This window comes from Rhopalosiphum padi, chromosome 1 (genome assembly GCF_020882245.1).
Source record: "Rhopalosiphum padi isolate XX-2018 chromosome 1, ASM2088224v1, whole genome shotgun sequence".
Lineage (NCBI taxonomy): Eukaryota > Metazoa > Arthropoda > Insecta > Hemiptera > Aphididae > Rhopalosiphum > Rhopalosiphum padi.
Window position 1 is genome coordinate 21401145 of NC_083597.1, and position 288358 is coordinate 21689502.

Below are 288358 nucleotides of genomic sequence, written 5' to 3' on the forward strand. Positions count from 1 at the left end.
ATAGATATTATTTTTTAATTCATTTTGCTGGAAAATCCTAACATATAAATAATTTTATCTTTATTTTTAACTTGTTTTTAGTGGCGTATATTAGGTCAGTGCTGCCACAAAGGTCCCGCCAATAGGTATGTCTAAGTTGGACAGATACAGAACCTTTATTATTACATTTAAAAAACACTGAACATTTTTTATTTTAATTGAATTATATTGAATCAGAAATAATTTTATTTAAAATACGAAAAAAATTCATAGTATCACTATTTAATAATTGAATGTTTAAAAGTCTGTGTTTAAGGGGGCATATCTCCTATAGGCCCTAGGGTAACCAAGTTCCATGCTATATCACTGCCTGTGTAGATCGGAGTACAAAAACGTAGGTACCTATTTGATTGGTATGTACCATGTACCTATAATTTGTTGAATAAACCAGATTTCAATCATCACAATGCTCAATGTTTACAAATTGATTTGATTGGAACCTGAGTCATAAGTGGTTTAAATATACATTTTTATACTTGGCTATGAGCCTTCTATGTATAAATATTCCAGGGCCCCTGGCAATTGCCGAATATCCGAGTGGGCTAGATCGATGTTGGCTCAAAGTAATTTATTCTAGATATTATATATTCTCGAACATCAAAGCCGGGTGATAACGGCATTGTCGTTGTATTTCATTTTGATTTAGATCGTGAATCTGCGATGGGCATTTAAATATCAGTCTGTTAGTGTTTGTGATTTGTTTTATTACTCTAAGGATTAAACCATATTCTATTATAATATTATGTCGCTGTGGCGCTGTTTTGCGGGGCCTGTACAAATCGTCATATAGCTCACAAGATGTCAGTATAAATAAACATGTAGACGGTCACTGACCACTGTACCTAGCAAGAGTGGCTTCAGAGGAGGCCCAAAAAGCCGCATTCCCTCTCCCCAGGCTCGTATTTCTAAAAAATTGTATATTGTTAAAAAAAAAAATTATAAACAAAAAAACATATTATATTATCATACACACGTACAAATATGTAGATAGAGGCACGACGGTATGTATCTGTGTTATCTATATTATGTATATATTATGAAGAACCTATACATAAACTTTAATAATAAGTTAACATAAAATATCCTATGATATTATTTTATTATTTTTAAAAGATTAATTGCGTAGCACATATTTGTATATGGTTTATTAGTTTACAGAAATACCAAGAATAATACGAAAAATTTAAACTAAGACTCCCCAACAGTCTCTGGATCCGCCCCTATACCGTACAGTAGGTAGGTACTACTCTACCAAAATTATTCACGTTCATAATTTGTTTTTATAAACCATTACGCGATAAGGAAAGGCACCATTTGGCTTTATTCCTAGTTCGGAAATCAAATTTTCATTTATTTCAAGGAACTTTGAATAATATCACTAATATCATTTTTCTCTAAAAAAATTATGACGAATTAATTTAACTGCCTATCGTTCAACATCGTGTGATCAAGAATTTAATATCGAAATTGAATGATTTAATTACCATAAGTCTAGAACCTCGACATTTATAGAAAGCCGTGTAATAAAATATTAATTAGTCATTTGGTATCTATTGTAAATTTTAACAATTACAAATTATCATTATACTACGAAAATTATAATCACTGCAGAGTAAACAATATTCTATAGTCTATAGACTAAAAATACCTATTTATAACTTTATAAGCATTAAGTAGTGTTTTGTCTAATACAAATTCAATAGTTTTGCACACTATAAAATATACTATATTTTGTTCTTTAAATTTATGTACATGCGATCTCGTTTAGTAAAAAAATAGTAGTTAATTTAATTTTAATAATAACTCGATAATTAATAAGTATTAATAGTTAAATATTTAAATAATACAATTTGTAAAATTACATTGAACAAAGTAAAAATTTTTTTAAAATAATGTTAAAATGTGTATTGTTTTGCGTAGGTTTATGTAAATAGTGCAAGTAGATAAACCTATTGATTGTTTCAAAACTTATTTATTCACTACAGTTATATTTCAAATTATATTTAATTCAATGCCTTGTTTCCAGAAAAAAACCGTTCATTTACGTATAGGTATTATTTAATACTTACCCAATTTTTCTTGGAACAAAATGCATTGTTGAAACAATATTTTTTATATTATTTCACTGCGATCAAACATTTACACCACAATTTAAAAATACATTTAATAAATGAAAAAAAATTTAAGTGTTACAAAATGTATATCTACGGATCTAATTAAATATTAAATGATTGTAGGTACAGAGATCACCCTCTGTGAAATAAATGTATGAGTTATAAACGCCGTGCGCGAGACACAGATAGTATACCATTTGTGGTATCTCTGCCTAAAATTCTCTCTCGGGCAACACTGCAATGCTTGTTGAGCATTCCAGTAATCATAACATTTTACTATGTTTATCTTAGTCCGTGATAACAATATTCATTAAATATTCTGTATTATCACTAATTCACTATTACCAATAGGTATATTTTACATATAATTTTATAATATATTTTATTTATTTTATTATATTCTGTGATTCGTACTACATAATAGATTGAATATATACCAAATGACGATGATAAGAAAAAAAAATCATACGAACGACGAGAACTGAGACGATGCAAGATAAATACTCGAAGACTCACAGCTCCGTTCTTGTTATGTGTTAGTTTAATGTTGTTGTTAATTTAACTAAATTAATTAGATAAATTCGCCATATTATATGTGTATGAACGAACCGTCGTGACAGCTAGTCATCCTAACGAAATGGATTTCGAAAGAGAGTTTTTGAAGACCTATAACATTTTGAAATGGGACGAGTTTACGTGAGTATACCCCGGTGTATTGTTTTATGCGAACAAAACAAGTCATCGCGTGTCCAAGTTAATCCTTTTGTTTTGTTTAGTGTGCTGAATAACGACCGTATATCGATCAACGAGAAAATTGCCAACAAAGTGGTCACCAAACACGAATTGCTGTTGCAGTTTAAAGCAGAGTTGAGTTTGCTTAATAATTGTAAACACAAAATCGAAGTAATTTTTTATTTTTACAAGCATAAAAATGTTTAAAATACAGTGTACGATGTTAACATTTTAATTTTTTTTCCATAGGAGTTGGATTTAGACCTTGTCGACACTGGTGTATTAATCCTCTTAAGCAAGCGCGTTATTGATTTGTTTGATCATATGCATGTATTGTTTACAATCGATGAGAAGCTGTTATCTTGTTATATCGACTTTTGTCAAGAGAATGTAGGTGAAAATATCAATTATTTTTAATTTTTCTTATCATTTTTAAAGTTATTTTATTAATGTTCTTGTGTGTTCATACAATTGGTATATTAAACTCTAACATCTATTCTGTTAGGTATAGTCAATTTTAGTTAAGATATTTTGTTATTTATTTATAAATAATTGTAAAAAGAAATAATAATCATTGTGTTAAATTAGTTATAATAATATAAATAGGTTTAATTTACGTTTAATACTATACATTTATATTGTTAACTTGGGTGATAATTTGAGTAAAATGCTATTATGCTTATTGTTATTTAATTACTATACTGATTAAATATTAATAATAAAATACTCTAAAAATTGAAAAGTGATTTAAGTTTACTAACGTATGATACTTATCACTAGGGTCCGGGTTTATATTCTGTTAAAACGTTTGAAATATGATGTTTATATGCAGCTAAAATTGACGAAATATTCCCAAAAATATTCTAAATATTCTCAAAATATTCTGAAAAATATTGATAATACTAACTAATAAGTAAAAAAAAAAAATTGCAATATGATTATGAATTTATAATTTATCATTATTTATATAATTATATCTTATGTTACATTATTGTCTTATATATGCTGAATATCCTTTAATATAATCCAATATTACGGAAATATGCTAAAATATTCTATGATATGTATCATATACTAAAATATTCTGAAATGTTATCTGAAGTCAAAATATGCATTAATATGCAAAAAAAACTTTTTTTTGACAGATTCTACAGGTTATGAAATGCAAACATTTCTTACTCCCATCAAACAGCATACGCTTGTTAAAAATATGTTTTTGCATACAAATCCGGACTCTACTTATCACCATGTTTAACAATACAGTAAAACTAATTGAATTATTCTGTATTATTATTATTTGAAGCTATTTTAAGTAACTAATTTAAATATTAAAAACTGCTTTAATATTAATTAATATCACAATGTTAGTTAATTATTATAGAAAGTCTTTTAAGTATTTTAATTTTTGTTTATTATAATTGTTATGCTATTTCACATAGATAAAATACCAATTATTTTAGTCTTGATAAATTTTAAACACATTAATTAATATCCTGAATATTGAATTATTATAGTATTTATAAAAGATTGTGTTTTTAAATTTTATTTAAATATTGCTAAAATATTATTAATAATAATAATAATAAAAAAAAAAGAATCCATTATTAATGTAACATTGAATAAGTTTTACAGTGTTTTTATTATTGAATAAGACTTGTATTATAATATTACTAATACCTTATAACTTATGTGTTTTATTTTATTTTTTAGGTAGAGTTCATACACGTAGATCAGCTAGATATTTTGTTAGATGCTGTTTTATGTACTGAAAATAATAAAAAAATTTGGATACAATTATTAAAGCTTCATTTGGAATTAAATAATTTTGATAAGCTGATGAATGTTTTCCAAGAAGGTGTTCGTTCATTAAAAAAAAATTCACTACCTTTATGGAAGATAATGATAAGATATATGCGAAAAAAGCGACCTGATGTGGTAAGATACATTTATAATATAATATAAATTATAACTTAGAATATTTATTCCTCTGATATTTAATTATTTGATAATTTATTATTTTTTAAATGATGTGTACTGACTGTTAATATTTTTATAGCTTCAAACATTACTTGAAGAAGGCTCAAATATATCCTATGAAGATATTTCTTTGGAAATCAGACCTAAATATTTAAAATGGTGTATAGAGTTTAAGGACATAGATGCTACTCGTAATCTATTCAATGAACTAAAAGAGTTAAAGCCACCATGTTGTAAATTGTATTTAGTAATGATATCTATTGAATCGGAGATATTAGATTTTGAATTAAGTACTGTAAGAAAATTGTATGATGAAGCTTGCATTTTATTTGGCAGAGATAACATTGGTAAGAAGTGTTCAATACATTTTTAGATTAAAATTCATCAGATACTTTCAGGTTTCTTAAAATAAAAATAATAATAACGTACAAAAATTATAATTAATCTAATCAAAAACCACCATTCATAATTTAGGTTAGAATGCGACCTTAAAAAATCTTCTAAATGTATGTAAATATGCTCAAAAATATCAGTTACACTTAAAAAAGTCAAATATACTTGGGCTTAAAATTGTATTATACATTATTCATTCAATATATTCTATACATTTTTAATAGGTTATTAATAGAAACTACATGTACCATGTGTGTGCATTTATATGAATTGTGGTTGGTCACCAACAATAATACCTATAGGTTTTTTCCTATAGGCATAATATGTTTATAAAAGTATGTATGTCAGGCTTGTGCACCTTTAAGCAATGACTATAGGTAATAAATTTAATATGATAAAATTCATTTAAAGTTAAAAATGGAAAACTACAAAATAAAATATAATATAGCTAGTTTTATTCCATACATAACGGATTTATAATTTGGTATGCAATATACACAACTTAAATAAAAAAAATATGCAAAAGTCATAAATATTCTAACTTATACGTTAAGTCATAACTAATATTTCTCCATGTTTCAAATCATACACTCCATACTGATGACCACAATCCAATAGTCATTGAAATAGGTAAACTATACTTTTTCCAATTCAGTAGCTATCTTTAAAATCATAGCAACCCTCATGTTCAAAATCTACTAATAATTGTTATCCCCTAAATTCTTCTAAATCTATTATATTATGGCAATGGCTTTATTCTTTAATTAATTAAATACATATAACTTAATTAATCTTATACCAAACTATGGTTTTTCCTCAATGCTAAAAATCCTTGTTATTATAATATTAATTTTCCTTATGCGTATTGATTAATATACTACTTATATTATATAAATTGTATAATTTTATCAATAAAACAAAAAAACATGAAGTTAATATACATTGTAATGTTATATTTTTAGGAGTGTGGCTTGATTATATTCGTTTTGAACTGACTGAGGGCTCCTTAAAATTAAATGACAGTATTTATTCTAAAGGATTATGGAAACTGGAACCAAATTTAAGGAATGCTTACATGGATGAATATAATAATATTAAAAATGAATTTATGTTAGTATTATATATGATTTATACTATTTTACAACTATGGAATTTTAATTACTTAATTTTTTATTTTAGGAAACAATTAGGTAGTGAAATTATAGTCATTGATGATGATTGAAGTATGTATATATATATATATTATATAAACATAAAAATGGCGAATTTATTTAGAGATCTCCTTGTTTAATTGATACTGTAAGTGGGTCACTTAATAATATTAATATGTTTGTATAGAGTTATGTTTTGTCGGATCATATAAAGCAAGCAGTGTAATATAGTGAAACTTCTGTTAATGGTTTACTTCTAGACCTCTAAATAAAGTAACAACTGTAAAGTTGCAATTTTTTCTGGTTTTTTTAGTGATCATAGTACAGAAGTCTTACTGTAGTGTTTGGATGTCACAGTCAATGACAAAATTGTAAATTTATTTGTAGAAAGTTAATGGTATTTGATTTTTATTTATATGTATAATTTAACAATTGTAACTTATTTAAACACTATATCTATGAACATTTAATTTAATTTTTTTTTCATTGTCTTAATTGTAAGTGAATTATATAATACCTATTAAAGTTAATGATGTGATTTTAATGAACCGTAATGTTTTTTTTCTATTCATAATAATCAGTGTCTACATAACCCTCGGCAGTAGTATCTGCGTCCAGATTATATTCATTATCCTTTTTTATGAATATCTCTGAACAGGCATAACAGACGCCAACATCTTTCCAACACTGTTCGCAATGTATGTAAACACATCCAACTGTGTTGCAACCATACTGTTTGCCGGCATTTGTTTCTGGTTCGCCACAAATCAGACATTTTCTCCGGCCACATGCAAACCACACCAGCCAGCCAAACAGTGCCGGAAACTTAAGTCTCAACATCAGAAAAATATCAAGATCTTCTGAAGACAAAGCAATGGAAAAAATATAACGTGCAACGTCATGTCCATATCTGCTATGAATACGACACAATTCAATGGTTATGTTTGGTTCTCGACCCTTTCCTTTCCACTACCCCTAAGCAAGTTCACGGGAATCATCGAAAATATTCATATGATTCGGTTAAATCTTATAATGCTCTGGAAACTGTTTATTCTTTATGCATTGCCCCTGAAGTCCGTTGAATTGTGCCTGCAGAGTATGTATATAATATGTCGTCTGGTCGGCACAGTTTTTTTTACTCTAAACTCACCGATAATTTGTTTTCGCGTGCCAATTTTGCCACCTTTTGCTTCATGTACCTGAAGAACGCCGTTCGCTTTCTTAATGTTTCGTTGTACAGGTATAGCACTCTGCGCTTTTCTCTCTTCCGGAAAAATACCGCGCAGATCAATCTTTTTAGCCGGCTCGAGTACCCAGCGAATACGGTCATGACAAACACCAGCATTAAAGTGCCGTATATTTTGTGCAGGTAATATGCATCCAATTTGTGTGGATTCGGGAGACACACTGTATATATAAATAACTAGTAAGTAGACGTAAATAATTTCACTTCACGATATTTTAATGGTGATGAGTACTATAAATTATAATATATATTATGTTGATGACAAGAAGGGACGCCGAAACGATTTTTGACTATATGGACAAACCTATAATTATCATTATTTCTAGCCTCCTAGGGTTATATTCTTGGAGAGGACGGTCAAATCAATTATAATTTACATTTATGTTCTAAAAAACAATGTAAAAAATTAATATTAAAATTTACTGTAAAACTAAATAGATAAAAAAAATATATATTTGCAAATATTGTTTCTCTCGGTGACGAAGTACAACACTATAATATGTAAATACATGTATATCTATAGACTACGGTATTAATACCTAAATATATGGGTTTTATGGGCACACAACTAAAAATAAATTCGAAGATATTATTGAAAATTATATAATATTCGTTGCCTTTTTTCACGTGTTTATTCAGACCTTTGAATAAGGTTTATACTTTTTTACCGTGGGATCCGGCCCTAATAATGCAATTGTTGTAGGTGCAATCATTCCTATACTACCTTCGTTGTTTCGGCTTTCCTGATTAATCTTGAGTAGTATAAACGTTCAGGATTAAAATATTTTTTTCGATGTGGTTTATAAACACACCATGTTTGCTGTGCTGTAAAGAATTCTAATAATATAATCTATAGCTTATTATTAGTGATGGGTCGAACTGTTCGAATCTCGAACCGAACCGAACCCTTGATGTTCGGTTCGATTCGAAATTCGAACTCGGCACGAAAACAATTCGAACCGAACTATCAAACATCTTTTACTGTTCGAAAATCGAACTTGAAAATATTTGTCGAACCTGACTTACTGACCACGATAGTTCAGAGACCAAATATTTTTACAATTCTTCAACATTTATTTAAAAAAAATAAAAATTGATAATCATTTTTTTAGAAATAATTAGACTATTGGCGATAGAAAGTTATAAACTGTAACAGGCACCTTATGTATCATTTATAATAATAATGATAAAAAATATTGAGTTCGAGTTCGAGTTCGACTTAAAATGATTCTAGGTTCGTTTCGGTTCGGTTCGGTAGAAAATATGAAGGTTCGGTTCGGTTCGAGTTCGAAAAAATTATTTAAAATTCGGTTCAAGTTCGGTTCGATTTAAAAAATCAGAGTTCGACCCATCACTACTTATTATCTATTTAAACAAAACGCTTATAAATAAGTTGTGTGTTATGAATTGCCTATTTAAAGCGCCGCGTCTCAATCATATTTTTATTATTAATTCGTATTATTTTTTTAACGAGTAATGTGAAAAAATATACTTGATTTCGCATCATTTATAACATACATTTTTTAATTTAGTTGTTTAATCGTGGTGATAACTATTATAATATAATATTATTATGTATGTAAGAACTAGGTATATTCTATTATAAAAAGTAGTTACTCTTATTAAAAATCATGTTGGTACTACGGTAGGTACAGGGAGTCAAGGAACATGAGGTTTCGTATTCTCATTATGTATTATATATTATGACACTACTATACGGTCTATACGTCAATATCAATAATGCTTTCATCAACTATTCTCAAATATTTAAAGACGACGACGCGCGATGTCTGCCCGTAACTCTATTCACGATAGAAAGTACTATTGGCGGTCGACTTGTGCGCAGGTGCTTGGCTTCACTACACGGTTTGCGGATAAATGATTAACTTTGTGGGTTTGACGAATGGGTGTTGCGTGACAATCTCCCGACGAAAACTGGTCACCACCGAGGTTCCTTCTTAATATGAATCGAGTATTATTGGTTCTAATAAGGTCCTAAACTGCGACGGAGTCTCGGCGGTCGTTATCTACAGCGCAATCGTAACAAATAATGTAATAAACTGCGCATTTCGACGGATATGCAATTCAATAAGTACTATAAATTATAATAACACACAGGTAATTTGTTTATTATGGTATATTACATACGTAATATGCGTTGTAATAAATAGGTATAACATGCATGCGTCGGCCACCTTAACGACCGCATATACTTCAAATTACGCAGTATTATATTAAAGCCTTATACTTCAGCAATAAAAATATAATACATACCCACACACGACGTATACCTAATATATCTCTACTGAGACATAAAACTAATAACGTGCTTAATATTTGTCAAAAGATGATGTCTTATAATTAATCCGATTTCTTTACACGACGCGCTATATAGTAGGTAGGTGCTATTGCTATAGGTACCGCGGGTCTGTCTCCACAAAATGCGAGATACTATAACTCCGTATTATGAATAACGACGATCATTAAAAGTTAACAATGATGACGAATAAAATTGGACACTAATTTATAGCTACTAAAACTGAAATCTGTAGATATAGACCACGCTATAATCATGCTTATTTGTTTTTACCGTCTATACGTGTAGTAATTATTATAATCTCTCGGTATTATTTTATCCATCTTACTCGGCTATTTATCGGCAATCAACCCGTGGTGTGCGATAACTACTGGTATACTTATATTTAAATAGTTATTTATTAATAGATTATTATGCCATCTATATTTAAATTTTAAGATAGATATCTAAATCTAACTGTACATATATATATATATATGTATGACCCACAAATATAAACATAATAATTAGATAATATTATTATACTCTGGGTAAATCATTAAAGCGTAATAAAATTAATAACGTGTTGCATTAGCTGAGAAACAATTAATAACTAATATTATAAATGTGTAATTATAATAATTAATAATAACTAATAAGTAATAAACTAATAACAAATAAACGGTTAATTACATTATTGTTATTGTTTTTTTATACCTATTGCTTCTATTACATGATTATAAATCATTAATTGTTTAATTATGAAATAATAGCCTTACCTATGTATTTTTCTTTAATTAATATAAATACGTTTTGATTGAATAATAATTATTCTAGTCACTTTAAGTAGCAATCGGAAATATCGTAATCGTTGTATTCTATATTCGTATTTTATACTAAAATTTAAAATTTACAAAATGTAAGTTGTAATAGTTTGGAAATGTATTCAGAATATTTTTTTGTCATCAGCAAAACGAAGGATTTGACAAGAATAAATAACAGAATAAATATTGTTTAATAAAGGTGTGGAATAGTAGTGGGGGAGATGTGACTACCCTTGGGAGTACAACACATTGTACTATAAAGTGACAAACTAGATTTGGCTACTCAAAAAGGATTGTAAAAGGATAGAATTGGTTCACCATCATCCATAGTTGCTTAGGTAACTTAAAACATATCACCAAGAGCCGCAATTGACCGTATCAAAAGTCTCTGGAAATTAAGTTTAGACAATATCGACTTACAACATGGATTTAAAAGCTTCATACACAAAAGCAATAATTTTAAGAAAAAAACCACACTAGTCCCAGTAACATATATATATATATAGCATGGGAAAAACTCATGCTGGTTGACTGAATTGATAGTACAGTATATGATCAATTTGGTCGATACTTAAAATACATTTACTTTACTTAAATACACAATTGATTCAAATTTAAGCTTTTCCGTAAAATATAAACTTGGTATCGGACGGTAGTTTGTGACATCACATGAAGTATTTGATACAGGAGATGATTATAACTACCTTCCAAGCAGGGGGCAACACTTTCTTGGAGATATTTATTAAAAAATTAAAAAATAGATTAGCTGAGGAATAAAAACATATAGGGCTATATTATATGAGATTCTATCTAGCCTGAACTATTAATGTTTGCTAATGATTCTAAGACTGCTAATACTAAGCAGTTAAATTAATGAAATACTAATAAAATATTAGATGGTGAATAAATAAGAATTGTTAATTTATGAGTATATTTAATTGAAATCAAAAAATGTTTATTCCTTTTTTTATATATATATACTGAGGAAAAACTTGATATGGTTTACCTGCATTTATATTATATTCAGATGATTACTGTAAACCTGCTTAGACTTTATTTTACATTGAGCACGTATAGACGTGACAATTTGTAATACTAGTTGAGATTAGGGTTTTGTACAGTTTGTGATTTGTGATGCACCTTTCTTCTTAATTAAAAAAAATGTTTAGTTTTTTAAATACTCACAAAGTCACAACAGAAAAATCTGTTTAAATAAGTACGCAATGGCACATGATAATGAATCACTCTTAAGTGCAGATTTTTTAAGTAATTTGGCCGCTTGATCGGTGGACATGAACCTCAAAATTGTTCACCAGTTTATAAGACTTAAAATTTCTATAGATGAATCAAAGTTTGTTCTACTGAAGTCTTGATATTAATATTTTGAAATTTTGAATAGATTGAAGAAAAAGTAGACGAATAAGGACATGAAATTGAGAGTGTCAGTTGGTACAAGAGTATTAAAAAATAAATCTACAATAATGCGATTTATTATAAAAAAATAACTAAATGGACAAAAAACAATTCATATTAGAGACGATATTTTTTTGATCGAAGTGGATAAAAAGAATAAAAGTCATCTAATGACCCACATTGATGGTGATGTGTCCATTATACTTAAGACCAGATTTATTATTAATTTCAAACTATGTTTGACAAATTAAAGTCACTTCTGAGTGCAGATCACTATATAATAATAATTGAAGTTGTAAGTTTACTCGCAAATACGTTCAATGGAATCAGCATGACACTAGCAAAGTCGCAACACACAGCATTGAAGTTGTATTTAATCCACTAAATCTTAACACGCTTTAAATAAATAAAAAAGTAAATCGCATTGAACTATATCTGCTCAACATGTTTTTTTTAAATATTGTATGAATTTGACATTTGTCGATAACACCAAACAGATAAAATATCGATATCATAACATGATAATATCAAAAATAAATTAAAAAGAGAATGCCACTTGAACTGCTTAAATGTTATTTAAAACAAATATAAATTCTGTCCACGTTCACTACGTGTTTGATATAAGTGAGTGACGTTCACGTGTCATTCGCAAAATATGAACACGATGAAGGTTTTTTGTTCACGAATGCATTATTCTCAAACATTGTGTGCAATTACAACAGTAGCTAGTTGGTAAGCACTTTTTGCTCTGAACTTATGGTTTATGACAGCGACAATAATATTTTACCCAACCCATGTAATCTGTAGAGTGTAGGGACGTAGGGTATTATAGTATTTTACTAACTTTCGTTGCTAAGGTTGACGGTGATGTTTTTCCTGAAATTGAACCTGTCCACGACGGACCTTAGCAAATTAGCGATCATTCCGGTGCCCTTGACCTTGATGTACAGGTTGTGGTGGCCGGTCTGGAAGTAATCGATTTTGGCGTGTCTCTTGATTACGTCCAGCGCCTCGTAAAACACGATGTCCAATAAAACCAATGACGAGGCAGCGATAATTTCAAACACCAATTTCACCAATGATTTGAACTGCAAAATAGTAATACGCGGATTACACAGTATTATAATATTAATAAATTATAGTAGCTGGTATTCAATATCTACAAGCAGAGCTAGTCTCGGATGAATACAAATTCATCGAGTTCACTAAGGTTGATCGTAATTATGCCGCTTTCAATCATTAAAAATAGTGGACAAACATGCAATATTGCTATACAGTATTAGCCGTATTGGGTATCGAGTGTACTACGATGGATAGTCAACTTTGTTAAATACGTCATTGAAATGGATAAGTTAAAATTGAATTGAATGATAAATCAATGCATATAAAAAAATGATATTGTGTGGACACACTGTCAGTCAACATTATTCCTAAGTGTATATTAGTAGTGTTTATAAGCATATTTTATGATTTATATTTATTTTATATTACTATTATGATAATTTATTTTATTATTAGTAATGTGGTAAGTTGAATTATTTTTTTCCGAAGACATTTTTTATAAATTATTACTATAATATTCAATTATTGTATTTGTATAAATTAATTTCAGTAGGTATATCACTTACCCTTTTTGAGCCAATACTGACTAACTGTCAAACGGTGTGTAGAAGTTCGTGGTAAAAGTTAAAAATAACTTAAAATTAATGAAAATATTTTGAAAATGTCATTGTGTAATGTGTATACTTACTGTATAAGTATATAAAATGTAATAATGTACGTTAAAGTTTCAAGTCCCAACGAACAATAGTTTTTAATTAAGAGAAAGTAACTATAATCATTATTCTTTATTTAAATATCTAATTCAATCAACATTTTAAAATTGGCGCATATACGAAATACGAAGTATATTTTTAAGATTTTTGGGTTTCAATAGTTACTCCTTGCAAGAAATCTTGTATTAAATTACAAACCTTAGCAATAAAAATTGAACATTTTATATAATTTTTACTTTTGTGGGATCTTGTATTCAATTTTCAAGAACTTTGATCGATTCTAAACATTTGTGACATTTTATAAAAATTAAAAAAATAAAAATATTTGAACATTTAAATTGCTTATGAACAGATTACAACAAGTTTTAATTGTTTTAAATTGTTTTGTATAAAAAAAAAAAATAATAATTTAAGTAACATTGAAATGTTTCAATTTTTTTTCCAAAATTTTTTCTATTTTTAGTACATTTTTAGTTAAAAAAAAAAAAAATTAAAAATCGTTGATTTACGACTGAATTTTTAATTTATTCAAAATTTAAACTTCAGACGCTCGTTAAAATTATTTTTGGAATTACGCTTAACATAGGCTTAAAGTTATTATAAGAAAAACTTATTTAGAATACTTAATTAATTTTTTATAATTTAGGTATGAAAATTATAATTTTTATGAATTTTATATTACAGAAAAATTTGCAAATAATGATTTTGACAAAATGTCTAGAAATGTGATAACACTTATAAAAAATATTGTAAGTGTATTATATTTTCAGTTCCAATTGTTATGTGGAAAATTTGTTTTAAATATATAATAAATTAATACCTAAATAATTTTTAAGGTTTTTAACCAAAAACAAAAATAGTATCAAACGTAATCAAAAAAATAGTTGAAAAATTAAATTAACCTATAAATAGCATAAAAAGAGCCAATATATTTTGAACAGTAATAATTTATTAAAAGAAAAATCATATAAAACAAATCATTTTAGTAATATGCATTGTTCATAAAATAAATGAATATATTCTCTGTATTTCGTTTACCAATGTTGTCCAATCGAGATTTTCACCAATATTATTTTTTACTGATACAATAGCAGCGATGAAGAGCGATGTTTTTATAGTCTTTACCAATGTATATCGTAGATCGTTTAATTTTTTTGAGAGGTTACAAACAACATATTATAAGATTAAAAGATCAATTAATGTTATAATTATGCTAAAACCTATTATAGAATAACAATACAACTAGTTTATTTTTTTGGGTTACTATAATAGTTGATTGCTGTATCAAAAAGATTGAAAAACACTTGTCTCTTTAAAAGGCTTTCAGTGGAAATTGTATTTATGTTTGAATGATTTTATTTTATTAAAATACAACTAATAAACTAATACAACTAATACAACTCGTGGGTGCACGCGTGCAAGTATTTTAAAGTATTATCTGCTATTTATTATATAACCTAGTTTAAATAACATTATACATCTAATAATTTACATTATTACATTATCTAATAATCTCACATTTAATATTCATCGAAATGTACACAATTCTCATAAATTTATAATCATTATAATAATATATTTATAAATATAAGTGAAATTTGGAAGTTAACTAGGACATTATAATTAATATTAGGATACACAAGTTGATTCACAGTTGTTTTACATCAAAATGTATTTAATTTAAAAATAACTAGGTCATAACTCATATAACCTTGTTTGTACAATTGTTATCAGTTTTAATTATGGCTTATGGCTGTAACTATTAAAATATTATATTATATACATTTTTTATTTGACTAAATTATTATTTTTATAGTATGGCCCCTCTTCTTGGATACACCAAATAAATATTAATAATAATTTATTGATAAGTTCGTGAGGGGATAATAATATCTATAAATTATTATTACCATTATTATTTGCATAGAAATATGATTAATAAAATAATATCTTTGATTATAAGTTAACTGAATTTCATAGTAGAAGATTGGCTTAATTTTAGTTTTAAATAGAAGTGGGCAAAGGTTTTAATCGGCCCAATTATGTAATAAAAAAAAACTATAGCTTTCAAGCACACTTCTACTTACATTTTTATTAAATTACTACTGCCATCTTATATATTTTAAAAATTAGATATTTTTTTCTTAAATATTTACATTAAAACAATTTTTATTAATTAACAGATAATTTTCAAATATAAAGAAATAGATTTTTTTTTTTAAATTATTGTAAGTACGTACAAATTGAAAAAAGTATAACGTTTCGGATTATATTACGTTTTATATAACAATAAAAAATGTTTTGTTATTAATGTTTTGCTTGCGAATTCGTTTGATAAATCTATGCTTTTGTCAACATACAACAGATAAATAATGGTGTAGGTAATAGTCTCGAGCGAGGTTTAATATATTTAAGTCTTATATAACCTGCGAGAAGTATCTGTTTTATTTTATGAGAACTTTCAAGTTATAATAATTTTTGAATGTATAATGTACAATAATACAATTTAATGACGAAATTCACCAAAATTAATGATTAGTTATTGAATATATTTCCAATTCCTATACATGAAACTGTATTATAAACAATATTTAAATGTATATACATTTAAAAAAAGGTCAATTATTTCTTAGTTAGGTACTATTAAAATTGAATTCAGTAGTTGTAGGTATAGGGGCAAAAATTGTTATACAGTAATATAAATTACAATAGGTATGCTTTACAATTATTATATCTTATATTTTTTAACAAAACTAATCAAATTATTTTGAGATAACGGGAAAGATATTCACGACACCGGTGTAGCTATATTGCCTGTCCTGGACGCCATGCTATCGTTATTCAGTATTCACGTATAATTATTGAAATTTATTACCCAATAATCTCGCGTCGGAATAATATTGTACTTATGGTTTACAAGATAATCCGGTATCCTGTTATCCTAAACTGTTTTCTAAATCAGCGATCGTCTACCACGATTACCATCAAACTGAATTCAGACAAACTACACACATATTATAAGTACTATAATTTATAACTTATATATGCACATATTAGTGTTATCTTTATTATAATAAATTGTATTACTTTTGTATGGGTGCATTGGGTTTACGGAATGCATGTTAAATACGTATAATTTGATAGAATTTTTTGCCATCGTTTTATCGTTGGTTTGTTTTCCTAAGCACATCCGACATTTTTTTTTTTTTCATATTGTCTCTCACTTTTTTGAGTCTGACAAGATGTGCCACAGGAATTCATATGTTATTGTACGCCTGACAAAAAGTTTGGAAAATATTTCAAGATGAAAAATAATTTTGTTTTTATATAATTCATTGTTATTTCACCTTGTGCGGTGGACGCGTACGCGCATATAATTAAATAATACTGACATCATATCATATAAATAGCAGAATGGAACGAAAACGCGTCAGATTTCTATGCAAAAGCTTAGGTAGGCACACATAAATTATTCTCAGCTTAGGTTCATATTAACGTCGTACGGATGTCATTACTCATTACGTTTCGGGTTTTGTTAATTAAACTGGATTGGGTTTGGTACGATGTCACAATAATAACATCATACTCGCGCGTTAGCAAGGGCGTTTATATTATCCATCAAACAAACCCCATCAGAATGGTATATAACACACGATTATAGTATTACATAAACGAAGACTCGCTGTGATATGTTTGGGGATAGGACTAAAGACTAATCCACGGTGAACGAAACACCGCGGTACAACGTCAAACCGCGTGTTGTTACGATGTCACCTACGAACATTGGACTTAAGCGGCGGTGGATGGTTTGGTCTTAGGTTGTTTCAATGCTATTAGATTTTTTTTTTCTAAATAATTAATACAAAATTAAGTTTTTAGTTATGCAATGATAAGTCTTGGAAAGGAGAAAATATTGTTTTAAATCAGTTTTGATTTGATGATGGATATACTATCCAGTAACGTCATATGAAAAAAGGAAAGTAAAAATGATTGCGATTTGTGCTACGAGCAAATATATTTTTGCATTCGTGTATCGTCGATAAACTTGTACTATAAAATAATATGTTACGATGATGTGTTGATTTTTGATTTAATATCTTGTTATTACAATTGCTTAACAGATACCATGAATAAGTGCAGATAGATGTATAAAAATAGTTAAAATACATTTTGCAGTGAAATTTCCAAAGTAATAATGTTTCTATCACTTCGTTTTAGGTTTTTAAATAAGAGTTTAGCACACATTATATCCTCGTTATGTTCATCCGGTAGTATTCAGTACATGTTATGATTGCCGATGTTAAGATATTTATTTACATTTATTTTTTTGTCCATAATAGGGTTATAGGTCGAATCCAAATTTATTAATTTTAATTTCAATACAAGTATTTATAGTTTAAAACAAAAAATTAGGAATACATTTAATTAGAGCTTTATTCATATGAATATTTTAATACTATAGTTGAATAAGTAAATAATTTCTCTACAGTTCTATTCAAAGTAAAAATAAAATAAAAGTATGAAAAAATATCTAAATATGAGTATTTATTATAGATTCATATTAGACAATATTAAAAATATGTACCAAAATATTAAAGTTATTAGATTATTTTTAAATCGTACATGGAATTATAGTTTATTAAATCGTATTAAAATACGTTTAGAAACTAGACATTTAGCACGCTCTCAAAATGTACTTTTCTGACTTGTATTTTTATGTTTGAACTATTAATTTAATAATTATTTTTTCATATAAATATTTTCTTTTAAACTAAAGTACATTATATAAGCATAGTATTTACCTTACTAATGTTTATTGTTTTATAGTAAAAAAAAAGTGAATAAATAATCACATTTTATCAGATTATAATAGACATAAACAAAATATTATTGACATCATTGTTTTTGTAAAATTCATTAAAAAACAGCTTATGCAATTTATAAGCATTTAAATCAGTAAATATGAAAATGTGAAAAAATTATTATTTATATTATTTTATTGCGTAGGTATTTTACAGTTAACTCTGGGTCTTTCGTATATTTTTGTATCCAATTATTTGATATCGCGATTTGGACTTGAAAGGAGAAGTATAATAATAAAAGCCGATGAAGCCATTCGTTGTTTTATCGCTGTATTATTTTTTATAATATTATAAAAATAATCACGATAACAAAATGACAAAAGATTAACGAAAAGGAAAATAAAACGTAATAAAATATTAGACTCGTGGCTACGACGAAAACGACAAGAGATTGTATTATGCTAATCAATTTGTTTATGATCCATAGTGAACGGTATATTTTGATGGACAATACGTTTTAATTTGTACGAAATGCATAGGCGTGTCCAGACCTTTGACGTAGAGGGTGCAACCTGGTCGTACTAGGGAGCTAAGGGGCTTTTGCTCCCCTTTTGAACAATTCTTAATTCATGGTGCCACCTGAAATCGCATGGAGTGCAGGTGCATACCCTGCAACCAGTGCTACCCCCGTGGACACACCTATGACAAAACGTATAGCTATAATAAACAGATTCGGCTGCGCGTCGTACGAGCTACGCCACGTAGGTATGTGGTGAAAATATATATAGATCGGTCGGTCGTCGCTTTACAAACACTGCGGCTATACAGCTTTGTTTATGGGATGGCGCGATACCGGAAGTGGAATGTATAATACCCACCAGGTGATCACACTCGCGGTCGACTAGCTTGTAGCTCCTCAAGTCGACCGTTTTGCTCTTTTCGATCTTCTTGAGCGGCAGCAACGTGTGCTTGCCGGTCTTTTTCCGCCGGGCGTCGATCTTCCGGTAATATCTGGTCACGTACGCGTTGTCGTGTTCGATGTCCGTCAGGTATTTGTGCATGTAACTCTGACTGCTGCGGACAATAATACGGCGACGAATATACAATATTATAATCGCAAACGGTCACAACGGAGAAATAGACGCACTCACTCCAAGAGTATTTTGAGGAACGAAAAAGCCAGAAGACGTCGCACGCACACGAACACGAACTCGGCCGTCCGCCTTTTCTCCCGGAAATCCATCATCATGTCGCGGGTCATGTCGTAAGCGTCGCGATATTGATCCGGCTGTGTATCATAATACACGACATAAGGACACGGGCAAAAACACGAGGCCGGGTGAGCTAATCTCTGCGCGTACATATTATCAAATCGCTCGTCCCGCGGACGTTAAGCCCATCATCGCATTTATCATCGCGCGTAATACGATAACAATATTATCATCAAATTAGAAACCGCGCGGCACGTGCAGCGACACACGCGTTTGCCTATGTTATATTTGAATAACGATAATAATATTTGGGCCGTTAATCACGGGTATGACATGACGACCTTAAGATGTCAAACGGTTTTCCGAACGGTGACGTGTGCGTGGGATTCGCGTGGTTAAACCGCGATCGCGAAACGATAATATTTAGTGCGAAAATAATATCATCACTGCGGTAGCCGTACCCCCACCACCCCTAAACGGCCCAAACCCCTGAGTCAGTCGACGTGTTCGCCGGGGACGAAGCGCGTAAATCTATGCGGGCTAATTGCCGGCTCACACGTTGTGTTTATTACACACACACACACGTTGATTATACGTATATTATGATTATAATACCCACAGGTATACGTCATCGCGCGTAAATATGTTTTTAGTGGTGTTAAGGTTTTCGTCTGCGAAGGCACACGCGCGGTTCGCGCATAACGCATAACGCAATCGCTAATTGCAACGGTAGCCGCAGTGAACTTAACCCGCGGGTACATCCTCAAATGTAAATCGCAGTCGTTACGAGTTTATCAGCGAATTGTGCGCCGCCGCCCGCGAAGATAAGCGACCGGAAAACCACGATGACCTCCGACCGCCGATTGCGATATTCGAAAGCAAAAGCAACTGTATATAGCTCGTCTAACCTACAATAGAATTCGCTTTCGCGTTGTTCGGGAAAATTAACGTAACGTAAAATTATAAAAACGAAAAAAGCCAGGCGCAGCGACGTATGTATATTTTATTATCATCGTATAATTTATCTCTTTGAGTAACAATTTTTTTTGCCGAACGCTTTTCAAGCGTATAGAAGTCAAATCAATGAGATGTATTATACGAAATAGATTTTAGTAATATTATAATATACAACAAGCACACGGCAGGAATCATTTACCGACGAATAGATGAAATATTATAATAATAATAATAATAATAATAATAATAATAATAATAATAATATTCGAATGTACGAGTGTTTGGCAATATTAATACGTGTTGTAAAAATTATAAATTCGCAGAGGTCTGATAATTTTTAGCTTTTATATTTTATCTGCTTTGATAACAGTTGCAGGTTTTTATTTATTGAGAGTGTTATTTATTTTTTATTTGATATTTGGTGATCATAGAAATTAAAACAAGATAATATAATGTATATTATTATTGTGGCACGTTTTTTATAATAATTATTTATGCGTTTCAACGAATAAAATATCCTAACACAAAAATACCAGTGATACAAAATAGTTTCCACGACGAAAAAAAATGGGTTTTTAATCGCCCGATGATTTTGACGTTTAGACGCCCAAAAAAACATCAGCTGTCCTTAATTTCATTAAAATTATTGTAATCTCGTAGCGGACGTCTCAACCGCAACGATTCCACCGGTTACAATCGAAATCGGAGATGTAAATTATGAAGTGACAGAAACGGTTTTCTTTTGGGTTATCGGCGTGGTCGAAATTTCCAGAATAAGAGCGGATAGACATTTTGAATAAATAATCACGTTTTTCGGAATTCGAAGAAATAAAAGTCTCCGTTCGCTTTGCACACGCCATTCATTATTTATAATATACAGTTACATACAGTATTATACTATGCGCGTCGCTATATTATGTATGCCTTACGTACATTGCAGTCAATTCGTCTGGCGAATTACGAACGAGTCAAATGTTTTTTTCCGTCATTATGTGCTGCGGCTACACCATACGAGTCAGTGTCTCCGACTGTCTTTCCCAACTCGTTCGATAAATCGCGCACCCACATCGAACCTAAGAAGCGTTGTTATTTAATCGGATTTGGTGTCCCTATATTCACGTGCAGTATACCCATATACATGTTATAATATATTGAAAGTATACATTGCGCACATCTCTGTGTATCTATTATATCGACATATATTATCTACGCTATTTGTGGTTAAAAAGTTTTGTGTATTTGTATTTCTTGTCGATCCCATTTTTGGAGTGCCTGGCTGCGATACGAACACGGAGCTTACGTTGAATTACATACATATGCGCGTGTATGCGTATACTGCGTATAATAATATAATAATATGTAGTTGTATACCGAGTGATACATTCAACGTAAGTCGCACTTTTTATTTCAAAAAATATTTGAATACTATATTATATTATTTATTAATTAGAAGTACAGTAGAATTGTATATATGAAATTAAAAATAAATGCTTGTTGTATTTCAAAAGAGTAAAACTTAAAATAAAAACATAAAAAATATAATTTTTTCTAAACGTATTACTTTATAACGAGTTAAGATTATGCAAAATAAATATTTTTAATAATATTTTCTGATATTATGAGAATTTTACATTAAACGGATCATTTTGTATAACCAAGCGCACAAAACGAGCAACTTATTGTTCGGACGGCTTAGAATAATCTATTATTTATTATTGTTCCCAACGGACGGCGGCTGTTTGTTTGGGTGAATGTAATCATTATTATTTTTTAAATTTTATCTGAAAACTTGTTGAGTGTGCGTAAATGAAGTAAGCCAAGAAATTCTGAACAAGAACGCTTTGCAATGCTTGGTACTCAACAAATGCTTAGACTTGAACATTTTTTAATTCTCAGTCATATTGAGATAAAACGTATACATTTTTTCTATTTATTGTGCGTGTGACTTATTTGGCTTGGTTTTTTGTAGCAAGTTGGCATACTTATTTTTGACCCAAATTGCTTTGAGAAACAGGAAATTATACAAAATTATATACATGCAATGTCAATAGAGCGGTACAAGTGACCCTCGTCGAAATTCCGCCCAGATAGTACGTAAAGCGTGTACGAATCTGATTAAATGGTCTTTTGCGAGATTGGATTTCACAAATGTGTAAAAGCCTCCCCACTTCCCTCTATTCATGTACGTATTTATAAAATTTAATTTAGCCATATCTTAATTTGAATATTAATAAATAACTATTATACTCTGTTTAAAAAATGAACAATATATAATAGCTATTTGTAGTGGCTGATGTAGTGTACTAGAAGCGTATATTAACGAGATCATCAGAAAGTGATTAAAAATTAAATTTGTTTAAATCTACGAAGAACTATAATACGTCTCAACGCGCTTCATCTTGATGATGACGTCGCGCATATAATAACAGGTGAGCCGCGGAAATCGCCTGTGCTATATTATATAGAATTATGGTCTAACCGAATGCGCGAACATTACCATTATTTTCACTTTGTTCAATTTGTAATTGACTTTTACGTGCAGGAATTCTCGTTTTAATTCGTCCTTGGACTTTGTCAGGTATACGTATCCTTTACCGAAACCGGAATTTACTGATTTTCCGGAATTGCACACGTCTCCACCGCCAAACACTGCATCACGATAGCACATTAATATGGTGTGGCGTATGATCGCGAGGGTCATACATTCGGGGGGTTGTTCGAATGTATATTGTATAATCCTCACCCCCCTAAATTTTCAACTTTAAGATATGTTAATATTTTCACTTTTAAGTATTTTGGTTATAATAGGTCAATTCATTTTAATATTAAAAGTAATAGATTAGAAATGTATTATTATTCTGTATAAAAAATATGCTATATTAGTAACTGTTAGTATAACAAAAACATCATAAATGAGTAAAATATCATCTTAACACATTTTTAATATAATTAAAATTGTAATACTATATATGATAGGTACTAGCATATTATACTATCTGACACTTTGTTGTGTAATAGATACTTTTAACAATTATTATTAAAATAATGAAGTAAGTGCATACCTAATTATTAAAAAAAATAAAACAACAATATTTTAATACTACTCAAATATTCTAACCAGGTACTAAATAAGTAGGTATTTATTACATTTATTCATGACTACATAAAAAATGTTTATTAATATACTTTGTTGGGTTTTAGGTATGAAGTATAAACTATAAACCATAGTTTATACTTGTAGCTGGAGACAAAATAAAAACAAAGTAATTATTGAGTATTTGACCTACTACTCTCTTTAACCACTTTCTGGATAGTAACCCATAATAACGTCATTATTATAGTAGGGATTTATCAATTTCGCCGAAACATTCTGGTTTTGAAAAAAGGTATAAAATATCGAATCTACCATAGTTATTGATCCCACCGGTTACTGTTCATATATTATCATCAATTTTATTCCACCGAGTCTTAAATTTATATAATCCAGCCATATATTATTATAAACTGCAGTAATATTTACTGAATTGTTTATTACAATAATTAGTTTATAAAACGAGTCATAATAGTAATGTATTGTCGTATTGATGTATAATATTATGTATTAATTTATGTTAATACGGTAATAATATAATATATATTTAATTTATAAAACTTATATCATGATTTATTTATATGATATAGGTACCTACACTGTATAACAAATTTAGAATATAATAATTAGACTAATTTATTAATTTAATTAAAAAATAAATAAATACTGATTTTCGGGATGTTGTTAGGTCAATACGTTATGAAAAGTCTCAAATTTAAATGTTTGTGCAATATAAGTATATATAATACACCTACATAAGGGAGCACCGAAAATTCAGATGTACTATACGAGTATAGTTATAAAGCTCTTGTAATATATATTCAGTATATTCAGCCCATTGCTATAAACGATACAATGACAGATGTGACGTAATTATTATGAGGTATCTATGACTCAATTTTGTGTTTTTTTTTTTAAACGCAATAACTGATAAGGATAAAAAAAAGGACGAAGTTTATCCAAAGTTTTACTCACATGGTGCAAGATTGCAGACAAAAGTGACTTGCATGGGCCAGCACAGGGCCCAGTTCACGGACCAGTGTACGGAGTTCCTGCAATTGTCGTAACTGTTCTGAAACGCTGCCTTGCACTTCTCGTCCGCCCGATCGATGATGCCTGCAAACAATATTAAAAAATAATAAACAATAAGTAGTTAATATTCACCAACCCTTTGCACACAAACATCGTTAATGACCACTCAACTCGCACTTTTCTGAAGAAAAAACGAATCCAATCAATAAACGAAATTTATATAAAAGTATTAGATGCAATAAAAATCGAATTACAGCCGTACAGATGTTTCCTAGTCACCTGCAGTGACCAGGTCGATACATCAATGAAGAAAAAATAATCTATCGCCACCGAGGAAAAATTCATAAAACAACTTAATTGCCGCACGTCACGCCAACGAAAAATGTATACTTACACGGTTTGTTCCCGTGAAAACATTTTAACGATACGCGTGTGTTTAATTTTCAAAACTTTTTAACTTCAAAAGATTACGAATGTATTAAAAGCTATCAACGAGTGACTACCACCAGCTAGACTTTTAATGCTATCCGCTCGGGCACGCCGTCGTGGATATAAATCGATCTGTGCATTTAAAAGTTTGCTTTTTCTTTCCTACGCTTTTCGACAACTATACTCGAAATTGGTCTTCGGTGGATAGATCGTATATTTTTCTAAAATATATTAAATAAATGATTTCTGTTTGTTTTTTTACACACTCGTATATTCTGATATTGTATATTATGTCCGTTTCGTTTCTAAGAAAATTTAATTTAAAGTAATGTTTCAAACTTTAAAATTCGAATACTTTACTCGTGCTGTTATGTTATAGGACACGACAATTTTTTTTATCGACTCGGCGCAATGGTTTATTTATTGTTTATTGTTTTCAGTTTAACGTCTTAAGACTCGTACTATTGTTACTTTTTTATATCGCTACTTTTAAACTGCTGTTTGGACGACAATTTATTATATAGTTTGCAATCCTCATTTTATATCGAATAAAAAAGTAATCAAAGTACAATTATTACATTTAGATCTCGAATTTTCATTCCTCGGCTATTACGTATAAATTATAATATTATAATATTGAACCTGTTTTCGTTTAACACACTCTGTGAAATAAACAAGGAAATTCGTGCGTTCCACGAGTCAAGTATAATCGTCATAATATAAACGCAGGACTCATCTGTATAATATGTTAACTAACCTTTGCACTTTCTGTGTAATTTATTTCTGTACTTTATTTCCACTTCGCTCGGCTCCGGTATTTTGTACATATTTTTGGTATGCTCGGACGATTTTGCATTGTATATTTTTGATGGTCTCTAAAACAACAATGTAACAATGAACTGCCACCAAGCTTAAGTCATACGCAATGTTACATTTAATTAAGTTTCGTTTGAAAACAATTAGATCGCAACGTAATCTGTTTGTATCAATTTAGCAAATGCGCATGTTCAGGAGTATATACTATACAGACTATAGGATCGGGGGCGAAGCTACTATTAGAAGAGTAAATAAATATAGAACGTGTACAATATGTAAAATATTATGAATGTTATTATTTTTTAATTTTTTAATTGAAGACAAACAAAAAATGTATAGTATAATAATAATGTGTGGGATATACCCGCGAAACTAAAAGAAAACAATAGGTAATAATAAAATAATATTTTACATTCAACTTGATTTATTACCACACATCAGTGTGGGTCGTGACGTTTTCAGTTTGACCACTAAACAACAAGGTAGCCACTAAGCAGAGGTGTGAATCGAAAAGAGAACGAATCGAAATGTAAGTTATTTAAAAATATCTTAATTCCAAAAAAAAAGTTGAGAGTATTGACTAGTGGGCTGCATGATAATAATTGTATGTACAGTGTACACAAGAAGTAGCAGGGTTTAAGCAATTTAATCAGAATGAAGGCATGATATTATTTCTTACGTACATTTTTTCAACGTGTATTTTTATCTTGTTAGTTTTAAATATTAAACGATAAAATATTAAAAAAAAAATTAAATTAAAACATAATGATCTAGGTCTAAAGTTGCTTCTCTGCAATGAGATAGGGCCCCAATCCAAATTGTTTAGATTTAGATCCTTTATTGATAATTTGACTGTATACAATCTGATAATTTGAACTTAGAATCAGTTTTAAACTTAAATAAAAAAATTTTGGATTCAAGTAGAAAAGCTTCATGTTCTAGACAAAAAATATCCAAGTACTATCTATAATAATAATAGTAGTATGTTTACTATACGTAATATTTAAATGGATAAATTAATGTTTTTATAAAAGAAAAATAAATTATTATATGTATACCTAGTTTTATTTATTAGCAAAATAATAGTATAAGGTGTTTAAAAATTGATGTATATAATGAAATTAAAAAAAAAATGATATGGAGATGTCTGTTTTTCGCTTTTCCTGAAAAATTCAAATATGGCCTTTGCTTTTCAGGTTCAGAATACCTACAGATATAATAATAATATTATGTTAACAGTATACGTTAAATGTGGAATGTTGACGTGAGATCAGTGACAAAATGTTGACGGTGTTTGTGTCAGTTAGATTTTGAGTAATGGAATTTCGTTTTAAAGTATTAATAATACGCCGTAATGTTTTTATATAATCAAATAAAATACGCCAACGCGATACAATAAATATTTTTAATTTTAATTTTTAATAGTGTAGAAAAACGTGAGGATTTTTGTTTAAAATTCGTAACCCGTCGTAAATAAAATATTTAATTAAAAATAAAAAGTACCTCTACACGTCATTGTCGCGAGTTTGCATGCACATACGATATTTTGAAATTGTATTCACAAACAAAATGTGAGCATGATGTGTAGACCTGGATAACTCGTTCAAGTTATATATAAATAACTTTATTATATTTGCGTGTGTATATATACAATATATTCGTTATACATATTATATAATCGTTAATCAATAAATTATTCTGATACCAAATCTCACTTTTTGATTTAAAATGATAAAATCTGTTATAATACTGGGACGTTGAAATTAAAAACACAACAGCTGCTCAATTTCGCAGCTGAAATTTGTGAACGGTTCAAATGAGATTTTCATTTATGTTCGCCGTACACGATACACATAGAGGCAAAATACAATATTATATTGTATAACACTTGATTATTTTTATTTTTTTAAATGTTTTTCGTGTCAATGCGTAAGATATCTTTTAAAAACCGGACGTTACAACTTACAAATAAAATACGTGTTTAAATCAACTCGAAATTATATCATAATAAACGATATTATTTTATATTTTGTAACTAACCATTTGCAGATCGTCTAAGTAGTCGTTTCTCTCGTGTAGTACGATACTGTCGCTGTCTGATTCGAATTCCTGTCGAATTGGATCGATCACGTCGTTGATGGAATTTATGGTTTCTTTTATCTCGTTTGTTTCAGCCTTAAATTATTAACAAACATGATGACATATTGACATTAATTCACAACCATATTATAATCTTATTACAACATAGACGTGGTATAAGCGTAAAATATTTTGAGACGATGATTAAAAATAACAGTTTTGAGTTATGACGTTTATTTTTAACTGATCCAAACGACGATGATTAGTATTTTTGGTAACTTTGGTATGTAGGTAAATAATGTAATAAAAATCAATAGGCGGTAGATGTATAAAATATTTTTTATGAATTTTAATTATCGTAAAAAGTACTCTAATATGTTATAGAATTTCAATTTTAGGTTTATTTTTATCTTATTTTAATTATTATACAGCATTGTTGCATTGATCAAAAATAATAAATGACATATTATTATGTTAAAATATTTAATTTTACAAATAATTAACATTGTACAGTGGATAGTACCTTTATTACACTATATCCCAGAATGATGTTACAGTAAAATTTAATATTTATTTATTTGAAGACAATCTATATGGCATTTTTCACTCATATTTTAAGAAAATAAAACGTATTGTGTACGTATAATATGTATAATCTGAATAAATCTATGTGATACGTATGAACGTATATTAATTAATTATTATATCTATTACGTATATAGAAATATAAGAGGAGTTAAGTAATATTTATTCGGATCTAATTTAAACAAATGAAAATGGCTAAGCATTTTAATATAAAACAGTCTCACAAGTAAATAAAATATGTTGCGTAAATGGCTAGCGAATTTTTATTTCAAATTATGCTTCATCGCACATGTGTTATTTGTATAAGTGTGGAACTATCAAGATACAATTAATATACTTTTACTTTTATTTGACAATATTAATTCAGTCATACAGTTGAATTAAATTCAAAATTTTAATTTTATTTGTACAAGAAAATGTAAACACAATTTAAATAAATTGTTGCAGTACCGAGTAGAGTAATAACTGACATGAAAATTGCGATAGAATACGTCGGATGCTGGTTTTCCCGATCACGTATTTCGTTTTATTTTAACGTTATCTTAGATATTAAATCAAAGTTTCTTTAAGTAAATTATAATAATTGTTTTAATTCGGTACAAAATGCGTATAAAAGTCTTTATATAGAATATATTATACGAGTTTTAATGAACTGTACATTTACAATAATACAGTTTTCATATCATAAACAATGTAGTACAATAGTATGTGATGTCATACAAACCACAGTGGTATTATTATAATCAATGATATAACGTAAAATATAAGTAATGGATTTGGGATTAATAATTTTAATGAATTCAAAAAAATAAAAATAAAAATCTATACTGGAAGACTCATACTATTAGGTATACAACTATTTTTTTTTTGCTTGGTTATATTCCTATCTATTTTTTAAAGTGGACATTTTTACCAACAACGCTCTACAACTTACAAGAATATATATAAAGTATATTTTAACATTTTATTGGTATCTTTCCCAAAGATTAAAGTAATGAGAGTACTGATCTCATAAACAACTGCGCAGCCCTAGCTTATTGTTATTATTGATAATTTTGGTAACAGATTTAATGTTTAAATCTATTATCTAAAGTATAACATTTAAAACAATATTTAGATTTGTATGGGCTATTTTATATGTTGATAGATCATATAATCGCTGGTTCGAGTAATTCAACTAAAAATATATCCAATGATAACAAATCCTATTATTTTGAATAGTAGGGTATTGTAATGAAATATCGCTGAAAACTGTGTATTAATATATTAGTATATTTTAAGTTTATTTTTTCATCCAAACATACTACTGATGTAAAACCGTCTAAAGTCGACAAAATAAACAACAGCACCAAAAAACAGAGAAAAAAGTACGCGTTTACACATCGCAAATCAAAGAAGCGGATTGTTTAATTAACTGACAGTAACAGAAAGCTGTTTTTGTGATTTAGAAGATTTTTTTTATGCGTAAGGACGCAAGGATAACGTTTCGTTTATATTATTCTCCGATTTTGGACTTTCAAAATGTGTATTGTCTCTGTGTACACGATTTTTATCCAATGGCTGCCATCTTTGTTGACAAACAGTGAAAATAATAATATTATGTCATATACGATATTATACCTACGTCTCGTGCACACATTTCATGCCGGAGATTAGAAACGACCCGAGGCTTTGTATTTTTGCAAAATTTTTGAGACGCGTTTGTCGCGAACGCTTCCTCCGAATATTATAACGTATAATATCAAACGGAATAATAATGTATTGTGTAGTACAGCGGTAATCGTATACCAAAGGGATAAAAACCCATTATTCACTAAAGAAATGCATCCGGGCTGAGAGCCAACCCGGAATATTTTACGTCCGCTGTACTTGGATGTACTTTTTGTTGTATTTTTTTTTTGTATTTTATTAAGTTCTCGGAGAAACTGGGATATTGGAATCACAGTCGTAAACATAAACGCGAATCGTATAGCACGGGAATTTATGTAGGATTGTATTGCTACTGTGTCTATGAAGTTTTCACTTATATTATTATTATGTTGTTATAATAGTATATCCAATAGACATAAACTTGTAGGTTACAGCTTTTTCAAAATTAAACATACAAAAAACTATTAGATTGTAAGTTATTTTTCGTGAAATTATGCGTGCGCTGCGTAAAGAAATTTATATTTAAGTTCTAAGATTCTATAATTTTACAATAATACAATATGTATGTATAATTTACATGTCATTAAAGAGATTTAAGTACTTTTGAGAAAAAAAAACATTAACCAAAAGTAAACAATATTTATGTCGAGATATTTAATTGCATAGTCATTTTGACAAATAAACAACCATCAAAGAAAATCGTTTTAATAAGAATACAATGTAGGTATTCTAAATAAGTACAGTAATATATTACGAAATTATAAAAGTGGTTATTGATTAATTAGATAGTATTATAATAATCTTATTCAAAATAAACGATAATTTCATATTGTATGTAATAGAAACATAAATAATATTTTTCATTGATTTTAGAGGTGAGATTAATGATTTGATTCTGAAAATTGATTATTTTATTGTAAATAGAGCAATTTTTATCATTATTTTTACGTTCGCAAAAGTACGGACAGTATTAACCGTACGTGAGATAATAATATTATCTATTATATTCTATCGATAACATTTCGACTTTGTCGAGTGATTTACGAGTAGCTAGTTGTATGTACATTTAAGTTGTACGTTTATGAGTATATAGTGTTTAGAGAAAAACTGATTTAATACTGATAACTAAGAGGTATTAAATTAACAAAAAATAATCGAATTGCTATACATAAACTCGCACAGAGGTTTTACAAAAAAAATATAACATGGCCTGGACAGAAGATCAATCAAAGTCTTGCACACATGAGACAGCCAATGACGGTACACATGATTCGAATTTTACACTTTGAACGAGCAGGTGGATTAAATTATTTTCTGTGAGTTCAGTTTGGTCGATTCAATAAGTGAATTATATAAGTTGTGTTGTACATTCCCTGAAGAATTCTAGCCATTACGGTAATGATTAACGTATGTTTTTCTACAGTATGCGAATAATATTCCGGTATAAACTACCTAGCATAATATCGCTTGCACTGAGAAAATTTTAAATAATATATTTACTGAAAAATGGTTATTAATTTATTAAAGAGCTTTCACCCATAAGCCTCGACTCAACTGAAGTTGAAAATCAAATTTGATTTCATTAATTGACCCCTTTTGGCATTTCTCAACAAGTATGAAAATATCAACATTTAGACGTATTGATTTCATTATAATATGTTAAACAGCTTATTATGCGAAATTATTATTTTTGTTATGAAAAAATTGTTATTTATTTTATTTTTATCACATAATATTCCCTATTATAAATTGTTTTATAATATTTATGGAAAAGATATCTATGTTGTTTATATAATATTATTATAGTTGTTTATATTTTTAAACTCAATGATACAACAATCCATGGAATTGTGTCATTCAGACTTTTGTTCCGGAACCGGGAGGATCTGGTTGTTGTTGTTGTTTACCTACTTACATCGATTATAAGGTATCGTGTGTGTACAATTCGATCAAAAAACTCGACATAATATTACAATTATACGTTTAAACGTAATTTGGGTAAACCGTGTCTGTATATTAATATAAATTATATAATTAATTTTTATAATGAATACTTTATTAAAATATATAACGATTTTTTATACCTTCAAATTAAATAGTGCTTCCTGAAACGGTTTGAACATGAGTTCATATCGGGTCTTGGTCAAATTATACACCAGTGCACTGGAACAGGTGAACACTCTAATCACTTCGGATCCGTTTCTCATTATGTTGTTTAAAGGGCCGGCCATAACGTACGCAAACACCATGGTCACTAATACGCGTTGGCCGGACTTATCACAGAACGTCGGCATCGCTAAAAGCCCCAAACACCGGACCTGTGCAACGGGTTAATATATTTATAATTATTTAATATGGTTTTAGCAGCCGTCCGCGTAGCATCGCATTTTTTTTATTATTTACGTTTGATTCAACGTTATTTATTTTTGAGATAAAATTATATCTAAAACACTAAACATAATGCTTTCAATGAATTTTTTTATAATTATTTATAGAAACCAACAGGTGGTAAACAACAGTTGCTGTTATTTTTTTCACACTGTTAGTTTTTTGAATAGCGACATATAATTAATGTGAAAGCTGTGAATGAATATTTACTTTGTCGTGAAAAAATAAATTGAGACTAAAAATGTTCATAAATATATCTGCAGTTATTGAAAGTGATCACTGATCAGCTATTCTCTAAACCCAAAATAAGCCCCACATCTACAATTTGTGTGTAATTAATAATTCTTGAAATCAAAGACTTAATTGGTACAATAAATTTAGATAATTTCACTTCTAAAATTTTAAATTTATCGCGAAATAATAAATGCAAAATGCTAATATGTTAAAAATGATTAAATATGTACTTCGATAACATAAAAATACAATTATGAAAAATGTCGAACTTAAAAGTATTGCTAGGTCAAAAACTTAAAAATGAGAATAACTTAAGACTTATAACTTAACATAGTATCTAACCACTAGATTACCTAGAGAAAAACTCGATATTTAAGAAATCACTGTAGTTAGTGTAATAGGTATTGACTATAAAACAATATTGCTTTAGTCTTTATGTGTAAGAAAAATAGATCAGTACTCTTTCCTACGTTAATAAACTCATGTATAAGTATGTATCCTAAATTTAATATTATTAATTCAAATTTTTAAATTATTTTATTATTATGCGATTTCAGATATGTTAGTATTTTTAAGCATACATTCGTAAGTTCTGCCAAAATTTATGTCATGACTAATACTTGATTAAATCTGGATTTGGATTGTTATTTTTCAGTTTTTGACCGTTCTCAAATATTGTACAGGAACTTATACACGACTTTTAAGAATTTGTGAAAACACATTTAAAATGTCTTAGTCATTCCTCTTTTAATTACTCTTAAAAATGAAATTTGTTGCATTTCATACTCTTCCGATTGTATAGGTACTGGAACAAATAATCACTTTATACGCAGAATTATGATGTAGGTATATTTCTATAGGAAATGAAAATAAAAATAAAAATATATCATGGATTGTAATTTGAAAGTGAACACACCCTTGTATCTTATAAATCATAATAATTACACAATTGGTAGTATTTTACGTTTTTTTACTAATTAATTTTTTTTTAAACAGAAAAAAAATATTTTAAATAAAAATAAATGTTACGAATTTTAATGAAAAAATATGTACACATAACTATGCAAATAACTATGAATTTGAAGTACTATATTAAATACATTATATTTAAGATTATATTGCGCACTAAAATTATAATATTTAATATTGATATATGATAGTTTACATTCGACAGGAGCTTAAGGACTATTTTATTTGGATTTTTGTTACAAGTGGATCGTCTTCTTATGATAGTTATTACGTGGTCGTTATTGAGTATACGTTGATTATTAAAATTCATGACAAAATGTCGTTATGTTTGCATAGAAAAATAAATTGTGTTTTTCAACAATGTTTATATTTTGATTTGATATAGCATGTATTTTTTGAATATCTTTACCTACTTGTAAGGCAAAATTCATTTTGGATTATTTATTTATACGACACGCGTCACATTATTAAATAAATATGTAAACTATTGATCAGTAGAATGCAATATTTCAACTACAACTTTATATTATGTAGGTTGTAGGTACAAGTAAACTAAGTTAGAATATACTGAAACCCGTATATCTATTGAATAAAAGAAAGACATTGAGGAGACATTGGGTGTCACCCACCTGGAACGTTATAAGACTAAAATATTATATTATATATTCTTGTGGTCCGATTTAATCAAAGTCACAAATTTTTACACTTCAAATGGAAAATTCATGGTGTTAAAATAATATGCTTTTTATAGTTTCCCCGGTTACGGATCTACTGTAAACAACTTTTGAAAACCGATAATCCGTTAATAGTTTGATACCTACTATAATACTCGTATACTTTGTCAACATGCAGAAATCACAATACCTATTACATTATAATATAGACACAAATCTATCTAAATCTGAATAAAATTATATTTTTAGTATATTTAATCACGAAGATCTAGACTACCTACAACTCATACACAGTTAAATTTAGGCAGTTTATTTAAAACTAAATATTCTTGAATATAAATACAATATGATTTTTTTTTACGTGAGATCACTACTACTCTTTTTTATATAAATTTTGTATTTTTAAAAAAAAATTTCGAAATATGTTGATACAACTTTTTTACCACTATACTCTTCTATTTTTTTATCAAGTACTCAATTCATTTGATGTTTAGCATCATATTATTATATAGTGAATATTATTATACCCAATATTAAACTAATAGGTCGATATTTATAAGTATTTAAAAAAGTAGACGAGATTAGTAGTTTATTAACATTTCAACTTTACTTATATACTCATCATTTATCTTTAAATTGTTATTTACTTATAGCTTATAAGTAATTAAATATAAGTTAAATATTTCATATTAACATTAATATTTCGATTTAAAATATGGAATTAAATATACGATAGTACATTATATTTTATGTATACATACATGATACATATATATATATATATATAATTATAGCTTGTTAATTTGCTGTATCTACGAAAACATAATAATATTACTATGATGACTTTTACACATACAATAAAATGTATTCAAATGCTATTCAAATTATATTACCTAAGTACTGACCATTCAATAAGCGTTATTTTAGTATAATAGCATCGTCAAATTTTTATAATAATAATATTATAGTTGATAAATTGTTCATAACTCAAGAAAGTTAAGTTTTTAATAATGAAAACATGTGTAATATTTTTGTAACTTTTAAGTAATGCACTTGCGATACTATCAATACAATATAAAAGGTATAGGGTAACTTCACCAGTGAATGAACACCTTGTACAATTATTTGTTATAACTAAGTGCACATAGTGATTTAATATAAACCGATAATTAAAATATATAAATAAATATTTAAAGATGGCACCACTGTGCGACCAACTTTGGCTATAAACTTTAGGAATTAATGATATTATTTTTTTTCCCTCCAATTTTTATCACTTTCACATATCAACGTTTCTTATAAGGATTATCGGAACTTGTTATTAATTAAACCAAATTATTTACGTTTAATTGTATACTAAAGGTAAGAAATAGTATACCATTTTGTAGTATTGTATCCGTATAGTTTGAATTATTATTATTAATTTTATTATATCGAGAGTACAGTTATTATAAATATTAATTTATTAAATGTTTAAGTCCATGCGTTGTCTGCAAATGACCGATTACTAACTATTATCTAAATTTGAAGTATATCGATTTACCTGTTGTGAAATTGCATGGCCGATGCTCAAAAATAGACCAATAATGATGCCCATTAGATGAGTGGTTTGTTCGGTAAATTCTAAATCGACAATAACAAAATGGTAGAGAACTGAAAAATATAATAGAAGGACTCGTTCAACGGGTATATAAAAAATAAATTTCACTTACTCAGGCTCAGGAAAAATCCGTAGAAGAAACCCAGAATCAACTTAGACTTTCTGAACTTTTTACTGCGGCGGTCAGCTGTTTAGAAAATAACACCACATTCAATGCTTATTTATTAATAATAATAATAATTAAACCTAAAAGTAATAATTATTATAAATTATAATAATACATCGTCAAAAGAGTTAAAAAATTAAATCGTGTTTCGTAATACTGTGGATATTACACTGATTATAAGAGCATATTGAACAGTGATCATTGGACGGTTTTATGAGAATAATTTTAAATGAAAAATATTACATTTTTGTTATAAAATTTTAGTATGTGAACTTTGTTGGGATTTAATATTATCAGATTATATCTTGAAAATAGCTTTTGTCTTTCATTATTCATAATCAAGTATTGTCTTTGAAAATAGAAAGAAAGATTGGGAGTTTGGGACTTAAGATTTCCCAAAAAATATAATCGAAACATATAATTGAATTTTGACAAAGTTTACGTCCATATATATAACATAAAATATATTAGGTATATTGGTATATATTATATATATTGTAAACTATTTAATGAATTTCTTTAAGATGAAGATTCCAAAAAAGTTTTACAGGAAACTGAGAATTTTTTTTATTCAACTAATTCTTTATTTCATTCATAGTAAATACGCGGCGGGAGTTTCTAATATTCACAGTATTTCTGTGAATAGGCAAAGGAAACTATATGAACTATAATAATATACGATTTAATAAAAACAATTTTGTTTTTCGTCTTTTTAAGCAACATCATTCATACAGATATTCGACGTACTAGATTCTAGAACTCGTCGTGTTTATAAAAGAAAATTGAAAAATTTGTAACCACGGTGGCATAGAGAGAATTTGTGAGAAATGCATATTTAATATTATTATGTGGAAACAAATATATCTCATTACTTATGTATAATATCCCTACTTTTCTCATATTTTGCATTCTTAGAGTATGGTCGTACGAACACTACAATATATAAATAATCTTAGTCACACAGTATTTGAACAACAATTATTTGTATACGAAACATGTTTTATGGGTTCATTCTATCGTTTACTACGCAATCGAAAATTTGACATATTCTTTTTCAATAAACTGAATAAATATAGGTACCTATTACCTACACTGTTGTGACGTTAACTGATATTATTATTATTATTATTTTATTTTTGACAGGAGGCGGGGTATTAGAATTTCCACGTATCGTGCGTTCATAATTTATGACGTAGTTATATAGGCTTAAAATTACAATGCGCATACAATTTGCGCGAATAATAATTTGTATTCCACGTTCTCAATAGTAAAACAATGTATCTGTCTATTCACGTAAGTCATGAACCTAAATATCAGAGGACTATTCATTGCTTGTTATAGAATGGATATTTGGTTGGTAAAACGTTAGGGATGAAAGTATTCTACAATTTTTTAGGCGTAAACAAATCGTAAGAATCTCGAGCTCTCGCAAATATTAATGAATAGCTGTGTAATGTATATTATAATGTAATATCGTTATGTCATTATTTCACTACAATAAAATATAATATGATATGTAATTATTACATGTATGTTTAGATCTAGTATATACCTTTACCAAAATTATCAGTGTTGTAAATTAGAGGAATTAAAAGGAGTAGTCTTTTCCTGGGACTATAATTATGTTTGGATGCTCGTTTGGGCGAATTAAGAATATACTTTAGAGCGTGTAATAAAAACATTTGGGTGTTAAACGATAAAAATTTGAAAATACATAACGTTATGAGAAAAATAAAAATAATGCATTAACTAAGAAAAATACTTAATGAAGAAAAATGAGCATGTATGAAAATTTTGAAAAATTATTAAATTTAATTACATGTATTGAATTCTATAAAAAATTGAACAACATTTTGCGGCTAAAAAAATAAATAAAAAATATCAACTATTTTCTCAATTTTTATGTATAATTAATAATACCACTATACTAATAAAAGTGCAAACACATTTTTGGAATACTATTAATATTTTTCCACTCATGCTTTGGAGGGTGGTGTGGGTTACAGAAGATACATATTTTTTTTACAACTATTGATTAAATATACTAGAAATTAATTTTAAATTTTAAAAACATGTCATCGACAAATTATGTATTTTGTAAGGCGATACGCTATTATTAACGAATTATTATCGTCAGCTGGACATTTGTAGAATGGTTCGTCAAATATTATAAACAAATAAAAAAAACAATTTATTTTTATAATAATGAATAAGGATATAACATTATACTATAAGTTGAAACTATTTTTATGTGCCATAAAGCTCTCAATATACATAGATACAGGTTCATGTAAGAGAAACGTCTACTAACAGTTTTGGTTCGACTTTTAAATTGATACCACACAACCACTGCATTTTCACCTATATTTTGTCAACAGGAAACGCGAGGAAAACACTGACGCGTAACAATTATATTACTAATTATTATACGTCTTGCGTTCTCCATACATTATACTGTAGACAAACCGCAAAAAAAACACGTCTCTTATTCGGCCGAGCGTCAATCGTCTTCGTCAGTCGCGCATTATTGTTGACACTAATACACTATATGTACGTATATTTTATATTATCATATATGTAGTGTAGTGCGTTATGTATTCGGAGTGATGGAGTGAGAAGGTGTGCGTGTTGAGTATTCACGTGTGTGTGTGTGTGTGTGTGTGTGTGTATACGTGTGCGACGGAGAGAGAAACATATTGTTGTAATTGCATTTACAGCAAGACGCAAGTAATTTAAAATGGTTGCCTTAAGAATGCACGACGCGCGCCATCAGTTGAAATTAATATTTATAATAACATTATTAAAATATAATACGTGTATGTGGTTTGAAAAACTTCGTCGTACATCACATCCGTCGGAACAAAAACAGCAGCAACTACGGCGATTGTACACAAAAGGAAATTACAATAATATATTATGTGATTACTATTATTATTCGAACCGCGGGCCGCGAATACGCGTCATATCGGTCGGCACTATTTTCTTCTCTTAATCCTCTGGTTCGTCGAATATCATTAAAATACATTATAATACATTCATAGATCGGCAATTACCGCTGTGGTTACCTATTATACGTTTGTGACGTATATAAACCGAATCTCGAGTACACGCCATATCGTCACATTATGTGTTCACAGATGCGGTTCCTCTACACGGGTAAAAGGGCGCACGTCATACCGTAGTCAAGTAATAAGTAATATTGCGTTGTTAATACTTTTGTGATATTTGGCCGTCAATCAAAATTCGCGTCGTCCGAAATCGTTTTCTGTCATTGACATGACGTAGTCGGACGCACATTGTGGGGGAGCAGACGTCACTGAAATGTGGCGCGAAGAATTATTACGTTACGATAAATCGCCATCGTGAATCGGAGGTGTATACCTAATAACACTATTACGGACAGTAATGATAATATCATTACTAACAGTTTAATCACGCAACAAAGGAATAAACATAACATAACTTTGGATACAGTGGGATACGGAAATATTGAAGGGAATGCCAAGAAGCCAAAATAGCATTAGAACTAACCGATTATACATCACTCGTTCCGATTAAAGCTTATATGAACATAAACAATTCTAGACATCAAAATAAATCGAAACTTAGGGAAATCAAAAGTACAATACACGATTATGAAAGAGGAAGATCCACCTGGGTTTATGCGAAACCAGCGGAATAACCCTAATGGTGGAACACACCTAACGATGACACGATGTAACAAGTAAAAAAAAAACAGTCTGATGTATACGACCCAACGTCTTAGATGTAGTGATAGGACCCAAGCCTGAAAACAACATAAGCTGATTATTATTCTTAAGAAGAACCAAACTATATACTACATTTACTGTAATTCGAAAAGAAGAAAAAAACTAGTTTGAGTAAAAACACTGTACACGGCTGTACGGCTCACGCGATAACATAAAATACATAACCTACGTATCCGAAGTTTATTTTAGACGAATAAAAAAATGAAATAAAAAAAAAACGGCGAATGACGAACTCGCGGTGGATACGTAATATACTAAACGACAGTGGAATTAGTCACGCCGAGTATTATACACTTTAACCACTTAGGTATATCCATAGGCGTGTCCAGATCTTTGACGCAGAGTGTGCAACCTGGTGCGTACCCATGGGGCTAAGAGGCTTTAGCCCCCTTTTTTGAACAATTTTTCTTAATTCATGGTGTCACCTGGAATTGCAGGGGGCGCAGGTGCATACTCTGCACCCCCCGTGGACACGCCTACGGGTATATCATTAATTGCGGGTAGGTCGGTGTGATCCAATGACGGGCACATCATAATAATATACTTCAATGTTATCTTCGTATAGTATTACCCTGATATGGCCAACTGCTTATGTGTAAACACCGAATAAACGGTATATAGGCAGGCACGTCATATTATTATTCGCGTCCGTGCGAATTTGGGAAGTTGGTAGTACGTCGTATACGACATATCGCCTTATCATAATATTATGCAGGCGCGTGTGCATCGTTGCAGGACTACTTACCCAGTAAATCTTTGAGAAACTCGCGGAAAAATCCACCGGACATCCGTCGTCTGGCGGCGAGTTTTTTGTACTTCATGTTGGCGTTTCCTCCGACTTGGGGCGGTGTAGACCCGTATGGAAAGGAGCAGCGGTACTCGCGATGTGACAATATTACAGGTAAGTGTCTCTTGTTCCCGCGCACTACATCACAATAAAATATTGCCGCGTTATACGGCACGTTACGCTATTGCACATTTTGGGTCGGATGTGTCGTTGAAACGAAAAAAAATAGCGACCGGACGTGTCGTGGCAACCGATGCGCCGATTGCATTTATTTATTAATAAAATATATAAAAAATATTACCTGTACAATATTGCGCGCGTACAATATTATAATATATTATCATACACAAACTGTTGAGCCATTATCATTACAATAATTTATCGTCCGACACCGCGGTGGCGGTGTGGTTCGACAATTCGCCGCGCGCCGCACTGGCAGCACTGCCGCCGCCGCCCGGCGTAATGAAGACCCATAAGCACGTCGTTCCCACAGCAACCGTCGGCAGAACGCTACTTAAAGTTCAGCTCTCCGGTGCGTGGTGTCCGCCGAGACCGTACCCAACTGCTGTGCCGTGCCAACACGTTTTTCTAAGTTCACGTTCGAGACACGGCGGCCGTTACTACAGCAGGTAACTGATAATGCTTTCCAATATTGTATATTTTATTATTATACGTTTCGTTTGAATCGCAGAATAACGTTATATTATGGCGTTTATCATTAATCTCGCGCCATTATTGAGTGTGATATTTTTCAATCGCTTTCGTCCGATTTTTATCACCGTAGGGCTCTGCTTTTACCACGTCTGCCTATAGCGGCAATAACTATAACCCATCAGTTACCGTAAAATCATAATAATTTGTGCGTACAACACTAGACCTGAACTATATAATTATATAGTTTGATCGTTTTCCGAGCACGTATGGTAGTAAAAATAAAAATAAAAAAATTCACGAAACAATATTTTATTGTATATATATATATATACTTACGTCATAAAACCATGATAAATAACCCCCTCCAACCGTTCGTCACGCAGTTGATTTTGCGTCGGGGGACCTTTGAGTAACACAGTTAACGTGTTTCGACTGTGGTATTACATAATAAATTGTGTCATCGAAACGTTACTGAAGCTCGAGAAGAATATTGTGTACGTGTTTTTCGGCTTGTGTGCATAATAATCATGTATAGGTAAAATATATAGTCTGTCTCGTATAATTTATTCGGCCGAGAAGAACACTATCGTTATTTTTTTTTTATCCGACCAATTGTACTATGTAATGTAATGTTTATTTGGAGTTTGAACGATAAAACCACGAATATATTATTATGTATGTGTTGTAGTAGGAATATTGCCGGAATTCGTTTGCCATTCATTTTTCACGATAATTTTTCAGCAGAGGTATTTATAATGTTAATTTACAAACAAACGTTTCAGAATGACTGAACCACGTTTAAGGGACGGCTAGCATAGTTTTTCTAGGTCGGATTTTCCACACTATTATTTCAATTATCGTGGACTGTAGATGAAACATAATTTGAATTATTTTTTCTTGCAAAACTATTTTATTTATTAGTACTATTGTAAATGTCAAAGATATCTATGAATTATTCAAAAATTAATTTTGTTCACGTTACCAAATACAATTCACAATTTATTATCTACAGAAAACAACTATGTCATTATTATTTTTACTATTGCTAAAATTTATGATGTTGTTAAGTTATTTGAAAAAAAGATATTTTTGTTTTCAAATATTAAACTTTAATTATATTATAAAGTTAAGGTATAATTATATTATGCTATCATAATAAATTTATCAAAAATATAAATTAAATTTTTTTAAACATAATTGTATAATGTTTGGAGAAACAAAAACTCGTTGGAACGATTAAATTGTTTTTCAAATATTATGTATTTATCGTTTATTGGACTTTGGTTCAATTCAAAGAGTAACACGCGGATAATCATAATATAAAAATAATAACATATGGAATTGAATAAATATTTATAATTTTATTTTCCTGACGTTTGATATTTTTACGACACTATGTAAATTATGTACACATCTGGAAAGCCTAAACTCAATGCATTTAATCAACTTCTGGATATTTAATAAAAATAACAAAATTCCAGCTCTTTATTTCAAATTGTAACTTATATAACAAATTTCAATTAATATGATCATATAATTAATTATACCGATCTACTACACAATTATAAAAATATTATACTATATACATGACGTATATTATACTGATTTTATAAAAACGATTAAAAACTGTAAGCATTATAGGTATAATTTAGGTGTAATTTATATCTGTTTATAAAAATTAATTGATAGGCAATATTAATTTTTCATCAGTAGCTGATGTTATATGTTTGCTCTATAAAACATCATCAGATATTTCTTCCCCAAACAGTTTTATACGTTGTAGATATATTTTTGAACTAGATCAAAAATGTTGAATTTTGGCCACTTAATGTTGAATATTATAATATGTATAAATTCATGTTGAAATTTAAATTATTTGGACTACGATCAAGACTCGAAGCCATTTATTTATTTGGTTTAAACTAACACTCAATTGACTTGGTTATAGGTAACATGAGCATTGTATATTATATATTGTATCATATAAAAAAACTCATAATACACCAACCTAAGCTTTCAATACCTAAAATATTAAAATATCGTTAATTTGGGGTTATTTTTATCATTCCTAATATTTATTAGTATATTATTTAAAAATATAAAATAGTATAAATAATATTTATATATTAAGATAATGTATTAATTTACGTTTAATTATTGATTTTACTTGATGAAAAATGTTGTATTTATAAATAATAGAATTTAAATGTATAAAATAGTGTGTATCAATACAACATTTATACAAATATATTTTAAATCAAAAGTTGATAAAAAATTATAGAATGAATAATCTCCTTAAATTATAGGTTTTACAACAACTTAAAATATAACTTTAAAAAATAAATTTAAAAATAAATTAAATTATTTATCGACATAAAATATTCAATTTTTATCATTTTCATCTCAATTATTTTCAAGTAGTAGAATTTAAATGTTCATTGACAAGTGTATTCAAGTTAAGTTTTGAACTATAACTATCTTACTTTTTAGAAATATTCAATTAAATAATTAATTTTATATGTTATATTAACATATAGGTTAATTATAAAATATATAATATAATAATATGTTAACAACTACAACAGTGATAATTTGAGCTACGATATGTGATATAACAATAGGTAGGTAGCCCAATAATGAAAACATTTTTATTCACCGTTTTTGTTTTAATATTTGTTAAATATTATAAATAATAAGTAAAGAAATATTTTATTACCTTATTATAATAATAATTGACACAGATTTATAACATTTAAAATACACATAAATGCGAATTAGTATCATTTATGTGATTTTAGTGTTCTGTAGAATCATAAATGTATACCTACCTTACTTGGTTCAAGTTTTCATATTTCTTACGTAAGACATAATACGATATATTATATTTTGTAAAGTAGATACTCATGAATTAAACTTATACAAATAATTTCGAGAAAAGTTGTTAGAAAAATAAAATCGTGAATTTGGGTGTTGAGTGGTTTTGTTGTGATTATAATATAAAGTGTTATAAAGTGTATCACCATTGAGTACTTATGTATACAATTTATATTATTTAATAGTATTTATTGTGTGCTATCCATCGGTTAAATGTAAATTAATTTGAAATATTGTTTATCGTTATTGTTTAAACAAATTTAAGGAATGATGTACACTTTTGAAATTGAGTAACTTTTGTAACAGTACGATAATTACTGCTTAAAAACGAAAATCGTTTTTTGCCGTTGAATATCGATGTGAAGCTGTTTCTGTTGTTTTGACGGATTGTTTGAATTGTTTTTTAAAGGGTCTGACTAAAAAATACACAAGACATACATACAGATATTATTGTCTGCAACTGATTCGGATACTATTGGATTTACGATATGGATATATTATAAGTTATAACTATTTGTTTACCTCCTGACGACGTACTCGTCTGAGAAATATTGGTGAAAAGGGTTTGTTTTTTCTTTACTCGTGGACGTCATTAGAAACGTACCAGTGTGTCTAATGTCAACATTTATCACCAAATAGACTCTCCAATATTACAGTGTGAACGAAACTGCACGTTTGCAATATATATAACGCATTTGCCGTGGTAATAGGAATAAAAGTGTCTGTGAAATAAAAAAAAAACATCATCGCGTAAAATATGGCCACTCGTTTGAATGAAAAATAACTTTTGGATAATGGGATTTTTGTCAGGGTCTTGAAGGTTTGTATCATTTTTTTTTTATATATATAATATATATATTATTGCGACGCAAAGCGTTCTTCAATTAGGAAAATAGTTTTTTTTCTTTTTTTTAAGTACTATAGTCATTTCCAGTAAGGAATAAATTAGGCTTAATTTTTAATGCCCATAAAACTTGCTTTTGTTTTTTTCACAAATTTAAACAAATTTCTCGGGATGTTAAATAAATCAAATGAAAAGTAGTAAATTAAGGAAGAATTGGGTATAGGAAAAAATACCTAAAAGATCAATTCATATTCCTAACGTATTATGTTTTTATTTAAGCTGACACACTTATTTTATTATTTTTCCAATAATATTATACATAATATTAGATTTGCGGAAAAAAGTAAAGTTTTAATACCGACACAAATAGTAAAAACAATTATTTAATACATTATAAATTGGCCAGTATATTTTATTCTAGACCGATTTTCATAATTAAATTTTTTTATGACGTTAAAATTAATCTTTATACAAAACTGAAATTACGTTTTCACTAATTAGAATTTAACCTTTAAAATATGTTCTATCTACATATTTTAGATATTTAATTCAAGTCATAAAATATACGCAATTTACTCATTCATAATATATAGTACCTATGTACATTTGCAGTAGGTACTATCTTTGCATTCACCGAGCGTAAATATGTGACTATTCGAAATACTATGAAACTATGCTTATTTCATTTTATCAAATGTGAATATCGAATAGTAATTTATTTTTAAGCGCCTATATTATTACACCACAGATGTATAACAGTAAAACTATAGATTTTAGTTAATATTTACATTTATGCTACACCTATCTGATTATATAATGTATGCCATATATTCAATCGAAAGTCTGCAAACTGTTGAAAATACATCATAATAGAACAGAATAAAATATTCATTAAATTAAAAAAAAATTGAACTATTTGAACTTGTTTTAATATTTTAAATTACAGTTTATAAAATTATAAGGATTTAGTTAAAAATATAAAATTCAATTAAGCAAACATTTAGGGGAATTAGGTATACTTTTATTTTATTGGTTTACAATTAAAACGTTTAAATTTCAATTGACAATATTAGTTTTAGTTGAATATTTTCATCATTTTTCATACAATTTATACTTTAGCCTTGATTTTTATTTATTACTTTAAAATTATAAAAATTATTATTACATTTATACTTTCTATTTTAATGAAATAATTAATAGCTACCTTTTATTTTTAAATTTAATTCATCAGTGAATGATGAGGTATGTTCTTGTATTGTATATGAAGAATACCTATTTATTGTATTCTTATACATGTATTAAGTAGGAAAATATTATATTTTACACATAGTTGGTTACCATTAAAGCTTGATCACGTTCACTTGTGATTTGAAAATCATAGGATTAATTATTGTTTATTCTACGTTGGAATTTACCGCTCGTTTTAGTTAGAATATAATAAAGCTGTTGATTTTTTTCTTAAAGGTTTTTACAAATAGTATATTCCAATTTATGTATAGTATATTATTAACGGAAAACATTTTATTATATATTCTTTATATTCCAATAAATGTCATTTGATATTTACTATGCTTAATTTTTTGTTATCTATAGGTTACGCAGGTCACCAACCGTAATCGATTTCTCCTAATTAACCGTTCATATAATTTATCATAGAAAATAATACCTATATTTTAATGGAAAACCAAAAAATGCTAATTGCATTTTTATTTTTTTATAGTATTTATTTATAAAAATTGACACGAGAGTAGAATATAATTATTGCTTGCATATTTTTTCGACTTAATTAATGCATTAATAATAAAAATATATTTTGAGTTATGTATGTGTTTTATAATAATTTTATTTAGTTATAACATTAATACGCTATATTTAAGTACTTAAAAAAATATATTGAATTTTATACAATCAAAACAATAAAAATATTGTTTTTTTTTAAATAATACGGCAAGTTTCGTATATAATGATTTAATTACTTCATTTTACTCATTTGAGTCAACACGGATCGTAATATCAACGAAAAAAATATTATATAATATATACCTATATTCTATCATATTATTTATCACCATAGCACACACATTACACTGATTTCATTTTAGTTATATGTACCTATTATACGTATGCGTGAACATACACTGTTATGTAAGCTGTCAATTATTGTCATAATTCAACCAATCAACCAATTTCATATCTAAAATTGAAAAAAATGATTTGTTATTACTTATTATTCATATTTGTTATAATTTAAAAAAAGTAACAATTTATATTAAGTGCGAGAAGTTAAACTGAGTAATTTATCGAATAACAATCATTAGGTTTTCAGAATCTATAAATTTAATGTTTTTGACAAAACATTTTATAGTCGAAATATAACAATATCTTTTAAAAAAAAAACTTATATATTTATATACTTATATATTTTTTACTTTTTTGAATGAGTTTTTGTACATTTTTAATTTCATATTCTTAAGTGGAGTATTTTGATACATAAAATCAAAATCCAGACGAGTAGTTTATGAGTAAAGTAATAAAGTTTAAGTGAGCATAGTGGTGAGGTATGGAAACACCCTGCAAAACGTTGGTCTACTACTCGCTTACCAAGACTTTAAATACTTATAATTCATAAATTACTCCTCAGAAATTCGATTTTTATGTATCAAAAAAGTACTCCAAAAAATATTCTTCTTCAGAATATGAAATTAAAAATGTATGTTGACAATCAAAAAATCAAAAAATTAAACCAAGTAAATATATATTATTTTTTTTTAACTGGAAATTATGTAAAAACAATATTTTCAAAAATATTTATAGATTTTTGAAAAAAACGAGTGTTATATTTTAATATTGCTCTGTATTATAAAAGAAAAATAATTCTATTTTTTTAAATAATTCATATTCATTATTAATTTAATGATGAACAAATTTTAAACAATATTATACTTATTTATCAAAGTTATGATAGATTATACGTGCCTAGAGATAAAAAAAATTAAACAGTTTCTCTAACAATCTAAACCAAACATAGTAGACTTAAAGTAGTTAAAACTACAGCTGTAATTGATTGGTTGTATGTAGTGTTTCACAATTTTTTTTATAAATTCGTACTTACAACTTACATCGTTATCATTTTTTACCTTTGTATACATATATTTTTTAGATTCTGAGCAGAGTAATGAATGTATTGATTTTATTATATGTGTTTTTAAAGTCTGTTATGACCTTTCAGGAGAGTAAAAATGCTTAAATTTTAAATTTCGGGGATAGTTCATGGTAAAAATGCACCTAGTTTGTTCTTTAAGAGCCAAAAGAATACATTTCTAGTACTTCTTTTTTAATGCTCTTGAATTTTGTTACAATTCAAAAATATTGTTCGTAGTGACTTAAATTTTTTTCGTATTTTATGAATTTTACTTTACGTAATGATATGTTCAAAATTGAAAATGCATAGATTAATTTTAATATATTACCATGAACATTTTTACACTGTTTTACAGTAAGATGGTAATGACCCAAAAGTTAATAACAATAATAATATAATATGCTATAAATAATAATAATATAATAAATGCAATGTTTTCGCAAAAATACAATCCACCTGCCGTAATACTAATAGTAAAATAAATTACTTTAATAACAAAATAAAAAAGATATTTTATGAAATATACAAAGTTATATACGTTGGTAGACCGTTTCTACTTCGAATTGTTTTTTATATACTATAATATATCATAGAATTCAATTTTAACACATCCATTTTAGTGAACAACTCGACACCTACTATACAGAAGAGCGGCATCCACTTTTCCACCTACATTTTTATTATTAAAGCCCTTCATAGAATAATAATTGAATATGTTATAATGATAAAGTTGGATTACGATATAAATAAATCAAAATCGTATTATTATTTGCTGTAGACAAACGGAACCACGAAACGATAAGTATAAGATGCAATTTTAACATCGTTGTTACAATATACGAGTACATTATATTTAGACGTATTTTATGCAATAGTATTTCAAAATGATTAATTTTATATTAATAATTAGAGATTGTTCGACATTAAAATTTCATTATAATTACTAGTAGTTTACTAAATTGAGTTTTATCGTGTTTGTACAGTTCGGGAACAGCAAATGTATTAATTATTAATTAAGTACCTTAATAAAAGTTTTCAGGCCCCGATGAGAACATATTTTAGAAACTCTTCCCGTTGATATTTAAGTATTAACTTTAAACAATGTGTAGTTTTGTTGTCCCCTTGTTGAAAATTAGGTATCATATCATTTAGCTATAATAAAAATACGTTGTCGACAACGAGACTTTGTCATTTGTTAGCAGCTTTAGAACTGTACTTACTGCAGTACACCGTGTCGTATTAGAATGTGACGGGACATCCGAATATCCGATTCTCAATATGATTCCGTAAAGGCTGAAAAATGGAAAATATTATAATATTGTTTTCGGTGTACTCGTTAACGGGTAATCATCATTTCCGCGTTAGTCAATATGAGGAAAAGGCGGTCATCGACATTCGATTCTAGATCACACCGTTTTCACAGAAAAGTGTTATGCAGTGCGACTACATTCTGGCAAAACAAATCTGTACAATTCTATATGTACATTTGTGAGCCCCGTCACTTCCGGCCTGCGTCACTTGTTCCCCGAGGATATGCCAGGACGGCGCCTTTGCGTCAAGGTTAGACGCATATCAGTCACCTATATGTACATTATTCACAAGTTCCTCGTATGACCTAAGTCACGTCTACAATGGTAATTTATAATTTATTCTAGTTTCGTTTAATGACATTGTGGGTATATATAAGTTTTTAAAACGCAAATTATAAAATAAAAATCATACTATATGATTGCTATATAATTTTAAATGACGAAAAAAAAATAGTAAGAACTACCTAATTTAATTGGTAATATTCATATTATATTATTTAATAATTTTACACTTATCACGTTATATAGTTCTCATTCATGACCCTCAAGTTGATAAGAATTTTACAATAATTTAGATCTTTGTCGTAGAACCGGAAATAAATACAATACTTCGTGTATACGAGATTATAATATATGTAACTATATATTTATAGTAATTATATTATAGTATATTTTTTTTATGTTTCAATTACAACATGTGAAGAATGAGGATGAGACTGTGTTAGCATTTACTTCCTTAAGAATGCAGCATACTATATTATATCTAGATGATGACCTGTGTGGTCCACTTTAAAGAATTTTGACCATGAAAATCGTAGTAATTGATCCATTCAAGCTTTTCCAAATGCTCTGATTTTTGTTAAAATTCATTATCGAAACAAACTTTTTTCGAACATTTTACATGTCCTTCAGTTTTACGTACAATTGTTTTTATGTTCTTAAATCCTAATGGAGTGCACTTACGTTGAATGCAATTTCTGTTAGTTTTTATTTTATGACCTAACTGACCTTTGTTTGATCGTAAGTTGAGAGATAAGAGAAAATGCTAAAATGAGGTACCTAAAAAAGTCAAGGTCGTAAGAGAGTTTTTACACATTGAATTTAATGAGTAATATGAGAAAAATAAAGTGTTATACGTTTTCTGTCCGAAGAATGTATTTTCAAATGCAATAATAATTTATAAATGGCAGTAAATAATTACCAAAACTGATTTAAAGCGTTAGGTACAGAATGTACAAGGTATACAATTTATAGATAAGATTAAAAATAATAATAATAAATTATAAAGAAATAAATCAATCACATTTTGTTTATCAAAGAAAGTATAAAAAGTCCTTAAATCTGCAGTAATCATTTTATTATTATTATTATTATAGGTGATAATTATATAAAATTACTGAAATTTATTATTTATAATAATCAAGTAAATAAATTGTGAATAGTAAATAGTAAAAAACGTGCATTATTCAATATTTCATGTTTAAATAAAAACAAAATGGTTTTTTTTAGGCAATCTTAGATTTTTAAACTAAAAAAAGATTTGATTAAACCTTTTGTCTGAATAACTTTTTTTGAGTCAAAAATAAATATATTTATTTTATGAAATGTTAAATGATAAAAAATATAAGTATATAAAAGCCGATTTATTTTTGTTCGACCTATATTTTTATAGCATTTTAAAGATAGATATTTTCTAAAATTAGGAACATCTTGACATTGAACTCAATAATAAAATGCGTCCGAAATACAAGGTGGGGAAAATATGTGATACTTATATAATACTCGTTAAATCGCATAAAAAAACAAAATTTTTATCAAATGGATAAAAAATGTCTTAAAAAACACTCGCGGTCAATCGTGAATGAATGCATCAAACGATTTTCGGCGTTATAATACAATGCAGTGGTGTTTTGTTGTAATAATATTATAACACTTATTTTTCGTCTGCACATTGCAGCAAACTTTACCGCACACGTCGACCGTATATTAACGACACATTCACATATGTCCGGTACACAATAATGTCATTTTGTACAATATATATATAGATACACGGGTTATGCGCACGATTTCAATGCTTAAGCCGTGCCGTAATAATTTTTCGAAAACTACATCACGGGACGGTTTGTGGTACCTAACGTGACGCACACATGAATTATTGCCTGGACAACGTTATGAAAAAAATATTCCCCTCGACGAGAGTGGTCATTTTGTAAGTTTGCAACATATGTCAAAACTTCCGTAGGAAAAAAACAAATTCACAACGTTTTGTTCTGTTTTTTCCTTATAAAATCCACAACGGTGACACCGAGCCAAATAAATTGGTCACATCCGTTACGGCGGCCATCGATCACGACCACGTGTAAGATATATTTTATATTTATAATGCGCGTATGCGGGTTCGCGTTCGAGTATTATTCCGAGGTGGAGCAGGATTTCACTCTCATTAGTCACCTACAATAATAATACTACGCACATCACCGTCTATTATAATATCATACGTACACACTACTAAGACTACGTTTTTTTTTCTTCTGGGGATCGGATCGACTAGCCGTTGTGCACTGGTCAAGTTGACCGCACGCATATCATCCGAGGATGTAGGTCACACGTGTGACGACCCCCCCCCCCATCACGCTTCATTCACAGAAAAAAAACAGATCCATCACTGGGGTTTGTTCGGGTCCATATGCACGTACATAGTGACCGCAGTGCCTACGAGAAAGGGATGATGGACTGTGGTCTTGACGGATGCATATGCGCTGCACATATACGCCGGTTTACTTTACTATACCTAGTTCAGACATGGCTATTTTTCTATTTTATCTCGCATAATAATATAATATGTCACGTGGTCAATGCCGCGAATCGGAACCTTTCTAAGCTCTCAGACCGGCTCCACGCACTTCCGCGACTTCCGAATTGTGAGGTACTTACCGCGAGCCGTATATTACGATATTATATTATATTATTGCAGTATCGAGACGATGTGGTGAGAGCCGGGTGAATCGCTCTTTTTATTTTTCGACGATGATTTCTCTCGGCTCGACAGTTCTCAGGGTTAGAATTCGAATCGATATCTCACACACGGGGTACGGACGCATGTTATACTTGCTGTGTATATATGTTATGGATGTCGCCGAATACTATGCTATATACATTCTACTATCGATCTACCGCGTTTCCTGACAAATCGCTGTGGCCGGAACTCGACGCATAAACACGTCAAATCAACGGATACGGATTGATGCGGAACGACAACAAACAATAATATAATATATTAAATATCGTGTTGCTGCGCTTTATTGTCTGGAATTTTATTAATTTTTCGTTTACACGTCGTTTCCGACAAGAATGCGGTAAGACAGGTGCGCGTTCGAGTGATTTACAAACAATGGGAACAATACTCTATTTTTGAAATCCTCTTCGACAACTAATTGGATGGCGAGCACGCGTTAAAACAGTTGTTTTGAGAGTGTACATAAGATTTACGAGCGCCGCGATTTGTTCCCAGTGTAGACGTGTAACACAAGTCTGCGTGATAATGAATGATTATGGGTGTTAGATGGAGGGTAGTGTAGGAGATTCGTTGTCAGGTCAAAATACGCGATGACTACTGCTTCCACTTAACCTTTATACCATCATGAATTTCATTATAAACTTTTGTCTGGAAGCACTTAGCATGCCCGTTAACTTTGTTGTCCGTAAAAGTACTATGTGTGTAAAAAATAATCACCCAAAAGTTCTGCATCAAAGTAAGTTTGTCATTTAGATGTTAGATCACTATGATATTTATTTAGAGTGACCAAACTTTTTTTGATATTGATTCACTAAAAATATATTTTTTCTTTGAGGAGCCATAAAAAAAAAACACACAACTGAGTGTAAATTATATATTTTAACAAACGGAGATCGACTTTGAAATCGTTTACGATTGATTGGTCAATCGCAATGTACTATTTGGCAACCCTTAAGTTACATATAAAATTTATTTTAAAAAAAAAAATGACAAACCAAATATATTGACACTTGTTATACATTTATGTTTTTATAAAATGAAACAATTTGGAAATACATTTATCCAAAATAATCAAATAAATATTTTCCATGACTAACGGGGAAAACGGAACGTTAATTATCATTTTGACATAATCCCTTAATTTCATTAGGACATTACTTCTCTAGGTTGACTTTAATTGAACTATAGTGAAGAGAACTTTCTGATTTACCTCCGTAAATTTAAATTGTATTTTCGGAGAAAGGTTAATGTTTTAGACCGTGCCGTGGACAACCATTTCGTATTTATTATAGTATCTACTGTAAAAACTAATTTCATTGCACCATTATAATAAGTCTTAACGAACAAAATAGAAATTTTAATAAATCAATAATAATAATTAATAATATTATATCGGAAATTTAGGAACGAATTAAGATAAGAAGCGATTTAAATTACGAATTAAAATATCCACCGTAGATCACAGTACTGCATATTACTGTAATGTTTAATGATTGATCAATAACAACCAGTTCATATTAAGCGGTAACAACGAGAATAATATTATGTTATTTTATTAATTTTTATTTATTCAAGAAGATAATGGGCCCCAATGAACATGTTCATGTATGAGTTTACAATTTAAAATATAAATTCAATAATTACTTAAAATAACATTAAAAATAATAATACTATAGCTCGTAAATGCCTAATACTTTCTTTTTTTTGTACATTTATTAATTTTTAATTTTTCGATTGTGGTTTTCGTATCATCATTTACGTCTTTAGCAGTAATATCACGGGAAAACTATCTGGTATTTAACTTATCTGGTAATGCTACAATTCATCATTATTAGTCTTTAGATACTACACCAGCTGTAGTGAAATGTACTTTAAAATAAAATAAGGGTTATTTCACGAAGTTATGAAAGCACATTCTACACAAACCGTTTAATTTCATTCATCGTATCGAATTGAATTGAAATGAGAAAAGTTACGAAACGTACAATGGTATTTTCTAATCTCGCGTTTTGTATGCGAATCGTCTTACAACAATAATGACCGCCTCGAGATAATAATTGATTTCATTACCGTTTTATCACACGGTTTTACGACAAGCGATGCAAACTGCAATCGACGAGTATCACATACTATTAAAGGCTCAATATGCGTAATGCGTGTTACGTATGGAGATATTAAAAGCCCAGAAACACACGTGTCATTATCATGTACTTTGGATGTGTGGTGATCGACAACCGTGCTACTTAGCCTACCTATTCGTATTATATTTTATAACAGTGCGACACGCGAATAGTCGGTGCGACGGAAGAGAGACAATTGTTGAATTGATCACCTCCTGCTCTTGGCTGACCGTTCGACGGCGCGGCAGTGGGACGTGATAAAACGCGTTCGTTTTCAATACGCCCCAAAGATTTAACGATCGGTCGTCAGTCTCGACGAAAGCAATAGTGATGCTCGAGGAGATGCTCGGACGCGGCACAGACATAATATATTAATATCATATAATGTATAAACGCGCGTAACGTCACGAAGGTATAATACAAATGATCGTATTATAATTTAATTTTTACCGTCTCGCCGCAGTGTCTAATAAGATTAAAAGGTTTTTTTTTCAAGCCAGAGCTGCGTGTATCTTGCGCGATAGTCACGGTAAAATCGAATGGTTTGAAGTTAACAATGTACAATAGTTCAATAATATCGTTCACGCGGCCAATATCACCCGGACGTGTGCTACACTCGTTCGAAACGCTCGTCGTGGTCTACATAATAATATCGTAATGGGTTTGTGCCATTTTTTGTCTTTTTTTGTTTTGCCGGAAAATTTGACTAAGTGATTAATAATAACAAATTGCAGTTAAATAAAAACAAAGTAGGTACCTACCCCATTCTACGTGGTTTCCAGCGCCACCACCATTTTGCAGCTGACACGAAAAAAATGCAACACTCACGGCCACGTCGGCTCTCACTAGGGTAGTTTTTTTCCTCCCTCGGGTAAGCTATAATTTACCATCGCTGTTAATTTGTTAAAGTAGGTCGATGCCCAATGTCTACTTAGTAGCCGACTTAAAAACGAATAAATTGTTTTAAATTATGCATAATTAATACTGCAATAATCTGATTAATATAATGAAAAAAATCTATTCGTCTACTACTCGATCTATTCGATTCATTTGACTTCCTATCAAACAGATTATTTAGACCAGACCACGCTTGGTATGAGCCGTCTTATATTAAATATTGAGTGAGTATACTGTCATATTCTATTATATAAGTTCAACGAGTGAGGGACGATAAATGAGGCCACTTGCAAGTTTATAAATAAATGAAACATCAGCACTTTCGCGGTGGACTACGGGACATTTTAGCTGGAGATAAGCTTTTGAATCATTGATTTTTACACCTTCGTAGACTCTGTCGAGTTACTTTTGTGTATCTGCTGATATAGTACATCTCGCAGCGCTATTGTTTTCGTTTCAACCTTCGAATGTGTTCGATTGTGAGGTAAGAAGTACTGCTGGACACCGTGAAAAGTATATATTTCAAAATTCGGTGGGCGAACCCACGCACGTTTTATTCATATTATACAATACCTTGATGTAATATAAATAGCGATTTTATGAATACTAGTCGAAAGCTTTATGTTTTGAGACCGTCGTAGTTCTGTTACATGGTATTTTCATAGTGAGTTTTATTATGACATCGAGATGGATTCCCGGAAAGGTCCGGGCGAGCATCTGGTTTCGATGGGGAATAATTTGATTCGAATTCGTATGTATTTATATAGATACGCATACTATCATTATTGCTGTCGGTAATTTTCTGTCTGTCCTTAAACATTCGACTCCGTATATTATATAGGTACATAGTTGCAAATCGATACGTCGGGACATTCGGCGGTGACGCATATTTGACTCGCATTCCACGCTCGTGTCGCGAAAACGAAAATTCCGGTATTATGCGCTGATTTAGAACCGAGAAATGACGATGGGTGGGATTGTCCGGGAAAAGTCACGCGATCGTTTGTCGTTGTGAAAATTAGTTTTTCAAAAATGATTTCAAACTTGGTTGCGAAACGGTAACATCTCATCAAAATTAAATTAAACACGTCGCAGTGAATGATATTTCATTTATCATTGGTTATATTTTTTTCTTGTGACGTGAATACGTTTTGAGTGCCGATTGCTATGGAATTATAATTTAAAATAGAATAATTCACCGTGCATTTTTACCATTTCTCAGTTTAACCTTATTATGTTCTATCGACGTATTTGTTTTCCTATTAAAAATATACAAGATTTTTATTTCGTTATTTTTACGGTATTATACGCACACTATATACCTATATTATGTTATTGTTATTTAATATAGGTATATCTTAATTTATAAATCCTAAATCAACCTAACTTAAATATTTATACTAATTAATATGATATGTTATTGTTTTATAAAAACTTAGCTTCTTCTGTTTATATTTTATTTAATTTTACGAAATGTTCTAAATGTTATATTGTTACCAAAGAATGATGAAGGTTTTGATGATAAAATAATAACCTCGTAAAAGTAAACAAGAAAGTATTTTTAGTTTATAATATTATATTAGAATTACGTTGGTTCTATATTGTATGCTAAAACATTATTATGTCTAAACTTCAAAAGAATAGCTACTGAAATGCTCTTTTTTCGTAATGATATAAAATTTAATTTAAAAAATAAAGGTTTTATTAGCATGTGTGCTTTAAGTAAAATTGATTATAATATAATATTAGTATGCTATTGATTCCCATATTTAATGTGTATTTTAAACAGTGACAGCTGTTAGTTCGGCAATTCATTCAAACTTTGGAAACAACGCTCTGCCTGCCAAGAGATATGTTATTTCAATGTGTATAACTACCATCTATGACGGGGGAATCATTTTTATTATTTTATTATATATAGAGCTGTACGGCGAGACATTTTTCAAGGTCGTTTTCTATAAAATATGCTTTATTTCTTAAACCATTTTCTTATTAAAATATCAATTTGGTAATTGAAAATTCAATTTATAAACAATTATTTTGAAAAAGAAAAAACTATGAAGTAACTCCATTCAATTTAGAAAATTCTTTGAGAATTTTTACCTAATATCAAAATACATATTGAAAACTATATTATTAAAAACAGTTAAAGTAAATGTTATTGAAAAAATATATATAATTCTTATACTCGTTATACTCTGATATTATATTAGGATAAGTAAGGTTATATTGATTTCGTCCTTCCGAGTATTTTGAAGAGAGCAATAAAAAGAGAAAAATAATTTTTAAACTATTTTTATTGAAAAGAATATTAAGCTGAAAGTTGAAAATATAGATTGATAGTTGTAACATATTATATTCTATTCAATAACATTTAAAAAATGTGAACTATGTACACTAAATAGTTTCTAATATATAATAATGGGTCTTTTATTCTTGTTTCATATACTATAATTATCATAAAATTATCCACGAAATGTTTAGGTATAATATTTTTGGTACCATTAGTAATTAAAGTTTTTAATTAAGTACTTTATATTATACCAGGGTATATGATGATATTTATGATATTAGACATGAGTATAAATACTTTTGATTCATATTACGATAGGTAAATATTAATAATTCATCTAAATTACGAAATCTATTAAAATCGTATTAAGCGAAGAAGTAATAATGATATATAAAATAGTATTTACTTATAAAAATGGCAGTAGGTTAAGTAGATAAAAAATGTATACTGCCTAGAAGCTAGTTATTTTTTTTAATTAGTTGTTTCGTGTCATTTAAACATTCAGCCGACCACTTAAATCATACAATTATGATCATTTTCCGTTTTACCAACAAACGTGTCCTTATTTTTTTTTGTCACTCATATTTTTTATATAAATAATACTAATAATTATTAAATTAATATTTATGTTAATAGAATAATCAAATATTTTTTTTATCTTATAATATTAACGATTTGACTGTAACGTGAATGCTAAATATATTAATTGAGATTTTATCTTTACATTTATTCATGGTTGATAAGCGATGATTAATGACTAGTTAATTAATTAAAAATTGGTCACTGTTATTATAAAAATTGTTTAACTTTAAATAAATCTGTAGGTGATATTCTAATTTTAGTTAAAAGTAAGAGACTTAGGTATATCGTGGGTACCAAGTTCTTGAAAAGTGAAATGAATAGGTAGATAAAAGTATGAAAACTGCCATACCGATCTTTAACATTATTTTATTAATAGAAAATATTTTGTCTCCGTTCATTTCGCCTGTAAAATTGTCCTTCGTGTATGCAACACTATATTATTACACTTCAGAATTTTCAGTTGATTTAATAAACAATAGTATCTGCTTTTAAATTATTAAAATATTTATTGTTAATACGTAGGTATATGTACTGAAATATAAATTTTTTATTATAAACTTATACACAAGTGTTTTTAATATTTATATTTTAGTGTACCGATTAAATATCGGCTAATTATTTTTATCTCATAACTTTGCAAAATACAAATTAAAGATGAATCGTAAAAATAAAATACTATAAGTACTCGATTTTAATGTATATTGCAAACAGTACATTATAGAATTACATTAAAAGTATTATAATATTATGTTATAAATTGTACGATACGTGATTTAAAACGAATAAGTCAAAATTACTTCTTTTCAGAAAACGAAAAAAGACATTTCTGTATTGGTTTTTTTGTTTTTCATAGATAATTAAAGGCAATACAAAAAAAGTAGTCAAGTAGATAATCATCCAGTAGGTGTCGGGTGTACCTCGTTATTGAGTACGTCTTTGTAATGGATGTGTTAAATTTGAATTTAATGATAAATCATTGTACACGAAAAATGATACTGAAAGTGACTGTCTGTCTTCTATAATTTTAAGTAGGTGTATTTTTATATTATATATTAACAAGTAAAATGCTATATGATTGTAATTTATACGATAGGCGTTGTATAGTATAAAATAGTCAATGGCTTAATATTAATCTAAATACTTTTAAAATGCCATTGTAATGTATAATAAAATATAATAATAAATTTAAAAATGTCAAGTCCTTACAAATATTGTTGAATGACAACTGAAATCATTATTCTTTGTTTAAGTATCAAACGTCGTCAAAATTTGAATTTAAGATGTATATTTCAACAATTTTTAACGATATATTATTTTTTTATTTAATTTGCATGACTTTCAGCGCCTATCAATCAAATTGGTACAATAATGAAAGATTTTGAATGGGTACTACAATTTTTTTTCTATAAAATAGCATAATAATCGGATAAATTATCAAACCATGGTATGCATTACCGTCATAGTATAATATATACCTATAACCATTGTTTTTAGAATCTAAAGCTTTTCCGTAAAATCGTTTTGTTACAAAGATATATTTAGATTCACGTTCATTGGTAATAAGTTATAGTATTAAATTAATAAAGAAAAATAAAATAGTTTTTCTCAATAATAAAATAAAAAATAAGTAAGTTTATATTTTCCACTTAAAATATGTAAACCCAATCTTCAAACTTTCTTCGGATTTATATTTTAATTCTCAGTATTGGCGTAATGGAATCAATCGGGTTACAAATTTATCCAGATTAATAATATATTAGAAACGTAAACTTTGACTCACCAGTACTTCGACATACGTACACGTAGTACATGTATAAATAAAAACTTTTCTACTTAAATATTTTTAATCTAATACAATTCCTCGAGATGGGATATTAGAAAGATTTAATTTACAACTGCGTGTTCAAATTAATTTCACGGGTATTGCTCAAAATTAGAAAACATTAATTAGAATAATTAAAAAAAAAATGGCACTTTTTAAACTTTTCATGTACCACTCACTTATATTATAGTTCAGTCACGTATTATTTAAGATAAAAAATAATATAGCAATGTTATAATAGTTTTAATATAAATGATATAATTTAGGATAGAGCAGTTATAATATTAAATAGGACAGAATTAGTATAGTTATAATAGTAAGAAATTACAAATTATTTGCAATGTATTTATCTATAATATTATGGAGGTACTCGAAAACAATTTTAGAATATTTTTTGTATTAATTATTTTATTTTATTTTATATTTAATTAAACTTATTGCATAATAGTTTGGAAAGCCAAGAAGGATACTTGAAATAATCAAGGAAAAGTCGTGTTCAACGGTATCTAACATAATTTTAAGTCTAAACTCGGGAAAATATATTAGGTTTTTTCCAAAATGTAATTTTTACTTTATTATTTTAACAGAAAATCTTTTCGTGATACCTGTGTAATTATGTAATTATGAAGAATCTATAATAAGCTGTGTGTATTTTTAATAATTTTTTTTTCAAATTTAGGGTGAACATTAAATTATAGTAAAACGTTAGTATTTTAGCGCATATACTCCCGCGCTCCTGTGCAAATCTCTCCGTGCTAAAATATATTATGTGTACTAATACTGTATATTATAATAGTATAACAAACTGTATTTCTGACTTTGGTCTGTTAGGTATGTATACCTAGGTGCTTTATAAAAATGTATTATTTTATGTTACGTTTTAAGTTTTATTTTAAACAAACCTAAGTAAATATTTTGTTCAAACAATTATCGAAATACACAGTCACACATTGTTGGCTATACCAATTATTATTCCGAATTACTTAAGTGTAAAAACTAAAAATTATCATGTTGCGTTCTCGCGGTTTCCGTGTATAATATATCACAGTCGATACTAACCCTCAGCACCGTATGCATAATGTGTTGTGCATGTTGTATAACAAATATTCTAATAACGTTCATTAAAAACTATACTATGGCCATTGCATTAATATGCCGTGTAATATGGAGTGTGACGAGCGCGCATAGTATAATATGGAGAAACGATACGTTTAATTTACCTTTACAACATTTTTGATTATATAACATTACAAATCGCATACGAAATAAAAAATATATAAATTATATATATTTTTGTACTATATTAGCGTTAAGAATTTTTTTTTTTTAAACGAGTGCATTATATGGGTGGTAATTTTTTTCACCAGATACGTCATTGGGCGCTATATCGTTCCGAACAGAATAGTTAAATTTTTTTTTAACAATTGTTTTGGCTGAATGATACTCGATTGGGCCAGCGCATTTTTCAATTTTTGTCCCACTGTGAATCAGGTTAGGATTACGTCGAGAGACGTCAGAGATTTTTCTATACTATCATAAATGATTTCTGGTAATTTTAAAATTTTTCAGTCATCTATAATAGTGTTGTGATGGGTTAAGTGACCGAGCGAAATGCCGATAATCACGTCATGGGATTTTATTCGATAAATAATAAATCACGTAGTCTTTAGTATAGATGTATAGTTAATCAGTGGCCGAACCGGCTATATTATACATCGATATTTTATAATTTCATGTTGAGAGTATATACACCTGGCAGTTGGTCGACGTAAAACGAAAAAAAAAAAATATTAATTAAAAAAATAAACGCGGTAGAGTTTGTGGCCCGTTTGCTTCCCCGTGTATAGTGTGTTATAGGCGTATAATCGATGTCGGCAGAACTTGGAAACAGATTAAAATTAAATTAATATAATATTGATCTGACGTCATAGATACAGGGTGATTCATCAATCACCAAGTATGCTTAACTCTTAATTTGCCTTTAATCATGAATGCACTTTTACCTATTCACTTAAAAGCCATATCTCAAAAATAATTTTGATATTGATTTTATTACTATTTAATGAGAACCATGTGGTGATTGAAACTTAATTTTTTCAAATGATAGCCACAATTTTTACAATAATAATTTGTTGATCAGATAATATTCCATTTTTTTTTTTTAATGTTTCTGCGTTTCAAAGTCTCACAAGTAGTTTCTGAGTCATTAGGCTTATCTTACTGGTGTCAGATATAATAATGTTCCTAAATAGGTTTAAACACAATAGATTAAAAATAATACTTACATTGTTTTCGTTTGTTAAACGATCCGATGCATAAAATCACTGCAATTTATTATTTAAAACATAGACGATTAATTCTAAAAAACTACTCCTTAAAATCTTTATTCTCCGCACCGTTTATACGCTACTGTCTGTACACAAACGCGAAACGTATTGCTGCTCTACGAAACATTTTTTTTTGATAATCAAATTAAATGCTTGCGCCATACATATATTGGGTTTATACTCACATGCGACTTAGATCTCATAATTTTATAGTATACTTAAGTAAAAATGTATCGACCACTAAAGATAACCACGTTGTGGTTATGTTAGAACCATACAAGCTTGCAACCGTGCCACCAAGCACCTCGTAGATAAATAGCAGTTTCTTCGGTCGTCTATTCATCTATTGTGTGCTGGGATAATCATATTTTCTCCGACATAGTTAAAATTAGATATGTCGATAACTCTATGAACCTGAGTGGTTTTGAGCCACGAATTAGTCTATATAACGACGTATAATAAACCCAAATCACTTATTTTGGTAACGATAAAAGACAATATTTTAAACTAACCAATATAACGAATAACTATAATACATGGTCACAGGAGACCGAATAAAAGTAATACCATGTTTTATAGAAATATTATTATAATCGAGGTATTATTCTTCTTTTAAATACATTTAAAGCAGATCGTAGATTGTGAAAATAAAAACGTAATTTGTTAATTTATTTCTATAAGGTTCCAAGTGAAGCATAAATGCATTTAATCTACAATGATGTGTATGTGTTTTTTTTATTGTTATTCAGAAATCATAATAAATGTAGACTTAAATTTTTCATTAGATATTTTTATTTTTATTTTTTAGATACGATATAATTTAAAAGATTATGATTATTTTTTACTATCTACAGGCCTTTAAATGTTCTACTTTTTATAAATTTCTTATCAATTATATATTATAATAACATTTTTATTTTTATTAAAATAGTATTAAGTTATTAATACTCAAATTAAAAAAAAAAATATATTAACAATATTTTTATAGGCGTATAAATTCATTATTTTTTCGTTTGAAATGTTTTGCAAAATCACAAAAGCTCGAAAATCGAAAAATCATTTTATTGTTAAAAACTAAGCAATTTTTAACAAAAAAGTTATGGATTTAAAATTTTAAAATTAAAAACAATGTCATTGTGAGTATTTTATTTGGGATAAAAAAAATAGTGTATATTTTTTATGAGCAATTGGAGTTAAAATGAACTGAATAACATTAAACCTGTTATAATGATTTTTGTTACCATGTATTCAAATATAAAATCACAGTCCATATTTATAGATATTCAAGTTCAAATTTCGTCAAAATTTGATATTTAAACATAAATAACGATTTTTGTTATTTTGTTTTAATTCCAAAAATATTTTTCACAGGAACTTAAGACTTTTTGTTACTTAAAATACCTATACATTATTTATTATTATGTATTTTACAATTTTCAAAACTTGTTTTGAGATTAATTTTAAGCTATTTATACCTCAAATACTATATGTACACTGTATAAAATTTTACGGTGTATATTAGTATTGACTTTTACGTTAATAACAGGTAGTTTTATTATGTATTAATATTTTAATAATTACTAAGTATTAAATATGATTTGAGTTTGGCAAAAATTAATTCAATCAAATTATAGAAAATTAAACTATGAATAATAATATAGCAGTATCAATGTAATAAACAATATTAAGATAATCTTACATAGTTACATACGTAATTATATCTTTGGCTGACAGCTTCTCTCTATCGATATTTAAATGTATGCAATGATTTATCATTGAATTAAAATTTATCACAACCATTACAATATTACATTAATCTAATCGATAACGAAGTACACTTGACATCTGCTTATAGAGTTTATTTATTTCTCAACTCTTTTTGGCGTTTGTTGGAATTTAAAACAAAATAAATAATAATAATTTAAACATTTTTATTTAGAAGTTATTTTAGCAATCGATATTTTATTAATAATAAAGAAAATTAAAATGATTAAAGTTAATTAATATTCAACGCAAAAAATTCATATTTCTTTTGATAAACGTATTTTATTCTTAACAGTTTTGTACATACAACTATAACACGGTTATACAAAACATTTCAGAAATAGCGTTTAGTAGTAATTTAGTCGTTAAAATTATGAAAGAAAATAATAAAATTAAGTTATAATATTATATGTTTCAAAATTAAAATAATTAGTTTTTATTTCTTATATTTTTTGGGAATTGACAGCTATGAGTAGGTAGGTGTAAATGGTATAATTTTTAATGTAATATGATTTGAATTATTTTTTAAATGTAACAATTATCTATTAAATTTTTCAAGCCTGATGTTAAATGCCATATTTTAATTTTAATACTATATACAGACAAAGCCTTTGGAATAGATATTTACATATTTTATAAATCTTATTAACTGTTAATAAATAGCATTCTATAATATCATCTAACATAAAAACTATTTGGTAAATGAAGGGTTTTTAATATTGACAATAGTCATCAATCTTATTAATTGTGTTTTATGTAAGAAAACTTTGAAACGGGTATTAAACTCCTGAACTTTTAAGTTAGTGAGGGAATAGTAGGATAATCTATTTTACCAAACAATAAATTATTCAAAAATTGTTTACTTAAAACATGCTTGCCAAAGAATTTAGTCCTAGCTTTTTAGTTAAAGGAGTATAATCATATAGTGGTGTATTTGTTAAGGATTCAGTGAATCATAAAAATGTTCTAATTTTATACAATTACTTGTTATATAGAGATCCCATAACACAGAGTCATATCTAGGATAAGGTGCGCTAACGCACAATATAGCATTTTCGTAGTTTGTTATTGCTTACATTTTTTTGCCAATTTAATGATATAGTTTCAAAGTTTTAAAATTTACTATTTCAATGTGATGCTTAGATTTATAGCACAGAGTATGATTATGTTTAAGATCATGGTCAATTATTTCATTCATTACAACACAAAATATCAAAACAGAGATAATTATAAATTAAAGGTGATTCAGTAACGCATTCTAAAGTATGACATAACCTTACATTTATCCAAATTTTATAATAGGCTTATCGTATTAGACCATTTCATAAAGCTATTCAAATCATATTTTGATTTTAGACAGTCATAAGAATTATTGAATAGTATATTATATCATTTTATATCATCAGTTAAACAAAAGGCTATATTATAGAATAATTTTTACACTAATAAAAAGTGCAAAAAAAAAAAAATTGGAGATACTTTAATCCACTGATATATAATATATATATATCATTAAGATAAGATTTGAACCAAACAATAGTGGGCATACAACAATCTCGTAATTCAAGTACATTTATAAAAAATTGTGGTTAACTTTATTATAGACCTTTTTAAAGTCCATATAGATAATATTAATCTGTGAGTGTTTATGAAAAGCTTTGAAAATCACATTGCAGAGAATTAAATTACAAATTAAATTAAATTAAATCGCACGTTACAGCGAAGCGGCCAGGTCGAAAACTAGTTTCTCTTCAATAAGAGCTCTATTCATGAATGGTTGTATACTATTTAGAACTAAATGCGCAAATAGTTTGAAAATAGTGAAAATGTGATTGTATTGGTCTATAGTTAGGTATTTCTGAAAAATTACACTCGATTTGTATATTCGTATAACTGAGCTAAATTTCGCTTCGCAGCTGAAAAAATATTGCTGAATGCCTGTCAAAAAAAAATAGCAAATACACCACATAAATTAGATATAATCTGATATGTTTAACCGACGCTGAAATCGTATATATTCAGTAGGTAGTTTGTTCAAATGTCAATATTGCAAATAATAAAAGGATCATTCATCAGTGCCATTTGAATAAACTGACGCGAAATAAGAAGAAAAAATACCAGAAACTCCTTTTTCGCACGATGCAACTACTCCATTAAATGATAGGTGGTCAGGAATGACATTTTTTTATGACTCACAAACTTCCAAAAGTCGTGATGAGGGTTGTTCGATAAGGATATTTCGGGTTTTTCAACGTATGAACACAGTAAAGTTTTCTAGATTCAAATTTGAATTGTGCTCGCAAGAGACAAAAGTTTTTACAATCTAATGATTGATTGCTAATGCAATAGATTTTGATTTGAATATGGCATAATATTTTTTCTATAAGAACAGGATTTTTCTTAAATCCTGAGGAAACTGTGGGGAGATAAATACGATCCCAGAACTTACACCGAGGAACATAATATAAGATCGAGAGATGAAAGACATCGTCATAAAAAAACATTAATTGATTAATCGGGGTCCTTTATAAATATAGAAAGCAAGTAATTAAAGAAATAATGAGAACGATTAAAATTTGGTACAGGTTATTAATTTAAAAAAGAAGGATTATTATAGTTTACTAAGATTGCTGTGCCCGTGGGATTAGTGTCTCCTCGATCCTATTTAATACATTTTTGTTGTCGTATAGACACAAACATATTGTAGCGTATTGTATCGTCGAGTTTTGTGTACGCGCAGCAATCAATCAAACGCAAAAACCGTATTGTCTGCGATTAATATAATATGTATATCAAGTGTTCCGTCTACGAAAGCCACCTGCACTGGAAAACAGCTATAATAATATATACAATATACATAATATATATTATATATATATAAATACATAATATATAGGTGAACAACGGACGATGGCTGTCACTCTCTCGTGACGGATAAAAAAATTTTGGTCGTTAAAGAAAAAACGGGGGAAAAAACGATCAACGTCGAGTAGGTTTTTCTTTCGCACAGATGTATCGACGACAGTGGTGAAGAGGCGGTCGAATAGTCGAATAGCGACTCCTCGGTCGGTATTATTATTATTATTATTATTATTATTATTATTACATCGTATTTGACCCTTTTCACCGCCACCGCACATATACACTCGTAACTTTCGACACACATTCACACATGATCGCGTGTACACTGCGAGAATAGGTGACAACCCAATAGTTATGCACATTAACAAACGGACGGGACGGAATAAGTCCGATGTTTACACACTCACACGTACTCGTGTTGTGTCCGCGTGTGTGTTTGTTTTTCAAGGGCGTCCGGACCATTTGCGAACACTTTTGTGCTTGCGTGTATGCGCACACGATGGAGTGGCACACCCTTAGCGGCACGCCTCGGACGTGTGCTATTCACGTGGATTTGGTGTGCGGATATACGACATGACATTATTATAGTGGTCCGCATTATTCGAGTGCCTATACATGTTATTATAGTGGTGTGTTATCGCATGACGAGTAGGTGTAATTCGGTGGGTAAATTAAAAACGAATTTATTTTGGTCAATCAAATACAGTACATATAGTGCAGCGGTTCCCAAAATGTACGGCGACCCTCCCGAAAGAGGGGCCGGCATTTTGCAGGTGATGCGTGAAATGCATGGCGTATTTGAGTACACTTGTGTTTAGATAGTTTTCGCGTTGAGGTTTATACGGTTTTGACTTTTAAATTTTGTTCTTGGTGACAACGATCTCCAATTATCAATTAATTCAGTGTCAGATGTTTAGATCACATTTTATATTATTTTGCTTATTTTGCTGTCATATAGAATTAATGAGTTGCTGTTTCTTCTTCACGAACATTCAATTATACAAATAACAGATTATTACATTTTAGATAATTGTTAGGCTTTATTTCATAAATGTATTTGAGGGAGGGGGGGTTGGTGTGACGAGAACGATTTTTTTATTTAGAGGAGACTCGATTAAAAAAAAGTTTGAGAGCCACTGCACAAGTATATTAATTATAATTGTATACAAGCTATATTTACGAGTGACGTGCAGCCAGTTGTTGTAGATAAATGGGTGGTTATAATATTATGCCATAATAACGTATTGTCGATAATATGATCATTGATCATGCACGGTATGATTAATGAACGACAACACTAAATAATATAAGTCACCACTATTTAATGTCAATAAAATATGTACATCTTCACATGTGCGAACACAACAGACAGAATCACTATATTATATTAAATAATGCACGAACGGATGAATATTGAAACACGATAATGAACCATTTTGTGTCGTTGTCCGTGCGCGATATTATGTTTAAAGTAAATATTAATAATACGGCGTATAACAGCGTTAGAGTTATTCTTCCAGAATTTTCTATAAAAGCAAAGCGGTAAATATTTTACGTATGATAAAAATTCATACGGTATAATCAAGAACCGACGAGACTCTTCCTCTCCTCATTTATTTTTCATTCGTAATTAATAATCACCTGGGTATGTTTGGTATTGTATAATTCGTAATCATTGTACAGCATATTATGATGTGCGGATGTGCGGATTCACCAGATTGTATGATTTGACTTGGACGATAAAATATTATTACATAATATGCGTAATTATTATAATATACAGTTAGTTACATATCGTACGAGATATTATTGGCTTACCACATATTAATCGATTTAACTATGCATCAGGAGTCATGATAATATGCACGAATACAGCCCTATCGTAGAACGGAAATAGGAAAACCATTTTTGAATTTAGTCGATTAATATCGCGATCAGTACGACGCGTTATCATAATATAGTCTATGCGTTCACTATTTTATCGTTTTTGTAGTTATTATTTTACGAATCAAAAAAGCATTACGGTTTGTTAGGCTATAGTGTACTTCGGTCCAAATTCAAACTCATATCGACGAAGTCGTCATCATTTGATTCGAATCGAAAGTGAGTTTTCGTATTTATTTCACGTATCCTAGCTGTTTTGCGTAATATAATGATAATATATTACTGCTACGTATGGCATACAGTGCTTCGGGTGTTATCACTAGTTACACAGAAGTCGTGTCCTTTTGTAGAAGTCCAAAATAACTGACGGTCGAAGACATGAATGTAATATTTTACCTATTTGTATTTTATCTCGGGTGTTTCTTCGATGATTGTCACCATTTGGATCAACGGACTATACTCGACATACTTGATGATATTCTTCAAAAAATTAAATTTTAAAAATAAACTACTCACTACAATTTGCACAGTAAATAGGTTAGGTCAGGTTAACGTATATTTTCCGTCATTCTTCATACATGCTAATATATTTCAATAACTTCTATTGAGGGAAAAACTATGTGATTTATCATATAATTTTAAAATTATAGTCATTATTTTTAAGAGTAAAAACTACAAAACCCATTTTTTGAGACGAAAAAAAATTTTGAAAATTGTATTTTTGGACCTCTTTATTTGCAAAAATATACGCGTATATCCTCACGATAGTATTCGTTGTTGCGAAAATACCCTGTACATAATATGGATCAATGACGTCAATAAGGACGGAAAATGCTAATAGTGCGTTTTACAAGAAATATTGTTATTGGACCAATGCCCGGTTGTATAATATACACTAATAATATAATAAATATATACTCAAACTGTAAATTACGCGCATCTCCAATATTCTTCAGCATTATAAAAATATTACTGTCTGTCTTCACCGCATCGTATTAGTATCCGTAGGGTTTTAAAATGTTATGAAATTTTTATCGTTGAAATATTCCATAAAACCTACCGAGTCGACTTTCATAAATTCTGCCACGAAGTGCCTTAGTTAATTAACCTATTAATTCCATCAATTTAAAGTCGTATACGCTTAGGTTACTCGAAATCGAGCAATTATTTTTAAACCGAAACAAATTTTAGATAGACTAGAAAAGTGTGGGGAAGTATATAAATTGGTTAGAATTTAAAGTCGATGTAGATAAGTAGACCGCGGAGTTCCCACGCCCGCAAAATTTTGATCCACTAACTTTGTAATATACAATTTAAATATTCATAACTAATAATTAATACTAAACTTATTGAATTACGTTCGTGATATTTAAATGTATTCGATGCGGAGGCGTCTAAGCTCGATCAGGGTCGTCGTGGCTAAGCGTACGTAATGTACCGGCCATCTTACTATATTAAAAAGGGATCTAATAAGTAAGTTATTCTTTCGGATATCTGCCCTCGTTTAAGGATCAAATAATTTCAACGAACGTTATTCATCGCAAAACCTTGTACGTCATTAAATCGTTACAGACTGCAGTACGAATAAAAAAATATAAACGATAAATTCGTCTAAAATACCTCTTAGATAGTTTACGAAAACGCCATGTTCGTAACGGTTATGATACCTATACTATTACTATTAGTGTATTATATCCGCTCACATTCGGATTTATAATAATAATAATAATAATAATATATTGCCGGAATATTCATATTATATTATTTCGAGGAAAAAACCGACACTACCGGGACAATATACCAGTCATACTATATTATTATCGTCGTGTGTAATATTCGATCCACACGCAGACACACGGTTTTATGGTGATCGCCGATTGGTTTTATACGTATAGATTGTCTATGTCAGATAAAAATGTATACGCCCTTATATACTTTGCTATTGGATTTGAATATTGTATAATGGACACCTTATACGTCGTTATAACATCTATCCCGCACAGATGACCTACAGCGGTGTTGAATTTCGAAATTGCGAATATTAAGATGTTTTTTTATGGCACATGTATGCATATACTTACGCAACAATGCTGTACGTACTTATGTGATATTTATATTGTTAAATTTTACGGTTTTATTGTTTTATGGCAATATATACCGTAGTCCTATAAAGAACGAACCCGTCTTTTTTAATTGGATTGATCGACACAATAATTGTTATTGATAACGCGTTATCAAAAATGCGTCTTGTAAAACATAGGAAATTTAAAAATTAAATTAAGACCTACCTATATATTATTTATCTAGTAAAATTGTGTTTATATTTTACTTAAAATAAAAACCGAGGAATTTGTCATGTACGGAATATGTAAACAAAATTAAAAACAAAATAACTTTGCCGTCAGATTATTCCGAGTACAATATAATAATATGTTGAAATAAATATTACGCACTTTAGTATGTTCAAAATATCATATTAAAACTACGTTAAACACTATAGTAAAATAAATCAACTATATTGATTATAAATCTAATTGGATAAAAGGTATATTAACAAAAATATATAATCCATAAATAAAATATTTATACATCATAGTCTTTTTAAGTTCAAGTTGTATACAAATGAAGTATATATGTATATAGTTGCCAAATATTTGTACCATAAATTTCATCTGCTGACGTAATTTTTCGTAATGTTTAAGGAAACTATTTTAAATAATATAATATACTACAGCAGGGTCGCATTTTCAAAATAATTTGTTTTATATAAGCCAGTTAAAAAATATATAGTATACTGTACACAAAATAATGCGAATAGATTTTCTAAACATTCTTCCTCTATAATAGGCCATTTATTTTGACGCACTATTTGTTTTGATGCTATACGTTTTTTTTTTTTTTTTTTTACAAAATTTCAAAGGATTTCTATAAGATTCAACCTTTATGAGACCGAAATAAAAACAAATAATCAATAAAAATCGGAAAAAAACCCTTGAAGAAATGTTCAAATATCAATAATATTGTTATAAATAACTCAAAAAGATCGAAAATAAGTCTTTTTACTAGTACAATATTTATTTTACATAGAAAATTAATAACATACTCATATCTAGAAAATAGCGAGGTAAATATTTGGAAAAAGTTGAAAATATTTACGTCGATCTTAAATTACAAAAAAACTAATTTTTTTCAATAACTTACGTTGTGTAAGTCATGTTTCTGTAATTTCTGCTTTTATTTTTCCTGATTATATTAAAAAGTCCAATTTTCTACCAAGAACAATTTTAATTATTGAAGATTGAATCGTTATAAAAACAGTCTTTAGACAACAACAATACATAAAAATAAATAAAATAATAATGATCAAAAATGCATACATTGTACGCAACCAATATATTTATAGTTCCGCTCAAAATGTAAAATAACAAATGAAATATTTAATTCAAAACAATAATAACTGCTACAGAAGAGGTACACATTTCAGGCAAGATGACCTCCCATCAATGGAAGTTGTGAATATGTAATGTATATTTATATATAGATATAATTCAATTTACGATTATATCATTGATTACATATATAATAATAAATCTTATAATTTCAAGCTAAGTCGGCTTTTAACATTTTGGCATTACAGTTAACAAGAAATATGCGTTTCCTAATCGCATTTATTTACAGTGAGAATATTGTGTTTTCGTATATTATTGCACTTTAATAAATGTGGTGCATCTCTATAATTTTAAATAACCTTTAAAATGTTTATTTAATTTTCCAGAAGATCTCGTTGGACCGCATATGCAAGGTGTATTTTATAGAATTTATTATATCCACGATTTTTTTAATAATTTTTTACGAATATAAATATTGAATTAAAACATTTATTTTTTATTTTTAACAAACATTTATTGTAATAATTTTATAATTTTTAAGCAAGTTCTAGCCAAATTCAATATTTTTTTTTTTATTCTGGTAGAACTTTTTGTAAAATTATTATGGTTGAATCATTAATTTTGATTTACTAAACTTTAAAGTTTACTAAATTCATTAATAGTTTTAATTAAAGCATTAATAGAAAAAAATATATTTAGTAGAGTACCCTGAGTACCTATGTCCTATATAATATACATATTTATATTTAATTATCTAATCACACCGTTTTCTAAACATTGATCGGAAATCTAATGACCCACTTAAAAGCAAAAACATTTCGTTTATTTTTGGGATAGAAAGTAAATACCTATACAAAAGAGTCGGTAAACATAATATATACGTCCTATTATTCTTAATTTTAATAAAATTAGAACTTATTGTATAATCATAATTAATTGAATAATTACATTTCTCCCCAAATTATCCTTGTTTATCTATTACTTACACTAAATATATTCAATAATTTAAATACTTAATTAGGTTGAGGCTAAGTTTAAAATAATATAAAATACACTATTTGCAGTTTACTTCATTAATAATATTGTAAATGCACAATAATTGAGCACTATAAAAAACCTTAAGAAAAAACTATTCATCAGCGTGATTATAGACATTTTAAAGCAAAATTGTGATAATATATTATAATTGGTCGTTAAAAATACAGTACTACATTATTTTTTATAATTTTATACTATTGATTTATTATTATTTATTATAGTAGTTATAATTATTATAAAACCATAGATGAAACGACATTAAATGCAGCCTGCTTAGTGTATAAATATACATCATATATTTTATTAACATTACGATATCGTTAATCATTATAAAAGTATTTTGCGGTCGAGAACACTACGTCGTTGGTGATTAAATTAAATAAAATTATTATAAAAACGTCGTCGTCACCATTTGAATAATGTGACGTTTAAGAGGTGTACAAGTAAGTATAATACAGCAGTAAAAGAAAAAATTCTATACTCACATGCTCAAACACTATTCGAGAAACGAAACTTTAATATATATATATATATTTTTAAATGAATTCCGTTTTGAGTTCCACGGCCATTAGAGCGGAATATTACGGCACATTACAGCGTATAATAATACTAAAAAATTTCCTTATTCATGGGGTTAAAAAAAATTTTAATTCACTCTAGTGAGTGTCTGTGGAACGCGTATTCTGAGGAATGGGTGCAATAGAAAATTTATATTACGCAGCGTTTGAGTTTTTCATGCACACCATAATGTCTTGTCGGAGCAAGAACGTCGTGCTTTGTTTTTTTTTAGATACAATTCACGTAATGGTACAGAAATATTCTAGATTTTAATGAGAATAAAATGATGTCTGTCTTTGTAGAAAAGTGCACAACAGTTTATTTAATGAACAACAACCGAAACAAAAAATATAAATAAAGTAAAATAAATAAATAAATAAAATAATAATGAATGCGTCTAGACGGTTAATATTTAGCTGTTTATAAATAAATTGATCGTTTCTTGGCACGATTTAAAATACGAACGTAATAGTTATTATCAGTTGCGGTTTGTTATCCTTATCAAAACCGGAAACAACGAAAGATCTTAATAACACTATTGCTCTTGCGTTATGTTTAGGATTTATATACGTATATTATATTCTCTTCTAATTTATAGGACGAGTATACCATATAAATTGATTATAAGCTGACGTCAACCCACCGTGTTCCATTATACTACCGTGTTGATAAGTATATAGTAAAATACATTTATTCCGTTCTCGGTGTTTGGCTGCATTATGTTTTTATTGAGATCACATAATCCGCACCGTATCTAAAGTATACATTTATAACGTCTGTCGCAGTATTTATACGAGTTCGTTTCGTGTACATACAAAATAAAAGCGCTTTTCAAACTAATCGAACGACTCGAACGAGCGAATTGCCCAATTTGCAATTTCCAAACGGTACCTGGGCATAAATAACACTATCAACGATCAAATGCAATGCCCCAAAGTTTGGCTTTAGTTATTATATCAAATTATAATATATTGTAATATTATAAACTCGGTAAACACTCGGCGCTCGGCGTGATAGATCGTATCGTATAGGACAGGAAATTGTTGACCTGAACTATCGCCGGAGTTACGTGCCCCGGGAAAGTTTTTCAAGTTTAACATAATTGCGATAGTTTACGAGCGCGATTTTGCGGCAGTCGTCTGTGCATCATATAAATTATATATATATATAATATATACACACAAGTCTATGTCAATACATGTACATGGACTATTATAAATTTAACAAATATTTTATTTACAATATTCCGGCCATTCCGGGGATGTAGGTCAATAGGTAAAACTGTTCACTGGCGTATAATAATAATAATAATAATAATAACATTAATAATAATAAATACGCGTGCACAGTCGAATTTCCAGCATGACGTTTCAACTCTAAACAACACCTATATGGCTATATATACGATTAATACACGAGCAATATAACTAACAACACTAGTATAACATAAAGTACTTTTTTCTTTCTATAATTATTCGTATTCATCGTATAGTATCATATTATTATCGTAATATTGTTTAGTGTGGAAATGGAGTTTCCGTACCGGTAAACTATGGCGTTGTTACTGATGTCGGTTTGTTATTGCCATTATTCGCACCGTATAAAGTTCCGCGATTGAATATGAAACGGGTCATGTATCGGTCGTTTGTAAGATTTTTACCGAGTCAACCATGTTGGGGTCTGACCTATTTTCTATTGATTTGAATAGTTTAAGTGTCAATATCCAATTTAATGTCGCGTTTAGTCCCCCGTACTTATATATGTACCCATCTACGAGCATTAATCCTGTTCACTGTTAGCCCCATTTGAGCTTTAACTGGATTAAAAAATAATAAAGCTCCCATCGTGAAAATTCTATTTTAATATTCTGATATAACGCTGTAAAAGTATTAATAAAAATAAAAATAAAATTAATGATTTTATATTTATTCACCAACTGTTCATATAGGTGTATAACCTGCATAATATTAATGTATAGATGTGACTTAAGTATACCCCACTTTAAATTCTATTCGTATTACTCGATTTTATATAAGATATTTTGATAAATATATTTAAGTTTCTTTATTATTTTGGAGATAATTAACAACCTACCATTTTATTTTAAGAAAATATTCTTATCTAACAAAAATCGTGTATATATATATTTTTAAATCATGAAATTTATTTTAAGCTCAGTACTTATGAATATATTTAAATATAAAAACTTTAATTAAAAAAAAAAAAATAATGAATAAATCGTAATTTTACAAAGATAATATCATCGTCTGAATAAATTAAATGTCATCGAAATTTAATTCTGTGGCATATACTTAAAGTTCTACAAAGCACAATATAATGACTATGAAGTAATAATCTATTATAATATTATTATCTGAAAACCTCGTTTGTTTTGACGAAATGTAATTCGTCGTCAACCCTCGTACCTATATTAATAATGTTTAAATTAATATTAACGTTGTTTATAACTATTTAACTCGTTATTTCATAAACTTTCGTGTAGAGAAAATTAAGCTAATGGACGTGTGTTAAACTCGATAGAAGATTTGGTAAAGTAATAAATTTAGGTTGTATGAAGTCTTTTTTTTTTTATACGAATATTTGTAGATCATTTTTGAGGTCAGAAACGAGAAAAATGGTGTTTACACAAATTTGCATATATAGTGGATTTATAGATTTCGGTTTCCGCTGTAAAATATATTATCAAAATATATTATTTTGTTGTTGTCGTATAAACGCATGGTATCTACCTACACAGAAAATAATATGAAATATCATAGTGTAAAAAACAAATAATTTTTTTAGCATAAGTTTTATTTTTTATTTTATACGAGACGTATGAATGTATCATTGTGGAGCATAATAAATATACCAACAATATTGAAATTACCTTACAAGAGCACGATAAAACATCGCGAGTGTCGTTGCAGGAATACACGTAAAGGAGTTTACAAAATGTGCTCAGTCTTTTGAAAATTTGTTCGCTTGTGTTCGCGCGTAAGGGATCGAGTCGGAAAAATCACGTCACGTAATAATATAATAATAAAATCAAAAATATAAATAAATGATAATGATATCATTTTTCTTATGTCTCGAGAAAACAAACGACCTTCCTATTAATTTTATCATTGATTTACCCGGTAGAAGTGCACGACGACCGCGGTACAATACGTATAATTGTCATCGCTCTGTTGGCGGTTGGTACGCGGAAAACCAAAAACAGAATTTAAAAATTAGCACGACAAGTCGCGCAGCGTTGTCGAAAACGTCCGGTGCGTTGGCGTAGTATAACGACATCCAATTCGGAAGTCGCGACGTATTCACACCAGACCGGAACAGAAGGAAAATTTCTCGGATATATAATAACGGACGTCGTCTTATTATTTTCGACTGCTGCCTCGGTCGTGTCCCCCACCGTGAACGTTACCGTCGAAAAACACCCGACGCGAAAATGCGCGCGCTTAACGTATATATTATTATAATATTATTTTATAATTCTCGACGATAACCGCGTGACCGGCGGGCAGGAAAGGTCTGGCGTACTTCATTCGGCGGGACGTGCGGGGTATATGCGTAGGACGGAAAACTCACTTATATTATATAATATTATTACACGACGACGACGACGTTTTGGATCGTCTTTCGGCGGCAACCTTGGGATAAAAACCTTCCGCGGATCGTCATTCCCGACACGTCGGTCGCGTCACCCCTCTGCCACGACCGCCTTCGTCCGCCGTCTCTACGTTTGCCCGGCCAATTTCATCGCGCCCCGCGCATACAATGCCAACGCATTTAGAACGGCAATCCGATTAAAATTTGGGTAACAATAAGAAATCGGTGGCGTACACTCACACACACACAGTCACTATACAGCAGCTGTTGTTATTATTGCTGTTACTGTTCGCTCCGGTCGGGCGTGTACTGGAATTGTCACACACTACCGTCGTCGTGTCGGTGGTAGTATATTATTATTTAGCGAATAACAATCGTACGATTCAAAAAAATAAAAATAAAATAATAATAATAAATAAATAAAATGCCTCACAATATTATATAAATTGCAGGCGCTACAAATAAAGTTACGATCGTAGACTATTATTCCCTCTTATTCGTGAGACGTTGTGTTCGGACATTTCTGTATTCGTAATACGCACACACTCGCACGACTCCGCACCGTTAAGTGTACCAATAAGTAAAAGTAATAAACTTAATGTTTATTACTATTATTATTGGAAAAACGATGTAAATGTAAAATGTTCCCTTTAAGTTAATGATTTTCCTATACTCGTATATAATATAGTTTTCAATTTAATCGTTGTTCATTCCGACCTTATAATTGAAGTGCATTTGTGCACACCCCATAGGTACCAACCGAGTGTTAGTTTGCCATATGTCTTGTAAACATGGTTAATCTATTTTTTTGGTTGTACAAATTGCTTTTGTCGGAGGACGCTCAACGCTCACCTTAAGAGGTGATGTGGAAAAAAACGTCGAATACATCCAATAATCGGTTGGCTCATTTATCTATAAATTCACTAACTAATGTGTTGCACGATCATAACATTTAAAACGATTTCAGAATAAATGTGATGTACAATCCATCGCTTAAGACAAATGTAGACCGGTAATTTTAAGTAATTAGCTATAGACAAACAACATAATATTTGAACACAAAAGTATTGACAAAACCGAATAGGTATTCAATTTTCATGTATTTTATTGCGTTAGGTTACAATAATTTCAAACCACAACAAATTATTTAAAGAAAAAGCTATATACGGCAATAATATTTTTAACAGGTACCATTTCGGATATTACGTAAGAAATAATCCGGGAACCAATTCGGAAACGCCCGCCGCCGACCTAGCATCGTTAAACACGACGGGTGTTCGAACGATAGTCCATTTAACGTTGACGGGTTTTTGGGTCTTTGAAGTGCGACGATTGTTTTTTTTTTCAACCGTATTTTCGTATTAAATTAACAACTCGGTTACGTGAACCCGTATGATAGCATGGATAAAGAACAAGTCACACACACACACACACACACACACACACACACACACACACAAAAAATAACAACCATATTTTATGTTGTTTTATGCATTTTTGTACGCCGTGGACCCGTCCGACGTGCCCATACCGCATCGCGTACGTACAATAACAATTACACCGTTAAAAATACATCACCCTGTATATTTACCGTGTCCCACTCAAGTGCCTATATATAATTTTAAATGCTTTACGTGTGCACCACCTCCGACCGCACCACCGTCTCCGCCGCGGTAAAAAATATGGACTTTCGTTTATCCATAAAACAATAACAACGCCCCGCGCACCAACGAATTACCGTAAATGTAAGCCGGAGTAAACGTCGAAAGTTAAAAATAGAAAAAAAAAATTATCATATTTTACATGCGTGTCCTTGATGTTAAATCCTAGTGTGTTGTGTGTTGTTTTTCAGTGTACGCCGCGTCGCGTTTTCCGTATACGTTTTTGTATAGTTTTAACTATTAATGCGAGTAGGTGTACGCACAAACAACGTTTTCATCGTAATGAAATATGGAAATCGTAACGGCAAAAAACAACGATAGGTGTTAAACCGAGTTATTTATTTATTAAATATAAATGTGGCGTAATGTCCTTTTGAGTAAATAAAAAATAAAATAAAAAACAATCGACAAATGTATACGCGGACCATGGAAAAAAAGCATCACGTGGGAAATATACCTGCTCAAATAAATGGAAGTTCGTTTTTGCAATACGTCAATATTGTCAATCAATAAATACGTTTATAATATTATTATCGTCAATTGGCATCTATCGAACGGAACGGCACATCCGTTAAACGCGCGTAAACCGATAATAAAGCGCCATGACATCGTACTTATTAAGCCCGTTTACAGTTTTACCCTCGAGGTTGGAAGAATAAAAAAAAAGACATGTCTCTCCCGATGTCCCGTTGTTTTTTAACGCGAAATCTTCTCGTTAAATCAACACACTGCCGTGATGAAATCTCTAAACATCATCTTTCAAGCGTGAAAAAGTTTCACGAAATGGTTTGAATTTTCAAATGTATATATGCATTGAAGGAGATAAGAAAAATCACACTTGAAAGACTTTGTGTCGAATCTGCAGTATATCTGGCCGTGTCGATAAATCATAACAGCTTTTGAACGGCATAAATTTCGATTTCTATCCTTGGAAGCCTACGGATAACGATGTAAACAGCTTATGTAAATATGTCAAAACAGTCTGGATATATGCGTGCAAACTCGAAGTTGGAGAAATCTTGCCAACTTTTTTTCATCGATTTTCGTACAAAATGAGTTATATTGTATTGTTATAATGAGAATGTTTTTTTATACTCCAAACTTTTTTATATTTTTAGTACTACAAACAAGCTTTTATCCAACGTTTTCAGTGTAGGCATTCGTTTTTACATTTTTTTTTTAAGTATTTTGTTCCACAAAACTCTCTAATTTAAATTTAAATTGGTAACTATCGTAAGCAAATTCAAGAGCAAAATAATATTATCTATTTTGTAGGTTTATATGTATAACATTAAAATTAGGTACGTGCCGTCAAATATATAGGACAACAATATGTTAAATTGTTACGACACGTCGTATACTTGTCTATATTAGATTATAACCAGTGCGTATGTCTGTATAAGAATTAAACACTGCTATGAATAATATTAAACTGGTGGTTTATTTATTTTACCTTTGGGCTTTGTCTATTATTTGTAAAAATGCGTTGCCTCAATTGCAATAATATTATGTTTGGTCTAATAATATTATAACGCATCTACTTTAAGGGAATTTCGATTATTAAAGATATAATAATATCAAAACGTATACATTTCGAATCATATACATTTTTTTTGATGTTATTACGAAAATAATAAAATTTAATCTATTTTTTTTCCACTGTGTATTGCGATCCGTCGGGTATCGAGTGTTCGTATAATTGTATAACAAACTATTACGAATATAAAACAATCAGCAATCAACAAATAAGTTAAGAAGCATTAAATGAAAGTAATATATTATTACACTATATTTTTAGATGGAATGACGATTTTCGTATAATTAATTACTGGACAGTTTGAAGCATATACACTGTCATTTAACTTTTGCCAGAACGTGTTTATCATCGATGCAATTTGTAACATTAAAAACTTAAGTTTTCTCCTTAAACCCAATATTTTAATATTTTTAATATATGCAGGTGAGTTATTATCATGCAAAGTGAATAACATCCAGTGACTTATAAATAAATTATTATATCGAACGTTGTGTTGCTTAGCTCTATTTTTAACGGGTCAATCACGTGTGGCTTAATTGTTTAATCGATTGATAGGAAATTGTATTTTAGCATAAATAATAATGCTCAAGACATTAAAAGTTTTGAGTGTCTCAGTTTCGAGTTAAATCTAATATACTTTCAAGTCATATTGTATAATTTTCTGAGAGAAATTCTTATTTTCGTAGATGTGATCTCAGTGTCCATCGATATTTATATTTATTTTTTTTTTTGATAGTAATGGACCTCATTTAATGTGCATACATTTTTCATTTTAGGAAAATAATATTACAATATTTAATATCTTCAACTGACATCTGGATCACTGAATGGTATATCATGGAAGTTTAAAAACGTTGTATCTATATAATGTAACTTGACAAGTTGACAGCAGCAAACAGTCATGAGATTTTTTCCTTTAGTAAAACATGTATATTGTGTACATCGTCTACAATGATGTACTGAGACAATATTTTATGAATTCAATTTCCTAGATATAATACTTACTTAGTTTTGATAAATTCTTTGACATGTCATTTTTATTTTTATTTTTCGACATAAAAAATCAAAGTAAACAATAAAATGTCTGGTTATTATTATTATTATTGAGTACCTATTATTATTATTGAGGTATTATATATTATGCAACATAAACGTTTATGGTCTACAGAATACGTAATTAAAGCCCCAAAGAAACATTTAAAACCCACCAACACTCTTGGTTGCTTTAAAATGTAATACATTTGTCTCGTAAATACGATTTCGGCACAATTATTGCGAAGACACAAAGTACATTTCAGTATATGTTTCATTATATGGTATGTACACTTTATTTATGTTTGAAGTCTATAATTTATGAAGTTAAATAGTTTTAGACAGAGATCAAAACATTTGTGTAGTACAAAATATACAGCTTACATTTTAAGGGTTAAGCATTTAAAAACCCTCCCCCCAATTGGGCGCTTTGTGATGGTATGATAATAGTAATACGCCATCCGTATAATTACGATGTCGTAAGACAGAAAACCGTCTTAATCCACCATTGTTTACAAATATTATGAATAGTAATTAGTTAAACGTGGATTGTAGTTGTCCGAATTATATATTATTAAATTTTGTAATATATATAGGGCGTCGAAAATATTATTTTTATTTTGGATTCTTAAATATAAACACGGAAACTTATCAAGAAATAGATTAGTGAAAGCCAGGGTAAAAAAGTATTATAATAAAATATTATGACATTCATTTTTTTTAAATATAATTTTTTGTTTAGGCCATCTATTACAAAAATATTAACAGAACGTCGTACCCGCAAGTGTTGTTTCCGTATTACTAACGTATAATAAAGCAAATTTGCGTTCAGCAGAATCGATTTTATGATGTTAGGTTTAGTATTAAATACAATTAACCTATTATCAAATATAAAGGTAAGCTTATTATCTAGAGTATCACGTAGGATTTTATTGATGATATTAATTTTAAAGTGAGTTATGAACATTTAAAAGTTTTAATATTTTATATAGCTATGACTCAATTTAAAATTAAAATATCAAAAAAAGCTAAGTGATTCTCTAGATAATATTCTTACTTTTAAGTTGAATAATAAGTAAATTTGCTCTAATTTTAAAGTAAATAGCATAAAATGAATTCCGTTGAACTCAAATATTTTACGTTTTATGTTAGTTAAATTAATTACGCATGCTGGTATGACGTTCTCTTAAGTTTAATTGATAAAATATTTTATAATAACATGAAAATAATAGAGTAAAGAGGTTATACTTCATCATAATGTTATATGAATAGATATAAAAAAAACTTCCCGTGTACAATATTAAAATGTTAAACTGAATATTATAATTTATACTGATCGATAAATAATACCGAGTAAAAATGGAAAATAAGAACGACAATAAAAATAAAGATAAAATAGCATATATTAATTTGATCAAATTAATATTCATCAAAAAGACAATTATATGTATTTGCTTTAATACAATAAAATATCTGTAAATGTATAGCTAAAACCCATAGCAGTAGATTGCCGATAGAATATGTGTGAGCTCTGTTACGAGAAACTCATTTTGCTTACAACAACCGTTGTACATAAACAATAATAATAATAAAAAATCGAAAACAGGACGCACTCCTTTGGATCTGACGTAGAGCCGCTCCAGCAGTGACTACGAATACAAATCGTTTTTTATTGTGTTTTCAGTCGTAAAAATCAATCGTTGCGTGTTACACCTATAGGCAATGTATATATATTAAAGTGGACGGGTGATTTGTTTTCTTCGTGAATTTATCGCCGTTTCGACCGTGTCTGCGTGCACGCAACGATGATTGTTGCAACGACGGTTATCCGAAACGTATCACGTCTATAAGGCCGTCTACGGATCGCTCGCGCTCTTTTCCGGGCCGGATGACGCTTGGGAAATCGACACGTGTCTATACATAGTGTATCCGTTGTCTTAACGGAGTATTTCGAATATTTCGCGTCGGGTTCGTCCGCATTTCGTTTTCGCCGTACGCAATACACGCGTACGAGAGAGTAACACAAATTATTCGATTATCCGCTGCGGGTATTCGCAGGATTTCTCGATGGGATATTTCGCGACGGCATCAAAAATACCATAATATATTTCGTTTGAACAGTTTTCAGAAGCTACAGCATGTTACAATATGATTATTGTAATATTTATATTTACTATATATATATATATAATATTATATAGAGGTACCCGCGTGTTATTATGATAATATTATGTCACCACGTTATTCTGTAGGTAATTTTTATTTTTATTTATTCTGTTGCCTAAGAAACGGAGAAAAATATGTCATTCGTAGTACAATATATTATTATTATTATTATATTGCTGAGTATACCTATAAATTCATTATGCCGCTCTATTTCGCCATGCATACGATATTATAACATACACCACGCGATATCATAACAAGATTATGTTGCAACTTTATTCCGTTGTTATTTTATTCATCGAAAAATAAAATACTTTTCTAGATTTCAATTTCACGACGGTATAAATCGGATTTGTTTTCGAGTCGTGTCGTATAGCACACCGACGATTAAATGTGTACGAATACACGGGCAGACAATAGGGCAAAGTCGTCGTCGTCGTATATTCTGTCGGTATGCCGAAGAAACTCCGGTTCGGGTAAATAATTTCGTTTTTGAAAAGAAATTTAATAATCTACTTAATCCCGATCACAAATATATATATATATATATATGTATTTGTACTATAAGACGCGATGTACAGACCGCAATTGGTACTATTTCTACTCCAGTCGCCATTTTGTTTACTTTCATTGTGTCAGTCTTTTCACGATTCTCTTCACCTTGAACCTATTAAACTTATTTCTATTATATTTTCGTTTGTCCGTAGCCGTATTATAATTCGAGTTTTTTCATTTTCGAAATCTAACGAATCATAATATAATTATTATTATCTCGATATAATGTCCTCATTATTATACGTTTGCCCGAACGTTAAATTTCGTATCGTAGCGTCTTGAAAATAAAAAAATAATAAGATTTTAATATAAAATTGATTTCGCGTAGCCTAAATGGCCGAAAGTCGATTCTTATATTTAATTAATATTTATGTCAAACAGTTCAAAATCGGTTTAATAATAAATATTATTATAATATTGAATGTTGTTTACTCGTGCGATAGATTATGCTTGTAGACATTATGTTTTATATAATACTAGGGTTTCCTACGGTATTAAAGATTTTTCGATTTGAAAATAAATAAATAGTTTTATTTTAGCTATAATAATTGTTTTTCAATACGTAAATAGAACTATGGATGAATGAGCGAAATTGACCGAAAACATTTGCGTAACCAATGAGAATTAATACTAACATATTTTTATATTGTATATACTTACATTTTCGTACTTAATTTAATTATCTTAATATAATATCATTATTTTTTTTAGAAGTTTAATTAAATATTTTCTTTTAATATTACTTTTGATGTGTGTATTTTAATTAATTACACCTACACAATTAAAAATGTAATGTAATATATTATTTACTTCATGTGTATCTCTAACTAAATAAATTTAAATTTTAGTACGGTTTTGTGTTGTAGTATTATGCGTGTTAAAATTAAATAACTAGATTCCACATTACAGAACATTTTATTTTCTTATTTAGTACTCTGAGACTTAATGAAATTTTGTTAGGGAAATATTAAGTTCCTGATAAAGTTCTAATATGTTATTCACCAGAGTTATTTACTACAATTTGACTATCAAATCCTTTGGCGTAGAACAATTTGTTTAATATGGAATATAAAAATAAAAATTCTAATATAAAATTAACATTTTAGTGTTTTTAGTTGTTGTTTAAATTAAAAAACAAACCACTCACTATTTAAAGTTGCAATCGTCGTTATAACGATTAATGATTCGTTAAACGATCGGTAATAGCCGACTAAAGTTTAATGGCGATTTTAAAAACGATAATTGACATAGAACCAGTTACCCGGTTACCATTGGAAATTTGTGAAGGTCGCTCTAAACATTATACTCATAATATATGAGTATAGTGTTCATTATAATCTACTATAACGTTTTACAAATAATTTAGTAACAGTCGTTTACCCTAACCCAGATGATTTTAATACTCTGTACATAATAATAAATACGGATTTTAGTCATTACAATTTCGCAACTTATCTCGTATTGATCAATTAAATATTGTAAGTTTATAACAATTATTATAGGAATAACTTTTAAAAGTGTATATAATGCTCGATATATACCGACCTCGAGTTTGTGGAAAATAGGAAAATTTGACCAAATTAGGTCAATTGCTATTGGTCAATTATTCATCTAGGACAATAACTATTTACTTATAAAACTGGGCATACACTGTGCATAAGTATAATACATATAAATATATAATATACATTCAACTTAAATTACTTTATTCGACAACTTGATTTTATCACCAATTTTATTAGGCATTATACATCGCATTATAACTGTCATCGAACCCAATTCTTCGCCATGACTAAGGTGATATATTTTAAGTACCTACTATACATATACATTTATATACTGTTATTTTTATTTTATTTATTGAATTCGAGAAAGCTTTGTGAAATACTAAATATATTTTCGTCAACTGTATACATCATAGGCTGTTAAAAGTAAATGATGGTATTGCCTTTAAAATTTCCAGTATCCATTATAGCTCACAATGTTTTCATATTATTATTGATTTATTTGTCAATAATTATATTAACCCGATGATCACAAAGACTTGATGAAAGATCATAACAGAATCATTAAATTTTGTTTACTTTCGAGTACCTAACAATATTCTTCTTATAGGTATATATACAAAAAAATAATAAATAGTTTTCTCTAAATTGCATATTGTTATAATAATAGGTATAGAAAAATACTATAGCATATCGTCTATTCGTTTTCGTATTATTCGAATCACCGAAAGAAAAATATAGTATGACGTCAACGATTTTTAAACGATTTCGATGTATTTTCATTTTCATTACAAATTCAAAATATATTTTCAATTTATATAAAATTAGTAAATCCCAATAAATATAAAATAAATTCACAGAAGTAACTCGTGTAAGTGTTATATGAATACTTGTGAATACTGGGATTGTGCACTGTGGTGTGTGTATGGTTTTTACGCCGTAAATAAAATTTAAAAAAAAAAATGAAAAAAAACTGAACTGTAGTATTACCTCCACAATATACTTGGCCTAGATAATTATACATCATAATTTTCAGAGTATTATGATGGATGAACCGTGATGATACTTGAATATTGATCGTCAAAAGAAAACTGTCTCGTTCAACGCTACGTGTAATTGTTACATGATGGAATTTTAAATTTAAAAATCAAAATTAAATAAATACAATGCACAGTATTTTTAGTACCTACTTATTGATACCACTTTTCTTGGAATGATATTTTAGTTTCATCAGCTCGTATGGATAATCTTATAGTTTGTAGCATGGTTTTTTTTTTTTGAGTTTCCCTATGAAGTCATATTATTATTAAATTTTTCATTTACAAATATTGTCGAAGCACTTCTCGGAAAAATATATTGTAATTTTATATCATAATATTATCGTATGATATTCTTTCTCGAGTACAAAAATAACAAAATAAATGGAAAAACAATTTCCTAATGTATTGTTTTCAAGTATTCAGATTTAGATATTGATTCTCAAATGGAACAGACTTTGTAATCTTGATTTTTAAGTTTTTAGCAAAACGTGAAGAGTAAATAATAATATACTCTTTTTGGCAATGGTTTATATTACCGTGGTGGCTTGAACAAATACATTTCGATGTAAATAAAACACTATAAACGACTTCATGAGCTATATAATAAATTATAATGCAATAATAACAGAGTTGTGTCGAAAAGCTTTTGGAGACAAACCATTTCATTTATATATTGTCACTTTAAAATGTATATATTTTGAAATGTATATCTATCTTAAAATATAATTGTTTTTCATAAACGTTTCATTCGTTTTGGGGTTTTATATAATAGTTTTATTCCTTCGAGATAATTTTATTTGGAGAGGCATTTATTTGCCATCATTACACACATACACACACAAACTAGAAAAAAAAATAAACAACGAACGAAAAATTAACAATTACACCATTACACTAAAGGTTAGTTAAAGTTTATACTTACAGTTGATATAAAAAGTGTCATTCGTAACTGAACTGATAATTTTTTATTTTTCACACATTACACAATGTTATTGTACTATAATTTATAATACGTGTGTGAATGGTTTGCGAAAAATACTATCTCTTCCGTTATTTTTTTTTCAATGGTTTTTGGAAAACCGGTCGTCAACAACACAGTTTTTGGGTTTTCGTCAAATTGTATCAAAATAACGGCAATATTCACAGCCATCGTGTCAGACCCGTGTACACTACAGTACTTCACACGTTTACATAATATACTACAGGTGGCGAAAGCCTGTCCCATGTGAGTAGTAAAATATTGTAATAGTCTGATATGTCTGAACGGTAATAATATTATGATAATACATAAAAGTTCCAGTATGATGTTATCAACACGAAAAACAGAACCTAAAACTTAATGATTTTTATTCTTCCTATTGTAAAATCAATGTTAGAATACCCTAAGGAAGCGGAGTATACTGTATAATAATAATTTATAATATTTATTATACCGCAGATCTCCTCAAAACAAGTCTTATAACTTTAGCGACTTATGCAGATGAAACTACTAAACTTGCATTACACAAAGATTTCCTTCCTGATAAACAAATGTATTATGCGATACCACCACTAAATTTCTAATGTGTCTAATAAATATAAAATCAAGATAAACGTCAGCAAGTTGGTTCAAATTCAATTATTTCAACCTTAGTAGAAACGAAAGCCCTCAGCTCTTATTTAACAAAGTATACCTTTATCAATTCAAAATGTAACTAAATACTAATACAATTTGACTTGGACAGAAGGCTTACTTAGGGCAAACATATGAAACAAATGAAACCTGTATAACAAACGACTACATTTCATCCGCTCAATATTGTTCAATTCAATTAATTTAAAGAACTAAAGTTTATATATATAATAATAATAATACATTTTTGGTCATATGTTGCTTAAATTTAGGATCAAGCCAAACTTTCCAATACGAAATCCATACAAGCTTTTCAGACTATTTATCTTGGACAGTTATTAATAACTGGATCACCGAGACATCCGAGGAATATGACCAATATACAATTATGTACTCTACAATAACTACAAATACCAATATTTAATTTATTTGCAACTCGATACTACAAACAATTCTATTCCAAGTTAAGCACTCGAACTAGAATCCCTTAATATCTACATCTATGTCATCACTTATAATCAACCGACGAGATTTAAAGTAAAATGTTATGGATACATCGAATAATAATATTATACGAAATAAAATATACTTAAATAAATTATAGGAGGCGCTATGATTAAAGTGTAAATGAAGGTGTCCCTTCACTTTTTCCGTCCGACTTAAGAATATCACCAATTAATTGTAAATTACATAATTACTTCCATTTTTTTTTAAATTCGTAAAAAAAGTTGTCTATTAGCGAAACTTGATTTGCAATTATTTGGTGGTATTTTTAAATCAGTCGATGGGGGAGGGGAGTACCTTCGTGTACTTGTGAATGAATTGCACTTTCTCCACTCATTACTATATCAAACCATCTTTATCCCTATCAACTATTTTACTGATTATACTTATAATAGATAATATCTGTATAGATTGTAAACGAAATGTTCTGAAAAAAATAAAAAAAAAACAAAAATTAAATTAGAAAGATAAAATAGAACTCGGTGGTAAAGGGTCAGTGAGGAGTGTGTCGGTAGAACGAGATTAACCGTTTTCTACATTGCCGTCAAAACGCGCACGCTCACACACACGCACACTGCACAGCCCATTCGTTCTCATCGACGAGTTTCCGGGATTTATGGCCGGCAAACTGACAGAGTTCGTCGAACTTCCAGGCGAAATCCCTTCCCTCTCACACCCATCACTTCACGCACCCATGCTTCACTAGATATATATTCAATTTATATAATATGTAGTTCTGACTCGAAACGACAATATAATATGTCGTCGGAGTCGCGGTGGTTGCTGAGGCGGTGGTGGTCGGCCAGAAAGTTTGATCCCACAAACTTGGAATGTGTCAAGTACCACAATTATATAATAATAATATAAGTCACGGTTCGCTGGCTAGGTCGCGCCGGTAGTGGTGCTCGTGGTGCCTCTGGGCCTGCTACGTAATCGAACACAATCTATCGATCGGTAAATGGACTGACGTCACCATCGATGATATATTATACGGAATCAGCGACAGATCTCATATTATTAAAATGCAGTTCTGAGTACAACATTTTGCAATAGCTTTATAGTATAATGCAATGTGTGACAGTTCCTAAAAAAAACAAAAATTAAAATAATTTTGAAATTACAACGTACATTATTAATATCATACTTTAAAGTATAGCTATATAGCCGTATTCAATTGTGTATGAGTGATGATGTATATGTGTAGTGAACAAACCTATTTTAGAGTACGCCTGTGCTACTACAATCCGCTCGTATATATACTTAACACGTGTAAGTATATACTTACAACTTATATACTTATGTTAGCCTAAAGGTTTTAAGCGTTGATTGTTCAAGAAAACAGTCAATTATAATGTAGGGTCAAGGTTTATGTAATTATAATGGATTACTTTTGGTTGTAGACATTATGTAACTGCAGTATATATAATGTTTTTTTAAATGTTTCCGAACGTATTGTTCTGTGCGCGAAACAAATCTGTCATAATAACTTCACCACGTCTACCGCAAATAATATTGTAAATTGTATCCGAATAACCGAGTGAGACAAAAATATTGTCTAATGTGTATTACACGTAATAATGGATATCGTACTCTAATAGAAAACATTCAAATATTTACGTCGTACCGAAATACGTAGGTACAATAATAAGTATTAATTATTCGTATCGTCTATAAATCATAATCACATCTAATCTACGCGTGTGATTGCGATTAAATTTTTTTTTTTATTTAATTATAAGAAATCTATGTTTAATAATTTTAGGACACGTTATAAAATGTGTGTCGTTTCACATGAACAGCGTATTATTACAATTTAATTGTTTTATATTATTTTAATTAGTTAATCGTTACTAATTAAAATAATATAAAAACAATTAAATTGTAATAATACGCTTATTAACCTAATAACAACCACATATTATAAAATATTATATTTACTCAACATAAAAATTGACGATGTTTTGATAATATTAATCATTTTATAAATCACACACAATATTCATTGAATAGACAATTACACATTTTTATATATTATAATCGATTATTAGTTTTGAAAATGTAAAATACTTGCTATACAAATTATATTTGTTTTATTTTTTTACTTAAAAGTTACTGAAATTATATTATTTTATGAGTTTTGAAATTTAATTTAAATTCGACATTTTATTAAATATATCATGTTAATGTTTATTCAAATAACAATTAAAATATTAATGGATTTTATTATACTAATATATATTATGAACTATATGCCAATGTGAATTTGGTTGAAAATTGAAATATAAACCCTTTTTACCCAAATAACAACTTAAAAGTTTGAAAATGTGTCAATGCATCTTCAATTTTATTACAAATTAAGATAAATAATGATGTTATAATATTTATGTCATATCATATTTACATAATTTCAGCAGTTAAATGAAAAAAATTGTGTTCTTTAGTTAAAGTTCTAGTATTTACAATATAATATTAATCATTATAACGTAATAGAATATCTTTCCCGCTCATACTTCTATTCAAGAATATTTCTTATAATACTCAAGTTTTAACTAAAAATTTGGGCCATCTTCTACTTATACTATTCTATTAAATAAGATTGATGTTGACTAAAATTCTAAGATCTTATATTAATAATCATTTGTCATACCTATACAGTTTCCGTTGTATATCGGCCATTATTTTCTGTTTATTTTTTTTCTCTTAAAAGACCCGCAAATTTCATTCATATTTCTTGTTATAATTTATTACTTTTATCATTAATGATTGATCTCTTAAAGTTCGTTTATTTCACACTCAATAAGTACTTCGTATATAAAGTCAAGCGAGCACTCGAGATTTCCGGGAAATTTTAATTGATCCAAAGTTCACAGTATTATAACGATCCACGTCCACAAATACATAATTAATAACAATATCTATATTATCAATAAATAAACGTTATCTACGATTAATGTTTACGTACAAACTGTAGTATGAAATATAATATTATTAATAATTAATGGCACAGTTCTATATTATATTTTTACAACTATCTCGAGTGTAACATTATATTGGCCGCTTTTAGACATTACAAATCGTCGTCGCAATTCGGATTACGTCGCGAGAACACTCGGCCGTTATCTTGTCGGGCGGCGCCGCGATCAGAAACAGATTTAAAACTCTAAAAACTAAAGTCTCCGCGCAAAAGAAACAATATAATGTTTTCCATTGCCGAGAAAACAAATTGTAAACCGATCGCGTTGCATGCGCGCGTACAAAAGTTTTTCGAGCGCGCACAGACATATATATGGTATATAACGTTACACAATAATATACATATTATGTATCAGCCGACGTGCGTGTGCAGTGACTTTCGTACACGTGTGTCGCAGATGAGCATTAAGTGTATAGCGCTACGACAGCCGTAAGAGGAGCGCTCGTTTCGAAGAGGATATTATTATGAGACATACGTATTATGTGAGTTAAATTGAATTCGCGATTACCGCCGCCGTCAATCGCGTTACAGGTCGCGCGTATCAGTGTGATGACGCGTGTCGCGGCGGTGGACGAGTCGGCGGGTGACAGTTTTTGAAAGATTTTGACAGAAAGGCATTAAGAGCGCCGCGGCGATCAAAGGCAGAAGACCGTATATAATATACATGGGCGGCGCATGTTTTGGCACAACGTATATGTATATAAACGGGAAACGCGCGTATCGCACGAGCATTGAATATCAATTATTATTATTATTATCACTAGTATTGTTTTGTCGTCACCGTGACGTTAGCACGCAGTCGCGTGCCCGTTCGGCACAGCGGAAGTGGACGTGAAAAACGGGGTAAAGATTTCAGGGGAAATGCTGATTGATGGGAGGTGGTTCCGGTACGGACGGTATAAATGGATTCTCTCTCGACGAAGACCTTCTTCACCTCTCCCCTCTTGCCACGCTATCACCCGTCACCACAAACAGTCTGCTCGGCAACCTTTTTGCATCACGTATTATGTAAACCATATTCGCTTATGCTGAACTACCCGTCATTATCGTTATTATTTTTACTATGATTGTTATACACGTGTGTCACGTGGCTGTTCAAATGACCGGATATAATTTCACTTTTCGAGAGTATAAGTTTATAATTTTTATTTTGTATCATTTCCGTTATAAATATAATACTCGAATGTAATACTCTCGACCGCAACCACACTACATACAGCACATGCACGTACACACAAAATGTATTATTATTATTATTATGCGGTACAGTGACGGGTGAGCGCAGATAAACGGCAATTCTAAATTAATATTGTTGTGTCGTTGTGCACAACTTATTAACAATTATAATGGATACTCCGAGGCGCGTTTTCCAAGAATCCGTCTGTTCAGTAATATTCGTATTGTGTTACGTTTTATACTGGCACGGCGTACAATTGAATGCGATTGTACGAATCAGCATTTTTTTTGCCATTTTGTCGCAATGCAATCGATAAAATCTAAATATTATGTTTTTTGAATGCTTAACAGTTTTTAGATTCTGATGAGTGGAATATGTATTGGTTTCACAGTGATGCGTTTTATATATATATTTTTTGTATTTTCCACCTTTTGAATTAGTAAAAATGATTCGATTTTAAACTTCGTTGGGTGTTTCTGGTAGAAAATTGAATCTAGTTAGTTTTTGTCGTTGAGGGAAAGGGGATGAAATTAAAAAAATCCCAATAGTTTTCAAATAAATCCGGAGAAACAAAAAATACAATTCGGGAAAATAGGAATATGTCTGTAAAAAAATTATTTTAAACTAATTTGGTTTTTTTCGTTTTATTATTATAATAATAAAAACAAAATAGAAACTTAAAATATATTCACCAAACTTATATTTTGAAACGTGCATGATAATATGATTTACAAAATCTTTTTATGCTTTTTATAGATATTTGAATGAAATGTTTTACTTTTATAAAGTTTTTTTATCAATTTATGTTGATAAGATTGTTTTTTGCAAGTTTAAAAGCTTGAACATTGAAGTTAAGTAACGCTTTTTTTTTACGTTTTTTTCTTTAAAAAATTAAAAAATATAGACATATTTTGATTATAATTAGTTGACGCGAAAATGTGCACAAAATTCATTAACATCACGACAATTTTAAGAATTATTTTATAATTAAAAATCCATATAATTTTAATAATAACTATAAGTCTTGAAATTTAAATACAAAATTATCATTAATTTAATTTATTATCATAAATATATGATATTAGAATGAAAACAAAGTTTAGTGTAAAGCCACATTAATTTTTTATCAGCATTTCAACGTTAATATAATATAACGATTTCTTGACATACAATTTTTGTTACTTTACTATTCAAAAAACATTAATCGTTAAAACTTAATATTCTACAATTGATAAATTATTATTTTTAATAGAAAATAAAACGTTTACGTCAGTTTTAACTTATACGATAATAACAAAAATATAATGTATGATATAATATTATAATTATTTTAAATATGTGGATGTGTTTCCATGCATTTCTTCAAGTAGATATTACCTAGTATAATACAAACACGCTATAAAATATCCTTAAAAGTAAAAACAGATCCACCGTTAGAATTCTAAACCGAATCTTGAATTAAAATTAACATATATACTACTGTAACCTATGCGGTATGTGACATATTGATAATGGGTACACTCGAAACCAATAATTATAAAGCAGAGTGAATTCCTCACTTAAAATACATTTATATTGTTTAATTTAATGCGTTTGAATTTCTACTTATACAATAGGTCGTTATTTGAATATAAATCTATTGAAATCATTTTATATATTTTGGTTATTATAGTCACTTATAATTATGTATTATATACATATTATAGAGTATAATAGTATATTCTCTGGTGTTAAACAATACTATTTAGTTATACGCGTTTATCCGACAATAAAGGTTCATATATATCTATTGGTAAACACAGTATGATTGATTTCAAGTTTACCACTTGAATAGATTCGAAAAAAGTAAAATAATAGTTACTTATTAATATTATTTTATGGATAACTTAAATCCCTACCTATGATAATTTTATCTAGCTAATAGATCTATATTTATATACCTAGTGATTATTATTTGACGTTGTTCTAGTATAATGTATCAATTATATAAATCTGTATTGGATTTAGTCAAATATGTCAATATTTTTATCAGCTTCTACTAGGCTTACAATGCTTACATGATAAAGACTATATGCAGTGTATATAAAATATAAGCTATATAAATATTAAACGCTTTTAAAACTCAAAAGTTCATCTCCAATAATATACTGAAAACGATAATATCTATATTATGTTATTCGACTATAAAAAAAACCCAACGGTATTTTAGCAAATATTTTAATATCACTGCATAAAAAGTCTGAATGGTACATTAAATCTTTAGAAATGAGTTTAAATCGTCAGTACAATATGAACAGGAAATGTTATCGAGTAAATTTTAAATACCTGAGAATCAATACGTAAATATAATATAATACAGTCGGAAGTAATACAGATGGTCAAAGGATTACATTTTTCTCTTGTCCGTTTAATTGGCACTGCAGTATTAACATTTCATATTGAATTGTTCGTTTTTTTTTTCATTGATTTAATAATGGTTAAAAAGTGATCATGTTATTATTAATGATGTGCTAATCATATTAACGTTTGTTTTTTTTTGTTTTAAATAATATATATTTCTAATTATTTGATTATTTAATTATCTAAAATTGTACATTATAGTATAAATAAAAATAATATACGCTATATCAGGAAATCTTAAAATTTTTCTTCACTATGAACCGACCTAATACATAAAATATAGCGAAGGACCTCTTTAAAAAATATATATGTTAGATGAAATTAAATACGCACAAACATCAATATAATGTACAATGAAATAAATCCCGTTGACTACCGAGAAACCACCCTAGGGATCTATAAATCATCAGTTATGAATTCCTGCGCCATATACTAATTAACTAACCTTAATTAATTCACTAACTTAAATCGTACTTTAATGTATTTTAATTTTTAACCAACCATAATTTATAATATGCTACTCTCGAATGCATTACACCTGTAAAATAATTAATAACATAACAAATAATTTGACTTTAGTAAAACCGATTTTATGTAATTAAATTTTATATTTTTGATAATAAATTTACTTATTCTTAAACTTATAAATACGATCATCAACCGTGTTTGTACCTTGTACGTTAGTTTTTTTACGATATCTTAATATTCAATCGATTTGTATGTACTTACGTAAAGTAAAAAATCTCTCTATAGACAGATAGGAGAAAACTGGTGCAGCGACGGTGGTGTAGTGAAATTGCCTATCGAAGATGCCGTGTTACAATAGTATTTATATAGGGGTTTGAGAAAAAAATGAAACCGTGTTCAGTTTATGAATTATGTCGAAAACGGTATAATAGTCATGAAATCAACCGAATTTAATAAAATGCTAAGTATTTTACTTAAATAATAGGTATTTTACCAAGTCTCGTGAAACCTAATAATATCATCGATACCTGAATAGGTATTACACAATAATATAGGTACATGATAATAATTTGTCATCACACACACATATAATTAATATATCTCATTATAATATTATTATTTTATTTTTTATCCTTAGAAACTCGCACGCCAGAACCTAATCGCTGTTGTGTTGTGCACGCAGATGCATGCGGAAGAATGAAGAGGCCGACGTCGCAGCGTTGAACGGCGACGAAATGACGCAAATCACGCTATCAGTGGTCGAGGAATGGCTCGACAGCCACCCAGACCACTGTCAGGACTATTTCCTCCGGAAAATCGAACTGGACCTGATCAACAAATGGCTAGTCTCGCACGGATTCCTAAACATCAACGATTACATCTCGTCGGCCACGTCTACGTCGTCGTCGGGTAACGTGAGTCCGGCAAACGGACTGGCAGTGCAGCAGGTCTCGCCGGCCACGTCTCCGAACACGCCTAGCATCTTGGTGAATGGCACCAACTCGCTGTCCGTATCCCAGGTATATCGGTCCAACTCGAAGAGATGCCGGCGGCACGATTTTGCCCGGGCCAAGACCCGGAGCGTATTGCGCACACAGGAGATCGGCAAGGACGTGCCGATTTGCTCCAGTAGGAGATCGTCGCTGAAGGACATGAGAAAGTGAGTGTTATCCTTATAACTTTATTGTGTCCGTGACGTAGGTCACCGCGTTTTCCCTTAACTCAGGCACGGGGCAGCCGGAACAATCGGTGTGGTTTATTGTTATAGTATAACGTCGGGTATATTTTACACGTGCAATTATTATCGTTACGGGTACTTGAACAAGTAAAACACTCATTACGACTTCCCCTATCATTATGGCACAATTTTTTATTAAGTTATTAACGTGTAAATCAATTTTTAATACTATATTATTCGATATTCTGCGTGCTATTAACCCCGTTTACTTGATTACAAAATAACACTATTTTAAATATTAAATTTAATGTTATTATATCTCAACAATTGAACTATCAACCATAAGAGCAATACAATATAATAAAAAGATGATGCTATTTATATAGGGAAATATTAGTAACGATGAATACATGATAAGTATTGGAATGCAAAGAATACGGAGATAATAAACATATTAATAACTGAGAAATATAATTTAAAAATATGAGTTGATATATCTGCTCAATAATATCTACTATCTACTATATATAAGTGAATCTCTGATTAATATTCGAACAGTTAACATAACTCGATAGTGAATAAGTTTATTAGGCCGTATTAAATTTTATGAATACAAATCTACGAATGTTTTCAAAATTATACAATAAGTTTTTAAAGATATCCCACTTTTAAGATTTTATTGTACCTGGTGTGTGAAAAAAATTGATTTCGTCAAAAACAGTTTTTGAATAAATATTCCCGTTTTCTTTAATTTTGTTTTTATGATATTTTTATAATAAATGAAAATTTTTTATTTTTGACTAAGTACCAATAGAAAAATAAATCATTTATAGTAATATAAATGTATTATTATAAAGTAATATCTTGTTTATTTTAAGTTTTTTTATTTTTGTAACTTTAAACTTTTAATAATATAATAACAATCTATAGACATTTTTTAATAAAAATGTATACACAAGTTATATTATGAGACAACTTTTTATATTACGTTATTATCAACAAGTAATCGCGTAGATGGTTTTAGCAGCAAATGTAAAAACCATTTTTATGGATATTACATGCAAAATAATAATAATTATTATTACAAGACATTTCACAATAAGACTATTTGAGACTATATTTTACCAAAATTAACTCTATTTATGTTTCTAATATTTCAGTTTAAACGGTTGTTATAAAATATTAAAATACTTGTGTTTTCGTTTACTCACCATACATATATGATAATAATTGCCTTTTAATGAAATTACATTTATTACAAAACATTATTATTTTTTTATTATAAAAATAGATCTCCGTAAAACATAGTTTTCTAGTAATTAACAGGCGTGTAAGTAATAGAAAAACACGTTTTTATAAGTAATTTGCCGTCAACCATCATTATAATTACATCGAAAAATGTAAAAGGTAATTAAATATCGTATGTCTATGACGTTTATTATATTAATAATGTTTATTTTTTTTTTTTATAATTTGAATAAGTCAGAGACTAATTACTGCTTATAATAATTATAATACGAACGTTCCAAGTTACCTGCAAAATGATGGCACGTCTCGTGCTGTGCACTAAAATTGTTCGTAATTAAAGATTAATATTATATTGACAGTAAACGTGTTATTAATAGATAAAGTTTTGGACAATGGATAACAATGCTATTTTGGTTTTCGATTTCGAGGTTTAAACAATCAAAAATCAAAAAGCCTTTTTACAGTTTTCGACAGCTAAACGTATATTATTCGATTTGTATTCGTTTCCGGTTCTTCGTTACAATAATAATACGTATACCTAGTGAAATATGTTACAGTCGCTACAAACAGGTATACGTCGTAACAACAATGACAGTTATTATTACGTGAACACTGCGAATCGAAAACACCACAAGTCCACAACAAAACCGTGTTCGGCGTACTGTGTATAGTCTGTTCGCCGTTAATAATAGCGGCGATGCGGAGATCGTTGAATAAATTTTACTGTCGACCCTGTGCGACATCCCACGACCTTGGACCATAACGAGAGCATGATGATATTATGCCAGGCTCGCATTTGTAATATTATAAACGTTTTACAAACACTCGTGAAATATTTTAGTGCGTGTTGAATTCATATTTCCCGTGGCTTTTAACCTATATGAAGACGATAAAAAAAAACTACAAGTGCTCACTTGAATTTCATTTAAGGACTGTCAGCAGTCCGCACAACATCATACTATATCCGTGTGCAAATAATGTAGTCTGAATACAGCGGCTTTGCATTCGCTGCACAGAGTTTAAAATAATACTCGTTACGAGTGTACGCATTTCGCGCATTTGATGTGTCTACTGACGGCTGAGTATACTTACTGTCAAATATCATACGAATATGCAAAGTATCACTGGAAGATTTACGATTTTTATTCTTGATTATAATCGAAAAAACATTTGAGTAAACATCAGCCGTGTGCAATTCGCACGGAGTTGTTCGTGCAACGGCGATTATTCGAGACGATTTAATTTTATTTCGAACTGATTGCGGTTAATGTCCATAGTAATAATAATTGAACTAAACAATTTTACACGATCACTTCTGCGATGAATTGATATTGATGTAACTGAACAAATTGTTAAAAAATAATTTTTTCAATGACACGTTGATAATTATCAATCTTCTATCGGACCCACGTCTTATTAATTATAATAATTTTAAATATTCACCAATAAAATAGCTAGAATGTATAAGCGAACATTATTTATCTGTTTTTAGTTTACAATTTTCTGCTCGACCAAATTATTACAATGTAGTTTTTGGGATGTTGCACATTTTATATTTTAGTTATTAAAAATGGATTTGGTGACTACGACAATTGAATTAATGTCTCAATAGTTTATATATTATAATGTATACACATACCAGTGGTATATTATTCATGGAAAGTTAAAAACATAATATTATATAATAAGCATAATTACCATTTATATAGATATATGATTTGCTAAGTACAAATAAGTTTTTATTTGTAAATTATGTAAATCTTGCATAAAAAAAAACACCTCTTAGAAGCTGCCACGAAAATTGACAGAAAACCTAATTTAATTATTTTTCTCTCGTACATTTTTAATATATTTATAATACGATAATCAAACGTTTTTAATAAAATCATATCCCTGAGTTAAAAATCTTTTCATTTTAATATTGTGCTTATTACATTTATAACTACAGTGACTACTACAACCTTTTATACGCATAACCCATTTTAGGAATATTATTACGATGACAGTAAAACCTTCACTTTAGTCCGTTATTATATATATTTATATTATACGTATAGAATATTCACATTGTAGTGCTGTGTACAAAATAATCTCATTTATTTTTTTATATTTCGTGTTATGGAAATAAATGAAATTCCACTCATATTATTAAATTAAGTTAACGTTATTACAAATCAGCCGTCGACGGTATCGCACTTCATGATTTAAATGCGTTCGGGGGAAAAAAAAAAGAAGAGCAAAAAATAAAACGACGATGAATAACATTTTACATGTGATGGATTTTAAGCTAGTGTTTCGGAAGTTCGTGATCAATACGATTATTATGTCGGTGTTCTTATATATCACTACACATGGGCAAGGAAGTTAATTTTTCGTGAATCGAATGAGACGAGAAAAAAACAATTCGGTCTCTTTTGCCGAAACTGTCCAATACTCGGAATGCGTGTAGTTATTGTTATACTTCTGACTTTCTGAGGATTCCGGGTTTTGATTAAATTCAGTCGTTTAGTGTTTCCGATCACGTATATATTATTATGGCTGGTGCTACGTATACTTCCAGCCGACGGTTTATATTTTACAGAAATGCCGAGTTGTCTTCACAACACACGCACACGTCCAACAATTGGACGAATAGTAGTCCACAATAAACTTCACGGGAGTTGTGTTTTTTTTTCCGACTTCTCTCCGAGGGGATTAAAAAAACCTAAAAATATGTTTAAAAACGATTTGTGTTCCATAAAACGTTTCTTCGCTCGTCGAGTCGTGTATCGAAAACGATCCACAATATTGATGTTTGTAGCGTTTTATATAGCCGCCGGCAGCTAAGTCGCCCGCCCGCTCGTCCATCGGTTTTTTAAACGCGCGACAAAGCAAATGTTTGCTCATATTATATACTTCTACACACGATTTCCCGTATCGGACGGTGTGCAGAGTGGCGACGGGTCCAAAACGACTTCGCGGAAATTTAATTTCGTTATCGAGAGAGTGAGAGTGTGGGGGTCGAACAGTGACAAACACGGTTTTTATAGTGTCCGATTACGATATTTTCGAGGCGTAATAATAACAACGACCGTAGGAAAAGGGAATTTCGTTAATTACTATTTTCATTTTGCGTTCACGTGTTCGATGTCGAATAGCTTTTCGATTAATTCTCTTATAATTGACTTCCAACAAATACGTACACACTTTGTAGATACGTATATCGGTCGGTACGGCTACCAGCTCCAGAGACATGGTCTGTCACACACGTTTTTCCTCCTCCGTCAATATAATATAATCATGTGTGATATTAACATGCCATCGACCCGTGTGTCGTACCTAAGAGTCTATCATCACGATCACGTGTCTTGTTAATAGTATTATATAATTAATGTATTATCTAACCTCGAGAGTGTACTTCCAAGTAGATGACTTTTTGAAAATGTGTAATTTATCTTTAATTTTATAGCCAGAGGTAAATGTCGATGTATTTACTATAATATCAGATCTCGATACTTTGTTTCAGGTTATGCGCTTATCCCTAATCATTAGTACACCTAGGCCTTATTATTTTATTTTTAAATGCAATAGTACTTATTTTCTTAAAATATGAAATCATGCGTTAAAAAATTAATCGTTTTAATATTTATATATACTAGAGCAAGAAGTAATTTTTAAATGTAAGTTGATTGTATGAAATAAGAATTAACTATTAATATACAATATAGGAATAACTCGATTAAACAATTTAAAGATAAAAATTTAACTCATAACATTTTAAAATTAAAATATTTTTATTTTAGGTTTTATATATATATTACCCAATATTTATTACTATTTTATATTTGTTGATGGTTATTTCCAACTATAATATTATATATTTTATGCAATTATGAACAGCGCAGAAGCCAGAGGAGAGAATTAGGGGTAACCTCCCAATTATTTTTATTTTTTGTCGTTAGCTGTAGTGTAGAGTACATACATTTTTTATAAATTATATCTTTAATATAATATTTATGAAATTCAAAGTAAATCTATGATAAATTATTCGTAATTTGGATTCATAAATGCCAAATAATAATGATTAAGTATTAACAATTGTTGTTAAAATAAATTTCAATTTCATCGTTATCTTCAATATTCGTTTATAATTACGAAGTGTTCACCACACACTGTATCTAATTACAGTATTACATACATATTGATAATGGGTATAGCCACAATTCTTACAACATAATGTTCTAATTTAAAATAATGTAACTCGGAGACTAATGTTTAGTTTTATTTGTTGTACATTTGGTATGTATGTCGTACGAATACCAAAAAACGGATGCCGTCGCACAGTTAATTGCTAATAGCAACATAGTGTACAAACTGTAACTTTCGTTATATTTTTAATCATTTAAATTTGTATAGTTGCTTTATAATAATCTCCTTTACTTTTAGCTATCCCATTTGTATCAGGTCAGATATAGATTGTTTAATATTAAACTATATGTTTATAAAAGCAGAAAATTGAGTTCTTGTATTTTTGTTAGTATAATAATATTCGAATTAAAAATAAAACGTCATGTTTACAATACATATTAATATACTTATATTAATTAGACAATACCTTGATCTATAGTTTATAATAAATAATAATATTAAATATTTAAATGTATACTGTGTCATTAACACAATAATAATTTTACAGTCATAAGAAAAAAGTAGACGTGTAATAAACGTGTTAATAAATAAGAGGGTAATAAAGAGTAATGGGAAATTTTAGTATAGAAAAACTATAGAGAAAAAAAAAGTAATCCTCAAAAAAAAAAAATACATTTCAAAAAAAAAGAATAGGTTTTTCAATGAATTGAATCAAAAATTGAATTTTCAATTTAAAAAAAACGATGATAACGTATTTCTGTTTAAAAATAATGCCATATCCTAAACACCACGCTTACTATCGATATTCATCAAACACTAATATTGACAGTAGTCAATCATCGGTGTGTGGCCATGTGCCATAGGAATTTCGGCAATTAAAAAATTCAAAGTAGTATATTGTTACGAGAACGTTATTGTCGTCATGCACTGTCCATATTCTCTATAATTTCCGTCATATGATATATTAACATGTACACATACTTGGTACAATATGTTAGTTTTAATCACTTATACAAATTAAAGTTTATTGTAAATTAAAACGTACTATGAGTTTGTATTCTATTTAATAGATCAATCACAAATTTAAATTTTGGTGCCTTAGATTAGTTACATTTTGCAGTCTCGATACGTGCGTATGAGATGTACGTGGAGTTAAGTGCCACAATTTAAAGTTTTTAATTCAAGTTTCTCAATAATTAAAAAGTAATTTGTAAGACGTATTACTCGTATTAGTAATTAGTAAACATACATTAGTAATTTGTAAATTCAGCCATTTTCACTTATCTACAACAGTCTATATCACTGCTAAGTGTTCACTTTTCAAAACCATGCCATATTGTTGTTTCAAAGTTGTTGATTGTGCCAAAGTGTCTTGTGAAATTTGTAAGTATTTGTAAGCACAAATTTAAAATATGTGAGTCATCCTTTCTCTAATGCGTACATAATTTTGACACGATCAAAGTTTAAGGCATTTTATAAAGTTTGAACAACTTTTTTTTTAGAGTTAATTTATTAGGAGAGGTCTTGGTAATTTTTAATTAGCGTTTACACAAACTCAAAAATTGCGCGCTATTTTCTGAAAAAATACTGAAAATAACAAATTGGAAAATTCACTAAGAAGTTATCAGTGATATGAACTTTGGTGGATAAATAAAAACGGTTTAACTTTCAAATTACAAATCTGTACAAACAATTATAATTCTTAAAATATTAAAAACATTTTAAATTAAAGGTACCTATAAATACGTATGTATATATATGTGTGTTTGTGTGTATGAGTATATTGTTGTCAGTTTATTTTTGCGGTTTTGCGCAATTAAAAGTATAGCTGGCAAAATAGAGTTCATACTTGTATAATCGAATGGAAATATAATAGGAGAGGGTCTCATCAATTATTTTATACTTTTAAACTGGAGCGCGAAGAATAATGCATGCGTTTATCACTGTAATTGCAACTGTCACTCTTCGAAGTTTCATAAAAGTTGCATTGGCGTGGGCGTTATTTTAAAACCAAATAAATTAGCTGAATAATATGCATTGTGATGTACAAAAAATATATATTTGTGCTTATGATTGAACAAATTAATATACAGATTAGTTACAAATTCTTACGTTTCATAAAAAATATTTTATAATTTTTCCAATTAGTAACTGCAGACATTATTGAACAGGTGACATTAAATATTTTAATTAGTCGTTTTAGTGTACATCTGCGTTAAAAAAATATATATATGTACCTGTGTTATAATAATAATTGTCTGCCGACAAATACACGACAGTTACATTGTTTTTCTCAGTTATATAATATTTTTGATTGTTATTATTATTATTATTATTTTAATAGTTACAGCATAAAATCATTTTATGTGAATATGATTTTGAATCTAAACCTTTCTTTCTATTCTGCGAATTTGATGAATTTTTTTTAAAAAATAATGATATAATAATACGATGATTGTATCGACATAATATAAAATAAAAAAAAAATCCATTAAATTTTAATTTGTTTGTAGATTTTGTTTTATCATTGTATTACAAATAACCAGAACGAAAGCTGTTATAATTCTCGTACAATTGCTTGTCGCATTTATAAGTATATCATTACTGATGTAGTGGTTGAACGGTTACACGTAGAAAAAAACTATATTTTGTTATCTTCGTAAGCAATTTAATTTACGTAATAAAAAACTGTGCTGGTAACTTTCGATGATGTACTTTAATACATAATAATATAATGATAGTTTTCATATATTTATTGTAGATAATATGTATTTTTTAAGCATGAGGAAAATATTTAAAATATATTATTTCGTTTGAGTAAATATGGTTGTAATACCTGTGAATCTAATAGATACATACCGAATATAATTTTAAACTTTAAGGACTTCATTTTTTATAAGCTAATATATTCGTATTTTTTATCGATTTTAAGATTGTGTGATTTTTCAAATATATTTTTTTTAAATAAGTGACAAAATCATATCAAAAACCAATATGATTAGGTGTGCATCCAAGTTTTGTACATACACTAATGTAAAAATGTATATAATTTTACAGCAGTAAATATCAATCACTTGATAACGGCATATTATTTTTATAATACCTATATATTATAAACCATGTGAAGTTTTTAAAAGTTTCATAACATTAATAAACCAATAACAAAAATACATTTTAAAAATATGTATTAAAGTTATTATTAGTATTATTTTTTTTTAAATAAATTTAGTTTTACAAAATGTCTGTATTGTTTCATTTGTTATCAATGATTATTTCATTTAATATTATAATAAAATTATTTAAAATGTTAAAATGTAGTTTAATACAGAATATTGATAATTATATATATGCACATTAATATTATGAAATTCATATGAATAAAAATATGGACAAGTCGGTACCACTCTGCTACACATTAGGTGTCAAGTAGATTTCTATGTAATGGATGAGTTAAATTTTAATTCATTGATCATCGTATACAAAAACGATACTAAGCAGAGACGATCTGTCGCTTATATCGCTAAGTATATCAATGATATGTTTATTGACATTACTGTTAAGTAATTTATTTAACTAACTATCATCAATTTAAAAATACTAGCAATTATTTTTACCTTACTACCCCAAAGTACCGACTAAATCGATTTACTATCAGAAACCATCCTACTTAAAAGTTGAGAGTTAAAATATTTTTACTGCCCCAAAAGGTTATGGCAAATACAAGAAAAATACTTATTATTGTAAAATCTATAAATTTATTGCTATATATAAAATTTAAAATTAATAAAATAATATGTTAAATTTAAGAAGAAGAATTTAAATATTAAGCAGAGTGTAAATATTGAATTCCTAAATCTCTATGTTGCTTAAAATTAGATTAGCTTAAATAAGTGTAACATATTTATCAGAAATATGAGCTACAAGCTACAATATAGGATAAGTGGCATTAGAGAGAAGAGCATTTTTTTTTTTTAATTGGGTCTGATGAAAGAAAAAGTATAATAATTAATTAATATCTGTTATAAGGCACATGAAGTATCACTGCAGTTGAAGAGTGTATATGTTTTGTCCTCAATTTCAACAACTGATTAGGTTTCTTATGACTAGTACATAGCTTGTAATATTTTTATTAGTATTATTTGTTTTATATATCCATATTAAATGGAATTATTTAAAAAAATTGAGATATATACATATAAAATATTACATTATCTCGTTAAATCCACGGCCATGGCCATTTGGCAGAAGCACTGGAAATATATATACTTGTATATATTGTATTAATCGTAAGCTTCCTGATTCCTAAAATGGCTATACTATTTACTATGAGGTCCCGACCAATATACCTTTTAATCAGACATAGAACATATCTCGTGTAATTCCTGACCTATTTTATTTTATATACATTGTATAATATGTAAATAATTACCACGTCCGTGTTTCTATTATATAATATGACGACAACAGAGTTTTATAATTTTTATGTTAGGTCAAACTAAAATTAATATGAATTAACATTTAATTATAACGAATCGCTAAATCATAAAATAGTATAAATTCTCCCAGAAAATCAAATATTCGTAAAATCTTGGATTAGTTTTTGAAAACAATATTCGGTGAAATATGTAATTTAATATGACTAATATTTATACAGAAACTCGTAAAAACATACTAAATTGTAACGGTTAATGTAAATGAAGTCACAAAAATATTTTGAATTATTGGTATTATATGGATTATTAAACTTTTAGTTATTTCATAAAATACAGACCTGTTGTCACATACCAAGAATGGAATGATATTTGACATCTCATACATGTTTTAGTATCATGGACAGTTTGCAGTGCAGTTCCGAGTTTAATAAATAATTTTAATTTTTAAATTTTCAGTTAAATACATTAACTTCAAGAAAATAAAACCAGGAATAATTCATTTTAAAACTCCATAATATAAATTTACAAATTCTTAAATATAATAGTAATAAAACAAGTCTTAATGAATTTTAACTCAGAAACGTCGAACCGGTTATTACATCATTTTAAAACTTATTGATAATTAATTAATTTCTTTTCTATTTCCATAATATTTTAGATACAAATCTACTGTGGAAAAATAAAAGCATTGTACAATTAATTTTAATGAAATCTATTGTTTTGTTAACAATTTACAATATATGGTTTAGAAAAAAATAAAATTCGAAACGAATATAATGTTATAATATAATGTTACTGCGTGACATTATTTTTGTAACACGGCGTTCCGAATAGACAATTGTGGGGCATCGGTTTCGAGGTGTCTTGAGCACACGAATTAATTATCGTAATGACAAAAACAATTTGACATTTTCTATCTCTCACGTTCAGTTGGTCCTTCAATTATAAGACATCCTAGTAACTACCGATTACGTGTTCGGAATAATGTAAAAAAAAAGTGTGACGTAAATAAGTAACTTTCTTAAACACTTGAAAAACCGAACACACGCAATTCTTGTGTTAATGATAAATTATACTTTTAAATAATACAAATAATGTGGTTTTGTCGTAACTTTTATTTAATTCCTATTAGTATATTTAAAAATATATAAAATATAATTGAAAAATAAAAAACAGCATTATCGTACATTATGTTTACGTAGTGAAGTATTATAAATATTGTAGAAATTATGAAGTTTTTTCTAAATTAATAACAATACCTTAAGTTTTCAAATATTAAGTGAAAAATAAAAATAAAATTACAAATCAATGTTATTTTTAATTTTTTTTTTTATTAAAAACAACATAAATAAATTATAATTTAATTTAATTTAAAGTATTCGTTTGCTTTTTTTTAATTAACATTTCTTACTGTTATTAATTTTAAAATATAATTTTGTTTTCTGTTTTATATATTGTGTTTTTACCAAAAATAAAAAATTGAGAAATCTAATATTGTTAAACATGTCTAAATCATAAAAATTTAAGTTTATAATTATTTGATCAAAACAATATTTTAATATGATATTTATTGATCATTAGGTTTAAAATTTGAAATTTAGATATTACAGTACAAAATATAGCAAACTTACATAGTACATACTTCAAGTTGTATTTAAATGTACAACATCTATTATTTTTTTTTTTGCTTATTTTATTATTTTATAGGATTTTGCTTCAAGTATATCTACGTATTATTAAATATATCTATCGATTTTTGAAATATGCTAGTCATAACAATTTTATAATTCTATTTTATTTTTATTTTTACTGATTACGAGAATTGGATAAGTTTATTGATCTTGATTTTAACGATGTCCAATAAATACTTACATTTTTTATTTATTTTTGCTTACAACCGTGAATACATTGAACCTTATTCGACGGTAATAATAAGAACGATTCGACTGATGAAATAAAACCAAAACAAAATGGTAATTAAAATTGCTCAATGAAGACGCAATAAATTATATTGTTGTAAAAAATACACGCTATATTTTAATTATTATTTTCAGATGGTCTATATTATAATAATAAATACAGAGCTTATATGATGCTAATGACTTTTTATCATTCTGACATATCACTTAGACATGATTCAATTTCCAGTCGATAATACATAGAAATACCATATATTAATATATTATACCAATATGACCTACCACTAATTTTCAAATAGAATCACTTGAATGCTGCAACAAATAACTTAATAAACTTAATTTTAGAAAATTAGGACCCATTGGACGACGATACAATTAATGTTTTATATCGTTTTATTCTAATTCTCAACTGGTATGGGAAATATGATTACTACACATAACTACGGTCAACTTAGTACTAAGTGGTCATCATAGTTGTGCATTAAATCGGGTTTTCATTTTTAATCATTCGTCTCGATATTCACCATTACATAACTTGGAAATCGAACTATTTACTTCTGGCTATAGATGGAATTTATTGTGTCGTCATACGGTATTTCACGGTTCTTAACGGCGGAGAATTAAAAGTTTATATTATTAAAATACTAATTATCTTAAAAGCAACAAACTAGACGACTTTGGGGTAGTTTATCGTTAATTTGATGGTGAATTTAAATAATCTAAAAATACCTTAAAAATTAAATGTTTTAAAAATGTAACAAAACTTTATATATTTTATGAAAACATATTATATTTATAATTTAATTTAATTAATTTCCCCGTCTGGGGATACGAATATACTAACAACAACATAGTGGAATTCAATACTACACTATAATAACTACTGCAACTAAACATTGTCACGTGTTTACAATTCACATTTAATGTTAATGTACTACTACAACTGCAGTTCTTAATAACTTCAAATCTATTGGTTAACGCAGGTCGTTAATAAAATATCTATTTATTTTTAGATTAATATGTTTTTTGAACACAATTTCTATTTCTGTTCTGTTTTTACTATAATATATACATTTTTACTGATTACGATGTAGTCGTGGAAACCGACTGATAAGAATACACTTGGGACATATTTTTCCGACCGGTTCTTGAATTATGATTGGGCGTATTGTTTTAGTACATATAATGTAACCGTTGACAGTATATAAACGCTGGTCCTTACACTGCAGTCACGAGTGTGTACTCACTGCGTTCATGTGGTCCGCGCCCGTATTTATCGACGCGGTCTTGTCGATCACGTCGATAACGCGGCAACGCACGATGGTTCCCAGCGGCGTTGGTCGTCTGCAATATTGTCTGTTGTCGCCTGTTATCTGTCCCGTACACCATGTCTAATAATAGTCACGTCGTTCCGTGATGATGTTATGTCGCCGTTGAGATTGAGCGTCGGTGGGGCGCGTGCACTGTGGTTTTATCCTTCGATCCTGCTGGTGTTTCCTCAATTGGTTATAATTCACGAAGCTCGTTTACAAAATTACGCAGCGGACATTTGCCGTAAAATAACACGCAATAGATAATCACGTCAATATCATATTACTATAAAGAATTTCATAATAACAAGAAATGGCATTGCTCATTTTACACATACAAACAAGCTTCGAGTTGCTCAAACAGATATTTTGTTTAAAAAAAGGTAACTTTTAAAATTAATATAATACACATTATATATAGCTAATAATATGATAGAGTTGTAACGTTTAGTAATGTCTCGTATAATATAAAAAATTAAGTTTAACTAAATAAAATGAAAAAAAAAATAATGTAGAAATGCATTAGTATCAGCAGATTACCTTCCATTGTGCTGCAAACATTATTAGTGAATACATGCTGTTTAACTCGTAAAATATATCAAAAGTTATTAAAAAAAAGTGGAAAATTCCATACATTTTCAAAAAAAAAAATATCGAATCCGAAAAATATTTAACGAAATAAAATAAAAATTATACTTTAAGATCCTTTGATGTACGAAACGAGATTTCTATTTGAAAAAAATATTTTAGAACACTGTAAAAATTGTTAAAGGATATTATTTTAAATCCACATATCGTAATACATTTATTACACGTGCATTTTACATTCATAGACGACGATCGTGTTTTCTGATTGAAGCTATTCGTACAACCATAAAAAGTTCTACTTCAAATATTATTTCAAATTGCATTTGGTCATAATGTATTTTGAGCGATCAGAGCTTATGCCAAATACAACGTGCTTATTATCTTCTGAAAATGGTATTGAAAAATATTTATTTTCTAGATAATATTAACAGATTTCTAAATATTTTTCCAAACAATTATTCACGATACAACCGGTATATTATGCATTAATTTTCTGACGTGAACATTTGTAATTATAATATATTTTTATAGCGTTTACCATTTCTATGGTTTAAAAAAAGATGTTTTTGACACCTGCTTTAAATTCCGAATTTATGTACCTATAGTCACCAACTTTGTGCAATTCCAATTTTGCAGAGCTCGTGACATTGAAACTACAAAAAAACGTTTTTCTCCTTTTTCAACTCAATTGATTTTGTAGTCAAGTAAATTTAATTTTGACGAAAAAAATTTAAATACAATTACTGCATCTGTGTGTTGTAACGTTTATACAAGAAAATGTTTTTACAACGAAGAAGCATATGCTGATGTCAACTACTTTGTTTTTTTCTGGAGCTAACAACTCCACGTTTTATTTTATTTTATTTGTAATATTCAAACTATACCAATGGGACACAATCAGTTTGTCGTGTATCAATTCTACGTAAGTTAAGAATCTTATATAGTTATATCAACGATAGGTTTCTTAAGTAGTGTTTACGTTAGTAAAATAATAGCGTTTAACAATATGAATAGGTTCTATCATTTTTTACATTTGTGGCACATAAAATACGAAATTCGAATAAATATAATATTACGATTTTAGTAAACTTTTTATACAATTTTCTTTAGAAAAAAAAATAATATTTTTACGAGAAATTTTTCCATCGATAGAGATAGAGTTATTTTAAATTTCAATAGCGTTAATGAGCATGCAATCAAGAAAGAATAACTTTTGTCAAACTTCCCGTGTACTACTGATAAGTTTATTATGTACATCGCATATAATCTAAATAACGTGTGCAGTTTAACATGAAAAAAGTACCTTCGTATTTTAAAATGTGAAAAAAAAATGTTTATTGAGGATGTATTTCAAATTATGTTTCCATTTGCTACCCTACGTGCCGATGGAGCGTCGAATAAACGTTGAATGTAATCTTTTTAAACAACGTGTAAATACAAATCTGCCTTTATGTTCCCGGAAATGGGAATTAGCTGGTGGTAATATTATGTGTTGTACACTTATACGTACATATATTATTATGTTACCGACAGATATTGTATAAAAGGACAAAGCGACCTGCAGATAATATTATAGTAACTGTATATCCATACATATAATTACATTCTCTATTACATATAACACAGAACTCTAAAATCAACTTGCTGTTTAATCGAAATAAAATGACGTTGAGATAAGGCAATGCGATGATGACTCTTTTATATATTATTACATGGAACGGGCAAAAATGGAAATTTGATTTGGAACATATTTGTATTCTATTAAATCCGTTATGGCTTTTACCCGATTAGTTTATTTTACGTTTATAAGATGATATGAGCAACATAGCTATATTAATTAATTAATTAATTTATAGACAACTAACAATTATTTATATAGTTATTGGAAATTTACGGAGTTATATTTCCTTTAAATGACCAAAAAAGGTGTTTGATTTCGGGATAAATATAAAAATAAATAATTGAGACCTGTTAGTTGTCACGCAGTAGCTAGTGTATATATATATACAGGGTGGTGCAGAGGAAACGCATGTTTTTCAATATTGAATTACTGGGACACAATGGGTTGAAAATAATAAAAACAAGTATTAAATGATAGGATTTTTAATGCCGTTTTTGAAATTACATAGCATGTTTAGGTTTGGAAAATAATGTCTTTGAGATGACGTCCTTCTTGCTGGATACAAATGTGGATCCTCTTACGGCTCTCTCCAACATTTCATTCGGCACGGCTTCAATTCCCTGACGAATGGAATTCTTAAGGTCTTCGAGTGTGCGAGGCTTGTTGATGTACACTTTTGATTTTAAATATCCCCACAAAAAGAAGTCACATATCGACAGGTCGGGTGAGCGAGGGGGCCAGTGAACATCGCCAAATCTCGAAATCACATGTCCTGGAAACATTTGTCGAACCACTGCCATGGATGCTCTCGCCGTGTGAGCTGTGGCACCATGACGACTGAAACGGCATTGCATGGGCTGTCTGCTAACATTCGTTCAAGGTCAATACCCCCTCCCGTCGCCGCGTACTAGCGGTTCGAAAAACATGCGTTTCCTCTGCACCACCCTGTATATAGATCTTGACCCATAATGAATTATAAGATTTAACGTTTTTGTTGTAATTCGAATGTTTAATATACTCGTAGGAATTTATGAGATTATTTATTTGTTTTTTATCTAAACTTAAGTGACTTGGTTTGTTGATTTATACCGTTGATTAGATGCAACTATGTTTGTAGAGGTTTTTACCTTCCTAGTAGATCAACGGGTTAAGTAAATAAACCCAATGTATACTTAAATATTATAGTACCCTTTTTGCCGGTTTAATACATAGAATTCCGTAAGCTTTAATACTGTAGCTTATGTACAGTTATTAATTATGGATGTAAAATAAATATTTTTACGCTTAATTTCACTCAATTCGTTATTAATTTATAATATATTTCATTAATACGTACTACTCCACAGAACACGGTCTCCGGAGAAGTCAAGATCTATAATAGGAGATACATTTGTGGGGTTTCTTTGTTGCGAAACTAAACTGTTTTCAGTGTAGTTATTAAAACGTTAAACTACTAATCACAGGGTAATTTTCAGTGAGGTATCTCAAGTTATTAAAAGGAATTAGTTATCGTATTACGGTATATACAATAAATGATATCTAAATAAAAAAAAAACCGACGTTGACATAGCTACTTTATATAGTTAGTATATAGTTAGTTATCTCGTGTTTCGCGTGCAGTAGTTAGAACTCGTCGTGTAAAATAATTATTGCGCGACGGCTATAATTATTTCAAGTGTGTCGGTTATCGTTATGTGGGAGTTTATATTTTCGTTCCGTGCACTGTCTAAACACCGAAATTGGATGATATTATGTTAAGATCGAGCGTTTACGTCGGAGTCGATGGGACTTTTCGCGTTTATCACGCGTTAAATATATAAAAATAAAAAATAAAAACAATAATAAAACCGAAATAGCCGGGTATTATACTGCATATAGCTTATACATACACATATAATATTATATTATGTACAGTCAGTTTTTGTGGCCTGCGTCATCAGGTTCCCTCGTCCGGAGTTGTTATTGCGAGGGATGACATCGTCGTCGTCGTCGTCGTAATAATAAAAGTGCTCGGTGGTGGAATTACATTCTGCAGGGACCGTCCGAACGTATTTTTTTTTTCATTCTTTCTTTCGTTTGCGATTTTATGCAAGTTGGGTTGTAAAATCAGCCGCTTCTCGCCGTAGCCGTAGTCCCATTCACGCGCATATTTTTTGACCGTAAAAATACGTATTATTACTATTATTATTTTATTGTATTATAGTATTGTCGCTGTTTCCGTTTTCCTTTGTGTGAAATATTTTTCGACTTTTCAGTACGCTATAGTGACGTCTCAACCGTTTCGTGTTCCACGAATAAGAAACGCAGTATCGTATCCGTCTAAATATTCGTGCTGGTCGAAAATGGCAACTACGATTTATTTTATATAAAAATATAGCCTATAGATGATAACTGTAATTATAATTGGATTTTAAAATAATCGAATACTGAATTCTAGTTTTGTATCCTTGAAGTAGTAAAATATGCCACTATAAGGTCTCTTCCATCACACCAGCACGTTTTAATGTTTATTTATTTTTATAAAAACTTCACTTATTAAATACAAAACACAGATTGTTGTTTTTTTATTTACAATAATTTTTAAATAATAAACTACATCTTAAATGTGAAGTCTTACGTAGTATAAATAATTATAATGTTTAGTGAAATGTGTATATATTATAAATTCAATTACCTAGGTTATTTATATATATATCTATAAAAAAAAAATAATACCTTATTGTTAGTTTAATGGGTATAGTAGTTTTTGAGTGGAAACTGCATCTATATATATTTAATTTTTCGTTGTTTTCCAAGTATGTACTTTGGCGGTAATATAAGATGTTATTATGTTCGTGAGAACAGGAAATAAATAATGCTCCGATAAGATAACTTGACTACTGGAGCAAATGTCTGATTTACTAAGACCGGGTCTAAGGATATTTTTCAACATTTCATAAACGCGCTTTTTGAACGTACGAGTAAACAAGTAAACAAATCTGCAATGTTTGATTTTCGACTAATGGTATGTTTCTTAAAGTAATATTATGTTTACAACTAAAGGGACTTACTTGTCCCCTTCGCTTCCTAGAGACCACAATACTACGATGTAATCCATAGTGCGTCACAATCTCAAATATACCATCACAACATAACAATAGCTCTACTAATAACTCGTTGACAATATTTTTATACGCAGCAATACGATAATATTTTTAATAAAATACTACTACTTGACCTTTAATTGCTTTTAGCTTTATTTGTTATATGATTTGGAATTACATAACTCTTGGATAAGTTCGGATGATTATGTTAATACATATATAACTGGATAAAATAATGTAAGTAGTGGAAAATATGACCAAGTATGAGAATAATGAAAGTATAATAAAATATTTTTATATAAGTACCGTTTTGGCTATAGGATGTATATTTCGTGTTTAGTATTGTAGGAAAAAACCAGGCTGACCTAAATTTTACTCACTTAAGCCCGATTAATCTCTTGCTTAGATATCTAATATTTATGGTATTTGAATATTCATAAAATATTGAGTGTGTGTGTGTGTGTGTGTGTATTATTATTTATTTAATTGTAGTTAATGTTCATGAATAGGTACATAAAACACACACATTGACACTATTATAATTGATCATTGTCAAAAATAACAGTTTTGCTTTTAATTCATTAATTTTAAGTTTGTATATACATATATATTATATATTGTGCTAGAGTAGAGTTACTAGCTATTAAGTTGGGTAAATATAATATGTGAAACAAAAAATAAAAATATAAAATTAATAAAATAATATTATATTTGTATATATATATTATTGTTGACAAATAGCATAAGACGTTTCCTATTCTTGTGTTTATATAATTTTCTAATAATATATACTTTTTCTTCTTAAATATAAGTATAAATATATCTAAAAAATAGGAAATATATAGAGCTTAAAAACCGTATTATAAATAGTTGTACAGTTTGTGAATTGATGAGTACTTAAATGTTGGTTTTGAAAAATATACGCCGGAAATTGGTTCAATGTGTATTTTATATTGTGCGCATACTATATCAACTTTTCGAAGACGAAAAACTATTTCTAATAGCATAAATAAAAGTTTTATCGATGCATCTTAATAAATTTAAAATAGTTACGAGTAATAAAATGTTTGACGGAAAAATCCAAAATAACCTAGCCATTAAAATTCTACGGTTTTAACATAATAATAATAAGTACACGAAATAGATTGTAATTGTATGTATCAATACGGAAAATAAAAATAATAACATAATAAAATACACTTAAAACATACAATAGATATATAAACTATACTTACACTTACTTTAGTATTGTGTAGGTATACCTCCTTTTGCGGGTTTCGTTAAGTATGAATTTAAAGTACCTATTAAATAACATAATATTTGTTAGTTTGTTTTTTAGATTCTAATCAGAGCGGTGAATTTATGGTTTTTATAACAATGTGTGTTTTATTATTTTATTTATGGGTCTGTCATCACCTCTTGGAGCAATAAAAATTCTTCAATTTTCATTAACATGTTTGTAGTTTTATTGTTTATAAGTAAAATCCTTAACTTGCTCACAATTCATAAAATTATTGGACACAGAGACAGTAATTTGTTTTTAATGTATTCTCGAATAAATATTATTATCGTATTGCCGTATTGGTTTAATGTCATATCTATAATATCGTTGTGTTAGTTGTAATTATTTTTTATTTCAACATTTAAACTAAATTATTCTTAGTTAAATATGTTTATTCGACATATTATTTATAATAAAAATAACTTTGCAGTAATATAAAATTTTAGCTTAATGGCTAAGCATTATTTTAAGCATTGTTAGTTTATCTATGTATATATATATTTATCTTATTACTTGCAGAAAATATTAAATAGTCGTAAGTCATGTAATTGTAGCTTTTTTTTTCTTTTTAATAGATTGTTTTAGCTGTCTTAACATAGTCATTGATAAATCGACGTAAATTTTCACCCCTCGGAATCTGATATAAATACTTTTTAAGTTATCATTTATTTAGCCTATCCACTGTTGGTATTTTTGTGCCAAATTCGTAGTAATGAATTCATTTTGTTAAGTTTTCAAGTATATTATGTTGTAATAAATTGTCTTGGGATCTAGTGCACGGAGCCAAAAATAATGCATTACCTCATATTGTTTTATCCATCAGGTGGCTTTTGGGAAATTGCATTGTTTGGATTCATATTGTCAAAACAAACGGTTCGCGACATATAATATTACAATAATGTCTTAATAAAAATAAAACAAATTGAGGAAATAAACTTTTTGGTGGCGCTTATTTTCACGAGACAAACATGATTTTCACAGACTTCCGGCTTGAACATACCTTGTGCAAATCACATAAAGTTGTATTATTAGATTCATGTTGAATTCAGAACAACGCCTTACCTCATATTTACTATTTCCCAGAAAATTTTTAAAACAAGGTCATGCGTAATACAAATCCTGAAAATTACTTTAAATCCAAAGGATGTATTTCAGCAGTAAACACTCCGTTGACCTGAAAATGCTCTATATGAAATCGGGGCTCCAACTGTCAACAACTAGTGTTTGTTTTCTGGGTGTAGACATAATAACATAGTGAAACACAACACAACATAAATATATAAATAATAATAAAATCACGAAATTCCTGCAGCAAGCCGATCGTTTAAATGCCGTCAAATTAGATTTACATCGTGTATGCGAACAAATTTAATTATTAAAAATGTCTGTTTTTAATGGATATTCGTTTTATTTATACGTCCAGTCAACTTAAGTTCGCTGGCCGAAAACCAAACATTGATTTTAAACTTTACGTTTATTTATTTTTCAACCAAAATATTGATTTTTTATTTTATTTTTAAAACATGTGCGCATGCATTTTTAATTGGTAACTTGCCAAAATACACACCACTTACTTCCTTACAATTTTTTTGTTTCCAAAAATTGCTCAGGAAATTTCAAGAAAGTTTTTCTTTGGAACTTTGCCGCTTTTTTTCAGTTACAGATAATATGCTTTTACTGTTAGAAATTCAATAGTAAAGCTTAGACTTATAGAGTAACATTTTATCTGAATGTAATAAAAAAAAAATCGTTGTTTTTTTGGCAAAAATTAACCGATACAAAACAGCCGTATTACCGTAAATATTTTATACATTTATTAGTATAAAATTAATAAGTTTTCACGATATTGAAAATTTTTGATTCTAAATGCTTATATAAAATCAATTTCAATTCGAAAATAAAAAAGTTTTGATCATTTCATCTAGATCTTGAATAATATAATATATAAATAGAAAATTATATCGAATAGTCGTATGATGACTCATTTCACACGTTGTTTTGGTTAAAGTTAACATATTTTTTAGTTAGTAAATTAGTTCCAATGTTTGAAATAGTACATTTTTTACTTTTTATTGTGTTTACGTTGTACACAATGACAATAATTTGATCTTGGTCTTCTTGAAAATTATCAAAAATTGGTAATAAATAGTTATACTGTTTAACAAAGGTACAGTTTTTTTCAGACCAGGTCACTGGCGTGGAATTTTATTAATAATAAATTTATATTGTTAATAAAATACCATATTATGTTATGTACACAGTATCACAGTATGCACCACTCGATATTGTAACATGATAAATCGTATGAAGTTTTAATGTATTTTAATATACGTAATGTATAATATACTTAACTATTGAAGTTAAGACGAGTATAGTCATACATCAGTGTATTTTACATTATACGTCATATTACTTTTGCATTATCATGATTGCTGATTGTCGCTCCCACTCAGGCAGATGCACGTTTATACGACGTAAATTCCAGCGATGGTAAATAAAACCTCGATTACTATATTATTTTGATCAATGACTATTTTATTATACCATTTGCGATTATTAATTTTATTAATATGCTCGATTACGCGCGTTCGAAATTGTCGGCAAACGTTAGCGAATGGTCAATAATATTATAAATTATTATGGGTATTTTTTTTTTTTTTTTATGTACAATATATTAGTTATAATAATATATTACCACGCAGTCGACAGTCAGTATACTGTACACTATTATAATACACAACATAATAACACTCTTGCTGTTCTCGACAGACGCACTCGGAACCGCGTCCCCATTTATATTTTCCTACGTTATAATAATAATATATAATATGCATACACATGCACGTAAATAATATATCATGTTTAATGTATTTTATGCTATTATAATATCGTAAAAGTCTCGGGGGGAACAAGAAGAATGTCGGTGAAATTCCGGGACGCGCGAAGAATATCAAATAAACCGTCGTCTTAGTCTCGCGCTTCGAACCCAGCCATCGCTATCCGAATTATTGTTTTTAATATGTGAATAGTTAATCTGTCAAAATATGATAATTTAATACGCACACGACAGTGTACACGACTGGACTACTCGTATTGTCGTCGTATTTGTTACGTTTGGTTTGTCGATCCGTAGGTATATATGATAGATATGTCGAAACATACCATAATAGTAATAATTCAATATATTATTGTTATGCTATACATAACCTATCTAATAAAATAATAACATAATATAATCCGCTGCCAAACATTTTGGTATATAAAATAATATTCTTTAGGAGCAAAACGGAAAACGAGAATGGGGTATCTCAGTCGAATCTTACGAAGGATAATTATATCAACTCGGGTGGATGGGCGACGTGGTAAGAATTTCCTAACCGTATTTTTGTTCAGAGTACAATTTATTCGTATAATATTTTTACCACCTCCCTCCATAGTCCATATTCTAGGTTTAAAAAACCACGAAAAGAATTTCTTCCGCAGAGAAAGGTCATGATTTAACTGGAATATTTTCAACGGGGGTCAGATTATCGTAGAAAATCATAACCCAATTGGGAGACTTTAAATATCAAATAGGTACCCAAGACAAATATTATGCACACCGTCCATTGCTAATGTCTCGGATTAAAATTTGCCTATTACAATACCAAAACATTCGCAATTTATCGAATGATAATCGTTATGAATTTATTACACAATACAAAACAGATTTATTTTAATACAAGTCAGCTGCAACTTTAAATGTTCATTAAAGTTTAATTCTTGTAATTCTTATTCTACCTCTCCTTCATCTAATACCTACTCTTGACAGTTTCTAACTACTGTCAAACCGCACAATACTCGTTGCTATAATAAATAGAAAAAAAAAGGCTTTACATCGTGTTGTGCTATAGGTTTCGAGTCATAGTGAAAATGGTGAAAATGGATTCATTAATCAGTCTTACGAAAAAGCCAGTTTCGCACGTTGTTAAGACCGTGGATAGCTGACGAGCCTTGACGACGACGACGACGTAAATGTATAATAACCGTATAACATTTCTCATCGTCAAGTTCACGCGAAAAGCTTCGAAAAGATTGCACACACGTCGGACGAAACTATATGGATTTATGTGACATATAATAATATGTATATTGTATATGTATTAATACTGGTGGTCATCATTGTTTTCGATGATTTTTCCGTTTGTATTATGACGGCGTTGGTTTTTATTGTATTATTTACGTTTTCGAGTGACTCGTCATTAGCGCGAATTCACGTTCTAAAAAACGCGAGACAATAGGTATATAGCATGTCGTTGTAATAATATCACGACGAGAGTAAACAATAATAATGCGACAAGACGCAATGCTGCTACGGCGACGTGTAAATCATATATAAATATATTTCGAGATAGACAGATAGATAGTGAGGAAGAGAGAGGTTGATTTGCGAATGTTTTTCGTATTCGTGTTAGTAGAAGTTTACTTTTATTTGAGAGGCTTTGTCTCGATTGTTTTGTTAAACGTGGAACAACAATAAAACAGAGGACGGAACGCATATATAAGTATGAGCATTTTTATTCTCATATGTAGCCGACTAACGAGTTAAAAAGTATACATTTCTACAAATTAATTAATTTTTATTTTCGGTATAAATTTAACTTATATTACACAAAACCAAAATCTACGAGTAAGTCCATAGACATCATGTCGGAAAAATATAGAACGATCTATTCATATCGTTCTAGTCCCTATAGAAGTTTATGCGTTGATTATACGATTTTCAATTTATTTTTAATTGCAAAGTAAATTATTAGTACTTGGAAAAATTAGTTATTTACCTAACCGTTAGTGTATAATATCATATAATATATATTAGGATATTATCCAACCGGGCAAAGGCAAACCAAAAATAATATTTCCCGAAACCGCTCATTTGTCTTAGTTTTAATTATCTGTTCTCGCTCTACGCGTAAAATATATATAGTACAATAGTGCCGGATACGTGGTAACGGTTTCAGTGCGGTCGGAAGGAGTGTTTGAAACGCTGCCCAACTCGTCTGGTATTCAAACGTAATAATGTGTGTGTGTGTGTGTGGTTTTCGTGTATGCCATTCTAAAGATTTAAGTCATTTGCAGATAATATTATATTGCTTTGGGTGTCACAAATTTTCCAGTATATTCGTTTGTAATCATGACGTTATTTGCTATGGTATGTATTCGTTTGTAATTATGTTAATTTGCGGTCTCTCCGAAAGTCCGTTTCGTTGTACGACGCGTTTCATGTCTCGATCGATCGTCGTGTAATATATGTTCAATAATTAAGTACGAGTCCCGTATCACGCTCGAGTCGGTTGTCGGTTCGTTTTTTGCCGCGCGTTCAGCCCTCGCACAGTTTTTGGTATATGATGTGTATACGGTTCTCCGCGTCACCGCCTGTCAACGACCACGCCGTCTGCGAATTTGAATCGCGCGAATCGTCTGGTAATTTTCCCTTTAGTTATTGTCAGCGCGTTTATATTGTGTGTTCCCCGCTTTGGGGCGGTCCCCCCGGTGATTTGTTTGCGAACCGACGTGTGTTCATGATGTTCAGCGACTACGGAAGTGTCAACGCTACTTCGGCGGCGGCATCGTAAGCATTATTAAATTATCAGTCAGCGGCTGTGACCGAGTGGTCGCGGGTTTGTATTGGTCCTTATTCGCATATAATTTATTGTACGATAATACGCGGCGTTGGAACGAAATCCGCTGCCACTCAACGCGGTCCCGGCGAGTATTGGTCGACCGCCGCCGCCGCCGTCGGTTCTCGCGTTAATATTAATATTACGGCCGACGGGCCTGCAACGTTCTATTATTATAATATTAGTTTATTGCACTGAGATACCATAGCTAAGCCTTTATCGTATTCTATTGTTTTGTTGTATTGTATTGAGCTGCCAGACGGTTTTTTTTTTTTTTTATATACCATTATATTAGTTTATTCAATTTGTTAACACTGCATATATACAGCTCAATTATTAAATAATATGTTAATTATTCAATTATCTATAGGGTTACGGCTATAGTGATTACTGTTACACCTATACACTCTATCCATTATCAGATTAATGTATATGGTTAAGCGGTTCATAATGTAAATACGGTTTAATAAAACATGAAATCTTTGTAGTTATCTCATTTCTCGGAAATTTACCGAATTAATACGTTACGTAAAAATAAACTAGTAATATTTGTTGCAAGATAAAATAAATTTAAAGTTTACCGAAATAAATTTTAATCAAAAACACATGGCATGTGCAATCATGATGAAAAGTTCAAAGCAAATATAAAATTAAATAATGTATTAAATTTAAATGTAAATTATATCAAAAGTATTTTAATAATATGCATTAAAACATTTTGTGAAAATTGTTTTTTGTTTAATGTACAAATAACATATTGTTTGAAATCGAATCAAATGGGTCTTCAAAAAAAAAAAACAAAAACAAAATACAGAAGAGATAAAACAATAAAAAAAAGTCTAAATTAAGAATATTAATATTTCATAATCAAACAATTTATATTCATGAATTATTTTATAATAATATAGTTGATCAATTATAAATTCACGAATCATATAGAACCCATTAAAAACTTTCAGGTTGTAACATAATTTCATAATGGGTCTGGAAAAAGTTCATAACTTATTATGATAGAATGACATTTTTTTTTATAAATACAAAGCAATTTTTAATTTTTAACAATGTAGGTTCTATTCAAAAATATACAATGCGTATTTTATATGAACTATTATTACTTACATAAATTATAATATAAAAATAATTACACTATACTAACACAAATTAGTCAATTCACGATTTACATATTATAGAAAAAAAAACATTTTCATCATTATTGAAATATCTTAATCTCTAATCACTGAGAGCGTATCAAACTATTTAATCTCAGAACTATTTTAAGAACTTTATACAAACACGTTTCGTTTTATAAGATTATAATTTTATTAAACTAATTATAATAATTAATATTATTAATTATTGTGTTTGTTGTATTATATCTTGACTATTATATTGAATATATTTTATAAAACTGTTGTTATCTATATTATATATAAATGTATAATCTAAAAATTGATAAGTTTATTTTTTTAAGTCGCGGTTATCTTATAGCAGTATTTTTTCAATTAAAGTGACTAGACGTTATTAATAATATGATATCAAGTCGAGATTATGTATGAATAGTCTGAGATAGTTCACATTATAATTTTCCGAGGCTATGATTGTACAATGACTTTTAAATGTAGGTAAACTATCGGTACGCAAAAGACGAACAGTGTCGTTTTCCACAAAACACTATAGAAGCAAATCAATACTTACACGGAAAATAAATTAACAATTATTTAAACACCTGTACCGCACCAAATAAATCAAAATGAAATCAATAAAAAATACAAATCATTTCACTGAAACGTATCACGACCGTTCTGCGTACGGTGTAACAAGTAATAATATCTTCGGGGTAATAAATAATATTGTATTTGTATAGTTATATAATAATAATTGTAATATTAACCGATCAAAACGAAAACGATATTGTTTTACGTCGCTTTTATTTCCGTATATTATTGTGTATGCGGATAAAATCATAAGAGAATTATTAATACACGTCATGTTTGACAAGTATCTTTTTTTTATCTGATCGTCTAATCGTCACGGACAGAAACTCGAACGAATATTGTCATGTTTAAATATATTGGCTAAGGTTTACATCGGATGTGCCTCGTCAGACATTCTACATAAATATATATTTGTCAACAGAATCAAAATCTATTAAGGCGTATTCATTTCGCACGATCGTCGTTCTCTTCGCGAACCGGTGTAAACCCTCCCATTCCCCCCAAAACCCCCCCATTTTATCTATAATATGTTTCAAAGACTTCTGCAGGGTACCGAATACCAAAACGTAACCGCGGTCCACCGTCATCGTGATGATTTCGTCAAAAGCAATACGACCGCGATGAATTAATACGATTAAGTTATCGAAAACCCGAACATTTATATAACATTATATTTACGTGCCGTTTAGGTTCACGTCGTTGCCGCCGAGCCCGATCAGCATGCTGTCGCTGCTCATCGATTCCAAGGTGCGGCTGCCCAGGTGGCCGGTGTCCGCGCACAACGTGGACACCAAGCGGGACCTGCGGCACGCGCAGGGCGAACGGGACTTCTTCCTGACGGTGGTCCGGGACATCGCCACCGACCTGGACCTCAAGTCGCTGTCGCAGAAGATCGTCGACGACCTGACCGTGTTGCTGGACTGCGACGCGGGTTCGCTGTTCCTGGTGGACGGGCCGCCGCGGGGCTCCCGGCGCCGGTGCCTCGTCTCCAAGGTGTTCGACGTGCACAGCGGCGCCCGCGGCCAGTTCCTGTTGCCGGACGGCGTGCAGTGCGAGGCGGCCGGTGGCCCGACCACGGGCACCGACAACGAGGTGCGCATACCGTGGGGCGTGGGCATACTCGGCCACGTCGCGTCCACCGGCGAGACGGTCAACCTGGACGTTGCCTGCGAGGTGAGTACGAAAAATTGGCGTTTCGAATGCGCCAACGAGTACCTACCTAATGATTACTTACTACAAAATGTGTACGCGATTATTTTGATTCGAACGATTGAATTTTAAGATAATAATAATTATAAAAGGTCGAGTTTTAAACGAATAGTCGTACAGTTTCTTTGTAGATAAATCATCAAAATGTATTAGGTAGTTGGGGGAAAAAAAATTGTCTTTTTAGTAACAGTTTTTTGTGTCGATAAGTAACAAAATAACTTTGTTGCTCATTTTGATATATTATAATCAATAATACATGATATTATTAGTTGATAGCGTATAATACGTTTTAACGTTATATATTTTCATCAATCCGATATTAAATTAATGATTGTAATTTATAATATTTTAAATCAAAAGCTTAAAATTAGTTATTTTTCAATTAAAATAATATAATGGTTTTTAATGCGCGCAATCAATTATCATTAAATACTATTTTAGTTACGCGTGTTAATTGACTAAAATAATTTTGTTATTTTCAACGAATAAAGTAAAACATTGGTGACGAATAACAATCACCGATTTTTTTTTAAAATTAACATGCGCAGTAATTGCGCACACTGATATTATACGTTTTCAAATGATAATACCTACAGCGGAGATAGACATACAATATTATTATTACCGACCTCACTATTGCTCACTGAGCTCTTTATTGTGTGGATAAAATGAGAATTAAATAAATGTTATGCTATTCAGAACAACTGACAAAATACTTACGATTTAAAATGCTAAATTAATCGAGCAAACCGTAGTTTTAAAAAGTGCTGCGAGTGTTGTACACGTTTTGACAACGATAAGATTCGTGTAAGTTAAATTATGAAACATACTCTATAAATATAATTTTTTTATAATTTTTATATTCCATACCTACTGAGTTTTATAAATATATTAAAAAATACGTCGAATAAACAACGTGTATAGTCAACGAATAATTACACAAAAATATTATTCTATTATTTTAATATATAATTTATGCTCATATATTGAGACATATAATATGCGTTTTGTCGAGTACTTATAAACTTCACTCAAAAGTTAATAAGTTGTTAATTAAAAAAAAGTAGGTAATATATTTAACACCACTTGTACACACAATTATTACGAACTCTATCGTAATGGGTCAGTAGGTCAAAATTTAAGCTTCTTCTAATTCACTCAATTTTAAGGTGACGTTAAAAATGTATAAGCCAATATCAATTTAAAGGCTTAGAGTTAAACGATTCAGTGTTAAAAAATTTGTATTATATTTTTGATCACATACACACATACATTCAATAAAAAAATCTTATGGTTCTATTGTAGTTGAAAGTTAATTAGGTAAATATATATATGAAATTATTCCTAACTTTGGGTATGCTGTATTTTGGGCACATTCCCTACATTTTTTTTTTCATAAATTGTATTATATTCTCAAGGACTTTTTTTTAAAGAAAATATATTGTATAGGTTAAGTTTGGTCTGTACTTGAAAATTCAATTTATTTTTTAGCCGCTTTTATATCTATATAATATTTCTGAATAGCAAAAGATAAAGAAAATTAAAATAAATTAATATATTTCCAAAGAAGCTTTTAAAAAATATTAAAATGGTATATGTGTTTTCAATTCGGCCAAACAATACAATTAATAAAAGAAGAATTTTTTTTTAGAACATTACCATAAAAAGTTTACCAGGAAATATAGCCGAAGATTTAAAGGAGTGCAACTCGGAATAGACTAATTTAATTTATTTTTAATTGCAAATAAATTGCAAAAGACAATTGTATTTAATGTAGAACTGTAAAACGTAAAAGGATCTTACGACAGTCGAGAAAAACATAATATTATGATAATATACAGTTTTATTCGTCTTTTATTTTTTTAGTATCCATGAAGTGTTGTTCTAAAACAAATAACGATCAATCTTCGGAAAATGAATAACTAATTTATGTAAAAGAACTATTATACTTTTTTTTTGCATGTATAAATGTGTAATTTTTTTTTATAATTTATATTTAACAATATCATCTCAAAAATGAGTTACGTTGAACATAACGTTCTGCATTATGATTATGTCATTTTTAAATATTGTGGCCGTTAAAAAATATAAACATTATTATTGCCAAGTGAAAAATACCATCGGCACACGAACGGTTATTTTTTAATAAAATTCAACTAGACTTTAATAATTCGTTTGTACTGTAACAATGAAATTGATTTAGCGGTAGTGCTCGTCAACAACGACGAAAAGGTTTTACAACAACACTTTTACGTTGATATCGTAAAAATGACTCGGTGCGCACCGGACCTCTGTGTCGTATTTAATACTGCGTAACAACTAAGTGAACAACTGTGTCCACGGCCAACGACGATTTCGTCTGTACTTAATGTATGTTTCTCTTTTACGGCACATCTGCGTTCAAAATTTCCCGGAAAAACTGCATCTAGCGTTTCGTCACCGCGTTTGTCCCGGCGTTATCTGTTTAATTTAATTTATGCAAATGTGTTAAAAGTTGAACATCCGTTCGGTATTCAAATAGTTTATATTATTATCATGTTGGTTTTAAAGTTCAGAAAGGAAGCGGATTGATGCTGCTGCTGTGCACGAGGACAAACACGGGGGATCCGTCCCGTACAATGCATATTATACATGTATATTGTACATGCGTTTCGGACCAGTGCCCGGCGTATCGTAAAGCGTCCAGATATTATTTATATAGTATCACGTAATAAAAATCGGCGGGGTGCACAGCGTATAATATTATTATATTGGTGGTATACATTAATACGATATCCCGAGAGCTCGGAGAGATTTTTGGCCTTTTTACGTGCGTTATCATTCGTATATTATTATTTATTATTTATTTTTATTTTTACAGTGTCTCTCTCGGACGGTTGTATAGAAGTTTACTACACAGCTGTATAATAATATACTGCTGGAGGCCGTACAATCGACGTTTATTGATACGTTTCGTATTTTGTCTGTGTGCGTTTGAAAAATAAAACTGGGTCATACACGCCACCCCACAGCTATACGGCTAAATATATATATATATATATACGACCTAACATGGTCGACGTGGGCTAATGAAATTCCAGTCGTATATATATATACATGTATATACGTAGTGGATCATCTTCGACAGAATCCCATCTCAAACGACCCCACCCCCGATTATTGTGTCGTCTGTGCGAGTGCATAATATAAATGTATATCATATATAGTCGGCGCGAGGACGGCAGCGGAAGGCGTCCGCGTAACGGATACGCGCGAACCTATATTCTCCCGGTTGGGGAATACGAATATTTCCGTAGATATATAAACAGCTACCTATATACGTCCCGGTCGACCCACCGTCGTGGCGCTATAGTGGCTTTATTTTCGAATTAAGTTTCTGAGTGAAAATTCGCGTAGACAGTTATCGGTATAGTAAACTAAAATTGTACAATTAACAATACCAATTAAAAACAATTATTATGTATACAATATATACAATATACATACATATTTTTATCGGTCTTTATTAATTTATGTTTTATATTATGATATGTGTAGTTCAAAATAATATCTACGCGGATGTTAGAAACGAATCTTATTATTATTGTTATCGATTCGATTTCGCAACCGTTTGCGTAGCGCGAAATTATTATACGTATAATAATTCCGTTTAATTATTGATATTAGCTAGAAAATTAGGTTAGGTTACCTAGTTCTCTACAATATTTTGATTGCAACAAATTTAATTACTGTCATATAGTTGACGATTATTCATAATTTCAATAATAAGTAAATACGATACTAAACGCGCATTGTACCACTGGATGATGAAAATCCATTTTATCCTGAAAAATATATTTAAATTAAAATTGTAATTCGACTGTTGGTTTTTTTTAAATAAGTTCAATAAATTAATGTAGATATTAGTGAACAAATAAAGTATTCGTTTCAATATTATTGTTAAAAATTATGTTTTCAAATTTGTCGGGCATCATTAAAGTATTAATGATATGCATCATATTAGTAAAAATCAATATTATTTTGTACTTGGTCTGTTAATCGATTGAAAATTAATCGTTCAAAGTCTAACGTATTTATCGTAATATCTGAATCAGTATTATATTATGCAAACGCGTTTTTTTAAATTAGAATATAACTTTGAAGTGGAACGAACTGTAAAATATGTAAATTTTATTCATTTAAAACAAATACAAGACTTTTAAAGATGCTGTTTGCCCGAAAATAAAATTAATAATTTATTAACTTTTTTGTCTAAAAGAAATAGTAATATGTACGTGCGATTAATTTTAATATCAGTTCATTTATTTTTGTCGTTACCGATGGCTATCTTATTTCAGTTATTTCTTTGTGTTTGTATATTATTCATTAATGTATTTTCATATATATATATATATGATGAGAAGAGTATACCGTGTGGTTTTAAAATCGTTTGTAGGGCGAAAATTGGAATAGTGGAATTATTGACTACGATAGGTGACAATAATAATACATTGTGATTATATAAAATTTGAATAATACGCGAATTCGGGAAACTCACCAAATGCATGTTTTTTCCACCATACTTAATAATATTATCTACATTTATAACACAACATAAAATATCAAATTGCAGGATCCGAGATTTGACGACGAGGTAGACCGCATAATGGGATACTACACTTCGTCGTTGCTGTGCATGCCGGTGAAAAATTCGTACGAAGAGATAATTGCGGTGGCGCAGGTTAACAACAAGAACCCGGACAAGGACGACGGGCATTTCACCAGCATGGACGAGAAGGTAAATATTATTTCAATCGGCGTGTGGACATTTCTACGGGTGGTTTTGACGCAGAGTTACTTTTAGAGACGTATTATGCACTGTTGTGAATACGAGCCAAGTGGTGGTGGTGCAGAAGTCAGGTCTTTCTCGCGAATACATACGTACATATATATATATATATATATATACTAGCATACGTCATACAGAGTTTTCCGGCCAATTTTTCTGCCGTTGTCGTCATAAGTTTAATACAAATCTAAAGATCATAATAATATACGCAAACTTCTATTGTCCTAGCTATTATCGCGGAATTAATTACGCTAACACTACCGGTGCCGGTTTGTGATCGGAAAACGTTATAACATTATTATACTAACGCGGTTTTCGCGCTGTCGATATATTACGTCGATAAGGACTTGACCTACGACGATGTATTGGCAAATGATACAAAATATATGACTCCGTATTACGTGATTGTCGTGTTATTGAATCGTTAATTTGTGTAATCTACGTAGTAGTAGTTCCTTGAAATCTACATGGCCTAATCGCAAGACGTGTTTTTCAATGCTATAGTGCATTTATAAATATCATCAGTTGTGCAGACTGAGCTAATAATATTATTTAATAACACACTTGAGACATAAAGTATATTTTAAGATATTTCATTTTTTTTTATCGTAACCTATACATTCCTGCATTACAATAACGTCATTGACTATGAATAATTCAAACACGATTTAAATGTATACGACAATGTCAACATTATTTTACCAACTGCAATACAGTTTTTTCATTACAATAATGTGTTTGGTATACATATTTGATGGCAAGTTGGTTTTGCTTCCGATCGCTCGTAATTAATAATTAATTATTGTAGTAATACTAACGAAGTTTATAAAACCTATGTTCATATGAGATATTTTTGACGTTCGACTGTAAGCGACTTTAAACGATTCTATTTACTTTTACGTCAATAACTTGATTTTTAATAGAATAATATTATCTATAAAAGAAAGTGTTCGATATAATATTTTGAATAGGACCTTATGTCGTAATAATTAATCATTCAATAACTATTGATTGTGAATATAAGATAAAAATGTAATCTTATTCTAATAGTTTAAAAGAATAATTCAAAAGCTCAAGATTTGAAACCATTAACATTTTCATCGAAATACTTAAAATGTATTATATGATTATTATTTTAAAATTGAATGATTTTTATTCATTTTATAGACTCGGATGTTTAAAATTAGTTTGTGTAATTACTCGTATTTGCTTCTTGATTATAGTACATAATTTAGCGTCGAAAACTACAAATGAAGACGTCAAGATGTTTAACAAAATACATTTTTTAATCTGAATCGAAATAATCCAATTTTCTAACTCTAAGCGTTTAGTTTACCAAATAAATATGTCTAATCTACACAAAATTGTTGTGGAAGATTCTCAAACGATTTAATTTAATCGCATTTTCTGGGATTACAGCTTTTCGAGACGTACTTACAGTTTGTCGGTATAGCCATTACAAACGCACAAATCGTCGAGGATTCTCGAGCAGAATACGATCGAAACAGGGTAAGTTAATGATAAGTTATGGGTAGAATTAATCTTGTCGGGGTGTTTAAAAAAAATTCTTATGAACATCGTTGCAGAATTTATTGGAAGTGGTACACGATCTGTTTGAAGAACAAACGTCCATCGACAAAGTTATAATGAAGATAATGCAAAGGGCCCAGAGGCTGTTGAAGTGTGAAAGGGCGGCCGTGTTGCTCGTAGACGAATCATGCGACAGTACAAGCTTCTCGAAACTGTTCGACTTGAACTCGCCCAAGCATAACATAAAAAATAACGTTAAAAAGTAAGAATGCGCATTGCAATACTAATAAATATATATATATACAATATAACAGTTACAATACAGCTTATTATACCCTTCGAGTCCAATACGTCTATTACTCATTAGTAGTTCTATTTCACTCAATTTATATTTAAATACAGGTTTTCTAATCTATAAGATAATCTTTGCATAATAATGATAAAAAAAAATATATTTCCAAAATTTAATTTTTGAAACTTTTTAAATAATTTTTTTTTTAATATTATGTATTTAAATTGGGCAAGAATTTACAAAACTAGAAAGAGTTATTATTTTTGGTATTTTTGAAAATAATTGAAAGTATACTATAAAATTGTTTGTTTTGGAAAAAATTAATACAATCAATTTTAATTTTAATATATATTTTTTATGGCAATTCGTAAAATTAGTGTTTAGTATTACTTATTAGTTGAAATATCTAACTACCTTAAAATCAATTTAATATTTTGAAAACTGGTCATTATTGGCTATCATAATTCAATAATTCTATAAATATATTTACCAGAACTAAATATTATCATACCAATAAAAATTAAAAATTCAATTTATTCTAGTTTTATGATATTTTGATTAACTTTAAAATATAATAATTAATGTGTTTTTTATTATTTAAAATAATAAGAGCAATACCTATTTCGAATAGGTATTCAAAAAATTTAATTGCACAAAACAGTATGTTTTATTTTACATGTATTATTATTATTATTCAGAAAAACCCGAGGAAGTTGCTTTTCTGTAATATTTTTTTTTAGTTAACTAGAATAGGTCACTGTAATAAATGTGTTAAATTTGAATTCGATGATAAATCATGTCTTGTATGAAAAACGATTCTAGATGGAGTATGGTTAACCTATATTTCTAAGGATATTTTATTTTATGTTTTTATTGATACGAGTAATTAATTGTTATATTAGAAATACGAAAGGTTGAACTAATTTCCACACTTATAAAATAAATATTGTTTATATGTTTGTATTTTTAATATTTTTTTAATTAATGTATGAAAACTTACAACTATTATAAAAAAACATAGTATATAAATTGTAAAGCTTTTTTATTCAAGTATAAACATTTTATAATATACAAATCGAAAAAAAAAAACACGGAAAAGTAGATAATTTCAAATGTTTAAATATGACTTGAGAAGTAAACATATTTTTAAAATTATATCATGGCTATTCAATGATAATATGAATTTGAAGTATATAAAATTATTAATTGTTTAATTATAATAAAAAAATATGATTGTTGTAAGTTAAAACAAGGTTTGAGTAAAAATTATATACATTTATCCCATTTACCTTGATCAGTTCACTATTTTAAGTTAAAATAAAATTTTAATATCGGTAATATTATTGTTCTTCTTGATTCGCCTTATATAACGTATAGATAAGAATATATTATACATAGAAATAAATATAACAATTATATTATCAGAAACCGCTACTTGTTTAATATCATTTTTATAAAATAGTTCTAGACAAAAGGTGGAAGGCGAGAACGTGTCGCGGTACCTGGAGAGCCTTGCTGAGAGGGTGGCTTGTTCAGGGGAGGTTCTAAACATCAACGAGCACGAATGCAGCGAAGGAATCGTAGATTCAGGCATCAACTCACTGTTGGCAATGCCAATCAGGAACAAAAACGACCAAATAATCGGTAAACACAGTTCGCATTATATTTCGTGAACATAATCCTTATACATTTACCGTGTGTACCCAGTTATGCATAATCGTGTTATCGAACAATATTAACACTGTGAGACGAAGTATAAACTACATAATATATATATAAATACGCTACCCATCGCTATATAAATTCATAATATATTATTTTGTTTTAAAAAATATAACTAATGCTATGGAACGGTGTTCACCCAACAGCTTTTTTTTATTTTATCATATTTCCTACTTACTAGAAGTAGTGTACAATTTTGTAATGATTTCAGTGCAATACCCGTATATCTGTACAATATTAAAACGATGAAGTAGTATAAATTCACAACGAAATACATTTTCGGTAGTATCTATTTTGTTCAATGAAAACTTATTTGTAAAACTAATATATATATATAATTGAATACTTGGTTAAATATTTTTCACAATACTAAAAATTCAACGTGTTAATCAATCGGGGAAACGTAAGTCATCATACCTTTTATAAAGCACATCGCAGTCAATTCAATCCGATGTGAAAATTATTATTAACCGAATTAAGCTCACGCGTATTTTTTCTCAACAGGAATTTTAGTTACGTTTTATTATTTTTTTTTTTCATACGTCGAGAGAAAATAAAACGTACGGCGCGAATGATTTAGTGCTCACCAAGTATCATCCCCAGACACTCTGGGGTATTCGAGTGGTATATATAATAATATAGACGTGCATATATACACACAACAAACGCCCGCGATCCTCCTGCGATAGAGCAATACGACACCCCGTGAGAATCCTTCGCGTTGTTTATATCACTTCTCCTCGCCATTTACAACCGTAAAAGATACGGTCGGTATAGTCGCACGTATAGAGTGTACCTATGACTTCTACATGATATTATCAATATTATTATTGCACGATAATCGAATGTGTGCAACGTAATCACGTCCGGCCCACGTCTGATTGCGCTGTACGTTCGGAACCAGCGCGGGTTCGACGTTCGGATATCGTGTGCTGGTGTATATATTATTATCACATTATCGTCGTCTGGTCATAGGCTATTATCGCGTTACATTCGATTTCCGTAAGTATTTAACGCGATTGTAAGTTGCGATCGATTTGCCGGGTGGTCAGACGTAAATCGACGCGGTGTCGAGGGATAACACGCAACAAATACCCAGTCGGAGAGCGACTTCGGTAGGAGTGAGCTCCTTCGTTTAATATAATAATAAAATATCATTCGATTACGGTATCATATTTCGTTGGACTAACGCAAACAATACGTTGCAGGTGTCGCCAGTATAATCAACAAATTGAATTCGTCGCCATTTGACGATTACGACGAACAGTTGTTCGAGGTGAGATATTTTATCAAGTTATATTATTTATAAGAAAAGTACTTAATGTCACATATTTTTCCCATTATAAAACCGCGTTTCGGTTGTTATAGGCTTTTACAATATTCTGCGGACTGGGAATACACAACACACTCATGTATAGTGAAGTGGAAAAGGCGATGGCCAGACAAAAAGTCTCAATTGAAGTAAGATCAGCGTACGGGCGTGCGAAAACGAATATATTATGTGCCATCGGAAATTTATACAAATGTTTGTTGTTGGTTTTTTTTTTTAATATTTATTTATTTCAGGTTCTATCTTATCACGCGACAGCTTCTAATAAAGAGGTGGAACGCATCCTGGTAAGCGTTCGAATAATCTTATAAATTTATTTTTTAATATTCTTATGCTTTTAAAACTTTTTTGGCTTCGATTTCAAATATACACTATCATCCTCGGATATCTACATTCTATACATTCGAACTCTGTGAAAATAATGAAAAAACTTTTACTGGCTAGTCATTGAACCCTATACCGTTTTTCCATAGTTTAATGCCCTCGCATATTTGAACGGATTGAAAAGCGTATTTTGTTATTATTCCAGCTTTACATCGTTTGCGCGTGGTGTGTACCTATGTACTGTCGTTGACAACTTGTAAATCGGAAAAATATATTTTTACACTTTTTCGCGTAAACCTAAAAGTGTCGAATCGTGTGTATATTCAAATAAAAACATTAGCAATCATAAAATGAAAATAAACTGCGCTGTCAAAATCGAATAGAAATACTAACGAAAAACTGCTACCGCATAGGAAATAATTGTATTTTTTCTTAGGGAATGCCGGTACCTGCTGCTGATTCGTTGAATTTATATTCACTAACGTTCGACGATTTTTCACTTAACGACGACGAAATGCTGATGGCGGCAGTGAGCATGTTTTTGGAACTTGGACTCGTTAAAACGTTTAATATTGAAAAAGAAGTGAGTGGTGCATAATAAGTAAAATATACGGTGTTTGAAAAACCACGTAAACGGATTGTGTGCGTAATTGATTGCTTGGAGTATCAAAAATATTTTACATTTATAATGCACACCAACTTCCACCGCAATAATGGAAATGTTGGTATTTTTACATTTCTGTCCAATTTGTCTAGTTGTTATGTCGCAAACAAAATATTTTATGCATATAGGTATGTTGTAAACGATTCAAATACAATGTTAAGGGAAAAGTTTTGTGTTGGAATGTTTCCAAAATGCCCTTACAATATTATAATTCGTGTTTGCTAAACGTATATCATTGATATAACAAACACTTTATTGTTTATATAACTATAATCAAATAAACTATTTTAAATGAGAAAAAACCACCATAATTTAATATTAATGTGTTTACCAATAAACTATTTATTTCGGTGCTGAATTCACTGCGTAGGTATATATTCAATTTTTAAACTCTATCGTGTTTTAAAACCTCGACAAAATAACATAGGGATATATCAAAAGCACAGAGATTTTTTCTAACGGTTTCAAATCAGAAGACGGCAAGCCTTTACATTTTTCGTAGTAAGAATTAATATCATGCTAAGTATTTCATGGGCTTTGAAAATATATTTGCATGCACAAATAACGACCCGTGGCGATAGAAAGGAAGTGAACAGCAAGAAATATAAGTGGAGCGGAAATGAAAAAGGTCTTATGCTGTGAATAATGAGAATTGTCAAAATTTGTCTGAAAAAGTACTCTAAGATACATACTTAAAATGGAATGACGACTTAAAGAACATAGTATGTTGTATGCAAAGATTACTTGTTTGGTTTAATGTATTATTTATATATAATGGGCAAAATTCAGGTACACTTTATTTTTCAACGTGACAACTTAAAAGTTAATACTAATGACAATAAACGGAACAATACAATGTTTTGAATTAAATATGCATTCAACACTCATATTTATCCATACAATCTCATAATTATTTATTTATATTATGTATGTGAACGGACTTTATAATATTCCATGCAACTCAATGGCATTACGATTATTTTATAACCCAAGAAAAATATCAATTTTATTACAGTAAAAAGTAACTTATTATTTATTCGTAATCGGTTAAAATGTTGTCTGTGATAATAAGATAATACCATACGGTATGATTAAGCGTTTAAAATTATATTTAAAATTCTACATATATGTAACAAAAGTACTTACTGTGTAAAATAATTCGTAAAATGTACGACTCTTGATTTGTGTATCTATCATAGTTCAGAACTATTTTATTTCGTTATCGTATGGACTATTATAATAGTGTGTTTATTGTAATAATTGTACAAAACATTATTTTATGTTAATATAAAAACAATAAGTATTTACCTAATAATGCCATTTAAAATGTACTACATTATAATATAGTAAAAAAAATAATACGTCTCAGTTATATGAATTTTTTTTGAAGATTTAATATCGGAATAATAGTTTGTAGAATATATTATATATCTTATCATGATTAATTTTTCATTCGTAAATTTTCATCATAGTCAAATATTAAATAATTAATTCATATTTATGTTAAAAATTCAATACATTTTTTTCAAATAATTATCATTTTCATTATTAAATGATATGCAATAATGGAGTCAATCATAACCACGAATAATATTAATAATAAAAAATAAAAAATAATATTATAATAATAATTCAATCGAATTTGTCTAATAATGGCAATATGTATTTTTTTTATTTCAGACACTATATCGGTTCCTTATTACGGTGAAACGCAACTACAGAGACGTGCCTTATCACAACTGGAGACATGCTTTCAATGTGGCACAAGTCATGTTTGCTATTATGATGGTAAATAAATTACAAAAAAATAAAGAGATTATTTAATCAAAGTGTATAATAATAATTGATGTGTTTGAAGGGATGTGACATGAAGAATACGTTCTCCGATCTCGAAGTGTTGGGAATGTTTGTCGGATGTTTATGTCACGATCTCGATCACAGAGGCACAAACAATTCATTCCAAGAGAAGTACGTTTCACCACAGTAGTTAAATTTCAATAAAAAGAAATAATAATATAATAACCACACTATTTAATAACTATAAAAACTATAACTATAACTATCAAATGTTAAATTCTGAACAGATAAATGAATGTTTATTGTTATTACAACGATGTGTTTTTGAGATCAAACCGAGAGAAATAATTTAAAATAAAAATATTTCACATTATTTAAAAGGCCTAAAATGCTAATTCATAAAATGTTTTCTTAGCGTAGTCATTATTTTTTAAACTTTGAATAAATATTGTTATATTTGTTTACTTTTGAAATATTAATTAAAATTATTGTGTATTATAAATGTTATGAAAGAATAAATTTCTTAAAAAAGTAATCGATATTTATTCTGAGTTCATTTTGATTATGTTTTAGAGCCAGATCGGCATTGGTTTTATTGTACGGCACTACCAATACAATGGAACATCATCATTTTAATCACGCAGTGATGATACTCAGCAGCGAGGTAATTCGATTAAAATATATCAAGTTAATGGTGGTTTGAGCGCAATATTTTAATACATTTATCTATTTTCCAGAATCTCAATATATTCTCGAGTCTATCCGCGGAAAGTTTTTCAACAGTGATGAAAGTGTTGAAACATAGTATACTGGCCACTGATCTGTCCATGTATTTCCAGTGAGTGAATATGAATATCCGCGCGGTTTATGCACTAACATAAGAAATTTAAATTGTTATATAAAAACATTGATTAAATAATATTTTAAAAAAAATATATTATGGTTTTACCGACTGTACGAGATAAATACGATGCTGGCTGTAATAAAATAAAAACCTATAAGCTATATATTTATCGAAGTTGTAATGTAATCGACAGTCGTATTGCACTATTTGCAGTTGTATTTAGTATTGCGTATAGTCACGTCTATAACTAATTCCCGAGTGACTTGTAGTTTATTCTGTGTAACCAATTTATCGATTTTTTTTTAAAATGCCTAAAGCCAATGTTTGCCGTTTGCGTTTATAATTTAAAATTTTGGTTTAACAAGTTTTTCGACTGATAAGAGAAAAAGAACAATATTTAATAATCAATAATCATTAAAAGATTAAATAAGATTTATTTTTCAATATTTAAAATAATTTTTAGAACAATTTTTAACAATTTCTTACAAAATTTCATTTTTAAGGCACTTTTCTTGTTTTTTAGACCTTTTTAAATTCTCACACAAGTGATTTCGTATTTTTCTTTTAAATCATATTTAAATGTTATCAATAATAAATTTTATTCTGGTATTGCGCCTTACATTAGATTTGTTTTTATTTTTTTAGACTGAGAAACAAGTTCTTCCGATTAATCGAGTCTAAAGAATACAGTTGGGACGAAGAATCGCAGCGGTACTTGTTGATGGCGATGTTGATGACATCGTCCGACTTAGCCGCATCCACAAAACAGTGGCACGTGCAAAAGCGGGCCGCTAGACTGGTGACAGATGAATTCATCGAGCAAGGCGATAAAGAAAGATTCGAGTTGAAAATCCAGCCCCAAGCTCTGATGGACAGAGAGAGGCAACACGAACTTCCACAGTTGCAGATCAGATGGATCGCAGATATATGTCTGCCGTTGTACCAGGTTAATGCATTTTGTAGACGCGAAAACTATAGGCGCGTCTTATTATTCGATTTATTTTATTCGTACAGGCATTGGGTCAAATGAATCCAAAACTAAACGTCATGAAGGAAGGGGCGTTGAATAACATGAAGCAGTGGAGCAAGTTGGTCGACGAAAACTACAAGAACTTGAACGGAGAGCAACAGTAACTGAACAGATCGCGAAAGATATAGCAGAAAACAGGGAATGAGATTCAGTATTTTTTTTTTTTCCTAAAAAACATTAAGTAGACTGATCGACAACTAGAACCGTATTATATATTATGAAGCTATTAAAAATGGATGGGAATTATTATTATGATAAATGATTAAAATGACATATTCTATATTGTGTTTGATTTGTTATATTATAATACTATATTATTATATTTATTTTTTTTTTACCTTTTACACACCAATAGTATATACAATTATATAAAAGTTTATAGTTATGCACACGGCAAATCAAAATTAAAACATTATTACGTAGTTGTACATACATGTATGTAAGATGGTAGTTTTGTTCCGTAGAATACTGTGTACCGCACAAGTAATCGATATTATTTTTTATTATATTACACGTTATCAGAACTAGAAAAATATATTATATATTATTAAATTAAAAACACTGTTATTGGCACATTATGTTTATATTATGTTAGAAGCTTGAAGCAGTTCGCTTCTATAGAGCGGCCAGAAAACTAGTGAGCTGGTCGCTGGAACACTCGCTTGTCTCGTTCCTTTTGTCCAACTTCAACTGGTGCAATTCAACTGTGCCGTCCACAAATGCCAATCCCTAAAAACAACAGCAATCAACACTTCGACATTATAATGTTATTGATAATAATAAGTTATAATTATCGTACATTTGATATTTCTGAGCTGACGAAGCATGAATAAATTAAGCAATGACGTTTAATAAGTATTTTGTTGGAATTTTGGAATTTAGACATTCAATGTAAAGAAAATAAATGACAACTGCTGTACGAGTTTTAAAAATATTCACAATTTATTGAAATTATAATTTTATTTCGATATTTTTTTTTTTAAATACAAGAAAAGTTTATACTGTTTGTACATACAATTATATAATTTGTATCAAATGTTGCAATTATTGCCTTATTGGTAGGTGCCTAGTACTTACACCAGATTAGTAACATTTTTAAAACGTTTATTAAAGTTGGTATTAATAAACATCAACGATTTTGGATGTAGGGTATGAGTGACTATTTTTGGCAAGTAATACACTTTTTAGTTGATAGTAATAATTAAACGTACTGTATAAATAGAGATAGATAAAAAATAAATAATATAAACACATTGAACTTTTTGTGTTCTATACGTGTTTATGTATAATATTAATAATAATATTAAAAAAATAACACTTAAATTCATAAATTACGTTTAAAAATTGAATATACGGAATAAAATTTAAAAAAAAATGAAAATTTACCATGTTGTGTATTGAATAGGAAAATAAAATGAGCGTGTCGAATTTAAATGCAATGATAAGTATTAAGTTGTATACGAAAAACGATTCTTTCCGGAGATGATAAGTATTTTATTAGAAATATGGTATGTTGAACTTGTTTTTTCAAATACATTGAATATATAAATTTTCTTAAATTAAATTCTTGATAAATTATCATTAGAGTATTATAATATACAGTGGACGTCGCTTAAAGGACTCACTTTGGGACCAGCACAAAATGAGTCTTATAACAGAATGAATCTTATATTAGACGAAGCGGGAAAAAAAAATTAATTATATATTAATGAATTGTATTTTACTACATACTTTGCTTTAATTTTAATCTACTATAATATATATTTCATACCTATTACATACGATAATTACGAAAAATGTGAAATGTGAGAACGTTTGTTGTACATACACACATTATAAAACATGAATCAAAACCAGAAATAACCCAAAAAATATAGTAACATTTTTGAAAATCAATTTATTTCTAAATTTTAAACAAACATTTTTATCTTTTACAAATTTTTTTTTACGAAATTTGAGTCTTATAAACGAAGTGGTGAGTGTTATAACCGATTTTTTTGTAATGTGTTTGAATACTTGTGTATTTTCATGTTATTATTATTTAAATTCGTCAGTCAATATTTGCAATGTACCATAGAACGATATTATTGTGTGAATATAAAGGTTTATAGTTTGATTAATAGCTTTACATAAGTCTGAATATTTTTGAAAATTTCATAGTTTTTATAAAACTATAATGTATATTATAATCTGATTTACCAAAATATCAATTATATTATGACACATTCAATCAGAAACTATCGTCAAATTTAAAATTAAAGCAAATTAAAGTTACAAATTATGATAACAGTCACAAAAAAAAAACATATCATTATAATAAAACCAACAAATTCTCTATTCAGAATATAAAAAGGGATAACGAAGTACGAAAATATGTCGTCAGTGGTGCACTAATGTTATTTAAATGGGTAGCACATTTTAGTAAACTTTCAATTACAACGCACATCATCTATCCTTGCAGCCAATTAGCATTTTGACCCTCCGAATTAGGTATACAGTAAAATATTAAGTTCATCATGCGCATCACGAATAATCTAAAAGCTAATAGATGAAATATTTAGAAGTAATTTAAATGAATGATGATTGGTTCGCTCGTCTTGGACCTCAATGTGATTTAATGTGATCACAGTTTTTTTTATACTTTTCAACAAGTTTAGTGATTGAATTTATTTTCTAAGTTAAAAAAAAAACATTGCTGAGTTATAGCAATTTCAATTGCTAAAATTAAATTAAACTATAAAAACCTGGAAAACAATTTATAAAATGCGTAGTCAATAATAATAAATACGTAATAATAAAAATAAAAATAAAAACATTGATTTTCCTTTTATTCATTAAAGTTTTATTTATCTAACAAATTGTTCAAACTGTGTACCATAATGGAGCTGTAAGCAACATTCAACACGAATTAAAAACGCTCGATTAATAGTGGAAATAATTTGTTCCTCTATAATTTGATTACATGCTGCAATTATTTTGTTTTTCTAATCAAGTATACACGTAGGTGGACCGTTTTCAAGTGATCCCAGAAGAAATAATCCATTTGTGTAATATCTAGTGACCTTGATGGTAACTGAACTGTTTCATAAGTCCCTATCCACCGATTTAGAAAATATTAATCGAGGTAGTTGCGATCAATATTTGCATTTTGGGCTGAAGTCCCGTCTTGTTCGAATATTAAATTTGATCTTATGTCTATTACAAGGTCATCTAACATAATTTGGAGCTCATTTATTAGCTATAACTCGTCTTGTCTATCGTTTTCCATCGTAGAAATATGACCCTACTTGTATAATTTATTAAATCACACAATAATACACTCGTTCCCCACATAGTTGGATTATTGTTGTCAAAGGCCCAATGAGGATATTATGGATTATCAATTATCCCAATAATGATGATGATAATATCGACTGCGAAAAATTGTTTAATATGAAATATAACTAATAACTATGCCTGCATAATATTATTTATAACTTAATTACTGAGATAGCGCCAATAATGATTACAGCAATAGGTAAACGGTTATTTCATAAATTGCATTGGTAATTTTTATTTTTATTATTGACTACGTATTTTATAATCTGTTTTCTAGGTGTAACCCGTTCAAATAACATTGCTAAACTCAACCATTTTTTAACTTAGAAGAGAAATTCAATCACTAAAATTCAACAAAAAACGCAAAAAAAATAATTTTTGATCAAAAATAGACCACAAAAAAAGTTGTTATACGCATGCAAAATATCAATTGTCGCAAAAATAGTCTAATTATTTGAAAATGTGTATATAATTATATTTATTTGTTGACAAAAAAAATAATTAAAATATATTAAGTCTGTAGGTACTTAGTTATTGAATGTTTCCACTTATCACCGGTGTCATACATATGTATGACGATATCAGAATACTATGATATTGTATTAATAGTATTATAGAATCGTAAAGATCATTATGTGTGTTAAAACTGACCAAGTATGTGTTTCGATTTGTTGGTGTTGACATCAATGAAATGGCCGTAACAGTCTTTCCTGGGAACGGTACTGACATTTTGGGCGTGGCGGTGTTGTCGCAAAGGTCCCACACATGTAAGCTATAGACGGTAATATCATAATCATAATTAGTATTACAAAAAACACAGATAATAGAAGTGAAACATATCCATCATAATATAGTTAGAAGGATTTAGATCACCTAGATAATGAATCCAACCCAAAAACGATGCCAGGATATCCGACACACCATCGAGTTTTCACGATACTCGTTTGAGCACCTGACCCGTCCCTCGGCAACGCAATCAATCGTTTCACTGCTTCTGGACGACTAGCTCGGTACAGCAAAACTTCGTTGCTTGAACACGCGACCTGAAAACAAATCATCTATTTGTATCGGTACATAGAAATCCTTAAAGTTAATTATTTTTGTATATAACCATATAAATAAACAAATAAATGGTAATCATTTAGTATAAAATTTAAAATATATACAAATTTAACTGCTGCTAATTTATTAAGATACTAGAAAAGTAGAAAAACGTAAATTTAAGTTTGATAACAATATCTAATATGCATATAAAAAGTAAGTATGTAACCGAAGACAGAATATTAAAAAGTATTTTAAACAAACAAGATATACTTAATATTTAATTTTGTGTGATTAATTTATAATTTTAAATTGACTACTTTACAAAAAAAAAAAAAAACAATAGTATATAGTGACAATTAATAATTTGACAATTATAGTTAGGAGATGCAACTTATTTTTAGTTTTAACATACTAAAATATAATAAAATAACATACAATAGTTTATTATGGTATAGAATAGTAATTTTTATTTTTTTAAATATACCCTACCTCCTTCAATAATATAAAAATTAACATTTTTTAATTGTTTTTTTTTTCAAATATAAAACACGTCATTCCAGTGAATATGCAATACAAGCTTTTCAATTCTCTCGGTTTTCCACAAATTTGAAATTTCTCAAAGGTACCAGAAATACTTTTTTTTACTATGAATTATAAATGTTTACATGTATGATATTTATTAGTACGACGTGAATTCTAAAATAACTTTAGGCGTATATAAATCGATTTCAAACTCTAACATTAGCCCATGACTTGTATAAAGTACTGTGGAAATAAGTAATGAAGTTATAAAATACAAAATAATATAAATTTGCTTTTTATATAAATATAAAATTAATTGTTGAAAGTAAATATCAGTATCTATATTTTTATTTGTCATTATACCGTCGTAATGTATACTTACCATATGGTATTATGTCTCATTAGTGATTTAATACGTAAATATTTTTTTTTAAATTTATAATTAAAAACAACTTGTTTTATAGAACTGTATTAAGTATACCTCAACTATCTAATAACATTTTTTTTTAGGTGCTGATATCGGTACATACTAAATAATAGTCATTACATAAAATGTTAGGTAAGGTTTATTTTTAGCCTTTTATGCTTTAATGAAAACCGCTATTGACTGTCTTCTTAGTTATTTAATCGTTTATAATTATACTAAGATGTCGCCTTCGATTAGTGTATATTGTCCATTAATCATAGTCCACTGAATTGTAATTCTCACTAATAATTATTCCTTTAAATCTATAATTACTTCAAATTTTAAATAGAATTTGGTTTATCGTATATTAGTCGACTAATGCATTGCCAATTAATTGCCCGTTGTTAATAATGCAATTTACTACTTTGGTTTATTTAAAAAAATATATTTCTTAATTATATTATGTATTTTAAACGATTGTTATTCGAGTGTTTAATTATTGTTTAACATCATATTTAAGTTTTATGTAATTAGTTTTGTCACATTGACAAGAAGAAGTCGTTATTTATAATTTATATTATTCTAGTCATTGCGTTAATCTGTAGCGAACGATTTCCATTTTTCTACCTGACATGTGGACAGCTAATACAAACAGAACTAACTAAAAGAAAGTAACAATAAACCACATGAACGTAAAACAAATTAAATTGATATATTCAAATTATATTGAAGGTATTTTCATGTTTGCATTATTTAATTTGTATAGTTGAAAAATATTTATTATTTATCCAAATTATAATTAATGAATAGGTACTACTTTTTTTGACCAAATCTTTTTTTTTGTAACATTACATAATTATTATTTACAGATTGGACATTGCTTAACAGAAAATCTACATAATATTAATCATTTCAAAATAATTATTCCTATTTTTATTTAATTTTTGTTTAATATTCAGCCACTACCAATTTAGACAATTATATATGAAAATTTAATAATATTATCACATTACTTGATAATATTCGAGAATTTCTTTTGAAAACGCAGGTCAATCGATACGCTAATAACACGTAACACAATCAGTATCACACCCGTTGTTGCTTTATCTCCTTGCAAGCAATTAATCAAGCGGTTCTATATTTAATTATATGCAACTTCATTAATTATACTTATATATGTAATAAGAAACTTAGTTTAATTTTCCCTTATTAATTCCTAACAATTAAAATATTATATAGATTTGTACTTACTATAAAATCTAATTGTCTCAGACGTTAGACGTTTATTTATCCTTTTCTTTTTTTATTTGATAAGCATAAGTAAAATTTACATAATTTAGTTGTAGAACACGTTTTTGGTAGTTAAACAAAATTAAAGCGGTACTATAACCTATAATATATATATATACCCGTAAACGAAATAATTATAATATAGTGACATTGTCTCTTGTTTACAAATAGTCTTTAAATGTGCAATCTACTGTCCTTTTGTTTGCGATAAGTACTATTATCTTTCTACCTATAATTGGGTCAACATGCAGAAGCAGGTATAATATATAAGTTTGTTGTCCGTTCTCGTTACGATATGCCATTAGTTAATTAAACACGAGTATGGTCAACTGGCCGCACTGTGCACATTGGAAAATTATTACGATTCACGTGAATTAAAACGCCGTTTTGGATAAGCTTCACTGGCGGGCGAGTGTATTGTCAGGTCAAATTTATGTAAAATACGAACGAAAAAACCCCAAAGACGATTTCGAACAATGAAATACAAAAACAAAATTGCGATAACTGTTAAAGCGTTGTATCCGATAAAAATGCGCACAATTTATTAATATATTATAATATAAACCATTAAACCATCAGACCGTGTTTTAACTTAAATTTGTCGGCATGCGGTCGTAAGTGTAATATTTTTTAATTACTTTATAAACACTAATAAACTAAAATTATTAAACCACGAATTAAGCTATTTTCGTGATCTCTACGGAAACAAAGTAATTATTATTTACTACCATCTCGTGTTCTGCGTGATAGCTAGTAAAACACAAGTTTTGATGCCGGTATTACCACATATATATTATATTGAAGCTTACTTTAACAGTGTTATCGTGTTTTAATGCAATTTTTTTTTCAAGAGCAGTTAGTATAGTGTATTAGTTGGATAAAAATGTTTTATCTTTTAATCATATCAAATATAGAAATATTGAGTACGATATAGAGTCTATAATACTTTGTAATTCCACAAAGTATACTCTATAAATTAAGAAAACATAAACAATATATTAATGTGAATATTATTACGACATAATTATTGTTCAAGCATAATTTGCATACATTGTTAAGTAACTTTATAAAAATAAAGAACATATTTGTCAGAACTGTAATGTTAAAACGCATAAATTATTTAAGCGCGTGGTCGGTCGCGTCAAGATAATAATATAACTATACGTCATAAAGTAAATTAAACACAATGTTAGGTACCATAATACGTATATACTTCATTATATAGAATATCTATATTATATTTTAATTAGGGTTAACGTAGCCGTAGCGAACTACAACATGTTCATTTAAACAGTTTAAACCTTTATCGAACGGGAATTTATATTCGGGTCAGCATTCTAGTGAATTATTAAGGAATCCAGTTGTGCGATTCGGAGTGTGCACGATAAATACAGTTTAAATGGACATATTTGTGTATTCGATAACCTTACTCGCACCGCATATGCCCCATAAAAAGTTATGAGACATTTATCAAAACTGACAAGAGTTTAATAATTTTGCAGCATTAAGAACTTTGAAAGTGTTCATTTTTTTTTTTATTAGTAATCGTTTGAAAAATGTTTATTGTACTTTTTTACTTTTTTAATAAGCTTTTGGATAATAATATGTACCTAATCAAATTTTGTTATGTGTAAAAAAATAAAATCGATTAATACAACATTTATTTAATTTTGTTACTATTATTATTTCGTTAAAATATATACAAAAATTTCATAGCTATAAAACATTGAACTTTTCAATTTTTGTTAGTTATATTATAATATTGTTTTAAAGTGTTGAAAACATAAAACAGCGTCGGACCACTTACATAAATTCACGGAGGCCATTCAGCAAGTTATAATGATTTAACATGTAGATTGACAGTTCTGGTGTGACTTAGTTTGAAAAACAGTATCTTATGACAATTATATCATTGTTATATAATTCACAGTTGTTACGAGTTAAGACTCAGGAATAGTAACTATTAGCAGATAGTCCACTGTTCAAAACCATTTGAGCATTCTAATCATTTTAGACTATAACAAATAAATCTAGTATAATTTGTGCATTGCCTCTCACGTAACTTTAAAATACTGTTTAGAAATTCATGAGATCAGATTAAACTTTACTCAGATAAAACTTAACATTTAAGTTTTATTCGTTTAAGACGCCGAGAAAGAAATATTGAGCAAATTTTAAATCTAAGTTTGGTAGTTGACGAAAATTATATGTTAAAATTATTTTCTAATTAATTACATTTTTACCATTTACTTGAGTTGTTTTTGAAATAAAGTTATTCTAGTAATTGTGTAATAAAATAATTAAAAATAAACTCATTACTACAGAGACTTGAAATTTTTAACTATTATACATAAAAAATATTTTACTTTAAATTTTTTATGTGTGTAAATTAAAATATAAAAAGGCCTTTTAAACTTTAAATTTATAATATAATAATAAATATAAGGCTACCTTTATGTTTCTACCATCCGTCGTCGGTACGGTATTTTAATAATATTTTTTGTCAGTGTTACACGGCGGATTGTATAGGCAATATAGGTACTTCATTATGTGTTTAGACATTGAAAAATAATGGATTAATAATATGTTTATGACTATTTCATTCTGATTCGTATATTATTTTGTTATATTACTTAGAGATAACCCAAGTAAATTTACCTAATATAAATTTACTGATTAGGTTAATTATTCGACTTTTTTACCTGTGATTTATTAAAATTTATATTAAAATATTAACTTTTAAATTGTACATTTTTACAATGCTTTAATACCTAGCTATAATATAAGTTACAATGAAATGATGGATATAAAACATTTTAACGAAGGATAATAGATGAAACCGATGTCAATTATATGTTTACATTTTAAACTATCTTCAAATAGTCATATTTTAAAATTTATAATTTTCATATTAAATTTACAATATTTATTATTATTTTTAGTTATATTAATATTAGTCATTTAACTGTTAAATCAATTTTCGTTCTTAAAATTGTCACTATAATACATAATACACCAATTTTACTTTTATTACCTAGTGTATTTATATTAGTATTATCTAAAAATAAGTATTGAACTAACCTATAAAATTAAAATGATAATTTAATATTATAATTGACTTAGTTTTTCAATCTTTTTTTTGTAATATATTTAATAGTTTCTAAAATACAGCATTTACATGTTGTAATCATATATTTATGAAAAAGTAAAAGTTAGATATACCTGAGTGTGCCTTTATGACTAAATTGTACTCTCTTTTATTATTATCAAATGTTTCTATTTTGTTATGGCATCATGTTTCGTTGTACTCCATTTATATGAAATATATCATAATATAAGAAATTTACAAATAAAATATTAAAATATAGTCACTTCAAAGACAATTGATTCGTACAATATTCTATTGTTTTATGATATTATTACAAATAATTTTTACATTGTATAATGTAAATATTTAAATCTTCAAAGAAACGTTTTGGTAATATATTGATTATATTAGTTTTAATACGAAAGTTTAGCAATGGTTTTCAATTAAATGAAACTTTTTACTAAGAACTTTTAAGGATTATATAAAAACAAAATATAATTAAATAAATAACAGAAACAAAAAATACTTACCAAAAAAAAACTTAAGTCAAATGGGCAAATATCCAAAGAGTTAACGGCAAAATGTTCAGCTACAACAATTATAAATTTTTGTCTAAGTTATTGATTATTTTTTTTTTTTTTCTGTATATAATACCTATATAAACATGTTTAATTTGATGTTTATACTATGCATACAAGTTTAATTAAAGGCATATAATTATTTATGTGGATAAAAATGGATGAAATAATTTTAATTTAGATCGTAAGAAAATTACCAGAATTAATTGTATTATTTAAACTAATTGAAAATGATGAAATAATAAACATTATGTTCAAGTATATGAAAAAAAAAATTTGGCGGTTTCATTCTGGAAGGATTTAAGAAAAAAAAGATGAATTTTAATATCGTGGTTAATCCCGAAGCGAAAATAAATAATAATCAACTATTTAATCTATCGATTAGAGAGCATCTTCTAGTTCAAGATATGAAAAATGAATAGTAAATTTATCAATTATCAGTTATCATCAACCATTAATACAGGTATTAAACAATAATAAAAATGGATTTTTTTTGTTTTTTTTTTTTTTATAATTTAAGAGTTTGATTCAAATTACATTATTACTGAATAATAGATGGTATACAAGACAACATTTGAAGTTATTAAGATACATTGTAACTACAATAAAAACAAATAATATCATAATACTATATCAATAACCATTTCAAGATGGTTATTTTTAACTTTTAAAGGTAATTTTTTAGTTACCTGTATTCTCGTTGGTAAAATACGACGGCCATACTTTGTGTCCTCCTATGTTATACCGGAAAACTAATCCAGAATTAGTACCAATAAAAGCGTCTTGCTTGTTATTCAAGCATAGACATGTTGCCGTAACACCGTCAGACAAGTATCTAAAAGTAGTTGATGAGTTCACATATAATGAAAATAAATACATATTTAATACATATTGTTAGACGAATTGACAATACGTATAATAGAGTATACATAGTTTTTTTTTACCTAGGCACATTTTTGTTAGCATTGAAAGTTTGCATTTTTACCAGTCTTACTGAACTCCAAGGCGCAGTGCCAGCACTCTTGTGTTCTGAAACTACAGATGCGTCTGCCCAACTATCCACTACTGTCCATACGGTCAACACAAAATCTTCGTCCAAACTACAAAGCTGTGAACACGAATCGTTAACTGTATTGTATATTCAAATTAGGTAATTCAAGTACTTATTGGAGAGTTATTATTTTTGACGTTAGTGTAAAACGTACAAAAAAGACACTGTTCTGTTTTTAATTTAATACAATTAATATTATGGGAACCTTAGAAATAAAGTACTTGGACAAAAATTAAAATAATACACTATAAAAGTTAGGCATTAAGCGGAAAAAGTAAATACTGATAATACTCACCTCATCTGGCAATTCTTCGTTTGTTACATTGTTGTATGTTACCGTGCTTAAGCCAACAATTTTCGATCTATGGCCTTGGTCGATCGATAATGCTAAAACAATTCAAACAGCGTTAAATTATATTGTGTGGTCATTTTTCTTAAGATTTATAAAGAGTATTGTACCGGTGTTGAAGGATGGTGAACGTAATGGACAAGGGACACCGTTGATTTGTTGATGATGTAATTTGGCTTCTCTTAAATCCCACACACATATACTCCTGCAAGTACCAAAAACCATTTTTTCAGGTTGTACTATGCGCTGTGTCGTTAATTCGTTTAATATAGTCAAAATAAATTAAATATTTCATATAATATGTATACAATATGTGTTTTAACTTTTTTGCAATTTAAGTAGCAATAAAAACAATAATTATAACAATAAAATAGGTAATACGAGTTTAATAATCAATAATATATTATGTAATTTTAATCACTGGCATATTTATAGACTGGAATTAATCTTAAAGCGGTTTGTCATCGATGAATAATGCAAATCATATTATTGAATGAAATTATTAAAATTATTTTATTTAATAACTATTTAATTAAAAAATATTTTAATAAAATGGTTTTCTTAATTTGAGTATTAAACGTTAGTCACTGTTTCGGGTGGCTTTGGATTTACGAGAATGTGTTACAAGTAGATTTTAAAATTCATGATAGTTGTTTTTAAATTATATTAAAAATATTGATCACAATTCTCAAAATATAATTATTATTGTATTAGTTTTATTATATACTGATTTTTAATGTTTAATAAATCGTCGGATGTCTTAAAAGCACATAATTATAATATTATAGGTAGCTTCAAAAGATTAAAAGGTCAAAAATAAAAGATCTAATAACTTAATCATTCTAATTTTTGAATTTTTATCTTAATAATTAATTTATAATAACGACCAATATCATATTATGAATGTTATATAATATTATATACGTTTTTTCAAGACTATAATTAAATCAATAATACAATTTGTATACTATCACGTTGCTTAAATTCGTTGTAAATTATTTATAGAAGTTGTATTATTTATTTATAATAGATACATTTCTCGTTGCGATTTTAATAAAAATAGTTTTCAAAACAATGAATAATTTAAAACTGGTATAGTATTAAAGTCAACCAGTACCTATTCTATGTTTTAAATATTTTAAATTCCTTTGAAATGTTTAGTTTTGACAGTCAAAACCTAGATTGCGCCACATAGTTCTTAGTACATGTATTATTTACTCTAGATAATAATATTATTATTTCGTTGTCCTTCTTTAAATTTGTAAATAGATAATTTATAATTATTTTTTACATATGCATTTAAATAAAATTTAAAAATATATTTCATAAATGTGTCAATGTAAAATATAACTAATCAACAACTCTATAGTAAAAAAACTTCTCAAGTATTTGTTTCTTATATTTCTGTACACTATAACTTAATACATAATAGTAGTATTTTACAGTGTAATTTGTTAATTATTATTAATTTTAAATACAGAAATACCAAAGTGTAGGTAACAATTATAATTTATATTAGGTACTAATAAATTCAGAATATTATGTATTTTACCCATCCACGTGTGCAGCCGTAACAAATCCTATAGTTGACTTAAAAATAGTGCAAAATGATGTAACACGGTTAGGACATTTGAGCATATACTCAGGATGTTCTGTTATTGATACACTCCAAATACATATAACATATTGATAAAACGAATCCATCACCTGGACAGAAAAATCATATTACACAACTTATAAAAACAAATTGATTATTTAAATTAAAATTAAACATATTATTCCGATTAAAATTTGAATGATATTATTCAAACATACCTAATTGGAATAATCTGAAATCAAATTTCTACAAGCATTTAATAGAAGATCAAAAATAGAAGACGTATTAGGTTTGGTTATAAGTTGTCTGAGTCATTAATTATTACCACTTCATCTCAATAATAATAATAATTATAATGATATTGCTTTATTCGCTTGGCTATGATATCAATACCAGTACATCACTATTAAAGTTAAAACCAGTATAATTCAATATACTAGTATTAAAATAATTTTGATTTTTGGTATTTATACTTTTCATTATTTCAGTTTTTGATATATTTGATTTGTATGTGTTTTTTTACGAAAATAAAAATATTAAAATTGAAATTATATCTACCTACATAAAACAAATTTACTAGTATACCAGCCAAAAGGTCGTATGAATAAATTATTTTAACTAAAAATCGTATATATTGTGTATATATTATGTACTTCATGCGTTGTAACTAGTGATTCGATAATTGATGTGACTCTCAAAAATTCTATGGATGTGACTGGACGTTTTTCGAGAAATTTCAAGGAAGAAACAACTGGGCTTAGATGTCCGTTACTGAAACCCAAGTCAAAGTTATTAGCCACTAGTCTATGTTCAGCTCGATCCATCGACTGCTGTTCCAACATCGATAGCATCATTCGGGCGACCTCGAATACTCTGTCGGGATCTACCATGGTTATGCGTGTTCGACGATGATCATCAGGTGGTTCAGTACCACCGACGCCCAGTTTCGCCTATCACAAAAATAATCGAGTTTAAAAACTTTAAAATGCTGTACTATTAGACAAACGTACGTATACTATCTAGAACTCTTCAAACACACGTACTAAATAATTAACTAATATGAACAAATACCTACGAGAGTAATGAAACAAAGTTAAATAAAAATAAGATTCTACAAAATATCGATTTTCTAGTTTGAATTCTACTTCTTCACCCATGTGGCCATGTTTCTTGTAGCTCATAAAAATCAACTGTGTAACGATCAAATCAAAAATTAAAGTCTATTGGCTATTACAAGTAATAAAATGAAAACTATGTTTAATACTATTTAAGGTGAACAAATTAAATATAGTTAGAATACCAAAAAATCCCTATGGATATCATATTAAGTATAATAGGAATATTTTTTTTTATGCTGGCGATGATGGTTAATTAGTTTTTAAATAATTTCAATTAAGTGCATAAAATGGTTAGATAATAAAGATAGAGAGGGTTTTGAACTTTTCGATATGAATAAATGAGATTTCATTTCAATTTTTAAATCGGCCATTCAATCACGTTATAATAGTATACGATAACTATTAACGATTCAAACGATGCAAAAAGTTATACGTAATATATTACTTATTATAATCTATTTCAAAATATTTTTGATAAATATACTATAGTCACGGAACTAACGTATATCAATTTGTTACAAAAGTCTCCCCGTAAAAATAAAATCTGAAACCACAATGCTGATACAAAAATCCATAAAATAATACATACATATTTTATTGTAAAGTTATTGTGTACTCGTATATACTACATGTACATATTTTATAAATAAAAGTGTATTGATACGTAACAAAATAACATTTATCTTATGTAATTTTATAAATTTATATTTATAAAATATAAGAGATGATTTTGATCAGATGCAATACATAAACAATTATTGACAAGGCGATTCGCCAAAAATGTTCGACCTCATTTTATTCTTTAATTATGTAGTTATTCAAAATCAGATTTTTAAAATTGTTTAATACATTAAAATACCATGTATTATAATTCTTGAGATTTCTTTTACTATTTAAGGTCTTTTAGAAATACATAAGTCTGTTTTTTTTTTAAATGACAACTCCTCTCCCCATTTTGTAAAGTTAATTATAAAAGAGATAATTTTTCTACAATTCTTTATATATATCACAATCAATATTGGAATAAGCCAATAAATTTAGTTGTTTAACATTGTGTACTAAGGATAATAAATCCATTAAAATGGGTATGGAAGATAATGGGGGTTGTGGTAATTTGAAAATTTTAGTCATTAATCCAGATTTATATAAATGGTTCAAGTATAATAAATTAATAAATACTAAATTCGATAAAATTTATATTTTATATTTTTTTTTAAACAATCTTTTAAACACTATTATTAGTATAATATAAATTTTAATAGCGGAAAAAAATACTAATTTAAATTTAAAATTATAAACATAATTTTTTTTAAAACATCCACTTAATATTTTACAATAAAAAGTAGGGTTTCCATTTGCGAAACAGAAGGTTGTATCAGGATATAGGACATTAATTCAGTAATACAGAACATTTCAAGAATTTGAATAAATGTATAGTCTTTAAGTACCTAACTATATTTAAAAATTCCAAGAGGATATAATATAATATACTTGAGCAATGAAATTATCCTGTATAAATGTACATTATATTATTTATATAAATATAATATGTATGATTTAAATATATATTCTCGTCACCAGTACTAGCTCTATAACATCATGGCGAATTATCAAGTTAACTAATTTAGATTTTATAAATAAGTTTCTGAAAAATTTACCAATGGAATAGACAAACATATGTCGCACTATCTGCTCGAATTTTAAGGTGGATTTTTTTTTATATATATATTACATAAACGTCTAAACACATTATTATGATCGATAATATGACTTGACTACGAGTAAAAACTCATGTACTGCGTTAAAAAAAAGTCTGAACACTAAAACAAGAAATTACAAGAAATATGATTCTATTAATTTTTATAATTTTATTTCTTTTTGTGCAGAAACTTAATTTTAAATTATTTCTATTATGATTTCAGTGTTCATGATAAATTATTTATTTTTATTTATTTATTAAGAAATATATTTTAAATATTTTCACTATTTAAAAAAAACCAGTCCAACATGGGTGAAGCCTGGAAAATCAGCTAGTACTATTATATTAATAATTATTTGATGGTATTAAAATTAAACATAAGTCAATTAAAAATTACTTGATTACAATTTCAATACAAATATTTACTTTTTAAAAACTTATTTATTTATAAATGATGCGTATTATAGAGTTTCTTTTTTTATTTACTCTCAAATATTCAATCGATGAACAGTCTAATTCATTTGTCAAGACAATAGGATGTTGAGTCCATTTTTCGACCACATTACTTTCATTAGTTTGTACTTCCTTCTCCGCGTTTTCATCGTGAGTTTGTGTTTGCACCTAAAAATATTGAATTATTTTCATGTTAATCTTTGTACACGTTAACTTATGTTAGTGTATACATTTTTTTTTTAAATTTGTCTTATTGTCATATTTATGATTATTTTCTAGGAATAAAGAAAAAAAATACACTATACTAAAATTATTAATTTTACCTGCATCATGTTTGATCGTCCGTACATTTTTATATATTGTTCATAAGGTATTGCTGGCAATTCTAACAGTGAAAAGCTAACAGTGTCTAGCTTAATCATCTCCATCAAAATATTACCCCTAGTTTGGATTTTGACTTTTACCTACATCGAAATTCAAATTTAAATTAATTTTAATCGTTTTAGTACAGATTAGTAGTTATACCTACTTCTTGTTCTCGCTTTCTTTTTCCAGCAGTTTTAAAGTTGTTTAGTCCCATTTCAATGGTCTGTTCTAACGAATTTATTTCAAACTTCTCATCTAAAAATGGTTCAATTTTTTCTTCTACACAGATGGGCAGCGCAAACTTAACACTTACAGTGTCATTTGATATCGATTGGCTCAGCACCGTTGGTTTTAATGGCGATCCCACTACCAATGAATCAACTGAAGTATCAGATTCAAAGTCGGATTCATAATCCTTAAAATATCATTGAATAATTAAAAAAAAATATATATACATAGTTTATTTGTATTTTATACTTCAAAGTCATCTTCGTATTCTTGGTTATCTGATAGGTCAGATGAATTGCTTTGAACTGTAGCACTATTGTCAACTTTGTCAACAATTGCTTTTTCTTCTTTGTGTGTTTTATTTTCATTTTGGTTGATATTAACTTTTACGTGTTTATTTTTAACATCGACCGAGGGTTTTTTCGTAGTAACATTTCGTTGCGGTTTTTCCACTTTCGTAAATGGGCGGGTGTTATGTTGATCTCCTACATAATATTTCAAATAAAATGTACCTCATAATATATTCTTTTTGTCACATTTTTGAATATTTTAAACATTATAGCATATGTCTACAATTTTAAAAACCATAATAATAATATGAATAAATTATAATATATATTGTATAGTATTGTAATATCCACAGTATTTATTTTGAATATTCAAACTTTACTTTGAATTAGTGTTTAACATTGTTGGATATAATGCAACGAGATTAATTTATCTTATTGTATATCATCAAAATTATAGTGAATATAATTATTCTTGATGTCTGGTTCAATAATTTAAAACCATTATAAGGATATAATAAATATTAAATAAAATGTAAATATAATAAATCAAAAAATAAAAATAAAAATGTCTTACATTTAATGACAATAAAATGGTTTAGAGCAACTTTTACCCTAGTTTATGCTTTACCGTTTGACATCTAGCTTGAAAAATAATAAGATATAAAGTTTATTATTTAAGTTACATATGTTTAGCCAACAAAAGTGAAAATGGTCATTAAGCAACAATAAAAGCTAATACAAAGTAGTTTCTTGTGTTTATTTAGACGATCCACCACAAGAATTATAGCTTTGTTTACAATTATTAAGTAACAACAAAAATAAATAAAATAAGATAAGATAGGTCTAATAAAAACTTGAACCAATGGCTAAAAAATCAATACTAAATTGTAAACTCATGAGTGCAATCGTAATTCAAGGTAAAAGTAAACCTAGATCAGAAAACAATCGAATTGCACAAATCCAAAAGCTTGCAAAGTTCTAGTTCAGATTACTTGTACTGATCATAAAGTTTTACCTTCGACCAGATATTAAGATTTTGTTTTTATCCATTTAATAATGTGAATAACAATGTCCGTAGCTTTAAAATATTATAACGAATTAATTTAAGACAGATTCGGATAAAACAAAAGTTTACCAAATTTTAAAATATACGATTTCTGTGTGATATATAGTTGGTAACCTAAAATCATATTTTACAAAAACTATACACTAAAGATTAATACAGACATTGGTTAATCTATTATTCAGTTATTGGTACAAGTTATAAATAAATGTATTGTTTTATGTTCCGGCACAGTTATGTTTAGAACTCTGGAACGTATTTTGTCAAATTTAATTCACCAAGCAATTCACATTTTTATTCGTATCCGATTTATTTAAATACAATATTTTATGTTAGATTTATCCATTATTTACAGGATATATATGGCCAAAACTAGCAGGGGGTACAAAATGTATACAATGCGCTCGCTGTGAGTTGTACGTATTTCACTGACAAATTAAATGATAAAATGTATTAGTCGTAGTACGGCACTGAATAGTGGATTGGAACCTTGTACAAATATATGAATAACAGCCGTAGGACTTAATTAACTACTAAAATAAATAAAGACTTTTAGTTACATTATCTAGATAATGATATAATATGTAATAATATGCTGATCGAAAAATATTTTGTGATCATGACTTTTGTAAAAAGTATGTCTTTAAAATACAGATCATTATAATATATTAAAAAAATCAAAGTATATAATAAAAAAAAATGCTATTTAAACATGGAAATAATTGGAAGTATGAAAATTAGAACGGATATAGGGTAACATATTATTAAAATAAATCGTATAACAATAATAACAGATTTAAACCATGAATATAAATGTATCTAACGTCATACATGATTATGTGAGCTTCATGTCTGAAAGCAGTACTATATATTTGATTAAAAAAATAATATTTATGAAATATATTATAGATCAGCCTGTCTATTATCTATTGATAGTTATTATACCTATAATATTTTATTACGTAGTAATTAGTAGGTATAGTTAGTACATTTATAAAGTACACAAGTTCGAGATCATCTTATTTGTAATTTTAACTTATTTTATGAGTGTAATAAAATATTGTTGATTATAAAATAATTTATATAATATTAAGTTTTTATTTTTTTAATACATTTATAAATTATAAAACATGAACCAATGTAAATAGTTGGGTTTTTCTTTATTATTTAAAATATAAATTATATTTAAATGAATTGGTAGCCAGAATTAATCCGAAAAGTTGTTTGAATTTATTCATTGTCCAAAGCTTAAAATTATTTTTGTTCGTAAACGGTTTTTTTTACGTTTTTGTAATTTGTCTTTGTTTTTCTTTTCAATCCTTTATTTACCAACCTTTCTTTATTTATTTTAATTTTCATTTATATTTTGTAAAAGTCGTAACTTTATATCACGCGTATTATTAACAAAGAGGGCATAAACACTGGAATTATTAAATGCAATTTGACGCTAAAACTATTTATTTTTATTTTTATGATTCATTAAAAGGTACAATTGTAGGTACATTATTAATTATAAAACTCTTCAAAAAAAAATTTCGGATCTAAATATAATTTGTATTTCAAGCGTTTTTTTTCGCTTGCCTCTTTAATATAAAAATAATAATAATTAAGATAAAATCAATACTAAAGCATCGTTTATATAATATTATACAAACACACTTAAGTACGTTTTTTTTTAATTTTTTAATTGCACAGGAGCTGCTGTACGCGGAATATTCTTACGGACGTGAATTTTATACAAATATCGTAACCAAACGATTCAAACAACTACATACGTATAGTCAGCCGTACCGCAATAGAATGTAAAATGTTTGCATCAGGGCCGGCCTGGCTAGGGCCGGAGTGGCGGAGGGCCGGGATTCCTGCCTGGGACCTTGTACTGCGTTACCCAAAAATACAGTATACAATATTATTGGGCCCAAGAAAATAATTGCTGCCTGGGCCATCGGGTACCCAGGCCGACCCCGGTTTGCATAAATAATTTCGGCGATAATTCGGAGCACTGGGACTATGTTATATGCTATAATATCTTTGCCCTCCCCTCTAACCATCGCAACGACCGCCTAACACTATAAAATAATAATAACGTCGATGACGGACGTGTGATCAATACTATGACGTAATATAATATCGTTGATATATTATCAGATTTGGACTGAAAGACGGTACCGGTGGCGTGGCGAAACCATCACAATCAAGAGTCGACTGCCTCTTAGTGTTTCTTATGGGGCGAAGGGATAATGACCAGCGGATAAATTAATATTTAATACCGATTTGTATTTTAGCGTTTACCGGGTAAGTTAAAAACAAGACGGTAATAAACGCCTTAATTTTGTGTATCGGTTAGGCGAGTTTGTGTATATTTATGGAATTTTCGATCGTAGCGCGTGAAAAATGTCGTCTAGTTCGCCACGCCACTGGTGCCAACCGTCTCATTGGCAATACTGACTGTTCTTGGTCGGTGGCGCGAGCGACGCCGCGCCGGCAGTCTTCACAGCGGGCGCCGGTACGTTCTTTTTGCCGCCGGTCACGGTTGCCGCGGGCCTGGCTCGGCTTGTCGCACCCGGTTGTGCGGCGGTGGATTTCTTCGGCGGCGGACGAGCCTGAAACAGAAATGTCGTTTGAACGTAAAGGAAAAGACGACGGTAACGCATTGGGTGGATCGTCTCACCGCAGCCGCCACAAATCCGTTGAAATTTTCGACGGTCCTCCGGGCCATTTCGGACGGAATTGACCAGCGCCGCGTGCCTAATAACGATTTTACAACAATATGGCGACGTGGTGGAAAAAAAAATACGTTGTGTTTGACCTAGACCAGCTGTCCTCGGGTGCTCGCAATCCCACTAATATGATATTATACCGCGGTATGTGTACATGGCAACCGTTTGTTGTGCGTCCGGTGGTGACGGCGATACCTGGCCGCGGCGGCGTAAAGAGGTTATAATAATATGTTTTATTGGCAGGTATATAGATATGCACCTGTATATATGTAATTTGTTGTGAGTATAATGTTATACTACACATCTGTCAGTATATTATTCATAGTATATAATATTTTCATAATGTTATTTCTGACGTTGCGCGTCAATATGCGGTATATAGTAGACTTCACAGTTTCAATCAATCGCACGTGTGTTGATAATAATTATTACCAAAAAGAAAAGATGACATTTATGATGTTTACACGAAAATTATATAAAATTAATTGCTATATTAAACAGTAAAAAAAAAATATATGTGCGTTACTTTCAAAAATCGAATTTTATTGGAAATTGTCTCCCTTAATATTAAAGAGAACGATTAAAATAGACACTGTGAACATGTTGCATAATATACAAAAATACGTATGTAGATATACAGGCTCTGTTGTGTCAAACAGCTACGAATGGACAATGTTTCTAGATAATGGCCAACTTCTATAAGACAGTAATAAAACAGTATGATGAACTTTAATAAACATTAAACACAACGTTAATGTGTTTTATTATTTAATAATTATACATTAATAACAATTTATTTTATATTATAGTATGTAACATTCAGTTATATGAAGAGTATAAGAAAAGAAGATTATATTATGGACGGTCATAATAATGTTTTACTACTCCGTCTACTCAACACAAAAAGTTTCAACTGACGTATTTTAAGTAGATCATTGTGATTGAGATAATTATATATTATATTACCGTCTTAATCGTATAATAGTGTTTGATAATACATTTTTTCTTACTCTTGTCTGTTATTTTTTTCTGGTGAAAATGATTGCTCCTAAAGGTTTAGGTATTATAAGTCTATAACATTATTCGAAATATCGATTAACTTATTTTTCTAGTTGGTATTAGAAGTTATTTTTACATATTTCTATTCTATAAAGATAATCAAAAGAAATAATTATAAAATGTACAGCATTCTTGCTTGTATGTTTTCTTATAATTCAATTAACCATCCTGAAGGATTTCTCATGAATTATTTAAGTCTAGCATCTATAGACAAAAAAATATATTATTTTTAAATGAATACAACTTTTCTTAAGTTATAATATTATATTATGTACAAAATGCATTCCTTTATAATTCATAATTATTTTTAAAATTTTGCACAGAATCTTAAACCTCAATAATAGTTACTCAAAATTTATTTTTTTTAAATTAACATTTATAGTTGTGAAATCTAAAATTTAACGCTAATATTTTCATAAATAATAACCGACCAGTTTTATTTTTATAATAACTTTGTTATTATTATATTTAAATTTTTTAATTTTAATAAATGGTAATGACACAACCATTCTAAAATCGTTGTTTAAAATATTTTTTATCGTTTTTGACTAAGTGTAATGTGAGAATAAAAGCAAATTTTGTAAATTAAAATGTATTTAAATCAATTTGTTTTTTACCTGGTTATAATAAAGTTTAACATTTAAATTTAAGGTAATTATAATATCCTTTATTGAACTTAATAAATGAAAATAAACTTGGTTGTATGTTTATTTTTGTATTGATAATCGTTTTTCTTTTTAAAGTTCGCTTTAAACACAATATAATGTTTATAAGTATCGTTTAAATAGGAATCGATTCAGAATCGATTTTTCTTTTGAATTTTATTATTTATCATTCAATATAGTAGGCAAAGTTTGTGGACGAATTGGAAATGAAAATATATAATTTATTATACAGTTATAAGAGTATCACGGTCTATGCGCAAAATGTTATACTCGACGGACCTCTCCGATATCGCACCGTTTATACGATGGATATCCCTTTGATGATGTACTCGAATAGGTTTCACCGTGACGCGTTGTTGTAATATCGTATATCGACAAAAATTAAGTCGGCCGCCGGGACAATACAATAAAACAGGGTTACGGAAATCGGTTCGACAGGATGTGTACACGGCTCGCACGCAGATACGTTAGACCGATAAAAAAAAAAAAACACGACGCTGCCGTCGCGCAGGTACAGCAATTTATATATATATAATAAAATAATATAATATAATGTACGCACACCGTTGGCATTGACCGGCCACCACCGTCGGAGATCACTCAGGTGTGAATCCTGCCGTATGTAGATACATACGTATATATTATGTGTAATACCTGCGCCGCCGGGAATTACATATTGTTTTATTTTTTCGATCTGCGGGTGTACCTATGTACGTATATATTATTTATTATAATATGTGTAGTATATACAAGTTAATTCCATTGTGCCACGTATTATGATAAAACATGTCGGTAGGTACATTCTATATGTGCCGTTCAAGTGCTCGGACACATACGAGCCATGATTATAATAATAATATATATATTTCATTGTAGAACGGGGTGCAAATTTATCCGGTTAATCTCCTCCGTCCATCGGTTTCAGATCGGTGAACGATCGTTTCGGCTGGACTGTCACTGCTGCAGCACCATGCCGCCGCCATCACGAATTATTAGTCGTTACCATTATATAATTACGATCGTCATCACTAACCATTGACTTTGGGTGTGCCAACCAGGAAGTAATAATAATAAAAATAAAAATAACTATTTTTTAAAAAAAACCTAAACGGAATTAGTCAAAAAATAATGATAAACTGACTAAAACACCAACGTAATACACCCCTGCACCACCGCCTCCGATCGTAGACGGAAATGTTGTTTGAATACGTTCGTCATATCATATTATTGTACCTATTATAATATACTAGAATACAACGATAGTTATAATATTTTAATTAATCGAAAATCTGAGGCTAATCATTAAAAGTCAAAAAATTCATTATTATTATAATTCCACGACAGCTTTGGCTATATTGGTTGTTATATTTAATGGTATATTTTTTAATCGTTGTAAGAAAACCTTACATGTGACCTTGTAATTAAATTTCCAAGCTTTTTTTACTTCCAAATATCTATAAATAGTACAATAATAATTATAAAATGTATACATTTTATATTATAAATAAAAAATGTTATGCTTATATATGAATATTATTTGGTGAAAAAGCAGGTCGTTACAACAACTAGTGTTTAAATTATCAACGAATAAACAAAATCAATTAGAATCCAAGAAATAAAAAAAAATAACGACTTTTTAAATTAAAAAATCGAACTTTCAATTTGTATCTGTTTGAATTTATAACCGAATATTTTTTCGCGTAATTACACGGTTGAAAAACTGTTATAGATTTTATCCCATCAGTACAAAACATATTTTTATACTTTCGTTATATTTATTAATTTCAAGTTTGTTGTTGTAGTTGTTGTCATGCAACAACAGCATATATAGTACTAGGTACGCAGTTTTCCTATATTTGCATTTCATAATTGTATCGTTAACCGTAAAATAGACAGTATTTTTGTGCATTTCAAGTGGAATCACAAACACAATAATTGTGTTATTATCCCTCTGATTTTCGATTGAACACATTATCATCGCTATGGTCGTCATTCCCGGTTCGTCAATACTTATATATAATAACTGTTAACAATATATTAATTGAGCTTCGGACAGTATTATGTGCGTCATAATATTATACGCAGTTGAGCAACAAAATTAATTTTATGTACAAACAGCAGTTAGTACTACGTAGTAGCACACAACAATTCTCTTGTCTAGCACGCATTGTTCGAGCGCACACAATCGGACGGGAAATTTACCGTATAAGTAGTTACAGTATATACCTTCGTATATAAGCGTATACCTGTATGCGTCTTATCCGGAACGTTATCGGAACATTAACATTTTCCGCTGTCGTGTAGCCATGGCATATAATATATCATATTATCGGGTTTGCGCGTGTTAAGGGTCCGTCGTGTATTTTTACGATATATGATGTATGTTATGTGTGGTGTACGAAAAATCAATATTGGCCATTACGTCGTGGACGAGAAGCGCCCGATAAAAAATAACGTTTACCGTAAAATAACCGTTAAATCCTGATGGTTTGAAAACGACCGGACACGCCATAATATTATGCACTACCACCGACCCTCACAACACATATATGTGACACGCGAGTGTGTTATATGCATATATCGTTATAGCAATATCACTATGAGAACCAAACATGAGATGACGTTATATTTAATCGAGAAGAACAACATACACATAACCTATACACACAGTCGTTTTTCATCTTCGACGGTTTGAGAAAATATTCCGAAATCGAAATATAAGTAGACTAGGTTGTTATGTATGAATGTACAGCGTATTAGCGCCCGCGTGGAACCACAATTTATTTGATTTTGCGTATTAGTGCTTGAATTGTAAATTTTAATGAATTTTTATGAATTTTTTTCTTTTTCAAATAAATTATGTAAAAGTTTTACGGGTTTGAAGTCAAAATTTTGAGTTCAGATTATCGCCAAACTATATCACTTTAATCATAAATTATTAAACATATTAAAACAATTATAATATATACCTATAACCTACCATGCTATAACTGCGGCTATTATAACACAATGTATACGGAATAGATACAACGAACGTAATTGTACATACCAAATATAAGAAAATAATGTACACATATACAAAGCTGTATTTTATATTTTTGCTAGAATCGATGGGTTATTTTTATATTAACGATACATTTCGCTTTCGAGCCAAAATCGAATGTTCCTATAGTGATTTAAACGACGATTTATTTAAAATTTAATGTGGCGCACATTTTTTTCATAATTTACCACAACCGATAAACACATTTAACGCGTTATATATGTTATGTATCTCCATTTGGTATTAAGTATATTTATTATCAAACGGTTGACAGTGTATATTGCAGCGCAGAATTAAAGATAAATCGCTTGTGCCTCGATAGTTGGCGTGACAGAAAGAAACTCCCGTTCCCATTACGGATAAGTTATTTAAAAGCGCATCCTGCGTAGCTATGAAAAAATAATAAAAATTCGTATAAAAAAATAATGCCCCACGCAGTAATTTCGTAATTTTTTTTTCATTCGTTTAGAACGGATTCATTCGAGAAACACTGTAAACTGCAATACCAGAAGTAAGTCTGCAGTATATGAGAACACCAAGCCAGCCGAAAGCTTATAACTCCAAAATAACTTTGCTTCATAATTTAATAGATATTATTAATCATGTTGACCTTAAAGGTTTTCATTTTACGTCAAACCGAAAATCGATCTATTTCCCGTTTACCTTTTCGAAACTCCATCGTCTGCATGTAACATTATCCTTGTCAGAGCGATCGCGTCCGACCAGTATTGAGAGTACACGCGTTCGCATTACAAATGCTTCCCTCTGTGAATTAAACGCACATTTTTACCACTATACGCATGGGCACGAGACATTAGGTACTCGGTTTTAAGGTTTTTTTTCGGGGCACCACGAGTGAGGGGAAGAAGCATCAACTTCCGTGACCAATGTATCGCTTGATTGCAACACATTACGTTATACGAACTGCTGCAGTATGTACGATAATAACACGTATATACGCATATGTATGTAATACGGTGTTTGATAATAATTCGTTTTCGACTTGCAGTGGCGGCCGCTCTGATTATATGTCCCAAACAACGCATTTTCAATTCACGTCCTGCGTAGTGGCAATTGTAGCAGCGGGTGTGTGCCCTACCCCGAGCCTCGATTAACAGACCGGAACTACGGTCGAGCCCGAATAATTCTCCATCCGCCGTGTGCTTGTTTATATAGACTAGGTTTATATTGCTCGAAATTGTAAATGATTATATTTTTACTGGACGACTGCGTGTTATACGCGTGGTAAATTATTTTCAAATTCACAAAAAAAAAAAAAAATCGATTGCGCGTTTAATATAACAATATTATATTATATAATATTAAAAACATATTTACATACAACCCGAGAGATACGTTTTCGACGTTTTTGTTAATGATTGAACATTTTAACGTTATAATTTTGGTGACATATTGTTGTACACAAATTATACTCCTCTTGCCTAGCTGCAGAAATATTTTTTTATGCCCAATTATTTTATGTGTATACACACATTCGCATTGTCAGCTATGGTAAATAATATTTGTATGGAATACATTATTAATACAAATAGACATTGCTTTTTTCCATAATATATGTACGTACATCGAAAATACACGAATAAAATATTCACGCGTTCCGTCAACTTTTAAGGACACCACCACTAATCTTTATTTAATTTGTGTATTTTTACTAGTTTCATTTTCGTTCGAAGTACGACTAACGGGCGTACTGTTAAAATATATCAAATAGTATATATTATTATGTACATTGTGTGAAAAGAAGTGTCACAAGCATCGTTTCTGAATGTACAAAACTCACCTTAGATTTTTAAATTGTATTAATGACGAATGTAATTCTGCAATCAGTTGTCATTACTCGTCATTCATACGAACACAAAGAACATTTAGTGCTTAATGATATGACTTTTCTTATTTTAGACAAAAAATGTTTAAAGTTAATTATATCGTAGTCCATGAATCAGCACATTATATATTATATAGTCTAGATTAAAATGTACAATATCATATTTACCTATTAATTATATACGCGCGCACGTATGTGTGTATAAGTGTATCATATTGTAATATTAACCAGGTTATATTAAAGAAAAACTAAACTTTAGTTACTCCCTTTTGGGAAAAACATGAGATCGTTAAAATGTCTCATGGCAGGCCATAAAATATATAACTGATCTTATGTCCTAATCTTGAGGTTTGTTTATTTATATCAACAAATAATTGTAAGTAATGATTTATGAGGGTACAAAACATAATTTTGTGTTCGTAAATGTTTAACATGAAAATGTTTCAACGAATATTTGGGAATATGTTACTCCGTTAGTTTTCACCTCAGCAAATAATCCGTTGCTAAGGAAACCAAAGAAAAAGTTGCATTTTTTTCGTTACGAAAATGTTTTTTGACCCCCAGACATAAGTTATATATTAATGTAAAAAAAAAACTTGATTTCAGTTCCTCCTATACTTAGTTCTATAATAATTGCAATATAAATTAAATTGACCAAAGATGCGTATAATATTTGCAGTATCGGTCTTAATAGCTTAATATATATTATCATATTGGAAATAATATAATTATTTATTGCTGGAAAATTCATAGATATAATGCGCACATAAAGTCCACGTGTATTTTATTACAGCTTGACTTATAAACAGTATTTGTATACATGTAAACATTAATATTATTCATTACAATGCAACACATTAAATATACATTTAATAACGACAATTCTTCATACGCCGCGTATACCAATAAAGATTATTTTAAATAATAATATAATGATGAATAATTATTGGATTTAATTACAAGCATGTATTTAAAAAATATATACTTCGACGTGAATGAAAAATGATCATTGCACACAATTTAAGTCCATATACTACCTATGTATATTTTCGTAATATATAATTAACGGTTTTATGAACAATCATGCAAACAATTTGCGTCTGTAAATTAAGATTTCTGGATTTCTGTTGATACTATATGCTTAAGTGTACATTATAAACGAATTTCGATTGTGCAAATTATCATCAAGTTTCGTGAATTGGGTTAAAAGTCGCGCTGAAATCATAAACTGATAATTGAATACTAAAATATGTACATATTATAATATAGTACTCTATTGCATAAAGTATAAGTACTGTGAATTATAAACGTAATTATTGCTGAAGTATTTACCTACCTGTACAGAATTATCAATAATGTTTTGAACACTGTAAAGCCAACGTCTTAGTTATTGTTTATAGTTTTATCACGATATCATAATTATTTATTATGGTAATCTTGATAGATAATTGGGTGTCACAATATTTGAAACTATGCAATATAGAACCTGTCTTTGAATAAATTCAATGAGAAAATGTCGACGTCAAGCGATGTCAGTGACGTATAATTGCTTTCGTTATTAATTATTTCTGATTTTCAATATGACATTAAACTTATTTAAGGTTTTCAGTTTTCCCATACAAGGCAATGGGAAATAATAAGAACCCGTCCTAAATCTGTACACGCATGTATTTGATAAAAATGTAATTTATGACTTATATTATTAATTAACTGGTATAATATGGTACTTCTAAATAATTTAAACCTTACACGTATCTATGCGACGATAGAAATTGTAATTTTGTATGCTAATAGAATTTATAGTCGGGAAGAAGATAGTAAAAAAATGAGATAGATTAAATCGTCAAAAAAAAAAACTCTGTTCCGAGCACCAAATAATCAATAAATAGATACATATTATACAATAATAAAAATACATTTTATGCAAACGTGTAATACACATGCAAACATACTTAGATATTATTACAGTGAATTCGGTGAAATATATAGGTGCATATATAATATGTATAATACAATATTACAATCGGTATAATTACATATATTATGTTAAGCGCATTAGAAATAATATTTTTATTAAATTTTGTTATTATAATAGCACCTTCTTGTGTGGTTTAATAATTGGTTCTTTTGAAAATATATCTTTTTTGAATTACGAGTTTTCGGAAAATGTTCTGTTGTAGTTTTAATTTCGAACCCCTAAGCCTTCGTATAGTAATGTATAATGTTTACATTGTATTATTATGTTGATTTTCATATTGTATTCACTCGAACCATCACCTAAACGACTAAAAACATAAAAATAAATATTTTAGTAATAACTTTATAATATGCTATTTATATGCTTTCATTTATAAAATCGAAACTAGGTCATCGGTTGTAGGCCTCTGTTAAAAGCAAACTCAAACATAGCACTTATATTTATTATTTGTTGATAGGTATCTATACTTGTATTATTTTAACCCGAGAGAAAAATTATTTAACGGAATATTTGTTTTCGCAATTATTAGTGTATAAAATAAAAAAAAAAAAAACGTAACAACTACCATAAATTGATGAACAACAACAAAACATGGTACACTACTGTAGTACGGGAATTGTTATTCGTATGGCAATAATACAAGTTTTTTAAATATGCAACTGGAGATGTGTAGGTAAGATACGGCTCGAGATAAAAACTTGAACATTTATAGCCTAAGCTGATAACTAGACAATAATATTATATACTATTCGTGCACGATTCAAAACTAAGAATAACACTATATTATTATAGTGGACTACAATCATAATTAAAAGTTATATATAGGTAATATTTACGTGAATTATTACATGTGGACATTCTGAAAATAAAATATTTTTAAGCTCTGTATAAAACAAACCTTAAAAAATATTATAATATAATATATAATATATATAACAGATTATAATGGTTAACTTATTGGGGAATCCCGTAATCATATACGCTAATAATTAAAATATTATTAAAACAACATAATATTAAATACATCAATTATTTTTTTTAACATTTTAAGTATATTTTTATATTAAATTAACGTCGAATCTATACCAAATTAAACATGTATAATATTATTGCCAATTATCATTTATTATTTTTAACGAATATTGACCTAAACTCGTTTATGTAAAAGGCAAAACATCTTGGACGTCGTTAAACGACGCGTATTAAAAACGTAAGGTGAAATATAATTATTATTTTTATACCCACATACATCAGCTGTTGTGTTGTTAATGCTCAAGTATATAAGACATATGGTTTTTTTGCTATGATATAATATAATAATATGCTCTCAGCTGTTTTGTTTCAAAAACTAGTTATTATTTTTTTTCGCTTCAAAAAATATCAAATAATATCTTGCCTGACACAAAGGGTATATTTATCTTATTTTTGCATTATCGTATAGGTACTTGATATATAAAACATTACATTTTCATAATATCAGTAATATATTATTAATTGTACTAGTACTTGTTGTTTACATGAGTGATGTTTAAAAAATGAAAAACGTTAATAAAATATTAATACATAAATATTAGATTTGGCGATTAATAAAAACCAAAAACAGTTTTAGTATTTCGTTTTTAATATAAATAACAGTAAACGATATAAACTCTAGTCAACGGTGAAATTGAAAATACGATAATAATATTTTTTTATACTGTTAAGTACTAATCGAAACGAATAAGATTCTTTATGTCATCCTAATATTATACAGTTTATACATTTGGAGAAGAAATAACTGCTAAGAAATAAAATAAAAATTATTGTGATAACAATTTCTCTTAGAAACGTATAATAATAATATAATGACAATAGCTGAAAACCAAAAGAGTATTTCACTAAAAATAGTCAGCTATATTATAATTATTACGAAATTTGAAACATTTATATTTTACTAGAAACAGGTTATTTTAGTACCAGAAGTGAAATATCTTGGCATTTTAATATTGTATCGTTTCAATTTTCCACGAGAGATGCCAAATATTATAAAGAAAACAAATAAGATAAAATGAAATCGAAAATTAACTCAGCTGCGTGTAACATCTCTCGTTCATCTGTGTTATACAAAGTTACAAACAATAAGAAAATCATATTGAAGTTGTATTATGTACAATGCAACTAAATGTTATTATATGTGTTTTGTGTTTAGTACATTACAACATATTCACAAAATACAGATAACTAAACATTTGCGTAAAAATTATTATCTGATCTATATTAGAAAATATAATTGCTGTAACATTTCAAAACACTTCAAAAGACCAAATAAGTAAAAAACACACATTTTTTTCATTATTTTAAGAATTTAAATTTATAAGGGATTTATTTATAAATCATAATTCATAAAATAATATTATGGGTTATGTCGATGGAATAATATTAATTCATAAATACAAATCGCATGTATATATTATACTCGTAACTCGTATTTAAGTAAACGTATAAAATTGACAAATTTATGAATTCTTGCAGTTCAAAATGTACAGCAAACATTTTTTTAGTTTTTTAAAGAAATATAATAAAACTAAGACTTAGAATAAATCAAATGTTTATATATATTTAAATCTTTCAATAAAATTAAATTAGCTATTACATAATTTTTGTTTAAAAATCAATTTATATGTAATTTTATATTTCAAAAAGTGTTATTTTTCAAAATATACATACGTATACGTATATATTGGATACCCAATCAATAACAATTTTTTTATTTAGTCATATCTGCTATAAATACAATTATGTAAAAAAAAAAATGATCGAAAAGTTCAAAAAAAAATAAAAATGAGTGAACACATTTAAATGTATACCTAGCATATACCTGGCCTAACTTAAATAATAAAAGGTGGGAAAGTGGTAACTCTCTGCTTTATATTAGGTATAGAGTGAGGCACTATTAAATTTAAGTTCAATAATACATCATTGTAACCAAAAAACGATTCTGGGTGGAAAAGATTATCTGTCAGCCTATATTACAAGTACCTACTTTTCATAATATGTTTTTCGACATTTCTAAGAAATATCTCAAAAAGAGTCGAGATATTAAGAATATTATACTATGTGCAGGAAATGCAAACATAAATATTTGGTGAATATTTCAAGTAAATACTTATAGCTTTCAATTACAAAAATAATTAAAATAATCGTTTAAATAGAATTAGTTGTTATACAGGTAAAAATGTTAACTTCAAATCGCTATAAAAATTAATTTGGCCTTTTAATAAACTTTTTATTTTTATTATAAGTAAAATACTAATGTAAAATCTTATTTAAAATATTAGCTATGAGAAGAAATATTCTTAACTTTAAAATTTCTAACTTTAAAACAATTAGTACATTTTTGTGATTTAGATGAATTTTATCAAAAATCTTTATAAACGCTCATAAAATAATATTCCAGTAACAAATTTGCAATATTTTTTTAATTATTAAATTAGCAAGTTATAAAAATCATCGTATCAAGTTTTTAAGCATGTTGACCCAACAAAAATGTCTTTATTAGAATTTATAAAAAAAAAAATACAATTTCAATACATTTCTTTGTTTATAATTCCAATGTCTATTAATTTTTTTAAATGAATAAAAATATTTTAAAACTTGTTATATATTTAAAAAATGTTGACATAAACATTTGGGAAATATTTCAAGTGACTAAATCAAAAATTATTGATGTTTAAGTTGCACCAAAAAAACTTAATCGATTTTATCAAAAACCAATTTCACACAAGAATTCTCGTTTTCCCGACTATCTTGAAAAATACTAAGAATTATGTACGTTTAACTTTCTTAAGCTCCAACCAGATCCAATTTCCTACCAGAAAGCACAATCATAATCGAAGATTTAAGCATAACTATTGCTTCAAAAGGTGACGGATAAACATTAGAAAAAAAACAAAAAATCACCCATCATTGTAAAACTAATACATTAATTATTTTTTTACGATCAGAATCTAAAACGTGTGTAGAAATATAACGCTATTACTCATACCACGTCCTTGTGTAATATTATAATTTATATTATAATAATATACGTGGTATGTAAACAAACCACGTATATTGAGTAACAACTAACCGGCTATTATAAAAGATAATATGTACCGGTGCAGTGATGCCTACGTATGTTTTGCTAAACATCAATTTTTTTTTTACAATCAATAAATTATTAAACAACTCTCGTCGGACATAGTAGTTGTAATATATAAATTAACACTTTTGATTGTAAAACGATGAGCTAGACGACGTCCTATGCCGATTCTAACAAACATATCATATATATATATGTATGTATTATGTATGTATAGTTCCATATTATATTATTATATATTATACGGCCTTACCACAGAACAGCTGTGTATGTCGCGCGCCTATATAATCGTTATAATGCAATAAGCAGAAAATAAAGTATGTAACCATATGTTTTTCTTATTTTCGAGAAGAATCCTCGTACGATTTCTCCCGTTCCAGCAAAGCGCCGCTCCGGACTTCTTTATATTGTTATTATGTTCAGCCAGAGAATTTTTCCGCCAGACCGTGACGGTTAAAACAAAATAACACTTATCGCGTGTCGGGATCACAATAGAGGTTATTCGAGAAGACTTGCAGGACAAGACGAGGTGTTTTTTTTTTTTTCGTTTTTAATTTTTAATTTTTTTTTTTTACGGGGGAAAAAACGGGAAAAGGCACGTTCGCGTTTCGCGTACATATTATACCTCCAATAATGCATATATACGTATACGCCCGAGCTCTAATTCTCGAAAATATTCTGAATTATCTTAAAATCGTACGTTAATTAATCTTATTATCTTAGCATATTTATTAAATCCACCTGTTTGTAAATAAAAAAAAAAAATCACACATTAAAAGTGTATTTATATGACTCTATTTCGCACAAAGAACGAATTTCGAAAAATACCGATGACGGAATAATGCTGTGATCGAAAATTCGCACTAAAAACGTTCAGATTTCTCATATTACTCGTATAAACGTGTAGAAAAACGTACACTGTATAATATTGTTATAGTATTGCAGCACTTCTTTGCACCTACTTAAGGGAGCGTATCATCATACCATTAAATCATCGCGAACGACAACAATTTATCACGAGAAATCCTGCAAAGTGATGATATCTACTGCGACTTTTGCTTATACCGTATTTATATTCCGTTATCCGAGATGCGAGTGACTGCAGGGTTTGTTGATTTATGAAACATCAATATGATTAAGTCTACAAGTGTTTGATTATAGAAAACGTGATTATATATATATATATACACTATGTTTACGTTTAATCCAATCATCATCTGTTAATTTTATCACAAAATTAAATTATTATTGAATTATTTTTGGATGCGTTTGCGTAGAAACAATATTCTACTCAACCCAATGTATATTATAGGTATTTCACTTAAAATGTTTAATAAAATATAATAACACGCTTCAATGAAATATGTAGGTACATTTTGTGGAATTGAAATTAAAGATTTGTGTATGGTTGAAAAATTGTTTTGAACTAATCAAAAGAGAAATTTGTCAAAATTATATAGTCGAATGTAATATTGAATAGCTATCGTTAATTTGAGGATGATTCAATGTGTATTGTATGATCATTTTCAGATATATTTGTCTAAAAGGGGGATGTAGTTACGTAGTCTCTCTGTATATAATATTTTTGTTCAATGGTATATACTAAAAAGAAATTGGTTATTACGTCATCTGCAAAACGCAGAGGGGTTGTTTTGAAATATCTTTTGAATTGAATATGACGAAATTCGAGTATTTTTAATACCTATAATATATAGATGCTGTAACCTTATATTATGCGACACACGCTATGCGTACCGGTACTTCTCTTTTATACATGTCAATAAAAAACAAATATAAAACTTGTTGCGTAAATATGTTTGCATTATATATTTATGCGTATACGATTTCATATTATAAAAATTAAAAATTGTATTTAAATTATAATTATGGCTGTTATCAAGAACAGATTGTAATTCGATATAATACTGTAATGCGCGTGCGATTAGCAAACGTAATATTCTTAGATCGTCTAAAGCACGGTTTAAAATATAAATTTAAATCATGTCTAAAAATAAATATAAATTTATAATGTAATATATTTTTATAAAATATATCCAGTATTAATCATATTAATGTACAAGGCGATAAACTCGAGCCAAGTAAAATTTAGGAAATAACGTTACATTTAATAATAATTATCTTCTATTGTTTAATACTTTAACCACGAATCGTCTGTATATAACATTGTTTGACTGTAGATTTAAAACAATTTTTTTTTTCAATGAAATAAGGCAACGACGGATGTGTTATGTAAGAATGAATAAAATACATGATATATATTATCAAACCGTTGTAAATAAACCTATTTTATCGAACCCCCTCCAAAAAAAAAAAAAAACCATAAATGATCCATTTGATTAAAGAAAAAAACTGTACACTCATTTTACCCACGGGGTTGATGTATTATATTTTTATTGTTTAATTTCCCGGGAAATCGTTCCCCCGAATAAATAAAAAAAAACCAACGCGCGTGTGTTTTAATGATACCCCCGAAAGACGTGTACACGGATACATATCACTATATCAGTAAATAATATAATATCCGAGTGCGTGTACAGGTGCAGTTTTCGATCCAAAATAAAAAACACATTAATATAGTATTGTATATTACAATATTGTTATACACCTACCCCCTCGGATTTTGTATTGTAATCGCGTCGTAACCGTAAACAGTACGATAGTGTTTTAACTTTTCGTGCGAATCCCGCAACGGTCGACGATGATTAGTCGTGTAATAATAATACAATAACAATGTATTATTGTATTGTGGCCCGGTAGGTACATATTGTGTGTGAAAATCAATTACATACAATAATATAATTATTCGTCCGAGTGGCATAAACAAAACGTCCCTACAACGCACCGTGTACCAATATGTATAGGTATACACATACAGACCTCGAGGGGATTAGTCGCGAAAACGCACTTCACATGCAGATCTAACAACCCCTATCCCATTGTTAACGTATTGGTATTTTATATATACGTATACAGGTACCGTAATAATAGGTAAACATGCTTCTTTTTTCTTATTGTTGGATTCGTGCGTTTCATATTGTTCGTTTCGTATCGTGGCAGCTACAGGGATGAAAAAAAAAAGTAATAACCCGTCGGTTTTCGCGTCATTGACGGCGGTGTATTTTAATGTTATAATGTACATTATATAAAAGTCATAAAGACATACATAACACATTTTGTTTTCAAAATTGTCGTGGCGTGCCGGCGGCGATTACGAATTTACACGACAGAAATACGCGATTGGACACGAGACGGCGATAAATCCAAATCGCAGACAATGGGCGAAGGCAAGTTGCGTGCACAACGAGCGGTGGCGGGTATCGATGACTTCCGTGACTTCGGCGGTCTTCGCGCCATATCCTCCGAACCCGAGTACCCCTTGCACGTAATAACACGATATAAGTCGATACCTGATAAATCGCTTTTGCGCGGCAGACTTGTCGTGTATTCGTAAATATAATATTATAAAGCAGCTCCGTATACGCCGTCAGTCTGTCACATCGGCTGTGTGCTCGTGTGTAGTTGTGACGTCAATAAAAATAAAACAATAATAATAGATGTTATTGGACAACAGACGTCTTTAAAATCGAAATAATACATTTTTCAACAGACATACTATATCTGCACCGTGTATTAAGTACCACGGCAAACGGCTGTTCCTCATTATATCATATTGATAATAGCTACGAAGAAAAGTAGGTTATGTGTCATATATGTCAGCGAATTAATAACCTGTCAATATTATCGACATTTCATTAGACTTTTCATTTATGCATAAAAAGTTTCGTACAAAAATTAATTTGTTGATTATTGAAATATTTTTTTTAATCAAAATAATTTTTGTTCAGTAATTTGTAGGTATATTCTGAATATTTAAATAAATTTAAATAATACAATCATTTAATTTAATTTTATACGATTTTGATTATAAAAGGCATATAGTTGATTTGGAAAAATAATACTAATTTTATAATAGAACCGCTTAAAAATGTATATATGTATTGAATAATAAACTGAAACTAGAATACCTAATATTACTTTTAGTGAATGTTTAGCTTCGCGCGACGATTAAGACATTATACGAGAGAGTCTAACTACAATAAATTATAAATACTTTCACGATATAGTGAAAATAAAAAAACATGCATAAAAATACAAATCTTTCCATTTTCCCTTGAAAGAAAAAGTTTATTCAACAGTAAGCACGATAATAATAAGTTATAATAATTGCTCAACATTTATTTTTAAGTATTAAATTAAAAACTTACATTTAGAATTATTATTGTTAATCTCAAATGGCGTTGACAGTTTGGAAAATTACTATTTGAACATTACACTGTATAAATATAGTACAAAAAGGTTACTGTGCTGTGGGTTGGTTTATATTAAGATTTTCTTCTATTTTTTTTTTTAAATAACAATGATAAATAAATTTGACGATGGAGAATAAAATTTACTTAATAAATTACTTAATTACAATAAAATTATAATCTAATAAATAAAAAATACATTTATTAATGTTTAGTTTTTTTGTTTAAACTTTACTATCATAAGCTATAACTATCTTTATTAATGAATAACAATTGTTATTATACAATAAGATCTGTGTTATGAATTAAAAAAAAAAATAAATAAAATATTGTTGATGATTTTATTGTTTGTTGGAATATATATTAGTGATTGAAGATACCATTAGATGAAGTAAGTAAGACATATTTATTTAAATGAGCCTAAAATATGAAGTTATTTTATCGACTGCTACTATATAACTATTATATTGTTAACTTTTTTCATTGTATTAAAATAAAATATTATTTTTTTGAAAAACTATTTATATCGCGAAGTTTTTTTCTTGGCAACTACTCAGCTATTATAATTTTTACACGTGTACCTCACATTGCATAATGATTGCTGAATAGAATATATTATTAAGCCAAAACCTGTCTGACAAAATGATAACGAGAAAACGGAAAAATCTGGATTTATAATAATAATAATAATCATACCCTATACAAAATCGAAAAGAGTACCTAAACCACGTTTAAAGTTCAATCTTCTACTATTAGTTACACAATTGGTCTATGACGTGCAATTTTATTATTATGTGAGTGTTACTTCAAAAAAAAAAAGAAATAGGGTACTATGGTACCTGTACAGCATCAGCATGCGGTGTTTTTTATTCTATTTTATGAATATTAAATATTTTGAATTAAATTATCTATTAAAATATAATTAATTATCATTATTAATAATAGTAACATTTGTCGATAAATCGATTTACAAAGTATGTTTTATGCTCCGATATCCGACTCAAAGGTTTTCAATTAATATTAAATCGAATAACAATTTAGATACGAGTATATCGAAAGCAACACTGAATGAGCGGAAATTAACTTGTTCGTCATTTAATCGTTTATTGTTAGCCGCAGCCCAACTTAACTGTATTCTATGGTTAATTATGAAATTCAAGGGCAAAACTCTTATAACTTATTACCGGCTGCAAATATAATATTATAACGCATGTATCTAGTTGTCATGAGTTGTATTGCATTACTGTTCGCAGCAGTGCTACAATCGCTATTTCGAATTCTCGAGTGCAAACATTAAAACCATTAGAAGCCTTTGCCCCGTAGACATAATATAGGCGCGAATAGACTGTAACTTAACTCGTGATTAATGAAAACTCCTAAGTATTGGTCGACAATGCAGTTTTACTTCCATTAGATGTTACACTTATTATAATATCATACATAACATAATCATGTATAATCATGTATAAAAGTTAATGGATATTGGCTGCAATGAAATGAGTTCTTATTATATCTTATTACATTTAAGGTTTTATTTTAGATCACTGTGAGTGTGTGAGTTGTGGCTCGTGGGCTCCTAAAATCGTGAAATCGATTTCAAACGGTTCGCCGTTGTTTAAACAGCCGTACGAAATCAAAACAATAACAATATGACCGCGATACGGCGCGGAACTCGGAAACCGGAACCACAGAGGAGAAACAATACGTCGAACCTTTTGGCAACGGCGAGGCATCGTTTGAAAATGTATTATATTCAGTGCCGAATCACGTATTGTATGACGTCTCGTATTGTAGGTATATTATAGTGAGACTTTTGTGTATTAGTATATTATTATGCACAGGTTCCTCGCGCTAACAAGACGCTACTACGACCGATATGTTTACAATGCGTCAATGTAAGCTGCGTAGTAGCGCATAATAATATAGTGTGAATAGAATATTGCAAAAAAGCCCGGCACGAGGGGATTTTACATAGACATGTATGTTTATATTATTTTATAAAAAAATATTATTGTCCGGTTGGAAAACTTTATTTTTATTAATCTCGCTAATATAGGTACACTGACAAATCATATAGTAACAACAAACGGAAAAGCACGTCCCGTCATGAGTGGTGTGACTTGTAATCGTGTTTTTTGATAATAATTTTCGTTTTCAGCCGGAATACTTAAGCTATGCTTGACTTGACGTATACTCAGATGGCTGATACAGCATTGCTTGAAATCGAAATTTAATATTTGGTGTAGTTAAGAATCAAATCAGGATTTGTATGCCGCACGGTGTTTTTTTTATATGCAATTTTTATTTTTATTATAATATGATATTTTGTAATAATAATAAATACGACAGCTCGAGGCAATATCGACGCATCGATTGAAATAATTGGATTTACAATACTATAAGTACGAATGAACCAAAATATACTGCAATCGATGTATAATTGTGTCAAAAATATCTTCTATATTTTTACTTTACAAATAGTTTGAATTTTGATCAGTCTCTTGAAAATACACGCATTAAAAAAATCCATATACATTGCAGGTGATAGCTTTAATATATCGGTTAGTTAAATTTATTATTTTTATTTTTACTAAAATGTTAAGAAATAATATAATGTAATAATGTAATAATAACAATTAAATGGTTTTTTTTTAAATGTTAAAAACAAAACCATTTAATTCTTATTACATATATGTTTTAGGGCTATTTATAAAATCATTAAATTGTATTCATTAATAAATTCAAAAAAAAAATTGAACAAGATATTATTTCTTTTAAGTATAATTTAAGCATATTACAATTTACAACATCTATATTTTACTATTTTAGAATTTAAGTTTGGTATCAATATACGTTAGGTGTTCACAAAAATAAGTTGTCATGGTAAACAAGTCAGCTGTTGTATTTTTTTAAATAAGCATCATTTTATTTCCTACTAAAACTAAGTTGTTATGGTTACCTTCTTCAACCGTTGGGTTCTACACATATCACATTTAGTATATTATAATAAAATATTAAAATGGTTAAAAGGTTTAAATTATCTATATAAACGTTAAGAAAATTATTTTTTTAAATTACAATTCATTAATTATATTAATATTTTCTTTTTATAATATTACATTTTCTTTAGTACGATTAAAATTTATGGGAATCTAACACGCTCAAGAGTACAGTTGTTTTTCTTTGTATTTATTTATAATATGCATAATATAATATTATGAAACTAAACAAATTAAATTTAACACAAAATTTATGATCATGACATTTTAAATTGTACATGATTACATAATAAAAAATATGTGTATTTTTATTAGTTATTCATTAGTATAAATCATAAGCAGCATGCATAGAAGCCAAAATAGGTATTGTAGTTATTAGTTAGGTATACTTACGCATTTCTATACAACATTAATGAAGAAAGTAAATTTTGAACTTTATGATTTTTATATTACAGATTGATCTTAGATAAATATTTATTTTTTTTTTTTTTTGTAAAGTAAAACACAATTCTTTCTCACACCTCTACAGTATTCAAAAAATATAATAAATAGCACACAGTTTTTTTTAAGATATTTTAATCTATACACAACCTATTATTATTGTTTTCTCGGTGTTTTAAGTACAATATATAATGTATATTATATTTAATATTATACATTTGTCAATCGTGTTTATTTTCGGCGTACAATGCGTATATATTTAATATTTATGTTTGTCTCTCGTTTGAAAAGTAAAATTATGTTTATTATTTATATCTGTAAAATAATCTCTCGTTCACTATATATAGGTATCTAGCACAATAGCCTATAAAATATAACCTAGGACATTTGATACCTTAAAAATTGAATTCTAAAATTGATTTTGTAGAAAAATCGTCAGCTTAGTTGATACACAAAACATATTATAATATCATTGAAAAGTGATATAATTTCAAATAATCTGACTTTTTAAACAAAAATGATTTCAATAATATGTTTAAGATCCAATTTATGTTTTTAAATTTAAAACTGAAAGCATAATGAACAAACAAACGAATTGACCTGATTTGAAACACCCGTAAACCAAAAGCCTGTCATATGTTTTAACTAATTTAGATACAATCAGATTCAGTGCATGACACTTAGAAAAAAATAGGTTAAACCATTTTTAGGGTAGGTATAGTTAAAATTGTATTAAAACAGAATTACTACGGTATTTTTTTCATTGTTGAATTTGTTGCTTTACATACAATATTATTTTTATTTATGGTTTGTGAATAACAAGGCGACAAGTCGTTTTATATTAATTGTATTGCAGTACACGTTTTTTTGCTCACTATTCTTCCTTCTACTTTTCGTTAGTTTACAATATAAATTAGTATTGTTTTGCACTTGAACGTCGATATTTGTTACTTGAACCATATACATATCTGAAGTGCCTAACGGTATTCTACTATGGCTAAGTCATTAGAACACGGACCTTGATCGGGCCGGTGCAAAATCTTCGAGCCGACCGACCGTAAATGGAGTAAAATAAAACGACGACACGGCACTGTAAAATAATGAACTGAAATTAATGCAGACATGAAATCATTCGTTAAAGTTGAAAGTATATTAGAATATAATTCGTGATGTAGATTGCCTAAATCAGGTATCCGGTCTGATTTAAATATAGTTGTATTGATACGCGTTGTCAACAACAACAACAACAACAAAAACCATCTGTAGTATAAGTGTATTTTTTTGTCGAAAATAATAAATTAAATTGAAAAACTAAAAATACTTTACCACCGTTGATCAACCTTCATTTTCGATTATAACGTTTTGGCCGTAGTAAATCGGTGAATACTATAGCTATACGCCTAAATATACGCTCACCATAACGTATTTCTGACAGCGGTTCGGAGACGTGTCAAAATTGCGTTCGTCCATAATGAAAACCACGCTATCGTAAATATTTAATGTCCGCCATAACGGCATATAAGGGCGAAGAAAAATCATTATAAATAATAATATGTTTAATAATACATTTAATACATCATTATACTACACAATTGTAATAATATTACTGCGACAAATAATAATAACGATTATTGTTCTTTTACTATTTAATATTAGTCACCTCTTATTATAGGGGTGACAGTGCGAGAGTGTATAGAATTTTGGAAATTACACGATATTGTATTACGTACATTTGGTCAAACGCACATAACTGCTCGAACATTATGAGCGGGAAGATCAAAATGAAATATACCCAACGAATTGTCATAAATTATTATTATTACAATTTTTAACGCATTATGACATTACTGACATTAGTCTATATATATATTGTGTTCTTTAAAAATAAAAATAAATCACCATTATAGGACCTTTTAAAAAGGCACTAATTCTTGAAAACGGGTTAAGCGAATACTGAGTTGTTTGGGTTGTTATAAAAAGTAAACGCTCGAGTCTATATACGTTATAATACCGTATGTTTGTTGTTGTTGACTTTTCTCGCATCGCTTGCCTTCTCGGCACAATGACAACATACACAGCCATCGCAGCATCGATGGTAAATGTCGAGACATCTAACGATGGATTATAGGTAAACAGAAAGTGAAATAAAATTATTAAAGCGACCACCCGGTCATGTCGCGCGCTTAAAATTTCATGCACCGATGTTCGTTTTTAACAATCCGTTTTCCCAAATCAAAACTGCAAACGCGGTATGACTCGATAAAAATCAGCCGTCGTATATACGCGCACGTTATAGGTCTTCTAAAATATTATTGCACTGTTGGCACAAAACCCAGTCATCACTAAACATAGGCTTATTCTGTGTTTGTATACAGCGTACAATATTATATTGTTTTAACGCCCGATATATTAATTTTATTTTTATTTTAACACGTTTTGCACATGAAATCGTCAATTTATTGTCAATACAATTAATCACGAAAACGAATCGAGAAATAAATCGTTGTCACGAGAATTTGTGTAACTTATTTCGTATTTCGAGATGAATCGATAACCCTTGTATTTTTCGATAAATCTAATACAGTATCGGCTGTTCCGGTAACCTATTATTGCTGACAAGAGAACCGAATGTGTGATAGATAATTATACTATGTGTTAACATATCACCACATCGGTTTTATATACGTATGATACTACTATAATGTTTTTAATTATACAACGTGTACACTGCAGTCCTTTTATAATTGCCCAACCGTACTTAACTCTTTTTCAGCGCTGTGGACCAGATTTATCCGCTAAACTACTATAATATGGGTTCTGTAATGGGTGTATTGAATCTACACGGGTATCCTGAATCCTGAAAGATTAAATGAGTAAAACCAGGCTGTCGTTAGAAAAAACATATTATAAACAGCGCATAATATATTATCATTACGTATACGAGATATCATAAGGTTAAACATTATTTCAATCAACAAATCCAGAGATTCACCATGCCTTTGAATTTCTTAATATTATAATGCCGTAAGTGTAAACCAAAAAATGCAGCCTTTAACGAATATTTGATGATTAGTCCCTTAGTATAGCAATTATCAAGTAAATAAAGCAGTATGTATACATTGTATAGTATTATATTATTATGTAATATTATTTAGCTGAAATTTGCATAAATTCATAATATTCTCAATTCTCATATTATATTGTCGATTGTCATATAGATAAACATATAAATACTATTTTTAAATAAAATAAATGATTTAAGAAATGTATATAACTTATTATAATAATATAATACACAAATATAACTACAATCTGTATTCTACATATTTTATTGTACATATTTTTACGCTCAGTAGAGGATGAATTTCATACGGCCACAGCTTTTTTATCGTATTTTTATTTCAGAAATGTTTTATTCCCAAAAACCATATACATTACATGGTGCTTAATTTTTATAATCGAAACCTAAACGACATCGTCACCGTAATGATTTGTATCACATTTCACGTGGAATAAAATATTATGATATAGTATTCAAATTTAAAAGCGATCTTGCATGCTCAGAATACACAATGCTAATATCGCAATATATATTATTTAGCTCAAAAAGGTGTTTTCGAATCTCTCATAATAACAATGGCAATCTATGTCGGAGCTCAGCGCGCATAGGTGAGTGGTGTTCGTTTTTTCGAATGACCCAAAATCACATATCATTTGGTCGAATTTATGCAGACCGTTTGGAAGATATTTATGTGGACACCTATAAATGTATATCTAATACATCTTTTACATTATTTGGGAGAGACTTTGCATATTATACAGTTCGGTGTTATGGCCGAAAGGTATGTAGTTACCTAACATGTCTAATATATTTTCTTTTCCATTTTTAGAATTATATTACAATCTAGGATTAACTGAACTGCTGAACATGTAATCATTACCATAATTTGTCCTTAATTTATAAAACAAAATTGTTCATACTTAAAATTAATATTATTTTTAAATACCATAAAGCTGTTTATATGCTACTTACATATTATTATGGTATTAGGCAACGTAAGAAAATAGCGTTTTCTAACCTGATAAATTATTGTAATTACGTTTAATAGTTAATACTCGTGTACCGTTATTCATGGTTTGCAAGTAAATTTAAGTATATAATGTTACCTAGTTTTAAATTTAAGTATATATTATTTGCTTTGTACAGCGCGGTACTTCTTATACTGCATTCAATATTAAAAACTTAAAATATTTAAATATATACGACAGTGTTAAAGATAAATTCATACAACCGATCAGTTGATTTCTCGCCTAAATTCTATACTCGGATAAATTTTGGACCATCTGCCCAAAATGAATGACGCCCGCGTAGATACACCCTCGGCAGTGGCTATAATACGCTGAATAAAATATGCGCGATACGCCGATATTTTGCAACTATACTTACCGAACGATAAAATAATAATATATATATATATAATATATTATCAGACCTACCCTTAAAGTTTATAATAACATTGAAACGTGGCGTAAACGCGTTAATAATCAAGTTACCTACACGCGAAGTACACTAATGAAAACGATTCCGTATATTATATTACCGGACGTGCAGTACACGCATATATATATATAGAGTATAATAATAGAATAACATCGCCGTTTTCGGCTTCAGAGTTTACAAAATATCAAATATAACGTAATATTACTACCGCGCGGGTTTCGGCGTCTTGCCGGACGTATGCGACAGACGCGCAAATATTGACGGCTACATAAAACGATCGTTTTTAAGTGAATACAACAATTACTAGTGTAGAAAATAATATATAATTTAAAAAGTCTATTATTATACTTGGCGAAGATATAATCTATTAATCAAAATATTATTATGGGTATGCCGTTGTTTGATCGATATATCATATCATATAATCTCCTCCCGAAAATACAGGGTCAGTGAAAATATTCATAATATTATGCTCTTGAATTTAAAATCCAGAAACGCAGTACGTTTACGTCGGAGACGATGCGATGCAATTGAACAGTGGTTTAATCATAATTCACCTACCTATATTATATACAGCTGGGCACATATTATATTATACGAATGTGATATTTAATCATGCGTTTGCCCTCGAGAGTGCACACTGTGGCTAACACTGTAAAATTGCATGTTTCCATATCATTGCAGTAATATTATTATGCAAAACGTATGCTAACGTATATACATTGTAATTTTACGGTTAAAAATGACTCATTTTGAATAAAAGTTATATATTCAATGTTATAAATGTATAATATTATAATAAGTATAATTATATAGGTGAATTTTACTTTGTTAAAATAACTTTAGTGTTCTAGGGTATGAAATAGTATTAATAAATTTCACAAAAACATGTATTTAATTTATTACAGTATTTTGCATGAGCTATGAGTCATATAGGTCCTCCTCATACCACAATAATTAAAGGTGTTTTTTTTTTTACTTTTGTATTATATTTTATTATTAATTCCTACAAAAATATAATTATAGTTAGAACTAATATGTAACTATTAATTTTTGTTATTGTGCAATGGTTGTGGGTAATATTATTGTGATGAAAAAAAAAACATTGCTGGCGACGATTTTTTTTTTTTAAACAACGTGATAAATAGATAAGATACATTACATAATATATTTTTTGTCAGCGTTTCGTGCCAATTTATTTAAACGGACCGAAAACGTCAACAGTTGAAACAAAAATAACTACCAAATCCATTATCTATCTCGCCGTTTAAAGAAGAACAATTTATGAAGCAGATATTTCACATTTTGGTTACTTTATATGATGAATAGTTAGATTTTAAATAATTAACTATTTGATGCAGCGTGCGAATACGAAAAAGTTATCAACTGCACGACCGCGACGGCACAAGTCGGAGTAGGTATAACAAATGTATTTATAAATTAAACGCGAGAATAATAATATTATTATATTTTCTACTTTTTCGAGTAATCCGATCACAATCATCTAACTCGCAGCATATAGATTATCCATCTAAATGAAATCACGATATCATTATTGATATATAATGAATGATGATAATATTAGGGCGAAGGGATTGCAAAAAAAAAAAAGAAATGTGCAAACTCGAACGGTTTTGTGGAGGTTCGTGCCGGACTGAAAATGAAAAAAAAAATGTGAACGAGTGCAGATGGTACTTACGTACAACAACTTATAATATAATTCCAAAAAATAGCGTTAAGGCTCGGCGACAGAGAGACTGTTCGCTCGTAATCGATACCAGAGGCAGTACACGGGGACTCGCGAAAACGGCGTGTTCACGTCGCAAGGTATTAGCGCACGCAGGTGAAAATAATAATATTATTATTATCATGGTGGCGGTCACGGTGGTGGGTTCTGAAGTTGTGCAATATTGTATAATATATAGTAGTGAGTAGTGTAATATGTGCCCATGTATATTATGCCATACGCTCCAAGAGTTGCGTGTGCGGGTCGAGCTCTCTTTTACACTATACGTACCCTATACCTGGTACCCATATTATACCTATTGGTCATTGGCTATCGTTCACGCACCGTTTGGCTCACAGATATATTATAGAATAGGATATATAGGTGTTTGTATATGTGTGTGTGTGTGTACGCGCGCGTGAATGAAATACACGATATCTATTATAACAGCATATATATGTATATGTATATAATATACCGAATAGGCGTTCGATTATAATAGATATATTGTACAATAATGATATACATGTGTAAGAATAATAATAATAATAATAATAATATCATATCGTCCGGTCAGGCGATCCATTGGCTATAATAATATATTTTTTACAATAATAATAATAAAATTATTAGAATTATTATTATTATTATTATACCTCGCGTGCGTGCGCAAGTGTGCAAACTAGGAAAACGCATATTTAATATATATGACCCAATTCTACGCGGTGGTCGTAATAACAGTGGTCGAGTACGCGTGGTCCCACGAGTACCACCTTCCTATTTGCGACGTCCGCGCGCATCCTTGACCGTCCGAAATGGTTTCTATATACAATGCCGATGGTTTATTATATAATGCATAATGTATAATGTACAATACATAAAAATAATAAACGCATACAGAGTGCTTAAAAAACGCGCGGTATTAATAATTAATGATGTGTTATATATGTATTAATAGAGGGACAGCGTGGCTCCGTCCACGATGAGGGGTTGCAATATACAAGGACTACATTATGGACCAGATGGGTTTTTAGTCTCGTGTAGGACTCATCGAATAGATTAAGCTTCAACGGAAAAAGAAAATTTGGAATTCGTACCGTATTCCGCAATAATTGTACAGTATAATAATACCTATATAGAATGTAGATTATTGTTATTTTAACCGTTATAATATGCGAGTACAACATTTAAAATGATAAATTATTCCATTATCCTTAACTATTTTTTTTTAGAATTAAAATAAAATCAAAAATATTATGCTAATAGCTGATATAGTTAATATGTTAATATTTATTTATGTTCATAAAAACTTTAATACGCTCGATGGTTGGGTTGGACATAATGTGTACAAAGTTTAAGCTATGTACCTACGTATAAGTTATAATATTTAATTTTGGAACATCAAACACAATAAACAATATTACGAATAGTTATTATATATCAAATACAAATATTTACTACTACTAACGATTTGAAATTTTGCAATCCTGAAGAGTGATTTTTGTTCGTACTTTTGTATCGAGCATTAATGTCAAAAACCACCATTGTATTTCATCATTTTTAATATCACTATGTATATTTGGCATTTTATAAGACTAATATAATAATGTAACGCTATATTTTTTTATTTTTTTTTTTTAAATATTATTGTATTATCGTTGTTGCGAAAAAAACAGAAAGGAGTAAACAGACTTGGAAATGCCAACGATTGCGTCGCACAGAAATAATATTTTAATATTGAATTATTATTATTATTATTATTTTTAATATATAAACTATAATACTTCAGACCGTATCAAATATTAATTATTCAATATTCGAGATTATAATTCATAACTTTGTATTTGGGAATGTTGGTTTAGTCCTTCAAACTGTAAAGTAGAAAATTCGTGTTGTCCATTATTATTATAATAAAATATTAATGAACTTTTTTTCCTTTATATGTATGTTTGTACAATAGTTTATTATATTATGTAAAATATATTGTGTCGATGAGTCGAACTTTAGTCTGTTATAAATTGGACACCTGTCAAGAACACATTTGAGTTAAATATTTACTTTTCAATTCTTTACAGCAATACTTTCGTTTTTATAAGTTTTCGAAATAACTTTAAACGATTGCGCATATAAGCAAGATTAGAATAGCTTGAAGGTGCATAAGTAATTAAGGACATTTTTAGAGACTGATTTTAAAATGTATAATTTTATTAAATTTATCTACTTTGGTTAGGTTAGGTAAAATATAGATGGATAAGTAATGGATATATTAAAATACTTTGATTTTACCGATTTTATATTTTGTATCAATTATATTGACGATACATTTTTAATGATAATGAACTGTATAGATTCGTTAATTTTACATTTGATATTATTTAAGTTTTGTGCATATCAGAAAATAGTACCTTAATCTATAATATATAAATTGCTATATTGTCTATCAGATAAAACGTTTTTTTAATATTTTTCGTTTTCAGTTTATAGTTAATAAAAATACCAATAATAATCATGTCTCTCTTAATGAAAATAATTTTTAAATAAATTTAATTGTTATACACTAAAATCAAATTCTAAACATGCTTATACATAATAATATATCATTATATCATCGAGTACTCCGAATGTCTATGGACAATATAAAATATTAGCATCTACTTGAGATAAAAAAAAACCAATTAATTTGATATTGATGTTTAAAATTGTTATAAAAAATATAATTTATTTTTTCTAAATATTTAAATTTTGATTTGATATTAAATTATTGATTAGATATTTGATGTGTTGTTTATAATAGGTATTTTTTTAAAAGTATCTAAAACAAAAATAAAGTCGGGTGTATTATGAAGGTACCTTGTATTAAGTACCTAAAGAATATTCACATTTACCCAAAAGTTCTGAGATGGTTTTAAACTATGCAGAGGTATCTAAGCCTATAGTATTATCGGCATTATTCATTTTAATATATTCATATATTTTCAAGAACAATTTATTTTTGCACAAAAATATGATCGATACGATAATAAAAAAAAATAAAATAACATAACCGTGGAAGTCGTTCTCCTGGTCTATTGTATAGCAGATTTTAGTAAAACTTGTCAATAATTAGGTCATTGTAATAGATGTGTTAAATTATTGATTAATAATTTAATACAAAATATGACTCTGAAAGGATGTTAATGTGACAGATTTTAATTCTAATGATATTTTATTTTTATTTTTAAATAACTCTTATAAGTTATATTTTTTTTTATTATTACCTTTTAAATGGAAGCTATTATAGCTCAACAGTCACATAAGCTAAATCGTAAAATAAGTAATACTATTACTAATATTACTAAACAAATAATAAAAATATTATATATACACTAATGTGAAACGTTTAATATTTTCTTGCCAAATACCCAAATCATTGTAATATTCTATTATTATATACCTACTACTGTAGTTATTATCATAAGTTTATATCAACGTACAGTAGAATAGTAAATAAGTTTGTGGTATAAATATAATATATTTATAATGTTTAGATGTTGTCTGTATATTTTACGTTTCAATCATACATTTAGGATAGTTAAAAATTTTATTTTTCTACGATTAATATTCTTTTAGTTAAGTACAATAAAACGATAAAAATAATACGAAGAAAAATTTTTTTTATTAATTTAAATAAGAACAACTTAAGAGGAACCTTTATAAAAATATTAAACCGTATAACTATTAGAATGGACAGCTTTATGAATATTTAAGTACACAATTATTTGCAAATTTATGTTATTTTGAAAAATGTCATCAAAATTATAACTATTCAAGTACTTTTTTTTTTTAAAAAAACCGTGAGTTTGTATTTTCATTATTTTTTTAATTATTGTAAGAAAAAAAATATAAGGAAGGTTGTATTACATTTTTAAGCTGCTGGACTTACAAACAAAAATGTTATTGTCATAAATCGAAAAAATACATTGTTATGACTTACGAATAGCACAGTAATAATTACGCGAATAACAATAGCCATCAAATAATTATTATTGAATGGCTATCGTTATTTGCGAATTACCATTTTTATAAGTTATAACTACGTTGTAAACACATAATATTATGTATTTATTTAAATTCAAGTTTTCAATGTGACAACGCATTTTGCCACATCAGCTCAAGGTTGTAAACGATTTTAATTTTATTATTATTTTATCCATAATATTCACAACAGATTAGTAAACGGCTACCTCGATACGTGTGTGTATCATAATATGTACAATGTACATGTTTATGTTATTTTTACTAATATTATAATAATATGTACGTATCGAATACAGAAATGTAAAAAAAGAGTGCTGACCGTCGATGAGGTGTAGAATCTCACGTTGTCCTTACGGAGGAGTAATACAATTTTGTGTATTATTTAACGTGCTCAAACAAGGAAGACGAGTCCATCACACAAATTAGGTACACATATTTAATAAATAATTTATATTATACATAATGGGGTATGTTATTTTTGTTCGGAGGCGATAATAACACTTTGAATTAGTTACAACCGTGGTCGAATTAAGAGCATTATTGGCATTCCTATATTTCCTAATCTTGATTTCACTTATTAGAAACAATATGTTCGCAAAGTTTCAAATCTATCGGTAAGATTGTGTCTATATTGTGAATGTTGTCTTAAACATAAACGAAAAGACAATCATCCTCAATAGTATATGTTCGTTATGGTAAACTTATTTATCTGTGATCTGATATGGTCGAGTCTGAGTTAGCTACAAATACGGAGAGAACGAATGTAATACGACCGATTGTACTACTCGAGGGGAGAGCATCTGGCCGAGTCTTATATAAAACGGAGTCATCGTTACTACGACTTCGTTGAAGCCATTCGCGGTACGTCGACGAAAAAGCCGTTCCAACACGAAACCAACACGAATAAGACGATGCGGAATAACGGATGTCGATTTCCGATCGCATCCTCTGTGCTTTTTTTCTGCAATGAGATTATAACAAAAAAAAAATGTTCACCTCGATCAATATTTCTTATAAAAATATTCATTTATATATATATATATATACATAAGAACATAGTTGAACGGGTTAAAATATTACCTTTAAGACCAATGGTTGAAACAAAATATATGAGGTGTCTTATCAGCCAATTGATGTTTGATGATAAAGTAATAACACAATATTAATACATTACTTATGTACTAAATACTTTTGAATTTTTACACTTTAACTATACATTATTATATTTATTATTTATAGTATAAACTTTAAACAGTCTTTGTTGCCTTTATTAACAGTGACTGGTATTATACTGACACAAGTCCTAATTATTTAAAAAAACTTTATCAAAATATAATTTTAAATACTAAAACCTGATATATTAGTTTTTTATAAAAGCAAAACAGAAATTGTTAGTGCCTTATTATTATTATTATTATTATTATTATTATTATAACTAAGCCTTAACTGTGACGTTCCAAAATATCCATACAAAGTACAAACGTATTATTAATATTATCGCATGGACGTTATTTGAACACGTACCTATATATTAATATTAAACTCCAAACTGCGCATTTATTTGGCCTGTAAAATAATCGTTTTTTTTTCTATTTTAAAAATGGCAAACCGACATAATAATTCATTATTTGATTTTCATTGTTTCCGCCGAGCTTTATTGTAAACGTAATTAATACTATTTTATATGTTGAGCGCAGGTACCTATATAAACTACATTTTACATAATTATGGACATGCCTAATTTTCCCTCAATCAGTATGTAAAATAACTGGCGTAGCCGGTATAATCCACGATAAAATCCTTGTAATATAACATAATGCAAAGTGTACACAGTTGTAGTAGTTTGACATATAAAAAAAATCGTGTGCTCAATGGTAAATGTATATTGTATAATATATAGGTAATATATATGTATATATGTATAGGTAGTGGAATATTTATAATTTCATAAATTGATTAAAAAAAAAAACTTCTGTTATCGTAGTTACCTACGCTATTAATCATTGATATTCCCGTGCTTGGTGGATGGAATTAATCATGTCATTATTTTATCACGAGTAAATAGCTACACTCAGCAGTTTGTTATTTAGGTAATATTGTAATATAATATTATCGTGTATGAGTTTTTCATATAACAATTTTTACTAGTAGTCCTAGTTGAACCAAAGTTACTTAAAACTAAAATAATAAGTCCCCAAATCCTTATTAAGGTTGCGTGCAAGCAATTTCGGATTTAAGTCAAAATTTACATGACTATAAATTTAGTGAGCAGTGAACATGGGAATGAATTAATTCGCACACAATCAAAAAATATTTCTTTTAGCTATATAATATATTTATAGTAATTTATTTTGATCGACATTTCAGCACTAAACGTTTTTGAAAAACAAAAACAACTCATATAATGTCTCAAAACATAAACCTTAAAACTTTATCTTATGCTTATCATTGCGAATTTATACAGGTACGTAATACTAATTAATATTAATTCATTACAACAGTTTTAAAATATTTTGTGTGTACATTTTCCTGATACAGTTAAATAGAGTCGTTTAGAATTAAAAAAAATAATTTATAATTTATGACATTTATGACATATCATTATATTCTAATCTACTTAATACTTATATTATAAAAATGCATCATTGGTTACTCATTATACTTTGTTTCACTTAAATATAATGTATTTTCGAGTTTAACATTTATAAAAATGATTGTAGAATGTCTTCATGTTTAAAAACAAAATGTTCTACGTAGAATATTATAATGCACAAAATTGACAAAAATAGTGATTAGTACTAAATATAATATTGTTAGTAAAAAATATAAAAACATAATATAAAATTATATACTCGTATATAATATATATATAATATTAAAAACTAAATAAACTTACTGTACCTATGTGCGCTTATTTTAAAATGTATTTTTTTTTTTTAATATGATAATCAATAAGTAATAACAGAACAGTACTGATCGTAACAATTTGACTGATGAACAAAAATAATGATGTTTTATGCATGAACAATTTGGATTTTTCATTCTTATAAAAGCTCACTCGTAAGTTCCGCGTATTATACATTTGTTCTTACATAATATTAATTATTTTTTACCTGACATAAACTATCGAAAATTTGTACATTATTATTTCAAGGCTGGAAAAGGTATGATACTTTTTGTATAGAGACCGTTTTGCGTGTCAAAGATAGTTTAGATGTTCTATTAAAATAATTGTTTGACTTCAATATAATTTACTGCCAGCTACCGTGCAGCGCATGGAACGGTACGTGTGTGAAATACAAATTGGGTTTTACATTTTCTATTAGTTGTATAAAATAAAAAAATTCTATTTATCTCACGACCGCGCTCGCCGTATAGGTGCAGTTGAATGGGTCTGTTGATTTACTTGTGCACAGTTTTAGTCAACAATCAATCAGATAAATCAATAACACGCGATGTTTCTGACTATTTCCCGGGAACTACTAAATACCACGACGTACATCGTACCAAATTGTTGTGTTAACCTACAGAAAATCTATGTATATAAGCTGGCGTTGTATTATATTATATATGACCTATAAGCGTTCATCCTAATGCAAATTCAATCCAAATGCGAGTTCGATCGGTCGATCAACGCGAATCGCTGTCCAACTGATGGGATAGGGGGGGGGCGAATAAATCCTTTCACATTTATTGCTTTACAAGGTAATTATTTTCGAGTTATCGATTTTATAGTTTTGGTTTTTAGTCCACACATATCATCGTTATTCGATTGCACACGGATTTAACACACACGCATATTTATATTTACATATACGCATCATGTTCATTTATAATTTAATTAAAAAAATATTTTTTTACGCTCCCGAGATGTAATTTTCCTTTATTACGAAATTTCAGGAATGAAACGTTAATTTTTAAACAAAGCTCGCTTGTAAAATAATTATTTAAGGCAATATAAGAATGCGTTTACAACGACTACGTTAAATTATGTAATGCCTACGTGCGCTTGCACGCACGCACACCTATAATATAATATAATATAATATATAGGATAACTCTTCTAGTAGCTAATGCCAGTTATAATACACACGTGTTATTATTATACACACGCCGTTCCGGGCGAATTTTGTTCGAAATTTAAACACAAATCAATAAACTACGTTTCTCCCGTGCCCATTCGTTCTCCGCGGTAGAGGGTTTATTATAAAATATTGAGTTAATATTATTAAAAGCTACAGAGGTCTGGAAGAGTGTAGCATTATTGTGTTGTGTTTTTATTGCACTCGATGTCGTTCAAACGAATATTATATAATATTATCGTAAATCGTAATGTTATTAAATTACATTCGGTACCTGTATAATATATAATATTATATATTCCGTATTATTATATTATGGTATCGGTTTTATTTGAAGTGAAGCAGGCTGTTCTGTATAGATAACGTCATAACCTAACCGTAAAGCCGAGAAGTTAGTTCAGAAGACAAAACAAATATTCCTGCAAAGATCATAATATAATACACTGCAGTCTATTATTACGCAAAAGGAATTATTTTACAAACACGTTCGATTGAAAAAAATTCTTTTTTTTTGTTGTTGTTATAATATGACTCCCGTTATTATAATAATTGTCGGTGCAATATTAATTAATTTTCTATATTTTTTTGTAAAATAATGTTTACGATAAAATTAAATTTATGGTTTGGTAATATTTCAATAACGGTTAGGTATAACGATTAATATAATAATAAAAATGGAAATTTATTTATTTATTTATGTTAACGAAAACAACAGTTTTTCATTGGTGCAATTAACTCAAATTATGTACATTAATCATTTTATTAGTCATTATTTATTATTTATATATATATAAAGATCGTAGATGCGGCGCTTTGTGATTGCTGAGAGAAACCATTTATTTTAAGTGACAAAATAATACAAACGCAATAATGTTAATAATTTTAATGAAACAGTACAAAATTAAAACACCAAAGTTTTTAGTTTGAATAACTATATAATTATGTTATAAAAAATAAGTATAATAAAAAAGATCGATTCCCGAGTCACGTAGTTAACTGCAATTTGATTTATGGAGGAAATAATTAACGAATAGCATATATATATATTTATAATATGCCTCTACTATATATAAGTGCACATCCGTGAGATAGCAATCGCGTTTAATTACGCTAATAGTTGAAAAAAGGTTGAATGAATTGAATCGCTCAGAAAACGAACGCGGCCAAGTAAAATGATTATTATTATCTTACTGTACAAATACGCGATAAAACATTAACGAGTGTGCCGCGTACGCGTGAATTACTGACTTCTTTTTTTTGCGATTTCGATACGTTTGCGTTAAATATATTATATAATATTGTATATATACCTATTATACCTATACATTATACTATATATAAATATAATATCGGTGTGATTTTCTGTCGTATACCTACAACCTACGTGACAGTTCAATTTCACCACGTGCCGCAGCACCAAAATATTATAATAATATAATATACGATTCATTACAATATCTTTTAAGGTGCCTATTATAATAGCATGCATATCAGTGTACCTGTATTATTATCGGATCAACGAAAAACGATCGGATATATTATTATTTTGTTCAAAATTCAAAATTTTAAAAATAATATCTTTCTAAACAACCCCTTAAAATAATGACATGTCATCCGCACTCAACTTAAAAAAAAAAAAAATACTCAGGTGTAAAAATATCATTAAAAGTAATAGCCGATATGTGCGCGCGTGTGTGTGTGTAGGTGACGTTTCACTCGCTGTCCAAAATTTTTCATAGGCATACGCTACACATTGCACTTAATCATGATGCAAATAACATTATAAATAATAATAATAATCAGGGACGATCTTAAAAACAAATGGATTGAGAGAAGGAGTGCAATGACTAAATTTATAAAAGTGGAATTTTTAAATTTGAAAGTCAAAATATTGTTTGCAAGTAAGGAGGTTTCACGACCTCATACGACTACATTCGAAATAATATTATACTCACGCATGCAGTGATCTATCTTCGGCGCGTTTCCGGTTCATCGAACATTGTTGGTACGACTGTAGGTGTCGGGTGCATATTTTCCTGCTGCAGACGGTCTCGGATCTTATTGTATTCGGTTCTTCGAACGGCTGTCTCGACGCGAATCAGTTCCACGGGACAAACATGTTTATTCTCATGATTGTCCATTGCTAAACCATTCATTTTTGACACAAAATATTATTATTCTTAATGCTTAAAGAACGGATAATAATAATAAAATACAAATACACTGACATTTCAATACCAATTGATAATTAATTCTTATAAACGTTGTTTGGGGATGGGGGAAAAACAAGTTGCTACAACACTTCGACAACTTTTACGATATTCGCACCGGTAAAAATAATTAAAATGGTTAAACAATAAAAAAAAAAAAACTTCCAAACAAACCGACAAAAAGTTAGATAGATTCGGTCGACGATTTTGTGAAAACAACGGTATGTATTTTAATTCGTTGTTTATCGACTGAATAATTTTCATAGCGATAGCTGTGGTTAGTAGATATAGTTAATTTTGTTTTATGTTTTGTAAATAACTTTTAATTATTTTCGATGATTTTTTTTAATACAATTAAAATAATTTTTAAATATATTTAACAAGCACTATCTGATTACCGATACCGATTTATTTTTTAAGACCCTGCAGGTTTTTTATATATATATAAAAGCCCAGAATATAAAAACTAAATATTTTAATTTAATAATAATTAATTATAATTTATAGTCAGCTATAATGTAATAAGTGCCTAATTTATTAATACTTATAGTTGTATATAAATTAACGTAGAAAAAGCTTACCTTACACTCCTTACAGCGTATTAAAGATAAACGAAATAAAGTTTATAACAATAATATTGAAAAATAGTTTAAAGTGAGGGTATTCAAGCAAAGAGAGGAAGGACGACCCCCCTTCATATTACAGTTAAATACTCGTTTCATCGGTTTTATTTATAATAATATTAGTTAAAACCCTGCAATACATTTTAACGTCTACCGTGATTCCGGTCCTAAAAATCCTGGTCCGGATTCATTTCAATGGCGTATATAGAGTGCACTTCACTCATCTTCGTCATCAGCAAATATGTCCGATGACGGGAATGGTCGACATCTGTCTGTCGGAGGACTTAAATTATTAATATGATATAACTGATGTAACGTGTCCCTGGTAAATGCTGCAGGTATCTGTTTCGGCAGTATGTCGATATGACGACAATATAATGTCTAGTAATATATTATTATCTATTGTCCGTCGACGAGAAATGGCTCTCGTTCGGTAAGTACAAATAATTATATAATATTTTGGCCAAACCACCTCCATACAATAATAATACGTATTACACGCTGTGCACACCAGAATATACTTATATTATGATCAATTTCCGGAAAACACGGCAGCACGTACGGTATTTAGGTGTCATAGGTACGTATAGGAATGGTAATCGTCCGGTTATGTGTGCAGCGGTCGGTTGGACTTCATCATCAATCACTCGATCGACACCGCCGGCCATGAACATATTTAATAATATATAATAGTAGGTATACGATTACTTGTCGCGTTTTGTAGTTCGTCTGGCCGACGGGATTTGTTAACTTATAACACAAAAAAATCACCTCCTTGTCGCCGTCAATCATAATCTGATTCGGCCGTACACATAACGTTCCCATATTAAAAAGAAATTTTGTTTTCTTAAAAAAATAAAAATACAAGTAATTATTATTTTAAGTTAAACATTTATGTCAATATATATTTTTATATTATTTGCAGTTCTATTAGAAATATATATCAATGTTTAGGTGTTATGATAAGAAAAATGAATTACAAATAATTATTAACCACCACTATTTGGGTGAAATTATAGTTAAATTAGTGTTACGCTCACTCTTTTATATGTAATATAAATTGATACACAGCGTGGGTGTATTGTTTACTGTACGCTTTATAAATATTACTTACACTCCTTATCCTTATAATAATGTATATACAGGGTTAATGTTTATTATACGGTTAAACGTGATGTTATTTTAATTATTGTGGAACGATAAATGAAAAAAAAAACACTTGTGATATTTACATTCGTCTAATGCGCGAACGTGATAATCAATTTTTTTTCAAATGCAAAATAATACTTTTGTAATTTCAAAATTATCAATAACAAACATTGTTCAAATCCATATGATACATTATTATTTGATCGTTTCCTCGTCAACATTTGTACAAGGGCGGATCCAGCATGTATTTACGGTCGGGTCATTTTATAAGAAAAATTATATTATATAGATATATTATAGCCCCCTCACCAAAAAAAAAAAAAAAAACAATATGATAAAAATGTATGTTTTTTAATATTACTTTTTTTTTTCAAACAGGGGTGGCACTTTCCCCCAGTGCCCCCTTATTGGATCCGCCCTTGCATTTGTATCGTATGTCGGTATAGTACGCAGTATTTTGTGGTCAAACTACCCCAAAGAAAAATGGATTTGGCGTGTGTTTGGTGATTCAAAAGTCGTAATGTATAGGACTCCCAAATTAAATGTCACGTGTACTGTAACAATCAGCGTGTATTAATTAAACCAATGAAATATTCTTATTCAAGTTAAGAACACCACCGTCCATCACTATCTTTAAATTTGAATGAACCCTAAGAAACAATATATGTTAACATGTGTATGCGATAAATGGAAACCATTAACAATTTTCGATTGGTAAATATATTGTATTCCTATGTGATATTACGAGGAAAAATAAACACTGCCCGCGGCTGGAGCACAACAAAACGCGAATATAGTACGAATATTGTAGCGTCGTTCACATGATATATACGACCATAGTAATGTGATCAACCAAAAATATATTATTTTTCTGTTTAGTTTTCTGACGTGAAATCTTCAATGTAAACAAAACGACATATTTTAGCGAATAAAATATTATTATACATTATTAATACATTGTTGACATTGAACTTCAGATAGGTATCGACTAAAACATATACGCGGCACGCGTTCGAGGAGTTAAATTTATAAATAAGTACAACTATAATAAAGGTCGCTATAGAATTTCAAAATAACATCAATCTGATTATTCGTCAAAGGTCTAAATTACCGATTTGTATATAAATACATAATGCAATGAGGACCTTAATGGTTTTTTTCTGTTATAACTTTTAGAAAAACTAAACCTTTAGTTCTGGTTCATCAAAATTCAAAATTACTGTTTTGGTAAATATAAATGTTAACAATTTTCAATGTAGTTGGTATACATGACTCAATATCGAAAAATAAATCACAATAATCAAATCCATTGATACGCGAAAATACATTATGTATAGTACTATCTGCAATACTATGTTGTATTAAATTATATATTGGTTCCAGTTTCTAAATAATTTAAATAAGTGTTTTGGTTCCAACATTTCATAAGTTTTCAGTTCCAGGTTACCATTATTTTTTGGTGTGGTTCAGTCGCTAATATTATTCCTTAGTAACTATGACAATGAATAAAAATGTTGGAAGGGAGTTCTTCATGTAGCCCTGTCCGTGCAATTGTATTGTAATATTGTGTATACGAGGTGGATGAGAAAAACCGCGATTCAGTAATCCCGCGTGATACAGGATATTATAATCATAATTATATAATTCCAATTTCCTACAGCCTTAAATAAACAACAAACGATTTCGCGACCGCCAATTATCACGTATCAATTATTATATTAATAGCAGTGTGTTTGACCAGAATTTGAGCGAGTAACGGTGATTGTTTGGACGTGGCAAGTTCTAAGGCCCTCCGTATAATAATAACAATTGTCTGCGTCAGTGCCAGTTCACCGATTAGGATTTATATGATACAATAATAAATTATAAATATTATAATATGTGTTATTCACGTTCGTTAATACAATGCTCTTGTCTCTTGTACATTATAACTTACAACATTCAAATACATCATTAGAGGTATACATAATATACGTTTTGGCACTTATTATAGGTAGTTAGCTGGTATAGCTACCTATATAAGACTCTCGATACACCGGAAAGTCCACAAAAAAAAAAAAAATTTAATTATGATGTTTCACTAAAAATACCAACAATTGTAGTTATTGGCATACTTTAACCTTTATGGAGTTATTGCTACTCTCATTTGTAGTTATTGGCACGCCTCATAGAAAATTAAAATGTTTAGTCTATTAGCCTAAGACAATTATTTAACTAATTTAAAATACATTATATTTTAATTAAATAATAAATAGGTTAGGTTAGGCCTATTATAATGGACAAAATGGATACATACAATTGTATTTTATTATTTAATATACCTATAAACATTATATAGATATTGATATATTGTATTCTTGCATCAGTCTTCTGTACTCTTATTTTTATTGATTTATTATTGTTTTGCTTTTAAAAGGTATACCTATATGAGCTTTGTGTGTTCTTACTTGTTTCTTTTTCATTGTTAAATTTTTTAAAGATTTTAAGATCTTATGTATCTAATAGTTTAGACACAAGGGGAATGAATACACAATATATTTTTCAGTAAATTGCATTTTTATTATCTAGCAATTGATAAGCATTTTGACAATTTATTTTATTAATATTGTTGGGTATTAACCAATAAAATTAAGTGAACTTTTCTTTATCTATTCAAATGGGTATTTCAGTACTCAAAAATATGTAGTACTCCATTAGTGCATTAGAGGTAGTACCTACCAACCTACGCCACAGTGAATCTGAAGTAAAAAATTTGTATTTTTTTTTTTGTACATATACTATGTAGATTATTAAATCAAATAAAGACGAGAAATTATGTTTTAATGGATAAAATATGTATATTGAAAAGCATATTGGTAAATTTAAAACAACTTGGAGATGTTTAAAAAGGTTTGCGATGAAATGCATAGAAAAATTATACACAAATCTTACTGATCTTAAAAAGATCTTAAAAAAGAAAATTCCTAATAAAAAAAATCAATCATAACCATGTAAGAGATAATGACAAGGTAAAATGTAAAAAAGCATTATGTGTGAATTAAAATACAAAAATTAAAATTGTTCTAAGTCACTTGAAGTCCATTTAGAAAAAAATTCTAAGTTGGGCATTAACACCAGAGAAAATATGCCAATAGAAGAACATTGCATAATCAACGTTCTAAATTAAATTCAGCCAGACCAACTAGTCTTGATGATTTGGTCATGACTGGTACGTACCTAAATCATATTAATTATTATTATTTATTAATATTATTATAGTATTTAAAATTCAATATTTACTTTTTACATATGAGTGGTGTACAACAGGCCATCCTCAACATGACCGTTTTTTAGTTTCCGACAATGGTATTGACTCTGAACAAAGAAATTTGATTTTCGAGACTGTAGAAAGATTGAACAATTAATCAAAACCCAGTATACTTGGTATTTTTAGATGGTAATTCAAAATTTTTCATTAGTACCAAAATTATTTTTGCAATAATTGTATGTCATAAAAGTAAATGGTAATTTATATCTGAAATGTATTGCCTATTAGAAAGAAAAATATCAGAAACATATAAACATATTATTTGAAAAGTGTGCAGAGCAAAATCTTTACCTAAATCCAAAATATGTTTATCTTGACTTTGAAAAGTCTGTTATTAAAGCTGCACATAAAATATTTAGCAGAGAAGATATTATTTGTAGGTATTTCTATAATTTGTCACAATCAACTCGCTGAAAAAATCAAGCTTTAGGTCTAGAACAATTATACCGCGAAGACTAAATAGAAAAATTATATGAAACTACTCGGTGGACTTTTATTTTCGTGAGTATTTTCCGTTGAATTTTTTTTCTGGGTTTTTTTTTTCGTTAAATTGTTTTCCACCTGCCTTTATTAACAGCTGAAACAAACTTTGTATGTTCGTTTCGATTATATTATTTCATCAGAATGGCTTTTATATTATTTTACTTGTTATTAGTTTTTTCGTCTATCGCCGCCGATCCGAAAACTGTCTCGACATACACACCTGCAAAGACCTCAGAGAATCCTTAATTTAAATTTCACGGGTCGTTTGTTTAATTAGAATATTTCTGGTGTGGTTTGTGCAAATGTCAAAATAACACGGACAGATTGATTTTTACCGTGGCCTAGTTCTTGATGGCCTTTTATAATATTATAATATATTTTTTATATAATAATAAGTTTGACATAAATTAGGTCTATTTATATAAATAAATTAATAACCACGTGACATGTGATTGAATCATGTTGTCAATTGTTTTTCAAAAGGAATCGGGCAACATAATTACAAAAATAAAAAGAAGAATACATTTAACTTGTAAGTTGACCACTATTGTTGGCAAGTACACAAAATACACAAAAATTCAAAACAGGCAATTTTAATAATGTGCTTGCATATAACTCAATTAATTTAATTCAGTAACTCGTTTTTTGTGACTATTTAAATTTAAAAACAATGTTATCATTTTACTTAATCGTAATGAGCTCAGTATACATTATTTTAATGTAAAAATTCTATTTAAGTTGATTTAGAATTTAAATTAATAACACGATTTAGAAATTAAAGACTTAAGACAAGAAAATACTCAATATCAATTCCCATGTATTTTATATGTTCATATAATAATATTTGGGTTCATATTTAATATTTATGTAGGATTAAATAAATAAATCTCTCCGATCCTTTCTAAAATTTGCATACACCCATATCCTGTGAATTATTATTTTTTTAAACTACAAACGTACAAAATATAATTTATTTGTCTACTATAAATTTAAACATATTTCAAACAATATCATAATATAATGGTATATGTCTTTATAAGTCCTAACTTATATTATATTTACTTACTGAAGTATTGCTAAGCGAGCGACATCCAGGAAACTTCTACAAAAACTATTCACTGTTCAGAGAAATACAAAAAACTGATTAAGGAATTTATTATTTAGTTAAATATACAGTGTATAAGTATTTTAATATCAAATTCATGTTTACTACTACAGGTATTCTACATTCACTAGGGAGAGGGTCATATTTTCGAGTATCTAATACGTTTTATGCTCGGGAAGTCTATATGAGTTTTTATTTAACGTTGTTACGGCGAATTCAATAACCTAAACTATAGGTAATAAATGTAATATGTTTATTTCGTTTAGTTTACGACCGTTTTTATTTCGTGCCACATTTAAACAGTATATTATGCGTTTGTTATCAACATACTGTATATATACCAGCAAAGGACTAAAGCTCGGCTACAGCCGTATAGTACTATGTATAAATGTATATTATATCGCCCACCGTTGTGCATAGGTGTTATGGTTCTTAGTTCGTATTAATTAATTATGTACCGACTACCGATAATTATTATAGCGTCGTATACGCCGTGCGAGCTATGCGAATAAGAACTTATTAATAGTCTATGTGCATTCGCCGACAGTACGACTAACGAATACACTATATACATAATATGTAACAATATATAATACCCTCATATATACAGTTAGGCATCATATATAGTACGAGTTAATTACAATTTGGTTAGATTTACATGATTACGTAATTGTATTTATTTTTTAAACATTATTATCAATTTATTTTATTGCGCTCGACAAAAATAACATAAAACAACAACAAAAAAAAAAAAAATAGAGAGAAAAAAGTCGCGCATAAAAGTCATTATCGCAGCGTATTCGTTCGAGACGTTTTATTGTTACGCGCTTCCTTAAATCTCGTGTTATAAATCAAATGCAAACGAGAGTCTTTTTACGGGTTACTAGTTACGTACGAATATTAAAATAAGCAGCGTTCGTGAATTATTGTTATTCGCAGTTATTGTTTGTTATGTTATTATCAATATTGATATTATAATATAATATTAATGTATCAATACAAATTATCGTGGAATATTTTTAACATGATGATTATTTTTTATTGTAATAAGATACTATCTGAATAATAGTTATTAACGAATTAGCTGTATGTCAAACAATGCCGGCAACAACATAATCGTATACGGTTATCTACTATATATGTATATATATATTATGGGGCTTATATAATAAGTAAAATAATAAGTAGGTAATTGAACTTGCTACAATAGTAACTATACATTTGTACGAAAAAAATTCATCAACATTTGTTTAGATTAAATTACCAATTATATATATTTTGAACGTCGAGGGTTATACAACAATAAACATAATATAATTCCAGTTTATGATTTATTCACAGTACCTACGCTATAATATGCCATTCGAAGTAGGTAGGTAGGTAATCTTATACATTTTAGATGTTATAACAACAGACGTAAGAACTTTGCTGTCCCGTTCGATGTGTACATAAAATGTATGCTAATGCGATGTGCTTGTTTGATTTTCCAATGAAAGGGTGTTTTAAAAACATATTATTTTGTCATTATAATATTCACTAAGACAATGTGTCAGGATTAATAGCTTTGAGGGACTGTTTTATTTTTATACTTATAGAACAAAGTGATAACCATAAAAAATGACAACCCGACTACCCGAGAAAATATATGTACATACATACAGTATACAGTGTAGGTACTTATTGTACTTATTATACTACTATATACGTATAATTTACAATGGTTTGTGAAACGACAACAATAGAAAGTTGTATTATGAAATGCTGTCTTTATCGATATTTTAAAATTAACGCATCGGTAATAATTAACAGTTTTGCGTCTGATTCACTCATCAGTCATCATCATTATTACTATTACCATAAAATCGAAAGTATCTAAATATTTATATTTAAACTATTCTTAGGCACGCTCAAATTACTGCGATCTATTGATAAATAATAGTTATCTAATAAGGTTGCGACACGACACACATAATTTATTATTATAACTGCTGTTAAAGATTTGTTGTTTTATTTTTGTAACAGATAATTTAAATATTATGTTTGAATTCCCGTAAAAATATTCTTTTAAGTTCATCAATTTTTTCCATCTGTTTGAGACAAAACATGACGTATTATTATTATAATGCACAACATACTGTGTTTGAGTTCTCTATAGACTACACAGACTACCTATATTTTGTAAAGGCGCCGTGCATATTTTTAACCGAAGAATATTTCAATAAATTACTTATTACGTCAAATTTACGTTACACCATTACACGCTTGAATAACTTTTCTAAATTGATAATTTAATTTAATTTTTTTTTTGCAAGTATTCTAACAAACGTTTTTATAAATAATACATATGAAGTAAACCGTCTACTATATGAAATACAAACTTGAACACAAATTCATATTGATTTATAATTTTTTTCTTGAAACATTAAAAAAAAAAAGTTCATACAAAATCGGTACGGCAGTTATATAAATACACAATATATTCGTACCACCTATTGGATTTCCTCGGAACAAGATAATAACTTAAAATATATTATAATAATATAATTGTTATTTTAAATTTTAAAACAATAACGTCATCAATTATTTATTAACAATTTGCTTAAAACTATTATACAAAGATTGAACACCTACTGATAAAAAAATATCAAGTAGGTAGCACTTTATTTTTAAGTGTCCTAATTAAAATAGAATATTATCAAAAATATACATTTGTTTTAGTTTTGATATAAAGTAGCTAACATGATCGTCAATATTAAATGACATGTCATACATAAGCATTTTATTGTTTGTCCGAATGATTGTTTTTTTTCCTTTTGTGGTACTACAAAATTTTCACAAAATTATTGACAGTTAATAAAAATGATGACCTCTCTAAAGTACAATATGTATCCATGTTTTTAATCAATAGGGCGAGGCTACAATGAAGCTTTTGACGTATTCCACTGTCACAAAAAATTGGATTTCTTGTTTAAACAATAAAACGTGCCAATGACAAACCGACGATTTTCCCTTTTAACATTTAGAAAAATAGTGCACTATAAATATGATTAAAATTTATCGATTTTGGTATAAATCCTCGTAGTAGATAATATTTAATATTGATGGACACATGTTATGTTAGGTAGGTACTTCAATATTGCGATGGTAGGTTAAAATTATTATTTGTTAACCGTAACCTACAACTGTGGTGTATTTCAGCAATGAATAATGAAAAAAAATTGCCAAACGCGTGCTTAGTTTTGATAATTTATGTATAGTTTGTTACTCTAAACTTTATTTCGGAGAATGTAGATGCTAAGCTACCATGATTACATAATTTTCAAAAAATAATACCTCGGGAGACAACAGTTATAAGCTCTGTGTGAATACACTGCTTTTTGTAAAGAACATTTAATACGCACGAACTACACGCAGCGGAAGTTTGCATATAGTGTGAAAAAAAACTTAAGTCTTATCAACTGTCTGCAATTTCGAGCTAAAATCAGGCGTTCGTTCCAATTTGGGTTTCGGATAACAGGTTCCGACAAGTGCCACATGTCGTACAGGTGCTATTTGTCTCACATTGCGCTGGGTGGTAAGTAATATAAGTTCAGTCTAATGTTTTTTTTTTTTTTTTAATCTGAGATTAAATTGTGAAGATCATCGAGGGCGTTTAAACCTAAACCAAGCAGGTAACACGTTTCGTAGTTTTTAAACACGATAAAATGTACCTATTATTAAAAGAAAATAATCCTCATTGATATCAAATCTTTGGTTGTTTTTTTTTTTTTTTGAAAATTTGTTCAACTCTCAAAACCCATAGGTGTCGGTTTTAAAGTGTCATATGTTGAATAACTTTTTTTGCACTTGCCATGAGCCGAGTTTGTAAATTAGTGCGTAATTAAAAAAAAAAAATGACATCACAAACCATTATAATTATTATACCAACTTGAGCACATCGTATATAATATTATAGTTTTTGCACAATAGTATCTAGGTATAGTAGTCAGCTGGTTCTTTAACGAAACAACGGGATAAAAATACCTACTATAGTTACTACAAATTGTAATTATATACTCGGGTTTATTGATGTTCACTTATTTGATATCGTGGAAATAATTCAAGGTGATTCTTTTATAAAAAAAACTCAATATTTCAAAATGTATTAATATTTTTGAAAATAATATTTTTTTTGTTATATTTATCATATTTATATTTTTATTTTTATGACGTTAATAGATTTTCAAATGACAAGTGTTGTTAAATAAAATAATCATCCAATATGTTTATGAACAATTTGTATTTATAATTTAATTTAATTATTTGTTAGTCATCGTTTACTGTTTAATAAATAATAATTTACCAAGTACTGACAATTTACTTTTTTGAATATTATTTGTATTTTATTTTAAAATTTATGATTCAGGACTTTAAAATATTATATGATCGACCTAATGAAGATTATGATTACATTTCAATTATTTTAGTATTTTATTTTCATCTAAGTGTAAATTAATGTAGAAACTTATTATGCAAAAAGTATATTATATAAAATGTCAAATATTTGTTATTCATTCGTTATTGTGAGAGCATTATGTTTTTTTTTTTACCAAATAAGTTGTAGAAACGAATTTATTGATCATGTTTTTTTATTATATTCTATTGGTGTTCTAAAAAAATGTTATTGATTTACGAAATATTATGAAATACAAAAGATTAGAAGTAAGAGAAAGGAACGATATGATTTATACTTTGTAATTCTTTAATTATACAACAACGTGAAGTGATATAGTTCCATAAAAGCTTATTTTATGGAGCCTGCACCCTGGGTTCTTGGCTGTACGCGTCTAAAAGTTTGGTGCGTTTAACTTTACTGTTCTAATAATATTGTATATTATATAACTAAGTGCCCCTTGACTATAATTAGTTTATTTAAATTGCCAAAATGTTGGACGACCTAATATATAAGTAGTATATATACATACATATATAAAAATAGGTTTATAGGTTCCCTTTATTGTAAACAACCCTGTATATATCTAAACTTTTTATTAATTCGACTTTATTTAGTTTGTATAAACTCTTGGTATATAATTTCAATGTACAAATTATAATTTGTGTGACAAGAGATTATTAATATCAAATACTTAATGACGTTATATTATGTTATAATACTAACACTGAAGTTGCTCACGATCGATTTTACTGACAACACTGAACGCAGTCGTCTAAAAGTACTATATTGTCTATATTATTTGGTGGAATATAATATTCAATACAATAAAATGCTACGTTATTCGCTTCACAACATTTGTCCATAATTCTTGCATGCCTATTTGAGTCAAGTATATTATATTAAATCCCATTATTATTATTATTGGTATATTTGAAATATTATTATACTTAATATATAATATTATTGTCAAAGGACAAAGCTTAGTGTTTTGATATATTTCAGTTAGGTACTTAAAAATGAAAAACAAACAACCGATCAATATATATGACGAATCTATATTATTAAACGTGTTTATTTTCGCAATACCTTATACATGTGTAAAAAAAATTGAATTTATAATTCGCTAATAATAAATAATTGTAGTTTTATTTTTATTTCTTACGCGGCTTAACAAATAACCAAAATATACAAATCTAATACATACATTAAAAATATTCATGAAAACTTATTTTAATTGTTGTATGTTGATTAATTCAACAATTTAGATTTCAAAAACACGTATGCACGCTTCCTTCAAATGTGAAAGGAATAAAATATTTGAATCTAAAAAACTACGCGTATAGTACCCATTATAGACACCTAGTTATACTTGTTATGGTAAAATTGCGATGCTGTATAATGTGTGATGAATTATATAATTTTAATTTTATGAAGTAGATGTAATTAATAGTATTTTTACTTAAATTCAAATTTGTTATTATTATTTCTTTTAAATACCTAGCAACTTTATTATGCTAAGCCAATAAATTCTTGTAAACTATTAAAGTTAAAATAAATAAAATTATATGATTGAAGTGTCATAAAAAATCATACCTAATTGTTTGGATCTTAGATATTATAATTTAAAAACAATTTTATAAAAATAAATTTGATTTAATATTTTAATGTAAAGCTCTTGACATAAGTTGCTCTCATAAAATTAAATATATTTTGCAAAATATTTATTTATAATACTATGCACTTATTGGACAATATAGTTTTTTTTTTATATGTATATACAATTTTATTGTGGTAATTTTCCATGTTAATTCATTTTTTATATTATTTTTGAAACAAAAAGTGTGTAAATATAAATTATACTGTTATAACCGTGGATTAACGAGGTAATTTTTTCTGATCATATTACTTTTTAGTTCTTGTTAAGAAAAAAAAAATAATAGAAAACAATGTTTTATTTGTTATTACGATAAAAAATCGTACGTGTGCGCTTAAATAAATATTTTTTTTACATATTCGAAAACACACTTACAATAAAACATTAATATTTATTTATAATATTAAGATTTATACTTAATATTTCATGTTCAAGAATAAATGCTTCGTTATGTGTGGAAGTTAACTCATTGTATCAATTATCAATATCATAATATTTATAGGTACACATTTTTTCTGGACTCTACGCGAATATATAACAAATTTTTAGATATTTTGTGAACGTATAATACATACATATATATAATGTAGGGGATAGGCGAATAGTTTAAATTCTACTTGAAGTGTTATCGCAATCAAATAATTAATACATTTTCAATGTCGTCATACCAACCCGATTGCGTTTTACACGTAAAACATCTGCAATATTTGGAATTTTTTAATCTACAATATTTCCTTAATTGTATTTTATTTTAAGTTAATAATATTATTATAGTTATCTATTTTTTTCATAAATAAACTTATATTAAGAATGTTATTAAAAATGGGAATAAATCGAGAATACGGAAACCAAATATTTATTAAAGAAGTATATATATTCAAATAAATAAAAAATTAACATATGGTAATTATTCTAAGTATTGTCATTGAATTCATTTAATGAAATTCATTCAAACAATAATACTGTATAATTCTATCGCACTGTAATGGACTATAGGAATTCGTAAGATTATATAACATCCAATTTTAAGTATTCTCAGATGTGATTTCTCAAAGAAAGATTCATTGCTCAACGCAGTTGAATTTAAACTTGGAATTTTATATTTAATAACGTAGGTACCTACCTATAATGCCTACCTATATACCTGCTACATGTATTCTCGTTGGTAATTTTATCGACTTGTTAGTGGTTGGCCTTTTTATATCACATTTCCTAAGATGTATTTTTTTTACGTGTAGAAAATAAATATAATAATACTATCAATAACACTATTATATGTCAAACCAAACAATATACGAATACACGTAATACATATTATATATATATTATTATAATATTATACCTTCACCTATTATTTGACAACTCACCATAAATCGAGTTCATATGTTTTTGTCTTTTATTGTATGTGTCTGATTTAGAAGTGAAAAATATAGTTTCTTAATTGGAAAATACGATCATCAAAGGCAAACGTTTTTGAAATTAATGGATTTATAGTATATATAATGCGTATTTTTGGTACGAAAAAAAATAATCTCATACAGCTTCCTAAAATGACAAAGCTGTGTAGTGTGTATATATTACGGATAGAATATGTTTTTAGGTCAAAAATATTTAAACTTTGGAGTGGGTTTTGATATCAATAAGTATATGAGGAACCAATAATAATAATAATAATGTAGTGCAATATTATATTGAGTGTACAATTTTGTGAGTCGGGTCATTAAATCGAACCGGTACTATATTACACACAGACATACAATAATAAATCCATTTCGATAGTAGGCAAGTATAAAATATACAATTTAAAACTATAATATCAAATATGTATTAAAGTCCGTTGCCTCTGGTTACATTATTGTTTGGTGTTTGATCGTTACGTCATACAAATAGGGGTGAAACGGTTAAATTATTATTGGTATAAATTGACGTTGCGTTGAGGGGAAAATAATGCAATCGCCTTAATGACTAGTTTCAGGATGATAAATATATATTATTGCAAACATGACAAATTAAACAGAAGCACTTTAGTTTTGTTTATTTTATATATTATTGTAATAACTCTTCTTCAAAAACACCATGCGCGAAATCCATGGACTACATTTCCCGACATGTATTACTATATTTTTATTATAATATTATCATTATGTATACTTTTTTTTTTTGGCTAAAGCGATCATCATTTGTTTGTCGATAACAAATTTTTATGATCTATTTTTTTTTTTACTTCCGTGGAAAATCCGCTACTTTGGAGACTTAAAATAAAATAAATGTCGCTCGTTTCTAAAATAGTTTATTTTACCGTTCAATCAAACGGCTTAACCTCTCGTCCAGTAACATTTTTTTAAAGCTACTTTAATGTATACCATCTAGGGCGAGGATACGAAGATATTGGCATTTTGTTGTAAATATATCGATATTGTTTTACAAGTGCACCGATACAGTGTGAAATCTGTAAAACAATAACCCGTAGTCGACAGCGGAATCAAATTTAAATGATTCAATTTAGTAAACAGAGTACATTTTAGAACACATTTATTTCAAGAGTTATTCTTCCGAACGCTCATAAACGTCACATAAATTAAATGTAATTCATTTGTAAATACAATACACTGCATATCAATATTCAGATAACAATATTTTATGTGATTTTTAACTAATAGGTTTTGTTCTTCTTACAAAACAAGTAATTTATTAAAAGAAAATTCAACCCTAGTGCCTATACAAAATTACTTTACTTTATAGTGTTTTTATTTTTTATAGTTGAGACAATCTTGAATTAAAAAAAGTAAAAATCAATTTATTTTTATGTTCTAACGAAATTTTACGTTATTGATTCATTGAATGTATATAATACAAAACATATACTATACATTATTTATACGGTATTTTAGACACTCGTTCTACTATACATTTCGAATAACGTTTTAACGTATTCTATATGCGTTTATCTCTATAGATTTCCAAAACGTAATTTTAGAGGAAACTACTTACAAAATCGAAGTAGTAAGATTAAAATGTCAAAAACTAATAAAAATCGTACCTACAAAATATAGACAAACAGTATATATAGCCCGTCTTTAATATCGTAAGAGGTTGCGATTTCGTTTGAAAAACTAAATCATATAAAAACATAAAATAATACATATATGTATATATATAAAAAATATAGAATATATACGTGTTTTATTCAGTTATGTATTATATATAATATGTAAATTGTTTAGAATATAATATAAATAAATTGTAATAAGGTTTCCGCGTTGTTTATTAGCCAATGCGAGTAGAAACAAAATCTGACATTATATCTTATTCGTGTCACAACTTTAAAATATCATTATTATTACTCATTATTTTATACACTGTATAGGTAGTTAGTACCTCTATACATACACTATATGCAGATCGTTTGTATACACAACGCGCTATATGTATACTTATGTACGTAGGTATACGTTATATATAGACACTAATATTTTCTAACATGGTATCGTATACTGCGTATGAAAAGCGTCAACGTCAGAGAGCTTAGCTAAAGGGTTATAAGAGCTTTCTAGTTTTAAATTTGAACTCATAAAGTAACGCATAAAGAAAGTCCTCAAACAATATTTTTCTTTTTAAAAATTTATTACACTAAAACAAAAAAGTTGACCCAACTTTGGCACTTGTTTGACCCCAGGCACGATACGTCCCGCGTATGAGGGTGATTGCTATGGAATTTTACGTATATCATAGGTATAGCCATATATAATATAGGCATTATATACCATCTGTCTACAAGTTGGAAAATGTAATATTTTATTCATGAACATATATGTTTATTTTTGTTACCACGTTTTTACTTTACAACGCCGTATTTATAACCACGTTTGAATACCACATTTTAAAAGCACAAGGGCACTGTACATACGAAAAAGTCGTTTAGTTTTTTTCTTAACAATTTTTATGATCAGAACATGCTTAATAGTACGTTATACTTTTACCTGTTCTGCCTGTCGGAAGCCAAAACATTTTATAGAAATTGTACGAAAAGGCTTACTGAGTAAAATTAAAAAAAAAAAATACCGCTTTAGGTATATGGAAATATACGTGATATGGCAGCCGTGAACAAATAAAATGTTCCCTATAGAAATTCAAACGGCATTTATTTTTCGTCCATTTAAACGCAACTACATCAACAAAAATATATTACTATGATTACGTTAAATAATATATGCTCAAAATATTACGTGTACGAATATATTATATTCTAAAGTGTTCGGGTTTTAGTAGTTTTTCCTTTTTTTAATATTAATAATGAACTTTTGTGAAGTTTTTATTTAATCATTTTCTAGGTATTCTTTCGGCTTAATAAAAAAGTATATAATATACAATATTATTTTAATTATAAATACATTTTTCGTTTATGCAAATCAGTTAAAATAACTGACTTCAGAACTAGAGTCGAAGAAAAATTAAACAATCATTATTTTCTTTCTAATATAGTAACGAGTTGATTTTACAAATCAGTTTTTGTTTTTTTTTTCTTAAATAATGTTTGATTAGTATGCTTACTTCCACATTCAATAAAAATACAAAAAATAAATATATAGCTGAAAAAAAAAATTATAATAAATTTAAAAAACCATAATTATTGGTATATTGACCTTGAGTTTTTCGCACAATTTATTTTCCATTTAAAATGATATTTTATTATGATTTATGTTATAATTTTATTCAGCACTAATTTTAACTATTTAAATACATGAAATGCATTAAAGGATTCATAAAAGTGATTAAATTATCCAGTAAACAACGATATGGTTTGGATTTAAAACCAGTGATCACATAAACATATAGAACTCGCTTATTCCATATATTATAAATCATGAATTCATTAATAAGAAATTTAAAAAAAATATTAAACCATTTTTAAAAAAAAACCTAAATATTACTCATAGTATTTATTATAGTAAATATTTTTGCCATATCCGAGATTAATGAGATGTCACGTCTATATGCTTATTATGCATTTCCAATTCAAACTTCGACTATAATTATTTTATGTGAAATTAAATTGTGTTCATGTACATTTTTAGTATAAATATTATCGATTAACTTCATGGTTAACTTATATAATATACCAATTACCAAAATATTATACTTGGATACCAAAACATATTATAATATATTATTAGTTATTACGTTTGTATAATCCATATAAAGTTATTTAAAAACGGACAAACTTTAAATGACATTCTTAGGTATATACTGGCCACAGCTAAAACGAATATTATTATAGGCGTAGGTTTCCAAACACTATAGCTATATATTTTAGTATTTGTATCTGATAAAATCGGGTTTTCTTTTTTATGAGTACAAAAAAAAACTAATCATTTTAAATTCCGCAGGTTATTAATAACCTAAAAAAAAAAAATAATTGCTTTTCACTTAATATCCTGGAATATATTTTATTCGCAGCGAGATTATCTTAAAACTAATAAGGTATTAGGTGAATATATAATCATTTTTATTTTAAAGTTGAAATACAAATATTGTTCATCGTTACAAATATATTTTATCCGTGATGTATATAAAATTAATGTCGTTTGTGTGGAGCTTGGAAGCTACTGAACCGATCGGCATCAATTTTTTTTCTTCGATACTGAGGGTGTGCTTATAGCTTAATTTTTCAACCCTTATAGATTGCCATAGAGTAGCTCACACATAAATTTCATTTAGGACCATGAAACTAGTATATTATTTGTTTATATATATGGTTACCATTGGTTACAGAAATAAAAGAGTCTAAAATATAATCTATGGATAAATATAAATTATTTTACATTTGTAGCTTAAATATACTAAAAAAACCTTTCAACCAATTTTGAAAAAAAATCAATTGTTCTTAGACATATCGATATCACGGAAGTTTAGAGAATAGTTTGAAGCACATTTTAAAATACATATATGTGCTATATTTAATTCGTCCATCTCAGTCAAAGCGGTACACCGATAACTATATTTTATATTTATTCAATTTTTACAAACGAAAAGGGAATAAAAAGGAAGTTGATTTATATAAAAAAAAATTTCGTATTATCATTCGAAAACTACTGATCATGAACTATATATTCGAATTATAAATTCGGTAAAACGACATAACATTCGTTTGTGATTTATCAACTATCAGTATGGTTTAGATTTATGCCGGCAGCGCACATTATAACGTGTCATAGTTCATTACACATCACAATTCGTCGTTACAATCGCGATCGCCGAAACGGGTTCCCATATACTACATATAGATAATAAGTAAATGCAATAAAATTCCAAAGTCCAAGTATCATGGAATCTGCTCCAAAGGTACAAGGTACATACGTAATATTATTACGTGTTAGTTTTATTATTGTTATTACTTATAAATGGTTCGCGTTTTATTGGTATGTGACCGTCGTTTTGTATATGCTTAAGAAATACGACGTAAGTCGGTAGCGGAACATAAACGATCTAATATTATATACGTTTCTAACATAAAAAAAACACGCCTCACATAGAAAATATACAATAATAATAAATAAAATTTTGTATAGGCGGTCGAACTCGTAGCGGTAGATCGGAGCAAGGACGATTGTAGCTTATATATATATATGTTTAATATAATAATACCCATTATAATCGTATATTCGTATGGGTATACCTTGTCCGGCGTGCGGGGGAGTAAGTTTCCACCGTCGATCACACACGAACGGGTTATTATTATTTTAACGGTCCATCAGCTGTGCGCAACACTGCCATCGGCGCAGCATCACCGTAATCGTCAGAGAGACCATCGGAGAACGCGATTTTTTTTTTTTTTAAATTGTTCTACTCGCACACGCCATATGGAAAACAATGCAATCGTCGTCGTCGGTGGCTGTGGCGGCGATGGAGGAAGAAGGGGTATACGGCCGCCACCACCGCCCGCCAAGCTTCCTGTTCCGGTCGGTTCGGCGCCGGTCGTGTTCGGTCGCCGTCGCAGTCGCCGCCGCTGCCGCCGCGCCGTCGCTACCACAGCTCGGCCCTCGGCGTTCACGTCAGACGCAATTCCGACACGGCGGCAGTCGTACGTTCCGCGATCACACGCACACACCGCGACATTTTTACCTCTTACACACTGAACACACCACCTTAACCACCACCATCACCATCACCTCCACCACCTCGATCACCACACGTACCCAAACCCTTACAGACACACCACACACACCGTCCCGAGTCCCGTATTGTTTTTTACGATTATTGTCATTTTCGCGCGTTTTACACCGATTAATAAGGAAAAAAAAATAATAATTTCAACATCGATCGGTCGTCAATCGGAGACTCAGTTTTTATTTTTCTCTTTGACCGTCGCGTGTGTGTATACCCATTCTATAAATAATATATTATAAGTACAATAATATAGTTAAACGACACAAATCGAAATATCGCCGCCGATACAACTGTGCACGGTCGACCGTCCTCGCCGCCCCTGCAGTAGTGACCTGCCGTCGTCGCCGAGTCTGCAAACTACCGTCGTCGTCGTCCGAAACCGAAAACACGATACTGCCGATCAGCTGCTGCAGCAGAAACCGTGCCGCGCCACGGTAGTGACCACATGTTGGCGCTGGTAGTGGTCGTCGCGCAGCATTACACCCACCCGGTTGAATCGTGGAGGCCGTCGCCGTTGGAGGGTTGAAGAGGGCCCGAGGTGGTGCGTACAACGGACCGGAGGCCGCCGCCGCGACCCTCAAGAAGCTCAGACTGGACGCCGCCACAGCCGCCGCAGCCGCAGCCGCAGCCGCAGCGATGAACATGTCGCCAACAGGTCACACGCCACCGCTGCAAGTCCAACAGCAGCAAGGACCCGGCAGCGTATCGGTTGACGGTCAGCAGTCCGTCGTCACAGGCATGTGCAACAGCATCGATTCCGTCGGGCCCGGCGAGGAAGAGGTAAACACAACAATATAATATTTATAAATAGTACTATGTTGCAATAATAATAATATTATTACTGTTATTATCGTCTGAAATAACCCTTTCCCGATCGATTCGCGTAGTGATAAATATTTGTCGATATTAAACCTGAAATGTGTATATTATCACGTCACACGCGTTAATCGTTGTCTTAATAAATTGTGTTAAGGATATATATGTCGGTTGGGTCGATTTAAGCGATTAATTATAGCGACTCTTATTCAGTCATATCAAAGGTACGACGATATGATAGCTAAACCTAGACGATATAGCCGTATAGCGTTATATAATAATAATATTATTATCATCGTAACGACGATTCGGTAGACGTACGGGCCGAGGGCGTCTCCCCGTGTCCACCGTGAGAACGTTTTCTAATAATAATAATAATAATAATACTGTATTTTTCGACGGATGTGCGTCGTATAATCCTTTGCTCGGCCGTCCCGTCATGTATCCCCCCGCCGCCCATTCACCCGGGAGCCTAACATTTTATTATAATATATATATATATATATAGGTGCACTATGTACTATATGTGTATATAAGCGACACGCTCGTTATTTGTGTGTAAAACTTGCACACACACCAACACACACACTACACTGTATGTGTACGTTACATAAAATATACGCTAGTGCACAAAAAAAAAAAAACAATATGTTTGTTAGGGCTTGGCTCGCCGTCGTCGTCAAATGTGATAATTGCTCCGAACGAGGACACGATGAACGACTGCAGCAGCAGCGTGGTTTGTACATGTCGCGTGTTATGTTACCTATATAATACTTAATATATGTTTAATATGTATGCCAAGTGCACTGCACCCTCCTCTCCACCACCGCTGATACCGTTACCTCTAGCCCTATATCAATAGTCACTAGTTCTTATCACAGCGCACCGGTCGAAATATCTTCATTTACTCCGGAAAACGGCGACAGCGCACAATACGATCGAGAATCGCGGATGTAAAATATCGTTGTTTTCGTACGTGCTCATACTTGACTCGATTTATTTACTACTCAAAGTTTTTTTTTAATTTTATGTAGATTATATAATGTATTAATGTATAAGAGTGACACGAAGATTTTAAACGACTAGAGATGAAAAACGAGTCTGCAACGACGAAACCCTTGCGTGATCTCTAAAGTTTGGTTGACGTCATGCAACGTATGATCATACGGTTCGTCAGCATCATAATCACAGGCGAATGCTGTTAAAATCTCCAATGAACTGCATTTCTTGGTATTTTACTGGTATTAATGCACATATACGCTGTATCTTAACGACTGAGAACACGCCTAATGACGCAACGGCCAAGTTATTATCGTCGTATATTTTTGAGAAAATACTATTGCGCCGCTAAGTTTGAACATTGCTGTTCTCGAATACCATCCGTGGAAATTTATTATTTATTTTCAAAGAGATAACAAAATAATAATTTAAACCGTTTTCAAAAGGCATTTAATAGAGTTTATTAAACACGTCGAGTTTAATACACACTTCACCATTCCTCGCCGATCTCAGGCGGCGTTGACGGTTGTATTGCGTGAGTTTTCGCGCAGGTGTGCCACTCGTTTCTCCTAAGTTTCGGGTGAAAACGATTCCGTATGCAAATAATACTATCGGTCGGGCCTATGTTTTTTTTTTTAGGTTATATAGATTTCAGGTGTGGGTGTCGCGCACATAACGTCATCGTCGTTCGTCGTATTGTAGTCGTCGTCAGCGGCGGCACTACCGTGTACACAACATTACAATACTTGCAGGCTGCAGCTAACACGCGCGCGATCCCACCTCGGCGCTAATTACCAGTCGTTCACGGTCCGCCAGATACGCTGTTCAAATATACACACGCCCAGTGGTTGCCAAAACGCGATGCGTAAAACAAAACGACCGAGCGCTTGACAAAGTTTATGACGAGAACGGGAATAACGCGTAAAGAAAGACGTAGTATAATATTCTCTTCTGCAGCGAAACGGTCGTAAAAATTACGTTTTAATATTATTGTTATTATCGGTAGGTAGGTACCTATGTTATAATATTGTGTGCCACCGAAGTTTCGTAAGACGTGCACACGGGGAGTGCGGCAACATGTGTTCACCTGAGGGGCAGCTGCTGCTCCCCGTGAGAACAGCTGATCGCCGTCGGGGTGGTTGCCGACGACGGTGGCGGGTGAGCGCGTATCGTCTGTGACGGGATTTCGACGCGCGAGTGCGTGCGTTAACAAGACTCCCTCCAAAACAACAACAAAAAAAATAATGCGTCCCGTCAAAAATATTGCGTTTCCGGTGACGACGTGATCTCAAAGCGATCGACAACTACGGGTAAAAAAAAAATCTTCTCCTTAAAAACAGTGCGTCCGCCGAGGGTTCAAGAAATTTATCATTATCGGATATATTCGAGTGCGTCTCTATATAACATGCATATCATGGAGAATACAGAACAACGTGTATAATTATGTAATTTTATACACAATACCGATGATATTATGCAGTAGTATGCGATTATTTCACAGAATCCCGTCGTCACCAGTGCACGAGCAGTCGAAATATTGTACTCGACTTAAATATAATCCCGTCGGTGCACTGGTGGCTATAGGGGGAACACGGTCATCGTAGTATACTGCATAACTGGTTTCCGTAATAACCCTTCCAACCGGAATATTCCGAAATACCAACATGGGTCCCGCAATAATATCCCATCTTCATTACAATATTGTGTGACTATACCGCGGAGATCTCGTGCCGCTACAGCCTTCGTCGTTATTTTAATACGCGTTTATGTATACTATATAGTGTATACTATTATATTGATGCTCACCCTCAGATGCGACCGACTATTTTAGAAATCGGAGTCTTCCATACAACATTTCACTGAAGAAAAAAAATACTAAACGCGTCGGCGCGCGGAGACGACGCGGAATATTATTATTTATACATTATACGTATTACTATATAGTCGGCGGCAGTCAGCTGCAGCAGCTGCCGTAGTTGTTCCTCGCGAGACAGAAGTTTATGTGTGTGTCTATGTATATATATATATATATAGGTACGTTTCGCCCGTTTTGGGTGACGCGCTCTGTATATGTAAGTATATATGCACCACTCTGTATATTATATTGTACTCCGACGGCCCGCGTCTTACATATATATACCAACGTAGGGTGATCTGGTTTTGAAATGGGATCTTTTTATTATTATTATTTTTTTTTTTTTACATTTGAGCGATTTTGACACTACTGGCGATGAAAACACCGTTTGCGTATTATATCATATATTGTACTCACACCGTGCAGTGATGATCGTCTTTGAAATCACCACGACAATTTGATGATAAAGCCGCGTGTGTTTAACGGCGTTACAACGACATGATCGCGTGTGATAATAATGTTATATCACATAATATTTGTGTAGTTTGCCGGAATATTTTTTTCTTGTGTCGCGCGTCTCACGAGTATACATTATAAAGTATATATGTATATATATAGAAGATTATGATATAAAAACTTTAACTGCGTCGGCGGGCGCCAGCCGACGCATAATTCAACGTTCTCTCAACGACCAGCTCTGCCGTTCTCAAGCCACTCGAGACGACGTCTATAATATACATGCACACACACACACACACATCGAGTCTCGCCCCTCGTTATGGCCAAGAGTGCACACGGCTTTTATCACAACACCAGCAACTTCCTCCCCTCCATCCATGTAGTCACTGACAACAAAATTGTACGAAAGAAACGAGAAATGTCCCCTTTCACGCACCCCGAACTCGATAGCGGGTGCTAATTACGCTGGGCGACTGTCAGAGAGTGGATACGTGATATTTACGCAGAAATAAAGACCGCAACACAACTATATAGTCTATACTATAAAGTATACGCTCTGTCGACGCTGTCGCTGGTGTATATTATACGAAAAAAATGTACGTTTTTCGAAATTTCACTTAGCTCCACCGAATAAAATGTTCGTCACCACAAAACTCGTAAACTCTTCCGCGCGTGCAGTTATCGACTCGTATAAATCCCTCGGCTGCGACGGCGGGCATATGGCAAGCGAGGCTCGCGTGCTAGCGTTCACCGTATGCCGTTTCCGTCCGGAGGGATAGTTATAGCCAACAATGACGCCACTGCTACTGCCACTGCTGTCGTAGGCATTATTCCGACGAACTCGATCTTATATATTATGCATGTTCTCCGAGACGGTAATATAGTACCTATAGCAGTTAATTCATCGATGGGGACGACGACGACATCAAATTTTATGTAATTACAAACACGTCATCATATTATTTCCGATAAAAATAAATACGCATACGAATAAAAAATTAATAAATGTCATTATAACGGTACCTACATATATATATATACATTATGCGCACGCGATATGTACAGACGCTGCACATAATATACTTATACACAATTTTATATGTACGCCTATATTGTATGTACCGCCGACCGACCGTATCTGGTCAAGCTCTGAAAACCAGTTTAAGCACGAGCCGAAACGCCAATTGAACGACGTCGTACGTTGATGACGATGATGATTATTATGATGGTGACGATGATAGGCAACGTGTTCACATCGCGAAGTTCCTGTGCAGCCGCTCAGCCACCGCTACCGTCGACTTATGTCCAATAACATATTTTATTATTATACAAATCTTGTATTTCCGGTGCATCGCGATCGCACTAAACAACAGCCGTTGTTCCTAAAAGCAACATAATAACATTAAGCACATTTCATATACTAAGTTATGATATACATAATATGTAAACCATATATATATATATATGTATCACATGTTGAAATACTATAAATCGTATAAATTATATTACCTGTATGTATAAGGTATCAAGTCGATCAATACCGCGGTAATAACATTAAAAGCTTGCAAAAAATGCATTTTTTTATTTGTTTTTTTCTTTCGTTACCTCTATACACTATACAATTAGATATCCATCTGTATATCTACCGTTTCAGTGCGGCTCGTATATTTTAAAAATATCCATATCATTTATTACTAACGTAGATAATATGTAGATTGACTTTTTCAATTAAACTAAGTACGGCCGTATAGATTATTATACCTATAGGATATTAGGTTTACGTGATGCACGTTATGTGTGCTGACTTACAAATTATCCGAACCGATTACGAATACAATAATGTATAGCAGAGTACATTATAATGAATTTGCATTAATTTAAAATATCGGTTTCGTACTATTATACATGTCCAATTAACTACCTAACAGTAAGATTCTATAAAAACGGATGGATCTTAATGGCATCTGTTCTTGTAAAATATATTTTTTTCTCGTTCCGTGTGACCGTTTGCGTGCAGTGTATTCGCGATAATTTGTGTAAATTGATATTGACGCTTATACCTCGCATTTATGTATGCATGAATTTTATGATTTTCATGAATATACTCTGTTTAACGAGATGAATAATAAAATATTATATTATAATATAATGATATAGCAATTAATATTCTCCGCAAACGTTTTTTGAGAGCGCCTGTTTTATTTTTGTCGAAACACTACGAGTATTGTATCGATTTTTGATATTTAATTTTAATTAAGCATAACGACACTTTACATTGTTGGCGCCATAATATTTTTAATGTTTATATAAAAAAAAAAATGTTATAACATGCATAACTTTCAAAATATTTTCATCCCAAAACACCGTTACTCCGAAATGATTTTCATCGGTGTCGTAAAATGTCATTTCGTGTATCATAATATATTTACTACCATTTTTATAATTTAATACAAACCATAAAATAATTCATTATTATTTATTACTAAAATCGTAGTTGTATTTGTGATGTTATTAATCAAATCTGTCATTATATTAGTTGTACGTACTAAAAAGGTTATACATATATAGGACAAAATAAAACGTATGACGGTAGCACACTCATACTTCAAATGGAAAATAAAAACACGAAAATTAATTTTAATATCTATACGAAGTAATCAAGTTATTACAATGAGCTGCTAGCATTTAAGGGGTTTTAACTTAATGTTATAAATCTTAAACACTACATATTCAGATGAAAATTAAAATGACATGGCACAACACACAATTAATATATTAATTAATACTATATTTTCCTAATATAAACAATAAGAGAAATGTTGTGTTTATAACTGTGTGTTTTACATAGTAATTTTAAACAAATATTACTCAAACATCTGAATTAAATATTTCTCTACATACCAAATAATATAATATGTATACACCAAACATAATATTGTCTAAAATAATTTACAAATCGACCAAATATATGTTGCATAGGTACTTGTACTATTAATTGTATTAAATAATACTTCTAAATCTACTCCCAATGGTAGATTTAAAATTTAAAAGGTGGTCGACAAAACCATGAGAGGGACCTCGTATAAAACTTATCCGTGAGTCATAATAATATATCCCCACCTTTTTAACGAAACATTTCGCAGTAATTTAAGTGGGCCCAGAACATAATATAAGCAAGTGCCTTGTCAGCATTTTGCCAACTAAACGACGTTAAATCTACCTTTGTCAACTCTATATTGAGAATAAATCCAAACTTAACTTTAAAATTTGTATATTTTTTATTCACGTGATACGATTAAAAAAAATCCCAATTTATATAATATGAATTTTTCGAAACTAAATTAAGCACATTGCATTATAAGGAAAATTATTATATACATTTATTATTAAATTATTATGAGTTTTAAAACAATACATCATTTATAAATTATAATTACTAAGAACAACTTGGCCAACAAAAACAATGCATCCATAATAGATATATAAATTGTTTAAAACTCTGAATTTGGGACGATGACTGATTTGAACGCCAACAATATTTTATAAATTTATTTAATAATATTACGTGTAATATTTATGTATCTATACACAACACTATAATATTTATGCGCATATTATTTTCTAGGCGTGAAAAATAATGGATATAACCAAAAGCACACGCGTTGAGTTTTACGTTCAATCTAAAAAAACTGTGTGTACAATAATTATATTTCATCGAATAAACATTAATCTTTTTATGTAAATATAGTGTTTGCAGTGTTTTATAAACGCTCAGTGGCACTGCAGTGTATATAGTTTATATCGCATGAAAATTCATAATCGTTTTATTTATATTTTAACTAATACACCATTTAGGTCTTCTATACATAATTCCACAATAACAGTATAGTGTATAGAATATAATATGGTAAATAAAAGGAACAGCACTGGCGTCTATAAACAAAACGTGACCGGAGTGATGCCACTGACGAGTGTACACCTCTGCACGACGTGTGGGCATATTATTATTCAACGTTTGGGCGTGCACATGTATATTACTATCATCTAAGCCCCAAAGCTCTCGGTCATCTATACACCTACGATAGTATAGATTTTATTTTTTTTGATTTTTGATTATTATTATATTGTTATTTTATTTTAATGCGATTTTCCTACGACAAACACCATCGCATGTTTGCTTTTATTTTTGTTTTCTTTGTCCATGTTTATGTATTCTATTGAGAAATAATACTTTAAGTGGTGCATTTTTTAGATAGATGCATTCAAATTTGAAAAAAATACAATTTGGACGTAAACACTTTTAAAAAGAATTGATTTTTGAGCAGGAAATTCACTAGGATATGAAATATTAAACGTTTTATCACATTATCACGTCATAAAATATATGGTATGGTTTAGTGGTTATAATTATGTACTAAAACGGTCATACGTAAGATAAGAAAAGACAAAAATTATTAAAATATTCTCTTTGTTACTTAAAATTGGAAATAATAATAATAATAATAATAGTAATACTAATATCCCTCGATGAAACTTTGTACCAATTTCTGATTGAGGCTTGTTTTTATTATTTTAAAACGAGTTGTTACAATTTTAAGATTTAAAGATCTTTAGATATTATACGTTAATAGTTACAATGGAAACAAGAATATCTATAGAATATGATTAAAATATTTTTATTTCCCGTTTTTAGAAAAAATTTTTTAAGGAATCAAATCAATAATGAAAATGCTTTGACTTTTACTTTTGTCCTCTGCAAACCAACGATTAGGCAGGAGTATAACCAAACGTATATGCATACGCACAGCCATTATTGTGATATTCACGCGAATCGGTACACTTAAAATAATATAATATGTTCCCTGCACTACAAACGTCGCCGTTGCAATCGGTCAAATATACCGTGGCTGGTAGCGAGCTGCGTTTATTTTTTTCTATATATATTTTTTTTTATTACTATTATTTATTCAGTTTGCCCACGCGGTCCATTAATATCACTTAAACGGTTTTGATATTTTGCACGACCGATTCCCAGGGCGCCTCAGCGCATCGACCGACAGGATGGCATTCAATATATATATATATATAACATTAGATATATTATATAACAATATATATTATATTCCGTTTCACACATATTATGATGATATCAAATGTATAATATGTGATAGAAAGAGCGGTACCTATGTTTAGACTCTCGAATGCCCTACGTCCAAAATCCCAAAAGGGACTTCCGGGGTATTTTTACTATATCTAGACCGATCAATACTTTGTGCTCGAAAATACAAACGCGTAAGTCCTGCGTATACGTATGCGCGTGTATGTGCGCGAGCGAGTTTACCGTGTCGAAAAACATGAATCCGTCTGCGACGTGAATAAATATAAGTGTGAAATAATATGTATATATATAAATGTATAAAGGAAAAGGGCACGCGAGGATGAGACTTAACGTCTTTGCCGTTGTCGGGAAGACACAGTCTTGCGATTATAACGCAATACAGGTAAACGGATACTCGTGTGTTCGCGTTTTCGGACCCGCCGTACCGAAACGGATAATAACACGGTGCACACACACTCACACGCTCGTATCACATATATAGCGAACGCATAATCCGGTATCCGTTTGCGCATTTATACCACGTATCGAGAAACTTTTTTTTTCTCTCCTCTTCGCTACACACCGCCGCCCGAAGACTCGTTTTATGTATTACACATACGCGTTCTATTTGTATGTTTTTTGCTCGCGACGAAGACATTTCGCCGACTCCGACACTAAAAGGATGGAATTCGGCGGATTTAACAATGTATAAGTATATACTGTATACACACACACACACATATATATATATATATAGGTACGTGAGTTGTAACTGCACTTACATTATAATAATAATATTATACGACGTGGTACACGGTGTGTACGCGCGGTGCGACGGACGTGTCCCACAGCCAACACCAAGTCCAACGAAATCCTAGGTTCGTTGTTCAGAGCTCAATTTCGAATATCGTCGTAAATGGCTGCGAATCGATCGCGCAACAATAGCATTATATATATGTAATAGTACGGCACCCTCGAAAAGGCAACATAGCTACAGCATCCGTCTGTGTGTACCCAACCAATGTAATCGGGAATAATTTCAGACGTCAGTGGCGACGGTGATATTAAGTGCACGTGCGAAATTATATTTTCAGATGGGAAAATTATATTTGTCGTCGCGTCGAGCCCATCAATGCATGGGGCGCGGTGCATACTCGCAATATTGTTATTATTATTATTATTATTATCATCATCATCATCGTTATAGTCGTCTATACATTTTGATTGTGAATATTCCGTTGGAAATTGACCATTATACATACTTCAGAGTATATTTGAACGACTCGGGATCATTTCGTGAGACATTAAGAACTCACATTTCGACGTACATACAGAAACCAAACACGTATAAACATGCCAATATCGTTGCCATGAATATTATGTATCGGGAATCGGGACGCAGCCGCCGAGGTCTGTGTCCTGTGAATAATAATAATTTTCATTACGTTTTCCGCAGCGGCGTCGTATACTGTTTGGGGAGTTTGACGATCAAATCGATTTTAATTTTAAATGTTTTTTTAACGGCAGCACGTGAAATAATAATAACAATAAATTCGTATAGTCTTCCGAGTGCCGTTGTTACAACCATAATATTATATTATTATTCTTTAGGAACTCTCGAAAGAATCCAAGTGGGGCAATGCGTGGCGTAATGCAAAACAACCATTACGCGACGTTGTTTGAATTTCACGAGATACGGTTGATTAAAAGCGTTTACGACGGATCGTCATCGTTCAAAATTAACCCACCGCGCAGATGCTGGTCGCGGTGTACGATATTATGTGTATATATGTATATGTACAGGATGATTTTTTAAAAGAAGACACTACCTAATTATATCAAAAACTATAAATATTTTTGAAAAAAATTGTTTTTACATATTGATAACCTATCATCTTTAAAGTTGTTTACTTTTTTGTTCAAAAAAGTAAATTATTTTTTATTTTAAAAAAACATTTTTTTGTGTTTTTGATACAAACAATATAATTTTTAAACGAGTGTATAGTTTAAATTTAAAGTTTAGATAATTGGAGTTGGTAATACACAGACATTTTGTAGAGTTATATTCGCTCAAAATGTTATTTTAAATTTAAAAATTATAACGATAAAAATATAATATTAAATATGTATATATATTTAATAAAAATAAATTTTGTAATTACTTAATATTATTATATACAAAAAAGAAGTATTTTCAAAAACCTTATAAGTTTTCAACATATTGGGTGTCTTACGTAAAAAGAATCACACTGTATATGAGATGATGCGTTCGCCTACAACATATATAATATAATACTCTATTGCGCGGCATATCATAAGACGTATTATATTTTCTCGTGTGTCAGTTCTTTCTTCCTAGGCTCTGTGTATAATATATATATACATACACGCGTACATATTACGTTATACATCAGCTCCTCTTGACAAACAGTAAAGTCAACACACAGTTATATCTACTATGCGTACATATATATCTATATCAAACAATGTTATGTATATACTATTATGTCGGTGGTCTAGATGGAATAGTATAATATAATATGTGTATGGGACAATGAGTAATTATATTATCAGTCGATATAATAGTAATAATAATATACTGTATTATACGATATTATGTAGAAGTCGACTGAGGCGCGATGATTACAACGACGACGTTGATACGTTCGACGGGAATACCTTTAAAATAATAAAATACCTAGGTATAATATAATAATATTATTGTACATGAACGCTGCGCATTGGAGATTACGAATTTCCCCGAGTCTCGAATGAAGGATTAGAATGACATTATTAATTTATTACTATCATCGTTAATAATATATGACGACTGACTACGGCTATTAGAGTGACGAGTTTAATGTTGTAACGTTAAAGTATGCAATTGACGCTATAAACAATATTATAATATAATTATTTTATAAAATTTAAACCTCGACACGCCCGAGAATTGTTGGCATATTATAATAATATTGGAACTTACCCATCGCATATACAATATATACGGGTGATAAAATGAAGTCACTAAGTCATCATAAGTGTATATTGACGTTGGTATAAGTATAACAACAGAATACGGTGTAAAATTAATAACGATTCTCTACAACAGACTCGCGTTCGATATACATATATTGCATATATTATGTAAATGTAACCCTCGTTCCTTGTTTATATTGATGCATAGGTACTTCATAATATCGATCAACAAAAATAATTATTAACATTACCACTTTAGCAGATTGACAGCTGTTCAAAACACTTAGTTTTCTGATTTTTGTGTTTGTTTTTTTATTCACTGATTCTTTTCCAAACCAATGATAAAAATCCGACTCCGACAGCGCAGTGAAAGTGCTAAATGCATATTATAATAACAATTATATATATAATATATTAATATTCCCCCGAGTCGGTGTGCTAATACCGTATACTGTCGTCGACCTCTCACGAGAACAACGCGCGCGCGTTGTATAATATTTTAAGAGGTATATTATTTTTCATCTAAATACGCGATAGGTACATTAGAAAATGATAAAACGTAAGTACCTGCAGCGCATCGCGTATCATTTGAAAAAAAAAACTCTCAACAAGAGCAATGCAAAACGAGATTACTTACGAATAATTTAAGTTCTTATTCGGTACGTAAAAGAAAATAATGTATTTCGCAAAAAATAAAACACTAAGAAAACAGAGTAGTGTTAAAGATTTCACGCGCATTGTAGAAATGGGTTCAGAACACTATGCGCCATCTATTGTTCGCATTTTTTTTTTACGTAACACATATATATATAATATAATATAACATTATTAATGTATAAGTTTAATCGCACAGCCTATCACTGTTAATAAATTTACATTCTTCCTACTCAGAGACGAGTGGTGTAAAATAGTATATAGGTCGAATAGGAGGTACCTACCTATTATATTGGGTATGCCTCCTATCTACAAAGGTTATAACAACTACCCGATAATTTACAACTTTACAAGCGTGTTTTTTATATTATATTATGTAAACGGTATACTTTTTTTCATTCAGCGAAGAGGTCATCGTTGACGAATTATACTGCTGCGCCTCCGAGATCGGTCACTGTGAAAGAATTAAACGTAAAACGTCTCTCAGCCATTTTCATTTTATCCTCATATGTAGGAGGGTCAACAGGATGTGAGAATTTAAGGGGTTTATGAAGCGTGTCGATAATTTGAAATGACATAATATATTACAGCCAGCCGTCGGTAGCGAGTTAACTCGGCGAACTTCCCCGATGGTAGGAATGTTTGAGTATAACTAGAGCCCAGAGGTATCCTATATTGGCTATTGCATTACAATTACAGACTTGGATTTATATGTTCAGATATAATTATTTAAAACCACGATGTTGCGTGCGCACAAACGCGGGTGAATGGAAAGCGGATAATAGACTCTTGCGGCGTACGACAAATGTACATCGTGTGAATTTTTTTTTACAACCGTGATTCGGTTTTTTCGGAAAGCTGATTTGGCGCAAGCATTTCGAAAAGCTACTGTCTGTGGGTAAAACGCGCGCGCCGTTTATCGATCCACCGCCGCCGCGCCTTCACTGCGCTACGACTGTACTTGGACCGTGTACTATGTACGACGAAATTTAACAGCGGCAGGCGGCGGTGTTCTGTGCGTGTGCGGTTACGGGCGCGCTGCGGCCAATTACGAAAAATAAATATTGAAATTTATTCCTACGCCGCCGCCGCCGCGAGGGCTAGCCGAAAAGGCGAACGCCTCTCCGGCCGTATATCAAAATAATAATAATAAAATATCGTAAACTGTATCGTATACACTGTATATACATAAATATAATATACATATTATATAGTTTATCCGTACTTTCGCACAATCGCACAACTGTATATTATATATATATATATACACTCATATATTATATATTATATATTATGATTTACATTTATGTTCTTACTCACGTACAACCCCAAAAATCAAGCGCCCCTAACGATGCTATGCGGGTAAATCGTCGAAATATATAACGCACTTGAATATATATAAATGGAACGCTCGCAGAGATCTGCAGTGTGTCGTATATCTCGCAGTGAACCGCACGAGATATTTTGGTCGTCGCACGTCAATCATGTTTGAACGTCAGTTTTTTTCGTTACACAATATTGTACATAATGCATTATTCATATTACTACCTATATGTCATGATCGATACGATAGTATAAAATAGTACAGTGACGGCGGTTTGTATTGTTTTTATCTATACAATATTAATATAGGTGGATACCTCATAATTCGTAGTAATTATATATTATATATATATATTTGAAAAACTCTCGATTTCTCTCCATGCCTTTTAATGTCAGGCCTTTTTAGCATTTTTATTTTCTCGCGCAATTTAAACTAACGCTTTGGCCGATCTGTCATTAGGTCGTTATATTATAGTTTAATACGTGATTCCCATTATCGAGTTAATGGTTCTAAATTGTATTGACACACTCCACTCGATGTGAAAACACCACGTGTACGGTATGTAATATTATACATTATTCGTGACGTTTCGAAGATTAGACGGCGCGTGTACTTTTAATTTATCTAATATAGTTTTTGTGTATTAGTTGAAACGAACGTAGCGTGGCACTGTATATTATATGGGTTCGTTTGTACAACGGAAAAACTCGAAAAAGAGGTCAGCGGCTCGTCATCGTCGTCTTCGTCGTCTGTGTGGTTCCCACGGCGGTAGTTATAATTTTTTTCCATTGACCTTGAATAGCGAGATGCGTTGCAGTGAAACCAAAATAATATAATAATACGAATAAATAGATATTATACTGATATTGTCGGCGTACGTACGAAACAAAACGCTGAAAGAGCCGTTGTGTGTGCCCATGCGGCTATTATATAGGCGTATATATCATACGATCGGCAGTGGCGACGATGGTCGGTGGCGGCGTCGTCGTCGTACCAGCTGGTAGACGACATGTGTGAGCATATAGGAAAGACCTCCGGAGCACCTGGTCTTTGAAGGCGCGTGCCAGACTACTAAATACATTTTTTTTTCACGTATATAATACATATATCATACACGCGCACACGCACACACATTTACACGATATCTTCTCCGGCTCGTTCTATACCACTACCGTTTCTGCACCGAAGCAATCCGAAACCGTATACGACCGATATAATAATACATACCTGACATGTGGTCAAAGCGGTACACACACACACACACACACACATACATGTTATATATTATTATATATAGGCCCTATTGATTTATGGCCCCGAGGGCGACCGTACGCCGCCTGCACCGCCGCCGCCGACGACGACGACGACGCTTTATCTGTCGGTTGTTATTATATATCGATTCCGACAGACCGTATAGGCGCGTGTGCAGCATCGCGCGGCTGCAAAAACACGAAAAGATGATTCGGCACGTACCCACCTATATAATAATAATAATAATAATAATAATGTTATATTATTATTATTATAATACGGCGACCCGTAGACCGTTCGCCGAAGTCCTAAAAACGGCGTCGTACACGAAAAATCTCGCGTCGGCGGCGCAGTGATGATGTTTTTTTTCCTTTCTCGTATTCCGTCTTAATCGCTGTCGCTGCTGATGCAGTCGTATGTAATCTATTAAATTTTCATTAGTGTTCCGGAACACGGGTAATCGTCGTTAGGCCGTTGACCGAGGTCATATACATAACAATATAAATCGGTATAATAAACGTCCGACCGGTACACGTCACTTAGTGCGCGACTGCTGCCGCATCGGTTGTTGTACACACGTCTTACGCACCATGGTAATTAAATTTTAATCGCATCGCTGCGGCGGATTCGCAATCTTATAAATTTAAAGAAGTACGCGTACGACGTACCTACATCATAATGATGTTATGTCGTGCACCACCGGTATTGACACACGGACTACACGTACCGACTAAATTCTCGACGGTTGCAGGGGCGGCGTGTTTAAGTATTCACTGCGACCGATCGGCGTATATGTTCAGAAATAGTGGTGCTACGATTCTCGACTTCTCGAGTAAACAATTATATTTGCGGTGGAATGCGAAAACTGACCAGCAAACGGTTTTGAGTTCGCCGTCGGGCACCTCATAGGCCGTTTTTCGCACGGTGCTCGCGTTCTCGTCGATATACCACTTAAACGTCGAGAATATTCCCATCGGAAGTTTTTCCCAGGCACCTTCCCGTGTGATCCGGTCCGGTTTATCCGCGATACACCGTTTATTATTCTTCGTCGCTGCGTGCACAGCTCCGACGCGCCGTCGATATAATGATTTATTATTATGTCGTACTCTGCTGTATACGTATTATATATAATATAATCCACACCGACTGCTGCACACGACACCGTCGTCGAGGTTTTACGCACCGACCGCAACCGCCTCGGCGTGAAGACCCGTCGGTTTTCAGAGTAGGGCTCGTACGACGCGAGTGTGGTATCGATATAATACTATAATACACATTATAACGCGGCAATGCGCACGATACCACAAAACTCGAAACGAAAATCTTGAAACAGCGGCGCGTAATGTGCAGTATAACTCGATCGGCCGCGCAGGGGTTAACAAAACGTGCAGGCCGACCCGGTGTTTTATTTATTGAGCCCAAAGGTCACGCACACGCACACGCGCGCACACATTTATATATATAATATACAGACGGGCGGGCACAAGCCGATATAGCAATTTGGTCCAATTAAACGTTGCACGGCCGTCCATCGTCGGCCTGTTGTTCAGCTACAATTTTGCTCTATTACAAACGCCGTGTATTTTTTCCTTTATTTTTTCACCGCCCGATCCACGCCTTTAATCGCAAAAGATTCGTGGACGAGGGATAAGAGCGGCGGGAGGGTACGAGTGGACGGCGGTTTTCCCGCAGTGGCTATACCGATAACTCCACGGACGACTTTAATGATACCTGCCGGGTGTATTATAAGACAAATTGGATAAGCCCGTGTTTTGTATGTACTTACAACACTTTATACAATATATATATATATATATATATATATATATATATATATATATATATATATATATATAAGCACAGCCGTGGAATGTTTACAGTCGTGCAAGTACGACTATGGTGGGGAAGATATGGGATAAGGAGGAGAAGACCGCGACGGCGAACGTAGTCGGTTAACCGACCGGCAACGGCAACAACAACAACAACAATAATAACATAATTTCACCGAGAATCGCGCGCAACCGTGTATGTGAAGTATAGCTATATCGGAGGTACCTCTATATACCATCAACCAGCTATATGTATTACCTACCGTGCGCGGTGCGTGGCCTCCGAGCGCAGTCAACGGGCACGACTTCCTCGACGATGCGTCTCGGAGACAAAGACTTATTTTTTGACGGGGGAGGGGCACGCGTATAAACGATCGTATAGGTGCATAATATAATATTATACAGTCGCAGTCGTATTGTAGCAGCTCTACACTCGTCATCGTAGTCGTTTCACTGTTTATCTCTTAAGCATAATACTGCGTATAGGTATTATATGGGTTTTTATTTTTCTCTCATTTTTATTTCGACCGTTCCGTGATGCACTGCACACACAACACACACACACTCACACGTACACATTACATTATGCCACAGAACACAATATAATACTCGCATAGTTTGTACCGAAGCCGGGCTCGCCCACGACAAACCGACGACTGTCGGAACACACTCGAAGAAGAATTACTATAATACTATATACACATATATATAGTAATACGTCATTGTGTGTGTGTGTGTGAGCGCGGAACACCACTTTCACCGTGAGAAATGGTTTTTCTTGTATTTCGTTCCCGTGGGGGGATCACGCGCGGTGACGTCCCCGTTGACAAAAGCCACCGTATTGACCGGATATTGTCCCGGAAACAGCGCCAGAGTACACTATATACCTACTTATTATGCATTATATATATATATACCTATACTCTACATCCTGCGAACTAGCCGCTGCAGTGTTTGGGTATATTGTAAACATAATATAACTGCTATTATTTCCAATAAATTAGGGGGACGACGTTTTTTTCGAATCGACTCCAATGACATTTTTCACTATACAAATCTAATATGTAATAATTCTTTTTGGGAATGTTTATGTAGATACTTAGTTTAAAATTCGAACGAGTAGATACATAGATATACAATATTTATATCGATTCATAGCCCCCATATCTTCTAAATCCAATATAATATATATAATATATATATTAATTATTCTGAGTACCTACACAGAGTCAAATAATTCAAAAACCGCTTGTTCGAATTTTGTTTTTGGTGGTCAAAATGATACTGGTTTAAAAAACAATATACATTTACTACAGTACTATCTACCTTGTAGTTTCAGTTTTGTGTACATACAAGAGGTAAGAGTTAATATTTTTCTCGCAGAATGATTTAGTCGTTCCGTATCAAACATACTGTATTTACACGCATAATACAAGCTATGCGCTGGATAGTATCGTGATCCTATATAAGGGAACACATTTTACTTTTGACTATTCAATCTGATAGCGATGAATGCGTTTTTATCTTTCGGAATACAATGATGTTTATATCAATTGACGAGTACTTCCTACACACACAGGTTCGAGTTAAACAAGTTCATTGTGTAGTTCATGTATACATATATATATATATATATACAGCTTTTAATGGTTTATTACTGCCATTACATTTTTTTTTTTACATCACGAAATTATTAAACTGATGGTACGAAATTCCTGAACGGTTGACGATGAAAAATAACATTGTAACTGCCGCAGTTTGTAATATATTATAATATTATATTTTATTATTACCGCGGTTTTGGCAAATCATCGTATAAAATATTCGTACCTATATTAATCGATTTTATCGTAGCATCGTGTTTGTTTATATAACACTAAAACGGAAGAAAAACAATATACACACATAAATATATATTATTATTGGATATCATCATCATTATTATTATTATCATCATCATCTCGTGACACCGATTGTGGCCGTGATAAACTACCACGCGCAGTCGTCGGACACACAAGTGTAAACTATGATGATCAACGACGATGTTTTGTGTTCGCGGAAAACGAAATTTTTTATACGGTTTTCGGGACAATTTGTCGTTGATAAACCAAACAAGACGCGACAATGGCGATGTTCTATAATGAAAAAAAAACGAAACGTAAACAATATTATTATATGAGAGAGAATATGACGCGTGCTCTCCGAAACCACCGTATACTGTATAGTATAGAGTTGAACAATTTTGCGTTTTTGATAAATAATAATTTTGTTTTCCAAACGGGTTTAATAGCGTTCTCTTGCAACTCGCCCTTGTCAATTGAGATTACCAACAATCATTCCCTTTCAGGGTTTGAGCGGCAGTTGCGTGCTTTCAATTTACAATCACCATAGTAACGCCCGGATATATATATATACCTTTTCGTTCTGGAGTACCTATACACGCACGGTAATATAATTACAGGTAGTCGTCGTCATCGTGTTTATTAAAATATTATTAAAACGTATTATTAAAAAAAATTGACTTATTTGTGCAAAGCGATATTGACGAACAGCCAATCAATACCTGTCGACAGTTCGATATTTGATTCCTAATTAATATAATATTATAATAAAAAAAAAAAATATATCGCGTAAGTTTTGAGTCGTCATTACGCTTGAGACAATTTAATTCTTTAGTATGCACATTATAATATTATTATAAGTCTCCGACTACTGTCCCGTCGTCGTCACGGCGTTTCTTATGCTAAGACGATCGAGGGGCAGGTGAAAGCCAACCCGGAGGGGCAGGTGGTGGCCGTCGTCTTTGACGGGTCTTCGGAGGATATATATATATATATATATTATGTACACATCATACCTACCGTTCGACGGTAGAGAATGAGAGAAGGAAATTTTTTTATTTTCTAAAGCGCAGGTGTCGTCTCCACCTTGACCACGCGCCACCGCCGCAGGTATTATAAAATATATTATTATATTATATTATTATATGCACGCGTTCGCGTACCAGACGACCGGTGCAATGCGATCCGACGAAAACCGTTACTCGCCGCCGCCTCAATCAGCCGGTATAACAATAATAAAATAATTTGATGATATAGAGGTTTACTACCCCGCTCACCCCGTATAATAATTTACACGCGCCGTTCGTCGCGTATAATTTATTGTGTTTTAACTGACGGCGGATCCGGGCAAAATATATGCGCATTATTTTCATTTATTTATTTTCGTTCTCTTTTTTTACACGTCGCGTCGCCCCGCACATATTATTATCGATTCGTCCATTTCAGAGATATATCTCGTCTGTTGTCATACGTTACCTTTATATTATTATTATTATTATTATACATAGTACAGCACTATAGCGTATAGTTTATAATGTCCACGTATCGCGTGTGCGAGTGGTAATAAAATGATAAAATAATGATAAATAATAATTGTGACTGGGATTTCTTTTGTGATGTTATAAGCGCATATTATAATATTATAGTTCTCATGCGCCGGTCCGACAGGACTCATACCTACATACATATATTTATGCGCAGTTGTGTGTGCGTGATAATTATTCTAGTTTCGACACAACGTTTCCGGTCGAGAAAATAAACGGCATAATTAAAAATATACATACAGAGGAAATAACGCAAATGTGGAAATTTCGTCGGCAAGCGGCAACTATAACATTTTGAGGCCAAAATAATAATACCATAATAGCATACATGACGATAACATTATAATAATACGGTACAGTGTCAAAGTCCGTCGCCAGGCGGGCGGTCCAATGGTGATTTCATGCTGATTTCATTATTTTCTCAAAATGTATTTCATAAAGGTTTGCTACTACCATACACTGTATAGTATGCAAGATGATAAATTGATAACCAATCGATCGTAAATACTGTTTCGCTTAACGAATTTCACAAATCTATATTATTTTTAACCGCGAGTTTTGAAAATAACACAAGTTCGTTACATATCCGGTATTCGTATTGTTTTGCAGGTAATTTCGGAAATCGGAATACCAGGATATAAATAATAATTTAATAAAATTAATAGTTTTATTTTTATAGATTCAATTGCTTACAAGTTCATTGTTGCATATTGAAAAATAACTAGAGGGAATAAATTGATAAATAGTTATAGTCATAGTTGCCTTTTCTAAGCAAATAAACATGTGTGAACAAATAATTTATCCATATAGAATATAGTTTTGAAAAAAGGTTAGAACATATTTTGTTTTCAAAACTAAAATATGAAATTCGGATTTAGACAATGTGGTTGTATGAAATTAATTTGAAAAATATCTCTGCTAACCGTGAAATCATATTATAATTACCTAGGTATAATAATATTCGTGGCAATGTTCCTGACATGCTACCGTTCCGTGCTTCTCGAACTCGACGCGTCTAATCATCCGATGACACTTCACGTGCTCACGTGAAAATTAGCCGCAGAAACGTTGGATGATAAAACTTATTATTTCGATGCCGATGATTTCTTTTGGCTACTCGTCGACCGTCGTTACACGTATACAATAACATGATAATAATAGAGGACGCCATAATCATTTGTCACAAAATAATATATAGTATCTGTGCTCAACGTCAGATGTAGTTTATTGTCACCGTAATTTATTTCCCGACGCTATAAGTTTTCGTTGTAAAGATTATGAAAAATGACTCCACCCCGCTGCGGGCAATTCCTTCTTATTGGATTAATACTTTTTTCAGCATTAACACCGCACCGAGTAGCACGAGAAACAGTACGAAGACAGTGAAATTGATGCGTTTTATTGACTGATCGTAGTCCCTTAGCTACATTCGATAATAAATTATAAGGAATCGAACGTGTATATCGAATGAAATAACCTATATACGTAATTATTGCTATTATTTATGTTTAACTGATTTAATGCGATTTGTAAAACATTAACACTGTTAACTATTAACATTAATTCGGAATAGTTTTCGATTAGTAATATATTATTATTCAACAGTTTTTTCTATTACCTGTAACCTTTATATATTATAATTATATAATTCGTATAAAATAATACCTATATGGGCTATATGTTATATTTGAACATCGAAATCAATTAGGCATTCAAGGATTTTCTCTTTTCTTTTGAATTATTTTACTGAGTTGTAAAATGTTATATATTAATTGCTTCTTTTTTTCAAACACCTATTTTACAACTTTTCTTCGGCATTACGTTTTCCGGCATCCCTTATTACTCTGCTCCTCGAAATATGAATAATAATATGTATTATTCACTTTTGTTTCTTAAATACACGCGCTCGCGTTTTCTGAAAATTATTATTTCAGCCGGTCTCGCAAAACTTTAATATTCTCTCGAGGATTTTTCTTCATGAATTTTCTTTTTTTTTAGGGGTTTTAAAAGCGAACGAGTTTATTATAAAAAGGTATTATATACGAACTGTCTTTTAAGAATAACCATGCAAATGATTCTTAAATAGATACATGTATAATTTTGTGCGGGAAAACGAGATTCAGTGTTGTATTTCGACGTTGTAATAATAATGCATTATTGTTGTTATCTAACAACGCCAAAATTGGGTCAGATTTTAAAATAATGCCGTTTAAAAAAATTCGCGGTTGTTAACGAATTCGCTCACAGTATTGCAGAGTATCTATATATTATGTATACGCGTATTATTTACAGAGTGGGTTAAACGCGTTGAATTGAAAATAATTTATTGTAAGGTACTACCTGGTTTTTGTAATGCTGCAATTTGTTGTTCACCATAATTAACAAAAACGATTAACAATAGCAAAATCATTGCATAACCGTAACTTTAAAAATTGTTTTTATTGGCTTCGCAATCCTACATCGTTCCGAACGAGTGCGTGTGATGTTATCCAATGAAATATTATAGGCGCACCAATAAGGCAATAGCTAGGTATTTTTTATTAAACAAAATCATGTTATAACTACATGCCTACTATATAATTTAGAGACTTTTTTTAAGTGTGTGACATTTGTATGATTTGCGTTTTATATTTCGCTTATACATAGCTAGGCAACTATCAACTACCCCGTATAACCTAACCTAACCTATATATACCGATGCTTTCCGCGTGTCCTGCGCTCTAGTGTAGTTTTCGTCAACAACAGTCCAGCAAAACAGTATGCCACCAATAAAGTATAATAATGATAGATACAATAAGTACACGTCGAACGTACCTATAGTAATAATAATAATATGTACGATTTCAAGTCGGTAAGAAAATGTACTGTAACTGACAACAGGTTGTAGCTTTTAGATACCTATGCGGTCGATCTCATCATCGCCCGTTAATGCAGTGGCAGCCGATCGCCATTACAACGTTTCGTCATTACTTATTAGTCCGCCTATATATATATATATATAGTATATTTTTTTATGAAAACCCGCATCTGCCGCATCATTTACGACAAACACCTTGTGTGTACTCAGTGATCGCGCCTGCGGGTGCGTTCACGCGTATGTCGCTTAGGCAATGCTTCTCAAAATGTATAGCCCACATTAATCAAATTATATGTATACTGTATAGTAGTCTATGGTCGTGAGTTAGTGACAATAAAAGTACATTCTTACTACGATGAGGTTCTGACGGAGTTGTTATGATCGCATCCGGTCCTTTCCCCTTTTTTTCACTTTGCTTTTATTTATTATGATATTTTCGTTGTTTTCGTGTGATTTGTTAACCGGGTTGTTCTAACGTAGATTATTCGATTTATTATACTATAGTTATACGTAGATCTATAGAACCGTTTGTATACATGTATTTGATGGACCTTTATTACTGACAACGGTATACGATAAAACGGCTATGACTTTTCGGACGAACAGCGCAGCAGCCGCCGAATGAAAATCCAAAACGGAAAACCATTTTACGACTCTCACACCGTTTGATATACCAAAAACATTCGTTCTACAGCAGAAAAAAACAATTATTCTATTGTATAACAATCACGTATTATTTTTTCCCATTGTTTAACTTAACAATTGCCTTTTATTGGCTTAGGTGTTTATTAGGTATGTGAGCTTTACGATTGCTCCCCTTCCTATTTTCCCAAATTCATATGATATTCACTGACGCTATTGAACAATGTTTAATGTTTTAAACTTATAATTATTATTAGGTATCTGCCACTAAATTTCTGTTTCTTTTTCTTTCGGTCATAGTGTTTTTTTTCTTATCATCGATTCAAATCGAAAGTAAAAATACAAATAAGTAAATAATTGTATACAGCTTTACTTATTTTGATAGCCAACAAAGGTACGCTATACAAATAAACACGAATTCGATTAAACTACGTATTATAATGGTGTCGCGTTCTAGTTTTGCCATCCTCCGCTACATCGAAACACGACAGTTTATTTTTTATGCTCGCTGGAAAAGCTCAACAAACTTATTTCCTTTTTGGAAATTAAATATCACAGATGAATTTATGTAGTTTTATTTTCGTACGATGAAAATTTCCATAAATCGAAGTAACTTTTAAGATGTTTCTATTCCGTTTTCATAAATGAACAAAAAGTTTATGCTTCAAACGTTTTTGTGTATATCTACTAAACATCACAAGCTTGAAAAGTTTTTTCGTTAATGGAAATTTAAAAGAGTTCAATTAATGTAGATCTAAACATTTTTAAATCTGTCTTGCCTATGTTATAAATTAACAGATTGCATCTGAGGTTCCCAACATTTAAAGCGTCTTAACTTAATATAGACAATACGACGACGACAGTAGTTATAGTGTCGACTAAATATTAATGTGCGAGTACATTATATAAATATAATATGCAATATATATTATAATATGCGCTAGACAGTATTAAACTTATGGGTGAACGGATATACACCTTTAAAATACCCAAACATTAAGGGGCCGTTATAGAACCATTTGTTCTCTCTGTTTATTTCCCACATAATATAGGAACAATAATATTCCGTATTATTTCCACGATTACGAGTATTACGACTCTTTGGTTCAGTTTAGGACAAAATCGTCTATTATATATTTTATAAAGAAGAATATTTCCTGCAGTGCATTGACCGGATAGATTTTTAATATTTACATTTTTTATAAAATATATAAGCATGTTTTAATTTATAACAATTTTGATTATTTTTAACTATTAATAACTTATTCAAAAATGTAAATATCAAAAATCTATCCTGCAGTCAATGCACAAGAATATTTTTCTTTATAAGATTTATAGTAGGTGCCTTTGCCCTAAACTGAACCAAAGAGTCGTAATCGTGGAAATATGAAATATTTTATTTGGTGTAGCTGTCCCTTAACGAAAACACCGATATAATATTGTTGTTTCAGAATCTCTGTAACCCAACGCCAAACCTGTTTTATATACTATATAGTATTATGTCATTTATCGTGGTACTATTGGTACATTTATTATTGGTGATAAAAAATATTTTACTCCGGGGAGTATTAGAGATATACGCTGCTGATTTACATTTTTAGTTACAGTTGCAGCAGTTTTAACCAATATTGTAATAATACAAAACAATATCGATCGCCTTAGACCGGATCGGAATATAAATAGTGTTTTTTAGGGCCGAGATATCGCCCTAATTGATAGGTATATCGCAGCGGATTTAGTCGCGAATAACGACTTATTTATTCTGGTGGAGAAGTTTTTCGGTCGGGCGGTATAACAATTATTATTAATTCGTGAAATCGCAGCGCACGCGTGCACTCGTTATATATTGTATTTGCGTTTGTCGTTTTTTTATTCCATTACGCACGCCAAAACGTATTTAAACGATATTATTACGGCTCGAGTAGTTTGTCATTTTTGCACGCTTTCTCGGTTCGCGCTCGTTCAACCGCGGTTTTAGAACATCCGCTCGTTTCCCAACCCGAACGACACTTCCGCCGGAACAGTGACTTCACAGTACGATTATAATATTATTATAAACTATCTATTATTATACACCTATAATATAATATAGCTATATGTCAGTATGTCACCGAAGCCACAGCTGTTGTTGTCGCTGTCTCTGGTCGGCCCAAGAGTAAAGTACTTATAACTATATGTATATTGTATCGTTTACACCGATAAAAAGGTTTAAAACCAAAATATTTTAAAAATAAATGAGGTTAAAACGTTCTGCGCATTAATTTTAAACCGATTAAGTAGGTACCACGTAAAAAGTTTATTAAAAACGTTTTGATAATTAACATTATTTGCCTTTTATCTTTCATATTTATATTTTGTGTGCCATGAGATACTATAATAGTTGATTATACTCAATCATCATAAATAAAATAAATAGTTTCTTTAATATTCATAATTTCATAAATAATTATCAAAATTACAGAATCAACTTTACATGAACGAATTTCATAATCAAAGGTATTGACACAAGACGAATAACTATTAATAACATATTTTACGCCCGTATTTCAACATCAGTTCTCATTTATTCAGTTCAATTTCAACCATTTCGAGGCAATTAAAATGGGTTGAAACGTTTGAACTTATAAGTAATAAAGTTTTAATTTTTAAACCAATTTAATACTCGTATTTAAAACGTTTTAGTTTCTAACCATTTCACCAACTTTGTATAATATAATATATTATTATATTGACATAATATAGAACCTTTAAATACTCATCTCATAAACTACTCGTCTAAAATTTGATTTGTTCATATCAAAGTACTCAAAAAAAAAATTTTATTTTATAATTAAAAATGTATGTTGTTATTAAAAACGTAAAAAAAATTAAAAATGATATCGATAAAAAAATAGAAAAAGCTATTTTTTTTAAAAAAACTATGTTTTCAAAGTCGTTAAAGTATATAAAAAGAATATATTCAAAAATGAAAAAGATGAAAATTTGAAATAATGAGTATTAGAGGTATTCGTTAAATAAATCACTCGGTATATACCTCAAAATATATTTTCGGTCCCATGCGTTATGATTATATTATAGTTGTTACTATTGTTATACATGATGTACAATATAATATGATATAATAAAAAAAACCGTTGGCGCGTTGTAATGGTCATCAAACGTGGACTGCAGCATGAGTGATGGTAGTTGATGTCGTTATAATTTTGCATTATTCGCAAAAAAAAAAAAATTAAATAAAAAATAATACTTTTCAACAGTCGACGACTATTAGTATAATAATGTAGTATATACGTCTTATCTCACATTATTGTGTGTGTGTGTCTGTTAAAGTACGGAGTGATTTCGTTCACAATAGTTGATGCGTATATATATATATATATTACTATAGATCTTAAATACTATTATACGGTACTACATAGGTATACAACAGCAGTTTACGTAATATTATCAGCGTATACGTGTATTATCGTCTTTTGATATCATTAAATCGCGCGTTATATTCTGTACTTGTGCAGTTCAACTCAGCAGACGACGACGACGACGACGACGACCGCGACGTGTGCTCGTCTATTGGACTCGTTGGTACGTCGTTACACTTACGCACATACCTATAATAATAATAATAATATATATATATATAACACATACATATTATATAGGTATGTTAGTACTAGCAAAGGATGCGTACATATATATAATAATAATAATAATAATAATAATAACCAATGACAGGTGTATGATTTATTACACGAGTTGGCGTTCGTATATTATATTATTGAACATGGGTTAGAGACAATGTCCCGGCAAAATACCGTGTAATTTAATCTTTTTTCGTACCCGGTGCGACGTTCACTTTCGCCGTTTTGTTCAATAAATGTTATTAATTATTATTGTGTGGTTTTAATACCGTCGGAATTAACGCGTCCGACGGCGTGCGTACACCGATATTTCTATTCAGTGTATGACTTATTATACGCGGATAAAATAATATATCTAATATTGTTGCTCGTCTTGTCAAAGCTCTAAGCGGTTTCTGGAACAAATCTATACTTACATTTCGTAATCGCTTAGAATATTTTCGGTTAGATAGGTACATTTTTTACATGGTATCGAACGCAGACCTTTACTTTTACTTTTATTTTAAATTTTCATTTCCGGTCTTATTCGATTTGGAAAAATATAAGAAAACTTCAAACGAATGTAATATATTTTATAGACGTGAGCTCACTCAGTCACTGTACGTATATTTACTTTGTCGTCGATCCGTTGGGTACTGCGTTTTTGCGCAATAAAACTACGTCGTTTTATTGCGCGTTACGACTTACGAGCGCATTAAGTAATAGGTATATCAATATAATAATATACTAGGGTTTTGTCTATGTGTATTATAATATTATATAGTTATAATAAAGATCTCGTCACAAAATACTATTATCAGTAAAATAATATTATGCCATTTTTGAAAATATGTATTGTTAAAAGTGGACGAATTTCAGGGAGATATAGACAATAAATGATTTTTAAATAATTGAAGTAAATTTTATATTATTTTATTAAAATACACTGAAATCGATCAAATATTAAGCTACGACGTCACATTTCCGTTTTATTTTTTATTATCACCAGCCAGGCGAGAGGCATGCAAACAATTTTACATCAATGCAACTGCAACGTATAAACTACGAGCAATACAATTTTTTCGAATATATTAATTATTTAATGTATATAGGTAGTAGGTACCGACGCCATTAATTGTTATTCGGTGACTAATTTTTCCATTTAACTATTTTTCATTTTTAATACACTCGGTGGTCTCGACTCCCTCATACCCCCTCCCCTCTGAATATAGTGCATTTTTTATATTTCATTTTATTACCACTGGCACCGGGTTCGCCGTATTATATTATGTACCTTGCGCGACGAACACGCCATTTCGATATTCAAGTCGATTACTACTCATTTTTTTGGGGGGTAGAGCTAAAACACATTTCCGGACACACGCGACATTTCGTGCCAAAGTCGTTCTCCCCCGAGGCACTCTCGCTCCTCGACCCGATCCCAAAAAGACATTTTACCCGTCCAAGTTGTGATTGGACAACGTTGAACTTTTCTCTAATTTTCTTTTTTTACACCACTGCGCTGAGTCCTATAACGACAAGTTTCGATATATAACCATAAAATTCATATACAAGAAAACCAAATTGAAAATAACTTTTATATTTTTTATTCATTTTTCGTCGTTCTTATTGATATATTACGCAATTTAAAAATGTAAATAGTATTTTTCCCTCGTTCGTTATATAATATACCTGACGTCATCGATTAAACTATAGGTATACGCTGTAATATATAATTCGTTCAAATATAAAAATAAAATTTTAAAATTCACTGTTGCATTATCACATGGATATATATATATTTATATGTTCAATGTATTTATTTAATAATTAATTATTGCGTGTGACATGGTACGTTTTAATCTGTTAACACAGTTGTTCTTCGGTTTATTCTAATTGATTTTTTTCTCTAAGAGGAGCAGCTAAATATGTTATGACTTATGGCCGCCGTTTACAGCAATACAGTTTTAGAAAAATGAAATAACCCATACCCATTTGTATCCAATTAATTTTGTATACGGCTCTTAAGTCTCGACTGGAAGTAAGCCAAGCTGTTGTTTGTCGTATTAAACGTTATACATTTAATTTAGTATTGATTCTGAACAGTTTTATTCGTTTCCATTTATTTTGTACCCATGTAGAAAAAAATAGTATCAAATTATAATTTATAACAAATATTGTTGTTAATAATTTAAGTAGTAGTTTAAAAAACTAAATATCTTTGGTAGGTTATTACAATAGTTAATTTTATATTCAATTATTCAAATAATTTATTAGTTTTACCATTAAGCTTTGCTGATTTATAAAGTTTGTCAAATTTTATTAAGTTTTGAATATTTATTATTAAGCTTTAATTAATTCACAATTTACTTAACTTATCCCAAGTATAGATATAGGTGTAGCCTTTTTTTCAAATTTTACCGTATACTAAAGTAAACAATATTATACTAATACTAGGAATTTTTTTTTTGCTAAAACGATATAGTTGAGATAGTGTTAATTTTGAATTTACATCTAAAATAAACAACTAAATTGTAATAATATTTTAATTTTTATTTATAATATATTTAAAATAAATACAGATATATATTTTTGCTCGACATTTAATTTAAATGTTAGCATGTTCAGAAACGTTTTAAATCTGATAAATTTACGATAACTATCTAGCATTTTTTTTTTCGAAATGCCACATAACTCAAGTGATTTTGTGCATTTGTATGTCTCCACGGAGTTTTAGTACCGTAGCCCTGGCACAGCTGTTATCTTGGCTCCGAACCAATGAAGAACTGTGGCGCCAATCGTAAAGCGCAAGGGACGTGGCGACGTGGTGGCGTCCATGGGGTGCAAAATGGGTGGTGGAGTGGAAAGTTTATGGGCTGAGTAAAAATATTGATGTCCATGCTACAGTCAGGGATAGTCTTAGAATTGAAGTAATTTTAGTGGCTCTACCACTGAAAGGAGATTACTCTCCCAGACAAAAATAAGGTCGAAAAGAAACTCTTGGTTTTCTATAGGAATTAATCCCGACAATGTGTCCAAAGAAAATCCTTAGTAAGTATTGTTTCAAAATTTGTGATAACAATTTTATTATTAAATGAACATTCTTGATTTTTGAAAAGTAAAAATATTACATTTCATTCATATATATTTTATAAAATGCAGTATAGTTAATTTTGGAAATTATTTCATATACTCATATTATATATTTGTATTATTTAACTGTCTAGTATCTTTTATAAATAAATAATTATTATAAATTGCAAGTAAATTTAAAAACCGCTTTTAATTCTAGTCAAAATATTTTTGATTTAGTAACTTTATATGTGGTTATTAATCATAATAACATACCTATAAACCATTCATTTTATCGTATTTATTAAACTTGTCACTTTTATAAAAACAGTCATCGTTCACGTTAAAACCTAGGTCGTTTACATGTCCATGCAAATTAACAAAGCACGATAGTCGCAAAAGCAAAAAAAAATGTATATTTAAGATGTTTGAAAAATGTTTATAACTCAAAAGTTTTAACGATAAAATCGTTATTTATGGGTCTATTATTATTAACTGCAAATATCTTATGACCGCAAACAAAAATTAACTTTGAGCTCTTTCTTTAATATAAATGATCGTAAATTTTGGTTAAACATCCACATTGTGTATATATAATATAAATATAAGTGCTTCAAACACACTCACACTCACACACACACACACACACAGATACTATACACCGCGTTGTTGATACACACTAATTAAACTTGGCTGGTGGTTGAAGTTAAATTTTGAAGCGAAACGAGGGAATATTGCAAACAAAAAGAAAAATATCGTAATATATCACATACTATAATAAGCGGTATTTATACTAGAGCTCCGAACCAATTTACCAAAGCAAAATGAGATTTTTTAAGCCCAAATGTTTACTTTTCTTAAAGCAAATATCTCATGGCTTATATTCGCACAGCGGTATACTATAATATTCATAGCCAATATTAAAGTCATAAATATTAATATAATTTTTACTTTTGTACAACACGTATGTCGCCTAGCCCACTCGTCCTTTGTGGACTTTTCATCTCTCTGGCGCGTCACTTTGTCGTCGCGCATTCACGGAACGACGAGTGTTTGTCCCGGGCACACTGCTGCAACCATAGAGACACCGTTGCGGTGTCGCCATTCAACTCGAAGACCTTGTAATTACGCGGAGGTTGATGTTTAGCACGTGAAAACAAAATTAATATTATACCAAAGAGTATATTATTAACATCGCCGTCGCGTATAATATATAACCCATCCCAACCCCGCGGTAGTCATGGTGACATGGTCCTATCTCGTGTGTGTTATTCCGGCAAAGAAAGCAGTAAAATCAGTCTGAGCGGATAATCTCCGATGGCGCCGAAATGCTCGTTTCCACGTTTCCAGGGGATCCAAAAATCATTAGCCTAATATACTGCGAGCATTATATGAGTATATGACCCCTGTGAACCTCACCCTTCCGATAGAAACCAATTTCCCGTGTGCGCGTCACGCCCTTTTCCTGGTTTCCCCATCCCCTCCGTGCGCCCGTGTAATATCAGGCGTCAGCCCGAATTGCCATTTGTATACATTTTCAATGAGGACGAGCGATGGAATAAACAAAACAAAAATACATAAAAATCTATAATCTAGGTTAACGTTGAATAATTGACTTTGAACGGAGCGCACAGAGGGGAGAAGATTGTTGGGGGAGCGGTTAAATGTTTAATGGACGGAGGAGTGGTAAAGTAGACTATTGGACATGACATCCGTTGCATAAATGATTCAAAGTGAAAAGAATGGAGGTTAAAAATAACGATTGACCGCCCCTATACATAAAGCACTATTGCTCGATTTATTCAGCGTATTTTATTCTACAGAAACAATGGCACGGGTTAGAGTGTATAGGTTCTATGAGCTACAGCTGTAAGTTTCACGACATGTTATCAAGTAACAAGGTATTGTATTATTTGACTTACAAATAAACATAATAAATTCCTTGTAAATAAATAAACACGAGGTCGTCTTCGCATTAGTAATTAGTGAAAACTTTGTAAATATAAAACGATTGCGAAGGAAGGATATATTATATTATAATATTATATACGCATGACGATTGGAATTTTAATCGGAATTGTTGTTCAGCTATTTTTTAGACGGTTATCACAAAATATGTTATGTTTTTGTTATTGAAATGCGTTTAAAACACAGTAATCACATATTCGTGTCAAGTATTTACCTAATTAATTAGGGTAATTAAATAAAACAATACTGAAACAAATAAATAATCAATAAATAAATAATAAAAAAAAAACGTACAAGTTTTGAAAATTAATAAAATAATGAGGGAAGTAATAGTAAATTATCCTGTAAATTGATAATTTTATGTTTAAATTAAATAAATAATTAGGTTTAAACCTAAAGCAGTTTTTTTTAAACATTAGTTATCGTTAGTTGTGTAAATATAATATAATTATACTAGTACGTGTTTGAATGACAACAGACAATTAATCGACTCATTATCTGATAATTTAAATGCTTTTAAAATGAATAATTAAATTGCTAATTATAATTTATTCAAATCATAATAAAGCTGGATCAATAAAATCAACAAATATTGTAACAAATTAAATATTTTTAGTTACAATTTTAATTTATCTACCTCCTTTAAGATAACTATAATTGAGCATATTATTGAAATACCTACTTTTTATATTAAAATCAAATAATTATTACACTAATTACTAATATAACAAAACAGACATGATATTTTTCGAAGATATTATTGTAACAGACGAGTTAATATATAATTGTCGGTCTGAATAATCGCAGTGCATATAAGTATGAAATATATTTAAAATACTGTACATTATATTAATATAATCACGCATAAAACCCCGAGAATTTTTGTTACCCACTCAAAAATGTTGATGTAGCTGTATAATATTGTAAAATATATATTATTCATTTAATTACCTATATGTTGATTATTTTCTGCCGCATGGTGTAATTTGTTGGCTTTTTGGAAAAACTATCAATAACAATACATCAAATCCACGGGGCCACGACTAATCCTATACGATATGTATATTTTTCCTTTTACATTGTCCTCCTATATGGCTATATTGCAGCCTTACCATCAATAACCAATATTACTTATATAATATGTAGGAACAGGCCACAGGTGACAAAATAGATTTCGGATTTCTAATGAGTTATATTACAAATATTAATCCGGACGTTGAGTTTTCGCCGGGAACTAATCTCGTTTGCTATCTGCCCGCTTGCAAGTTTCAGAAAACGTCCTCGGTTTTCTGTCTTTTACGGTTATACGTGTGGCGAGTGGTAAATTGATTGGATAACAAACGTGTTATTTAACTGCTCAACGGTTATATTTGTCTTAGTAGCTTTATATCGTCGACGCACAATATCAGATGGTCTGATGAGATTAGTATCTAGTATTCGGTGAAAGGTATAATTTATAACATCGGTATACTTTGTGTTTGATACAACCTTTCGTTGATAAAATATGATGTATATTGATGGTTAACTTAGGTAAAAGTCGAAATAAAAATATTTTTCTGTCTTATTAGCTTGAGGTGATAAATTTGTAAAACAACTATTAATATCAATTATAATTATTCAAATAATTAAATCATATGATATAGAGTCATAGAAAATAAGACGAGACATCTTCCTTACAATAATTAAATACATATTAATATATATATATATATATATATATTGTACCTATATGTATACAATATGGCAACTCAGTCGTCGCGATATCTTTAACAAGTTTCTTATAACATAATAATTAATTGTGTTAGGTATACATTGTGAATGTTTAACATTTGCCGTTTATAACTTGCACTTTATGCTAACGGAATGCCACTTACAAAATGTATACATTAATGGATAATTATTAAACAATTTTATAAAATATTTCTTTCGTCGTGTTCATCTAAAGATTGAAAGGTTGACGGAGTAGGGTCGATCGGAAACTTCCCTGTGTATGCCACAAGCGGACGATTAAGTTAGACTCGGATGGTCGGCCGGGGGAATTTTGCGTAGGCACGTTTATGCGCGAATGCTGCGGGACGGATACTTTGAGAATTATAATTGTTTAGACCACGACGTTAGGCGGGTTAAGTATGACGTTGGCGACGAAAACCTGTCAACCCGTCAACACGAGTGTTAAACGTCAAGGGTGACGTTAGTGTTTTATTTTATTTTTAATACTTTTGACCTCGTTGTTAGTATTATTATTACCGTATTATTATATTATTATGCACATACCTGTTATTTTTTACTTTGACATTATTCATTACCGACATTTATTGGTCGTGCTTGTTTTGACTTGTGGTTGCCAGGCGACTGACTTAGTAAACAATCAATAACTTTTAAAGAGAACACAGTTGGTATTTTTTTGATTATTTTACCTATATATTATTTACTTACGTTTGTTTCATGCAGAAAACATAAACGACCAGGTCTTACGAAAATTTATTATAATATATTCATCGCCTGTATAAGAGACGTATACACGCGAATGTAGCAGAAAATCATTTTAAATCGATATCGATTTGATGCGCGAGCAAAAAATATTCCCGAAGCCGAAAAAGTGGCATATATTTTTTTACGTTTTTACTCGGAGAAGCCACCGAACGGTAATAATAACAGTCGTCCGGACATCGCTAGTAGGAAAATTTAAGAAAATTAGACGCCTTCACCAAACATCACTTCTTGCAGCGACGTTTGCAGTGTATTTTTAATTTTTTTTTTTTTTTTATATAATTCGAATAGCGAAATTGTAGGTCAACAACTCAAAGGTTTTTAAGTGTGTTTGTATTCCTATATCAAATAGTTTCATAAACTGTTTACTCGGTCAACTAGAAAACGGAAGTTCGTTTCTTTCTATACTGCAAAACTAAACTACTCGAACCCACTTGACTACCCGAATTACTTTATGCAGTACCGTCTTATTTAAATCGTGCTACCTTGATCGTTTATGACGAAATGCCGACCAAACGTCCGAGTGACAAAAATATTTTAAATATCATATACATTTGTATACTTGTGATAGGTATACTATATAAAATACTTATATTAGTGCATATGAACATCGTGGAACTTTACAACTACCGGGAAACCCTGTAGTAAATCTAATTTCACCCTCGCCGTATAGAAGCTAGTCGGAATCACACGTTGAGGTGAACGTATGGTACGGGTGGGACTTCAACCGAACGGGGGCGAGGGACGTTTCGAAGGATAGGGAAAGTATATATACATATTATATATATGTGTGTGTGTGTGTGTGTGTGTGTGTGTGTGTGTGTGTGTGTGTGTATAGTAAAGTCTTAACTATTTATTACCACGTTTAAATAATAATAACGCGTGCTGCGTTCGGGACGACGACGAGAAACACATTCGCGTGGGGTGCAGTGAGAGGGGCAATGCGTGCGTGTGTGTGCGTAAGTGAGTACTGGAAAGGAGTGATAGAGGAGAGGGCCAAGTACACCACTACTACTCGCGCGTAAAGGTATATATATTTATTATATACAGACATACACGTACACACCGTAAACAAGGCATGCGGCCTCGCTATTGATCCAGCCCCGGGTCACGGCCACCCCCTCATCCCCATAGTGCCACGACCGAGTCCACTGAACTCCGCCGCCGCCGCCACCACTGTCGCTACTCGCTCCCGCGATCCCCGGAAACGACTCCTCAATTCCAACGCCACCCCCAACCCTTACACACCTGTGCAATAACCGATTAATTCGCCCGTCCTCCCTCCCAAATTATTCGAAATTATAAATAATCATTAAATGTACATATAATTATATGCCTTCTTATGTGATATATAGTAGTCAAACAAAAACTATCACCACTATCGACGGTTTTTAATTATAATATAATTGAATACATCAATGCGACTTCACACTCCACCCATATACTATGGCAGGACATTATATTATTATGATTTTATATTTATCATCGCGTTGTTTACACGCCGCGTACCCATGTCATTCCGGAAACCGCCTGAATGGGCGCACAGCGTCATGACAAATTGCTGGCGAACACGTACAATACAACAACGGTGTTCGGCGCTCGCTGGTACGAAGACGACTACCTCCTCCCACCACCACGACCCCTTCGTCGCCACGAGTGTGTGCACGTGTGTCTGTCAAATATCGTGACTAATGACTAGGAGGCAATTTTTTTTTTTATACTACACGCACGGTTGATAAAATAATATACACGTATACTGTTATAATACTATGTATTTTATTAAAATATTGGCATACTGTTATTATTGTGATAACGATTTACGACTGCCAACACTAACTACCTATATATTTACTGCTGCACACTATATGGTCAAAATCCTATATCCGAACCCGAGAAATGGTTCATTCGAACAGACACAAGTCGATTGTGGGGCGACAATTTTTGTACGGCTGTCCCGCGCCTTCTTGCACTGCTTGCGCCTCCCCTTATTTGCTCGCATTCGTACCCGACTTGATGGATAAGTCGGACGAAGTTGCGACCCCTCACTGGGTGACATACGATGTTATTACTGTAGAACCCCACGGTCAGACACGTCAACTAGCTTCTCTCCCGTGATCGCAATAATATAATATCACAAAACAAACCGAATAATTATTAAATAATATAGTAACCATTAATCACAATAAAATAATATTGTCATATTCACGAGAAAACGTATTCATTTCGACATGTTTCATTCAATTATATTTTCTCGAATACAAACAAATATATTCTTATTGTGATTGATAATTAATAACGTATACATATAAAGTAATATAGACAACTTGCGTGCGGTAGTTTAAGCAATGTACACATCATGACGGTCGTGTATGACACTGATAATGTAGATCGTGACGTGACACGATTGTTTTTTGGATGTAATAAATTAATTCAAAACATAAAAACACAGTTGGCATTCATACATTAACCGTTTCTTAAAACTAACCGACGCGGAAACGGTACGCGCGTTTGTACAATCTACGCGACGAGATGTTGAATGTATATATCTAAGGTGACTCACTTAAACTCGTCAGTTATATGACATGGCGTGAATGAAGCTGCCTTGTAATATTTCGATCCAATTTTTTCACATTTGTATGATATATATATATTTTTATTATTTCCTATCTCGGTCGGCGGTCGCGTTTTCATCAATCAAAAAACTTTATTATGTAATCAACGACAGTGCGTACAGCGTGCGGTCTTCGCTCAGGTTATCCCATCCATCAACATATTATACACACAGGCGGTAGTGTGATTATCACCGGCCGAATATGGGAATATAGTAGTGTATTCGATGAAAATTATTTTCCGAAAACACATTGTCGTTCACGAAGAAATGATATAACTTTTATATCCACCGACACCAATATACACCAACACGGCATGATAATAATGTCCATTTATCTGAAACGCGGCACGATGACGACGACGTGAGCATCGCGGTACACGTCGTATACAATCATATATATACGCTGTTTACACGTCATTTATACATTTAGTTATCTGCTATACTGACATTTTGGGTCGACCCTTGTTCTGAGGTTTTTACCCAACCGTATACATGTAATCTGTCTAAAACTACGCATATATAAGACAATAACGGATGTATGGCAACCCACTGTGGGTTACCCGCTGTAGTTTTGTCTCTGAAGGATTTCGACAAATGTGTTTGGAAGTAGGGTGTTTCCGCCCTAATTTCGTGTACCGCAAACCATCTATTACATATAATATACTTGTAATATAAAAATTATTATCATTATAATAGTACACCTATGTATATTATACACTAATCTCTATGAAACTTTATAAAAAAAAAAAAAAAAACACTGCAAGGTAGGTGTACATAATAATATAACAAAGTGTGTACATTATATTATACCATACGACGTTGTAATAATACTCGCACAGACCTACACACTTTATGGTATATCATATTGTAATAACACTGAAAACATCCGGCGCAAACGTATTAGAAAAACGATTTTTAACGAGGAAACCGCCGTCGCATAAGAATTATTATTTCGCATTAAAATACTCCGCTAAATATGAGCACATAACCCAAGGTATATACACTACAATATATGAATGTATTATTTAACAAAACATCATGCTTATAGCGATAAGCAATGTATAGTCTACACTCTGCAGGTCATGTCGTACGTATATTCAGTTCCACATGTTAAAAGGAGGATGGGGTTTTTGTTAACACTAAAATGTGTAAGGTAGATGTTTTTCAGTAGTGTTTAACTATTTAATATCAAACTATTAGGTAACTGTGATATTAAAAAAATGCTGTTACTATACGATGCGTAAAGGCACTATAAACTTGGTACTATAAATGCATACATTTGTGACGGACTGATAATTATAGTTTATTTTTATTCCCAATAGCTAAGTAAGAGAGTAATAGAAGACGAGTCATCATAACATTTTCCCCCGCGGATGCAAGATTTGTTTAGGCGGCACTGCGTATACATAAATGTATTTCGTATGTCATTTGCCGTGCACTTGTCGCGAGAGGTTTGTGCAAATACTTTGTATTACTTCAGTAGCGATCGTTGAAGAGCGATACAGTTTTTTTTTCTCTTTGTATGCGCATTTCTCCAACACCAACGATGATACTTGGCCTCGGGGTTCGCACTCATCTTCTCCAATCAATTACAGGCTCTTCGGAATTTAACATCGCGCCCGTGTCTTTCTAGAGATTTCTTTCACATTACTACTCGTTATTATAATAGCATGTTTGGCTATACGACGATTATACTTTCGTTAGAAGATTTTGGCCGTCAGCGAACTGTTTCCTTCCTACTTACGCAAATTATATAGGCCATATATCTTATCAGAGCATCGTAGTCGTTGTCGCCCTTATTACATTATGTTTGAAAAGTGCAGTATTGTAAAACACGATGACGCTGTAGTAATATTATATGACGATTATATTTTTTTTTTTTATTCGTTAATATTGTGCATAAACCGTTTTCCTTTACATGAGCTATATATTATATAATATATATATTAACACGTAAAAATAATAAACAACTCTGTTTTTGTTTGAGATTTTATTTTTTGTTTTAAAAATCGGGTTATTTCAATATATGAAAACGCGAACACGATGAATGAAAAAAAAATCGTTTACCTTCACACGCCTTCTCTTATAAACATCAAGTATTTAATTTTTTGTCATTCGACTAAAACATGTGCCGTATACATCGCAAGAACGCTTTGTTTACAAACCCAGACACACACGCGCGAAATTAAAAAAAAAAAGTCCACTTCCACTCGAAAACGAATTGCACGTGCATATTATATACATCGAACGCGCGCAAGATCATTATATCGTATGAATAGACCATGCAGATGTTAAGGTGTGTTGTTCGTTGTGTGAATGGTTCTTTAATATATGAGTATGTGTGAAACTTCTACGAACGTGATTTAGTTCTGAGGAAAAAAATAAATAACACTTCGAACCGGAAAGACAGTTTTGTAAATAGGCCCATATTAACGTAATCGTTACAGTTTACAGGACGATCTGTCGTCTGTCCGCTTGTGCGTTGTCCCGTAGCCCTAGCCCCTACGACTAAATACTGTCGATATATTTTGTCGGTCGACTTCATCTCTAGTCATCCGAATCGATTTTCGTCGAATATGACCAAATTTCTGCGGTGGTGTGCAACGTTTACCATCTCACAAAAGTCAATTCGTTGGGCCAATAACGGTGTATAATAGATATAATAAACTGCAAGATTAAATCTTTTAATCGTCCGGTGTATTTATTTACTATAAAGGAATATATAATATTATATGGCGTAAGTGCATTATGGTAAATGGACGGTTCATCCTCGGCGGACGTTTCGTAATCACTGAATAAGAAGATAGGATATTTGGTCCCAGGTGTATATCAATTTATAGGACGTTTGCTACCTTTGGCTTTGATATACACCTAGGTCCTAGGTATATGAAAACCTCGGTTATGAATTTAATGTAATTATGCACATTTAGAATTCGTCGAATCTTTTATTTTTGATATATGTTAGTATATTACAATATTAGTTATTTGTACTCTTAATAATTATCTGTTATTACTTTTGAATGTCTTAGTATTGTTTTAATTTTCATGTAAGAAAAAAAAAATAGAAATAACCTAACTTTATTGAAAAATGGTGAACTAATATTGAATTCATTTCCAAACTTTATATTATTTAGTGTTACTAAAGAAATTAATGAGAATAATGATTTAAAAACACGTATACCATAGTTCGTATGGACTATAATTCCTTATGAATAAATAAACCGGCTATTTTAATAGATATTTATAGGAGACAAAACATAATAGCTAGATCCGTGTACAGTAATTCAGATACTGCACTTTACGGTTGTGTCCGGATCCGGTGTGCACTGAATCGGATCACTGCTGAGAATATTCAGCAATTCGGCCCCGGCTTTTATTGCCCGTTGTAAATTTTCTCGTAAAATGTATAAACCTATTCTGGAAAATTGCTTGTGAATCATTAATTCGGTTGTACTAGTGCACCACAGAAATGAGTTTGTAAACATTAATAGAGAGTGTTATCGACTCGGCCGTGGCCGGTTGTGTTGATAACGCCGTTGCCATGGGCACGCCGTCCGTCGTGGCGCCCTACTACCCCCCCCCCCCCGCCGAGGCCACCAAGCAAAGCTCCACTATACTTTATTATTATATTATATACTACCTACCTGCTCCACACCACCACCACCACCTCCACCTCGACCATCGCTGTCGTTGTCGTCAATTTTTATTCGTCTACCTGTGCGTGTGGCGGTGACGGCGACGGCGACGGTGAAAAGGACTGCGAGTTTCATGTTATATACATACATATATATATATAAAGTTTCCACCCGAACGCCATTCCTCAGGTCCCGTCTCACCGTAATCACACGCCCAACCTATGTGTATAATCTATTTACAGCAATTATTAATTCTGTATACGCTCGAATAAAAAGAAAAAAAAACATATCACAACTATAAAATTATACGTTATAGTCACGCTCAAAGCTGAAGTTAAATTTTGTTAGTGTGCTTAAGACCCTCTAAAAAATGACATCTCCAACCACTCTTCCTACTTTGACGTGTGCACAGTCAACTCTATTAAAACGTATTTTTACACAAAAATAACGCACTAGAAAATATCGCGCACGTAATCATATTGTTGGTTTTACATAACGTTATATAATTATTATTATACTTAAGCTGGCTAAATCATTTTCAGAATAATTTCCTTTTTTTTTTGTTGCATATATGAAATAAACGACATTAGACATGAACAGGAATTGCCGTATGCCCATAACCTTATTATTATAATGATAACTGTTACTATTCAATTAGCATAATGTGTTTATACGTGTATTTCTTCAAACAAGCGCTAAAATGTCATTAGAATATTAGCTTTTTATAGTCAAAATATTGACAAATAAATTGAAATTCATAAATGATATTGGTAACACGAGTAGGTATAGGTATAATAATAGCTACATATTTTTGTCTGAATTTACAGTTTTATAAATAATAACTGTGCTTAGTATATACAGAAGGACTATAATAAAAATGTATTATTGTTATTGACTATTGCCATTGTAGACTGACCGGTACAACCTTAACTTCATGACTATTTAAGTAAAACTCAAGTTTATTTTGAAAGTTTTTATGTTAAATTCGTTTGAAAATTGAATATTCTACTCGGCGGTACCCAAGAGACCGAATTTCTGTATAATATATTTCTATGTGTACATATAAAAATGTATATACGTATATTCTCTGTTAGTTGTAAATTTTTCCGCCTCGGCCATGGCGCGGTGCACTGGTATATACATCTATCGAACTAGTCCCTTCCCCACCTAGTATTTAAACATCCCCAGGGCCTCTTCTTTTTCCTCTTTCCAGTGCCTCTTAAAAAAACCCCGTGCCCTTAGAGAGGCACTCTTCTCATCCACGACGTGTATATGTAGATACCCGTACGTGCGAAGGGGGTATATTTGCTGTATTATTATTATTATTTATTTTTTTATTTTTTTGTTACTCCCCCTGTCAAGTGTTTCTCTGTCCCGTCAGACCTTTTGGTGGTTCGAAAAGTCACGAAACTACCACCCCTTACTTCACCGGCGTGACACGGTGATGACCTTTAAAAAACAAAGAGAACCAAAGCACAACCCAGGGGGTTTTCTTTTGTTCTTCATAAAATGCACTTTATATACAGGGTGGGATCTGCTGACATAAAAACAACAAATGTATAACGTATAGCTATGAAAACTACATTTACGGTAGCTATCTGAATATAAATATTATTATTAATTACTGTGTTTGTTCGTATGAACGTTCCAGCAAAGTATTTTTTGTTTATTTTTTTTTTTTGGAAAATGCTTTTTGTTAATTTAATTGACATTTCGTACGAGACATAATACCACAAAAAATAAACTTTATTGTTAATGTTGTATCCTGTATATATATTATTTAGAACTCCGTATACTTTGTATGTGTGTGTATGAAAGTGAAAGTGCGCGCGTAGGTACGGAAAATCCAAATTGTATTTAACTTAATGGAAAATCGCCGCCGGGAAAACAGGAAATTACAATTGTCACGCACATTCTGTAGTGGACACGCAAGGGCGGTTCCTCGATGGGGTTTTAAATATAAAGGGAGCAAAATTGTTCGACGAAAATTTTAGCTAGTAACATGACTATTGTTTCGCTATTGTCAGAATCTAATGAATTTGTTGTTTTTTTTTTTCGTAGGTAAGAACGTTATTCGTCAGTGGTCTACCAATGGATGCCAAGCCACGTGAACTGTACTTGCTGTTTCGAGCATATGAGGTAATATAAAAACTTTATGATTTATTACAAAATATTAAACAATAATATAACTATGTATTACAACCACATACGAATCAATATTCTTAAGGTCATACGCTATCTATTTTATTGTTAAAATCGAATCTATTTCAATAACACTGTCGGTTTCGAATCACAAAAAAATAAACTAAACCGCCTTACAGATAATAGAATTTACAAATCTAGAATTTATTTTGTATAATATATAGTATATAAACATAATATTATATATAATATATTATATACATTATATAAACACACATAATGTGACAATTTGTATAAAATTGAATATGTATGTGTTAATATGTTATATTGAATTAGTTTTATATTATCTGTTTATAAATATGGCGAGATAAAAAATAAATAATTATAAATAAATTATTTTTTTAAGAAAGTAATAATTGGTCGAAATATGGTATTATAGTATTATAATGTATTTATATATTATATATAAAAATGATAGACACATTATAGATTGGGCGGGGATACTTATCAGAAGACAAGGCTCGGTAACTTTTACTAAAATATATAATGACAGAAGCAACCGTTTTTGGTGATATTTCATTATTCGCAATCTACCGATAAAATGTCTGTAGATTTATTATAATATTGTATAGGTACACATCATTAAATACAAACCGACTATTATGAATGATGGAGATACAAATGATGACCTATTATTACCGTAGGAGAGGTGGTGGGAAAAAAACTTTGAACATTAAAATGTCATTGAAAAATTTAAAATCTTCGTGATTACACTATACACTGTACTCGTATATTATGCAGCAGTATTTTTTATTTAGTTAAATATATACGATTGAAAAAATGTCACAAAGAAATCGGAGAATGAAAGTAGATTCTGAAAAAAATTATGCACCTATACAATAATATATATTTAGTCGTTCATTAAGATTTTCAAAACATTTTTTTTTCCCGGAAATTACTTTTGATGTTCGTTGAAACACTTTTCATTTCTGTGTAGTTAATTTCGCTTAAAAACATGCAAACACACGTCATAAATAATATGTAATTTAATTCCCATTGATTTAATAATCGTTGTATTTTATGGCGTGTACCTCCTATACCATTTAATTAATTTAGAAAATTTTACTTAACTTTACACCAAAAATAATGTTTTAAGTTATGGTTTTAAAAACTTCTTTCTTACTGATAAATATACGTAATATCATCAGAAAGGTGTATATTGTAATTTATATTATTTTCATTGATTAAACAAGTCGTAGTTCAATTTATATTGTAATATCACATAAATAAATTGTTTCAGTCGCTTTAGCTAAGTTATATAGATGTACTACTCACTCAAATATATTATACAATGTCCGTAACAACATACCAAATAGCCGTGGCGTCATGATATAATTTATTAAAAAAAGTGTCGTTACACAATGTTTACATAATATTATATTCAAAATTGTCTGTCTATCTCTGGGAGCAGGGTGGTGTGTCGATATCGGCTTCACACCTTTATAAGGTTTAAAAATAATATTTAGTTTTAAAATATCAACGTAGTAATAATAGGAAAATAAATAATTTCACTCTAACCATTTATTTTTCCTTAAAAGTTAAAGTTAACGTTTAAATAATATGTAAATTCAAAAATATGTGAAGTAGCGGCTCGTTTTTATCTGCAGTGCACTTTTTATACCGATTAAATACAAGGAAAAATATAAAAATAATACTTTAATTATATAAATTATTAATATGTAGAATGTATATACTATAAAAAATATTACCTCTATACTCTATAGTTATGGATAATAATTATTATGTTCTTTTAGAAATTGCTACTGGTAATAATATATTGAAAAGGTAATTTTACCAACATTTTTTTTTTTTTTTTAATGTGATCCCTCAATATTTACAATACTAATTATATTTAATAATATTATAATGGTTTATATACCTATATAACGTGAAGTTTTAATAGGCATAAAGACAATACTCGTTCCTTGTCAATTGTGTATTGCGACTGTATATTTTACTTTCAAAACAATAATGTAATAGTTTTTTGACTTTAATTGGGATTTTTATTAAATCAATATAAATTATTAACCTTCCTTCATTTTCATTGATTTGATGGTAGCAAACTGTAAGCTTACATAAATTTGTCTAGGTAAATTACCTAGGAAAAGCCTTCGTTAATTATACATCTTTAAAAATGTCATATAGTTTAATCATTCTTTAGCAAATTAATTTGCTTATTAATTACGTATGCACAATATCTATCGATGACTGAACATTTTTTTTTCTATTAGAATTGGACAATCATCGAAATTGCAGGGTGTAATAGATATATTATAATACTATACATCGTATTTAACGCGTATTAAACATAGTAGTCTAATAATAATATTAGTCTAGCCGCAAACGTCGAATCTCATAACGGCGTCGATCGGTCGGCAAAACGTCTATTATAGTATAGCCAGTATAGGTAATACTGTACCTGTCCATGAGCCGCCGTGGCGATACGAGGCGACCTATTACGGGCCGTGTCTAGGCAACCGGGCGAACTATACACACCGATATATTATAATGATTTGAATTCGCGTGCAGAACTGTACTACGAACTGGCGCGCGTGTAGTAATAAATATTATACGCGATTATGTTTTTATAGACTTTACTCTCGCCCCTCCGCGCACAGGGAACCTATGCAATAATTATTTCGGGCAAGTCGAAATACAATAATATAATAATAATCAGAATCGTAAAATCTGTGAGTGGCGGTTTTCACGTGATCGATGTCCGATGCCGAGAGCTCGCAGACACCATTAAAACGTCCGCGTATATACCAATATTCCCCGTACGCGAATACTGCGCAGTCGGTTTTCGAATTCGTTTGACATCGCGGTGGACCACTTTTTAAAACGATTTTCGTGACGCGCTATCGAATTCGTCGGCGGATTTAAAACTCGAGTCGTGTAATCTCCGTCCGCGATTAAAACAAACAAACCAAAACACACGTTATAATATACGCTGATAATCCGACGAAACGATCGTCGTGCCATCGATGGCGTCGAAAAATGTGTGCATTACTATATTATTATAATATGTCATATATTATCATGACGGTTTCGAGGATGGCGGCAGTCCCGAAAATTCACTGCGCCGATATCGTCCGGTGTGTTTTATTCGTGTTTGTAAGACACGCGGATTTATGCGAGATTGACGAGTGTCCTCTGTGACGTTCTTTCCCGCCATTTTGAATAATATTATCAATGTTCTAAAAGTTGTCTACGTGGTCTCGACGCAGTAACTATGTATATATATATACAGTATATTATATGCGATAAATTCATATTATCCAGACTCCCACACTTGGCTCCACCAATTGACTACGACTCGCTTTTCGATTGACACACGACACACGACCGGTCGTTATATATTTTATATATGTTCTCGATACGCGTTGCATTATTTCTCTAATTAGTTTTGAAGCATTTAATTACATTTCTTGTCGGCTTTATAGCTTTCGAGTTATCGTCCTATTGTTGTATTAGGTGACACACGATGACGTCGGCACGAAACCGTTTCGTCGTAACCAGGTTACATAATAATTGCTATCCGCGAGAACGCCTGTGTTTTTAAAATAATGAATAATTAAATTACAAAATATTATATTATGTTTACCGTGTTGATGTAACTGGTTTCTTGTCGGCAGTCATAAAACAGTGTGATTGCATTTCTGTAGCATCGAAACGTATTCCCTCTGCACACTCAGCCGTGAATTCTTCAATGTTCTCGGAAGTCGCGGAACTAAAGTTTACAACTATAATATGCAAATGCACAATATCGTCGATAGGTTCTTAACGATTCCGATGTATAAATAATAATATAATGTCTGCGAACAACGCGAGAATATTTAAAATAAAATCAACTCGGAAACAACGTTTTCGGATGTTACATATAATAAATAAAGCACCGTACCTTCCGATCGTATAATAATATCATTCTTGGCACGCCGACACTGATGCTTGTTTTTTCCCTTTTATACGACAGTGTAAAATCGACATTCGCGGCGTATGATAAATATAAAAACTCATTTTTATTCGATTCGTTTTCGAAATCCTCTGCGAATTCAATAGTAATGACTTGCCACAATTGGTAATGTGGTTCTTATCAACAACGACAACGCCACGACTCTTACAATTTGTACCACAAATGTATATATACGTACTCCTCGTAACAACAATAAACGGTTCATCGGTTTTATTATCGTACAACGCGGTTTATTGTTGTTGCGTGAGGGTACATTTGTTGTCGGATATTGCTGTCGTCACATAGTATACTAATGTTATGTGTTTTATTTATTTATTCATTTTTTTTCAGGGTTACGAAGGATCTCTGTTAAAAGTTACAAGCAAAAATGGCAAAACAGCTTCGGTAAGCAAAAAATCTGATCAAATAAAAGTCTTAAAATCGTAGTTGTAACATTGTTATGATATATTTTTGATATCTCTATCGTTTTTGCAGCCAGTGGGTTTTGTTACGTTCCAGACACGCGCTGGCGCCGAGGCTGCCAAACAAGACCTTCAGGTGCGTTTTATATTATAATTTAGTATATATATATATATGTTATTATGTATGTATAAACTATATATACGATCTAATGTGATTTGTATTATTATTATTATTATTATTATTATTATATTACTTTTCCGTGATAAACTCTTTTTGGACTTTGATCGAAACTTCATCCCCTGAACGTGACGTGAGTTTCTAAACATCATACCATTCCAAAACTTTATACCTCGTGATGTACCAATGCGTGTGTGTGTATATGATTTAATAATATCTACGAACGCAACGTCAAACATGCCTTTCCGTCCTATATACAATACAGTATTACGCTTATCACTATATAGCATTTAAAAAAAATATATGTTTATATATATATTTATATACCAAACAGTAGCCATACGCACACGCATAATAATATATAGAATAATATGATATATTATATATTAAAACTTTTATTATTATGTGAGAGGTACCATCATATTTCACAAAGTATATATACCATCGTCACGCTAGTTCCACCCCTCCCCTTAAAGTTGACTTCACGACATTTTGCAGCGTACATTAAGCAAGAGAGTTTATGACCCGGAAACGTAATAGACGCATAATAAACCGTAGACGTATAAAATCACTTGGTTTACCTGTACGGCCGCGAGTATACGCGCAGAGGTTAATGTTTACTACGTCACATGTTACATTTTTTTTAGTCATTTTTCAAAAAAAAATCGAAACACGCCAGTTCTGTGTGTCTGTTCAACGCTTAATTAACTTATACTGTACATATCATGTATCATGTATACGCACGTTGTATATTGACTCTAAAACAGAACGAGATGATCTATGACTTAAAACGGAGTTGTATTCAGCGTTCGTTTTTACCGTCATAATAATGCCCGTAATGCTTATATATTATTAACCTATATTAGTATTATCAACCTATACGACTTATATATTATATTATTATGCACGTAAACGTTACGACCTTATGCCGAGCGGCCGTAGTGTATCGATATATAATATATAATATATATATATATGTATATTTAATCGGCAAGTAGTTTTATATGTCTACGGGCCAAGACTTTTACATTTAGATAATGTTAAACGATAACCACAGACGGGTAGTTTCCGTAGTGAATTAAAGCACCGCGAGTACGACGAGCTCATATTTATTAGAAATAAACGCTGTCTATAACGTATATATTATAATATTATAATATTATGTGTATACCACGCGTAGTGATATCGTACGCAATGTATTGGCACCGCGCGCGAAGACGGGAAAAAAAATATCAAAACGAAAACTTCGCGTGTCGCGTCTATAGACTCGCACTACTACAACCCTTCCCGCTCCACGAAAACCCAAATCGTAGTCGTACTCGGGCGGAAACTGCCCGCTCTGTTTACCGACACGGGATGGTAGCACTGTATTGTTGTGTGTTTGGTTTCGGCAGCAGGGCGTCCGGTTCGATCCCGACATGCCGCAAACCATACGGCTAGAATTCGCTAAAAGCAACACGAAGGTTAGCAAGCCAAAACAGCCCGCCAACGCAAACGTCACGCCCAACACGCACCAAGGCCTGATGCACCCGCTCACCGGACGTAAGTACCTGCATACCTCGTCAACATCCCCGGCACCGACGACCTACCCCGTCCGCCATTACTATAATATATAGTTTATTATATTATTATTATTATTATTATATAATATACATACCACCATGATGTATTGTATGTAAATCTCTCTGATGAGGGTGCGAAAACGAAACAAACCGTTCCCGATAGAGACCTAAGGGGGAGGAAGAGAAAGAGAAGGAGGAGGAGGAGGAGGAAAGACTTGTGTCTTATGTCGGAGCTATACGCAGCATCGGCCACGAAGGCCCGATGACGAGCCTCTGTCGGTCAAGTGATTACGACCTTTTCGTTGTATACCTTAGAAGATAATAACGTCGCTTATTTTCGTCCACTCTTTTCGCTGTATGCGGCGATTGGGCTGCTACTCGGAAAACACATTTTACTCGAGTTTTAGTTTTTACAACTATAACTACTTAATACACGTATATAATACAACGCGATAACTGTAAAGTTTAAAGTATATTAAAACATAATAGTTGTTATATTATTTTATTTTATTTTCGCGCACATAATAAGTAGGCACTGAATAATATATTCTCCTCGAATAGTGTCGGGCAACTTTATCTTCAAATCGGATACAATCGATGAGCACTGCGTAGATCGGTCAATATAGTATGATACCATCCGACTGTTCCCATCGCCATCTCTCCACTTTCGCCGCTCCTCACCACACCCCCTCACGAATACCACCCCGTACCCGTGATTTCCAAGCCATACTTATGAACCATCACTGTACTCTCGTATTTATTTGTCTTTGTCACCGTCTAGATCTAGGCGCCCCGTTCTTCACCGGCGCTCCAGCAGAGTTATGGCATCATCCCTTGGCGTATGCTGATATGCCGACTGCAGCCACGGCCACGGCTCTACAACACGCAGCTCTCGTCCATCCGGGGCTACATCCACATCCTCAACAGGTAGTGTGTGAAATATAAATTTAAGAATTAAATTTAAAAAATGTCGCTACCATACAATATTATGACGATATTATACCGACACTTGTGCAAGCCTGTCTTATTGTTACCATTGTATTGCTGCATATACGCAACGATCTCATCGTTTCCGTATTGTTGTAATTTAGTGGGTACGCTTCGCTTCTAATATTGAAATAACCTATACGTCGAGAACGCTGCATTATAATATACTCGACGTAAATCTTTATTTTAAACGCACATACATCGAATTGTATTGGATGGATACCGCGGATGCGGTTCCATTACATATTATTTTCACGGCAAACCCGAATCATGTTTTGGTGATTAACAATAATAATACATGATTATTGTGGTAATAAGTGATCGCGCCGAAAATTAAAAATAATATTTATCAATTTTAAATAAAAAAAAAAATAAAAATAAATGCAACGCCAAAGTAGAGAATTCTAAAAATTGTGTTTTTTTTTTCACAAATACGTTTTCATCTTGTTACAACTTTGGAAATTGAGTTTTCCCGTGATTTTATTTTTAATGGGTTTATGAAATATTAACATATAAATACATTTTCGTTACATTCAGTTCGGGTTGTCCAGTCGCTGCCTGCATATAAATTACATGAAAAATATTAGAAATAATAATAAGTCAGGGCTGTATAATTAAAATATCGCTTTTCGCCCACTTCATGAAGTATCAGTTATTTTTACTAAATAAACACATCTAAAAGTAAACTATTTTCATTACGATTATACTTTGCATTATTTTGTTATTTTGAGTCCATGCTAAATATATCCATAAATTGTTTTTCGTGAGTTTCTCAAAAGTTTTCCTTTTCGGAATTTGAATAACATTAGTGGTAAATTTGATTGTGGTAGTCAGGGAGCAAGAAGAGTAATAAGCACATACATTTTTCATGCACAGACCATATAGTCATTAATTTTTTCAATAAACACTTACCAGCTACGCTCATATATGATATTTTTCTTTGCTATATTTCTTTTCTTTATTTTTTTCATCGAGATTTGCGATTTATTTGCAATATAATAGTACTAACTCAATGTGGAACAAATAAATTATATAATAACCGATGATTAGATTGAATATAATTTGTATAATTTAAATTTTAAAAATATGATAATGTATTATTAATGTTTAAATAAATAAAATTTGACTTTGTAAAAACTATACAGGTAGTGAAATTAATCATATTTCCATTATTAAAAATACAACCACGACTGTCCATGATTAATTATTATGTTTAGTTTTATTATAAAAAAAATGTATTTTCAATTATTTTTATAATAATTATTAACCCAAGTAGACATTGACAAATTCAATTATTGTAAATATTTATTGAAATGTATGAATTTTAAATTATACGAGTAGATAATTTTATTATAATCCTTATAGACTTTAATTATCGGTTAACCGTAGAGCTTTTTGCCCATAACTACTTGTACAGATATAGTTGGACTGATGCTATGTAACAATATGCCTATTAAACATCGAAATTCGTTAAATGCCTATAATATAATGTAGGCACGCTAGTGTATCATGCAAATTATGACTGCTATAAAAAAAAGAAAACCGCCGGATATATTATGCTCATCGAACCCGCCGGCAGAGACGTTGAGTGGGCTTATGATTTCGTACACGTTGCAATGTTATTATAGGCTTATTATAGCTTTAGCGTAGTTAGTATTTAGCGCGGACACGGTAGCACTGCACTTTGGCGAAAATGTCTTGCCCACGGCAGCCAGCGGATCGGCTCTCGACGCGGACGTCGTGTTCCGGTCTGTCCGGGGCCACATCACCAGCGAAACGGCCACCTGCGTCATTTCACCCGGAACTGCAACGGTACACCTCAGCCGGGAAGACGGAAACAATTATTATTATGCAGCGGCGACTGCATTCGCCTCACGCGTTATTCTATGTTATTGCTTTGCACATTTTTTCTTCCGCCGCCGCCGCCGTGTCCGAGACCATAATATCATAAGAATTTCACTATAATATAATGGTTTATTAGTTGTTGTCGTGTGTGTGTGTGTGTGTAGTGTAGTGTAATGTTAATACGATCGCGCGCGCTACATTTGACGGTGTAGTTGTATTATTATAGTATTATAGTCATAGTGTAGTCACGTGTGCGCGTGCGATGGGAAAATGTATAGTCAGAAAAAAGGAATGAAACGGACGAGAGACGATTTAATATAGTTATTTGCGTAGCTTGCGGTGAAGGTACTATGCGTAATAAAATCATATTAGGATTGGCTCGTTTTCAGCCGACGTTGACGCTGGGCCCACACGGCCTTCCGTTCCTGCCCTCCCCCGCACTGCCCTCGCCGCCCAACCAGCAGCAGCCCCAGCCGCCCTGTTCCACGCTGTTCGTCGCCAACCTCGGGCAGTTCGTGTCCGACCACGAGCTTAAAGACATTTTCGCCAGGTCAGTAGTCGGTAAAAAAAAAAAACGAAAAAAAAAAAAAACGAAAAACACAACAAAACCAAACCGTAAACAACAACAATAACATTATATTAATATATATGTATTATGTATAATCTGTGATTGCCTATACGAGTACGTTTTTGTTTTGTCGATGTTTTGTGTGTGTGAGACGTCAAAGCGCCACTATATAATATATTATGATATGTATATATAGATAACAACGGTCTCGAAGATGATAATATTTGAGCTTGTATTTTGATTTTTCCGTGTTCTTGTGAAAATATATTAATTATATACGCACGCGTGGTCTTATCACCATATTATAATATAAATATTAATTTGATATGTACCAACACTGTGTTTAGACGTCAAAGATGTTGTTAACACGTCATCTTTCTAAACACGTCCTGTGTAGGTAATATACGACATAGCAGTTGATATAGTTAACCCGCACAAGGAACATGATACATATAATTATACATATTTTGGAAAACTGTATGCGATATATGACTACGATATTACTCATATATTATATATATATAGACAGAGAGAGTACGCGACTTTGGTGTTTGTCTTTCAACAACGCGCGGGACGTGTTATATTTTGTGATCGCTTTGCAGGATTTGCACGCGGCTGACGTGACGTTAATAATCGGCACATGGCGAACTCAAAGCGAACTCAACGCGAGATTTACCATCACAACATAAAATTATATTGTATTGTGGTGTAAGTGTTCGTAATTTCACTGTTATTCGCTCACACGTGAGGTAAACTTCTTCGGAGCCGGTGTTATCTACAATATACATACATATATATATATATATATAATAATAATAATATTATATACCGTATAACACTTTGTATGGTTCATCTGTATATAATATCAAGTACATATTATATCATACAGAGTTAAGTGTAGTCGCATTGTGTGAGAAAATCGTTTAATTCACGTATCTATAGTAAACATTGACGTCATCACATGGTTTTACAGTATATATAAAAATATATTATATATATGTTTATATACACTTATGCATATAGTATTTAGGATATATTATAAGATCCAAGTTAGCCCGAGAAAAATGACAGGATTTTTTTATTGTTTTTTTTTTCAAATATAGAACGAGTTACAGTCAGTCAAAGCAGACGTTTAATTATTGGCCGACCGCCTATAAATGAAGACATTGATAAACGTATTTCTCTATACCCATGTACATAAGAAAACATATTATAAGGTGAGAAGGTGGAGGGCACAAAAAATTGTTAGGCACAATATAATAATATACTACCATTATAAAGCGGCGAGGGGGGGATTTTTTTCATGACACGTGGACGAGATCCACATAAGAGATAGACATATTATTTTAGAGTCTTTATTCGATTTTTTTTCTATTCTCATTCACAATGGGGTTACACGTGCGGGAAAGACAAGTACGTAACTGCACGCAAACACAGAAATCGATAGACGCGAGCTTAAAAGAACTAACAAAATAAAATTCAGTATTCCTTTCCCCACCACGAGGTACTCGGTACTATTCACTCCGTCAAACTATATATATATAGACTAAACAATATATAATATATTTTATACTTATTTAGAAGACCAGTCACAGAAAACATTGTAAAATTAACGATGTCTAATATTTTTGTTTTTTTTTTTTTACAGGGAGTATGCTGGCCAAAAGAAATTGGACAACGTCAATTTCACGTATACTCACATGCAGTTGAACAACACCTGACAACTACAAGATAGACCACCAGTACCTGCCCAAGTCTAGAAAACTCGCGACACGATAAAAACAACCTCCCAAAGTCCTAAAGAAAAAATATTAATTTAAGTCGATTTAAATTTGAAAAAAAAATTATTATTGAATAATATTATTACTAGCTTAAAGCTTCTTAAGCTGTTGTACAAAGCAGTTAAAATTTCCTTGTACGCCTGTAGTGTTTATACAACATACCTATTCATCATATTTATATTATATGTAGTATACCTAATTCCTAACTTTATTCCCTAAGCTTTTAAACTAATACCTAAATAATCGTCCTATGCTTTTTTAGTGGGTAGTGTAAGATCTTAAGACTCATCAAATCTGTGATTGTTTCTCATGTATTTTTTTTTATCCTAAAAAAATTGTCTATTATCGTATAGGCGTGGTTCAGATATTAGCAATAATAATTACTAATGACACAAAAAAAAATAAAAATAAAATAAAATAAATAAAAATGTAAGCGCGCTCATATACATTCACTAAATACATATCAATAATGCTTTGAAAGGGGATTAACGTTAAACATTGTAAATAATTTTGTAAAAGACTAAGTCTGTTTGGATGGTCAGACGCTAACAGACTGCGTGAAGTCGATCATATCGGATCACGTAGTCCATATAGCTTCGGCCAGTCTGCGGCGATGTCCAAACCGATAACGGTTTAGTCAAAAAAAAAAATATATATATATAAATATAAATAAATATATTATAAAACAAATTATTATTATTATTATTATTATACTAAATGATTGAATTCTGCAAACTATTTTTTTATACAATTTAGTCATTTATTTCTTGCCATTATATACGAGTAGATTTTGTTTCAAACAAATTTACAGGGTGCAGCTTGTTTAGCAGCTCATGGAAGTTTTTCTAGATAGGTACGAGGATTTTTTTCGTTGTTGCGTATTCTCGTCTTTTTTTCGAAAAAAAAATTAGGATATTTCTGGGAACACGTAAGCTAATTATTATAAACAATAATCGCGTACATAATATTTGATAATTAATTTAAAATGACAATCTTTTTTTAAGTTTTTAATTTTTTAAGAGACAATAATAATTTTTCAATGTTTTTGTTCTCGGAGTATTTTTTTTTTTTATGTAATATTAATAATATACAACTGAAAAAGACCAAAGATTACGTTCTATTATAGTTTATTGTCATTTTATTTTTAGACAACTACCAATGAATAATATTGAAAAAAAAATATTCTTTTTTCCTGCGTTTCAGTGTACATAATATGTATGTTTTCAGTGTATTATATTGAAATTATGATTATTATTATTATTATTTTTAAGCAGTTAGGCGTATAATTAATGAATTAAATAATTATAGTTATTAATTAATATATATATAAAAAAAAAATAATAATAATAATACCATTCGAAATACTTAAAATTATAAGTATTTTGGTTTACTTTTTTATTTTAAGTCTGTGATCGCCGTAGTAATTATTTTAGATCTGTTAAACGTAAGACGAACGGTGTTCACAGGCTAGCAAAAGACGTTGATGTATTATTATTATTCTTATTGTAAAAAAAAATTACTGTCACATTCCACTGACAACAATTATTAAATAAATAACGCATTCCAAAAACAAACGATTAATTATTATTTGAAAATAAATGTTATTTTACTATTTTTTATGTTTTACCGACGTCTTTTGCAAAAAAAAAATTATAATATCCGTCCAAATTATAATATTCTTTTTTTTCTAATTATTTCGTTATTAATAATAATAATAATAATTATTATTATTATTAGGTATCATCATCATTATTATTATTAATTATTAGAATTTAATTACTATCATTGCGATCATTGCGGAATTTGTAGATTTATTCGAAAATGAAAAAAATTACATTTTAAGCTCAAACAGATTTTCTTTTGTTTAATTTTTTTTTTTAATTTATAAAATAAAATAGCCTTTCTTAATTGCAACACATACATATCATTATATACATTTTAACGCTGTATAGCCTGTGTATTTTTTTTAATGTGATCAACAGTAGCCTTATAATCTTATTTATATTATATATTAACCGTTAGTGGATATATAAATGTTAAATGGAAGAAAATTAAAACAAATTATTGTACTTGAATGTAAACATACGTTCGTATGTGAATAAACATTTTGTGATTTTGGTCGCCTTATCCGGGTGAATACTATACCAAAATGTATAATCGAAACATATCAATAACTGTGCCCCCCATTAAAAAAATTAATTAAATTATAATATATTAAATTAAATGTTGTTAAATAAATAACGAGATAATAATTATTACGATTATGTTTGTATTAATTGTAACGAGAAAAAAGAAAAGAAATCATAAAGAAAAAGTTATTGTACATTTTTATCGATTTTTCATAAGTTTGTTTAGATACTTGTGTAGTGAAATTTAGTTGTTACTGTGCGTAATTTTGAATAATATAAACGTTTGTTAAACGGAATTTTTATTGTTACTTTTACCGAACATTGTAATATGTTTTAGCTTGCGTTATTTATGGTGTTTATATAAAATTAGGTATTTAATTACATTGTAGTGGTATTATTAAAACAATTATTATTATTATTATTATTATTATTATTATTATTATGATTATTATGATTATTATGATTATTATATAGACGATATTATTTAAACATGTGAAAAAAACCTAAAAAATAGGAATTGTATTTATAATACGATGCATACAAAAAAAAAATAAAAAATAAAAGTAGTGAATTAATTGGGAATTGTGTTTTATATTTTTTATACCTCATGAACTCTTATTTACAAGTATTATCGTTGTGTATTACGATATAAACCCAATAGTATTATCTATAAATTAAAAACAAACTACATATTTTTAAAATGTCAATGTGTACAATGTACATACATAGTAAAATCCATAAAATTAAGTCTCTGGAAAATAATGTGTTTAACTTGAAATGTCTGTAATAAAAAATGTATACAAATATATTTTTTAAATTGTTGATTTTAGTATAAAACTATTAACTAGATTTACTTATAAAGAACTTAAAATTACATTTTCAAAGCTTAGCTTTAAAAATTAAACATTTTATAAATGTTCAAGAATTTTGACCTGCTTACAATTTTTTATTGATAATTATAGAAAAAAAAAAATTGGCAAGTAGGTATCGCTCTGTTGTAAAGTAGAGATGGAGAGTAGGTACATTGAGATGATTTGTCAGTCTAGGATAATTAGTAGAATTTATTATTACCTATATTTAAATTGTAATATATCGTTATTTTACGCGATACGTAAAAAGTTAAATTTCATACACCCATAAAATGTTTTCTATATTGACGCTGGAATTTTGTTTTACAGTTACTTGAAAGAAAACTTATGGATAACCTTGTATTTTGTTTTTTAACCTTAGATATAAATCACAAAAATTTTACGAATTTTCATCTTCAGAATTCCTTGCAAATTTTTGCAGTTTTGATATAATTTGTAGAAACATTTGAACTTTAAATGCTTATTATAAACGAAAATTGTGACTAACGATTTCTGATTTATTTTTACTACGATAAGTACAACTTATAATAAACTTTGTATTAAATTTTAAAGATTTTTTGGATAGCCAATTTTTTTTTATAGTCATTTCAAAAAAAAACCTTCAAATTTCAATTGACTATAAATGGCTTTAAAAAAGTCAAAATATGAAATACTTAATCGTAAATAGATAACGCTAATATAAACATTTGGTGAAAATTTGAAGTATTTACAATGATTCGTTTTCGAGTTACAGCAAAATAAAAAAATCGAATTCCCGTTTTTCCGTCACTGTTTTAAGGTTTTTACTAAAATTTTTGAAAAGTACTTTTTACTTTTGACCCCCCCCCCTCCTCCTAAAAAGGACCAACTAGATGAATTTTTCTTTTCAAAGAGGTGCTGAAGTCAAAAATCAAAGCATTATTCCTACTCAAAACCGTGATGACAGACACAAAAAAAAACACACCTATACATCGTTGTAAAATCAATACATTCCTCACTTCGTTCAGAATCTAAAACTAAAAACTAAAAAGATTGAAAATTTGTCATGCAGATTAGAGCTCATTTGTCATTTTTAATTATTATAATATAATGAAAATAATAATATAAACATTTTAGACATATGGTAAAAATTGTATGTATCAATGGTTATTAATTATTCTCGAGTTACACCAAAAGAACAAAATCGATTTCATCAACAAATTTAATTTTTGAAAGTATTCCTGTTTTTTCTTATTTATTTATTTATTTTTGGTTTTTCCCTATTATAAATCAAAAGTATTGGGAATTTTTAATTTTTACTACTCTAAAGCAGTAGTTCCCAATTGGTGGTCCACGGACTACTATAATATTATAGTATTGAAGTGATATTTTTATTTTATTTTAGTGGAATAATTAAACACGTAGTGTTTTGAAATTCTAGGTATTATAAATAAATAGATAAATAGATAAACTCGATTATCGTGAATAAAAGGTCGACAATTAATGATATAATTAAACAAAATTTAAAAGTAAGTAGTCACAAATATAAGGGGTCCCCCGTCCAATTTAAGTTTTAGCTAGTGGTCCGTGGCTCAATGCCACGATCATGCTCACTGCTCTAAAGTATAAACTAGAACCACTTTGCTAATCAAAACAACCCTTAAAATTTATATCAATTATAGTGAACTCATTTAAGAAAAAAATCATCATTGTAAAATCAATACATTAAACATTAATCACTCCTCTGAATCTAAAAAATTAAAAATTGACAACGTTTATAAATAACTCAAAAAAAATCAAAATATTTTGACATTTTTATTATAAGTAAAATATTTAAATATTAATATTTTATACAAATTTTAAGTATACGAGTATATGGCATTTTTTGTAATTTCATCCAAATATCAAAAACTGTCAGAAGTAGAAAAAGGTTAGGTAAAAATTATGTATTACATTTTTAAATCTTAGATTTAAAAAATATTTTTTATGAATTTCTGAATTACAGAATAGTTAGTACATTTTGTAATTTTGTTAAAATTGTGACTTTGTATTTCAATATTTTTGAATGGTAAATGAATAACTTTTAAGAAACGATGATATATTATTATATTTTATCTAGTAAAAAATGTTTATTTGCATTTATAAAAAGAAACTTATAAAATGGAAAATTTCACTTTTTTGCAGTAGTATGTTTTTGAGTTGCACATGTATACCAAAGCAACAAAAATTGATTTTGGCAAATATTGGTTTTACCTAAAAATTAAGGTTTTTCCTTATTTTTTTGGTTTTGTTTACCATGGGGATTTTTGTTTTGACCTCTCAAAAATACAAACCAGTTCTAATTTGCAATCAAAGAACTATCAAAATACAGTATTCAAACTTTTCATCTATAAAGGCTATTGTTGTATATTGTTAAGGCTAACAAAAAAGTATTATATAAAAGTTTTTTTATTAATTATAAAAATAATAAATCTTAATTTTATAGTATTCTGTAGATTGTAAGGTATATTGGTTTAATATTACTTAGCTCGCCACTCGCTTACTTATTTCCCATTAAAAAATAAGTAGGGCGTAATTAAATATTTTATGGAAATTAATGTTTTGGAAACTTGGGACCTTATTGGCATTGGGTCTACAAATTAATTAATATAGACATAGTATGTAATTTGTAAGGAGATTTTTATAATAATGCTTACATCATTCATAGTAACTTAATTTAATCACATTTATATTTAATAGATAACTACCTTTTAATGCATTTTTTTTTAAGTACATTTAATTTACATTAATAATCATCATAATATTTATATTTATATTAATTTTGTTTATCATTTATGGTAAAACCTATGTTTACTTGCTTTTTTTTGGAAAAATTTAACGGAACATTATTTTATAACTGTAGCATTAAATGATTAGATAACTAACCTAATTAGTAACTATTAAAAATATATCAATAATTTGTATTCCCTTTTTAAATAGTCATTATTATACCTATACCTAATATAAAAATTAATATTGTAAATATTATTCTTATGAATTAATAGATAATCTATATAAAAAAAAAAAAAATAATAGGACTGCTGTTATGTTGATAAATTATACACTTTTATAATATATTTTTAAATGTAGATATTAATGTATTTTTAAATAATAAAAAAAAATAACAACAAAATATTTTAAAAAGACAAATCCATCAAAGATTAGTTTAAATTATGAAATATAATTTATAAAAACAGTATTTGAAGATCTAAAATATCTATAACCCTATTTGATTTAAGCAACACAAAATTAGAATTCAATAAAAAGTCATAATACTTAGATATTAGAGAGAATGCTATCCAATTCAAATAATATATGACACTCAAACACAGATTTTAGATTTAACCTATAACTCTAAGGTCTGTTCAGTCTTCTTCAGTAGTCGTACATTTCCTTGTGGATCTCCGACCAAGCATTCATCTGTCATATCAATGAATAATCCAGTTTCAACCACTCCTAAAAATAGTTACAAATAAAATAAGGTAATTGGTCTTGCATAAAATCAATACAACAAACCTGGGATTAGCTTTAAATAATTGTGGACGGATGACCAACAATATTTTGTTTCAGGAAAACACCAATCCAATATGAAGTTACCATTGTCTGTAACCAATGGTCCCTGTAAACAAAAAAGTTAAAATCTATTGAATATATTATAAACATTAACTGTATTGTTTTTTTTTAAACTTACTGCTTTATCAGCAGACATTCTCAAAACGGCTTCACCTCCATATTTTTCTTCAATTTTTTGCTGAATTGGTTTACATGACATAGGTATTACCTCAATAGGTATACCTTTCTTCCACTTTTGACCCAAACGGTTTACCTCTTTACTTAACATCAATCATAGACATAGTTAGAAATAATAAAAATAAAAATAAAACAATATTTTTATTAAATATGCTTACGCTCCATCGGCAACAATTATCAATTTTTCAGAACACGATGCTACAATCTTTTCTTGTGTCAAGCATCCTCCTCCACCTTTTATGCATGTCAAAGTGCCAACTTCAATCTCATCTGCTCCATCAATTGTACAATCTATCTGAATAATCATAAAAAATTTAAACATTTTGAACATGTATATGTAATATCATGTTTTATACTTACTTTAGGATTGGTGTCTAGGTTTCCCAATGTTAATTTGTAATCGATAATCAACTGACGTGCCTGATAAGACGTTGGCACACAAACAACAGACAAATTCTCGTCTTTCATTCTTTGTGCTATATAGATTAAAATATAGCTAGACACACTAAAAGAATACATGCTACTCAAACAATATTTAGGTTGTGACCTTACCCAATCGTTGAACACCGTACACAATCGTCGATCCACTACCGATGCCCAGTATCATGCCGTCCTGACGGTAAAATATCACAAACAGTGGCGGATTAATAATGATGAGAATGGACCACATTTACGGTTATGTAAATGACATAATACATTACTTTGACGTGCTTGTCGATGGCATGGTGCGCGGCACACATTTTGGATACGTCCACGCCGGCCGTGGAACAGTCTTTGCGTCCTACAGTAAAGCTCACGGCACTCATATTGAAATACTTTCGGGACTTACCGACGACAGTAATTATCGACTTGGACAGCCGAAATTGCATCAATGGACGTCAACACAATACAAATCCGGTTAACAAGACACGAGTTTAGGACAGAATTTTTTCGAGCTGAAACGTTAAAATTTTTAAAACTCCGATTGCAATGTTATTGTTGATAAGAAAATATGATAACGAGCATCGTAGATTACGTCCATTCGTTATTGATGTACTACGTCGAAAATCTATGACGGTCCCATTCAAATATAATAATAATAATATACTGCAAATTACCTATATAACAATATTATTATGATAATGTATTGTCGGGACGATCTTAAAACAGTTAAAACGCACTTGTTAGACGACTTGCGACGGCGACAACTGTATGAGATGAAATTGGTTTTTATGATTTTCGACGGGAACGTTGCACGGGATATTAGTTAAAACGTGTGTACAGTGAACGCACGTAAATGTACTGAACTGCTCGTAAAACACGAGCGTGTGTATAATATAAAAGTCGTTATAACATGTGGCCTTAAAAATTTATAAATATATGTAATAGTCAGATAACCGCAGGACAACATTCGAACGACTAATCGAAAGAATTATTATAAAACAAAATAATTGATGGATATTTGGTATCATATTTCGAATGTGAAGCGGGGGGGAAATATATACGTGCATATTGCTTAAATGAAATGACGTGCGCTCTATATTATATTATCTACTTATCTAAAGTTTAAAATTCGATGATAAAATTAAACGAGTTTAATGCAATTATAATTGCCGTAGTATAATAATAATATTCAACGATCGGATCATGATTTTTTTGTTGACAATTGTTTTGAACGAATCAAATTTATATAGACATTTTTTAATACATACAATATTACTTGATATATAATTTTTATATATTTTATTATATTATATTACAATAAGAAACAAATTACATATAGTTTTAAACATATTATATGATGTGTGTATGGTATGACATTGTCCAGTCACCTTGACCAATGGCTTATAATATGCAGTATAAGTACTATATATATTATATATTATGTATTAGGATACTCGGGCGATTTTAGTGCAAAAAAAAACAATTAGTTTTTGATTCAAGGCTGGGTAGAATGTTAGTCGGTCAACTTTTCTTTTGACTTGGTCGATTCGGTTTGAATGAATAACCGTAAATGTTATTAGTCACCTTATTAATTGGCAATTAATAACAATCGATTTAAGATAATTATTAATTCACATCTAAAATTCAGTAATATTAATTTATTTTTACGTCATATTTCTTTACAAATGTTCTAATTAAAATTTAAAAGTACCAATGCTAAATTAGGTACTACACTTTAATAAGTAGTAGGTAGGTAAGGACGTAAAGTGGTAAGGTTTATAGATAGTCTATTAGCTATATAAACATTATAAACCTTGGGTTGGTGAGTACTGGCCATACTGGCACTAACTGAGTTACTGAGATCCTTTTCGAGTTTTCGACTAAAATCATAAACTACTCTTATCAGTTGACTATTATATCTATATGTCTAAATAGTAAATAGCCATTTTCCTCAAAAAAAAAACTGACAATTTTCCATCATTAAGGAATTAATAATTTAATAAATACAAAATAAAATGATATTGTATTAACTAAAATAAATGATTAATATTATGAGTTATGACCAACGAGGCAACGAATGAATTATATTTATTTATTTTTTATAATTATACCTAGGATATTTTAGTTGATATTAGGAGTAAAATAGAAACTAGCTTTTTTGTAGAAGATAATTATTAACAGAAGAGGAAAATGATATCTCATTTTTTTTTTTTTTGGAAAATGGGCCAACCATTTCAACCAATTCACGAAAAAGTTTAATATTTTGATATTATATATTATATGTTATAGACAAATATTAAAAATTATGTATCAAATAAATTAAACAATATATTATTTAAGTTTTGTATAACTTTTATATTGGATTGATACTGTTTTTATAATATATATTATATATAAGATTGAGTACACTACCAATAATTATGTGCACATGTTTAGTAACTATATTGTTGATTCTAATATAAAATAATTATTGATAACAATTATACAACTATTATTTATATATTATAAACTTTATTAATTTTTCTACAACTTATATTTTTTATACTTTTTTATGTGTAGGTACAATATAAAATTAATATTAAGCATTTTGGTTAAGCTGATAAGGGAAGGATATACGATTTTGTTAAAAAAAAAGGATCAATTTTAATAAAAAATATAAAATGTATTACTTATTTAATTTGATATAAATTAGAGCTTAAACAGAACTGGAGAAAACGATTAATTTGTCACCACTATAGAATGTCACGAGACAACTGCCCTTGTACTCCAGGTCTCCAGATTAAACAAATGCATCCGAGATCAGAAACTATGAAGCATTCTAAAAAACATTTAATTTTCAGTTACTTAACAGACAATGATATAAATATACATATAGTAAAGTTATTATATTTTGATTTTTATATAGGTAATCATCTAATAGATTACAACTTACTATACTACGAGAATACAACTATAAAACCTAGCTATTATTTTGTTTTGTACTATATCGAATAGTAAATTTTAATTATAACTATCTTGTTGCCGCATTTATAGCTATTGTCTTTAAATATAGTTACACATCAACACATTATATTATTTCAAACAGATGATACATGATTTCAAAATATGCGTAACACTTATGTACCCACGAAATATTATTGTTGTAATCGCTGTAACGTTGGTAATTTAATTATTTTTTGTTTTAATCACATGAGATAAATTAACTTAATTGTTGCATGATCACTATGATCAAACGATAGTTACTTGAAAACCAATTATTAAAAATTGTTTACTGTCCAAAAGTGTAAACAAAATATACAGAGTATAATTATGTTAATAGTAAACACTTAATAATAATAATAATAATAATATTCATAATTTATAGCACTACATGATTTGTACAATTTTAACAAATCGATACAATTATATATAGCCAACACCAATCACCAATTAAGTTCAAAGGATACCAATATACAATATATTCATATATTTTTGTGAGAAGTGTCAAGTAAGAATTAATAATAATATGTGTCGAGAAATAAGTTTGAAAGTTTGATTAACTCCAGATATTTTTAGTATAAGTTTATACTGTGCTGTATAACTTCAACCGATATATTTTGTGTTGAGAGTACAGGGACACTTATTGGCCGGTTGTTTTTAATCGAGATTATATTATGGATCAAAATAACAAAATATAACATAAGAATATAATTATCACGACTTGTGGATATTTTTGTAAGTGTCAACTTTTAATGGGTCACTGCTGGTGTGTTTAATTTAAATTCAATTATATATCATTGTATACGAATGTTAAACACTTCTGAGCAGAGACGATCTGTCGACTTGTATCACTAAGTTTATTCCATGATCTGTTTTTTGATATAGCTAGGTGATTTTTATTATGGTACTTTTATAATATTTTGTTAAGTAGCAACAATTTTTTCCGAAACCTTGTGTTTATTTTATTACTAATATTTATTAATTATTATAATAAAATGTTTTTACACCACATTATATTATTGTTGTATTTACTTTTAAGTTAATAATATTTTACTGTAAATACCATACAACAGTGTGAATACTAAATAGGGTCATATTACGAAAAGATAATATCTTAAAATTAATATTAATATTTTGAAAATTTCATAGCATAAAATAAAACCCATAGTAAACAATATAAATAAAAGTGTTAAGTCTATAAAAAAATAATTAAGTTTTTGTATTATAAACAAAATAATTAACATCATTATTCATCGTTAAAATACGTAATTTCGTCTAAATTTATACTAGAAATATATAATATATAAAAAAGGGTGGGCAAGTGGACATATTTCGTTAAAATTTGAACTTTAAATGTTTATAAAAATAAATTCCGGTATGTGCTTTTAAGAAAAATCGTATAGTAATATGATAATTGATAAGGTATGTTTTAAATCAACGGTTCTTAAACTGTGGTATGCGAAAGACTACATGGTGATACGCGAAGGGCCGTGTTTAGATAATAAACCTATTCAATTATTTTATTAATAAAACTAATAAATAAAAAATAATTATACTGTAATTGTAGTATTTTACTGCCTTATTATTTAAAATAAAAATTTAGAATTTGGATCATTATATATTTAGTTATTAGTGGTACGCGACTGATTGACAAACCTTAGTGGTACGTAAAAAAAAGTTTGAGAACCACTGTTCTAAATCACTGAACCTCTGAGCCTTGAGCCGCCGCCATATACCCCAGTGCCTTCTATCATATAATATTATTAGTTATCAAATAAATAGTATTTCAAAAATGTTTTCATACCTATTATAGTCAGCGATACGAAAACTGGCTACTGACCGCCGCGATTAAAGCAGATTATTTACTGTAGTGGTTATCAGCGGTGCAATCGAATTGGCTCCCCAATACAGGTAGTCAATATTTTACCTTTAATAAGTACCTTTAAATTGGCTCACAAGAATTTACTGTTGAATTGGCTCCCTACCGTTTTTTTTTTAAATTTATTGGTTACCAAAATGTTAATAATTTAAAGTACGTAATTCGTAATTCTTATATTTTACATTGTTACACTGAATAAAAAATAAAAAACATACAATGTCATAGCTAAGCGCGTCATTATAAAATGTATGTATATTATATAAATAGGTACAACTGGTACAAGATTAAATAAAAAAAATTAAAAAATAGACAATATTTTAGCTAAATGCGTCATTGTGAAATTTATACACACAAATTAATAAGTTAAATAAAAATATTATATTAAAATATTTTTCGAGGGTATACTTATTGGCCAATAATTTTTATGTATTGAAAACTCGTATTTACACCAGTATCATATTTACTAATTTCATCTTCTAAAAAATGTATTTTATTTCTAATTTATTTACTGTGTGATTTTTTTGTATTGGAACTCCTTATGATAATTTTTGTATCAGATTGAATACTATATAATATATTTGGACGTGGAGAATAAAATTGAGAATTAAATTTGGAATTAAAAGACTCGCACGAGTTAGCTGTACGATAAATACGAGTACTATTACTTTTTTCTGCCCAAATTTCTGGTGGAAATGTTAAATCATTGTCAATATAATTTTCTATTAAATAATCATTAAATTTTGTGAGTTTTTCATTCATAAGCTGTATTTTAGCTAATTCGTCGGAAAAGCAATCCCCAACTGATTGTGGATCTAGGAATGGCAATCCAAATATATACGTTAAATATTGGCCTATTTCTGTATTTAGTATGAATAAATTTGTACCTATATATAAATAGTATAGGTATATCCAGCAGTAGACTATATTTGAGTGCAAACTGCCAGGCTATATTATTAGGTTGAGGTCGTAAAAGTAAACGCCTATAATATGAAAACCCCTGATTAAATGAAAATATTTGAAAATTTATGGAGCCAATTCAATTATAGAGCCAATTCAAGAGTTGAATTTATATTTACCCGAAATTGGGAGCCAATTCAATGGTAGCCGTTATCAGAATACAATTATTTGTGCTGCGTCGTCGCCGTTCCGGTACGCAATAATAGAATGAGAACCACTGTCTAGTGTCTACACGGTGGAAGAGGTTCAGGGTACGAAGGCGGCCCACACCAGTTTTCGTGTCACCGACTATAATACGATGTATAAAATACCCCGCATGAACAAAAATATATAGAATTCTAACACAAAAATGTATAAAATCGCCATAATATGGCACACATTCCTTCAGCCGGATAGTGCTAGTTTATATAGAAATAAAACTCTCAATTATATACAGAATGCACAAATATGTATTGATAGCCTATATAGTAAACATCCGTTAACGGTGTTAACACAGAAATGTTTTGTCCATTATCGGTCAGACAAAGGTTGACCATTCGTCTATTATACCTGTATCAATTGTCACTTGAAAGGTCATAATTCGCACTGCGTATGTTAGATGAATATACCACCACCTAAGTGAGTTAATCCCTGACTGTAAAAACCAAAATTCGTTTATAGTCGACGACACGAAAACTGCCTGTGGCCGCCGTCGTCCCCGAACCTCACACACCGTGTAGACAATGGTTCTCATTCTATTATTGCGTTCCGGAACGGCGGCGGCGCAACACGAATAATAATTGTATTCTGATAACCACTGCAGTAAATAATCCGCTTGGATCGCGGCGGTCTGCCACTAGTTTTCGTTTGGCTAACTGTAGTATTATTTCAGCCGCTGAACGTGTACCTACATTTTCCGCTTCGCCCGCCTTACTAACTATCAAGTGATAGTTAATTATTTTTGATAGACGAGTAGGTAATTTTTTTTTAAAAATGGCATCATTCTTAAAGTTCATTGTTAGAATAATTATTGTGGGATTTTTACTCCCTCCGTCAATGGGAGGACTCACTAAATCACCCCGAACCATAAGAAGGCTCAATAATATAATGATAGCAGTATTGTAAGTCTGTTTTTATTTATTTTTATTTAAATAATTGTTTAATTCAATCTTTTATTTTTAAGTCGTAGACAACTAGCTCAAGAAGAAGCTGAAGCGGCAGCTGCAGCTCGAGAATACCGAAGAGAAGACAGTTCTAGTGAAAGCGAGGAGAGTTCCAACGAAGATGACAGATCACCAGTACTTGGCCCTTCAGATACTGAAATCGGTGAGACCATTGAGTTTTTAAATAATTTTTAGATAAATTAACATGGGAAGATACAATTAGATACACCGATCGTATTTCATTCAAAGTAGACATAATGACGCATTTTGATAGAAATACATAGGAAAATTACATGCATGCAAAAGTAGATTGGACAGTTAAAGACAAACCGTTATAGCGACAGAATAAATTTGGGGGGTAGAATAACGAAAAATTAAATATAGTCTATTATTAGTAGGTACAATTAGGGATACAAAATACATCTCTGAAGTTTAATGTAATAAGAATTATTTTTGTTACACTTACGAGGTGATCTATTATATTTGTACAATGATACGCACTACTCTATCATAACATTTTGTTA

General features: G+C 29.8%; 6 protein-coding genes across 11 annotated transcripts; 3 read left to right on the top strand and 3 right to left on the bottom strand.

Moving 5' to 3' along the window:
• The first annotated feature begins 2485 nt into the window (after positions 1-2485).
• LOC132917611 (uncharacterized) lies at positions 2486-6950 on the top strand. The gene is made up of 7 exons (XM_060978435.1): positions 2486-2849; positions 2930-3056; positions 3135-3275; positions 4596-4820; positions 4942-5209; positions 6218-6365; positions 6435-6950. The coding sequence occupies exons 1-7, from the start codon at positions 2791-2793 to the stop codon at positions 6475-6477; spliced, it is 1011 nt and encodes a 336-aa protein (XP_060834418.1). The 5' UTR covers positions 2486-2790; the 3' UTR covers positions 6478-6950.
• LOC132925084 (protein sneaky) lies at positions 6944-36474 on the bottom strand. Its single transcript, XM_060989512.1, has 11 exons — positions 36421-36474; positions 32697-32930; positions 28339-28473; positions 26240-26357; positions 24997-25137; positions 23410-23579; positions 19914-20137; positions 19641-19836; positions 13030-13273; positions 7553-7813; positions 6944-7263 (listed from the first exon to the last, which is right to left on the bottom strand). The coding sequence occupies exons 1-11, from the start codon at positions 36472-36474 to the stop codon at positions 6971-6973; spliced, it is 2070 nt and encodes a 689-aa protein (XP_060845495.1). The 3' UTR covers positions 6944-6970.
• Positions 36475-41670: 5196 nt separating this feature from the next.
• LOC132931938 (dual 3',5'-cyclic-AMP and -GMP phosphodiesterase 11A-like) lies at positions 41671-140836 on the top strand. The gene is made up of 17 exons (XM_060998047.1): positions 41671-41829; positions 97460-97981; positions 125676-126159; positions 130808-130972; positions 132443-132532; positions 132610-132815; positions 134308-134489; positions 135776-135843; positions 135936-136028; positions 136134-136184; positions 136658-136804; positions 138566-138673; positions 138744-138853; positions 139256-139346; positions 139420-139520; positions 140172-140472; positions 140541-140836. Exons 2-17 carry the CDS (start codon positions 97509-97511, stop codon positions 140658-140660), a joined length of 2790 nt encoding a protein of 929 aa, XP_060854030.1. The 5' UTR covers positions 41671-41829; positions 97460-97508; the 3' UTR covers positions 140661-140836.
• Positions 140837-141040: 204 nt separating this feature from the next.
• Positions 141041-162099, bottom strand: LOC132931939 (cytoplasmic dynein 2 intermediate chain 1-like). Of its 2 annotated transcripts, XM_060998049.1 has the most exons (16): positions 161688-162099; positions 161466-161619; positions 157913-158148; positions 157599-157850; positions 157393-157533; positions 157103-157237; positions 154453-154749; positions 153755-153909; positions 152313-152407; positions 152149-152240; positions 151747-151910; positions 151492-151637; positions 150755-150813; positions 144748-144917; positions 144526-144646; positions 141041-141285 (listed from the first exon to the last, which is right to left on the bottom strand). In XM_060998049.1, the coding sequence occupies exons 1-16, from the start codon at positions 161733-161735 to the stop codon at positions 141172-141174; spliced, it is 2379 nt and encodes a 792-aa protein (XP_060854032.1). In that variant the 5' UTR covers positions 161736-162099; the 3' UTR covers positions 141041-141171. The 2 variants fall into 2 exon arrangements, with proteins under 2 accessions (XP_060854032.1, XP_060854031.1); XM_060998048.1 differs by lacking the exon at positions 161688-162099 and having other exon boundaries at positions 161466-161678.
• Positions 162100-218536: 56437 nt separating this feature from the next.
• LOC132918496 (protein couch potato) lies at positions 218537-276420 on the top strand. Of its 4 annotated transcripts, XR_009660507.1 has the most exons (9): positions 218537-219454; positions 262274-262351; positions 266718-266771; positions 266862-266924; positions 268361-268508; positions 269310-269455; positions 271750-271910; positions 273032-273145; positions 273577-276420. XR_009660507.1 is itself a non-coding variant. In XM_060979748.1 (8 exons), exons 1-8 carry the CDS (start codon positions 219311-219313, stop codon positions 273647-273649), a joined length of 864 nt encoding a protein of 287 aa, XP_060835731.1. In that variant the 5' UTR covers positions 218539-219310; the 3' UTR covers positions 273650-276420. The 4 variants fall into 4 exon arrangements, 3 of the variants coding, with proteins under 3 accessions (XP_060835732.1, XP_060835731.1, XP_060835730.1); XM_060979748.1 differs by lacking the exon at positions 273032-273145 and having other exon boundaries at positions 218539-219454; positions 268364-268508; XM_060979747.1 differs by lacking the exon at positions 273032-273145 and having other exon boundaries at positions 218541-219454.
• Positions 276421-279779: 3359 nt separating this feature from the next.
• On the bottom strand, positions 279780-281871 carry LOC132917707 (ribose-5-phosphate isomerase). 2 transcript variants are annotated; one of them, XM_060978576.1, is made up of 8 exons: positions 281615-281871; positions 281156-281389; positions 281007-281067; positions 280815-280930; positions 280613-280749; positions 280396-280537; positions 280221-280323; positions 279780-280160 (listed from the first exon to the last, which is right to left on the bottom strand). In XM_060978576.1, exons 2-8 carry the CDS (start codon positions 281321-281323, stop codon positions 280051-280053), a joined length of 837 nt encoding a protein of 278 aa, XP_060834559.1. In that variant the 5' UTR covers positions 281324-281389; positions 281615-281871; the 3' UTR covers positions 279780-280050. The 2 variants fall into 2 exon arrangements, with proteins under 2 accessions (XP_060834559.1, XP_060834558.1); XM_060978575.1 differs by having other exon boundaries at positions 281552-281871.
• Positions 281872-288358: the final 6487 nt, after the last annotated feature.

Coding starts and splice junctions, on each gene's coding strand:
- LOC132917611 (XM_060978435.1), top strand. CDS start 2,791: ATGGATTTCGAAAGAGAGTTTTTGAAGACCTATAACATTTTGAAATGG. Junction 4,821..4,941: donor GAAAAAAGCGACCTGATGTG/GTAAGATACATT, acceptor ATATTTTTATAG/CTTCAAACATTACTTGAAGA. Junction 5,210..6,217: donor ATTTGGCAGAGATAACATTG/GTAAGAAGTGTT, acceptor TTATATTTTTAG/GAGTGTGGCTTGATTATATT.
- LOC132925084 (XM_060989512.1), bottom strand. CDS start 36,474: ATGGGCATCATTATTGGTCTATTTTTGAGCATCGGCCATGCAATTTCA. Junction 26,358..28,338: donor ACTTAGACGATCTGCAAATG/GTTAGTTACAAA, acceptor TTGTTGTTTTAG/AGACCATCAAAAATATACAA. Junction 7,264..7,552: donor CGAAAACAAATTATCGGTGA/GTTTAGAGTAAA, acceptor TGTCTTCAGAAG/ATCTTGATATTTTTCTGATG.
- LOC132931938 (XM_060998047.1), top strand. CDS start 97,509: ATGCGGAAGAATGAAGAGGCCGACGTCGCAGCGTTGAACGGCGACGAA. Junction 136,185..136,657: donor AAGAGGTGGAACGCATCCTG/GTAAGCGTTCGA, acceptor ATTTTTTCTTAG/GGAATGCCGGTACCTGCTGC. Junction 139,347..139,419: donor TGATGATACTCAGCAGCGAG/GTAATTCGATTA, acceptor TCTATTTTCCAG/AATCTCAATATATTCTCGAG.
- LOC132931939 (XM_060998048.1), bottom strand. CDS start 161,670: ATGCGTTACCGTCGTCTTTTCCTTTACGTTCAAACGACATTTCTGTTT. Junction 153,910..154,452: donor CACTAGTTACAACGCATGAA/GTACATAATATA, acceptor TTTTCTGTCCAG/GTGATGGATTCGTTTTATCA. Junction 150,814..151,491: donor TTTTACCAACGAGAATACAG/GTAACTAAAAAA, acceptor TAATTGTTGTAG/CTGAACATTTTGCCGTTAAC.
- LOC132918496 (XM_060979747.1), top strand. CDS start 219,311: ATGAACATGTCGCCAACAGGTCACACGCCACCGCTGCAAGTCCAACAG. Junction 262,352..266,717: donor TGCTGTTTCGAGCATATGAG/GTAATATAAAAA, acceptor ATTTTTTTTCAG/GGTTACGAAGGATCTCTGTT. Junction 271,911..273,576: donor CTTAAAGACATTTTCGCCAG/GTCAGTAGTCGG, acceptor TTTTTTTTACAG/GGAGTATGCTGGCCAAAAGA.
- LOC132917707 (XM_060978576.1), bottom strand. CDS start 281,323: ATGCAATTTCGGCTGTCCAAGTCGATAATTACTGTCGTCGGTAAGTCC. Junction 280,750..280,814: donor ACCTAGACACCAATCCTAAA/GTAAGTATAAAA, acceptor ATGATTATTCAG/ATAGATTGTACAATTGATGG. Junction 280,161..280,220: donor TTATTTAAAGCTAATCCCAG/GTTTGTTGTATT, acceptor AACTATTTTTAG/GAGTGGTTGAAACTGGATTA.